The sequence below is a fragment of the Pseudophryne corroboree genome, chromosome 11 (assembly GCF_028390025.1).
Source record: "Pseudophryne corroboree isolate aPseCor3 chromosome 11, aPseCor3.hap2, whole genome shotgun sequence".
Lineage (NCBI taxonomy): Eukaryota > Metazoa > Chordata > Amphibia > Anura > Myobatrachidae > Pseudophryne > Pseudophryne corroboree.
Window position 1 is genome coordinate 123,599,914 of NC_086454.1, and position 288,358 is coordinate 123,888,271.

Sequence of the window (288,358 nt, forward strand, 5' to 3'; positions counted from 1 at the left end):
CTGGCTCCTGGGATTTGTCGAGCCCTGGTATACGGGATCTACATGCATATTGGCCTCACCTCATTCACTTCTCATAAAAGCATATCTCCCAACATCTGGAGGTGGCAATTGCGTGGTGAAGTCGCGTGTGCACGAAAAGGGCGGCATGGCCTGTGGAAAAGGGGAAGTATGAAACACATCTGTACATTCCGAGTAATGGCATATAATGCTACCCACCTAACACTGGCACAAGTAATGAAGGCATGATTCATTTGAGCCAAAAGTAAAGTTACAGGGAGTTAATTTAGTAGAAAAGCTTCTATTATTGTAAGGGGTGAAGGTAACAGGGTAGGAGTTTGGTCTCTGATTGGAAATATTCCTCACATTTTCCTGCCTCTTTACACACCTAGGCACACTGCTAAAAGCTGGAGAACGACATGCACCTTGATGGAGACTCATCACTGCAAAGCCATGGTGTTTTTTTGAGTGCAGCTGTCACATATATTTGGCAGTTTGAGCATGCTGAATTACTGTGATCTAATTTGCGAAGCCATCTTGCTACATTAAACCAACACAGCTTCATAGATGAGAGCACTTGGAGAAGACCGTAACCTGTTAAAACAAGAAAGAAAAGAAGTAATGGATTCAATTCAAACCAGAGCCCTATCTGTGCAGAATTTGCATGTTCTCGACATGTTTGCATGGGTTTCCCTGAGTACCCCAGTTTTCTCCCACACATTATATTTGGTCAATTAGCTCTGTTGGGACTGATGTAAATGATTAAATATCCCCTGCGAGCTCTCTATAATATTTAACCATAACTGTTACTAAAAGTACCAATCTCAAAGTGATCGGTACTTTTGCACCCTTGTACCCCAGGGGAAGGGCTTTAACTAGCATTAGCACAAAGTTGAAGATACGACTATGCCAAAAGAAGCTAAAATAGTCACAGCAGTTTGCGATTCAGAATAAGACGCTATGAGAAGGGAGTAAAGCTCTAATTATTCAAACAAGTTACATGTATATAGACAATACAGAGCTTTTTTTGCCCTGTTTATTACATTGTGGGTACTTTCATCACTGTAAAATTAAAGTAACTCCAGGGGCAAAATTTTACTAAAGTTCGATTTTGATTGTCTAGGGCAGAGATTTTCAACATTTTACAACTTGCGGCACACTGAACAAGATTTAAATATTGCCAAGGCACACTCAAATATAATGGTGATGCATGGTGCAGTTGCGTGTCCTAGGATGTCATGCCACAGCTTCTCCATAGGTAACGCCTGAGCCACATCTGAGAAAGCCAGAAGAGCCCAACACTGCCCGGGCCCAAAATTAGAACTGGCTCTGCAACCACTAAACCCCCCAGTATTGATCCAGGGCCTCACTAGCGGCAAAACACTGACGGGCCTGGTTGTGCTTCTATGGCGGCACACCTGGAGACTGCTCAGGGCACACAAGTGTGCCACGGCACAGTGGTTGAAAAACACTGGTCTAGGGTTTTGGCATTCGATTTTGATTGAAGATATTTACTAAAGGCAAAATCAAATCAATTCAAATACCAAATTCAATTCAACTCTCACTCAAAATCGAATTTATGAGAAATATCTATGTCTTCCCATGATTGAATATAGAATCCCCTCATTTACTAAAATTCGATTTGAAATCAAACTCAAAATCGAATTTCAAATACCCTAATGAATAGAATGATGTTAGACATCCATTTGAGCTTCTAAACACCATTCTATTGGTAGGAAATTGATTGTGATTACTTTTAAAGTACCCAAAAGCATGTGGAGCAATGTGGCTGTAGGAATAATGGCTGTCCAAGGTTATGATATGTTGTGCACCTACCTACAGTATGCAAATCACCACCTGTCTGAGAGAACCCAGGAAGCATTAATCAGAGCAACATCGGCAGCTTCAGTAGCTGAATACTGCACATTTATACAAATAGGCATCCATGAATGTGCAATAGATAGCAGCATAGCACAATATCTGACACTTTTTTTGGATTATATAATCAAACTTAAATTCATGAGTGTTGTTACTGGCTATCCTGGTTCGTGCCATAATGCCTATATCCTCAGCAAATCATCCCTGCCTGCAAAATTTGAGGTGAGTCAAATGCCAGAGGAATGGTTGTTGGGTAAGTTACCTATATGAGTTAATGAAGCACCTAATAGTACTTGTTACTATATTGTTCTAATTCCCCACCCCCGCCCCTGCCCCACAACAGGTGATTTAGGCTATGGCTGTTGCTCCTGGCTTCTAACTCCATTGACAAATCAACAAACTCCTGTTGAGCATATGTATATGAATAGGCACATATAGCCATCCAAACCCATGACAGAATGCACTTTTGGTCTATTGAAAATAGATAATTCGGGAGGCATATTATGTAATTTCTCAAAAGTGTCCAATATTGTGTTCTGCTGCCGTCTGTTACATAATTGCACATTAAATAAACCACTCCGCTCAGATTATGTAATAAACATGGAGCAGAGGTTTTGTTACCAACAACTGACTATGTGAACACAGAAAGTTGAAGGCAAGCAGGAAGGCAGATTAGGGCTAAGCTTATTGCCAACTATTTCAGCTGTATTTAAAATATATATATATATATATATTTTCATTTTTTTTTATTATTTTTTTTTTAATCATCAGTGTAAAGAGGGGGCTTCCTCTTTAATTAGTGTGCATGTCATACATTTGTACCGATAGGAAGCAATGAGGAAGTTCTGTTCGATTTTGCTGGGGATTTTAATGGGGTTTTGAGGTACGATTTTGGAAGGGATTTCAAAATCCCTTCTAAACATGAATGAAAATTGAATTTGCTTTGAAAATCGAATACAAAATCTATTAATAGTAAATGTGGGATTTTTGGAAATCTAATTGAAATAGAATGCCAAATCCCTAGAAAATAGAAACTTTAGTAAATTTTGCCCCAGATCCCGATTGCTGTGGTTTGGGGTTCCTCAGAGCTTAAGGGGACCAATTCAGGTTATTTATGCTCAATGTAGTAGGCAAAGCCAGTGCTTGTGACTGCCAATAATAAGATTTTACTTACCGGTAAATCTATTTCTCGTAGTCCATAGTGGATGCTGGGGACTCCCGACTGTAGGAAGTGAAGGAAACGGCCCAGCTGGAATTCCTCCATAGGGGCATTCCTGGCCTCACACCAAGCAACATATTTTCGCCATATACGGTGATAATGTTGAGCCGTCACGTCCTTCCTAGCCTTTATCAGCGTAGGAATGACCTCATCCGGAATGCCTTTTTCTGCTAGGATCCGGCGTTCAACCGCCATGCCGTCAAACACAGCCGCGGTAAGTCTTGGAACAGACAGGGCCCTTGTTGCAACAAGTCCTGTCTTAGAGACAGAGGCCATGGGTCCTCTGTGAGCATTTCTTGCAGATCTGGATACCAAGTCCTTCTTGGCCAATCCGGAACAATGAGTATTGTTCTCACTCCTCTTTTTCTTATGATTCTCAGCACCTTGTGCATGAGAGGAAGAGGAGGAAATACATAGACCGACTGGAACACCCACGGCGTCACCAGTGCGTCCACAGCTATCGCCTGAGGGTCTCTTGACCTGGCGCAATACTTCTGTAGCTTTTTGTTGAGGCGGGATGCCATCATGTCCACCTGTGGCAGTTCCCACCGACTTGCAACCTGCGCGAAGACTTCTTGATGAAGTCCCCATTCTCCCGGGTAGAGGTCGTGCCTGCTGAGGAAGTCTGCTTCCCAGTTGTCCACTCCCGGAATGAACACTGCTGACAGTGCACTTACGTGATTCTCCACCCAGCGAAGAATTCTGGTGGCTTCTACCATCGCCACCCTGTTCCTTGTGCCGCTTGGCGGTTTACATGAGCCACTGTGGTGATGTTGTCTGACTGACTCAGAACTGGGTGGTCGCGAAGTAGGGACTCCGCTTGGCGTAGGGCGTTGTATATGGCCCTTAGTTCCAGGATGTTGATGTGGAGGCAAGTCTCCTGACTTGACCACAGACCTTGGTAATTTCTTCCCTGTGTGACTGCCCCCCACCCTCGGAGGCTTGCATCCGTGGTTACCAGGACCCAGTCCTGAATGCCGAATCTGCGGCCCTCGAGGAGGTGAGCACTCTGCAGCCACCACAGGAGAGACACCCTGGCCCTGGGGGATAGGGTGATTAACCGATGCATCTGAAGATGTGATCCGGACCATTTGTCCAGTAGATCCCATTGAAAGGTCCTCGCATGGAACCTGCCGAAGGGAATGGCCTCGTATGATGCCACCATCTTTCCCAGGACTCGCGTGCAGTGATGCACCGACACCTGTTTTGGTTTCAATAGGTTTCTGACCAGTGTCATGAGCTCTTGAGCCTTCTCCATCGGGAGATAAACCCTCTTCTCGTCTGTGTCCAGAATCATGCCCAGGAAGGGCAGACAAGTCGTAGGAATCAACTGCGACTTTGGAATATTTAGAATCCAGCCGTGTTGTCGTAACACTTCCAGAGAGCGTGCTACGCTGATCAGCAACTGCTCTCTGGACCTCGCCTTTATGAGGAGATCGTCCAAGTATGGGATAATTGTGACCCCTTGCTTCCGCAGGAGTACCATCATTTTCGCCATTACCCTGGTAAATATTCTCGGTGCCATGGAGAGACCAAACGGCAACGTCTGAAATTGGTAATGACAATCCTATACCACAAATCTGAGGTACTCCTGATGAGGTGGATAAATGGGGACATGAAGGTAAGCATCCTTTATGTCCAGAGACACCATAAAATTCCCCCCTTCCAGGCTTGCGATGACCGCTCTGAGCGATTCCATCTTGAACTTGAACCTTTTCAGGTATATGTTCAGGGATTTTAAATTCAATATGGGTCTGACCGAACCGTCCGGTTTCGGTACCACAAACATGGTCGAATAATAACCCTTTCCTTGTTGAAGGAGGGGAACCTTGACCACCACCTGTTGAAGATACAATTTGTGAATTGCAGCTAACACTATTTCCCTCTCTAAAGGGGGAAGCTGGCAGGGCTGATTTGTGGTATCGGTGAGGGGGCATCTCTTCGAATTCCAGCTTGTATCCCTGAGACACAATATCTATTGCCCAGGGATCCACCTGGGAGTGAACCCACTTGTGGCTGAAATTTCGGAGACGTGCCCCCACCGGGCCTAGCTCCGCCTGTGGAGCCCAAGCGTCATGCGGTGGATTTAGTGGAAGCCAGGGAGGACTTCTGTTCCTGGGAACTAGCTGTGTTGTGCAGCTTCCTTCCTCTGCCTCTGGCAAGAAAGGACGCACCTCGGACTTTCTTGCCTTTTTGTGATCGAAAGGACTGCATTTGGTAATACGGTGCTTTCTTAGGTTGTGAGGAAACATATGGCAAAAAATTTGACTTTGCAGCAGTAGCTGTGGAGACCAGGTCCGAGAGACCCTCCCCAAACAATTCCTCACCCTTGTAAGGTAAAACCTCCATGTGCCTTTTTGAGTCGGCATCACCTGTCCATTGCCGAGTCCACAGGACCCTTCTGGCAGAAATCGACATTGCATTTATTCTAGAGCCCAGTAGGCTAATGTCTCTCTGGGCATCTCTCATATATAGGACAGCGTCTTTTATATGCCCCAGGGTCATTAAGATAGTAAACAAAAAATTGTATCTGCACACACACTGTATTTTCTTAATCTACGTTTGAAACATAAGATCCATCACAGACCCCTATTTGAATTCGTGGTAATTACCATCTATTGTGGGGGTGCTACCAACTACAGCTATCATAGATACACAAAAGAAAGAAGGAAAAGGCTGTATTGTCGGTGCACATAGGGAAGATTAGATCTGGTTATCACATCTGCCTGTATTTAATTAAAATTTAACTTTTATTATTATCTATTTAAGAATCGTGTATATTACTTACACATAACCATGAGTATAAGCGAAACATAGAGGTTAAAATTGTGACATAGACAAAACATACAAAGTGCCAGTGAAATAAAGGTGATTTAAAGATTAAAATGTGTGTCCGTGTGTCTTATTCCAATATCCAGAAATGTATATCCTATTGTTCCATAATGGGATCAGTATTCATTCGTATGTTTAGTTATTATTAAGCTCTTAGACGAGGCATTTGGGCAAAGGAAGATGTTAATTATAGTGATATCTTAGATATTGTTGCAATATAGGCTGTTGGTACCAGCTTAATTGTGACAGAACAGCTATCGCTATATCTGATTGAATCAGATGTATAATGAAGTGTGAAATACACTGGTGGTACTATAGGTTAAATATACATATATAATATATTCTGGGATGATGGATGTCTACCTCAATTATTTATGATCAATAACATGTATGATATTATATAAGGATATATCTTTCCTTCAGTTATTCAGACTACACTATACATGTTATGATCCATGGAATATTCATATTAATATGTCCTCAGAAGAAAAGCTTCTTCCTTTATTGCGGACTATATTGCTGATAATATGATATATGTCAATCAGCTCCAATAATTAAATATTCAGAATTTATGTCATCTCTAGAAGTAAAACATCCTCTAATATAATTGTTAAACAAGAGAAGCCTTCATTAAATATATATAAATAGTGACGTGTTAGATGAAGATTTCCCTGATATGTGCCGCCTAATAGAGATAGATTCCGCAAAAGGAAAGTTTCTTCATTTATTGAGGACTGTGTTGTTGATAATATGATATATGTCAATCAGCTCCAGTAATTAGATATTCATAGTGTTATTATCTCTAGAAGGAAACACTTTATTTTTCAGGAACTGCTGACACTTATTTAGATGTCAGTATACAGCTTTCCAGATTAGGTACCACCATTAAACATCTGATATAATTGTTAAATCAGAGAAGCCTTCATTAAATATATATAGGTAGCAATGTATTGAATACAGATTTTGTTATCCTAATATGTACCACCTAATAGAGATGGATTGCCCAAATAGCATTAGATATTAGTGTTAACACATTATTTTATTCACAGCTACCACATTGACTTAAAGAGTTCATTTAGAAACATTTGTTGCAATTGCATCTGCTGTGTGTCACATTTAACATAAACAGATAAAATGTATCTATTTGAACTTAAGCAGTGCCTTCTGCTCTCTATGTATATTGAAGGATTTTAACAGCCACTGCTGCGTTGTTCATTGATTAACCATATTGTTATCTAATCAGCAGGTATATAATTTTCTGTGTTTCAGTAATCATCTATTTATAATCTCTTAATAGTGGTTATAATGATCACTGCATATAGTGACTAGATAGCGCTGATTAGTCATTAATTCATGAACATTTGTTGTAATTATATCACAGGTGATTAATAACACTGACACTTCCAATATAAAGGCTGGTAGATATATTTTCACTTAGAGCAGTGCTTATAGCTTCCTATATATTGTCAACTAAATCTATCAGCTAATGCTGCATTCATAATATATTGCCCATTTATTGATATCCACTGAGCAGAAGTATAACTCTCTAAGATTCAGTGTTTATATACCCAAATGAGTCTGATAGCTAATGCTACCTTACTTGTATATTGACAGTCTTGTTATCCACTAAACAGGAATATAATCCTCTAAGATTCACTGTTCATGTACTCACTGCCTCATACTATTAATCTAAACATCATAGTTAATTGAAGCTAACTAAACATTAGTATATTATGGACATGGAGACACGTGGAAACACGCTGCCCACACGCGTGTTCCGCCGTTACTCTGACAGCTTCGTCAGGGCTGAACCCGAATGCCTCTCCAGGCATAATATTTAAGCTTTCCTAGTAATCCAATCGGCGACGTGTACTTGGTCACGTGTAGCTGCTAACCAATCGTAATGCCGATCCTCCGGTCACATGACCCGGGGAGCCAATGACGGGGCTCTGTGGTTGTCATGGTAGCGTCTGTTCATAGCGCTACGTTGCCGGACATTGCAAGTCGTTCATGCCCTGTCATCTGTATTATATGAATCGTATACCCTAAAATGACCTGATCCACTGTCTTTTGACTTCTCCTATGTTATGTCAGTACTAGTGTTAATTGATTCCTACACGATACTTATACGGAAACCGCATTTACACCACTCGGCATACATTTTTACCGATAGTGTAATTACACACATCCATATCTAATGTTCACTGACCCTGTGCCCTGTATACCATATGGGTCCTCAGATCTGATTATATATATGTTTCATAGATGAATTCTACCACCCCCTTGTTGTCTCATAAGTTTGGCAAAAACATGTAATGGTTGTATTAATATAAGAGACATCACCTTGATAAGTACAACCATACATATGCAGCCAATTCCGCTGAACAGATAAAAGAATGTCTATATTAAATAAACATACTTTGATCATTGATATATCATGGGAATTAATCCGTCACATTGTATCTTCAGTTTGTCACAGGTAAGTATATATTTAGTAAATAAGGGATATTCGAATCAGGATTCCTTCTCCACTATTATAGTTGAGACCTGGTTAGTGTTCCACTTTTATTATAGCTTATTAAATTTTAATATAATGATCAACTACTGTAGTGATTAAATATACTTTACCAACAATTATATTTGTCTTTATTATTGTGTGCGCCATTCATTGTCCTTAGTCTATATGACTAATGATACCATAAAGTGTAAATATGTTTATTATTAATTATGTATCTCTTACTGTATATGTGTGTCAGTAGTGACTCAGAATATTTTGTATGTGAATGACATTTTTTTTGTTATTGAAGTGTCATTTATAGTGAAAGTGTCCGAGTGACATGGACATTCAAGATGGTAGACGGTTCCTACGGTTGTACATGTGATTTTCGGAGAGATTGTCCATTTTTTACCAAATTTATCAAAGAAGTGGTCAACAGGGACCATGTGGGCACAGGCTTTGCAATTGCCACATTATCTTCTTTGATAAATTTGGTAAAAAATGGACAATCTCTCCGAAAATCACATGTACAACCGTAGGAACCGTCTACCATCTTGAATGTCCATGTCACAGGAAGTATGTAGGTAAAACTATTAGACCATTGAAGGTCAGAATTTTGGAACACATTGGAAGCATACGTAAAGTTGCCAAAACTTATGAGACAACAAGGGGGTGGTAGAATTCATCTATGAAACATATATATAATCAGATCTGAGGACCCATATGGTATACAGGGCACAGGGTCAGTGAACATTAGATATGGATGTGTGTAATTACACTATCGGTAAAAATGTATGCCGAGTGGTGTAAATGCGGTTTCCGTATAAGTATCGTGTAGGAATCAATTAACACTAGTACTGACATAATATAGGAGAAGACAAAAGACAGTGGATCAGGTCATTTTAGGGTATACGATTCATATAATACAGATGACAGGGCATGAACGACTTGCAATGTCCGGCAACGTAGCGCTATGAACAGACGCTACCATGACAACCACAGAGCCCCGTCATTGGCTCCCCGGGTCATGTGACCGGAGGATCGGCATTACGATTGGTTAGCAGCTACACGTGACCAAGTACACGTCGCCGATTGGATTACTAGGAAAGCTTAAATATTATGCCTGGAGAGGCATTCGGGTTCAGCCCTGACGAAGCTGTCAGAGTAACGGCGGAACACGCGTGTGGGCAGCGTGTTTCCACGTGTCTCCATGTCCATAATATACTAATGTTTAGTTAGCTTCAATTAACTATGATGTTTAGATTAATAGTATGAGGCAGTGAGTACATGAACAGTGAATCTTAGAGGATTATATTCCTGTTTAGTGGATAACAAGACTGTCAATATACAAGTAAGGTAGCATTAGCTATCAGACTCATTTGGGTATATAAACACTGAATCTTAGAGAGTTATACTTCTGCTCAATGGATAGCAATAAATGGGCAATATATTATGAATGCAGCATTAGCTGATAGATTTAGTTGACAATATATAGGAAGCTATAAGCACTGCTCTAAGTGAAAATATATCTACCAGCCTTTATATTGGAAGTGTCAGTGTTATTAATCACCTGTGATATAATTACAACAAATGTTCATGAATTAATGACTAATCAGCGCTATCTAGTCACTATATGCAGTGATCATTATAACCACTATTAAGAGATTATAAATAGATGATTACTGAAACACAGAAAATTATATACCTGCTGATTAGATAACAATATGGTTAATCAATGAACAACGCAGCAGTGGCTGTTAAAATCCTTCAATATACATAGAGAGCAGAAGGCACTGCTTAAGTTCAAATAGATACATTTTATCTGTTTATGTTAAATGTGACACACAGCAGATGCAATTGCAACAAATGTTTCTAAATGAACTCTTTAAGTCAATGTGGTAGCTGTGAATAAAATAATGTGTTAACACTAATATCTAATGCTATTTGGGCAATCCATCTCTATTAGGTGGTACATATTAGGATAACAAAATCTGTATTCAATACATTGCTACCTATATATATTTAATGAAGGCTTCTCTGATTTAACAATTATATCAGATGTTTAATGGTGGTACCTAATCTGGAAAGCTGTATACTGACATCTAAATAAGTGTCATCAGTTCCTGAAAAATAAAGTGTTACCTTCTAGAGATAATAACACTATGAATATCTAATTACTGGAGCTGATTGACATATATCATATTATCAACAACACAGTCCTCAATAAATGAAGAAACTTTCCTTTTGCGGAATCTATCTCTATTAGGCGGCACATATCAGGGAAATCTTCATCTAACACGTCGCTATTTATATATATTTAATGAAGGCTTCTCTTGTTTAACAATTATATTAGAGGATGTTTTACTTCTAGAGATGACATAAATTCTGAATATTTAATTATTGGAGCTGATTGACATATATCATATTATCAGCACTATAGTCCGCAATAAAGGAAGAAGCTTTTCTTCTGAGGACATATTAATATGAATATTCCATGGATCATAACATGTATAGTGTAGTCTGAATAACTAAAGGAAAGATATATCCTTATATAATATCATACATGTTATTGATCATAAATAATTGAGGTAGACATCCATCATCCCAGAATATATTATATATGTATATTTAACCTATAGTACCACCAGTGTATTTCACACTTCATTATACATCTGATTCAATCAGATATAGCGATAGCTGTTCTGTCACAATTAAGCTGGTACCAACAGCCTATATTGCAACAATATCTAAGATATCACTATAATTAACATCTTCCTTTGCCCAAATGCCTCGTCTAAGAGCTTAATAATAACTAAACATACGAATGAATACTGATCCCATTATGGAACAATAGGATATACATTTCTGGATATTGGAATAAGACACGTGGACACACATTTTAATCTTTAAATCACCTTTATTTCACTGGCACTTTGTATGTTTTGTCTATGTCACAATTTTAACCTCTATGTTTCGCTTATACTCATGGTTATGTGTAAGTAATATACACGATTCTTAAATAGATAATAATAAAAGTTAAATTTTAATTAAATACAGGCAGATGTGATAACCAGATCTAATCTTCCCTATGTGCACCGACAATACAGCCTTTTCCTTCTTTCTTTTGTGTATCATTAAGATAGTATCCTTGTCTAAGGTATCAAGTTCCTCAGATAAGGTATCCGTCCATGCTGCTACAGCACTACACACCCAGGCCGACGCAATTGCCGGCCTTAGTAAGGTACCTGAATGTGTATAAATGGACTTCAGGGTACCCTCTTGCTTTCTATCCGCAGCATCTTTTAGGGTGGCCGTATCCTGTGACGGCAGGGCTACCCTCTTGGATAAGCGTGTTAAAGCTTTGTCCACCCTAGGGGAGGATTCCCAGCGTAACCTGTCCATTGGCGGGAAAGGATACGCCATAAGCATCCGTTTGGAAATCTGCAGTTTTTTATCTGGAGATTCCCAAGCCTTTTCACATAACTCATTTAGCTCGTGTGAAGGGGGGAAGGTCACCACCTGCCTTTTTTCCCCATACATATGAACCAGTGACGTGCGGTGAGGTCTTTGGCTGGGGAGGCACATATATATCTCCATCTGCCCCCTCTCTCACTTGAGATGTGTGTGCAGGCCAGAGTGTAGGCGCCACTCAGGGCCGGTTCAAGGGTGTTCAGTGCTCTCCTGCAAACTATAAAATTGCGCCCTCCCCCCCTTAACTCATAAAGGAACAGCGTGCATCACAAAAGAGGGGTGTGGTCTCACAAGGAAGGGGTGTGGACACAATAGAACCTGAGAACAGTACCTCCAATTCAAATTACGCCACACTGTAGTGCAATCTTATTCACATTACACTGTATGTAGTCCCCATGATTCATATTACACAACATAGTAGGGTCCCTTATACTTATGTCCAGCATTGACTGGGTTTCTGTTTATTTTTTTAAGCTATTATCCCCAGCACTGCCTGAGGATATTTTTTCTTCTCTCTTTTTACTCTTCTCTCTCAGCTCCCCTTTTCCCCATCTATTTCCCTCCCCTCTTTCCCTTTCTTTTTTTTTTTGTATAATCTGTTTTTATTCAGAAAAATATGGGGATTACATCACATTTAGACAAAAAAGCATCAGAACGTATAATTAAAGTCAAGTGCATTATAGCCATAAGGAGCAGGGTAGCGTACCACCCTAGACACTGGGGGTCGGTATAAGTACAGGCATTAGTAGGTTGTTCTATAGTGTCAGTGGTATCCACTCGCTATCTGTCTTTACAGTGATTGCAATCGTGATATCATAGGTAACATAGTAGAAAAGTTATAGAAAGAGCGAAGTATGAAATGAAGGAAAGGAGAGGAGAAGAACACAGTGTGACCAAATCTGGGGGCCCTCGAACTGAGGGGGAGGTGTAATGCAGTCTCTTTAATCGATCAACTGCGGAGCTAAGTCATTTGGTGGCGTAGATGTAGTCTTTGTAGTCTTTGGAGGACGTATCTTCTATCCAAGGTAACCAGGTGGTCATGAACTCTAGGAGTTTATCTCTAGAAACCAGGAGGATGTTCTCCATATTCATATAATAATTAATTCTAGTGAACCATAGTTTCCTTGTGGGCGGAGATGGAGATCTCCATAGAGTGGGGATAACTGCCCGTGCTGCATTAGACAGGTGGCGGAGTAATGATGTTTTGTGCTGAGCCAGTGATATTGAGGAGTGGGAAAGCAACCAAAAGGCTGGGTCAGTAGGGACAGGGGCTTGGAGTATGTCTTGAGAAATGGAGATGACATCAACCCAGAATGGTCGGAGTAGGGGACAGTTCCACCAGATGTGCATTAGAGAGCCAGTGGCGTTGAGACATCTCCAACATCTGTCCGTCACTCCGGGATACATGAAGTGAAGGAGAGAGGGGTGTCTGTACCATCTCATTAAAAGTTTATATTGGGTTTCCCTAACTTGTATACAAACTGAGCTTTTATGGGATTTGAGGAATATCATCCGCCAGTCTTTATCTGTTAGTTAAATCCCGAGATCCCTCTCCCAGGCCAACTGGAACGGTGTGGGCATCTGAGCACCGGAGCTCTGTAATAATTTGTAAAGTGCGGAGACTGTGTGCTGGGGGATGCATGTAGAGACGCACAACCTCTCAAACTGTGTTAGTTCCCGTGATGCCTGGAGATATCTGTGTTTGGAGTGCAGAAAATGTCTAAGCTGTAGATATTTCCAGAAGTCATGTTGTGGGATTTCCCATTTAAATCGTACTTCCGAAAACTGTCTAACTCCTGAGGAGGTCGCCAACTGGCCTACCCTAAAGAGACCCTCGAGGGCCCAATCACGAAAAGGTGGGAGGGTGTTAAGCCGGGTAGGAAGTCGGGGTTAGCTAGAAAAGAGGTCAACGGGCCGAAATCAGAAGAGAGGAAGGGCCAGCGGCGCGCTTTTTTCCAGAAGGAGAGGGTCGCGGTGATTGTTTGGTGAGGGGAGGGAGGCCTGGGGAGGGAAGGGAGCCAAGGGAAGATCTCTGGGAATTGTTGCATATAGAGCCCCTCCAGAGCCACCCACTGCTTTGTATCTCGACTCCTCGTCCAATCCAGAACCCTATTAAGCAAAATTGCCCAATAGTAGCCTCTGATCAGGTAACTGGAAACCACCACTTCGGGTGGAGCGAATCATAGTGGACCGGCTAATTCTAGGCCGCCTCCGAGACCAGATAAATTGTTGTATCAAGAGTTGGATGGACTTGAACCAGGAGTCTGGGATCTGTATGGGGAGAGCCTGTAGTTTGTAGAGTAGCTTGGGGAGAGTATTCATCTTCACAACATTCACCTTCCCCAGCCAAGAGAGTGGTTTGAGGTACCATCTGCTATAATCAGCCCTGAGTGTTCGGAGAAGGGGCACAAAATTCAAAGTGAACAGACAGGACAGATCGCTCGGCAGCTGTATTCCCAAGTAGGATAGGTGGGAGGTATTCCAAGTAAAGGGGAAGGATTGTTTAAGTTTGGCCACTGTGTCGGGGGGAGTGGAGATGTTCAGGGCGCAGGATTTGGACATGTTAATCTTAAAGTTGGAGAGTGACCCGAAGTGGGACAGCTCCTGCATGAGATGAGGGAGGGAGGAAACCGGGTGTGTTATTGTAGCTAATAAATCATCAGCAAACAGGGAAAGTTTGTGCTCTGTATCACCAACCTTCAGGCCAGTAATGCGGTCATTAGCCTTAATAGCTCTCGCAAAAGCTTCGATACAGAGGACAAAGAGTAAAGGGGATAGTGGGCAGCCCTGTCGTGTCCCGTTACTTATGGAAAAGGGGTCGGATAAGGATCCGTTAACTCGGACCCGAGCTGTGGGTGAGCTATAAAGTCCCATAATTCTGCCAAGCGCTAGGGGGCCCAAACCGATGTGCCCCAGTACAGACCTCATAAAACCCCAACTGACTCTATCAAAAGCCTTTTCAGCGTCGGTGGATAGCAGCACAGTAGGAGAACCACCCTGGGATGCTATATGAATTAGGCTCAGTACCGCCGCAGCTGGAGCAGTACCTGACGGGTCCCGCCGTCGCTTCTCCGGGCCGCGTCTATGTGATTGGACCAGTGGATCCAGCACTGGATCCGCTGTCCAATCACTGGTGCCTCGCTAGTAGGGGCGTGCTTTCCCTGCCAGCGAGGCACTTGTATAAGTGCCGCTTTCCACTGTTTTTGTAATGGGCTTTTACAGCCCAGCGCATGGCCCCGCCCCCGCTTTGTCCCATTCCCACTGGCTACGGGAGGCACTAGCTGTCAGTGCCTCCCAAACGTATTACAATGGACTACAATGATTATAATAATATAAAGAGGATACATATGACACAGAATATGTGTCTTATGTATTTACTTTGTATTATTTTAATCATTAATGACAGGGGAGGCACTGCCTCCCCTGACTGCACGTCCCTGATATGAACCCTCTTGTCAGGGACTGGGGTTTCCTCTGTGATGTGCAACACATCCTTAATTGCTATAATCATATAACGGATGGATTTAGCCAATTTTGGCTGTAACTTTGCATCATCGTAATCGACACTGGAGTCAGAATCCATGTCGGTATCTGTGTCAACAATTTGGGATAGTGGGCGCTTCTGAGACCCTGACGGCCTCTGCGACATAGGATCAGGCACGGGCTGAGACCCTGACTGTCCTAAGGTTTCAGCTTTATCCAACCTTTTATGCAAGGAATTAACATTATCATTTAAAACTTTCCACATATCCAGAAACAAAGATGTAGGGGGTGGTTCAAACTGGCGCTGTGCAGCTCAGATGTAACAGATTTCGAATTAAATGTCATCACATTTAAATAAACAGACAAAACACAAGAAATTTGAAATACTGTCGTACACCACAAGCGCTAAGGTAAGTAGAATATCACCATAACATCCCTTTTGAGTTGCATGGAAGGTTCTTAGGTCGAAATTGTGTCTCCAGTTCTAATCAATTGTATGTAAGGTCTCCAAACATAGTTGACATGAAAGACAGGATAACAAAAAACAACCAATGTGTGGTAAATGTTATCAATTCTTAAGCAATAGAAAAAGAAATCAGACTCCTCTATAAAACTAAGGTGGATCCAAAGCGTACCCCACTCACACTCTAAAGAGGAGGCATTAATCGCATCACGGTTTCTTTATGTGGTTAACCTTTCAATTTCTTATAACACCCAGTGTGATGAATAGGGAATTCAGCCCAACACCTCAATCGTTTGTTGTGGATTCCCAATGGAGGCAGATGATGCGTACCCCAACACTCACACTCAAACGGTTGATGTAAAACACATAAAGGTATCTTTCTCTCCTAGGGGATAATAGTAGTCTGTAATGGCGTACCACAACTCACAGTTTGGACTGCTGTACACCTCCTATCAAGGTATCTTTAGGTCCTGGACAGGGATTTCAGTTTGTGGTTTTAGCTTTGTTCATGGAAACTCCCAATGTGCATCATATGAAAAAAGAAAACAAGCAAACCAATGTGTAGTAGGTTTTGCTAATCTTAAATGCAATGTGTAAATAAATCTCTGAGGCAGATAGGTTCAATGCGTACCCCACTCACATATAAAATGGGGGTTCTAAATATATAGCGGTATCTTTGGGGAGGTTCTATTTGATGGTGCAGTATATACTGGACCCAATATCTTTAGGTTCCAGGTGGGAAATATGGCTTGTAGTTCGGACCATGTAGTTATCCGCAAACCCCAAAAAATATTGGCACTCACAATGGAGTAAGAAGGAAGGTTTACAAATATTTATTTAACAATACACGGGGGGAAAATTTTTTTTGAGGAAAGTGTATGAAAAAGATCATACAGCATTACATGGATTAAACCATAAAAGTGGCAAAAAGAAATAAAATCCTCCTTTTTAAATAAAACCAAAATTAAAAAAATAGATAAAATCCAGATGGTATGCTACTCACACTCCTTTTTGTCGACGCGTTTCAGCCCTAAACTGGGCCTTTATCAAGACATGTTGGAGTGTGTTAGTAGCTTGATATTTAAAGGACAAAGCGCCAATAGGAAATGAGCAGGAAGTGACGTCATAATTAAAAATGAGTATCCATTCTCTTTGCCATTTTTGTACAAAGAACATGCTATACGGACATTTAGAATACATCCTATGCTTAGAAGCTAAAACAATCTCGATATTTTAAACGGAGAAAGAGAAAAAACATCTTTCTATATTATGCATGGTGACTTCCGGCGGAAGTGACAATTTGTGCCGGGAATTATGGGTCATGTAGTTTTTCTTCCAAACCGCATGGTCATTATTGCCCGGAAGTCACATGGACCGGAAGTGCTCTGTAGTGTTCATGGGAAATGTAGTTCTTTAGGCATGCGGCCGGATCATTACCGGAAGTTGTCATTTTACATCATCGCCGCAATGTCTATGGGAATGAAGTCCCCGTTGTGCTGTTGTTGTAGCGCTTTGACAGACATACAATCTCCTTCCCTTGGTATTATTTATCCGGGAATGTCCGATATTTAAAGTCCACAATAAAGATCGTACTTTGTCAGATGAAATAAGCTAAAAAAACTGAAAGAACAGAGTCTTAATCAGAAGCAGTGTGTAAATTACTAACTTTATAAACGGATTTTTTTCTAGACAAAATAAAAAATTTTTTTATAGCAAGTGCATGATTTCTATGAGGAGTACTAAATAAAGTGCAAGGAAACATCAAATAGAAATGGATTAGGGAATCTATTGGGGTTAAAGTGCATAGGGTTACCCTTAAAGTGAAACCAATAATCGGTAAGTGCTTAAATTGATTAGTTTGAAGCCATATAGTTGTAACATAAACGAGGCTTCCAATTCAATATAGCCTGGTGAGAATAAATACTAAAAAAATAGAGTGACCATTTAGAAACAAAATGTGGACAGAAAAAAATAGTAGAGAAGAAAAACTGAACATAGTTCACATAAACCATTTTGTTTCAAAATCATTATTTAAACCTGTGGGGTGTAGCGTGTTATAATTAAAAATCAAGTTCATCTCAGTTTTTGCTAGCAGGGTCGCCGTATTATTGATGCGTTTATTCCCTTTTATGTGCCTCAATCCATAAAACCCAGAGACTTCTGAGATGCGGCAACCATGTACAACCATGAACAAAGCTAAAACCACAAACTGAAATCCCTGTCCAGGACCTAAAGATACCTTGATAGGAGGTGTACAGCAGTCCAAACTGTGAGTTGTGGTACGCCATTACAGACTACTATTATCCCCTAGGAGAGAAAGATACCTTTATGTGTTTTGCATCAACCGTTTGAGTGTGAGTGTTGGGGTACGCATCATCTGCCTCCATTGGGAATCCACAACAAACGATTGAGGTGTTGGGCTGAATTCCCTATTCATCACACTGGGTGTTATAAGAAATTGAAAGGTTAACCACATAAAGAAACCGTGATGCGATTAATGCCTCCTCTTTAGAGTGTGAGTGGGGTACGCTTTGGATCCACCTTAGTTTTATAGAGGAGTCTGATTTCTTTTTCTATTGTTTAAGTGTTGATAACATTTACCACACATTGGTTGTTTTTTGTTATCCTGTCTTTCATGTCAACAATGTTTGGAGACCTTACATACAATTGATTAGAACTGGAGACACAATTTCGACCTAAGAACCTTCCATGCAACTCAAAAGGGATGTTATGGTGATATTCTACTTCCACATATCCATCCAATCAGGTGTCGGCGCCGTCGGCGGAGACACCACATTCATTTGCTCCCGCTCTGCTTCCACATAGCCTTCCCCGTCAAACATCAGAATCAGAATCAGAATCAGAATCAGCTTTATTGGCCAGGTGTACTCACGTACACTAGGAATTCTTTGTGGTACAATGCATTGCCAAGCAGCAACATGGAGGACAAAAAAAAAAAAAAAAAAAAAAATAAGAATTTACTTACCGATAATTCTATTTCTCGGAGTCCGTAGTGGATGCTGGGGTTCCTGAAAGGACCATGGGGAATAGCGGCTCCGCAGGAGACAGGGCACAAAAAAGTAAAGCTTTACTAGGTCAGGTGGTGTGCACTGGCTCCTCCCCCTATGACCCTCCTCCAGACTCCAGTTAGGTACTGTGCCCGGACGAGCATACACAATAAGGGAGGCATTTTGAATCCCGGGTAAGACTCATACCAGCCACACCAATCACACCGTACAACTTGTGATCTAAACCCAGTTAACAGTATGACAACAGAAAGGGCCTCTTAAAGATGGCTCCTTAACAATAACCCGAATTAGTTAACAATAACTATGTACAAGTATTGCAGATAATCCGCACTTGGGATGGGCGCCCAGCATCCACTACGGACTCCGAGAAATAGAATTATCGGTAAGTAAATTCTTATTTTCTCTATCGTCCTAAGTGGATGCTGGGGTTCCTGAAAGGACCATGGGGATTATACCAAAGCTCCCAAACGGGCGGGAGAGTGCGGATGACTCTGCAGCACCGAATGAGAGAACTCCAGGTCCTCCTTTGCCAGGGTATCAAATTTGTAAAATTTTACAAACGTGTTCTCCCCCGACCACGTAGCTGCTCGGCAGAGTTGTAATGCCGAGACCCCTCGGGCAGCCGCCCAAGATGAGCCCACCTTCCTTGTGGAGTGGGCTTTTACAGTTTTAGGCTGTGGCAGGCCTGCCACAGAATGTGCAAGTTGAATTGTGTTACAAATCCAACGAGCAATCGACTGCTTAGAAGCAGGTGCGCCCAACTTGTTGGGTGCATACAATATAAACAGCGAGTCAGATTTTCTGACTCCAGCCGTCCTTGCAATGTATATTTTTAAGGCTCTGACAACGTCCAACAACTTGGAGTCCTCCAAGTCGCTAGTGGCCGCAGGCACCACAATAGGTTGGTTCAGATGAAATGCTGATACCACTTTAGGGAGAAAATGCGGACGAGTCCGCAGTTCTGCCCTATCCGAATGGAAGATTAGATAAGGACTTTTATAAGATAAAGCCGCCAATTCAGATACTCTCCTGGCAGAGGCCAGGGCTAGTAACATAGTCACTTTCAATGTGAGATATTTCAAATCCACCTTTTTCAATGGTTCAAACCAATGGGATTTGAGGAAATCTAAAACTACATTTAGATCCCACGGTGCCACCGGAGGCACCACAGGAGGCTGTATATGCAGTACTCCCTTGACAAAAGTCTGGACCTCAGGGACAGAGGCCAATTCTTTTTGGAAGAATATTGACAGGGCCGAAATTTGAACCTTAATGGATCCCAATTTGAGACCCATAGATAATCCTGATTGCAGGAAATGTAGGAAACGACCCAGTTGGAATTCCTCCGTCGGAACCCTCCGATCCTCGCACCACGCTACATATTTTCGCCAAATGCGGTGATAATGTTTCACGGTGACTTCCTTCCGTGCCTTAATCAAGGTAGGAATGACTTCTTCTGGAATGCCTTTCCCTTTTAGGATCTGGCGTTCAACCGCCATGCCGTCAAACGCAGCCGCGGTAAGTCTTGAAAAAGACAGGGACCCTGCTGTAGCAGGTCCCTTCTCAGAGGTAGAGGCCACGGTTCGTCCGTGAGCATCTCTTGAAGTTCCGGATACCAAGTCCTTCTCGGCCAATCCGGAACCACTAGTATTGTTCTTACTCTTCTTTGCCGTATGATCTTCAATACCTTTGGTATGAGCGGCAGAGGAGGAAACACATACACTGACTGGTACACCCAAGGAGTTACCAGTGCGTCCACAGCTATTGCCTGTGGATCTCTTGACCTGGCGCAATATTTGTCCAGTTTCTTGTTGAGGCGAGACGCCATCATGTCTACAATTGGTCTTTCCCAACGGTCTATTAACATGTTGAAGACTTCTGGATGTAGACCCCACTCTCCCGGATGAAGATCGTGTCTGCTGAGGAAGTCTGCTTCCCAGTTGTCCACGCCCGGGATGAACACTGCTGACAGTGCTATCACGTGATTCTCCGCCCAGCGAAGAATCTTGGCAGCTTCTGCCATTGCACTCCTGCTTCTTGTGCCGCCCTGCCTGTTTACATGGGCGACCGCCGTGATGTTGTCCGACTGAATCAACACCGGCTTTCCTTGCAGGAGAAGTTCCGCCTGGCTTAGAGCATTGTAGATTGCTCTTAGTTCCAGAATGTTTATGTGAAGAGACTTTTCCAGACTCGTCCATACTCCCTGGAAGTTTCTTCCTTGTGTGACTGCTCCCCAGCCTCTCAGGCTGGCGTCCGTGGTCACCAGGATCCAATCCTGAATGCCGAATCTGCGGCCTTCTAATAGGTGAGCCTTCTGCAACCACCACAGAAGTGACACCCTTGTCTTTGGTGACAGGGTTATTCGCAGGTGCATCTGCAGATGCGACCCTGACCATTTGTCCAACAGATCCCTTTGGAATATTCTTGCATGGAATCTGCCGAATGGAATTGCTTCGTAAGAAGCCACCATTTTTCCCAGGACTCTTGTGCATTGATGTACTGACACTTTTCCTGGTTTTAGGAGGTTCCTGACCAGATCGGATAACTCCTTGGCTTTTTCCTCTGGAAGGAAAACCTTTTTCTGAACCGTGTCCAGAATCATTCCTAGGAACAGCAGACGAGTTGTCGGGATTAAATGGGATTTTGGAATATTCAGAATCCACCCGTGTTGTCTTAGCACCTCTTGAGATAGTGCTAAAGCTGTCTCCAGCTGTTCTCTGGACCTTGCCCTTATTAGGAGATCGTCCAAGTATGGGATAACTAATACGCCTTTTCTTCGAAGAAGAATCATCATCTCGGCCATTACCTTGGTAAAGACCCGAGGCGCCGTGGACAATCCGAACGGCAGCGTCTGAAACTGATAGTGACAGTTTTGAACAATGAACCTGAGGTACCCCTGGTGTGCGGGGTAAATCGGAACGTGTAGATACGCATCCTTGATGTCCAAGGATACCATAAAGTCCCCTTCTTCCAGGTTCGCTATCACTGCTCTGAGTGACTCCATCTTGAACTTGAACTTTTTTATGTAGAGGTTCAAGGACTTCAGATTTAGAATAGGCCTTACCGAGCCATCCGGCTTCGGTACCACAAATAGAGTGGAATAATACCCCTTTCCTTGTTGTAATAGGGGTACTTTGACTATCACCTGCTGAGCGTACAGCTTGTGAATGGCTTCCAACACCCTCTCCCTTTCGGAAGAGACGGTTGGTAAGGCAGACTTCAGGAAACGATGAGGAGGATCCGTCTCTAATTCCAACCTGTACCCCTGAGATATTATCTGCAGGATCCAGGGGTCTACCTGCGAGTGAGCCCACTGCGCGCTGTAATTTTTGAGACGGCCCCCCACTGTCCCCGAGTCCGCTTGAGAGGCCCCAGCGTCATGCTGAGGTTTTTGCAGGAGCCGGGGAGGGCTTCTGTTCCTGGGAAGGAGCTGCCTGTTGGTGTCTCTTCCCTCTTCCTCTGCCTCGTGGCAGGTACGACAAGCCCTTTGCTCTCTTATTTTTGTAGGAGCGAAAAGGCTGCGGTTGAAAGGTCGGTGCCTTTCTCTGTTGGGGAGTGACTTGAGGTAAAAAAGTGGATTTCCCGGCAGTAGCCGTGGCCACCAAGTCTGATAGACCAACTCCAAATAACTCCTCCCCTTTATACGGCAAAACCTCCATGTGACGTTTTGAATCCGCATCGCCTGTCCACTGTCGTGTCCATAAGGCTCTTCTGGCTGAAATGGACATAGCACTCATCCGAGATGCCAGTGTGCAAATATCCCTCTGTGCATCACGCATATAGATAAATGCATCCTTTATTTGTTCTAACGACAGTAAAACATTGTCCCTATCTAGGGTATCAATATTTTCAATCAGGGATTCTGACCAAACTACTCCAGCACTGCACATCCAGGCAGTTGCTATAGCTGGTCGTAGTATAACACCTGCATGTGTGTATATATTCTTTTGAATAACTTCCATCTTTCTATCTGATGGATCCTTAAGTGCGGCCGTCTCAGGAGAGGGTAACGCCACTTGTTTGGATAAGCGTGTGAGCGCCTTGTCCACCTTAGGGGGTGTTTCCCAGCGCGCCCTAACCTCTGGCGGGAAAGGGTATAATGCCAATAACTTTTTTGAAATTATCAACTTTTTATCAGGAGCAACCCACGCTTCATCACACACGTCATTTAATTCTTCTGATTCAGGAAAAACTGTTTGTAGTTTTTTCACACCATACATAATACCCTGTTTTACGGTATCTGTAGTATCAGCTAAATGTAACGTCTCCTTCATTGCCAAAATCATATAACGTGTGGCCCTACTGGAAAATACGTTTGAATTTCTACCGTCGTCACTGGAATCAGTGCCCGTGTCTGGGTCTGTGTCGACCGACTGAGGCAAAGGGCGTTTTACAGCCCCTGACGGTGTTTGAGGCGCCTGGACAGGCATTAATTGATTGTCCGGCCGCCTCATGTCCTCAACTGACTGTTTAAGGGAAGATAAACCATCACGTAATTCCACAAAAAAAAGGCATCCATTCTGGTGTCGACCCCCTGGGGGGTGACATCTGCATATTTGGCAATTGCTCCGCCTCCACACCAATATCGTCCTCATACATGTCGACACCACGTACCGACACACACCGCAAACTCACAGGGAATGCTCTAATGAAGACAGGACCCACTAGCCCTTTTGGGGAGACAGAGGGAGAGTCTGCCAGCACACACCACAAAGCGCTATATATACAAGGGATATCCTTATATTAAGTGCTCCCTTATAGCTGCTTTAATATATATATATATATAGCCATTAATGTGCCCCCCCTCTCTGTTTTACCCTGTTTCTGTAGTGCAGTGCAGGGGAGAGACCTGGGAGCCGTTCTGACCAGCGGAGCTGTGACAGAAAATGGCGCCGTGTGCTGAGGAGATAGGCCCCGCCCCTTTTTCGGCGGGTTCTTCTCCCGCTATTTTTCCAGTCAGGCAGGGGTTAAATATCTCCATATAGCCCCTATGGGCTATATGTGAGGTATTTTTAGCCTTGTATAAGGTTTATATTTGCCTCTCAGAGCGCCCCCCCCCAGCGCTCTGCACCCTCAGTGACTGCCCAGTGAAGTGTGCTGAGAGGAAAATGGCGCACAGCTGCAGTGCTGTGCGCTACCTTATGAAGACTGAGGAGTCTTCAGCCGCCGGTTTCCGGACCTCTTCACGCTTCAGCATCTGCAAGGGGGTCGGCGGCGCGGCTCCGGGACCGGACTCCACGGCTGGGCCTGTGTTCGATCCCTCTGGAGCTAATGGTGTCCAGTAGCCAAGCAGCAAATCCACTCTGCATGCAGGTGAGTTTACTACTTTCCCCCTAAGTCCCACGTTGCAGTGATCCTGTTGCCAGCAGGACTCACTGTAAAGAAAAAAACCTAAACTAAACTTTCTCTAAGCAGCTCTTTAGGAGAGCCACCTAGATTGCACCCTTCTCGTTCGGGCACAAAATCTAACTGGAGTCTGGAGGAGGGTCATAGGGGGAGGAGCCAGTGCACACCACCTGACCTAGTAAAGCTTTACTTTTTTGTGCCCTGTCTCCTGCGGAGCCGCTATTCCCCATGGTCCTTTCAGGAACCCCAGCATCCACTTAGGACGATAGAGAAAAAAGTAGCATACATTACACATATGAGTTCATACTGCACATATGCAACTGTACAGTAGACATATTATACATTTAAGACTAAAAACTAAGGCTGCTTGGCAGAGCAGCACCGAGGCAGCCATCCGCGGCGCCAACTAGAACTCACACAATGCACATAATACAGAAGATTTAAGCATTACATCAAAAGATAAACCACACAGACAAAGACACAGAAGGAATAATGCATGATTGGTGTAGGCATTTTGAGTAATAACCTCCAGGGGTTGTGTATTCCACCATCACAAGGCACCAGGTGCGGCAGCCATCTTAGGCGCACTGCGTAGGATTACCCACGGTGGAATAGTCCACCCCTAGAAGAGAACACAAAATGGGGAGATTGCAGAGTCCTTAAGTTCAGAGTAGGGTTCCAATAGAAACATCAGGTCCACGCATTTTTCATCCCATCCACAAGCGCCCCAGATAAGGCAGCCATGTTGGGCGCACTACAAGGTTACACAGAGGGAGATGAGCCATACAGGGGCCAAATGCATGTATGGGAGAACTGACACGTGTGTAGGCGTATGCTATACCCTGTATGGAAAGATCCAAATGAAGCACACCCCGCCCACAGGGGAACCATCCGAGGCAGCCATGTGGGGCGCACTGCATAGGTTACTGCTGGCAGGGTGTGCAACCAATGGAGGTACACATTTACGGGAATAGCACACAGTGGGGTGGAAGTACCGTGTAAGAAGAAAGAGAAGAGAAAGACACATTTGCTGGAAAAAAAAAAGCTGTACTAACATTATTTTGTGAAAAAGATAAATGTCCTGGTCTCATGAGAGCAGTGTGGGTGGGTGTGAGAATGTGGGGGTGCACACTAATGTCCAATGGAACTGACCCAGCAAAGTCTGGTCCTGATGCGCACGTCCCTCAGTTCCCTGCTGAGCTTAGGGGTTGTCCTGGGGGCAGTCATGATGTTCTTGGACACAGAAGTAGTAGGAATTGGTCCTGGTGTTCTCATGGCAGAGGTGAGGACAGGCCGCATAATGTTCCAGATTTCTTTCTTGATGCTTTTCAATGTTTGTTCAACTGTTTTTTTAACTGTTCATTTTCAAAACGCTTAAAGAAGGAACGCTTTGAGTATTGGAACGCACAGCTGACATGCACAGCTGTGCATGGTTAAAGTTAAAGAAATACTATGGGAAATTGACCCAACTACAGCTGAGGCATATGTTCCACCAATCAAAGGTGTTACATTACACACTGATTGATTAAACAAACACCAGCCCAGTGAGCCTTAATTAAATATGCGGCACTGACCAAGCTTTGAAACACAGGTATTTTACATTACAAACAAAAGCAAAAATCACAAAAACTGTCTAACAAATGATTTGAACATACTTTTTTTAAAATATGGAAGTTTTGAGTAGGTGCAGATAGCAATAGCCAGATTACATGGGGACATTTGAACATACTTTTTTTAAAATATGGAAGTTTTGAGTAGGTGCAGATAGCAATAGCCAGATTACATGGGGACATGTCGACACAAGCGTACCGACACACCACACACACAGGGAATGCTCTTTTTGAAGACAGTTCCCCCACAAGGCCCTTTGGAGAGACAGAGAGAGAGTATGCCAGCACACACCCCAGCGCTGTATAACCCAGGAATCACACAGTAACTTAGTGTTAACCCAGTAGCCGCTGTAATAATGATTTTTGCGCCTAATTATGTGCCCCCCCTCTCTTTTTTATCCTCTTCTACCGTCTATCTGCAGGGGAGAGCCTGGGGAGCTTCCTCTCAGCGGAGCTGTGGAGAAAAAATGGCGCTGGTGAGTGCTGAGGAAGAAGCCCCGCCCCCTCAGCTGTGGGCTTCTGTCCCGCGTTTATGTACAATATTATGGCGGGGGCTCATACATATATACAGTGCCCAACTGTATATATGTCCAACTTTTGCCAAAAGGTCCTAATTGCTGCCCAGTGACCGGAGTATGTGGGTGTAGTGTGGGAGCAATGGCGCACAGCCGCAGTGCTGTGCGCTACCTCAGTCAAGACTGGAGTCTTCTGCCGCCGATTTCGAAGTCTTCTTGCTTCTTTCACCCGGCTTCTGTCTTCCGGCTCTGCGAGGGGGACAGCGGCGCGGCTCCGGGATCGGACGACAAAGGGTGAGATCCTGTGTACGATCCCTCTGGAGGTAATGGTGTCCAGTAGCCTAAGAAGCAGGACCTATCTGCAGAGAGTAGGGCTGCTTCTCTCCCCTCAGTCCCACGATGTAGGGAGTCTGTTGCCAGCAGAGCTCCCTGAAAATAAAAAAACCTAACAAAATACTTTCTTATAGCAAGCTCAGGAGAACTCACTAAACAGCACCCAGCTCGTCCGGGCACAGATTCAAACTGAGGTCTGGAGGAGGGACATAGAGGGAGGAGCCAGAGCACACCAGAATCTAAATTCTTTCTTAAAGTGCCCATGTCTCCTGCGGAGCCCGTCTATTCCCCATGGTCCTTACGGAGTCCCCAGCATCCACTAGGACGTTAGAGAAAATAAAATATGTGGACAAACAGAAGTGAATCCTGTCCCTCACCACACAATTGAACCTAAAGATGACGTATAAACACAGTTTACTTTATTTAATATTCCTTTCTAAATTGATCAGTAAGAAATGTTTGTCCTAGGGGTGCCATGAAAATAATTATGATGCACTAGGGTGCCGTGATTCAAAAAAGTTTGGAATCACTGCTGTAAGAGATTATATTTAAGTAACATTCAAAATGTGTTCAATTTATTGATTCACCTTTGTTCAAGTAGGAGTAACCTCAGTCAGTGGTCATATAGGCAACACACTGCTAAATCATAAAATAAACTGTATTTTGTTAATCAACATACAGTATATCCCACTCATCCTTCACTGGACGATGCGTGTACCAATAGCTACCTAATTATAATTTACCACATACAATGCCTCTGCGACAATATAATAGTGTAATAAAGGGTCATATGCACAATAGAAAAAAATGCCTTTACAGTTATTAGTAAATACAAAAGCCACATATCTAAATCAATTGGTTTTCCTTTTACAAATCAATTCTGACTATTTATATATAGTCTAACTGGAAACATCAATTCAGTAATGTGAATAGACAGCAGGAACTTTATATTATGTATTCACAACCAGAAGTGGCTTATCCTGCAGATCATCAACAGCAGCAACACTGCTTATCATTACACCAGTTTCTAGCACCCTGTATGACAAAAGCTTCCTTAAAGGCATATCTGCGTATACGTCCAGGTATACGCAGTTACATGAACACAACGTTACTGTACTTTGCCTGACCTTGCCTCTCCCTGTTGCCCGACCTTGCTTGTCCATGTTGCCTACCCTTGCCTCTCCCCGTTGCCTGACCTTGCCTCTCCCTGTTGCCTGACCTTGCCTCTCCCTGTTGCCTGACCTTGCCTCTCCTTGTTGCCTGACCTTGTCTTTTCCTGTTGCCTGACTTTGCCTTTTCCTGTTGCATGACCTTGCCTCTCCCTGTTGCCTGACCTTGCCTGTCGCCTGACCTTGCTTATCCATGTTGCCTGACCTTGCCTCTCCCTGTTGCCTTACCTTACTTGTCCATGTTGCCTGACCTTACCTCTCCCTGTTGTCTGACGTTCCCTCTCCCTGTTGCTTGATCTTGCCTCTCCCAGTTGCTCCCCTCCAGATTATACGAGCTTGCAAGTTGAAGACACAGATATATGCATTCCCTTTTTCTTGGAGACAGAGTACAACAATTCATATCTTATGTAACTATAAATGATCCCCTTAGCGTGCTTTGTAAATTAAGATCTCAATGTTGCATTCTTTCTTGTACTCACATCCAGTAAGAGAGAAACATTTTCATAAAAAAGCCACAATCCATTTATTGAGCTATACAAAATCTTTCTCCTGTTCTGCATCATCGAAACTTACATACCGTCAGCACAGTATAGCGCCATTGGGTGACAAAACTATATAGTATGTTTCTGAGATTCCCGCTAAGATGATTATTATCATTCATATGTGGCTGTTTGGGGCATATATGTTTGGACCCAGGGTCTGCACAGCAGAAAGGGGTTATGTTTGTAGAATTAACAAGTAATGTTAGTACATACTCCCACTCACAGAGAGCCCTTCACAACCAAACTTTACTAAGAGATCCATATAATAATTTTTATTCCTTTATGAGTCCTGCAGTCTGAATAGATGATCTCATTATGAAGTCCTAGAACCCAAAACTGGGGTCATGGAAAGAGCAGCCAAAGAGGTTTAATACTACATCAGAAGATTACCAATTTCTATTGGTTATCACATCTCAATGTGCAGCATCTGTAGTAACATTCATGATATAGAGTTTTGTAGCTCTTCAAAGCAAATAAACCAAGGACATTTCCAGAGCTTCCTTGGGCTCACAAAAGTGGCATGGTGACGTGTAGCACTTCTCCATATCCTGCGGGAGACTCCAACATTTAACATGCAATGTCAACCAAACACAGTTGAGTTGATATCAATCTCTTGATTTATGTCCACAGTGAACTTCAGGGCACCTGATGCCTTAAGTCCTATTAGATCAACAGGGCACATGACCCAGTGCGCTGTCCAAAATCCTGATCGGTCAGCAGCACAACCGAAGCACTTTGCGAAAATAGTTCCTAAACTCTGTGTTGAATATGGTGTAGATGACTGGGTTCAGTGCACTATTGACATATCCCAACCAGGTGACAGTGCTGAAGAGCGGCTCAGGGATATAACACGTCTCGCACAGAGCTCGGGTGATGTGCACCACAAAGAAAGGAGTCCAGCAGAAGAGAAATGTACCTAGCAAAGAGAAAAAATGAGAAAACAAATCAGCAAGACAACAAAGAATAGACCATTGTAAGAGGATAGAATACAATAATAAAATAACAAGAACAATTTAGTCAGACTGACATCAGAGTTATTACAGCTGGGTGTTTAGACTCAAAATGGGAAACAAAATAATACTCCAAAACAATCCAGTTAAAACTGTTTCAATCAATTTTGTGAAGATGGTTTTCTGTTGACGGTAAATTGCCAACAGTACCCACCGACAAGTGACCAGCTATCAAGCTGTGGATCCATCCAATTTCTCAACTCATGTGCCAAGATGTGTCTATCTGACAGTCTGATGCTCAAGATAGTTATGTTTGGAAACTTTTGTTTTTAGATTCATTCATAGTGCAAATGTGCAGTAAACACTAGGAGCCAGTTAGCATTACGTTTTGCTCAGTGCAGTTCAGGTTAGACCAATGGAAGCAAAAAGGCTGCTATGGATGACTTCACTTTTTCACATTTAAGGGATTTTAGGGGACGGATGAGATGGATGGATGAGAGCTTAAAGCATTAAAACACCCTAACAGTAACTGAGATTTTTTATTGGGTCATCAAAAACTACAGGCCAAAGTGTACATTGTGTGTATGTGAGTTATCTTGTGAAATATATACACATGAAAAATATAGCTATCCAAAAAATTGTTACCACGGTAACACAGATTTAGCATGTAAATCAACCATCATGGTGATATCTCATACTGCTATAACTATGGGTCTGATTCAGACCTGATCGATGTTGTGCGAATTCACACAGTGGTCGATTATCGAATGACTGCACATGCGTAAGCATCGCAATGCGCAGGCGCACTGCCAAACAGTGTCAGGATGGTGTGAAAAATTTAGATCGCAAGGAGATTGAAAAGAATTTGACAGGAGTTTGTGGGTGGTAACTGCCCATTTTCAGAGATTGTCTAGAAAAATGCAGGCATGCCCAAGCGTTTTCAGGGAGGGCGTGTGACGTCAGCTCCGGTCCTGATCAGCCTGTTTGTATCTCACTGTAGGAGTAAGTCTTGGGCTACGCACAGACAGGAAAAATCATTTGATAGTGAGTTGCGAATGGATTTGCAGCTGTCCACTGTCTGGCGGAATTTTTGCATGGCATACACATGCATTCGCACACTTGCACGGGGCGGGTTTTCACTCTCCCTGGGCTGCGACTATCTGATCGCAGACCTTTGCAAATTTGCAACACAGCGATCAGGTCTGAATCCTAATACATCCCGGAAAGTATTTAACCCTAATTCACCCCTCTCGCTGCCTACCTCCGCAGCCTAAGCCTAAACCTCCCACCAGTGCCTACCTCCAACCCTGTACTTACCTCATGAATGTATTGGGAATCTGGCCATCAACATAATCCTCAAATCATCTTGAGAACTACTCAAGTTACTGCCATGTTTCGACTTTTGCCTTCAGAGAGTTCTACCAGTATGATCGTCCAATCCGTCTCATCTGGATACTCCTCCTAATTCCTATGACAATTTCAAAGATGTCTTCAGTGAGGTTGGTGTGGATGTCCTTCCTCCCCATCATGAGTGGGACTGACCAGTCAATTTGATTCCTGGCAAAACACCTCCAAGAGGGCATACTTCTCCACTTTCACTCACCCTGAACCCCAAGCCCTGTTTGAGTACATCAAAGAGGATCTAGAGAAGGGTTTAATACGACCTTCTATTTCCCCCGCATCATGAATCGTCATCCAATACCTCTGATAAACGAACTCTTTGATCAAATCAGTGGAGCCACCATATTTACCAAGTTGGATTTATGTGGAGCTTATAATCTTATTCGCATACGTGAGGGTGTTGAGTGGAAGACCGCCTTTAACAACCATGATGGTCATTATAAGTACCTCATCATGTCCTTGCCATCTCAGTAATTCCTCTGCAGTATCCAAACATTACGCCAACGAGATCTTCCGCGATCTTCTCTAAAAACATGTTTACTTAGACAACATCCTGATTTTCGCTAACAGTCTGGAAGAACACAGTCGACAAGTCAGATAAGTACTCTTTCATCTCTATGCTAACTATCTGTACTGCAAGTTAAAAAAAATCCATCCTAGGGTATATAATTTTCGCTTCTGGCCTCAGGATGGATCCAGAGAAACTTCAAGCAATACAAGAAAGCCGATCCCAACCACTCTTAAAGCCGTACAGTGCTTTTTGGGCTTTGCAAACTATTATCGCAAATTCATGAAAGAAAATTCTAACATAATTGCTCCTATTACTGATCTCACTCAGAAAGGGGCCAATCCTTCACGTTGGTCTGAAGGAGCCAAGCAAGCTTTCCAAATCAGCTAGCAGAAGTTCATCTTCACTCCTGTGTTACATCAGCTTGATGTATCCTAGCCTTTTACCCTGGAGGTTGACGCTTCTGTGGAAGTTGGAGCTGTGCGCTCTCAACTTACTCCTGATGGACATCTCCATCCCTGTAACTTTTTCTCTTGTAAGTTCACTCCTGCTGTATGCAACTACTCCATCAGTAACTAAGATCTTCTTGCCATAAAATTAGCGATGGAGGAATGGTGCTACCTCCTCGAAGGTGCTATCCATCCAATTTCCATCCTGACAGACCACAAGAACCTCCTGTATCTCAAGTCAGCCCAGTGTCTGAATCCAAGGCAAGCAAGATAGGTTCTGTTTTTCTCTCTTTTCAACTTTAAGCTTTCATTTCAACCAGGAGTGCAAAACCAGAAGGCTGGCACTCTTTCACACCCTGGAGCCAGGGGATGAAACCACCTCCATTGAGAAGCATCCTATTATTAACTCTATGGCTTTCTCTACATGGAGACTAGGAATTTGCTTCACTGGGCCCATTAATTTTGCTTTGCTGGTCACACGGTCATTCAGAACACCTCTGAGTTCATCTCCAGATCCTATTGGTGGCCTTCCCTTAAACAGGATGTCAGGAATTTATTGCTTCCTGTGCTAAGTGCGCCCAACATAAAAGATACCTTGCCAAATTCCTGCTGGTCAACTCCACCCTTTGTCCGTGCCCCATCAGCCGTGGACCCATTTATCCATGGATTTCATCACCAATCTTCCAACTTCCAACAAGTATACCACCATCTGGATCGGTTCACCAAAATGGTGTATTTTATTCCCCTCTCTGGTCTTCCTTCGGCTCCAAAGTTGGCTCAACTCTTTGTCCAAGAAATTTCCAGACTTCACAGCCTACAAGTTGAGATAACTTCTGATAAGTTCACTTCATCGCCAAATTCTGGCAATCCCTGTGCTCCACTTTACAAATCAAAGTACATTTTTCAACTGCGTACCATCCCCAAACCAATGGCCAAACCAAAAGGGTCAATCAGGACTTGGAATCATTTTGTCACCTCTATGTATCTTCCTCCTAGGACAACTGGGTTGAACTACTTCCCTGGGCGGAGTTCTGCCATAATAATCAATATCACACTTCTTCTGACACTACTCCATTCTTTGCGACTTACGGGTTCCATCCCAGAGTTCCAACTTCTTCCAGTTTCACAGGTTCCTGCGGCAGCCTGAACTCTACAACAGTTCATCAAGAATTGGAAGAAAATCCGACCTTCTCTTCTTAAAGCTTCTGCCAGTCTTAAACAAGGAGATCGTGTCTAATTGTCCACCCGGAATTTGAGGTTGAGTTCCTATTATGAAATTAGCAATTTGCTACTTTGGACCCTTTACTATTGAACAAACAATTAATCTTGTCATATGCCAGCTCAAGTTACCTTCATTTCTGAGTGTTCCAAACTCTCTTCATATTTCATTATTGAAACCTCTGGTCTTAAATCAGTTTCATTCCAAGCACCCAAGGTCCAGACTCATAGTGGAATAGAATTAGAAGTTGCCAAGTTTCTCGATTCTCGAATCAGCTATGGGCGACTTCAGTATTTAATCGACTGGAAAGGTTACGGTCCAGAGGAACGTTCATGGGCTAATGCTTCTGCTGTCCATGCTCCAAAGTTGACCCAGGCATTTTAGATCAAATTTCCATGAAAGCCTAAGAGGTGTCCTGGGGCCACCCGTAAAGGGAAGGGGGGTGGGTGCTGTCACGCTCCAGAGTCTTAAACTTAATTTTCTACCTATGAACTGTCTGTCCCAGTTGGTGCTGAGACCCGCTCATGTTGCACATTGCTTACGGCTGCCAATGGTGTCCTTCAACGCTGTTCCCGCACAGCGATCCCAGCATGGCATAGATGTTCCTGTGTGTGACTCTCTGCAGTGTTCTGATTCCACTGAGTGTTCTAAATGACAGAGTTCCTGCCAAAACATGAGCATGGGCACTGCCATATTGGATACAGCCAGCTGACTTTCCACAGCCAATTTAAGACCAGCTGACCACAGCTTCTGATCTACTTCAACTCCGTGTTATAAAGAGGACTTCCTGTCAAGTCCAAATCGCTAGTACAACGTCACTTCTACTGAGAAGACTACTCAGTGCTGTGCTCCAGGTTACTGTGTGAAACTATATTTCACAGCTCCAGTACATTCATTCCAGAATGTGCCAGTCTAGTCTGGTAAACTAGTCTCAGCATGCTCCAGTCTCCAGACCTAATCTGGTAGCTAAGGGACTTAGGGGGTCTATTTACTAAGCCTTGGATGGAGGTAAAGTGGATAAAAGTACCAGCGAACCTGCTCCTAATTGTCATTTTTTAAACACAGCCTGTGACATGGCAGCTAGGAGCTGATTGGCTGGGACTTTATCTCAATTTACCTCCATCCAAGGTTTAGTAAATAGACCCATTATTCTCAGTAACACCTGTCCGGTTTCAGTCCAGCTAATATTCCGGTTCCAGTCCAGCTAATATTCCGGTTCCAGTCTGGCTCCAGCTAATGGGGGTAATTCCAAGTTGATCGCAGCAGGATTTTTGAGAGCAATTGGACAAAACCATGTGCACTGCAGGGGAGGCAGATATAACATGTTCAGAAAGAGTTAGATTTGGGTGGGTTATTTTATTTCTGTGCAGGGTAAATACTGGCTGCTTTATTTTTACACTGCAAATTAGATTGCAGATTGAACACAGCAGTGGCGCACGCAGGGGGGGTTTCCGAGTACCTAGAAACCCCCCCTGATGAGCCAAATTTTCTATTTATGAGACAGAGACACAGCTGTCTCTGTCTCAGCTAAAAGCCGCGACCGCGATCGCAAGCGCGAAGCGTCAGAGCCGGATTAAGGGGGGGGGATCAGGGGGTAAGTATCCCTGAGCCACTGGCGGATCCACAGTGGGGGGGCGAATAGGGTGATTGCCCCCCGTAACACAGCCCCAGCCCCGCCCACTTACTCTTCCTGCAGGCAGCAAAGGTCAAGGGAGCTGCTGGCACCGGCCGGGATCATAGTGTTCTCCTGTCAGGGCAGCACATTCTGGTCGGGCGGCCGCGGATGCAGCTCACACTGCGGCCCGCTCCCCATAGTTCAGTGCTCCCGTGCCTTTTCGGCAGCAACATGGTGCTCCTCGATCCCAGCAGTGATGAGCACCTGATCCCGGTGAAGGCCGGCAGCCACAGCGACGATGTAGCAGCCCAGTGGAGGAGAGCCAATCCACGCTGCTGCCCGGCTGGAGATGCCTCTGCACCGCCTGGATGCACTAGCACCTGGCCAGACCTTTTCTGGTCACCCTGCTGACCTAGCTAGCCTGCTCTGAGGTTCAGGTCTTCTTCTTCTGCCTGCCTTTCCGGGTGGCCTCCTTCTGGTTCAGTCCCAACGAGATGTACACAGTCTGCGCTGCTGAGGAACCAGGTAACTTGGGCCCGGAGGGGGAGAGATACAGGGATACAAGTTTTTTGTCTTTAGACAGGCACTTCATCATGTAATGCACCTCTACATATGATTATAATACAATTTTAATGCATTTTATAAAGCACCATTCAGAACCTACTGTATACAGTACATTTAACATTTTGAAGACCTGAGGATGGAAGCAACCACCTATGAAAATGCACTGGAATTTTAGTTTCTATCAAAATTCAAACAGCAATGGGTTGGGAATAAGTGTAAAAAATGGGAAACCACTGGTCAGCCATAGTGTTATTAACATTATTATTTGTTACAGTATATTATAATATTCAGGATTTATTATAACTAAGCACCAATATTGTGCCACCATTTACGACCACTGTTCTGGGTTGAGCCACTCTAGCTCCTTATGGTGCCCATTTATCATGGTATATTTGCAGCTATATCCTCAAAAAAAAAAAGTTTTTGGAGGTTAGCCGCAAATATTAAGTAACACCTGCATGTAAGATACCTACTGCAATTCCTCCATTGCCGCCTGCAGCTGCATCCCCCATAGATTTCTAAGGGGGAAGGCAATGCTGCTAGATTTATCAATATCCAGAATGCAATGCATTCCCGATATTGATCCCCGCAGCTACCGCCATCTGAAGATGGCGGGGCTACAGATTGCACTTATGGCTGGCAGAGGGTTCCTCCGACACCCTCCATGGAAGTGGCCTCTGTGCCGCATGGTCAGAGCTGACCGGCATGCACAGCACCCCTCCACCAGTACAAAAATCAGTAATTTCACACCAGAGCCAAAGAGTTGGGATTGCCCTTCCCTGGGCCCCCCTGACTCAAGGGGCCCCCTGGCTAGAGCTGTTTTGCCTCAGCTATTATGGTGTTGTCTCCCCTCTCAAGCCACCACTGGTAGCAGCAGAGGCTGGAGATTACAGTATAACTCAGCGAACTGCCCGAGAGGAGGTGGAGGGGAGGGAGATGCTGCACGCCTGATAACACTGCCGCAGCTCCTGCATGTGAGTCACTGCTCTTCCGCCACCCCTGGCAGCCTGAAATCCTCCCTGCCCGACAGCATGCCCCAAAGTCTTTGACCCCCACCCACCCCAGAGCCTGAAACCCTCCCTCCCCGACAGCCTGCCCAGAAATCTCCCCCAACCACACACCCTGCAGCATCAAACCCTCCCTTCCCGACAGCATGCCCCAAAGTTCCCCTCCCCATCTTCCCTGTGCTGGCTGCCCGACATCATTCTATTCCACCCTAGCGTGGAGACTCACCAGCGGCTAGTCCCAGCAAATGAGTGCTGAGCAGGAAATAGTGCAGCGCCAGGGAGAACATGTTTTTAAAGTACATTCAGTGATCAGCCTCATTGTGTTGAAGGTGGGGGGGGGGGGGGGGCAGCAGGCATATCAAGGGTATAATTGCCAACAATAAGGGGAGGACCCCCTGCCTTAAGTGCCCTGGGCCCCCTGAATGCTTAATCCGGCCCTGGCAACAGTAGCTCTCTTCTTATAGGCCCTACACACTGGCCGATAATTCTCAAAGATATGAACGATCTCGTTCATTAATGAACAAGATACCGTTCATATCTTTCAGTGTGGAGGCACTAGCGATGAACGATGCGCGGCCCCGCACTCGTTCATCGCTCGTGCCCCGTTGGCTGTGCATGCAGGCCAATATGGATGATCTCGTCCATATTTGCCTGCACTTCAATGGAGCCGTGTGACGGGGGACTGATGAAACTTCACTGCCACCCCGCCGCCGGGTCGGCCGTATCCGCCGTCGGGCAGCTCGGCGGCGGATCGTTAAATGTGTAGGGCCCATTACAGATTGTTTTGGGGGGAACTGTTGGCTGCGCATGTTCAGCCATAGCAGCTCCCTCCGTCCTTGCACTGATGCCCCTCTGCTCCCAGACCCTATGCATACAACTGTATTTATGTATTTGTCATTAAGTATGTATGTATGTATGTATGAATGTATGTATGTATGTATGTGTGTATTTGTGCACATATGTATAAATGTATATACATATACATGTATACACCTGTGTGTGTGTGTGTGTGTGTGTGTGTGTGTATATATATATATGTGTGTGTGTGTGTATGTATGTAACATATATATATATATATATGCATACACACACACACACACACACACACACCCGCCCACGGAAACCCCCCTCACTAAATCCTGCGTTTGCCCCTGCACAGCCCACCCAAATCTAACTCTCTCTGCACATGTTATATCTGCCTCCGCTGCAGTGCACATGGTTTTGCCCAATTGCTAACAAAAATCCTGCTGCGATCAACTTGAAATTACCCCCACTGTTCCCAGCTATGGGGGTAATTCCAAGTTGATCGCAGCAGGAAATTTTTTAGCAGTTGGGCAAAACCATGTGCACTGCAGGGGAGGCAGATATAACATGTGCAGAGAGAGTTAGATTTGGGTGTGGTGTGTTCAATCTGCAATGTAAATTGCAGTGTAAAAATAAAGCAGCCAGTATTTACCCTGCACAGAAACAAAATAACCCACCCAAATCTAACGCTCTCTGCAAATGTTATATCTACCTCCCCTGCAGTGCACATGGTTTTGCCCAACTGCTAAAAAATTTCCTGCTGCGATCAACTTGGAATTACCCCCCATGTCCACACACCCACAGCTCCAGCCTCAGCAAAGCCATGTTGCACTGCAGGTGGGGCAGATGTAACATGGGCAGATATATATAGATTTGGATGGGTTATAGTGTTTCTGTACAGCAAGGGTGGGGAACCTTTTTTCTACTGAGGGCCATTTGGATATTTATAAAATTCTTCGGGGGCCATACAAAAATTCTCAACTTAAAAAATTACCCTGCCCCCCAGTAGGTCTGCCCCTTAGAGGTACTGTGTGTGCGCGCCGGAGGCGCGCGCGCCAAAAAAATGGGTGTGGCCAGTTAAAATGGGACGTGATACACATATGCCCCCAATAGTGCAGTGCCAGATCCACAATTGTCCCCACAGTGCCAGGTATACAAATGCCCCCACAGTGCCAGGTATACAGATGCCCCCACAGTGCCAGGTATACAGATGTCCCCACAGTGCCAGGTATACAAATGCCCCTCACAGTGCCAGGTATACAGATGTCCCCACAGTGCCAGGTATACAGATGCCCCCAGAGTGCCAGGTATACAGATGCCCCCACAGTGCCAGGTATACAAATGCCCCTCACAGTGCCAGGTATACAGATGTCCCCACAGTGCCAGGTATACAAATGCCCCTCACAGTGCCAGGTATACAGATGTCCCCACAGTGCCAGGTATACAAATGCCCCTCACAGTGCCAGGTATACAGATGCCCCCACAGTGCCAGATATACAGATGCCCCCACAGTGCCAGGTATACAAATGCCCCTCACAGTGCCAGGTATACAGATGTCCCCACAGTGCCAGGTATACAAATGCCCCTCACAGTGCCAGGTATACAGATGTCCCCACAGTGCCAGGTATACAGATGTCCCCACAGTGCCAGGTATACAGATGCCCCCACAGTGCCAGGTATACAAATGCCCCTCACAGTGCCAGGTATACAGATGTCCCCGCAGTGCCAAGTATACAGATGTCCCCACAGTGCCAGGTATACAGATGCCCCCCCCCCCCCCCCCGTGCTGCTTACCGCTCCTTTCGGCGGGACACGAAGGAGAGCGCGGCTATGTTGGGTGGTGGCGTGTAGGACTTAAACCAGCCGCCGGTTCGAGAGCCAATCAGAGCTCGCGGACCGGCAGCCGCAGATCCTGATTGGCTGCCGGTCCGCGAGCTCTGATTGGCTCACGAACCGGCGGCTGGTTTCAAGTCCTACACGCCGCCGCTCCCACCCGACAGCCGCGCTCTCCTCCCTGTTCTGACAGCTGAGACACGCTGCCGCCGAACTGAGCGGCGGCGTGTCTCACTGAGAGAAGCGGGTGGGCCGGAGCAAACGGCTTCGCGGGCCTTATACGGCCCGCGGGCCGGAGGTTCCCCACCCCTGCTGTACAGGGTAAATACTGGCTGCATGTAGCCCACAAATGTTAGAAAACTTTATTTTTACACTGCAGTTTGGATTTCAGTTTGAACACACCCCACCTAAATCTAATCTCTTTGCCCGTTACATATGCTCCACCTGCAATGCAACCTGAATCGGGGCCTATATCCGGCTGGCAGGTCAGTTTGGAACCACATATGCTCAATAGTGTGAAAACAGACCAATGGGCCTAATTCAGACTTGATCGCTGCTGTGTGTTTTCGCACAGCAGCGATCAGGTCTGAACTGCGCATGCCAGACAGCCGACGGCCGTCTCAGCCCTGCGATCGCCTCTGCCTGATTGACAGGCAAAGGCATTTGCTGAGCGGGATAGGGCGGACCAGCGGCGTTTGGCCACCATTTTAGGGGCGCGGTCCGTGCAACGCAGGCGTGCCTGGACCGTGTGGGTGGTGGAACGCGGCAGCTGCGTGACGTCACACGCAGCCGCTGCAACCCTTACAGCGGCGAGGAGCTCCCTGCCAGCGCGCAGGAACTGCGCTGGTAGGGAGCTACTCTTCAAGTACAAAAGCATCGCCGCTGTGCAATGCTTTTGTACTTGTGTGCGGGGGTCGGGCCTGACATACGGACAGGGCCGGCCCAAGCCTAAATTTTTTGGTAAGCGAATATAGATTTTGGCGCCCCCCCCCCCCCCCATGGTTGATGGAAAATATTATACACACAAAAGCTTAAAGCGCATTAAGCGAAATATGGGTGAAATCAACTGCCTACCATAAAGTTAAAACTTAAAGGGCAAAACCATTAAATAAGTGATTTCTAATTAATCTAACTTTTAAAAATTGGGGTCCTACCTGTCCTCTTCTGGGTCCCATTGGAATGAAGGTTTTTATTAATCTTATTCATTGTTCAAATATAAAAACAGAGACTTGATTTGGACACTACAAAAGTGTTGCGAGGGGGAGGAGGGGGGGTGACAGTGCTGCTGGGCTGTGTAGTATACAGAACACCCTGCACCGGAGCTGTAACTAGACATTTCGGTGCCCTTTGGCAGAAAGTAAATTGGTGCACCCCCTCCATATTCGAGTACAAGGACAGTGCGCGCCGAAGGCGCGCACCCAAAATTTATGGGCGTGGCTTCATGGGAAACGAGCATGGCCACATAATAGTACCAATTCACGTTACACCACACAGGTAGAGCACGTTACACACACTGCACCAGGAAGAGCACGCTATACACATTGCACCAGGTAGAGCACGTTACACACATTGCACCAGGTAGAGCACGCTATACACATTGCACCAGGTAGAGCACGTTATACACAATGCACCAGGTAGAGCACGTTACACACATTGCGCCAGGTAGAGAACGCTATACACACATTGCACCAGGTAGAGCACGTTACACACATTGCACCAGGTAGAGCACGTTACACATATTGCGCCAGTTAGAACACCCTATACACATTGCACCAGGTAGAGCACGTTATACACAATGCGCCAGTTAGAGCGCGTTATACACAATGCATCCAGGTAGAACACATTATACACATTGCACCAGGTAGAGCACGTTATACACATTGCACCAGGTAGAGCACGTTATACACAATGCACCAGGTAGAGCACGTTATACACAATGCACCAGGTAGAACACAATATACACATTGCACCAGGTAGAGCACGTTATACACAATGCACCAGGTAGAGCACGTTATACACAATGCATCAGGTAGAGCACATTATACACATTGCACCAGGCAGAGCACATTATACACATTGCGCCAGTTAGAGCACGTTACACACATTGCGCCAGTTAGAGCACGTTACACACATTGCACCAGGTAGAGCACGTTATACACAATGCGCCAGTTAGAGCGCGTTATACACAATGCACCAGGTAGAGCACGTTATACACAATGCACCAGGTAGAGCACGTTAAACACATTGCGCCAGGTAGAGCACGTTACACACATTGCGCCAGGTAGAGCACGTTACACACACTGCGCCAGGTAGAGCACGTTACACACATTGCGCCAGGTAGAGCACGTTATACACAATGCGCCAGTTAGAGCGCGTTATACACAATGCACCAGGTAGAGCACGTTATACACAATGCACCAGGTAGAGCACGTTAAACACATTGCACCAGGTAGAGCACGTTAAACACATTGCGCCAGGTAGAGCACGTTACACACATTGCGCCAGGTAGAGCACGTTACACACATTGCGCCAGGTAGAGCACGTTACACACATTGCGCCAGGTAGAGCACGTTACGCACATTGCGCCAGGTAGAGCACGTTACGCACATTGCGCCAGGTAGAGCACGTTATACACATTGCGCCAGGCAGAGCACGTTACACACATTGGGCCAGGTAGAGCACGTTACACACATTGCGCCAGGTAGAGCACGTTACACACATTGCACCAGGTAGAGCACGTTATACACATTGCGCCAGGTAGAGCACGTTACACACATTGGGCCAGGTAGAGCACGTTACACACATTGCGCCAGGTAGAGCACGTTACACACATTGCACCAGGTAGAGCACGTTATACACATTGCACCCGGTAGAGCACGTTATACACATTGCACCCGGTAGAGCGCGTTATACACAGTGCACCAGGTGACCATTTAGACACATTGTAGCCACCATCTCGGACCCCCAGTTGTCGTCCCCAGACACGGTGATCGCGGGTGTCAGTGGAGGGGGTGTCTACAGTGATTGTCGGTGTCAGCGGGGGAGGGTGGTGTCCACAGTGATTGCGAAGGAAGGGGGTGCCCATAGTCATCGCATGTGTAAATGGAGGAGGTGATCGCGGGTGTCCGCACGGCAAGGGGGTGCCCACAGTCATCTCGGGTGTCAGTGGGGGTGCCGAGGGGAGGAGTGATGACTGACATGTAGTGCAGCAGCTCTGGTCCTCTTCCTGCTCTGGTGCTGCAGTGATGACCACTGAGCCCAGTGTGACAGATATAGGAGCCAGCTCAAAACCCCCCACCCAGCACATATAAAGCAAACAGCTCTCCCCTCTCCCCCCGCACAGCGCACAACAGTCACCGGCGCTCACTCCCCCCTTCCCCGCAGCAGATAATTAGCACCAGCTCTCCCCTCTCCCCCCGCACACACACACAGTTACCGGCGCTCACTACCCCCTTCCCCGCAGCACATAATTAGCACCAGCTCTCCCCTCTCCCCCCGCACAGCGCACACGCACACACACACACACACACACACACACACAGTTACCGGCGCTCACTCAAAGCCGCAGCGTGCCAGACTGGCGGTCAATGAGAGCCGAGGGAGACACCGTCCGCAGGGAAGGCTATGATTCGCTGGAGACTACAGGAGGTGACTGGCTGGGGAAGCAGCCAGTCACCTCCTGTGTACAGCGGATTGGCTAGGGCACTGACAGCTCTAGTCTAGAATGAGCTGGCGGTATACAGCAGGCAGCATGGGCTGGGAGCGTGGTCTACGTTGCCGGCGCCCTCCACAGTGCGGTGCCTTACTCTTACGCGTAACCCGCGTAACGGGCGGGCCGGCCCTGCATACGGAACGGACTAGCCCTGTGCTGAGCGTCCCCTCACATGTCTATGTGACTGATCGTAGATGTGCTAAATTTAGCACATCTATGATCAGGTCTGAATTAGGCCCTATGTCACTGCAGATAATCACAAAACGTGTGGCCAGATTATGAACTGCCTTATCTACATACTGTACTCCTCTTCATACACAGAGGTGAAGCTAGGCTATCACCCAAGGCAATGACTCAACTCAGAGCTCTCCTCTTTTCCCAGTAGATTGTAGTGACCCTCTAGTTATATGACTGCCATATAATGCAGAGAACATAATGGTGATCGCAATATAATACAGATAGCATCACACTGCCAGCAATATGATGCAAAAAACATCAGTGACCGCCATATAATACAGAGAGCATCAGAAGCCACCATATACAGCAATACAGAGATCATCAGTGACCATCAAATAATGCAGAGAACATTAGTGACCACTATATAAAGCAGAAAGCACCAATAATTGCCACACAATACATAAAGCATCAATGACAGCTATATAATAAAGAGAACATGAGAGAATCAGTGGACACAATATAATACAGGGAGCAACAGTTGCCACCATATAATACAGAGGAGTATGACCGCCATACAATACAGAGCGGTTTTTTTATCACCTTATTATACAGAGAGCATAAGTGACCTCTATATAATACAGAGACTATTTTTGGTCACTCCCTCATTATTAATTAACCTTTCCTGAATATTAACTACAAGAGTATCATGGTAACAACCCCTATCAATGTAAATAATATACTATACAGTACTTTACAATATTCATAATCTCCATTATTAATTAGCCCCATTAATTTAATTTATGTACATTAACCTCCTGATTACCTAACTCTGGGCCCCATTCAGACCTGTTCGCAGCCGTGTGGTTGCTTGCAGCGGCCGCATACAGGTGGTCTGCGCATGCACACCGACCACTCTGTGCGTGCGTGACCTTACACATTGCGTCCGCATCCCTGAAGGATGCGGGTGCAATGTGATTGACAGGCACGGGATGGCAATCTAACTGCGGACGCATAGGGGGGTGGCCTCACACATGCTGGGCGGCTTTACCCTGTGCTGGGCGGACCCCAGCATGTGCGGAGATGAATACAGATCTGCGTTCATCTCTGAAAAACCCGTTTCATAAATAAAAGCTTAAAGTAAAGAGACTAGGTCATCATGGTCCACCCCCTCCCAGCCCTGTCCACCCCCACTGCTCTGTCCCACCCCTCGCTCTGTTCCATCCCATCCCCTCCTCCCCCCTGCCCTGCCACCCACTCTGTATTAACCTGCTCATCTCTGCATGCTCCTGCATCCCCCACTTTGTACCGCCCTGCCCCCTCTTTGCCCTCTTTCCATCCACCATGCTGTCCTCTGACTCCCAGTGTGTCCTCTGTACTTACTGGCTAGGGTCTGTCCCATCTCCCAAGCCGTGGGAGCTGTTAGAGGAGCAGCTTGTGCCCTAACACCCCCAGCTCATGCATTTAGTAGATGTGACAGAATTTTGATGTGGAAGACGGTCCCTGGAATACGAAGTGCGCTGCGGCTAAACTGTGTCCTCCACCACTGAGGACAACGTTGCTGCCTTGCAGGCCATAGTTAAGGTGGATGCTAGGGTGACCGCGGTCCAGTAAGGAAAGGAGATGCGCATCTCATCGGGATCCATCCCTTGATACTCCACGAAAAGCTTGGCCTGAGCAAGGTTTCTGCCTGCTGTGTGCTCCATTAGCTGACTCGAGAGCAGAAGGAGGCTCAGGTGACTTGGTGCCGCAACATGCTAGCCAGGTTTAATGGCAGTCACTCAAACTTTAGCAGATCATCAGTGGCGATGAATCCTGGATCTACAGTTTCGAACCCTAAGTCCAATCAACAGACGGCCCGGTGGACCCAGTTGGGGGTGCACCACTACAGAAGTTACAACATGAGCACAGGTGGGCCAGGTAGATGATGATTGTTTTTGTTGCCAAGACTGGCAACTTATCTACCAAACTATTCGTAAGTGCTGGAAGTCATTTCTAACCACCATCCAAGAACTCATACTTGTGGTGCCCTTCTCCATCATGACAATGCACCTGCCCAAAAATCCAGATAAGTGGTGGATTTTCTGGCCCATTAATGCATACAGGAGCTTGGTACAGTTCATTCCTGTCCCCCTGCGACTTTTTGTATTCCCACAAATCAAGTACAAGATACATGGGCTTCATTTTGAGCCACCGGAAACTGCAGTGGAGGCCTTTATCCAGCATGCTTTAGACTGGTCCAGTTACCTCACTGAGTAGTTTGAGCGCATGCAAATTGCATAGACTCCCCTGGTGAATACTTTGAAACAATTTAAATGTTCACTATGTTTTTAAATATAATACTTTTGTGCATCCAGAAACTTATTGCACCCCACTTGCATAGTACCCATGATACATTCAAGAATTTCACGCCAATTTTGCTGATGCCTGCATTATTCCTAGGTATGAGATTGTCATATTACAGCTAACATAAATGACAATTATCTATTTTTAAAATAAGCTTTACTAAACTGGGATGCAGGGATTGAAGCTCACAGTGATTTAGAAGCTCAATGATGTCAGCAGCCCTTACTAATCATTAGCAGAAGACGAAGGAAACCTGCAGACTTCTCTGCAGTGATAAATATCTTCCAGCACTTGAAGACAAAATGTGTGATGTGCAGATTGGGCTGGACACTAATACACAAATGAACTACTGGTGAGCTAGCATAGTCAGACAGATGTAATGGGAAAATATTAAAGCAAACTCAACTGAAAAATAACTTTGCTGGTTGTTTAATAAATTAGTGTTAAAGGTTGTATGATATTCAGATATAAGCACCCTTCAAATACGAATGTCAGATGCTCCGAAGAATGGAATCTCATGGTACATACGCATAGAATCAGCTATCCAGTAAATGTGACTTTACACAGAATGTACTAATTAACGCAATGCAACTTATGCAAGTAAGAGGTGCACTGCTGCTGCTTTCCCACAGTGTGATTGCATCATACAATAATCAAGCATAACAACTTATTTAACACACACAAAATTTGATTTGTGGCCAGTGTATATGAAGCCACAGATGGATCTCTGTTCACTACCCCTCACTAACACATCACTCTTCCTAATTCTGCAAACAGACTATGACACTCTAATCTGCCTTGCAAGTTCACATACCAAGGGGAGGCTGCTAATGTTTATCCTGGGAACTGACACTAGTAAGGGAGTACAAGGAATTGTATTACACTAATATCATGTATTTATGTAGTGGTAAACATTCTGCAGTCCTGTATGCAAAGGCAGCAACTCATAACTGCTGGTGTTAAGGGCCCCATACACTACAACGATAATGCCCGATTTCATCCGATTTTGACCTTTTCGGGAGGATAAATCGGATGAAAAGTGGCAAATCAGATGTGTTTTTCATCTGATGCGCGGTCCCGTGAGCATCGGAACGGAGCCCCTAGATCGTTAGTGCTGCACTCGTGATATGTCGGTTCCCGCAGGCAAGGCTGGGATCTCATAAGATACATCGTATGCAAAAGGACCGCATACGATGTATCTTATGTGATCCCAGCTGCTGGGAGGTTCAAGGGAAATCTTATGTGACATGAGGGTCCGACATGTTGCTGTAGTGTATGGGGCCCTTTAGCTTGCAGCAGAATAACAACTTGAAATCTAATTATTTTTTTACAGTGAGATCATAGGGATCAGGTTAGTTCTGCACCATAGAAACATATATACATTTCTACATACACAAACATGAACTGTCCACCTGATAGAACAATAATCTCCCATCCCTCCCACTTAATTCATATCAATTTATAACCCTATGATATGAATTTCAATCAATAGCCAAACACTTTTGGTAATTTTGCAAGCTTTACAAAAGTTTATATGGAAGGAGGAATACAAATAAAACTGAGGATGCCCAAGCACTTTATATATACATTGTGCACACTAAGATAATTGAGCCAATTAACAGTATATGTTATTAAAGGGATAGTAATCTATAGTTTGAGGAAAAAGTATTTAATAGGCACAGAATTTCTTAACCCACAATCATTTTATTTCTGAAAATAATTTTTAGCGATAGAAGCAGGGAACTGCAATGGGCACAATAGGCACCCCTAGATACGCTAATATATTTATAGAATATCTATAAATTAAAATGCTGATTCCAAAATGAAATACTATTAGGGCTGCAGCAGTTCACTCCTGCTCTCTGGGCTATCTCCACATCATGACATCACAGAAAAGTGTTGTGACCTAAGAGAATACTAGGCGGTTCTCCAGGGCACTCTTCAAGCCAAATGCTTGTACCAATAGGGCATTGATGGTGCTAACCCTTTCACCCAGTACAGTGGTAGTAGTCACACACTCCTATTTATGGGGCGTACTATCACTAACAATATATGATTTACAATTGGGATGTACTGTAACAAAAAATTTTAAAAAAAATAATCACAAACATTAATATGAATGATTATAGCCACTTATAAAACAAAATCAAAATAGCGTAGTTTAAACTTTTCTTAGAACTAGTAGCAAGTCCCATTTGCGTATAGGGATAGAGATAGGAAAATAATAAACAGTAACTAGATAACCGAGCAGGAACACAAGACTATTGCATAGAGGAAGTAACAAGGCCTGTCATATATGGGAAGTAAGGGGTTTAGCCAGAGCATGCTACATCAGGGTAGTAATTAGACTGAGCTGGAGACTAGTCAAAGGCAAGGAGCTGTCCAAAATCTAGAGTAACTCAACCAGCAGTGTACCTCCCTGTGCTTATACTCTCCCTCTCCATTCCCTGGAGATGCTGCTCTCTGCACATTCCCCATCTTCGGCCATTCCAATGGCCCATAGCAGCTCCCATCTTCTCCCTTGCTTTCTCCCTCCCCCTTCAGGCAGCTTATTTACAGTGGGATACTTTCTGCCATCTCACTCACTGATATTCAACCACCACCCCCCAGACTGCCATACCACCTTCCCATTCACTCACCTTTTACCCCTGGTCCTAGTGCCACATCTCCCATTAGCACTGCATACCCACCAGCATGCCAAAAAAAAACCGGCAGACAAGAAAAGCATATTACTAATGTTATTTTATCAAAAAGCAAACATCATGCCAAGGTGAAGGGGTACTAAGCACTGCAGATAACAGGATGAAGGATAACAAAAGGGATGGCAGAAAGATGGCTCAGACAAACCAAAGGAGAACTGCTAGGCATCATAGGAGCCGCTGAGCATGGCATGCAGTCATTTTATAGCATTCCAGCTGGAGAATATGCAGAGTCAATGGAATAGTGATGGCTACTTATTCAGAATGAGGTCAATGTAAACTATTTAGATCAAACGTCAGTTCAGTGACGACAGATAGAGATGACCTCTTACACATTTAAAACAGAACAGATGCTGGAGAGAAGAGGGGGCAGGAAAGGATGACACATATTCTTGTGCAAACACAGCAAACAATGGGGGGGGGGGGCTGCACTAAAAGGACTAAGGGGTCTATTTACCAAGCCTTGCATAGGGATAAAGAGGACGGAGATAAAGTACCAACCAACCAGCTCCTAACGGACATTTTTCAAACCCAGCCTGTGACATGGCAGTTATTAGCTTAATGGCTGGTACTTTATCTCCATCCAAGGCTTAGTAAATAGACCCCTTAGAGAAGTGTGTAGATATGATTAACTTATAAGTGTGCACAAAGGCGGAGATGTATGGGGCCACTGGGAAAGGGGAAGTAAAAAGGGAGGGGAGCAAGGTTTTCCAGTGGGGAAATGTGACTTATTTTTGTTACACATTATTTACACAGGCAAGGGAGGCATTTCCATGTTGCAAAGTATATGTACTATCAGCATGCACTATAAAACAAAATACATTGTCCAGTAGAAGGGTAATGCAAGAATCATTATGAAAATGTCCTGAAATTAGCACTAAACATATAGATTTGTGGTTTCAGGTTATCAGTCAGGTGAGCTCATCTGTTGTATGACATTTCTAGAGCCTGATGTATGGGTTTCAGGTTTGATAAATATGATTTCACTGCCTAATTTATTGTCCATGGCCTATGCTCATTCCTCAGCCTTTTTTTGAATATAAAAAAAAAACCCACAGACAAATACCAAGACAAGCTGTACTCTACGAGCCTTATTGCAAAATGCCAGATGACAATTGAAACAACGGCTAATCCTCCCCCTTTACTACTACTTGAATTCCCCCCAAAGGATCTGCTGCAGTGCTAATGTATTGGTGCCAGAAACCACAGGACACTTTCAGAGGTCTTGTGGAGTCCATGTCTTGATGGGTCAGAGCTGTTTTGCTGGAACAAGGGCTACCTGCACAGTAATAGACGTTACTTGAATTTAAGTGTATCTACAATTATTTATTTTTCAAGTAACATACTTGTGTACAGGTGGTATTATGTTGACTGAGAATGACAAATTGCATATTACCTCCTTTGGGATGTTCAAAGCTTCTCCTCCACAGACATATTGCAGCAAACGACCTTATTTTCTATTACATGCAGGCATCCTTTTGGCTTATATTTTCTAACCTTGACCTTTATTCAGTAACACAAGCTGGTCAATAGCAGTATTCATTTAGTTTGGGGGAAAAAAGTATCAGTAAGAAATGCCAACAGGGGTAAAATGGCATACATCATATGTCTATAAAAGTGTCAACTCTATATATTTATTTTCTCTTTCTATAGGTGGAATTCAATTGTTATATCGCGCCCAATCTCCAGTCTAATGTGACAGGAGATCGTGGGGCGTTATTCAATTGTCAGACATTTTCGTGCATATCTCGCCCATAGCAGTCAAGTTTAGCCGAGCTAAACCTGACTAAACCATTGGGTGTGATGCAAAAAGTCCCGATTGGGCACCCAAATGGGTCACTTTTCGCACATTCAGCTCGCCAACCCCGGGGTAGCGAGCTGAAATGATGCTATCGCGCTCGTCGACAGAAACATTTGAATAGCTGCTGGTGGGTGCGATCACGGGTGGGAGGGGGAGGAAACATTTGAAATCCACCCTATATGTCTAATACAAATATTAAGGGGTGACTTGTTAAAGGCTTTACCTACTGTAGCTTCTGTGGTGTTATAATATGTTTGCTTGTAGAGTGTACTACTCAGTACAGTTATATTACTTGCTTTCTCTTCTCCATAATCCTTTTATCCTCTTCCATAGGTCTGTCATTCTAACTAGGATATTTCTCAACGTGTAGCAGCACCAGAGCGTTGTCTAATGGCACAGAATATATAAGATATCATTGGGAGTGGGGTAACATATGGACCGGGATGTAATGGGAGCCATGTTTACATCCGGGAAAAAGTCACACAAACTCAGACTTTATAATGTGCAACTTTATCCCGGAACTCGGCCAATGTAATGGCATGCGTCTTTTATGTTCCAATGCAAATTGAATCTGACTTTTCATGGGATTTAGACCAGATAGTGTCCAACTTTTTCAGACCAACCGGTATACAGTGCCTTGCTAAAGTATTCACCCCCCTTGGCTTTTTACCTATTTTGTTACATTACAACCTGTAATTTATTTTTTTATTTTTTGGGGAATTTTATGTGATGGATATGCACAAAATAGTCTAAGTTGGTGAATTGAAATGAGAAAAATGTATATAAAAAATAAATTTTATAAATAAAAATTAGAAAATTTGCATGTGCATTTGTATTCACTTTGCTATGAAGGCCCTCAAAAGTTCTGGTGCAACCAATTACCTTCAGAAGTCACATAATTAGTGAAATGAAGTCCACCTGTGTGCAATCTAAGTGTCACATGATATGTCAGTATAAACACACCTTTTCTGAAAGGCCCCAGAGGCTGCAACACCACTAAGCAAGAGACATCACACCATGAAGACCAAGGAGCTCTCCAAACAAGTCAGGGACAAAGTTGTTGAGAAGTACAAGTCAGGGTTGGGTTATAAAAATATATCCAAATCTTTGATGATCCCCCGGAGCACCATCAAATCCATCATCTTCAAATGGAAAGAACATGCTACCACAACAAACCTGCCAAGAGAGGGTCGGCCACCAAAACTCACAGACCGGGCAAGGAGGGCATTAATCAGAGAGACAGCACAGAGACCAAAGGTAACCCTGAAGGAGCTGCAGAGTTCCACAGCAAAGACTGGTGTATCTGCGCATGTGACCACAATAAGCCGTACACTCCATAAAGCTGGGCTTTATAGAAGAGTGGCCAGAAAAAAAGCCATTACTTAGTATTAAAAATAAGAAGGCATGTTTTGAGTTTGCCAAAAGGCATGTGGATGTCTCCCCAAATGTATGGAGGAAGGTGCTCTTGTCAGATGAGACCAAAATTTAACTTTTCAGCCACTAAGGAAAACGCTATGTCTGGCGCAAACCCAACACATCCCATCACCCCAAGAACACCATCCCCACAGTGAAACATGGTGGCAGCATCATGCTGTGGGGATATTTTTCATCAGCAGAGACTGGGAAACTGTTTTGAGTCGAGGGAAAGATGGATGGTGCTAAATACAGGGATATTCTTGAGCAAAACCTGCTTCAGTCTGCCTGTGATTTGAGACTGGGATGGAGGTTCACCTTCCGGCAGGACAATGACCTGAAGCATACTTCTAAAGCAACACTGGAGTGGTTTAAGGGAAAACATTTAAATGTGTTGGAATGGCCTAGTCAAAGCCCAGATCTCAATCCAATTGAGAATCTGTGGTCAGACTTGAAGATTGCTGTTCACAAGCAGAAACCATCCAACATGAAGGAGCTGGAGCAGTTTTGCCTTGAGGAATGGGCAAAAATCCCAGTCGCAAGATGTGGAAAGCTCATATAGACTTATCCAAAGCGACTTGCAGCTATAATTGCCGCAAAATGTGGCTCTACAAAGTACTGACTTTAGGGGAGTGAATAGTTATGCAAGCTGAAGTTTTCTGTTATTTTCTCCTATTTTTTGTTTGCTTCACAATAAAAATAAAAAAATCTTCAAAGTTGTAGGCATGTTCTGTGATAAAATGATACAAACCTTCAAACAATCTATTTTAATTCCAGGATGTGAGGCAACAAAACATGAAAAATGCAAAGGGGGGTGAATACTTTAGCAAGGCACAGTATGCTTTTAGTGTAACAGTTACACAGTGCGAGAGAAAGTCACCCATTGGCACCCCAAAGTCCCATGATTGAAGCATGACAGATCCTATATAAACCCCAGGCCACCATTTTACCCTTTAAAAGGTAGTAGCCATTTTTTGTGAGACGGAGGAGGTGATGGTTTGTTATAGAGAGAGTGAGGTTGGTGTATTGTTTGGAGAGGTGTACCAGAGAGATGGAGCAGGCATGGCATCTTGGAGAGTGGGCAGAGAGAATAGGAGGCTGGTGGAGGATGAAGAAGAGGAGGAGGAGGAGGAGGAGGAGGAGGAGGAGGAGGAGGAGGAGGAGGAGGAAGAAGAAGCCAATGTCATAAGCAGCAGCCTGTAACTGACACAGAGCCAGAAGAGTGTGAGGAGGAGGAGGTGCTAGAGAGTGGTGAGGAGGACAGTGATGAGGAGGCTGTTGCATCTGCATCTGGCAAGACCAAGTCAATGTGAGGTTTTCTTATAAAGAAAACTGCACCCTGGTCCATGCCACGGTGCAGGTTTTCCCACACCTGCTGGGTGCCCAGGCGTAGAGGATCTCTGCATCCCATAAGAAGGACATGTGGAAGTCAGTCCTGGATCAAGTAAGCTTGGTCAACTCCTGCCATCGGGACCTCAGGAACTGTGTTTGTGGTTTGTTTATAAAACATTACTTAATGTCACAGTCTAAAATTTATTTAGGGCTAATGTGCTTTAATTGTATGTTTAGGTACGTACACTATTTAGGGGCTACATTAAGGTAATTTGATATTAAAACACATGTAAGAACAGGATTTAGTGGGAACATTTTACCTAATATGGCTTAGTATAATGTTAATTTACACATATATGATTATGTACACCTGTGTCCAGGGGCGTTTTAACAGAGGAAGGGGCCCCTGTGCAGACTCCGGGTGGGTCCCCTCCTCTGCACGGCATAGTAGTCTCTGGCATTGTGCCGGTCTACTGCGCATGCGCAGGTCTCCATGAACAGAAACCAAATTCACTATTGCGCATGCGCGGCAGCCATTTTGGAAGAGATTTACACTGCGGCTGCAGCACCCGACGCTGGACTCCGGAGAGGTAAATATTAAAGTATGGGTGCAATGTGGGCTTCCCTGGACCCAGGGGCCCGTGTGCACCGCACACATTGCACCCATTAGAGAAATGCCAATGCATGTGTCTTCCTACATCTCTGCTGCAGTCAGGCTAAACATATGCAATGTGCGTCTTTTTGCACATTTTTCCCCGGAAAATGGTTCTGATTAAAATGATATGTGGCACGCCTATATAGGCATGTGGAAAACACTGTGGCATAACATTTCGTATTCAGATACAGCCACAGTTATACACAGAATATAGGTATGCTGCATATAATTTTAATTAGCAGGATGAGCTTGTGCTTCCTATTGCATCCCTTTGTAAATAAGACGCATTTTCCGGTGAAAAATGTGCAAAATATACAGTACACGGGATGTAGTTGTGATGTGACCGCCGGTCACAATACCGATCCCAACACCCCGCAGGCTCTCAATCCCGACAGTCGGCATATCGACACACAGGGACTATTCCCACTTGTGGGTGTCCACGACACCCATAGAGTGGGAATACAACCTGTGGTGAGCGCTCTGCGGCCGGGATCCTGGCGTTGGGATGCTGACCGCTGGGATGTCAGTGGCTGGTAACCCATACCCAATCCCAGTACACAGACTATTTTGAGAGATCAAAGTATTTTGCTGAGCCCTGACTGGAAGAGCTCAGCGCATGCTACTTTGGCTCATGGAATGGTGGAAGCTGAATGAAGAGCTAGCCCGAGGCAAATTTGTATGGTAAGCGAATATTAATTTTGGCGCCCCATACTGTGGATATTGTTAGTGGAGATAAAAGGTACAGTCACATTTTAGAGCTGCTAATAGGTACAGTCAGGAATAGTTGAGACTGGTGTGAAAACACTCTCCCCGAGGAGGTAACTCTGAAGATGGAACCTGTAGTGTCTCAGACCCCCATCTCCTCACTCAACTCCACACAATTGCCATAGCCTCATACAGGTGCAGAAGGGCTCAGGTCAGAGAGTCCCACCAGTGGAGCACCGGAGCAGGTAGTATGGAAGTTAAGGGTGCCAAAACAGGTAGCGCTGGAGTCCCCTGAAGGTGAGTCCTGTGCACTGAACTGCAGAGTCCCAGCAAGGGGGAGAGGAGACAGCTGCTGATAGGATCCGGCCGCATTTCCACCTCAACTGCAATCACTGGAGGAGGAGTATTCCTATGCACGGACACTGGAAGGGGTGGGTGTCACCACCGGTGGCCATTTCAAATGTGGTGCTGGCTTGCGAGCCAATTGATGCTCGCGTTCCGGCAGCCAATAAGGAGCTGCTGGTGCAAGAGCTCCAATTAGCTTGCGGCCAGGCACCACCCATGAAATGGTTGGCGGTGGCGCTGTCTGCTCCATGGCTGTCTGGTGCCCTCCCCACTGCCGCACCTTACTCATATAATGGTAGGGCCAGCTCTGGCTGCATGGCAACTCTCTGTAAAAGGTATATTTACTAAAGTGCGGCTTTATAAAAGTGTAGATGTTGCACATACTAACCAATCAGTTTCTAGCTATTATCTTGTAGAAGGTGCTAGATAAATGATAAGTAGAATCTGATGAGGGGTTCATAAAATGTACACATATATTTTTTAGATCAGATAAAAAAAAATCATATCTGTATAAAAATACACAGTATAGACAAGCTCAATTCAGTTTGTCACAGAGGAAACAACAGTAGCGGTAGCAATGTTGGATCACTAATACAAATCCCAATAAATTGGGCAAGTGAAATAGGAAGCTGCTGAGTTTAAATAGCCCAGTGTTTCCTCTGATTGGCAACTGATTAGTAACAGGTAAAGCTCATTGAGTAATTACAAATCCCTTAGTATAATCTCTTAAGAAGTACAGTTCAAAGAATAATAGCCTCTGAAGCAGACAACCAAAGTCAATGGACCAACATCACAGAATTCAGGATTTGAGCCATTGGCAGGTTAAGCTGTAAACATCTTGCAAATGCTTACAATCTCATACCCCTTTCCACTGCAACCAGGGAAACTGGCAGGTCTGTCAACCCAGCAAATTCCCAGGTCTCAGCTCCGTGACCCTGGTTGAAAGCAGGGTCGGGGACAAAGCCCGGGTTTTGCGCCCTCATGTGCAAAAACTTGGAATTTTTATGTCAGTGGAAAAGGGCTGTAAGGGGCCTTTTTATTTAGGTCTTTGTGTAGTCAATCCTTTGGAAAAGGCATTTATTGCAGTGGATTTCTTCATATTTTAGTATGGATGCTATTTAACAAGAGGGCGCATTAATCAAAATAGAAAGCACATGTGCTTGTGTCTGCAAATTGATTAGAAACAAAAATCTAAAAAAATAAATTAATTGTTCAATAACATTATATATTCTTGGCAGTGTTGGACTGGAGCATGAGGTGTCTAACGGGAGCATGCAGTGGAAGTTGCCATGCAGCTCCAATTATAACCACAATAGCAACAGTATATAATGCAATTTCTTGAGCTACCACCACAACATGCAGTGTTGAGTTGCTGCACATGCCCAGTGGCTGCAGCTTCTTGTACCAAGTTTGCTGTGTTTGTGGATCTGAGCCCTCAATGACCGCACTAGATCAGAGAATAGCTGCCAGGAAGAAGAGACAGGTGCCTTACCAACAATGAAGAGGGAGAATGTGTGCTTATAATGTGCAGTTCTCTCTCCTGCAGGTTCTATAATGTATGTATGTTGTATGTATATATATATATATGCAGAGGCGGAACTACCGCCAGTGCAACCAGTGCGTTGCACTGGGGCCCGCCTCTGTCCAGGGGCCCAAAGCATGTAATGAGTCAAACTGACTCATTACATGCCGCTGTGCGCTGCGGGCTACCGCTGCCCGCAGCGCACAGACGCCCAGAGAGGAGAGGAGCTGCGGTACGGGGGAAGGAGGAGGAGGGAGGTGGAGGAGGGAGCCGCAGCAGCGCTTTGTTACTGGTTGAGGCGCTGCTGCTGCTGCCCCTCTGCTTCACTATAGGCTGTCTACCGAGAACAGCCTATAGTGAAGCAGAGGAGCAGCAGCGCCTCCACCAATAACACAGCGCTGCTGCGGCTCCCTCCTCCACCTCCCTCCTCCTCCTTCTCTCCTGCCCAGGAATCGTCTGACGCTGCACCGAGGAGTCTGAGCCAGCGGAGAGGGTAAGTATAATTCTTCTTTCTTTCTTTCTTTCTTTCTTTCTTTCTTTCTTTCTTTCTTTCTTTCTTTCTTTCTTTCTTTCTTTCTACAAAAAAGGGGGACTGTGTGTAAAAAGGGGGAATCTCCTTGCAGCAATGTGTAAAAAGGGGGAATCTGCCTGCCGCAATGTGTAAAAAGGGGGAATCTGCCTGCCGCAAAGTGTAAAAAGGGGGAATCTGCTTGCCGCAATGTGTAAAAAGGGGGAATCTGCTTGCCGCAATGTGTAAAAAGGGCACACTGTCTGCCGTTATGTGTAAAAAGTGTACGCTGTCTGCCGCTATGTTTAACAAGGGCACGAGGTCTGCCGTTATGTGAAAAAAGTGTACGCTGTCTGCCGCTATGTGTAACAAGGGCACGCTGTCTGCCGTTATGTGTAAAAAGGGTACGCTGTCTGCCGCTATGTTTAACAAGGGCACGAGGTCTGCCGTTATGTGAAAAAAGTGTACGCTGTCTGCCGCTATGTGTAACAAGGGCACGCTGTCTGCCGTTATGTGTAAAAAGGGTACTCTGTCTGCCGCTATGTTTAACAAGGGCACGCTGTCTGCCGTTATTTGTAAAAAGTGTACGCTGTCTGCCGCTATGTGTAACAAGGGCACGCTTTCTGCCGTTATGTGTAAAAAGGGGACGCTGTCTGCCGTTATGTGTAAAAAGTGCACACTGTCTGCCGTTATGTGTAAAAAGGGCACGCTGTCTGCTGCTATGTGTAAAAAGGGCACGCTGTCTGCCGTTATGTGTAAAAAAGGGGGACGCTGTCTGCCGTAATGTGTAAAAAGGGGACGCTATCTGCTGTAATGTGTAAAAAGAGGAATCTGTCCGCCGTAAGGTGTAAAAGGGTCTCTACCTGGTGTAGTGGTGCTACTGTGCGGCGTAATTTGAATAATGGAGACTACTGTGCACCGTTTTATGAATTGGTATTATTTTGTGGCAACACCCCTTCCCCACGTAGCCACGCCACTATGTATTTTTGCGCGCGCCTAAGGCGCGCACTGCCCCTGTTTTGCATGCAGGGGTGGGGCTCCGATGCCGTTTCTTGCACACAGTGCTAAAATGTCTAGTTATGGCACTGTTGCTAGGTATCCACTTCCCTGAGCAGGTCCCCCTCACCAGATCCTCTCCAGGGGTGAGGGGGTGGACTTGGATGGGATGGGGGGGGGAGGCCCAAGCCATTTTGTCGCACATGGGCCCACCGCTCGCTAGTTCCGCCACTGTATATATGTATGGTAATGTGAAGGGACCATAAGCATAGTAGACATGAGGGAAAATGACAATATGAGAAGTCAACAGACACATGTCATTGACTAATCAAAGTGGACTACTATAGACATGTTGGTTGATACAATCAAGTAGGAGGACTTTAAAGGGGAGAGGAAAGATTATAAATTGTGTCCTGCAGTAAACAGTAACCAATGTAATCATGGATACAATTAGGAAAATATAGCCATTTTGCATCTGACACACACTCATATATATATATATATATACATATATATATATATATATATATATATATATATATATATATATATATATAGAGAGAGAGAGAGAGAGAGAGAGAGAGAGAGAGAGATGTGCACCGGACACTTTTCGGGTTTTGTGGATTGGTTTTGGATTCGGTATCGCGGTCGTGTTTTGGATTCGGACGCGTTTTGGTAAAACCTGCCTTTCGAATTTTTGTCGGATTCGAATGCGTTTTGGATTCGGGTGTTTTTTTCAAAAAACCCTCAAAAACAGCTTAAATCATAGAATTTGAGGGTAATTTTGATCCTATAGTATTATTAACCTCAATAACCATAATTTCCACTCATTTCCAGTCTATTCTGAACAACTCACACCTCACAATATTATTTTTAGTCCTTAAATTTGCACCAAGGTCGCTGGATGACTAAGCTAAGCGACCCAAGTGGGCGGCACAAACACCTGGCCCATATAGGAGTGGCACTGCAGTGTCAGACAGGATGGCACTTAAAAAAATAGTCCCCAAACAGCACATGATGCAAAGATAAATAAAAAAGAGGTGCAAGATGGAATTGTCCTTGGGCCCTCCCACCCACCCTTATGTTGTATAAACAGGACATGCACACTTTAAGAAACCCATCATTTCAGCGACAGGGTCTGCCACACGACTGTGGCTGAAATGACTGGTTGGTTTGGGCCCCCACCAAAAAATAAGCAATCAATCTCTCCTTGCACAAACTGGCTCTACAGAGGCAAGATGTCCACCTCCTCCTCATCGTCCGATTCCTCACCCCTTTCACTGTGTACATCCTCCTCCTCACAGAGTATAAATTCGTCCCCACTGGAATCCACCATCACAGGTCCCTGTGTACTTTCTGGAGGTAATTGCTGGTAAATGTCTCCATGGAGGAATTGATTATAATTCATTTTGATGAAAATCATCTTCTCCACATTTTCTGGAAGTAACCTCCTACGCCGATCGCTGACAAGGTGACCGGCTGCACTAAACACTCTTTCGGAGTACACACTGGAGGGGGGGGGGGGGGGGGGGCAACTTAGGTAAAATGAAGCCAGTTTGTGCAAGGGCCTCCAAATTGCCTCTTTTTCCTGCCAGTATACGTACGGACTGTCTGACATGCCTACTTGGATGCTGTCACTCATATAATCCTCCACCATTCTTTCAATGGTGACAGAATCATATGTAGTGACAGTAGACGACATGTCAGTAATCGTTGGCAGATCCTTCAGTCCGGACCAGATGTCAGCACTTGCTCCTGACTACCCTGCATCACCGCCAGCGGGTGGTTTTGGAAATTTTATCCTTATCCTGGCAGCTCCAGTGGCGCTAGAAAACGAAGGAGGAGCTGTTGGCGGGTCACGTTCTGCTTGATTTGACAATTGTCTCACCAGCAGGTCTTTGAACATCTGCAGACTTGTGTCTGCCGGAAAGAGAGATACAACGTAGGCTTTAAACCTAGGATCGAGCACGGTGGCCAAAATGTAGTGCTCTGATTTCAACAGATTGACCACCCGTGAATCCTGGTTAAGCAAATGAAGGGCTCCATCCACAAGTACCACATGCCTAGCGGAATTGCTGCGTTATAGCTCCTCCTTCAATCTCTCCAGCTGCTTCTGCAAAAGCCTGATGAGGGGAATGACCTGACTTAGGCTGGCAGTGTCTGAACTAACTTCACGTGTGGCAAGTTCAAAGGGTTGGAGAACCTTGCACAACATGGAAATCATTCTCCACTGCGCTTGAGTCAGGTGCATTCCCCCTCCTTTGCCTATATCGTGGGCAGATGTACAGGCTTGAAGCATATAGAGGGTTGAATTCCACCTCGTTACCACCTCTTGCTTCAGCTGATGGCAGGGCATGTTTATGAGTGCTTGCTGGCACTCCAGTCTTCGGCACGCGGTGGCTGAACGCCGAAAGTGGCCCGCAATTTTTCTGGCCACCGACAGCATCTCCTGCACGTCCCTGTCATTTTTCTGAAAATTCTGCACCACCAAATTAATTGTATGTGCAAAACATGGGACGTGCTGGAATTTGCCCACATGTAATGCACGCACAATATTGGTGGCGTTGTCTGATATCACAAATCCCCAGGAGAGTCCAATTGGGGTAAGCCAATCTGCGATGATGTTCCTCAGTTTCCGTAAGAGGTTGTCAGCTGTGTGCCTCTTATGGAAAGCGGTGATACAAAGCGTAGCCTGCCAAGGAACGAGTTGGCATTTGCGAGATGCTGCTACTGGTGCCGCCGCTGCTGTTCTTGCTGCGGGAGGCAATACATCTACCCAGTGGGCTGTCACAGTCATATAGTCCTTAGTCTGCCCTGCTCCACTTGTCCACATGTCCGTGGTTAAGTGGACAGTGGGTACAAATGCATTTTTTAGGACACTGAGGACACTTTTTCTGACGTCTGTGTACATTCTCGGTATCGCCTGCCTAGAGAAGTGGAACCTAGATGGGATTTGGTACCGGGGACACACTACCTCAAGCAATTCTCTAACTCCCTGTGAACTAATGGTGGATACCGGACGCACGTCTAACACCAACATAGTTGTCAAGGCCTGATTTATCCGCTTTGCAACAGGATGACTTCTGTGATATTTCATCTTCCTCGCAAAGGACTGTTGGACAGTCAATTGCTTACTGGAAGTAGTACAAGTGGTCTTCCGACTTCCCCTCTGGGATGACGATCGACTCCTAGCAGCAACAACAGCAGCGCCAGCAGCAGTAGGCGTTCCACTCAAGGATCCATCGGAGGAATCCCAGTTAGGAGAGGACTCGTCAGACTTGCCAGTGACATGGCCTGCAGGAATATTGGCGTTCCTGTCTAAGAAGGAAATTGACATTGAGGGAGTTGGTGGTGTGGTTTGCAGGAGCTTTGGTACAAGAGGAAGAAGGGATTTAGGTGCCAGTGGACTGCTTCCGCTGTCACCCAAAGTTTTTTAACTTGTCAATGACTTCTGATGAATGCGCTCCAGCTGACGTATAAGGGAGGATGTTCCTAGGTAGTTAACGTCCTTACCCCTACTTATTACAGCTTGACAAAGGCAACACACGGCTTGACACCTGTTGTCCGCATTTCTGTTGAAATAATTCCACACCGAAGAGGTGATTTTTTTTTTGTATTTTGACCAGGCATGTCAATCGCCTTATTCATCCCACGGACAACAGGTGTCTCCCCGGGTGCCTGATTTAAACAAACCACCGCACCATCAGAATCCTCCCCGTCAATTTCCTCCTCAGTGCCAGCAACACCCATATCCTCATACTGGTGTACTTCAACAGTGACATCTTCAATTTGAATATCAGGAACTGGACTGTGGGTGCTCCTTCCAGCACTTGCAGGGGGCGTGCAAATGCTGGAAGGAGCCACCTCTTCCCGTCCAGTGTTGGAAAGGTCAGGCATCGCAACCGACACAATTGGACTCTCCTTGGGGATTTGTGAATTAGAAGAAAGCACAGTTCTTTGCTGTGCTTTTGCCAGCTTAACTCTTTTCATTTTTCTAGCGGGAGGATGAGTGCTTCCATCGTCATGTGAAGCTGAACCACTAGTCATGAGGAACATAGGAGAGGGCCTTAGCCGTTCCTTGCCACTCCGTGTCGTAAATGGCATATTGGCAAGTTTACGCTTCTCCTCAGACGATTTTAATTTAGATTTTTGGGTCATTTTACTGAACTTTTGCTTTTTGGATTTTACATGCTCTCTACTATGACATTGGGCATCGGCCTTGGCAGACGACGTTGCTGGCATGTCATGATTTTCATCGTCTCTGCCATGACTAGTGGCAGCAGCTTCAGCACTTGGTGGAAGTGGATCTTGATCTTTCCCTATTTTACCCTCCAACTTTTTGTTCTCCATTTTTTAATGTGTGGAATTATATGCCGGTAATATATCTGGAATTAGACGGCAGTAATGTCTGGAATTAGATACCACTAGATAGACACCAGATACCACTGTGACTGGAATGATGATGACCTATGCACAGTGACAGGACACTACCACAGCACCCTACAGCAGCAAGATGCAGCACAAGACACTGGACTAGTATATTAGTAATGTACTGTAGTAGTAGTACTGAGCACCACAATGCAGCACAAGACAATGAGCAGTGATACTGAGCAGTGATGATAATACTACTGAGAACTGACACTGAGCAGCAAGATGCAGCTCAAGACACTGGACTAGTATTAGTAATGTACTGTAGTAGTAGTAGTAGTAGTAGTAGTAGTAGTAGTAGTAGTAGTAGTACTGAGCACCACAATGCAGCACAAGACAATGAGCAGTGATACTGAGCACTGATGATGATACTACTACTACTGAGAACTGACACAGAGCAGCAAGATGCAGCACAAGACACTGGACTAGTATATTAGTAATGTACTGAGCACCACAATGCAGCACAAGACAATGAGCAGTGATACTGAGCACTGATGATGATACTACTGAGAACTGCCACTGAGCAGCAAGATGCAGCACAAGACACTGGACTAGTATATTAGTAATGTACTGTAGTATTACTGAGCACCACAATGCAGCACAAGACAATGAGCAGTGATACTGAGCACTGATGATGATACTACTACTGAGAACTGACACTGAGCAGCAAGATGCAGCTCAAGACACTGGACTAGTATATTAGTAATGTACTGTAGTATACTGAGCACTACAATGCAGCACAAGACAATGAGCAGTGATACTGAGCACTGATGATGATACTACTACTGAGAACTGACACAGAGCAGCAAGATGCAGCACAAGACACTGGACTAGTATATTAGTAATGTACTGTAGTATTACTGAGCACCACAATGCAGCACAAGACAATGAGCAGTGATACTGTGCACTGATGATGATACTACTGAGAACTGACACTGAGCAGCAAGATGCAGCACAAGACACTGGACTAGTATATTAGTAATGTACTGTAGTATTACTGAGCACCACAATGCAGCACAAGACAATGAGCAGTGATACTGTGCACTGATGATGATACTACTGAGAACTGACACTGAGCAGCAAGATGCAGCACAAGGAGACACTGTACTTGTATTACTGAGCAGCAATAAGCACTGATACTGAGCACTGATATTGAGATTTGCCACTGAGAGAACATAGCCACGTCCTCTCTGCTCTCTCTACAATGCACGAGTGAAAATGGCGGCGACGCGTGGCTCTTTATATGGAAACCAAATCTCGCGAGAATACGACAGCGGGATGGTGACGTTTTCCCTTGTTCGGGTTTTCCGAGTCAGGCGGGAACAACCGAGCCTGCCTCGGACCCGAGTAAACTACGTGGAGTTCGGGGGGGTTCGGTTCTCGGAGAACCGAACCCGCTCATCTCTAAGATATATATATATATATATATATATATATATATATACACATTTCCATGTAATGTTGTACGTAGAGTTCAAATATACCATCAGAAATTTGAGTTCTATTTACTAAGCCTTGGGTGGAGGTAAAGTGGATGGAGATAAAGTACCAGACAATCAGCTCCTAACTGCCGTGTCACAGGTTGGGTTTGAAAAATAACAGTTAGGAGCTGGTTGGCTGATACTTTATCACCGTCCACTTTATTTCCATCTAAGGCTTAGTAAATAGACCCCTTAATCACAGACAACAGTGCTTGGCAAAACTCCTTTCTGCCTAAGCTATGGTGTATGCATCCTGCCCAGACTCCTCATGCTTATTTTTCTCCTGTTCCTGGGTCAGAACCCTGCTTTTAGCGCTGGTTGCATGTTGCTTGCTGGCTCCTGTCCCAGCTAAAGGACGGCATATAGACTAGAGAGGGACGTATGCAGGAAGCTCACTGGACTGTACCATGCCTTCAGTCACCGGGGATGGAGGGGGAAGGGGGTGTTCCCACAGTGGGCTGCTTTGTGACAGAGCCTCTGTCTCTGCGTCCCAGTAAATCTGGCTGATGGTTGATCACCATAAGGAAATATGAGGCCTCCATACCAGTGGCAGTGACCAGTACAAGTTGCGATTTTACTTTTCATTTCTCCATTTTGAATCAGTGGCATTTTTTTCTTGTGTTCATTATTTTGTATCTTTGTGAGCACATTTTTGTGCTGTTTGAAAGTACATCCTAAGTAATGGCAGTCGCTAAAATCTGATGTTGTGCAAATCATCCTGATCATTTTTATGTATGCAGCGAGTTCACACCCAAAAGTCAAAAAAAGTGATCCACACTAGCGCTGCCTAGTCTACCCAAAGCAGGTGTAATGGAGGGTGTCAACCTCCTATGACAGTGATAGTATAGTGGAAATAAAGAAACAGCAAAATTGCGGCCTAACCTTCAGCGCGGAGCCGGCACCTGCGACCGGGACGACGACTGAGCCGGGAGTCTGGGGTCTCGCAGCCGGTCTCATGGAGTTCTTTAGGTTCCTTGGGGCCCTCTGATGTTAAGCCTAATAGCCCCCGCAGCACTCTACCTGCCGTGCTGAGGCCCTGGGACGTGGGATAGAGGACAGGAGACGAGACCCAACGAGACGAGAGTGAAGCTAAGGGCATAAAGCCCCCAATCGCGGAGCTCCTGATTCAGCTCCTCATTATACTGTGCCGTCAACCGAAGTAAGCATACGTCCTTTGCTCAGGTCCTGCTGCGCTGCGGCTGGTCACTGGCTGGTCTGTGACCGGGCGAGCGAGCCCCCCCTCCTTCTTCCACCTGGCTGCCGGGATCGACACTAATGGGGACTACCTACCTTACTCGGCAATGCTGACTATGCCTCACACTTGATTACTACTTATTTTGCCCACTACAATATGAGGTTCATATGATACCTGCCTTATACTAAATCATTCTGCGACCAGGATGTGATTAGGGACTCACGACTCATAATATTTATAAAGTCTCTGGAAGCTGATCCCAACCCATCCCGTGACCGTGTCAACAGCTCAACTGGGCCGACATTATTACTGGACATCTATCAGCTTTTATCATTCCGCCATGTCGCAAAAGAACCGCAAAACACCTGCTCAAGCTAAGCCTAGTATCCTCCGAGCATGGGAGAAAGCAGGTGCTACGCCACGGGGCTCCCCCTCTGTGGATCCCCAGTCGGATGCCGATGACGATCCTTCACCAAAGTCAGGTCTTACGACCCAAGATGTAGTGGCAATCGTCACTAAGACCATCCAAACGGAAATGAGATCAATCCTGACCGAATTTAGAACTGAACTAGCTGATCTCGGCACCCGCACAGATTCCCTGGAACGTAAAGTTGATGAAGTCTGCCAGTACCAGGTGGTGGTCGAACAGGAGTTAGCGGAGATCCGGGCGGAAATAGCCCAGCAAGAGGATCACTTAGAAGATATGGACAACCGGAATCGCCGGAACAATGTCCGGATCCGTAACATTCCGGAGAGCGTTCCTATGGAGGGCCTCCCGACTTTTCTGGAAGGCCTACTGCAAACCATGATTCCCGAAGTCCCAAAAGACTTCCTCCTTCTCGATAGAGCACACCGAGCTCTGCGCCCACGCCCACCACCGACCCAACCCCCAAGAGATGTCATCCTGCGGTTCCATTATTACAAAACGAAAGAGAGATTTATGTTGGCGGCCCGGGATCATCAAACGGTTCTCTATTCTGGAGCCCAACTGCAGATCTTCCAGGACTTGGCCCCCTCCACGCTTCGAAAATGCAAGGACCTGACCGTCATCACTAAAGTCCTTCGAGATAACTCCATCAAGTATAAGTGGGGTTTCCCGTTCCAGCTTCATGTCACGAAAGATGGCTCTCACCACTCGATAAAAACGCCCTCCCAGGGATATGATTTCCTCAAAACCTTGGGCTTATTTGAGTCTCTTCCTGACGAGATCCGAAAGCAACTTCCTGTCACCTCCCCTAGGAGGCCTGGGGCTCCTGCCCCCGAATGGTCTACTAAATGAGCGAGCGGAATTCCCTCATCGGATCAGTAGTTATACTGGATATTGTTTATAGACCCTTCCCATGTTTACTGTCATAGCGACTTACTGATATATTATTTTACATGTTGGGTCTCTGTGGTTTAGCGAATTCAGTATTTTAAGTTGTTTTATCTGATCATTGCATGGCGCTGCGTGGCGACTCTGTCCTGGGGGTGACTGATCGCGCCCTCTGGGATAGACGGGCTCTTGGCCTGCTCTGCTCCGGAGGACGGCGTGCCCCTCCGGACCCGGTTTGCCTATTCCAAGCGTATGGCTCTTTTCATGTTGCCTATAGCTTTTTTAAGATCTCGATGCATGCCCACCCACCTTGGTCCTCACTATAGAGAAATGGGCTATTTCGCAACTAAATATTCTCTTGATCTAATTAATAAGTTACGTTAGTTTCTCATATCTCAGTTTATACAATATTATTTGCCACATCTGGGTTTAGCGGCTGAATCGATTGGACGCAGTCTGAGCCTCCTGCATCTCGGTTCAGGGTGGTCCCTCTTACCTTTGCTGGTTTCGTGCCTTGAATTGGTAAGGCTAATCTGCTGCTAGATTCAGAGGGGCCACTCGGATACCGACTATAGAGGTGACGATTATAGATACTATTGTGGTCATGTACTGCCATCGATCTATCTGTACAGTGTTGTAGGCCACATTGATGTTATGCCTTAAGATGCCTTGGTTGAATTTACGTAAATAAGCACTGTTATTGTTAATATGAATGATGATAGGGGTATCCTCTTCTTTCTACTTACCCCTACCTACTCCCTGATCTGAACTCCCCGCTCCCCTTCTGTCCTGGTCCGCGGAATGTATCTCCTTTTTCTTATACCCTCCTGTGTGTTCCTCATCTTCCTTGTTATGTGTTACTACAGACACGACCCCACACTCCGAAGGGGCTGCCCGCTCGGCGCCTGCCCCTTCCTTCCTGGACCCAACCCGTTTTTAGGAAAGGGTCTAGCCCTACAGTTCGTACTCACGATCTCTTTTACCTGTTTCTACTCTCTTTACTTCCCCTCTTTCACACCCCATGGTCGACCATGTCCAGAGCTACCTTTTCTATTGAGCTGTGCTGACTTTCAACCCCCATGACTCTGAAAGTTTTATCCATTAACGTCAATGGCCTTAATTCCCCGACCAAGCGCTCCATGGCGTTTCAGTTTTTTGCCAGACAAAAGGCGGATATCATATTCTTACAGGAAACCCATTTTAAGACCCCTCACCCCTCCTTAAGCTCCAAATGCTATCCTCATGCCTTCTATTCTACAATGTCAACTAAACGCAGAGGCACTGCCATCTTGGTTCATCGTGATCTACCCTTAGTTGTCCAGGACACAATTCATGATGACCATGGCAGATTTGTGATTCTTTCCGGCTCCCTTAATCAAACTCCCATTACTTTGGCATCGGTTTATGCTCCAAACATGCAACAGGGTTCCTTCTTTAGGACGTTCTCTGACCACCTTTCTAAATTCTCGAATCCCTGGGTTGTTGTGGCCGGTGATTGCAATGCTACAATGGATCCCCATGTCGACAGATCCCGCCCAGGTGTTGGGCCCTCTCCCCACACCAAATTGTCTAAGCTCCTCCAGACCTGTGTCACCGCACACAATTTATATGATGCTTGGAAAACACTTTACCCCTCCGCTAAGGGCTATACACACTACTCCCCACAACACGATATATACACTCGTATTGATTACGTTTTTGTAGATAGGGACTCCACCCAATCCCTGTTGGGAGCCCAGGTGATTCCGACCACCTGGTCTGACCATTATGCGATTCTGCTTGATCTTGCTTGCTCCCATAAACCTCCGACTTTCCGCAAATGGCGCCTTAATGAGTCCCTATTCTTTAAGCCTGATAGCGTGACTCGAATAGAGGAAGCGATTCATCACTTCCTAAATGATAACGTCTCCCCTGACATATCGTCAACAATACTATGGGAAGCCCACAAGGCGACCTTGCGGGGGCTCCTTATTAGTCTTACGTCAACTCAGAGGAAGATTGAGTCTAAACGGATCGTGGACCTAGAGACTGAATTAACATCCATGACACTCCGTCATCAGCGATTCCCCAAACGTAAATTATACTTAAAGATACTCGCCCTGAAAGGGCAATTATCCCAAATACTCACAAAGAAAACGATCAAGTCACTATTGTGGATCCGCCAAAAATTCTCTGAAAAGTCGGATAAGGCAGATACATTCTTAGCCCGGCGACTACGCGAGAAACGTACGCTCAATCGAATTCTGGCCTTGAGATGTCCTGACGGATCCACAACGAATGACCCTAAAGTGATGGCTTCCCTCTTCCAGGAATATTATGCTTCCCTCTATAACCTCCCCTCTGAGGCCGCTACCGACCCACATTATATAACAACTATCCACCACTATCTTTCCTCTTGTCAATTACCGAAATTATCCACAGCGGACCTTAAGTTACTCAATGATCCCATCACACACGAGGAAATTCTTATCACAATCGGGCAGCTTCGTCGCTCCTCCGCACCGGGTCCGGATGGATATACCGCCATATATTATAAGAAATTCTCCCAAGCCCTTCTCCCTATGTTACATTCACTATTTAATTCACTGATGGAGGGGAGTTCTCTCAATGCAGCGACCACCAGAACCAATATTATAGTTATTGTCAAACCTGATCGGGATCCTATGGAACTAAAAAACTATAGACCCATATCGTTATTAAACACAGATTTAAAGCTATTCGCTAAAATCCTGGCAAATCGACTCGCCCCTCATCTTCCCACACTGATACACCCAGATCAAGTAGGCTTCATCCCCAATCGTCAGGCTGCTGATAATACTAGGCGCCTTATAGATCTCATTCACCTCTCCCGTCGGGACGCCACCCCAACTTTGGTGGTGGCTCTTGACGCGGAGAAGGCCTTTGATAGGGTAGCCTGGCCCTTCATACAGCAAGCCCTTCAGGCAGTGGGTATTCAAGGCCCATTTTATAATGCCATCACCTCGCTTTATGTTAACCCTTCAGCGTCAATTCTGGTTAATGGCTTCACCTCCTCGCCTTTGCCTATCAAAAATGGCACCCGACAGGGATGCCCACTTTCCCCCTTACTCTTTGCCCTAGTGATGGAACAACTGGCGGCGAAAATCCGTCTGAACCCCAATATCTCAGGTATTCTGGTGGACAACCATGAATATAAAATCGCACTGTATGCAGATGATGTCATTCTGACGTTGACCGACCCACACATATCCTTACAACAGCTTTTTCAGGAGATCCACACATATAGCTCCATTTCAAACTATAAACTCAATGCAGACAAAACAGAGATTCTGGACTTACATATCCCCCCACAGGATCTCAGTATTTTACGTTCTTCCTATGCCTTTAAATGGCAAAATACTAAACTTAAATATTTAGGCATTTACCTAACCAAATCTTATTCATCGCTATATGCTGCTAACTTCCCACGGTTGATATCTCAGTTTAAAACAGATCTTGCTGCCTGGAACAAATTCTTTATTTCCTGGTTTGGTCGCATAGCAGCAGTCAAAATGAATTTACTGCCACGGATATTGTACTTATGGCAAACCCTGCCTATTCACATCCCAGTCAAAATATTGAAGAACCTACAGCGAGATATATCTAGCTTTATTTGGGCTGGGAAGAAACCCAGGGTTAAGATACGGCTGCTACAACAACACCGCTCGGAAGGCGGTCTTGGCGTACCAGACCTTACTCGCTACTATCGAGCCACACACCTGGCCTCTTGTGTCCTTTGGCACTCACCTACGGCACAGAGAACGTGGACCTGCATTGAGGCACAATCTCTCCGTATGTTCTCACCCTCAACCCTACTATGGTGCCCAGCCCGTTCTCGACCCACCTCTAATTTCCTCTTGCCGACAGTGCGCTTTTCCTTGTCAATATGGGATTTTTGCACTCGCTTCTATCAACTCCGTTCCCACAATCCCTACCTAACTCCTCTATGGAACAACCCGCACTTCCCACCGGGTAATAACCACTCTGCATTTCATCATTGGACAACACACAATATTCTCTTCCTTCAAGACATTGCCCCTCTTTCCTCATTCCCATCTTTTGAAAATTTACAATCCCGCTACTCGCTTCCTCACTCGGTATTTTACCAATTTTTACAAATTAGACACTTCTACGGAACACTCCCTAAACCCACCCACCCCATCATAGCTACCCCTCTGGAAATATGGTGTTGCGGCTCCCGCTTAACGAAGGGACTCCTTTCACGCATTTACCGGGTGTTACTGTCACACAATATCCCCCCCAAGGAGAGTCACGAGCTGGCATGGGAGAGGGAGGTGGGAGAGACCTTAACCGTAGAGGAATGGGAGGATATTAGACAGGAAATTGCCAAAAGCTCTATCTCAGTTCGTATAGCCGAAAACTCATATAAATTGTTTTATCGCTGGTACCTGGTCCCTACTAGATTACATTCTATTTATCCAACGTGCTCGGACGAGTGCTGGAGATTATGTGGTTGCAAGGGGACCTTGTTGCATGTTTGGTGGTCTTGTCCAACAATTCGCCAATATTGGGGACAAATTCATAAATTGGTTTTAGAAGTTACGCACTTAACCGTGCCAGACTCACCCTTTTATTCACTACTTTCCCGCCCCATCCCTGACACCTCGCACCACCAACGAGCCCTAATTAAACACATTCTGAACACAGCCAAATGTCTAATAGCGTCTAATTGGAAATCTGTGGCCCCTCCCACCATGACCGCTACTATTAACGCAATTTGGTTCACATATAAGTTAGAGCGAATTACGGCTTCTCTCCGAGACTCCCCAATCTCCTTTACTGAGACATGGACACCATGGACCTTGCATTTTAACGCTGAACCACCATTGACAACCATTTAACATCTAATGCTTAGTGCCTCATTCTATATGTTTGATGCTGAATATTTGAGATACTAACCAGACCTTATCTACATCTGAAATTTGCTTCTATAGGTGGCTCAGACTGGCCGACCCTTTTCTCTCTTCCCCCCTCCCCCCTCACCCCTCTTCATACCCTATGTTTCTTTCACCCTTTCTACTAACTCTAAAGGATAGTTGTAGCAACTAGATAATTTGTCTACATGGAGGCAAGCGTGACAATTACTTATTGATATGTCTATTGAGTGCCCCCCCCCTCCTGATTATAATATCTCACTAGTTCCTTATTTGCCTTCTATTGTTACAACGTTGTATCTATCTGTTTATATGCTTATATAACCAATAAAACGTTATTTAAAAAAAAAAAAAGAAATAAAGAAACAGCGCTACTGAAGGTAAACAAACTGATATTAAATATGATGGATATTACTAATGGATATATATATTCAATAAATATAATGCTGCAGCTGATAAAAAGTATTAAAAAAAATGTTGGATGTTCCACTTAAAAGAGCAAATTAGCACACATTCAAATATACACAACAGTATTCTAGTGTGAAACAGTGATTTCTTGTCTGGTTTGTACCCACATACAGTATATAAACTGCCAAAGTCCCACCAATATAAGGTGTCAGTCAGATAGGCCGTTTCCCGTTAGGGATATTTACCAGTCCTTGGAATCCGTAAGCAAGATGACTAGCAGTTGTTTTGGCTGTGGATCTGTAGCTGGAGAGATGGCAGATGGCCGCTGCTGGTGTGTCTGGTCAAGATGCAGTCCAGAGGAGTCACTGTAGCATCAGTGGAAGGTGCAAATGAGATTTTAAAAAGGTTGAGTAGCTGCTTAACATGTTTCACTGGGGCAATCTCCACCCAGCTTCTTCAGATGCAATATGGTAATATTGTCCCAAACATATACTCCTTTCAGACCGCCAGCTTTTAACACAGGTTATTGCACATGTGCACGCATAACCCGTGCTGCTGTGCAGTCTAAAAGGGGCCAGTTGAAATAATACGGGTCGAGTAACCCGGTATTTCAACTCGGGTAGCGAGCAGGGTTTAACGCAAGTTCAACCCGGCTCACTGTGCTGTGTGAACGGAAAAGCCAGGTCGATGCAACCCATTTCCCGTTCATGCTATAGAGACAGACGGCGCTTTGATATCGTGATCTGCAAGCACCACCCCGGCCCGTCTCACCGCTGATGTCACCAACCCGGCAATAAGCCGGGTTGGGGACAGTGGCAAATAGGGGATCAGGCGGGTCGCACCCAGGAAGCACCCGTGTACGGCTCCTGGGTGCGACCTACCTTACGCAGTCTGAAAGGGGTAATAGTGATGGTCTAGCATGATAAAGAAAGACACAACCCTCAGTCGAGTCGCCTATAAAGATACCAGGTGACTGTTTTATAACATTAGATTGAGTAGATATATCCAAGGATTCAATGTAAGTACCCCATTTGTTAATAAAATTAATAATTCTCTTCTCTATGTCTGGTTAGTTGGCTCTTTGTTCAAAATACAAAATATTGGGTGAGATACTGTAGATTTTCACATGCCAAGAAAAGGTGGGACAACAAATGTTCAGGACTTCAAAATAGTGTAAGGAAATAAAGGAGGTAACCTCGAAACCTAATTCCCGCTTCTAAAAATTGCAACAAAGTATAGCTAGAGGGTCTCAATTAAGGTTGCCTCATCATGGTACCTAAAATGCTTAGCAAGCACCCTAACCAGCTTACACATGTGCATCTGAGAACCAGAGGAGTTATTGTTCCCATTAAACACACACATCAAAATGATGAGTACATATGCCATCATATGTAGCCAAAGGGCCGACCATAAAACCTATATCTGGGCACCACTGGGCCACTCAGAACCATCCACATGAGCTACCACAGGCACATCATGAAATGCCGGATAAGAGTAAAACGGTGAGTAAAAAGGACAATTAATTACTAACAGCAAACAGCAAATCCACATGAGAAACAGCAGACCATTAAAAATCATAGGGGGAGCAAAAGCCGAAGCTCAAAAATGGCAACGACATGCAGACAACTGAACGTGGGACAGCCAAGCCAAACCACTAGAGGACTCCCGACCCCACAGGACTTGGCGCACAGTAGGGGGCAGAGGGTTGAGCTACAGCAGCAGTCGGGGAGAAAGATAAATACAGTAGTAGAAATCAGTATAGGGGCCCCATCCCCAAGAGTCTCAGGGATAAAAGTTTGTTGAGCCTATCTGACTGAATAGTTTGAACATCTCTACATATGAAGATAGACTGAACAGTAAAGAAGGAAAACCGTTTAAAGTACAGATGTACGGCGGACACTTTTCGGGTTTTGTATTTTGGTTTTGGATCTGGATCTCCTTTTGTGTTTTGGATCTGGATTAGTTTTACCAAAACCACCCTTTCGTCTCATTCTCGCATTGACTACATACTCACCTCCACCTGCCTTTTTCCTAAGGTCACTCACACGTCATCATTATCTCTGACCATGCCCCTATATCTTTACACATTCGACTGACTTTACCCCCTCGTTTTACCCCAAGCTGACGCTTTCCTGCATACTTACGCCACTCCACTGACTTCCTTCTCCATCTCAAGCAATCCTGGCTACACCCTAGACAACAGTGACCAGAACCTAAATTCCCAGCTGTTTTGGGGTGCTGCTAAGGCGGTTCTCAGGGGACACGTTATGTCCTATACTCACTCCAAAAGAAAAAAATTCTCCTCACAATTGCAATCTCTGAGTATGACGTTGACTTCCTCATATCGAAGATACAAACAGCATGATACTCCTGCCCATAAAGAAGCTTATATCTCTGCTAAACTTATATACAATACTTTCCTCACTGAACGAGCTCAACTCTCTTACGATTACCAGCGGAATATGTTTCACAGATGAGGCAATAAATCGGGTAAACTATTAGCTAACTTGATCAAGGGGTCCAAATCCCGCACATGGGTTAATACCATTAATATTTCTGGCACACTGGTCTCAGACCCCGACTCTATCTGCACTGAATTTATTCATTTTTATCTCTCCTTATACTCCAAAGGCCCCGATGACACTGCTGCTAATAGCTCTTTCCTTGACTCAGCTGAACTCCCCGTCCTTTCTCAGGAAGAGAGGGATCTCTTAGAAAGCCCGATCACGAGGGGGCGTGGCCAGGAGGTTGAAGGAGCAGGCTGCATTCTCGGTGAGCTCCCAGGGATCTGGGAGTTTTAGTGCTATAAACCAGCTCCAGCAACATATTTTCACCCCTAAGTGCCTGATTTGCTAGCCCTAGGCAGCGGGGAGAGCAGTGAGTGGGAGCTGCGGAATCGGGGAGCCGGTCTCCTGGCTCCCGCGGATTGCGGCCTACTCGCTGCATAGAAGCCGGGGCCTAAATTTTTACACTATCCCCAAGCCTGGTGGACGAACGGCCCGAGACGCCGGAGAGGTGCGGACGAACCTTGCCTCCAGCTGGGACATCGCTGCAGCTTCCAGGGCAACCCTCGCTGACTGACGAAGAGGACCCGAGAAGTGTAAGGAGCTGAGACGCAGGCTCCGGAATAAGCGCGGCGGCCATTTTGAGAGACGGGAGACGGGAGGAGAGGCGGCGGTGACCCGAGTCGCCCGAAGGCCAGCGAAGGTGAGCGATCTGAAGCCTGGATCCCACAGGGGGTGGCTGTATCTCTCCCTCCTAGTGTACCCCGGCCGTTGCTGCGGAAGACCGCCAGCCCGACTGGGGCCTCCACTCTCCTGCCAGCCACAAATTAAACCACTCTACGGGCGCCCCCGCATATATCTAGGGCCCGGGGCCAGCTGAGCCGCACCCAGAGTTGCAGCCCCACAAAGGAGAGCAGAAAAAGACCCCCCTCTTTATACAGGCTCCAGTGCGGCGGCCATCTTGGCTCTCGGGACCCCCGGAGCGACGTGCGGGACAGGAGACCCGGAGAAGCCGGATTTGGTGAGCTGCCTCACTGGCCCGATCCTCCTAACCGCAGCCCGCATTTTCCATCGGCGGACGGCCACAATAGGTGCCTCAAAGTTGGAAGGCGGAGGGGACACGATACTACCATATTAGCAGTATCACCTAGGGGCCTGTATCCGGAGCCGCATTATAGATACCGACCCAGAGTACTTGCTTAAACGGTCCGTTGATGTGCATCTGCTGACTGGGCCGCCGGTAGCCGTGCTCCTGGGGTTGGCTACGTAGCACATTACATATCTGCACACCTGAAAAGGAGCTGATCTTTACGACTGATATCTTCCGGACAGGGGCGTGAATCGCTACTCGATCTAGTGCACTCACCCTGCCCGTGCGGCACTGAGATGTGATTTTCTCGCTACAATGTCCTCCTAATACCTCCCCGCAACCATTTTAGCTAATACATACCTACACCGGGTCGTTATGCTACTGGATTGAAGACACCTGTGCCACCCTAATACCGCATCCGTCCAATCCCCGTGAAAACAGAAGCCATGGCTCCAAAGAAGAATAAAACCTCCAAAACGGTCAATCAAGTCGCCTTTTTCAAACCCTCTTCTTTCCGTAACAAACCCCCAGAAGCTGCAACCCCTGGGGTGGGCCCCTCTCCTCAGCCCAAGCGGTCCTCTCTTTTACCATCTGAGCCCCCTTTCAGTGACGCATCCCCTTCAATGCGTCTTGAAGACGGTGAAGCCTTAACAATCGGCAGTATGAAGCTTTTACTGCATCAATTTAAGGATGACGTGACCTCTGAGTTCAGAGCCATGCTGAAATCCTGCCAGAGCTCCATCGATGATCTGGGGGAGAGAACAAATCAACTGGAAACTAAGATGGGCGAGGTAGTTGGTTCACACAACTCATTGATAGACTCCCATGATACCCTGGAGGGTGAAGTGAATTTCTTGCGCGATAAAGTAGCGGATTTGGAAGACCGCTCGCGCAGGAACAATCTGAAACTCAGAGGGGTCCCCGACTCGATCTCTAACAGCAGTCTCCACGATTATACTATGGAGATCTTCAAAAAACTGTTGCCTTCTGCCAGCTCCTCAGATCTCTTGTTGGATCGAATTCATCGAATCCCTAAGGCCCGAGGTGCCCCAGAGGGATCGTCTAAAGATGTTCTGATGAGGGTTCACTTCTATCATATAAAAGAATCATTGCTTAAGGCGGCTAGACCATCCTCTGATACGGCAGAAGCCTTGGGAAAACTTCAGCTATATGGGGACTTGTCGCAGTACACTCTCAATAAAAGACGCTTCTTCCATCCGGTCACTGCTGTTCTTCGGAAGGCTGGTATCCTTTATAGATGGGGCTTCCCCACTCGCCTGTTGATCTCCAGAGATGGTTCTACCATAGCCATCTCGTCGGCTGACGAAGGCCTGAAGCTCCTTCATAAGTGGAACCTGGGGGGCGACCCCGGGCCCAGTTCTCCTGACCGTCGACTCCAGCAGGACTGGTTGACGGTTGAGAAGTAATGGTATACTGATCTCACTCACTTGCCATAGGTGCCTTTACCTGGAATGTCGTCCCGGGCCGTGACAGTTAACTGCAGAGACGGTTACGTGTGAGATTTAAGTCGGCTAATGCCACAGAGACAATTATATCCTGTTTGCTACCTATTGCATTATAGTAGGCGTTAACGTATGAGAATTACAGTGTTAATTTGTTGTTTCTTCCCTACGTAATCTCGGCTGATAATCTAATTACAACAGTTCCTCTATAGCTGACCAGCGTTGTATGTCTCTGTGGCACAACACCCTAAGGTTATGAGAATTATAGGCCGTGTGGGTGTACTTACACCGAGATATATAATCCTCGTCTATTAGGTTGCGGGGAGGTTGGCCACCAACCTCTCTATTTCATTGGGTGGGGCGCTGGATGTTTTGGCGCCTTACTGCGGCCCCATATCTCTATGGGGTCTGTTTTCTTTCTTTTCCTCATAATTCTCTTCTGTCTTCCCCAGTCTGTTTCCCCTATGTGTCTTGTCTTCCTCAGGGTTGTGCTCCTAGACGTTGGACTCAGCGGTTGAAAGTTCCTGTACTACTCTATCATGGTCAGGTTAGTCTCACTTAATGTTAAGGGATTAAATTCCCCTCAGAAACGTAAACTAGCGCTGTCCTCCTTCTATAAAATGAAGGCGAATGTTGACGCGGTTCAGGAAACCCATTTCAAAAAATTAGATCCCCCTAAATTTCACAATAACCGTTTCCCTACTTGTTATATGGCCAGTGGCCCTACAAAAAAGGCTGGAGTGGCGATACTATTTTCTTCGAACTGCACTTTCACCTTAGAGTCCCAAATTGCAGATCCTGAGGGTCGATATCTCATTTTAATTGGGTTACTGGAGAATGTTGAGGTCACTCTAGTCTCATGCTATGCCCCTAATAGTGGTCAGCTCACTTTCTGCAGGAGACTTTGTGCTCTGATACAGAAACATAATAAGGGGTCGGTTTTGATGTTGGGGGATTTTAATCTGGTGGTCGACCCCCTACTAGACAGATCGGGTACCACTAGAGATATCCGGTTGGGAGGTCGGAATGCTCGAGACGGTAGGTCTAGTCTCCGCCAGTTACTGGGGGAATTCGACCTGTATGATGCATGGAGAACTAAGCACCCCACAGAGAGGGATTATTCCTTCTACTCACATGTACACTGCACATACTCTAGGATAGACCTTGTTCTGACAAACAAAGAGACCCTGACGGCTATTGGGGAAATCAAAATATTGCCAATGACCTGGTCTGACCATTCCCCGGTACTGGTGGTATGGGAGTTGGAGACGAGTAGGATCCCCCCAGGGCCTTGGAGACTGGGGAGGTTTCTGCTCAATAATCCCGATGCTCTTAGCACTATTCGACAATCTATACAAACATATCTGGACACAAATAAATCAGAAGATACTTCGACCTTTAACAACTGGTGCTCTCTTAAAGCGGTGATTCGAGGCATAGCCATCCAGACTGCTGCCAGACTTAAACGCACCCAACAGGCAGAACGCCTGTCTGCTGATAGGGAGGCTGCCAGACTGGAATCATTACATAAAACGAACCCGCTTAATAAGAATACCCATAAACTTTTACTGGCCGCCCGGGAAAGAGTGAACACTTTTTCACTTAGGGAGGTGCAGCGCAACATTACTAGATTAAATCAGAGGTTCTATGCACTAGGTAATAAAGCTGGACGCCTTTTGGCTCGGAAGCTACAATCTAAACGAGCCAGAGCCAGGATACACTATGTCTGTTCTGCGTCGGGATCTAGGGTATCAGACCCCTATGATATAGCAAACACCTTTGCAGAGTACTACTCCCAGTTATATAACTTAGGGTCTGACCCGTCCACCCCGCAACCCGGAGAGGTTGATATTCAGTCATTCTTGAAAGAAATCTCCCTCCCGACGCTAGATTCCGCGACTAACCTGTTTCTTAATGCCCCCTGGACTTTAGAAGAACTAGACGCAGCTATCTCTGCTCTCCCGAAGGACAAGGCCCCTGGCCCTGATGGCTTCCCCTCCAATTTCTATAAAGCATACAAGAATGAATTGGCTCCCCTACTGTTGTCTGTTTTCAGCGAGGCATCGGACGTGGGAAGGTTTCCCAAAGAAATGCTGGAGGCGCAGATAGTTGCCATCCCAAAACCTGGCAAACCCCCCACAGCAGTACAAAATTACCGACCTATAGCCTTGTTGAACACAGACGTTAAGCTCTATGCAAAATTAATTGCCAACCGTCTTTCCCCTCTGCTCCCCTCTCTCATAGCGGCTGACCAGGTGGGCTTTGTCCCGGGCAGACAAGCTCCGGACAATACCCGGAGGGTGTTTAACATTCTCGAACACTGTGATGCGCATAAAACACCCCTCCTCATAATCTCTCTAGATGCCGAAAAGGCGTTTGATAGACTCCATTGGGGATATCTGAGAGCTGTTTTAGATAAATTTCGGTTCGATGGGAGGTTCTTGGATTCTGTTTTTGCTCTGTACTCTGCCCCCTCTGCAAGGGTGTTTGTTAACGGTTGTCTGTCAGGGACTTTTAAAATCACCAATGGAACTAGACAAGGCTGCCCCCTGTCACCCCTTATATTCGCCTTAGCTATTGAGCCACTAGCTGAAAAAATTAGGACTGAACCAACGATTACTGGCCCAGAAATTGGGGGTTTTACCAACAAGATCAATTTATTTGCTGACGACATCTTGCTTTGCTTAACTCGCCCTGATACCTCATTAGCTGCGCTCCATGACGTGCTGACTCGATACTCTAGTATTTCATATTATAAGTTGAACACAACCAAGACAGAGGCCCTACCGCTTCACATACCACCCCGTACGGTGACCCGACTTAAAGATCTATACCGATATGCGTGGCAGGTCAGATCCATTAAGTATTTAGGCATTCACCTCTCCCTAGACAGAGACCTGTATGATTGTAATTATGTACCCCTTCTTAGCGCCTTTGGAAAATTAATAAAAGAATGGTCCCTTCATGAAATATCTTGGCTAGGACGAATTTCTGCGACCAAGATGATACTACTCCCTAAACTTCTTTATCTGTTCCGTGCTATACCTCGTAACCTCCCCAGACCTCTCCTGGTGAAAGCTAACATGATTATTTCTCAGTTTATATGGAAGGGGGCGAGACCCCGCATAGCTAGACAGGTCCTGATGTTGCCTAAATCGGTCGGGGGGGTGGCATACCCTAACTTAGAAGCGTACCACTCCGCGTGCCTTCTCAGCCAGGCTCGAGATTGGTTCGACTTGCACAGCCCCAAACCTTGGGTCCTTATAGAAAGGTCCTTTATGGGTTCGATCGACCTGAGAGATATGTTTCTGCTGCCTGCTCAAAGTGTCCCTAAGCGACTGGGCTCGGGGGAATCGGTTAGATGTACCCTGAAGCTCTGGCATAATGTCGCTGCGTCGGATCCGAAAATCGTATTGCCTGCGGCTGATTTAGAAATTAAGACTATTGCTAATCTCATACCCAAATTAGGTTTGGATAATTGGATCCGGGCTGGGGTTGTGCATTTAGGAGACCTATACTCAGAGGGAGGGTTGGTGCCCTTTTCTAAGTTATTAAGTAATTCTGGTATCCCGAGACATGACTTCTTCAAATACTTGCAGATTCGACATTGGCTGCAGTCTTGTGGGAGGGAGGGGGCGGCACCCGTCCCCCTTCAGGCCTCCCTCCGCCTCCGGCTGTCTTCCCCTGACCATGGAGGCGGGATATCAAAATGGTACCAGTATATAACCCTCCTCGCTAAAAGGGGTAAGCTTCCTTCGCAGCTGAAATGGGAGAGGGATCTCTCCGTTGATCTGCGGGAGGAGGAGTGGGACACCATTTCCTCGAGGTGCTTTCGGATCTCGAGATGCCGGCAGCACTCTGAGATGTATTTCAAATTGTGCCAAAGGGCGTACTTCACTCCACAGCGACTTCATATCATTTGGCCTACGACTTCCCGGTTATGCTGGAGGAATTGCGGCCAAGTGGGTAACATCCTACATGTTTTCTGGGAATGCCCTGTTTTGAGGTCGTTGTGGACTGAGGTGTTCTCTCTTCTCCGGGAAGTGTTGGGGGTTGAGGTCCCTATGACCCCTATGTTCGCCCTATTACATTACTCCTCACCCGACCTTATGCGGTGTGATAGATATATTGCTGGCCATATTCTCATATCTACTAAAGCTGCAATTGGACAGCGTTGGAAAACACCAAACGTACCCACGCTTCATGCCATTATTAACAACACACATAAACACTATCTATTTGAAACGTCGGGAGGTTATGATACGACCTCACCATCATCAGTACTGAATTATTGGCTGAAGTGGAAAATATTTCGGGAAAGGACAGGGCTTCCTATGGTTGCTACCAACCCTATAGAATTGTCGCAGTTACACTCTCCACAATCTGAGGATGCCTGAGGCTTACGACTACATTTAGTATATATCATTCTTAATTTAGATCGATAATTGATCAGATGTGTTAGGAACGTTCTCATCAGAGGAACTTAACCCGTGTCTTTGTTATCCCCTATGTGTCTCAATGTGTTATCTCTCTTCTTGTTCTACTCTACCTTCTTTCTCTATCTGTTTGATGTTAATCCTATGTTTGTTTTTGGCCGGATTCGGCAGTGCATGATAATGACATTGTAAACACAGCTGCACTGTTAATGCATTGTAATAATTTTGCCTGATAGCCTGTTCAGTCAACTCATACTTATATTGGATTGTACGTGTACTGTCATGTCCGGTTGTGTCTGTTACTGTTTAAAAAAGAAATAAAAACTATTGAATAAAAAAAAAGAAAGCCCGATCACTATTGAGGAGGTTGTGGACACTATAAAAAGTTTACAGAATAATAAGAGTCCCGGCCCCAATGGTTTTAGCGCAGAGTTCTACAAAATGATCCGTGATGAACTGGCCCCCACTCTTACATCCCTCTATAACCATATCCTTTCCTCCAAGCAAACCCCAATTAGGTTCAATGAAGCTAAGATAATTGTTATAGCAAAACCTGGTAAAGACCCTTTCCTCCCTAGTTCCTATAGGCCTATATCCCTCCTCAACCAAGACTTTAAAATTTTGACCAAACTAATGGCCTCTCGCCTACAACTGTGTTTATCTCGCATCATCTCACCTGCTCAACTGGGATTCCTTAGAAATAGACAATCGGTTAAGGGTATTAGGGCCGCACTAGCCGCCATCACTTACTCTCACTCCCAAAATCTTGTCAACAATATATTGATTAATCTTGATGCGGAAAAGGCTTTTGACAAGATTGTCTGGCCCCACCTTGATCGGGTGCTGCGCCACCAACACTTTGGAGAGGGATTTTGTAGTCTTGTCTACTCTCTCTATACCACCCCCACGGCACAAGTGATGGTCAACAATATCTCCTCTACTCCTTTCACTCTTGAAAGGGGGACTAGACAGGGCTGCCCTCTTTCCCCCCTCCTCTTCAATTTAGCTTTAGAACCCTTTATACGCTATATTGTCAACCTAACTGAATTCAAAGGAATACTGATTGGATCTCAAGAATTGAAAATTGTAGCCTTTGCAGATGATATTCTCCTTTTCACCTCGAATCCTAAACAGTCCATCCCCGCACTACAAGAAGCCATAGAATGTTTCTCCTCTTTCGCAGGTTTCTCGATTAATTATGACAAATCGGAAGCCTTAGCCATATTTCCACAAGTCACTACAGGATGGGACCCCCCTTTCCCATTTCGATGGGCGCCTACTCATCTAACTTACCTAGAAGTCTTACTACCCTCGGACCCTGCCCTTTTATATTCCTACAACGTCCACCCTATACTCACTAAAATCCGGACTGAACTCTGGCAAAACTTTCCTCTCAACTTTTTAGGTCGCTGTAATCTTGTTAAAATGGCAAGTTTCCCTAAATTGCTCTATGTCCTTCAAATGGTCCCTATCTTGCTCACGAAATCTGATCTATCCCTCCTTAACTCACACATCTCTAAATTCGTCTGGTCCAATAAACGGGCTCAAATAAGTTTTCTCAAATTATCTCAGTCGGTGCAGAATGGAGGACTAAATTTGCCTGACATAGAGCAATACAACAGGGCCTGCCTTCTCCGCTTTGCCATGGACTGGCTTAGGGACACTGATGTTTTTACTGACTCACTATTGGACTCTCAACTATGTGCCCCTGTATCCCTGAGTTATATCCTACACGCCAATAATGCCGCCCTGAAACTACCTCAATGTGACAACATTCTTTTGACCTCTGCTATTCTAGAATGGAGAAGGTCTAGGAAGTCATTAGACCTACATTACCTTCACTCACCATTCCTTCCTTTTTTAGGCAACCTAGACTTCCAAAATGGCTGAGCTTCCTTCCCTTTTAATGTTTGGCGTACTGCGGGAATTACGCACGTTCGCAGCCTTCTTAACTCCCTGAACAAACCGCTTACTTTTACTGAAGCTATGGACAAATATAACATTAGCCCCCTCCACGAATTCTATTACTTTCAGGCCTCCCATTACTTACACTTGATTTTATCACAATTATGTAAATCAGATTTTCTTAACTCACTAGACACACTATTACACTCTGGCACATACTCTATATCGACAATCTACGCCCGAATTCGCACAGATATTGTCCCCGCCTCTGATCTCATACAACTTCAGAAATGGTCATCTCAGATCCCCTCTATGTACCCAGAGACAGTATTGGATAGCTTTAATTCATCTTTGAGGCTTATTCCAGTGAGCATCTATCAGGAAATGTCATATAAGATTCTGCATAGGGCTTACATATCCCCAAAATGGAGCCACTTAATGGGCCTCTCAGAGTCTGCGAAATGTTTTAAATGTTCCGCACCAGTGGCCGACATTATGCATTGCTTTTGGCATTGCCCCCATATACAGACATTTTGGAGTGGGTTACAGACATATGGTTCTTCTGAATTAGGAATCATTTTCCGATGCACCGCCTCTTAGGCTCTCTTTGGACACCTCCTAGATCAGCCACAAATTCCCTCTCCTGATAAAAAACTAGTGACACTTTTATCAGCTGTGGGGAGGAAAGCTATCCTTCAACAATGGATATACGACACCCCCCTACCTTAACCATGGCGACCTCTAGACTACTCTTTCTTTTTACAATGGACTGGTTAGAGGCATCTCTTAACAAGGAGATTTTAACTCCCGCATTATTCCAATGTTGGGAAAAATTCATCCACACACTACCCATCTCCACCAAACTTGCCATCCAACAAAGCTTTCACTGCACCACGTGGTACTGTCACCGACTCCTAGACCATAGACCTCCTATCTCCCTCACATAACCCTACATCATTATTATTCCTCCCCTCCATTCTCCACCATCTCTCTTTCTTTCTGTCTTCCTTTTTTCTTCATCTTTCCTCATTACCTCTCTTCATTTCCTTGGATCTCCGATATTTTTTACTTTTCTTGCTCTGATGATCTCTCCATGGATGGGTGGATGACCCCTTTCACCTTGGCGGATATTGTTTCTACTGTTTTATTTGTTCTTTTATATGTTTGTTGTTTATGTTATGCATCCTCCATGTTGTTGGACGCCTCTATATGGCTAAAGTTCAATTATTACATCAGACCGGTTATAATTTTATAGAAATATCTTCTTTTCTTTTTTTCTATATTACTGTGTTTTATACTGGTTATCCTTTTACCATATATGTTTCATGATGGAAAATGGAAAATTTGAGGTTTGATTCGAGACTGTGCTGTTTTCACCCCATATTTATTTACTTGAACACTTTGCATTATGTATATGTGGCTCAGTTTTTGATTCTTATACTGCATACTTTGGATTGTACTCTACCTCAATAAAATATATTTGGAATTTTTTTTTTAGAGAGGCACACACAATCAGGAACAACACACAGGCTTTCACCTCCACTCCTATATTGGTGTGGAATGGAAAGGACTTCAACCAAGCAAATTTATAATTACCACATTACTGGACAAACTGAAAAACTAGGGGCCAAAGCCTCCGAATTTGTACCCCCTTCTCCATTTTCAGGGATTAAGACAATATCGAAATTAATGCTGGGATGCAAATAAACTTGTGTATACCACAGGATCAAGATTGGATATTTTCCCCTCCACGGAGTCTGGAGAATTATTTCATGAAAATCTTGTGGGTTTCTTTTTTTCCATTTTTTTTATTGCATTTTTATTTACATACTTCGTGGCAGATGCCTTATTTTCGCTTTTCACAGCTCCCAGTTACACGCATGTGAGCATACCTGTGTGTCCCAGTTACACGCATGTCAGCATACCTGTGTGTCTTGTTTATTTTATTCATATTTTATTTTTAAATAAAGCAACCCCGTTGATGTTTTAGTAGCCCCTCCTGAGCACCCACAGCAGTCCCGGATGGGGTAAGTTGAGTTCGGGTGGGTTTGGTAAAGTACTAAGCAGAACTGTGCAGTGAATTTTTTTGTTATTGAGCCCCTGCCCTAGTGGAGCTTACCACTCTACAGTCGAAACTCATTTCATACTATAAGTAGGACTGTGGGAGGAAGCAATGCTAATCTCTGTGCCCAGAGCATGCCTCAGCATTTCAAGTCACACATCTTCCTGGCTGTAAAACCACCATGAGACTCCATACTGGGCCTTATTCAGTAACTGTTTGTGCCTCACAGGAGCTCCTGGACCATCTAGTGCTGCAGTGCAATGGAAAGCTGATGCAATGCAAGATCACTGAAAATCTGTTCTTCTAACACAGCGAGGTCTTGCGATAACCCTACGCAGCCCTTAGGAAAAGAACCCTGTACAACAAATGCGTATTTTGTAAATAAATACTCTCAAAATGTGGAACATTAATAATATATCAAAATTGAAGTTGACTAATTGGAGACATTCATTTGAGTGAGTCCCTAACATGAAATAATTGAGATGAACCTCTCTCTAATGCTGGGTACACAGTGCACACCAGAAGATGTAGATGAGCAGTTTCAGACAGGTCACCCCTTGAATTGTATGGCAGACATATAGACATATGTGTGCTTGGAAAATCTAGTTTTCTCTGGCAGTTGCTCTGGATTATGATTCTGTTTCTTCTGAGTCTGACTGACTTTGGCCACAAATGTGGTCTCATTGGAAAACATTTTGTCAAAATTGCAATTTGCATGTCCACCTTTGCGGCTATATGCTATCACAAATCTGGTTGTGATGTTGAAGCTTGTTTCATATTTTGCTCTAGGCTTTAATTTAAACCTAGGATCTATTACAGCATCACCCCTGGAATTATATGGCAGTGCCTCTGGATTTATATAGCAGATAGGCAGTACCCCTGGATTTATACAGCATAGGCAGCACCCCTGGAGAATAACACAGCACAGCAGACAGGCAACAGCACCCCTGTGTTTTTACAGCATACAAGACAGGGCCAGTGTACTTTTATTTTAACAACATCACCCCTGTATTTGGGCCAGTGTACGTTTATTTTAACAACAGCACCCCTGTATTTTTACAGCATACATGACAGGGCCAGTGTACTTTTATTTTAACAACAGCACCCCTGTATTTCGGCCAGTGTACTTTTATTTCAACAACAGCACCCCTGTATTTTTACAGCATGCAAGACAGGGCCAGTGTACTTTTATTTTAACAACATCACCCCTGTATTTGGGCCAGTGTACGTTTATTTTAACAACAGCACCCCTGTATTTTTACAGCATACATGACAGGGCAGGTGTACTTTTATTTTAACAACAGAACCGCTGTATTTCGGCCAGTGTACTTTTATTTCAACAACAGCACCCCTGTATTTTTACAGCATGCAAGACAGGACCAGTGTACTTTTATTTTAACAAGAGAACACTTGTATTATTACAGCATACAGGACAGGGCCAGTGTACTTTTATTTTAACAACAGCACCCCTGAATTTTTATAGTATACAAGACAGGGCCAGTGTACATGTATTTTCACTGCACCCCTGAATTTTTACAGCATACAAGACAGGGCCAGCACCCCTGTAGTTATACAAAATACAGGAAGACAGTAGTTCTGAACAGCACATTAGCCAGGACAGTAACACCTATGTACAGCCGCAGCACCCCTAACATTCACATGAAACACCAGTGACAGCCAGGACAGCACCCCTAACAGTACAGTGACAGGACAGCACCCCTAACAGCATCCATAGAGAGCACACACTAACCTTACCTGATGCCACCACCCACAGAGACAGACAGAGGTCTGGAGAGAAAATGGCGGCGACGTGCGGCTCATTATATGGAGTGCTAAACCCGCGAGAATCCGACAGCGGGATGATGATGTTTTGCGGCTGTGCTATTGCATCACATGTCCGTTTGTTCTGCACAGCGCAACGTGATATTATTGTGTCATATGCGCTGTGGAAGAGCATACGCAGACGTGATTGTATAGACAAAGGGGTTTTTCTTTGATAACTTCGGGAAATCTCCCTGATGGGCTTCACTGGAAAGGCTGAAAGATAGTTATCTAATTTCTCTGTTTTTCACCCTACAAACAATTCCAGTTGAAAGATACAGAAAAGGAATTTTTCACTGCCTCTCTCAGGAAAATATTCCAAACAGAACTTCCACCGAAAGAAATTACAGTGTAAGGTCTGATAGGATCCCTAAGTTGGGTACATTGCAATCCGCTACCAACAGTGTATCGTTGTACTGGCCAACGTGGGCGAGAGCAAGTGGAAGGCGCTCGGGTATACTTCCACCGTCTACTTATATTGAGTATTTTGGTGTTTGTGGGAATTTTTTAAAATTATTGGAAGAGACCCACAAATATGGGAGCCAGTTGCTCAAGTAAGAGATGTTTAGACAGGGTTCAGGTAGAATTGTGGCCAAAAGGCTCAGCAAGGTTTATCATGTGTGAAAAATATGGTTCACACACAGAAGTTTTATGCAATGAGTGGGTATGTATGACTAACAATGATAGGGAACCATTGGGTGGGCAGCTTTGAACCAGAGGTATTGCAGAACTTAAGGATAAGAATATGTCTGATAAAATCCCAAAAACAAAGGGTCAGACATACAAATTGTTTAAACCTGTGACAGCAAGAGGGGTTGGTGAGTTTGATCCTAAGGTATTGCAGGTGGTATGTCTAACCAAAGTCATATAAGACAAGGATGGAAATATAAGAACTGTTTGAACTTGTAGCAACAATAAATAAATAGGAAGAAAGAAAAGAAAGAAAATGCAAGTACACCGCCTTATGTAGATGTAGAAGCAGTTACTGCCAGCATACAAACTATAGAAAGAAAATAATAAAAATATGAAAAATATGACTGTAACCTATATATGTACTAATGAATGTTGAAGTTTTATTTAGGAGAAGAAGGTGACCTGATTGTTTTCAGCCATTTCTCATGTACCCAGAGGAGTATCCAACCGGTAAAAGAAGAGCAGTAGCCTGTGGGGGAAGTGGCTGAGACCAGTGGAACAGGTAAGTATGGTATCATTCGTGTACATATATAGTAAAATAAAAAAAATGAAACAAAAAAATCAAGAAAGTAACGTCAGAAATGGAGAAAAACCTGTCCGCATATTAGTATTTGCCAGCAGGAAAGCGGACAGAGACAAGGTAACCCCAGGGTATTTCTTTCAGTTACCATATAAGAAGTATTTGTTCCTAGTAATGCCCCTAGTAAAGATGAGCTTGGAAATGTTTGATGGACCATGTACAGACCCTTAATACGGGATGAGAAGGATTGAATGAATACTTCGCATGACCTAGAAGCTTGTTAAACTTTTTTTATTTTTATTTGTCTCTTGCAGAAATAGAAAACTCTCCATCTGGATAAGACCACTGGTAAACACTAATTCGGCAAATGGGAGATGGCTGTCTCTGTGCAAATGGACGGGCTCAATAAGGCATTGAGTGTCAGGGTGCAGACTTCTTTGCAAAATTGGAAAGCTCACAGTAGCTAATCTTAGATAGTGTGCTATTGAACATCAACAGAATAGTGCTAGGCGCAGAGATCAATAGGTGGAGAGGTTGAGGATGGTAAGTATACTGGCACATACAGGAAAGACCCATCAGTCCAAACCCCAGATCCCAAATGGTCAATAATATGTTACACTTGTAGGAAGGAAGGGCATTTTGCCAGAGATTGTAGGAGTAGTAGGACACATAGTCAATATAGATCCCCTAGACAGAAAACACAAGCCACATTATTAAACACATAGACGGGACCAAGGGACATATAGTAAAGAATCATAAGCCATATAGAAAACACAGATTCGGCTAATGGGAAGAACAAAATAAATGCAACTTACTAATGTTACATTTCGCTGTTCTAGATGCATGTCCATCACAGGTAGAGGAAATTATCTCACAGATACCGGGTTCCCTATGAACTTAGGATGGACAGGACACTGGATTGATGGCTGGGATAGTCCCAGTAGAGATAAGACACACAGAAATGTTTTTTTTAAGGGGAGTAGACCAAGTAGAGAATCACTTCCCCGTAGTGCCCAATCCAGTTGTCAAATTTTTATAAAATCTTCTTCACCTCTACAAAACTGATCTGTCACCAACCTCTATTCTGTTTCTCTACAGTTTCCTCTTCATCTTTTGCGTTCACACAGGGTGGTACAATACATGGACCCAAGTACAGTTCAAACTTCACATGACTAGGTCCTTCAGAGTTCTGTCCGAACCCAGTATATCCCAACAGCACGATGACACCAGTATTACTGCAATGTGCCTTGTCATGGACAAAGGGTGGAGAATGGGAATACTGGTGAAGGGAAATTTTGTATAGACACTGATATGCCTGTTGGTGAATGGCAAACCTGACATTTTCTTTTTCCATTTTCTTCTTCCTTCTCTCCTCTAGAGATGTTTCTTTTTTCTTTTTTTTTTTCTTTTTGAGTTATGCTCATGGTACTCTACATTGCAAACACACGATAGTTAAATTAAGATACAAAAAATAAGAATTTACTCACCGGTAATTCTATTTCTCGTAGTCCGTAGTGGATGCTGGGAACTCCGTAAGGACCATGGGGAATAGCGGGCTCCGCAGGAGACTGGGCACTCTAAAAGAAAGATTAGGTACTATCTGGTGTGCACTGGCTCCTCCCTCTATGCCCCTCCTCCAGACCTCAGTTAGGGAAACTGTGCCCGGAAGAGCTGACACAATAAGGAAAGGATTTGGAATCCCAGGTAAGACTCATACCAGCCACACCAATCACACCGTACAACTCGTGATACTATACCCAGTTAACAGTATGAATAACAACTGAGCCTCACGAAAAGATGGCTCATAACAATAACCCTTTAGTTAGGCAATAACTATATACAAGTATTGCAGACAATCCGCACTTGGGATGGGCGCCCAGCATCCACTACGGACTACGAGAAATAGAATTACCGGTGAGTAAATTCTTATTTTCTCTGACGTCCTAGTGGATGCTGGGAACTCCGTAAGGACCATGGGGATTATACCAAAGCTCCCAAACGGGCGGGAGAGTGCGGATGACTCTGCAGCACCGAATGAGCAAACTCAAGGTCCTCCTCAGCCAGGGTATCAAACTTGTAGAATTTTGCAAATGTGTTTGAACCCGACCAAGTAGCAGCTCGGCAAAGCTGTAAAGCCGAGACCCCTCGAGCAGCCGCCCAAGAAGAGCCCACCTTCCTCGTGGAATGGGCTTTTACTGATTTAGGATGCGGCAGTCCAGCCGCAGAAAGTGCAAGTTGAATCGTGCTATAGATCCAGCGAGCAATAGTCTGCTTTGAAGCAGGAGCACCCAGCTTGTTGGGTGCATACAGGATAAATAGCGAGTCAGTTTTCCTGACTCTAGCCATCCTGGAAACATAGATTTTCAGGGCCCTGACTACGTCCAGCAACTTGGAGTCCTCCAAGTCCCGAGTAGCCGCAGGCACCACAATAGGGTGGTTCAAATGAAACGCTGATACCACCTTAGGAAGAAATTGGGAACGAGTCCTCAATTCCGCCCTATCCATATGAAAAATCAGATAAGGGCTTTTACATGACAAAGCCGCCAATTCTGATACACGCCTGGCCGAAGCCAAGGCCAACAGCATGACCACTTTCCGCGTGAGATATTTTTGCTCCACGGTTTTAAGTGGCTCAACCAATGCGACTTTAGGAAATCCAACACCACGTTGAGATCCCAAGGTGCCACTGGAGGCACAAAAGGGGGCTGAATATGCAGCACTCCTTTAACAAAAGTCTGAACTTCAGGCAGTGAAGCCAGTTCGTTTTGGAAGAAAATCGACAGAGCCAAAATCTGGACCTTAATGGAACCCAAGTTGAGGCCCATAGTCACCCCTGACTGTAGGAAGTGCAGAAATCGACCCAGCTGAAATTCCTCCGTTGGGGCCTTCCAGGCCTCACACCAAGCAACATATTTCCGCCATATGCGGTGATAATGTTTTGCGGTCACATCCTTCCTAGCTTTAATCAGCGTAGGAATGACTTCCTCCAGAATGCCCTTTTCCTTTAGGATCCGGTGTTCAACCGCCATGCCATCAACCGCAGCCGTGGTAAGTCTTGGAACAGACAGGGCCCCTGCAGTAGCAGGTCCTGCCTGAGCGGCAGAGGCCCAGGGTCCTCTGAGATCATTTCTTGAAGTTCTGGGTACCAAGCTCTTCTTGGCCAATCCGGAACAATGAGTATAGTTCTTACTCCTCTCCTTTTTATTATTCTCATTACCTTGGGTATGAGAGGAAGAGGAGGGAACACATAAACCGACTGGTACACCCACGGTGTCACTAGAGCGTCCACAGCTATCGCCTGAGGGTCCCTTGACCTGGCGCAATATCTTTTTAGCTTTTTGTTGAGGCGGGACGCCATCATGTCCACCTGTGGCCGTTCCCAACGGTTCACAATCAGCTGGAAGACCTCTGGATGAAGTCCCCACTCTCCCGGGTGGAGGTTGTGCCTGCTGAGGAAGTCTGCTTCCCAGTTGTCCACTCCCGGAATGAACACTGCTGACAGTGCTATCACGTGATTCTCCGCCATCAAAGAATCCTTGTGGCTTCTGCCATTGCCACCCTGCTTCTTGTGCCGCCCTGGCGGTTTACATGGGCGACCGCTGTGATGTTGTCTGACTGAATCAGAACCGGTTGGTTTTGAAGCAGGGGTTCTGCTTGACTCAGGGCGTTGTAAATGTCCCTTAGTTCCAGAATATTTATGTGTAGGGAAGTTTCCTGACTTGACCATTGTCCTTGGAAGTTTCTTCCCTGGGTGACTGCCCCCCAACCTCCGAGGCTTGCATCCGTGGTCACCAGGACCCAGTCCTGTATGCCGAATCTGCGGCCTTCGAGCAGATGAGCACTCTGCAGCCACCACAGCAGAGACACCCTGGCCCTCGGGGACAGGGTGATTAACCGATGCATCTGGAGATGCGATCTGGACCACTTGTCCAACAGATCCCACTGGAAGATCTTTGCATGGAATCTGCCGAAGGGACTTGCTTCGTAAGAAGCTACCATCTTTCCCAGGACTCGCGTGCAGTGATGCACCAACACCTGCTTTGGTTTCAGGAGGACCCTGACCAGAGATGATAATTCCTGGGCCTTCTCCTCCGGGAGAAATATCTTCTTCTGTTCTGTGTCCAGAATCATGCCCAAGAACAGCAGACGCGTCGCAGGAATCAGCTGCGACTTTGGGATATTCAGAATCCAGCCGTGCTGATGCAGCACTTCCTGAGATAGTGCCACGCCGACTAGCAACTGCTCTTTGGACCTCGCCTTTATAAGGAGATCGTCCAAGTACGGAATAATCATGACTCCCTTCTTTCGGAGGAGCATCATAATTTCGGCCATTACCTTGGTAAATACCCACGGTGCCATGGACAGGCCAGACGGCAACGTCTGGAATTGGTAATGACAGTCCTGTACCACACCCTTGAGGTACTTTGAACTTGAACTTTTTTATATAAATGTTCAAGGATTTTAAATTTAGAATGGGTCTCACCGAACAGTCTGGTTTCGGTACCACAACATTGTGGAATAGTAACCCCGTCCCTGTTGAAGGAGGGGTACCTTGATTATCACCTGCTGAAGATACAGCTTGTGAATTGCCGCCAGTACTACCTCCCTTTCTCTGAGGGCAGCAGGCAAGGCTGATTTGAGGTAACGGCGAGGGGGAGTCGCCTCGAACTCCAGCTTGTATCCCTGTGATACTACTTGCAGAACCCAGGGATCCATCTGTGAGCGAGCCCACTGGTCGCTGAAGTTCCGGAGACGCGCCCCCACCGCACCTGGCTCAGCCTGTGGAGCCCCAGCGTCATGCGGTGGACTTAGAGGAAGCGGGGGAAGATTTTTGATCCTGGGAACTGGCTATCTGGTGCAGCCCTTTTCCTTCTTCCCTTGCCTCTGGCAGAAAGGAAGCGCCTTTGACCCGCTTGCTTTTCTGAGGCCGAAAGGACTGTACCTGATAATACGGTGCTTTCTTAGGCTGTGAGGGTACCTGAGGTAAAAATTTTGACTTCCCAGCTGTTGCTGTGGATACGAGGTCCGAGAGACCATCCCCAAATAATTCCTCACCCTTATAAGGCAGAATCTCCATGTGCCTTTTAGAATCAGCATCACCTGTCCACTGCCGGGTCCATAATACCCTCCTGGCAGAAATGGACATTGCATTAATTCTGGATGCCAGCCGGCAAATATCCCTCTGTGCATCCCTCATATATAAGACGACGTCTTTAATATGCTCTATGGTTAGCAAAATAGTATCCCTGTCGAGGGTAACACTATTATCTGACAGGGTATCAGACCACGCTGCAGCAGCACTACACCTCCATGCTGAGGCAATTGCAGGCCTCAGTATAGTACCTGAGTGTGTATATACAGACTTCAGGATTTCCTCCTGCTTTCTATCAGCAGGCTCCTTCAAGGTGGCCGTATCCTGAGACGGCAGTGCCACCTTTTTTGACAAACGTATGAGCGCCTTATCCACCCTAGGGGATATCTCCCAACGTGACCTATCCTCTGGCGGGAAAGGGTACGCCATCAGTAACTTTTTAGAAATTACCAGTTTCTTATCGGGGGAAACCCACGCTTCATCACACACTTCATTCAATTCATCTGATGGGGGAACAAAACACTGGCTGCTTTTTCTCCCCAAACATAAAACCCTTTTTAGTGGTACTTGGGTTAATGTCAGAAATGTGTAACACATTTTTCATTGCCGAAATCATGCAACGGATGCCCCTAGTGGATTGTGTATATGTCTCAACCTCGTCGACACTGGAGTCAGACTCCGTGTCGACATCTGTGTCTGCCATCTGAGGTAGCGGCCGTTTTTGAGCCCCCGATGGCCTTTGAGACGCCTGGGCAGGCGCGGGCTGAGAAGCCGGCTGTCCCATGGCTGTTACGTCATCCAGCCTTTTATGTAAGGAGTTGACACTGTCGGTTAATACCTTCCACATATCCACCCACTCTGGTGTCGGCCCCGCAGGGGGTGACATCACATTTATCGGCACCTGCTCCGCCTCCACATAAGCCTCCTCATCAAACAAGTCGACACAGCCGTACCGACACACAGCACACACACAGAGAATGCTCTGACTGAGGACAGGACCCCACAAAGTCCTTTGGGGAGACAGAGAGAGAGTATGCCAGCACACACCACAGCGCTATTTAATCAGGGATTTACACTAATAGAAAGTGATTTATCCCTATAGCTGCTTTTTATATACAGTTTGCGCCTAAATTTAGTGCCCCCCTCTCTTTTTAACCCTTTGAGCCTGGAAACTGCAGGGGAGAGCCTGGGGAGCTGTCTTCCAGCTGCACTGTGAAGAGAAAATGGAGCCAGTGTGCTGAGGGAGATAGCCCCGCCCCTTTTTCGGCGGACTTCTCCCGCTCTTATAATTGTATTATGGCAGGGGATTTTTACACATATATAGCTTATTAGGCTATATTATGTGTTGTTTGCCAAAGTTAAGGTACTCTAATTGCAGCCCAGGGCGCCCCCCCCCCAGCGCCCTGCACCCATCAGTGACCGGAGTATGTGGTGTGCATAGGGAGCAATGGCGCACAGCTGCAGTGCTGTGCGCTACCTTAATGAAGACCGAAGTCTTCAGCCGCCGATTTCCAGGACGTTCTTCTTGCTTCTGGCTCTGTAAGGGGGACGGCGGCGCGGCTCCGGGACCAGACGACCGAGGCTGGGCCTGTGTTCGATCCCTCTGGAGCTAATGGTGTCCAGTAGCCTAAGAAGCCCAAGCTAGCTGCAAGCAGGTAGGTTCGCTTCTTCTCCCCTTAGTCCCTCGTAGCAGTGAGTCTGTTGCCAGCAGATCTCACTGAAAATAAAAAACCTAACAAATACTTTCTTTACTAGGAGCTCAGGAGAGCCCCTAGTGTGCAACCAGCTCGGGCCGGGCACAGATTCTAACTGAGGTCTGGAGGAGGGGCATAGAGGGAGGAGCCAGTGCACACCAGATAGTACCTAATCTTTCTTTTAGAGTGCCCAGTCTCCTGCGGAGCCCGCTATTCCCCATGGTCCTTACGGAGTTCCCAGCATCCACTAGGACGTCAGAGAAATTTGTGTTCCCTGCAGGAAGAGGCAGTCTGGAGGACAAAGGGGTATGGCCAGGAGTCCTCAGGACTGTGGGCAGGTGGACACGGTACGCCAGTAGCCCCCAGAGCATACTTTCCAAGTCTAGCTGAGGTGGCACACGGTCTGACTCATCTAGGCAAAGAGGGTAGGTACAGGCTGATGAGAGCCTACTGGTGTGCGCCAGGATTCTATTCTCATGTAGGTAAGAGAGCAATGACCTGTCTTACTTGCTTGAGGAAGAATATTGGTAAAGCAATACCAACAGAGCCATCCCATATCCCTCCTGCAGACGGATCTTTTCAGGAAATACAAATCGACTTCGTACAGTTAACACCCTTTAGGAATTATTGTTATGTATTGGTGTGCACTGATGTTTTCTCAAACTGGGTACAGGCATTTCCTGCCGCCACGGATACTGCTGTGTTTATCGCAAAGAAAAATTGCGCAGAAATTTGTGTGTAGATAATGGTACCCCTAAAGGTTTAGCAAAGCTTGAAATTGTACTATTGTGATCATAGATACTGCCACTAGTATTATGTAGCTTCGGAACCACTCCCAGATCTTCACTCGACGAATCACCCTCTTCGAAATTTGTTTTGGTTTTGGTATTTGTGTCTTTTTGGTTGTTTTTGGAAGACAACCTCATGTCATGATTGATCCGCACAATGATCAGAAATACACCAATGAGGTGACATTACAGTACCTTGTTGAGATGAGCCAGCATTTGAGAACTTGACAAAAGAACTTGAAACTGTTGATTGCTGGTATGCCAAATGCTAACTGTCTTGATTATGAACCAAGAGACTATGCGATTGCCCTTACGCTCAGGTTGCCTAATAGACAGGTGGGAAGGACCATACCAAGATTTGTTGACATCACTAAAGGTCGCCGAAAGAGAGACTTGGGTCCACTCGTCCCACTGCAAGAAGGTCGCTGACCCGGAGAGAACTCGTGACAAAGTAGTTTATTGCTCACACTCATCGAGTTTGTGAACTGTGTGTTCGTAGTGAACTGTGTGTTCCAAGTGAACTGTGTGTTCAAAGAGCAAGGCGGAGAGCAAAGTGAACTGTGTGTTCCAAGTGAACTGTGTATTCAAAGAGCAAGGCAAAGAAGAAGACTGAGAGGCAGCACTGTTGGACACTACCTGAGCGTACTAAAGGACTGCAGAAAGACCAGTCATTGTAATTGATTTGTTATGAACAAGAGTTGTTTTGTTCTATTTCTCTTTTCTCTCTTTCCCGCTGACAAACATTTTCTTTCAGGATATTCTATTTTTGCGAGTCGAGTGTGGGATTGGAACCGGTTCTGTAGGAAGGAGTGATCTCCTTATAGGATCCCAGGATTAGCCGATCAGTTTGTTTAAATCAGAGAAAAATCAAAGGTCTAGTAGTTATGGAGTTCAGAGGTAATCAGGAACAGTCAGACAATGGCTATTCACACATTGCAGATAAAGAGCTCATTAATATATGTGGAAGAAAGGTTTATGAGTGGCTCTACCCGAACTCCGAAGGGTTACGTTATTTATGAAGGACACTACTTATAACCCTTGTTCCAAGATTAAACAGACCTAGCATACGTTCCAGAAATGGAAACACAGAAAATGATAGGAATATGTAGATCATGGGTGGCCAACCAGTCAGTGACAAAGAGCCAAAAAACCTTGTTGGGTACGTCAAAGAGCCGACATTGAGTCGATGGTGCGCATGCAAAAATGGAATGTGGCCTTGTGCCTGCTAGACCACACCCCTGGTATAAAATACATTGAAAAAGCCAGAAAGACATAAAATAATTTTTTTAAGACAAATCCATTGAAAAGCCACTTTCACATAATAAACTTCAGCTACCCCATGTGTCACTCCAGCCAGCTCCCCATGTAACACTCCTGCTAGCACCCTCCTATGTCACTCCATCCAGCTCTCCCATGCACTCCTGCTACCACCCTCCTATGTCACTCCAGCCAGCTCTCCCATGTGTCACTCCTGCCAACACCCTCCTGTCACTCCAGCCAGCTCTTCCATGTGTCACTCCTGCTACCACCCTCCTATGTCACTCCAGCCAGCTCTCCCATGTGTCACTCCTGCTACCACCCTCCTATGTCACTCCAGCCAGCTCTCCCATGTGTCACTCCTGCTACCACCCTCCTATGTCACTCCAGCCAGCTCTCCCATGTGTCACTCCTGCTACCACCCTCCTATGTCACTCCAGCCAGCTCTCCCATGTGTCACTACTTCCAGCACCTTCCTGCATCACTCCTGCTAGGACCCTCCTGTGTCTCTCCAGCCAGCTCTGCCATGTGTCACTCTAGCCCACCCTCATGTATCACTACAGCCCCCCCCCCCCCCCCCCATCAACTCATGCCACTGCAGCAGTCCCTAATGTGTTCTCTGTTTGCTTGTGGGTGTCTCACCTCTAGTATCTGGCTCCTTCAGTTTTCAGTCCCTGTAGTGCTGCTGCGTGTCTGGCTGGAGTGCAGCGGTTTCTGTATCTGTTCTGGTCACATGATTTAGAGTGTTGGGAGCCACATTTGAATAAAGAAAGAGCCACATGCGGCTCAAGAGCCACAGGTTGGCCACCGCTGATGTAGATCATGAAAATTTTATATGTCACTGTCACGATTTGTTTGTGTCTTCTTCACCTACCCAGCAGAACCTCAATCGAATCCAAACATCAGTGTACAAAGACGTAGGTACATGTATGTGTGAAATGTTCATCGCAAATCAGACATTATAGGCCAAAGCACTGTCCCAGCATACTCTATAGGTTGAATGTTGTCCCACACCCAACCAGTGGTCCCGTGACCGCCGAGTAGAGGATGTCTCGTCCTCCTCCCTGTCTTCCCCAAATATAGTTAAGTGTCTGATTTGCGAAATGCATACATACTTGTGTCTAGGTCACCGATTATGGTATGAAATATTTTTTCTTATGTTAATAATTGATGGTAGTTATTGTTTACTGCCAAAGGGTGGACTGTCAAAGTCACAAAATATTACATAGAGAGAACATACAAACTACACACATTTAAGTCGCTATACTTGCAAATACGCGCAGCGAGCACAGCAATATATGGTAACACACGCATTTACACGGACATGCCACAGAGATGGATTCGACACTTATTTCATACAGTACATAATTATAATAATATCAAGCGCCAGACATCATGATGATTTAGAATTGTATATGTAATGAAGTGGTGTCATGTACGTGTATTATTTGAACGGAACCAGATAGACCTGTCATGTTTACTATTGAAGCAACCAGCTTAATGTGTAGATTAATTTGATACTTGTTATTAAGTTGTAGTACATTGCAACACGGAATTATGATTACATGTATAAGAGCTAAAATCGCTCTTATTAGAACAATAGATATTCTTAGAGGTAGAGGACAGGGAACTCAGGCCAGCCCTTTGGATGTCTTCAAGGCTGAATCTGATTAACATATACAAAGAGAATAGTGACTCATCATGAGGCCCCTCCCCCAGAAACTAGATGAGACATAAGCTGACCACAGAGGAGGTCAGAGTTACTTGCTTTTTGGTCTTAGAGGGAGATGGAGGTCTTGCATGATTTTACAGAGGAAAGAGAGAGAGAGTCATATGGAGGGAATGGTAATTGTATCGCTGGCATGTAACTGTAATTGTATGTAATTGTATGTAACTATGTATTAACTGCTTACTGTATGAGTTGTAACTATAGGTATACTGTACTTTGTAATATATATTGAATCCATACCCTTTTAACAACAAATATATACATCAATGAGCTTTGGAACTCAGATAATGTGTGGGTGTATTGTTTTCTCTTATGGGATACAGTGTTTTGCAATGTACAGCGCACTTTTATCGTATATGGTAGTAAGAGGTGCAGGCATTTACAATATATATTAGAGCGGGCATTTTAAATATTTGTGAGAAATCAATTTGGCATTCTTACACCACTACCCTTTTACACATTATGGCGGACAGATTCCCTTTTTTACACATAACGGCAGACAGTGTACCCTTTTTTTACACATTACGGCAGACAGCATCCCCTTTTTACACATAACGGCAGACAGCGTCCCCTTTTTTACACATTACGGCAGACAGCGTCCCTTTTTTTACACATTACAGCAGACAGTTCCCCTTTTTTACACATTATGGCAGACAGCGCCCCCTTTTTACACATTACGGCAGACAGCGTCCCCTCTCCTTCACCATAGGCTGTCCCCCGCCGCTGTGAAAGCTGGGCTGCGCTTCCCTCATCACAGCGACGGAGGATAGCCTATGGTGAAGGAGAGGGACAGCAGCAGCAGCGCCTCCGCCAATTACACTGTGCTGCTGCGGCTCCCTCCTCAACTCCCTCCTCCTTCTTCTTCCCTGCCCGGGATCACCATCTGCCATCAAGCTGCACTGAGGAGCCAGATTGCCAGCGGAGACAGTAAGTATAATCTATTCTTTCTTTCTTTCTATCTATATATATTCTGTCTGTCTGCCGTTATGTGTAAAAAGGGGACGCTGTCTGCCGTTATGTGTAAAAAGGGGACGCTGTCTGCCGTAATGTGTAAAAAGGGGACGCTGGCTGCCGTAATGTGTAAAAAAGGGGGACACTGTCTGCCGCAATGTGTAAAAAGGGGTACGCTGTCTGCCGTAATGTGTAAAAAGGGGGACGCTGTCTGCCGTAATGTGTAAAAAGGGGGACGCTGTCTGCCATAATGTGTAAAAAGGGGGACTGTCTGCCGTAATGTGTAAAAGGGGCTCTACCTGGTGTAGTGGCGCTACTGTGCAGCGTAATTTGAATAATGGAGACTATTGTGCACCGTAGTATGAATTGGTATTATTTTGTGGCCACACCCCTTCCCCATGAAGCCACACCCCTATATATTTTTCACGCGCCTACGGCGCGCACTGCCCCTGCAAATAAGTTCTGCCTGATGTAGATTCAGCAGTGGCTATATACTCTAGGGGCTTTATTATATAAGCGCCGGGTTCTAAAACCCGGTGCTTCTGATTGTGTTTATGCCAGGAATGTAAAAAGAAAATGCTATAAATAGCAAAGCACGGCTACTGAAATCATTGCCCTTTTAAATTTTGGGCATAAACACAATCAGAAGTGATGGGCTTTAGAGCCAAATGACCTAAGTGTTCAATGTTACATAGTGGGGGATCATGGGAACAAGAGATTGTAGATGTGAATCTCACACAGGACATCTGGAGGGACAGGGACAGATTAATCTTTGGGGGTGCCCAGGGCACTTAAGGCAGGGGGGCCCCGATGGAAGGTGGGGGATGTATATTAAATTGTGCATACCTCCCAACATGTCCCATTCCAGGAAGGACAAAATGCTCTCTACCCGAGCTTCTCACTTAATATATGATTGGCGTTACCGGTGTTGAACTATTTAATTGATAAGAAAGGTATTTCAACACAGGTGATTTCAATCATAAATTAAGAAGGAAGTCCCTCCTGGAATGGGTCATAGTGGGAAGTATAGATTGTGTATATTAAATTTAAACCAATGGTATATATTAGTTTTAACTAATAGTTTAATAATGCATGGGTACTGTTTATGGGGTATATTCAATAAGAGTCGGATCCATTCTGATATGCAGTTGTCGGAATGGATCCGACAACCTCTATTCAATGGACTGCCAAATCCGACTGTCGGATTTGGCCGTACACAGGGTCCTGTCCTGCCGCTGTTGTCAGCAGCTGCGGATGCGCTGACAGCAGCGGCCAGGGGTGCAGATGGCGGTGGGCATGAGCGGGACGGCGGCGTTATCCCCTTCCACTTATCACTGCTTTATCACTTCTCCAGGCTTAATACATCTGCCCCACTGTCTATAGACGGCATATGGGGAATGCAAATAGAAAATAGAAATGTGGTCCAGTGCTAGTAAATATATTTCTATTTTTATAAGTGGAATGCGGTTAAACCACATTCAGAGATGCGACTGCAATATCTCAGCACTCCGTCGATTGGATCGCATTGCCTGTAAACACCTCTGCCTGATTGACAGGCAGAGGCGGAGGATGGGGGACGGTGATGGACTGTTGTGGGGGCGGCGTGGGAAAAATGGGGTCGGGCCGTCTGCATTTTTGGGACGGCTGAGTGACATCACACGCAGCCACCCCTTTGTGAAAAATGGCGGCAGACCACCTGCATACGCAGCCTAGCTGCAGCTGTAGGGGGTCGTCCACAATTAAATTGCGGTTGCAGTCACTGAGCAGGCCATTCAGCATGCTGGCCGGGCTTGCCCTGCGATGGATCAGCATCCCCCAGCATGCAGCAGAGTCTGCAATCCTTACCGAATAACCCCCACTGCCATTAGTACATCTGATCCCGCCCATAGGCACACACATATACACTTACATACATAATGTCACACACAAAACACATATGATATACAGTACAGTCACACATGCAGTATATACAAATAGTTACACACATGCACACATATATACAGTCACATACATACATACATACATAGTCACACACTAATACACACAAATACAGTAGATACTTATATACACACAAACATACATATACTGTAGTCACATACATAAATGTAGTCACAGCACACATACAGACAGACTATATAGTGTTTACCCCCCTCACTTCACAGACAGGGTACACTCAATGCATGTACTTTAGCTCCTTGTCCTCTCCCTCTCTCCTCTATGCTGCTTGGTTGCCTGGCACTGACTGAGTGCCGTGTAGCCCCGCCCCCTGCTTCCATTCCTTCCACTTCCTGAAGGGCAATGCCGTGCAGTGCAGTCTTGTGCCACCCCTCCCCTCACTTAATCCGGATTGTACCTTGTGACTGTCTGTTACTGCCGGCGTCGGTGTCCAGCGGCACAGCACTGCACTAGTGATCAATCAGACTCAAAATAAACTACAGCTCCCGGAACTCAAGGCAACAGGGGATGCTGGGAGCTGTAGTTTATGTTGAGTCTGATTACAAGTGAGGTGCGGTGCGCTGCCATCTGACACTGGCGTCGGCACTAACAGACAGTCACCAAATCTGACAGTACTACTGGATTCTACCCCCTGGACGTGGATGGCACTCCCAGGTGGCGCCCCCTCCTTGCCAGGCGCCCCTGGCGAGTGCCATCCTGGCCAATGGGTAAATACACCCCTGTGCATGTGTTATCCAGAACAGCCAATGGGATAAAGCAGGGGCGGAGTCACTTGCCGGACAGCTGAAGTGAAGACTCTGCTTAAGCCTACAGGACATGGCAGCAGGTAACCTCTACCTCCTTACCCACTACCCACCAGCAACCCCGTCTCCCCCACCATCAAACTGCAACCCCCCCTTCCCATCAAAGCAGCTGCAGTGGTGATCCTGGGCTGAACTTCACCAACACACACAGCCTGGTGGTCCAGTGTGGCTCCGCCCCTTTGTCTGTGTGACCCCGCCCCATTTCCTCATGTAGCTCCTTTTATGCGATTACTGTCACTGGAGGTGGGGGGTAAGGGGAGGCTTCAAGTTGCTGGCGCTGCTGCCTGTCATACAGTGACAGGCACAGCACAGCAGCCGGCAACAGAGGGGACAGGGCAGCGCAGCAGCAGGGATGCAAAGCAGGGAGAGCGCCTCTCCAGCCAGGCGCCTACCTGCTTTGCATCCCTTTGCTGAGTGGGTAACGCCGGCCCTGGTGTCACTCCTGGAGCTGGTCATGTTGGAAGGTATGTATTCCTGTGTCTCTGCCTGCACTGCATACTGTCCTGCTTGCATTCTGGCTGCTGGTTCTGCAGCTGCTTAAGAGGGAAAGCTAGTGATATCAGTGTGCTCTGGCCGGAGGGCCCCCTGACAAAGGGAGGCCCGGGGTACAGTATGCCCTGCATTCCTCCCTTAATCTGGCTACGTGGAAGGATTAGTTTCATATAGTACTTAGAACTAACTGACGCATGCACAGGTCACTAACATATGGGCAAATACCGCTCAGCACTCACATACCATTGGACAATTCTGTCTAGTTTTTTTTTAAGTTAATCAAAATGAGCATACTGTGATCTGTATTACTGCTTCATGGGGCAGAAGAAATTAGTAATATCCACAACACACTTCTCTAATGCCTCCAACAGGTCATCAGGTCATGTCTTTAAGATTTGCACAGGTACTGTACATCATACTTGTCTACTCTCCAGAAACGGCCATATACCCCCCCGCATCTCCCAGCTGTCCAAACTGGGCGGTCCGAGGGGAGATCCGATGATGCAATTCACGCTGAATCGCATAATCATGTCTACGCCCCCTCACAAATGCCAGTTATCTTGGCATTGCATAGCAGGGGCGGTGCCACAATGGCGTAAAATGGCATGCCCCCTGTTCTGTCCCCTATTTCGTGTAATTTAACCCCGCCACACACCCTCATGTCGTGCCACGCCCCCTGCTGTGCCAACCTGGCTGCTTTCTCCCAGAAGAGGCAGCCAGAAGTATTATGTACTTTTAGTACTAAAACAGTAAATGTGACAATATGATGACATATCTATAAAGGGGTCTGATTCTAAGTCGCATGTAATACGGAGAAAATTTCAGCCACAACCAGTGATTGTAAGTTCAATGTGAACATTCACCTCTATTCTGACCATAGAGACAACTGCCTCCAACGCTCTGGCTGCAAGAGGATCCTCATTCATTACTAATACCGCGCCCAGTGCTGAAAGTCGAGTGGTACGGGGTGATACGGAGCAGTGGCGGAACTAGCGAGCGGTGGGCCCAGGTGCGACAAAATGCTTTGGGCCCCCCCCCATCCCATCCAAGTCCACCCCCTCACCCCTGGAGAGGATCTGGTGAGGGGGACCTGCTCAGGGCCAGAGAAATGGATACCTAGCAACAGTGCCGTAACTAGACATTTTAGCACTGTGTGCAAGAAACGGCATCGGAGCCCCACCCCTGCATGCAAAACAGGGGCAGTGTGCGCCATAGGCGCGCGCAAAAATACATAGTGGCGTGGCTTCGTGGGGAAGGGGTGTGCCCACAAAATAATACCAATTCATAAAACGGTGCACAGTAGTCTCCATTATTCAAATTACGCCGCACAGTAGCACCACTACACCAGGTAGAGACTCTTTTACACCTTACGGCGGACAGATTCCTCTTTTTACACATTACGGCAGACAGCGTCCCCTTTTTACACATTACGGCAGACAGCCTCCCCCTTTTTATACATTACGGCAGACAGCGTGCACTTTTTACACATAACGGCAGACAGCGTCCCCTTTTTACACATAACGGCAGACAGCGTGCCCCTGTTACACATAGCGGCAGACAGCGTACACTTTTTACACATAACGGCAGACAGCGTGCCCTTTTTACACATTACGGCAGACAGCGTCCCCTTTTTACACATTACGGCAGACAGCGTCCCCTTTTTACACATTACGGCAGACAGCGTACACTTTTTACACATAGGGGCAGGCAGATTCCCCATTTTTACGCATTGCGGCAGGCAGATTCCCCCTTTTTACACATTGCGGCAGGCAGATTCCCCATTTTTACACATTGCGGCAGACAGACTCCCCCTTTTTACACATAGCGGCAGGCAGATTCCCCCTTTTTACACATTGCGGCAGGCAGATTCCCCCTTTTTACACATTGCGGCAGACAGACTCCCCCTTTTTACACATAGCGGCAGGCAGATTCCCCCTTTTTACACATTACGGCAGACAGCGTCCCCCTTTTTACACATTACGGCAGGCAGAGTCCCCCTTTTTACACATAGGGGCAGGCAGATTCCCCATTTTTACGCATTGCGGCAGGCAGATTCCCCCTTTTTACACATTGCGGCAGGCAGATTCCCCATTTTTACACATTGCGGCAGACAGACTCCCCCTTTTTACACATAGCGGCAGGCAGATTCCCCCTTTTTACACATTGCGGCAGGCAGATTCCCCCTTTTTACACATTGCGACAGGCAGTCCCAACAAAGACAGAAAGAAAGAAAGAAAGAAAGAAAGAAAGAAAGAAAGAAAGAAAGAAAGAAAGAAAGAAAGAAAGAATTATACTTACCCTCTCCACTGGCTCAGGCTCCTCGGTGCAGCTTCTGACGATTCCCGGGCAGTAGAGAAGGAGGAGGAGGGAGGTGGAGGATGGAGCCGCAGCAGCGCTGTGTTATTGGTGGAGGCGCTGCTGCTGCTGCCCCTCTGCTTCCCTATAGGCTGTTCTCGGAAGACAGCCTATAGTGAAGCAGAGTGTTATGATTCCAGTACTCCTGACCGGAGGAGATCTCATGGCAATGGTCAGAGTACTGGAAGGGAATGCTGGTTATGGGAGCGGGAATAGAAAATAGCCCCTGGCGCCCTAACTCCGTTGTCTCGCCCGTGCTGTCAGAAATCCCCTGCGAGACTATGGTTGCTTGAGCCCATGGCAGCCGCGTTTGAAGGGCGGATTAAGTCTGCCCAACTCCGATGCCCCCTCAGGTCTTAATGGGAGACAAAGGGAAATCCGAGACAGGGTGATAACAAGGGGCCCTCTGACTAAACAACCAGGCCAGGGGCTACAAGCTAACTGACAAAACCTAAAGTATGTGCGGAAACCCGCCAGGGAAAAGGACAACCAAAATCCACTTGTCCAATACTCCTACCCGGCACCGCCGGATACCAGAGTGGACCTGTGGAAGCGGAACCCTCCGCAAAATGCACCAAAACATAAATAATAAATAATAAAGCGGACAAGCCGCAACACACGGCAAGGCCGTGACTAACGAACACCACTGGATGTTATAAGGTGATTAGTCAGGACTCCAGGAATTAGATGACAAACTTCCGAGTTCAGAGCTTCCAATACTGGAATGACCGGATACAGCAAGACTGGAACAGACTCTCAGCAAACAAAGACAGCATGCAGGAAGCTATTACCGGCGTCTGTGAGAAGCCCTGGGAGTGTATTTAACCAGGAGTCCTCCAATCAGCTGCCAAAAGGCTGATTAGAATAAATGCCGTGCAGCTGCCTTGCTACCCGGCCAGAGAGCAGGAGAAAACATTAACCCTTAAAGCCTAGCAACGGGGAACACGGTCCGCCAGTGGCGTCCCCGTTGCTAGGGTCCGTGCGGCTCAGCGCGCCCGGCGTCCAGCGTTGCCAGGGAGCCGGCGGCTGTTCGCGTACGGCGTCCCTGGTTGCTAGGCGCCGGGCCGCACCGACGAGCGGACCCCGGCGCCTAACAGTACCCCCCCCCTTGAGGAGGGGTCAAGGAACCCCTAAAGCCAGGCTTCCAAGGAAACTCACGAAAAAATGCCCTCTTGAGCCTTGGGGCATGAAGATCCTTATCCAGGACCCAGGACCTTTCCTCTGGACCATAACCTCTCCAGTGAACCAGAAAATAGAGCCGGCCCCTGGACAACTTGGAATCGAGAACCTTCTCCACCAGGAACTCCTGTTGCCCCTGTACATCCACTGGAGATCTTCCCTGAGAGATCTTCCGAGGAAATTTATTGGAAGAAATGTATGGTTTCAACAGGGAGCAATGAAACGTATTACCAATCCGAAGAGATTTTGGTAAACGTAACCGGAAAGCAACTGGGTTAACTTTTTTAATGATATGAAATGGTCCAATAAATTTGGGTCCCAACCTAGCTGAAGATTGTCGAAGTCTAATGTTACGAGTCGACAACCATACCCTATCTCCCACCTTAAAACTGCAAGGACGTCGGAGCCGGTCAGAAAATTTTTTCTCTCGAAAGGCCGCTTTTCTGAGAGCAAGGTGCACTTTTTTCCAAATGGCTCTGAGATGGGAGGTTAAGGTTAGCGAGGAAACTGAGGAATGTTGAAAAAAAGAATTAGCTCTGGGGTGAAAACCAAAAACTGAAAAGAATGGAGACACGTTGGTGGAGGAATGACAAGAATTATTGTAAGCAAACTCCGCCAATGGAAGAAACTCGGACCAATCATTCTGGAGTTTAGCTGAATACAAACGCAAATACTGTTTCAATGATTGGTTAACTCGCTCGGTTTGCCCGTTGGACTGTGGGTGGTAACCAGATGTTAATGATAATCTCATCTTTAATGAAGCACAGAAACACTTCCAGAATTGTGCAATGAATTGTGGACCCCGATCAGAAACAATATCAGTGGGCAACCCATGAAGTCTGAAAACATGGCGGAGAAACAACACTGCCAATCCTTGGGCAGATGGCAGTCGGGGAAGGGCAATGAAATGAGCCATCTTGCTAAAACGGTCTACTACCACCCAAATGACTCTGCATCCAGCTGAAAGGGGAAGGTCCACCACAAAATCCATGGAAATATGAGACCATGGCCTGAGAGGGACATTCAAGGGCATAAGTTGCCCGATAGGCAAGGAACGGGGAACCTTATGCTGTGCACAAACCTGACATGAAGAAACAAACTCCTTAACGTCTTTAGAAAGACCAGGCCACCATACTGAGCGGGAGACTAACTCCAATGTCTTAGAGATCCCCGGATGCCCGGAAACTTTGTTATCATGGAACTCAGTCAAAACAGTAGCTCTCAAGAACTCAGGGACGTAAAGACGACCAGCAGGAGTATTTCCAGGAGCTTGGTGTTGAAGCTGTTTTAACTGGGTAAATAAATCTTGTGTGAGGCCTGCCCAAATGACTGAAGATGGAAGTATGGGAGTAACAGGACTGTTATCATGAACCGGAAGAAAACTGCGTGACAGAGCATCTGCCTTGGTATTCTTGGAACCTGGCCTGAAAGTTATAATAAATTTGAAACGAGTAAAGAACAAAGCCCAACGAGCCTGCCGGGCATTCAGCCGCTTAGCTGATTCGATGTATTGCAGATTCTTATGGTCAGTCAATACTGAAATGGTATGTGTTGCTCCCTCAAGCCAATGCCTCCACTCCTCGAAAGCCCATTTAATAGCCAGTAACTCCCGGTTACCAACATCGTAGTTGGATTCAGCGGATGAGAATTTCCTGGACATAAAGGCACAAGGATGTAGTTCCAGAGTGTCCGGATCCTTCTGAGATAGGATAGCCCCCACTCCAACCTCCGAGGCATCAACCTCAACAATGAAGGGCAATTCTGGGTTGGGATGTCTGAGGACTGGAGCTGAGACAAAAGCTTGTTTCAAGGCCTGAAAGGATAACTCGGCTTCATGTGACCAGTTGGTAGGATCCGCTCCCTTCTTAGTCAGTGCAACAATGGGAGCAACCAGGTCGGAAAAAGAATGAATAAATCTTCTATAATAATTCGCAAACCCTAAAAAGCGCTGAATTGCTTTTAAGTTGGTGGGTTGCGCCCAGCTAAGGATGGCTTGGAGCTTCTTAGGTTCCATGCAGAATCCCCGAGGGGAAATAATGTACCCTAAAAAGGATACCTCCGTGACATGAAACTCACACTTCTCCAGCTTGGCATATAGATGATTTTCACAAAATTTTTTAAGAACCTGACGCACCTGGGTAACATGTTGTTCAATTGATTCAGAATAGATCAGGATGTCGTCTAAGTAAACGACCACGAATCTTCCTAGAAAATCACGGAGCACATCGTTAATGAGATCCTGGAATATTGCCGGAGCGTTAGACAAGCCGAACGGCATCACCAGATACTCGTAGTGACCCGACTGAGTACTGAAAGCCGTCTTCCACTCATCTCCCGACTTGATTCGGATGAGGTTATACGCTCCCCTCAGGTCAATTTTAGAAAAAATCACAGCCGAACGCAGCTGATCAAAGAGGACAGAAATCAGCGGCAGAGGGTAAGTATTTTTAACTGAGATCTTATTCAGGGCTCTAAAGTCAATGCAAGGTCTGAGTGATCCGTCTTTTTTCTCCACAAAGAAGAAGCCTGCACTTAAAGGGGATTTAGATGGCCTGATAAATCCTTTCCCTAGGCTCTCCTTAACATACTCATTCATGGCCGCAGTTTCTGGCCCGGATAATGCATATAACCTTCCCTTTGGCAATGTGGCACCAGGAATTAGCTCAATAGCACAATCATAAGGCCGATGGGGAGGCAGAATGTCTGCATTGCCCTTGGAAAACACATCAACAAAGTCCTGGTATTCCACGGGAATGAGTTCGGGAATGGCAGCAGCTATTCTGACGGGAAACGTAATACATTCCTTATTACAGATGGTACCCCATTGTGAAATCTCCCCTGACTGCCAATCAATGGTGGGATTATGAAAGGCCAGCCAAGGGTGACCCAGAACCACTGGAACTGCTGGGCAATGGGTAAGGAAAAACTCGATCTTTTCGGAATGAAGAGCTCCTACCGTAAGTAGTACAGGGGGTGTACAGAGGGAAATAACCCCATTGGACAAGGGACTCCCATCTAAACCATGCATGGTGATACACCTACCCAAGGCTAACTGAGGAATACCTAAGGCCTTGGCCCACGTTAAGTCCATAAAGTTCCCTGCAGCTCCACTGTCAACAAAAGCCGACACCGAGGAACAGAGGCTGCCAAAGGAAACTTTAGCTGGGACTAAAAGGGAGTTCTTCGAGGAGATAAGCTGCAGACCAAAGTGAACCCCCTCACAATTCACTTGGTCGAGGCGTTTTCCTGACTTGATCGGACAATTACGGGCAAAATGTCCCTTACCCCCACAGTACAAACAAAGACCAGAGTTTTGCCTTCTGGCTCTTTCTTCTGGAGACAGCCGGGAGAGACCCATCTGTATGGGCTTCTCTATGTCCTCAGGAATGGAAAATACACATGGAGTAGACCTGACAGGTGCTCCTTTTTCAGCCCTCCGCTCTCTGAGACGACGATCAATCTTAATAGAAAGCTCCATGAGTTTATCGAGAGTCTCAGGAGCGGGATACTGAAGGAGACTGTCTTTTATAGACTCTGATAAGCCAAGGCGAAACTGACTGCGCAGGGCTGGGTCATTCCAGCCACAGTCGTTCGACCAACGGCGAAACTCTGTACAAAAAACTTCTGCAGGATTTCTACCCTGTCTGAGAGTGCGTAACTGACTCTCAGCGGATGCCTCTCTATCAGGGTCATCATACAAAAGCCCTAAAGACCCAAAAAAGGCGTCTACTGATGACAACGCCGGATCCTCAACTTTTAAACCGAATGCCCAGGTCTGAGGATCTCGCTGGAGCAAAGAAATAATAATTCCGACCCGCTGAGATTCAGTACCTGAGGAGATCGGTCTTAACCGAAAATAAAGTCTACAGGATTCTTTAAAATTAAAAAACTCCTTCCTATCACCAGAAAAACGGTCAGGCAAGTGCATTTTTGGTTCAGGGACTACCCTCGGGGAAGTTCGTAAAAGATCTTCCTGCGACTTCACCCGAAGGGAAAGATCCTGAAACATCTGAGTAAGTTCTTGAATCTGGCTGACTAGGAGCTGACCAGGATTTGGCCCTAAACCTGTGGGATTCATGAGGCCGATAACTCTTACAAAACTGAATAAGGAAAAAATTAAACCCAGTTTAATTTTAGGTTTTGGTATGGCCGGTAATAATGTTATGATTCCAGTACTCCTGACCGGAGGAGATCTCATGGCAATGGTCAGAGTACTGGAAGGGAATGCTGGTTATGGGAGCGGGAATAGAAAATAGCCCCTGGCGCCCTAACTCCGTTGTCTCGCCCGTGCTGTCAGAAATCCCCTGCGAGACTATGGTTGCTTGAGCCCATGGCAGCCGCGTTTGAAGGGCGGATTAAGTCTGCCCAACTCCGATGCCCCCTCAGGTCTTAATGGGAGACAAAGGGAAATCCGAGACAGGGTGATAACAAGGGGCCCTCTGACTAAACAACCAGGCCAGGGGCTACAAGCTAACTGACAAAACCTAAAGTATGTGCGGAAACCCGCCAGGGAAAAGGACAACCAAAATCCACTTGTCCAATACTCCTACCCGGCACCGCCGGATACCAGAGTGGACCTGTGGAAGTGGAACCCTCCGCAAAATGCACCAAAACATAAATAATAAATAATAAAGCGGACAAGCCGCAACACACGGCAAGGCCGTGACTAACGAACACCACTGGATGTTATAAGGTGATTAGTCAGGACTCCAGGAATTAGATGACAAACTTCCGAGTTCAGAGCTTCCAATACTGGAATGACCGGATACAGCAAGACTGGAACAGACTCTCAGCAAACAAAGACAGCATGCAGGAAGCTATTACCGGCGTCTGTGAGAAGCCCTGGGAGTGTATTTAACCAGGAGTCCTCCAATCAGCTGCCAAAAGGCTGATTAGAATAAATGCCGTGCAGCTGCCTTGCTACCCGGCGAGAGAGCAGGAGAAAACATTAACCCTTAAAGTCTAGCAACGGGGAACACGGTCCGCCAGTGGCGTCCCCGTTGCTAGGGTCCGTGCGGCTCAGCGCGCCCGGCGTCCAGCGTTGCCAGGGAGCCGGCGGCTGTTCGCGTACGGCGTCCCTGGTTGCTAGGCGCCGGGCCGCACCGGCGAGCGGACCCCGACGCCTAACACAGAGGGGTAGCAGCAGCAGCGCCTCCACCAGTAACAAAGCGCTGCTGCGGCTCCCTCCTCCACCTCCCTCCTCCTCCTTCCCCCGTACCGCTGCTCCTCTCCGGGCGGCTGTGCGCTGCGGCCAGCGGTTGCCCGCAGCACGCAGCGGCATGTAATGAGTCAGTTTGACTCATTACATGCTTTGGGCCCCTGGACAGAGGCGGGCCCCAGTGCAACGCACTGGTTGCACTGGCGGTAGTTCCGCCTCTGATATGGAGTACCATTAAGAAAAATGGTGGTGGTACGCAGTATCACCAGCCCACAGCTGGGGCACAATTTATAAGGGGCATTTTTGTAAAATTGTGTCAGTGGCATAACTGTGAATGGTATAATATGTAATAGGCATTACAGTGTGTGGCATAATATGTAATAGGCATTACAGTGTGTGGCATAATATGTAATAGACATTACAGTGTGTGGCATAATATGTAATGGGCATTACGGTGTGTTGCATAATGTGTAATGGGTATTATGGTGTGTGGCATAATGTGTAATAAGCATTACGGTGTGTGGCATAATGTGTAATAAGCATTATGGTCTGTGGCATAATGTGTAAGTGGCATTACGGTGTTTGGCATAATGTGTAAGGGGCATTACGGAGTGTGGCATAATGTGGCCATGCCCCTATTGTCATGTAGCCACTCTCCTAGTTTTGTGTGACCATGCCCCCTCATGACACGTGACCATGCCCACTTGTACTATCAGTGCCACTATGAAAACATTTCTACTTGCACCACTGAGCGGTACATACATCTACTCCATGTTTGGTGCAGGAGTACTGTATTTGCTATTTTTTAATGTGGCCAGGGCTGGCACTACAGTCAGGCAAACCTAAGGTGTCAGTCTTGTTTAGCGGAAGCCACAATTCGTGAATGAATGACGTAATGTCATTCATTCAGTGTTTTTAATATCCCCACGGCATTGGCAGCAGTCATAGAGGGCAGCAGCCAACTGTTTAATTGTGGAGCTGTGGGATGCTGCGCCTGTTAATAGTAATAACGGGCTGTGTGCATGGAAAGAAAAGTGTCCAGACTGACAGATACAGAAAATACAGATTGCGATACGTGGCAAGACTTCCTGGGCTACCTTAAACCTCTAATCTCTGTAAAGGAAATAAGTGGGATACTAATGAGATATATACTGCATTGCTCTACTGCAATTAGTACAGATGTTTATTTAATGTGTGCCCAGGATTAAAAGCCTGATCCTAGGAATCCATACCTACACACGTTCTGAACTGCAAAAACTGGCAAATTAGGCTACACTTCTAGTACATCCCAAACTGGACAAGGCCATGGGGGTCATTCCGATACGATCGCTCGCTGCAGTTTGTCGCAGCGCAGCGATCGGGTTGGAACTGCACATGCACCGACGCCGCAGTGCGCCAGCGCATGACAGCTTTCGTTGCCTAGCGATCGCCTCTGAGACCTGGACGGACACTGGGCGGGAGGGGGCTGAATGGCGGCGTTAAGCCGCCGTTTAGGGGGAGCAGTTCGGCCAACGCAGGCGTGGCCGGACCGTTGGGGGGGGGCGTCTCAGCGGCAGCGGCAATTTACTCCCGGCCAGCCGCAGGAGCTGTGCTGGCCGGGAGTTACTCTTCAAATACAAAGGCATCGCCGCTGTGCAATTCTTTTGTATTTGTGCGGGGGGGGGGGATACTAGCCCTGTGCTGGGCATCCCCCCGCATGTCAGGGAAGATGATCGTAGCTGTGCTAAATTTAGCACAGCTACGATCAACTCAGAATGACTCCCATATGCATTCTGAGTTAGGAAATTACTCATTTGAATACAAAGAATCAGGACTGATGGCTGGTACAGTAACACTAGGAAAGACACATTGCTAATTGTTTATATTGTGGCGTTAAACATTTGTCATCATAGGAAACATTTGTGAGAACAAACATAAAGCTCTCTAGTGCATTTTCCATATGTCCGTGGTAACACAGCCTGTGTTCTGGTCATAAATTCACTGATTATAAATTCAGTGTCTGCTATAGTAACTATGGGGTCAAACTAATCCATTTACGCACAGTCACCTGCAAAGCATCATTGGCTTTAACAAGGTCTGGCATTTCACCCTTTGCTGCCATCTGGAAGGGCGTCTGTTTCCCAAAATGCACTTGGTGTGTAGCAGGTGTCTGCTCAAACAGCTGGCTTCTGAATTAACTCTATGGGGGGGATTTCAAATATTTGAAAAATCGGTTGGGTGTCTGTTTTTTCCTGTCTATTAAATAGGAAAAAACAGACACCCAACTGACTTTTCAAACAATTGAATATCCCCCAATGTCTGCTTAACTTTACAGTCTTAGAATGAATGACATGTTAGATGTTTAATACTTTCACTATATAACTAAATAAAAATAATCATCAATGTTGTTGAAACTCTTTCATTACCTTTAATTTTACTTTTATTATGTGTCTTTGGGATCCGGTCTCTAGGTCGACACTATCTAGGTCGACCACTATTGGTCGACAGTAACTAGGTCGACAGGGTTTCTAGATAGACAGGGTCTCTAGGTAGACATGTTCTAGGTCGACAGGTCAAAAGGTCGACATGAGTTTTTCACTTAACGATCCACGTGGACTACGATTCAAACGGTAATCTGTGCTGAGCGAAGCGAGCCATGCGAGGGGACACAGTGCACTAATTGGGGTTCCTGGTCACTGTACGAAGAAAACGACACAACCCCCCCATAAAAAACTCATGTCGACATTTTGACCTGTCGACCTAGAAACCCAGTCGACCTAGTTACTGTCGACCAATAGTGGTTGACATATAAACGGTCGACCTAGTTACTATCCACCTACCATACCACACCCGTGTCTTTACCTTTCCAAATATTGCTTATATAGAGGAAATGGGGTTTCATTCTCCATTTCTCAAAGTCTTTATTCTTCTGAATTCTTCAGTCTCGTTTGCCAAGCACACATTCTTCAGTCCGCAAGTCCTTGGGCCTAATTCAGACCTGATCGTAGAGGTGCTCAATTTAGCACATCTACCATCAGCTTCCCTGATACGTGGGGGGACGCCCAGCACAGGGCTAGTCCGCACCGCAGGTCAGGCCCTACCCCACCACACAAGTACAAAAGCATTGCACAGCGGCGATGTTCTTGTACTTGAAGAGTAGCTCTCCTACCAGCGCAGCTCCTGCGGGCTGGCAGGGAGCTACTCGTTGCTGTCTGGGTTGCAGTGGCTGCGTGTGATGACACGCAGCCGCCGCGGCCCACCCTCCGCACAGTCCGGGCACACTTGCATTGTCAGGATGACACGCAGCCGCTGCGGCCCACCCTCCGCACAGTCCGGGCACACTTGCATTGTCAGGATGACACGCAGCCGCCGCGGCCCACCCTGCGCACAGTCCGGGCACACTTGCATTGTCCGGACCATGCCCCTAAAACGGCGGCCAAAACGCCGCCGGCACGCCACCTCCTGTCCAGCAACCACCTCTGCCTGTCAATCAGGCAAAGGCGATCGCAGGGCTGAGACAGTCGTTGGCTGTCTGGCATGCGCCGGCGCACTGCGGCGCCGGTGTATGCGCAGTTCAGACCTGATCGGCTGCTGTGCGAAAATGCACAGCAGCGATCAGTTCTGAATTAGGCACCGTTTTCTTCAGTGTTCTTCAGTCTCGTTTGCCAAACACTCATTCTTCAGTCCACAAGTCTTTATTCTTCAGTGTTCTTCAGCCTAGTTTGCAAAACACACATTCTTCAGTCCGCAAGTCTTTATTCGTCAGTGCTCTTCAGTCTCATTTACCAAACATACATTTTTCAGACTGCAAGCCTATATTCTACAGAATTCTTCAGCCACGTTTGTCATGTCTTCCAGTCTTCAATCCTCAAGGTTCCTGTATCACGCATAACAAGCATCCTCTCTTCAGTATTCAAGTCCTCTTTAGCCAGTGTCCTCTACCACGGTCAACAAGTATTCTTTCTTCAGCTTACAAGTCTCCATTTTGGAGAAAACCTTGTTGTCATTGCGTGGAGACATCCACTCCCTCAGCTGACATCCACTCGCTAGAACCTCAATCTCAGCCTGGGGGTGGATTATAAATCAGTTAAATGGATAAGAACCTGGTTGCAGGATAGGAAACAGACAGTCGTAGTTAATGGAGTGCAATCTATGGAGGGAAATGTTACCAGTGGAGTACCCCAGGGATCTGTACTTGGTCCAGTTCTCTTTAATATCTTTGTTGGTGACATTGCAGATGGTATTGAAGGGAAGATATGCCTTTTTGCAGATGATACAAAGATATGCAACAGGGTAGACACACCGGGAGGGGTCAAACAAATGATTAATGACCTAGGTAGGCTTGAGAAATGGTCAAGAACGTGGCAACTACAGTTTAATGCTAAAAAATGCAAAATCATGCACTTGGGTCTCAAAAACCCAAAGGCTAAGTATAGTATCAAGGGTACTATAATGGAAACGACTGAGGAGGAAAGAGATTTAGGAGTCACTATTTCAAGTGACTTGAAGGCAGGAAAGCAATGCAACAAAGCAATGAGAAAGGCAAGTCAGATGCTTGGTTGCATAGGGAGAGGAATCAGTAGCAGGAAAAAAGAAGTGATAATGCCACTGTATAGGTCATTGGTACGGCCCCATCTGCAATACTGTGTCCAGTTCTGGAGACCCTATCTCCAGAAGGATATAAATACATTAGAGAGTGTACAAAGAAGGGCAACTAAAATGGTGCATGGCCTACATCACAAAACTTACCCGGAAAGGCTAAAAGATCTTAACATGTATAGTTTGGAGGAGAGAAGGGAAAGGGGAGACATGATAGAAACTTTCAAATATATAAAGGGTCTTAACAAAGTTCAGGAGAGAAACATTCTTCAAAGGAAAAGAAGTATTAGAACTCGAGGGCATACATTGAGACTGGAGGGGGGGAGGTTCAGGGGAAATTTAAGGAAAAATTACTTCACAGAAAGGGTAGTGGATAAGTGGAATAGCCTCCCATCAGAGGTGGTAGAGGCTAAGACTGTAGGGCAATTTAAACATGCTTGGGACAGGCATATGAATATCCTTACAAAGAATCAAGGTTAAAAAAGGGTTGAGATTGCCTAAAGGATAAAATAAAAAAGGGGCAGACTAGATGGGCCAAGTGGTTCTTATCTGCCGTCAAATTCTATGTTTCTATGTTTCTATGTTTCTATCCCAGTGTGACAACGCTGAAGATAGTTCTTAATGACATTGGCTGTACGTTTGGTCTGCTACAAAATAAATCAGACACCTCCTTGATAGTATTGCATGATGGATGAGTACCTGCCTGTATTTCTTAGCATTAAGGACACCATAAATCCTGACCAAATTCCCAACTCCATTTGCTGAAATGCAGCCCCAGTCTTGCAAGGAACCTCCACAAAACTTTACTGTTGTCGGCAGACACTCATTATTGTACCGTTCTCCAGCCCTTCAGCGAACAAACTGCCTTTTGTTACAGCCAAGTATTTCAAATTTTGACTCATCAGTCCAGAGCACCTGCTGCCATTTTTCTGCACCCCAGTTCCTATGTTTTTGTGCATTGAGTTGCTTGGCCTTGTTTTCACGTCGAAGGTATGGCTTTTTGGCTGCAATTCTTCCATGAAGAACACTTCTTGCCAGACATCTCCAAACAGTAGATGGCCAGTCATGAGCTGATGGCACAGCTGGACACTTTTCCGATCTCAAAGGAAAGAAAGCATGATGTGTCCTTCATCTGATGCGCTAAGTTTACTTGGCTGTCAACTGCGTCTGTGGTCCTCAACGTTGCCCGTTTCTTTGTACTTCTTCAAAAGAGCTTGAACAGCATATCTTGAAACCCCAGAGCTTGAGCAGCATATCTTGAAACTCCAGAGCTTGAGTAGCATATCTTGAAACTCCAGAGCTTGAGCAGCATATCTTGAAACTCCAGAGCTTGAGCAGCATATCTTGAAACTCCAGACCTTGAGCAGCATATCTTGAAACCCCAGAGCTTGAGCAGCATATCTTGAAACTGGACGAGACCTTGCTAATGCAGTATAACTACCTTGTGTCTTGTTGCTGTGCTCAGTCTTGCCATGGTGTATGACATTTGACATGAAACCGTCTTTCACAATCAGAGTTTGGCTGTTCCTCACCCAGTGTTAAGCCTCCTACACATCTGTTTCTGTTAATGAATGTGTTTCAATCTATATATGAAAATTATGATCATTATCACCTGTTTGGTATGACTGGTTAATTATACACCTGACTATAATCCTACAAAATCCCTGATTTTGTGCAAGTGTATCTAGAAGAATTGATGCTGTTTTGAAGGCAAGGGGTGGTCACCCCAAATATTGATTTGATTTAGATTTCTCTTCTGTTCATTCACTTTACATTTTGTTGATTGATAAAAATAAACTATTAACAACTCTATGTTTTTAAGCATTCTTTGCAGCATTTCTCTGATTTATCTCCATCCGCATCCAAGGATGCGGATGGCATGTGATAAGATCGAGCCAATCTTCACTGTGATAATTGATTACTTTGCATGGATGTATCGATTATCGCATGCAGGTACAGAGCTTGCAAGCTAGCTCTGTCCCAGCAAAGACAATCAGCAACAGTATCGGGGTAGACAATCAGCAACAGTATCGGGGTATTTAAAAAAAAAATACCCCGATTTCCTGCTGCGCATGCGCCGCCACCGCTGACATCGCCGCTACCGCCGCTGGTGGGCCAAACTTCCCCCCCTTTGGACACACATACCTGATTACCGGAGCCCGGTCCCCGTACAGCTTTCTCTGCCGGATGGCAGAGAAAGCTGTGCAGAAGTAGGAATCGCGCAATGATCCCCGTGATAACGCCAGCTGGAGATGGACTAATTAACAAAGGGCTCATTGCAGGGTTTTTTCACTTTTTTATTTAGTAAATTCGGCCCAGATCGCATTTCCCATTATAAGTTTGGGAAATGCGTTCTGATTACAAAAAAAAAAAAAAAAGGGAATCCAAGGGTTTGGAGCAGATTTTCATGAAAACTGCTCCAAAAGCCCTTTAATACATTTAAGTGATACTAAAATAATGTGAAAAGGGTGTGAAAACACCCTTTTTCACATTTTGTTTAGTAAAAATAATGTTAATAAATAGACCCCTTAAACTTTTACACAGTATATATATATATATATATATATATATATATCTCGGTGCTGGGCTACGTAAACTGACCACTCTGACTTGCTTGTTAAGTATACTCACGATTTACCGTCTTGTCTCTGGCTGTCAATATATACTGTATGCACTTTATGTACATTTTCCTGCTGATTTACAAATACATTTTGCCATTAACAAAGTAGATGTGCGGGTTCTATATGAAGATTTATGCAACATAATTAAGTACCAGCACTCTGTGCAGAAGTAATTGCTTGATAGTGCAATGAGTTTTTTCACAAAGGCTATATACATACATATCTATCTATATAAAAGTATATTTTAATAGCTTAGCCCCAGACCCAGTGTTACTGAAGAATGGTAGTCCCATAGTTCACATTATGCCACAATTTAGAGCTGCCAGTACACATTATGCAGCACAGTACCCCCAATTCACATTATGACATGCAGTGTCTCTAGTTCATATTGTGCAACATTAACAACACAGTACTCCCAATTCACATTATGACATACAATGTCCCCAGTTCACATTATGCAAAATGACAGTGTCACCACTTTATATTATGCTACACTATACACTGTAGTGCCTCCACTTCATATTGTGCTACATTACAGTGCCCCGGTTCATACTGTATTATGTAACATTATAATGCCCTCCAGTTCATTTTATAGCACATTACAACGAGCAGGTATAGCAGCATAACTAGATATATTGTATGCCCCATGGACAAAAGTTTGAATGGTAAAAAATCTATATAACACATGCAATTTTCTTTGAGAGAGAAGGTGGGCCCCTCTCAGCTCTGGGCCCTATAGCAGCTACACTCCCTGCACCTATGGTAGCTACACCCCTGTGTATGTGGATAAAGGGGGCATCCCAGTGTAATCCTGTGGTGCCTAGGTACATTTTGCTGTTGTGCCCAATATCAATAAATATTGTGACTGAGGATTTCCGTGCCCTTCATAGAAGCAATTCTTGCATACAGTTGTGATTTGATACAGATAGAAAACATTTTTTTCTAGGAGCATTATATAGGAGTATAATGTAAGCATTAGTGAATTCAAAGGTCACCTAATGAGCTTATGAATAAAGGGAGAAAAAATAGGTCAGGTCTGGAGTGTGGACAGGTAATGATGCATACCTCCCAACCATCTCAATTCTAGCGGGTCATTCCCGCTATTCGAGGACAGTCCCGCTGTCTTGCCCGTGGGCCGCAGTATCTTGCAGTGGGAGGGGTGGGCAATACAGGGCAAGGACACCTTGCTCCACATGCTGCGTCCCCCTCCCCCCCCCCCCGCTGAAATGCCAGCACAACACTATACAGCGATGCGCTAACATCTTAAGAGTTGCCCCCTGCCTACGCAGAAGGCAGTCGCCGGGCAGTCATGTTTTGGGTTGCAGGGGCTGCTTGTGACTTCACGCACCCACCACGGCCCGTTCCACAAACAGTCCAGACACGCCTCCGTTTTCCGGCCGTGCCCCCCAGAATGGCACATTGATGCCTACAAAACGCTGCATCGATGCCCCGTTCCCACTCTCTGCTGAGACTTGGACTGCGATCGCACATGTGGGCACAGCGGAGTACGCGCATGCACAGAAGTGCTGAAATTGCAGAATATTGATATCAGCACTTCTGCAATCCGCGCTGAATCGGGCCCTAAAGCACAGATTTATCAAGCCTCTCCCCTTTAGTCTGCAATCTCTCACGAGCAGGGGCGTCTTCTCTCTTGTTCTCCTGGCTCTATCCATGTTCCCTTTGCATTCCCATTCAAGGTTATTGTCAAGGACCTTTTCTGTCTTCCCACCATTGTGTCATTGAGTTCTACTGTCACTAAGTCATGATTTATTTATATTTTTTAAATCTTATTTCACTGTTTAGTCGATCCCATTATAAGGTACTTTTTGTACTTTGTATAGTGAAGTAATTGTGTTTTCAATGTAATTGTTTCTCTGCTCACAGCACATTTATAAGGGATAAATAATATCAAATTCTAACTCACCCACAACAACTGGAAGCACCCTCATAGCTTTTCTCTCCCGCCCGTTGATCTTTGAGTGCTTCCTTTCTGGCTCCGAGTTTGACGAGTATTTGAGGTGAGGGTAGGCTACAGCTTGTATCCCATGGCCATTATCCACATAGGCTTTGGAGAAGGGGCAGTCTGGCTGGTCATATAGATGACTATCATCCAGCTTTCTGTCTGCAGGTATCCGATCAATCCTATCAAATATTAAAGTCTGACTTGGTGGTTTATGCCTCGGGGACATGTGACTCCGTAACTTGGTCTTTCTGGTTTCTTCCCATTTGCGGAGTCCGTGAAACATGGCGCAATACAGAACTACCATTATTGGGCATGGAATAAAAAAAGAGCACACAGAGGAGTAAACCACGTAATTATTGTCTTCCAGCTTACACTCAGAGGGATCCCGGTCTTTAACATTATTAAGTCCAAAAATGACTGGGGAAGCCACAGCAAAGGCAAAAATCCATGTGGTGGAGAGAAGGAAAAGCTGGCGATTATCCACCTGCCGCCTATTGTAGTTCAAAGGGATGGACACAGCTATGAACCTGAATAATAGAGAACAATATTTTGTTAAACAAAAGTAACTATAAACAATTCATATTGAGGGACATATTTGAAAATGCTTCTGTAAGTAACTGCGTGCAGAAATGGAAGTTTTGCAGTTACATGCAGCAATCAATGAGATACTATTATTTCTACTGCCATGTAGAAAACAAAAGCCAAAAAATTATTAGTTGCTATGGGCAATACCACTAATCTACACTTATACTTGAGGGTAAGATCAAGGTGGGAGGTGCCAGGAAATTTCTTCATGGTGGTCCTTCTCTCTGTTAGTAGATGATGCGCTCTGTGTCTGTCTCATTCTACTATAGAATCCTATGGGCGCATCCCCTAGTGTTTGTCCCCTTGTGCCAGTGTCTCTCGGAGGCGGAACTTAGTGTGATGTATTCTTTGATCCTCCATCTTAGGAACAGAGAGTGCGTGTAGAGCTGAGACCGGGAGCGGAGCTCAGTGAGAGACTTACAATGCTTCCTGCATGTACCGCCCCTTCGGAGCTATCACAGAGCCAGGTGGCGCACCTTCTTCACAGCGGGAGTATGCAGTGCACTCCTCCACCCCTTACCACCGGAGACAACTTCTGCTGATATACTGCAGCTACACAAACAGACTGATAAGTACCGCTACCATTTATGTGTTACCTTGTCTTATATACTGGGCCAATTACCTATTACAATAATACATCCAAGACACCTGTGTGTTTACTGAATAAACCTGCATTACAGTTTAAGTTCATTAATACCCCTTTTCCACTTGCTAGCACAGGTCGCAGCCGGGAGCCTGACACGGCTGCGACCCGTGCTAGAGCCCCCTTCTACACTGAGCTCACCAACACTGCCAGCACCCACGCACTAAGATTGCTGGCACTGATGTCACCCCTGCTCTGTAACACCACCGGCACGCTATACCAAAACCACCACCAGAACTCCTGCACTGTGGACACCGCCGACACATCAATACCGCTAGCGCCCCCCGCACTGAGGACACCGCCATCAACCCCTGCACTGAGGACACCTCCTGCATTGCTGACACTACCATCACATTAAATGCACTGTATCCAACTTGCACTGTATTCATCCCACACTATATCCTGCACTGTATTCAACCCACACTATATCCCGCACTGGAACCGACCGGCACCATATCCAACCCACACTATATCCAACCCCCATTATATCCTGCACTGTGGACCTAATTCAGACCTGATTGTATGCTAAATTTAGCACATCTACGAATAGGCACACTGACATGCGGGAGGACACCCAGCACGTCAGGCCCTACCCTGTCGCACAAGTACAAAAGCATCGCACAGTGGCGATGCTTCTGTACTTGAAGAGTAGCTCCCTGGCAGCGTAGCTCCTGCGCTCTGGCAGGGAGCTACTCGTCGCTGTGCTGGTCACAGCAGCTGCGTGTGATGTCACACAGCCGCCGCTGCCCACCCCCCCAACGGTCCGGGCATGCCTGCATTGCCCGGACCGCGCCCCCTAAACGGCGGCCGAGCGCCGCCAGCCCGCCCCCTCCTGCCCAGCGACTTTCTCTACCTGTCAATCAGGCAGAAGCGATCGCAGGGCTAAGACAGCCGTATGCTGTCTGGCATGCGCTGGCGCACTGCGGCGTTGGCGCATACGCTGTTCAGACCTGATTGCTGCTGTATGAAAATGCACAGCACCGATCAGGTCTGAATTAGTCCCTGTATCCGACCCGAACTGTAGCGTGCATGGTGTCTGTCCCGCGCTTTATCTGACTCACACTGTTTTTATGGTTAGGGATATTTTGGGGAACTCCTAAACAAAAAGGCTGACTGATTGGTGCTTTACATGGGCACAGTGTGACATTCATCAGTGGCCCAGTGCCCCCAGGAGGGAAATACAGATTGGGCACTGAGAATAGGCATGTGCTGCGGGCATGTGCACCTGTCTAGGGGGCATTCATGTCTGCTGTGCTGTTGCTATTTTACACATGATTGATGTTTCTTTTTTGTTTAGCGCAATGATGCTGCACGCACGATTGTTAGTAAATTTCTGTGTTTGATTGTTTTCTATTGAATGTACTTGTAAGTTAGTGTGATTGGTTATTGCTAATACATTACTAATATTCCTAACATTTTTAACCAGAAATAACTGACGTGTGTTTGTGCCGCTGCTCTGCTGCTTAGTTTAGTCAACCTTTGGTCTTGGTGAATAAAATTGTGAGCTGTGAGGTGGTCAAAATTGTCTGAAAATTAAGGAAACACGAAGGAGATATAGATCCAAAACCAAAACCTATGATGGGGCTGGTGCACATCCCTAAAAAAAATAAAAAAAAATATATATTTAAAAAAATAGTAATAATAAATAAATATATATATATATATATATATATATATATATATTTATATATACACATAAATATATGATATTCGTGCATGTCTGTCCTGAGACTGACAAGTGCAGATGGCATAAATTCGTGGCAGAGGGTGAGCTGGGGAGAAGCGAGTACCCTGCAGTGCCTGCGCAGGGTGAATAATACATCAGGACCCTTGTACCACACTGAGGGCCAGATGTACTAAGCTTGAAAAGTGATAAATATCACTGTGATAAAGCACCAGCCAATCGGCTCCTAACTGTCATTTTTCAAACACAGCCTGTGACATGGCAGTTAGGAGCCGATTGGCTGGTGCTTTATCACAGTGATATTTATCACTTTTCAGGCTTAGTACATCTCCCCCTGATACTGTATAGAAAAGACTTGCACCCCTAAATGTTGGTGATATGTTTTAATACAGGCTATCCTTTGCCGTCTGAGTTTCTAGACATATTTTATATATACACATACTAACAAATGGACTCGGCATATACCTGGTCACCAGGGCCGGTTCAAGGGCGCTCTGCGCCCCGGGCAGGAAATGGGGCGTGGCCTAATACAGGGGGCGTGGTCAATTACGCCCCCTGTACATTAAAAGCGCCGCTTGAATGCTGAGCGGTGCGCGATGACGTCATCGCGCACCGCACAGCAAAAGGTCCTCTCCACGAAGGGAAACTAGACGCTATGAGTCTAGTTCCCTTCGTAGAGAGGACCTTTGCTGTGCGGTGCGCGATGACGTCATTGCGCACCGCTCAGCAAAGTTACTCTCCACGAAGGGAAACTAGACGCATAGCGTCTAGTTCCCTTCAGGAGGCGGACGGGGACGGGGATGGGGACGGCGACGGGGATGGGGACGGGGACGGCAGCGGAGGCGGACAGGGACACAGCGGGCAGCAGTGGCGGATCTTGCCACGGTGCGGCGCCCTCCGGATGGCGCCAGCGCCCTCCGGAAGGCGGCGCCCCGGGCAAAAGTCCTGCTTGCCCGTGGCAAGATCCGCCACTGCTGGTCACCTTAGCTGCTCCCACCCTGTCACATTTCTAGTCATTTCGGAATTAAGCTAAACAAGCAGTTTCAACTTTGGTAAGCAGCTTACAATTACAATAACTGGATATTCATTTACTTCTAAAGATAATTATAACTAGATGTCAGTGAAATGTCATAGGGAAAGAAAGCAACAACAGTCAATATTTATGGCTCTTTGGCAGCCAACAGATGGCATTTATGTATCATTTTAAAAGGTTCAGTTATAAATTAAAAAGTAAACTTACATGTTATAACCCAAAACCAGCACTCCAATCAACTGCTGTTTAAAAACAATGGCCCACATTTATCAAGCCTTGGAGAGTGATATATTGTACAGTGATAAAGTACCAGTTAACCAGATCCTGTCATTTTTCAAACACAGCCTGTGACATGAAAGTTAGGAGCTGATTGGCTGGTGCTTTACCACCGTGCTATTTATCACTCTCCAAGGCTTGATAAATGGGAGCCATTATTTCAAAACTAGCAACACTCGAAAGTAAAACACTAACAAAATTGCATAAATAAAGAGAAAGAACTATTTACTGCAGGATTGGGGGAGCAGCATTGTACAACCCCCTATGGACTTCACCTGGAAGCAGTCCTTCACTCTGCACCTGGGTCCCGGGAATTCTTTGGGCTAATGTGATGTGCCTGACTTTACAACACTGACTGGTACGAGGCTTAATAGATCCACATGTTTGTGGTGGTATGCTCATTTATATGATTTAAAAAAAAATGTTTTTAGTGAATCCAGAAGAGGCAAATTATTACAATACACATACTATACAAATGTAATTAGATTATAATTCAATGGGGTCGATTCAATTCGGCAACAGATGAATAGCGCCGGGAATTAGCTCCCGACGCTATTCAATTCAGCTAAAGTTAAGTCGGCAAATGCCCGTTCTCGCCGACTTAACATGTAGTTTTGTCGGGAGAACGGGCACTCTCCGACTTAACTACCCGCGGCGATGCCGATTCCCGACAGAATCAGCCTCGCGCCAGCCGCGCGGCAGCACTTTTGTCGGTTTTCTTCTCTCACCCCCCGGGGGTGAGATAAGAATTCCCGACAATTGCGGGTAACTAGTAGCTGAATTGAATAGCGTCGGGAGCTAATTCCCGGCGCTATTCATCTGTTGCCGAATTGAATCGACCCCAATGTCAGCAATATAGGTGACAAAAAGATGCAGCACAGATTCCAGAAAAAAACAATTATCTTGAGAAGCAGTAAAAAATAAGATTTTACTCACCGGTAAATCTATTTCTCGTAGTCCGTAGTGGATGCTGGGGACTCCGTAAGGACCATGGGGAATAGCGGGCTCAGCAGGAGACTGGGCACTCTAAAGAAAGATTTAGTACTATCTGATGTGCACTGGCTCCTCCCTCTATGCCCCTCCTCCAGACCTCAGTTAAGGAAACTGTGCCCGGAAGAGCTGACATTACAAGGAAAGGATTTTGGAATCCAGGGTAAGACTTATACCAGCCACACCAATCACACTGTACAACTTACCCAGTTAACCGTATGAACAACAACTGAGCATCACTCAACCGATGCTACATAACCATAAACAGAGCATCAGATAAACCTGATGCAACCATAAAATAACCCTTAGTTAAGCAATAACTATATACAAGTATTGCAGAAGAAGTCCGCACTTGGGACGGGCGCCCAGCATCCACTACGGACTACGAGAAATAGATTTACCGGTGAGTAAAATCTTATTTTCTCTAACGTCCTAGTGGATGCTGGGGACTCCGTAAGGACCATGGGGATTATACCAAAGCTCCCAAACGGGCGGGAGAGTGCGGATGACTCTGCAGCACCGAATGGGCAAACACAAGGTCCTCCTTAGCCAGGGTATCAAACTTGTAGAATTTTGCAAATGTGTTTGAACCCGACCAAGTAGCAGCTCGGCAAAGCTGCAATGCCGAGACCCCTCGGGCAGCCGCCCAAGAAGAGCCCACCTTCCTTGTGGAAAGGGCTTTCACTGATTTTGGATACGGCAATCCAGTTGCAGATTGAGCCTGCTGAATCGTGTTACAGATCCAGCGAGCAATAGCTTGCTTTGAAGCAGGAGAACCCACTTTGTTGGATGCATACAGGATAAACAGCAAGTCAGTCTTCCTGACCCCAGCCGTTCTGGTTACATAATTCTTCAAAGCCCGGACTACGTCAAGCAACTTGGAATCTTCCAAGTCACAAGTAGCCGCAGGCACCACAATAGGTTGGTCAAATGAAAAGATGACACCACCTTTTGCAGAAATTGCGGACGAGTCCGCAATTCTGCCCTGTCCATCTGGAAAACCAGATAGGGGCTTTTACATGACAAAGCCGCCAATTCTGACACATGCCTAGCCGAAGCTAAGGCCAACAGCATGACCACTTTCCACGTGAGATACTTTAGCTCCACAGTCTTAAGTGGCTCAAACCAGTGGGATTTCAGGAAACCCAACACCACGTTAAGATCCCAAAGTGCCACTGATGGCACAAAAGGGCGCTGAATATGCAGCACTCCCTTAACAAACGTCTGAACCTCAGGCAGTGAAGCCAGTTCTCTTTGAAAGAAAATGGATAGGGCCGAAATCTGGACCTGTATGGACCCTAATTATAGGCCCATAGTCACTCCTGACTGTAGGAAGTGCAGGAATCGACCCAGCTGGAATTCTTCTGTAGGGCCTTCCTGGCCTCACACCAAGCACATATTTTCGCCATATACGGTGATAATGCTTTGCTGTCACGTCCTTCCTAGCCTTTATCAGCGTAGGAATAACTTCATCCGGAATGCCTTTTTCCGCTAGGAACCGGCGTTCAACCGCCATGCCGTCAAACGCAGCTGCGGTAAGTCTTGGAACAGACAGGGCCCTTGTTGCAACAGGTCCTGTCTGAGAGGCAGAGGCCATGGTTCCTCTGTGAGCATTTCTTGCAGTTCCGGGTATCAAGTCCTTCATGGCCAATCCGGAACAATGAGTATTGTTCTCACTCCTCTTTTTCTTACAATTCTCAGCACCTTTGGTATGAGAGGAAGAGGAGGAAACACATAGACCGACTGGAACACCCACGGTGTTACTAGTGCGTCCACAGCTATCGCCTGAGGGTCCCTTGACCTGGCGCAATACCATTTTAGCTTTTTGTCGAGGCGGGACGCCATCATGTCCACCTGTGGCAGTTCCCGTTGATTTGCAATCTGCGTGAAGACTTCTTGGTGAAGTCCCCACTCTCCCGGGTGGAGGTCGTGCCTGCTGAGGAAGTCTGCTTCCCAGTTGTCCACTCCCGGAATGAACACTGCTGACAGTGTGCTTACGTGATTCTCCGCCCAGCGAAGAATTCTGGTGGCTTCTACCATCGCCACCCTGCTCCTTGTGCCGCCTTGGCGGTTTACATGAGCCACTGCGGTGATATTGTCTGACTGGATCAGAACCGGTTGGTCGCGAAGCAGGGTCTCCGCTTGACTTAGGGCGTTGTATATGGCCCTTAGTTCCAGGATATTGATGTGAAGGCAAGTCTCCTGCCTTGACCACAGCCCTTGGAAATTTCTTCCCTGTGTGACTGCCCCCCACCCTCGGAGGCTTGCATCCGTGGTCACCAGGACCCAGTCCTGAATGCCGAATGTGCGACCTTCGAGAAGGTGAGCACTCTGCAGTCACCACAGGAGAGACACCCTTGCTCTGGGGGATAGGGTGATTAACCGATGCATCCGAAGATGTGATCCGGACCACTTGTCCAGTAAGTCCCATTGGAAGGTATGGAACCTGCCGAAGGGAATGGCCTCGTATGATGCCACCCTCCTTCCCAGGACTCGAGTGCAGTGATGCACTGACACCTGTTTTAGTTTTAATAGATTCCTGACCAGTGTCACGAGCTCCTGAGCTCTCTCTATCAGGAAATAAACCTTTTTCTGGTCTGTGTCTAGGATCATGCCTAGAAGAGGCAGATGAGCTGTAAGAACCAACTGCGACTTTGGAATATAAAGAATCCAGCCGTGTTGCCGTTTCACTTCCGGAGAAAGCGATACGCTGTTCAGCAACTGCTCTCTTGATCTCGCTTTTATGAGGAGATCGTCCAAGTACGTGATAATAGTGACACCTTGCTTCCGCAGGAGCACCATCATTTCCGCCATTACCTTGGTGAATATTCTCAAGGCCGTGGAGAGACCAACCGGCCACGTCAGAAATTGGTAATGACAATTCTGTACCGCAATTCTGAGGTACGCCTGATTAGGTGGATAAATGGGGACACGAAGGTATGCATCCCTTTTGCCCCGAGACACCATAAAATCTCCCCCTTTTTTAGGCTTGCAATGACCGCTCTTAGCGATTTCATCTTGCACTTGAACCTTTCCAGGTATATGTTCAGGGATTTTAAATTCAATATGGGTCTGACCGAACCTTCCGGTTTCGGGACTACAACCTGGTGGAATAATAACCCCCTCCTTGTCGAAGGAAGGGAACCTTGACCACCACCTGTTGAAAATACAACTTGTGAATTGCAGTTAACCCTGTTACCCTCTCGCAGGGGGAAGCCGGCAGGGCCGTCAGTGAGGAGGCATCTTCTCCTGATCCAGCTTGTATCCCGGAGACACAACATCTATTGCCCATGGATCTAATAGGGAGTGAACCCACTTGTGGCTGAACTTACGAAAGCGTGCCCCCACCGGGCCTAGCTCCGCCTGTGGAGCTCCAGCGACATGCAGTGGATTTTTTGCAGAGTTCGGGGAGGACTTCCCTGGGAACTAGCTGTTCCATTGCTTATTCTACAGGACACGTCAAGCAGAAATCGACATAGCTTTGACTCTAGGACCCAGTATACTCATGTCTCTTTGGGCATGTTTTATATATATATATATATATATACCTATCTCTTAAGACAGCATCTTCAATATATATATATCTCTATATATACATATATATATATCTATATGCCTACTAGGGTCTCAATCTCTGCTGATAAGGTACCTGTCCACGCTGCCACCGCGCTATAAACCCATGCCGACACAATCGCCGGTCTGAGTAGCGTACTAGAATGTGCACGCTATCTGCAGGATACCAGAGAATAGCTAGTGCTACCTTCTGTGCAAACGTGACACCCTAGGGGAAGATTCCCATCACATCCTGGCCCTAGTGGGGAAAGGATACTGCCTGAGAATTTTTTTGTGGGAAGCTGCAGTCTCTTGTCTAGAGATTCCCGCTCTTTTTCCTCATGAGAGGAGGGAAATTTACCTCAGCTTTGTTCCCCTTAACATGTGTACCCTTGTGTCAGGGACAAATGAGTCATCAGTGATATGCAAATCATCTTTTATTACAATAATCATATATTGAATACCTTTCAGCCATTTTGGCTGTAACTTTGCATTATCGTAGTCGACACTGGAGTCAAACTCCGTGTCGATATCAGTGTTTATTATTTTGGATAGTGAGCATTGTGAGACTCTGAAGGTCTCTGTGACATAGGGACAGACATGGGTAGATTTCCTGTCTGTTCTCTAATCTTTTGTGCAATAAATTCACCTCAGCACTTACACATATCCAAACAGGTGTCGGCGTTGTCGACGGAGACACCCTCTCACACACATATTTGCGCTATCTCCTCCTTAGGGGAGCCTTTTACCTCAGACATGTCGACACACACGTACCGACACACCACACACACAGGGGATGCTCTATTTGAAGACAGTTCCCCCACAAGGCCCTTTGGAGAGACAGAGAGAGAGTATGCCAGCACACACCCCAGCGCTATGTGACCCAGGAATCACACAGTAACTTAGTGTTAACCCAGTAGCTGCTGTATATATTGTTTTTGCACCAAATTTATATGCCCCCCTCTCTTTTTACCCTCTTCTATTGCAGGGGAGAGCCTGGGGAGCTTCTCTCAGCGGATCTGTGGAGAGAAAATGGCGCTGGTGAGTGCTGAGGAAGAAGGCCCCGCCCCCTCAGCGGCGGGCTTCTGTCCCGTTTCTGTGTAAAAATAATGGCGGGGGCTCGTACACATATACAGTGCCTGACTGTATATATGTATAATTTTGCCAAAAGGTATCTTAATTGCTGCCCAGGGCGCCCCCCCCTGCGCCCTGCACCCTACAGTGACCGGAGTGTGCGGGTGTGCTGTGGGAGCAATGGCGCACAGCTGCAGTGCTGTGCGCTACCTTAAGTGAAGACAGGAGTCTTCTGCCGCCGATTTCGATGTCTTCTTGCTTCTGCTGCTTCTGTACTTCTGGCTCTGCGAGGGGGACGGCGGCGCGGCTCCGGGAACGGACGATCAAGGTTAGGTACCTGTGTTCGATCCCTCTGGAGCTAATGGTGTCCAGTAGCCTAAGAAGCGCAACTTAGCTGCAGTGAGTAGGTTTGCTTCTCTCCCCTCAGTCCCACGTAGCAGAGAGTCTGTTGCCAGCAGAAGCTCTCTGAAAATAAAAAACCTGACAAAATACTTTCTTTTCTAGCAAGCTCAGGAGAGCCCACTAGGAGCACCCAGCTCTGGCCGGGCACAGATTCTAACTGAGGTCTGGAGGAGGGGCATAGAGGGAGGAACCAGTGCACACCAGATAGTACTAAATCTTTCTTTAGAGTGCCCAGTCTCCTGCGGAGCCCGCTATTCCCCATGGTCCTTACGGAGTCCCCAGCATCCACTAGGACGTTAGAGAAATAAGATTTTAAACCTACCGGTAAATCTATTTCTACTAGTCCGTAGAGGATGCTGGGGACTCCGTAAGGACCATGGGGTATAGACGGGCTCGCGGGAGATAGGGCACCTAAAAAGAACTTTGACTATGGGTGTGCACTGGCTCCTCCCTCTATGCCCCTCCTCCAGACCTCAGTTAGAGAACTGTGCCCAGAGGAGATGGACAATACAAGGCAGGATTTAGCAATCCAAGGGCAAGATTCATACCAGCCCACACCAATCATACCATGTAACCTGGAACATACATAACCAGTTAACAGTATGAACAAAAACAACAGTAACGGTCCAAGACCGATGTCAACTGTAACATAACCCTTATGTAAGCAACAACTATATACAAGTCTTGCAGAGTTTCCGCACTGGGACGGGCGCCCAGCATCCTCTACGGACTAGGAGAAATAGATTTACCGGTAGGTTTAAAATCTTATTTTCTCTTACGTCCTAGAGGATGCTGGGGACTCCGTAAGGACCATGGGGTTTATACCAAAGCATCCAATCGGGCGGGAGAGTGCGGACGACTCTGCAGCACCGACTGAGCAAACGCTAGGTCCTCATCAGCCAGGGTATCAAACTTGTAGAATTTAGCAAAAGTGTTTGACCCCGACCAAGTCGCCGCTCGGCAAAGTTGTAAAGCCGAGACGCCTCGGGCAGCCGCCCAAGAAGAGCCCACCTTCCTATTGGAATGGGCCTTAACCAAATTTGGTACCGGCAATCCCGCCGTAGAGTGAGCCTGCTGAATCGTATTACAGATCCAGCGAGCAATAGTCTGCTTTGAAGCAGGAGCGCCAATCTTATTGGCCGCATACAGGACAAACAGAGCCTCTGTTTTCCTAATTCTAGCCGTCCTGTCTACATAAATTTTTAAGGCCCTGACTAGGTCCAGGGATCTGGAATCCTCCAGGTCACCGGTAGCCACAGGCACCACAATAGGTTGATTCATATGGAACGACGATACCACTTTAAGCAAAAATTGCGGACGTGTCCTCAATTCAGCTCGATCCACATGAAAAATCAAGTAGGGGCTCTTGTGTGATAGAGCCGCAAATTCTGACACTCATCTTGCCATTGCTAAGGCCAACAACATTACCACCTTCCAGGTAAGAAATTTCAACTCAACCTTGTTAAGCGGTTCAAACCAGTGTGATTTTAGGAACTGCAACACCACGTTCAGGTCCCATGGTGCCACTGGAGGCACAAAAGGGGGCTGGATGTGCAGCACTCCCTTTACAAACGTCTGGACTTCTGGAAGAGAAGCCAATTCCTTCTGAAAGAAAATCGAGAGGGCCGAAATCTGTACCTTAACCGAGCCTAATTTCAGGCCCATATCCACTCCTGTCTGTAGGAAGTGGAGAAGACGACCCAAATGAAAATCTTCCGTAGGTGCATTCTTGGTCTCACACCAAGACACATACTTTCGCCAGATACGGTGATAATGTTTTATCGTCACCTCCTTCCTAGCCTTTATTAAAGTAGGGATGACCTCTTCCGGAATCCCCTTTTTTGCTAGGATTCGGCGTTCAACCGCCATGCCGTCAAACGTAACCGCGGTAAGTCTTGAAATACACAGAGCCCCTGCTGCAACAGGTCTTCCCTCAGAGGAAGAGGCCAGGGGTCTCCTGTGAGCATCTCTTGTAGATCCGAGTACCAAGCCCTTCGAGGCCAGTCTGGGACAACCAGTATTGTCTGTACTCTTCTTCGTCTTATTATACTCAACACTTTCGTGATGAGAGGAAGAGGAGGGAACACGTAGACCGATTCGAACACCCACGGTGTTACCAGTGCGTCTACTGCTACTGCCTGAGGGTCCCGAGACCTGGCGCAATACCTCCGAAGTTTTTTGTTGAGGCGTGACGCCATCATGTCTATTTGAGGAGTTCCCCAAAGACGTGTTACGTCTGCAAAGACTTCTTGATGAAGTCCCCACTCTCCTGGATGGAGATCGTGTCTGCTGAGGAAGTCTGCTTCCCAGTTGTCCACTCCCGGAATGAAGACAGCCGACAGAGCGCTTACATGATTTTCCGGCGAGCGAAGGATCCTTGTGGCTTCCGCCATCACGACTCTGCTTCTTGTCCCGCTTTGGCGGTTCACATGAGCCACTGCTGTGACATTGTCTGATTGAATCAGAACCGGAAGGTTTCGAAGAAAACTCTCCACTTGTCGAAGGCCGTTGTAAATGGCCCTGAGTTCCAACACATTGATGTGTAGACAGGACTCCTGGTCTGACCAAAGACCCTGAAAAGTCTTTCCCTGTGTGACCGCTCCCCATCCTCGGATGCTCGCGTCCGTGGTAACCAGGATCCAGTCCTGAATCCCGAACCGGCGACCCTCCAGCAGGTGAGCACTTTGCAACCACCACAGGAGGGACACTCTGGTTCCTAGGGACAGAGTTATTTTCCGATGTAAATGCAGATGGGACCCGGACCACTTGTCCAGAAGATCCCATTGAAAAGTCCTTGCATGGAACCTTCCGAAGGGAATGGCCTCGTAGGCCGCCACCATTTTCCCCAGAACTCGAATGCATTGGTGAACTGACACCCTTTTCGGTTTTAGCAGGTCTCTGACCATGTTCTGGATGTCTTGGGCTTTCTCTATTGGGAGGAAGACCTTCATTTGTTCCGTATCCAGTATCATACCTAGGAATGGTAGTCGAGTTGTCGGAATCAACTGTGACTTCAGTAGATTTAGAATCCAACCGTGTGGCTGGAGCACTCTCAGAGAGAGCGCCACACTGCTCAGCAATTTCTCTCTTGATCTCGCTTTTATCAGGAGATCGTCCAAGTATGGGATAATTGTGACTCCATGCTTGCGCAGGACCACCATAATTTCCGCCATTATCTTGGTGAAAATCCTCGGGGCCGTGGAAAGTCCAAACGGCAACGTCTGAAATTGGTAATGACAATCCTGTACAGCGAATCTCAGGTATTCCTGGTGGGGGGCATATATGGGGACACGAAGGTACGCATCCTTTATGTCCAGAGACACCATAAACTCCCCCTCCTCCATGTTGGCTATTATTGCTCTGAGAGATTCCATTTTGAATTTGAATCTTTTTATGTACAGGTTTAGGGATTTCAGATTCAAAATCGGTCTGACCGTACCGTCCGGTTTCGGGACCACAAATAGGGTTGAATAGTAACCTCTTCCCTGCTGGTGCAGGGGAACCTTGATTATCACATGCTGCATATACAGCGCTTGAATTGCAGCTAACACTACATCCCTTTCCGATGTGGAAGCTGGTAAGACCGATTTGAAAAATCGGCTCGGGGGCACCTCCTCGAATTCCAATTTGTAACCCTGGGAAACTATTTCCAACACCCAGGGATTCAGGTCCGAACTGACCCAGGCCTGACTGAAAAGTCGAAGACGTGCCCCCACCGGTGCGGACTCCCTCAGGGGAGTCCCAGCGTCATGCTGTGGTTTTTGGAGCAGCCGGGGAGGACTTTTGTTCCTGGGCACCTGCCAAAGTAGGTGCTCTCTTGCCTCTGCCCTTACCTCTGGCGAGGAAAGAGGATCCCCGACCTCTTTTGGACTTGTGCGACCGAAAGGACTGCATCTGATAGGGTGTTGCTTTCTTTTGCTGTTGGGGAATATATGGTAAAAAATTTGATTTACCTGCTGTAGCTGTGGAAACCAGGTCCGTCAGCCCATCCCCAAACAATACCTCACCCTTATAGGGTAGTACTTCTATATGTTTTTTGGAATCCGCATCACCTGTCCATTGGGGAGTCCATAAGGATCTTCTCGCTAAGATAGACATGGCATTGGCCCTAGAAGCTAGCAATCCAATGTCCCTTTGAGCATCCCTCATAAATAAGACTGAGTCTTTTATATGGGCTAGAGTTAGGAATATAGTATCCTTATCCATAGTATCAAGTTGATCTGTCAGCTCATCTGTCCAAGCTGCAATTGCGCTACACACCCATGCCGACGCAATCGTCGGTCTTAACACAGCACCCGTATGAGAATAAATACCCTTTAAGGTAGTTTCTTGCCTGCGATCTGCAGGGTCCTTAAGGGCCGCTGTGTCAGGAGACGGTAGCGCCACTTTCTTGGACAAGTGCGTCAGGGCCTTGTCCACAGTGTGGGGTGATTCCCAAATCTCCCTGTCCTGCTTAGGGAAAGGGTATGCCATAAAAATTATTTTGGGGATCTGCGGTCTCTTATCCGGAGTCTCCCAAGCTTTTCCAAAGAACTCATTTAATTCATGAGATGTGGGAAAATTAATAATCTGTTTCTTTTCCTTAAACATGTGTACCCTTGTGTCGGGGACCGAGGGTTCATCCACAATATGCAACACATCCCTTATTGCCACAATCATACACTGAATGGTTTTAGTCACGCTAGGGTGCAATTTTACTTCGTCAAAGTCGACACTGGAATCAGAATCCGTGTCGGTAGTAGTGTCTTGTGTTAAGGGACGCTTTTGCGACCCCGACGGGCCCTGTGAGTCGGTCCAATCTGAGGATTGACCGCCTGATGTCCCCCCTAAACCAGCCTTATCAAGCCTTTTATGTAAAGATGCCACACTTGCATGCAACGTATGCCACATGTCCATCCAATCTGGAGTCGGCACAACCGACGTGGACACACCACTCATTTGCTCCACCTCCTCCTTGGAGAAGCCTTCCGCCTCAGACATGTCGACACACACGTACCGACACCCCACACACACAGGGATTAACCTATAAGGGGACAAAACCCCAACCAGGTCCTAAGGAGAGACAGAGAAAGAGTATGCCAGCAAACACCAGCGCTTAACAACACTGGGAAAAAAATAAATAAATCCAGATAGCGCTTTTTTATATATACTATGTCAATTCCCACTCACTGCGTCGCCAAAGTGCCCCCCTCCTCTTCTTTCCAGCCTGTGTTCAGCAGGGGAGAAACCAGGGAGCCAGCGTTTTTTTTCTCATGCAGCTTCTGTGGAGAAAATGGCGCTGGTTAGTGCTGAGGATCAAGCCCCGCCCACCCGACGGCGGGCTTCGGTCCCAGTGATTTTTCAATAAAATGGCGGGGGAACAGCGATTTACTGCCTCCGCAGTCTAATACCACTGTATTTCTGCCAAAATGTGAGGTTTATTGCTGCCCAGGGCGCCCCCCCCTGCGCCCTGCACCCTTCAGTGCTGCTCTGTGTGTGTGTGTGGGAGCCCCTTACCTCATGAAGATCTGATGTCTTCTGCCGCCTAAGATGTCTTCTGTCTTCTCTATCCGCTTCTACCTTCGGCATCTGTGAGGAGGACGGCGGCGCGGCTCCGGGACGAACCCCAGGTGAGACCTGTGTTCCGACTCCCTCTGGAGCTAATGGTATCCAGTAGCCTTAGAAGCAGTGCCCAACTTGACAAGCCAGCTCTGCTTCTCTCTCCTCGGTCCCACGATGCAGGGAGCCTGTTGCCAACAGGACTCCCTGAAAATAAAAAACCTAACAAAATTCTTTTCCCACAGAAAACTCCGGAGAGCTCTCTGCAGTGCACCCATTCTCCTCTGGGCACAAGATCTAACTGAGGTCTGGAGGAGGGGCATAGAGGGAGGAGCCAGTGCACACCCATAGTCAAAGTTCTTTTTAGGTGCCCTATCTCCTGCGGAGCCCGTCTATACCCCATGGTCCTTACGGAGTCCCCAGCATCCTCTAGGACGTAAGAGAAAGGTGAATAAGTGAGGTTCAAAGGCAATATTATCTGTCTTTATGCTCCATCAGCGTAATCAATTTACCCCGCGTATGTACCCAACTTGAGGCATAAATGCATTTTTATTGTAAGTGCATATTAAATTGATTTTGTGAGTTAGTTTTGAATACTAGTACACTATTTAATTTTTGGATTTTTTTACATGTGCTGTACAACATTTGGTGGATATCTGAAGGTGGCATAAAAGCACAGCGGTTGATAGAAATTTTTTATTTCCTTTTATTCATGCAAAAAAGTAAGCTATATAGTCAAAATTGTAAGGAAAGTTAGTGCAGATCGCAAGGTGAAAGTCACCTTGCGATCCCGATGCGATGCTGATGCGCGGTCCCGCGTGGTCTGCATCGCAAGCCTAGACAGACAAGTTAATTTTGACTATCTCGTAGAAAAGATTGATACTTAGCCAAAATCGGACAAAGTCAGTATCGCAAGCACAGTCATTATATACTTGCGATACCGACCTAGTCCCTATCGCACAATGAGAATCGGGGTTAGCCCGAATCTAACCGTATGTATGCACCTTTTGTCCAAACCTTTTTTTGTTTCCTTACTATATGTTTGTTGCCCACAGTAACTAATCACTTCCAGCTATCATTAATCTAATACACTCTGGGGGTCATTCCGAGTTGTTCGCTCGCAAGCTGTTTTTAGCAGCATTGCACACGCTAAGCCGCCGCCTACTGGGAGTGAATCTTAGCATAGTAAAATTGCGAACGAAAGATTCTCAATATTGCGATTACACAAGTCTTAGCAGTTTCTGAGTAACTTCAACCTTACTCGGCATCTGCGATCAGTTCAGTGCTTGTCGTTCCTGGTTTGACGTCACAAACACACCCAGCGTTCGCCCAGACACTCCTCCGTTTCTCCAGCCACTCCCGCGTTTTTCCCAGAAACGGTAGCGTTTTTTCACACACTCCCATAAAACGGCCTGTTTCCGCCCAGAAACACCCACTTCCTGTCAATCACATTACGATCACCAGAACGAAGAAAAAGCCGTGAGTAAAATACCTAACTTCATAGCAGATTTACTTGGCGCAGTCGCAGTGCGAACATTGTGCATGCGCACTAAGCGGAAAATCGCTGCGATGCGAAGAAATTTACCGAGTGAACAACTCGGAATGAGGGCCTCTATACACTACTAACTAGAAGCTAGTTGGTTGTTGTGGGAAAATACTTCAGTTGTCCTCTTTAGAAGGTTTGAGACATCTCCTTCTTTGTGGCAATAGGAGAAGACGGTGAGCACAGGGAGTGCTGAAACCACAGTTGTTGCAGGGGGCTCAGTGGGTTTCTTTGGACAACACTATGGACCGCATAACTAAAAGTGGGACTTTGAAAGAAGTAGAAAATCCTTAATGAAGTGACATGGAATTTGGGTTATTTCCATGATCTCAATGAGTCTTCCCATACACACAAGTGTATAATTATTTCTGTTACAGACTTCCACTAACACAAAGTATCTGTCTCAGCTACAGCTTTTAGTCTGCTAGTGCCTAGAATCCTGAATATACATCAGCTATATAGATAATATGGTCACAGTTTCCTTTGTTGGCAGTTCATTCATCATGTAAAATAACCAGCGGCTATTTTAAGCACACCTAAACTGATTTCATATATCACCCAATTCACTTAGGAATAACAACAACCAACGTGCTATTCACCTCTTGTTTTAATTATTTGAAGATTAATTTAAAATGAATTACTGTTATTTTTTTACAACTGTGCTTTACTGCCTTAGTGATTTCATGATTCATAATAGTAGCCTTTGTCTGACTACCCTAGTATGAAGATCTTTGAGCTGTATAGTTATACCAAGAGGTGGTAAGGTAAATCATCTTTCATTCCTCTCCACCTTAACGTTCCTGCCTGCAGAGGTGTCTGTCAGCCACAGTCAGATTCCTCAGTGAAGACACAAATCCTCTGATTACTTAAAAGCATAATCTTATTTTTCAGAATTATATCGGTATTCATTTTATTTAAGAACGTATTGTAAGTACATCAGCTGGATTGTTCTTTTCATATAAATCATTTTTATAGTTGCTAAGAGATCAGAAGAGATTAAAAACACAATGAAAGATTGTATAGCCAAAAATCAGTAGGAATGTAACTTTCACATACTTAAAGAGATTTAGCACATGAAATAAGTACAGTATTGTTCACTGGAGAAATCTAGAACAAGAGGTTACCATTTAATGTATCATACGCCTAGAATTTAGCAGCTATGACGACCTGTATGTCCCGCGTGCTCTTTCATGAGACATTTTAGCCTCATCTACAATGTCTATAAAATTATGTACGTATTTATAATGATCCAACCCTAAAGGGTTGTCTGTAGAATTTCCTATTGTTCCATTTTTGTATACTCTTCCAAAAGTGCACAAAAGTTTACCAAGTCCCCCAGGTCATCCCATTATCTCAGCAAGGGGTTCTTTATACCAACCTATTTCTATCTTTTTGGATTTTATTTGACAGCTGTGTATCCAGAATATCTTTACATTACTTATTGATGGTTTACATCCTATTTCTGTAAATAGCAAACAGTTTATTGATAATAACCCTTTGTATACTGGTCTGAGACAAGAACTTTTTTTTGCAATTATTGAATTTGGTACTTGCCAGAAATTATTTTTATTATGACAAATGCTTCTATTGGCAATTAGCAGGCTGTGTGATGGGATCCAGTGTGGCCCCATCATAAGCAAATGTCTTTATGCATCATGTAGAAAAATATTTTTCCCCCCAACTCTGATATTGCAAAACATGTATGGCTTTAATGGAGGTACATAGATGACCTCTTTATTATCTAGACAGGGAGTAGAGAGGCATTTATTGATCTACTCGATGCATAATAATTCTAATTTCCCTTCTAAATTGACCTTCCCTATGCATACAGACTCAATTTCAATTTCCTTGATGTATCACTTTAAATAATAGCAAATTGTAAACAGCTCTGTTTGTTAAACCAACTGATCGGAATATGATGTTAAGATTTGACAGTCACCATCGATCTCTGGTAGACGGGGATACCATTCACAATTAGAATATGCCATAGTACCATGGATAAAACTATGCAGCAATTATATATAATGGGCCTAATTCAGCGAAAATTTGCAAAACTACAACTCCTTCCACTAGCATGCAGGGGGCTGCCCAGCACAGGGCAAGGACGCCCTGCATGCAGGGTCCTTCCCCCTACTAAAACGCGAGAGCTTTGCTAAACAGCGAAGCACTCGCATCTTTAGGGTAGCCCCCTGCCTTCACCAGGCCACCATGTTTTGAGTCACAGCGGCTGAGTGTGATGTCAAGCAGTCGTTACAGCTTGCCCTGCAAATGGTCCAGACATGCCTCCATTGTCCGGACTGCGCCCCCCTAACCCTGCATTGAAGCCCACAAAACGCTGCAATGCCGCCTTGTCACTGCCCCCCACCGGCTCTTAGACTGCGATAGCATGTGATCGCAATTTAAGTCGTAGTGGCGTGCGTGCATATACAGAAGTGCGGAAATCACCAAATAGCGATCTCTGAACTTCAGCAAATAAAGCTAGATCAGGACCAATGTACAATAAATTCTTGATAAGGGGATATAGGAAAAAAAGATCTGGAGGTTGCTAAAATGAAATGTTATATATGTATCATAATATTTTATTTCGCCATTGTCCCATACAATCATTATCCAAAACATTAGTGTAGGTAATCCAATTGTGACAAGAACACTGGGATAGTGTTTGAGGGCAGGTATATTTGTCCCAGGTTCTTGTCTTACATGTTTTAGAAAATGTTAACTTCTAGGAAAAATGCTTTTTGTTTTGTCTGAACCTTTTCAGTTTGCTGTAAAAGCTGGGTAAAGGCTCTGAGAGAGAGATAAGGCGAGTTCTAGACATTGGGCCCAGTTCGGGTCTTTGGCCTCACAGAGGGCTAATCAGGGTTTCAGCTGTGTAAGTGTGTTATAGTGCTGCTAACCTGATTAGTATGGGCAGACTGCCTGGGAAGGCTGAGGGATCTGTGTGTGAGAGACACGCTTTCTGATGCAAGTGAGCTATACAGTATGTACTGAAGAACTCTGTGTTTTGTTTAGTGACAGTTAGGAATATCTTATGTTTAGTTAGTGCCGGACAGGCAAGGTATTTTTATTTTGGGGTTTGTTTTATTTTCTGTTTCAATAAAACTGGCCGGGGTCAGTTGTACCAGAAACTGGACTTGTGTTGTTCCTCAGCTGCTGCGTGCTACCATATTCCCCAGGAAAAGGCGCCTTGCACCCCTACAGTGTTACAACTTGGTGGAGAATGCAAGCAACCCCGTTCTGCGCATAAGTGAAAGCAGCAGCTTTGTGAGGCCTGCAGAAAACGGTGGTTTATGCAGATACAGCCCAGTGTGAAGTTACTGAGACTCACCCCTGAGGGTTTGATATATGTCTTGGGTGAAAGCAGCTACAAAGCCGCCTGAAAAATCTGTCGACATGGAGGATCTGCTTAAAGCCTTGCTGCAAGCTACAGCGGCTCAGCAGGAGGCCAACCGACAGCAGCAGGTGGCAATGGAGGAAAATAGGAGACAGCAGCAGGTGGCTATTGACGAACTTTACCGGCAACAGCGTCAGGATAGAGAGGCCTTAACAGAAGTGGTGCAGAGCCTTGCAGCCCGGATTGGAGATGTGGCCGTCAGTGCTCCGACCAGCTCTAGTTCTATACGGGCCAGTCACTTCTTGCAGAAAATGACAGAGGCTGACGATGTGGAGGCCTACTTGACCACGTTTGAAAGGACTGCAGAGCGTGAGAACTGGCCAAAAGCACAGTGGGCCAGTCTGCTGGCACCTTTTCTGTCAGGTGAGCCCCAAAAAGCGTACTTTGATTTAAGCCCTGCTGAGGCTCGGGACTATGATAAACTAAAGACTGAGATCCTGACCCGCCTGGGAGTCACGCTGTCAGTACGAGCACAACGGGTGCACCGTTGGGTGTACGCCATGGAGAAGCCTCCGCGCTCTCAGATGCACGACCTTATTCAGCTAACAAAAAAATGGCTACAGCCAGAGACATTAACTGGTCCCCAGATGGTTGAAAGAGTCGTCATGGACCGCTACTTGAGATCTTTGCCCATGGTCCTGCGCAAGTGGGTGAGCCATGGAAACCCGGGTACTGCTGACCAATTAGTAGACATGGTAGAGCGGTATTTGGCAGCAGAGGAACTACTGATGACCACCCAGCAACCCATAGATCCTCGACAGCGCCCTTCAGTAAAGACTGGTAAGACTGTTCCGTGGGAAAACGTTGCTGGGCGGTTAAGAGAACGCAAGGCTGGAGAGACTGTAAACACTGGCCCTGGAGACAGGCCAATGGGGCTAGAACGGTCTATGTTGCCCAAACGGGTTGATAATCGTGTGGTTAAATGTTTTAGATGTGGTATGCCAGGTCATGTTGTTGCCAATTGCCCAGTCATGCAAGAACCCATGCAATGTGATGCTGCCTTTGAATGTCGCAGAATGTCTTTCTTTGCTAGGTTAGCCTGTACTGTGGTACCTTCACCTGAGCTGGAAAAACAAATGTGTGATGTGTTCTTAGAGGGTAACCGGGTAGAGGCCTTGCTAGATTCAGGAAGTTTAGTTACCCTCGTGAAAGCTGGGTTAGTGAACCCCTTAAAGGTCCAGCAAATACCTATTGGGGTAACTTGCATACATGGGGATACCCAACATTATGCCACTGCTGAGGTGAATATAGAAACTTGTTGTGGGTCAGCAATGGTTAAAGTGGGACTGGTCCCTACCTTGGTGCATGAGGCCATAATAGGGAGGGATTTTCCTCATTTTTGGAAACTGTGGGAATCACGGTTATCAACAGATGTGAGAAGTAAAAAGCCAGTTGATAATACCGGTGATTTTATGGATGTACGTGGGTCTTCGGAACTTTCTGGCCCTTTGCCTTTTGCTAGTTTGGCTGGGGAAGTGACAGATGGGGAGTCCAGTGAGGACCCTCTTGCCGGGAACAGAGACATAGTAGTTAGAACTGAAAGCGTGCCTGACCTGGAGGTAAAGAAGGATCTGTTTGCGTCTGAACAGTTAAAGGATCCTACCTTAATAAAGGCTAGAGAGAATGTTAAGATTGTTAATGGGGAACCTGTGGTACCAGGTGACAGGGTTACGTATCCCCACATGGCCATCTGTAATGAGCTCTTGTACCACATTGTCAAAAGGGGTGAGGATGTGGTAGAACAGCTGGTAGTTCCCCAGCCTTATCGGAGAACGGTACTAGATTTAGCTCATAGTCACGTTACCGCAGGACATTTAGGGGCAGAAAAAACCACTGAAAGAGTTTTACAAAGGTTCTTTTGGCCAGGGGTTTATAAAGAAGTGTCTGAATATTGTTCTTCCTGTCCTGAATGCCAGTATCATGCCCCTAGACCCCATTTCAGGAGCCCACTAGTTCCCATGCCTATTATAGAGGTCCCGTTTGACAGAATAGCCATGGATCTCGTGGGGCCCTTGTTAAAGTCTGCTCGGGGCCATCAGTATATCCTGGTAATTATGGACTATGCCACTCGATATCCTGAGGCTGTCCCTTTACGCACTATCACAACCAAGGCGCTAGCTAAGGAGCTGGTGCAGGTATTTAGTAGAGTGGGAATACCAAAAGAAATTTTGACTGACCAAGGTACTCCATTTATGTCAAGGATCATGAAAGAATTGTGCAAGTTATTTAAGGTCACTCACCTCAGGACGTCCATCTACCATCCCCAAACTGACGGGTTGGTGGAAAGGTTTAATAAAACATTAAAAAGTATGTTAAAAAAGGTTGTTGAGAGAGATGGGAAAAACTGGGATTGTTTGTTGCCCTACTTGTTAATGGCCATCAGAGAAGTTCCTCAGTCCTCTACGGGGTTTTCTCCATTTGATTTGTTGTATGGTAGACACCCCAGAGGGCTGTTGGATATTGCCAAAGAGACGTGGGAAGGACAGCCCACTCCTTATAGAAGCGTTATTGAGCATGTAACACAAATGCAGGATAGGATTGCAGCCGTGGTACCTGTTGTCAGAGAGCACATGGAACAGGCCCAAAGTGCTCAACAGAGGGTCTATAACCGGAGTGCCAAGATACGGGAATTTGCTCCTGGAGATAGAGTTCTTGTTTTGGTACCCACTGTGGAAAGCAAATTCCTAGCTAAATGGCAGGGTCCATTTGAGATTAGGGAAAAAGTGAATGAGGTTAATTACAAAGTATACCAGCCGGGAAAGAGAAAACCCGAACAGATTTACCATGTTAACTTAATCAAACCCTGGAAAGATAGGTTGTCTCTGTCAGCGGAGCCTTGCCCTTCGGTGTCTTCACCCCGGTTGCTTCCCGCAGTGAAGGTGTCAGAGACATTATCAGCTGATCAGAACAATCAGGTTAAAGAATTTCTCATCCAAAATAGGGAGGTATTTTCAGAGCTGCCTGGCCGAACGACCATAATAAAACATGACATTGTCACAGAACCAGGGGTCAGGGTTCATTTAAAGCCATATAGGATTCCTGAAGCTCAGCGAGAAGCTATTTCTAAGGAAGTTAAAACCATGTTAGAACTTGGAGTCATAGAGGAGTCTAACAGTGAGTGGTCCAGTCCCATAGTGCTCATCCCGAAGCCCGACGGTAGCATACGCTTCTGTAATGACTTTCGTAAGTTAAATGAGGTGTCCAAGTTTGACGCATACCCCATGCCCCGTGTGGATGAGCTTGTAGAAAGGCTGGGAACAGCCAGGTTTCTCACCACATTGGACCTGACCAAAGGTTACTGGCAAATACCTTTATCTGATAGCGCCAAAGAAAAAACAGCCTTTTCGGTTCCGGAGGGGCTGTACCAGTATAAGATGTTACCCTTTGGGTTGCATGGGGCTCCAGCAACCTTTCAACGGGCGATGGATAAAATTTTGAGGCCCCATAGAAAATATGCAGCTGCCTATTTGGATGATGTGGTAATTCACAGTACAGACTGGGGGTCCCATTTGGTTAAAGTACAAGCAGTACTGGACTCAATCAGAGAGGCAGGGTTAACTGCTAACCCAAAGAAGTGCTGCCTCGCAATGGAGGAGGTCAAATACTTGGGCTTCACCATAGGCAGAGGTCTGATTAGGCCCCAATTGAATAAAGTTGATGCTATTCAAAACTGGCCTCGTCCAGTGAATAAAAAACAGGTAAGGGCTTTTTTGGGAATTACTGGGTACTATAGACGGTTTATTCCTAATTTTGCGACCACAGCGGTGCCGTTGTCAGACCTTACCAAAGGGAAGCAGTCAAATGTGGTGAAATGGAACCCTGATGCAGAAAAGGCGTTCCAAGCGTTAAAAGTGGCTTTGTGTTCACAACCGGTGTTGATAACACCAGATTTTTCAAAAGAATTTGTGGTACAGACAGATGCCTCAGAGGTAGGGATAGGTGCTGTGCTGTCCCAAACCAGAGATGGGGACGAACACCCTATCATTTATTTGAGTAGGAAACTCAATGAGCATGAAAAAAGGTATGCCATTGTGGAAAAGGAGGCTTTGGCCATTAAGTGGGCACTAGATACCTTGAGATATTACCTCTTGGGTAGACAATTCAGACTAGTGACAGACCATGCCCCTTTAAAATGGATGTATGTAAATAGAGGCAAGAATGCTCGTGTAACTAGATGGTTTCTAGCGTTGCAGGACTTTAAGTTTACTGTCGAACATAGACCGGGAACACAATTGGCCAACGCAGATGCATTGTCTCGCATCTTCTGTTTGGGGGCTACAAGTGTTCCGGCCCCTAGGTCGAAACAGGGGAGGGGGATATGTGACAAGAACACTGGGATAGTGTTTGAGGGCAGGTATATTTGTCCCAGGTTCTTGTCTTACATGTTTTAGAAAATGTTAACTTCTAGGAAAAATGCTTTTTTGTTTTGTCTGAACCTTTTCAGTTTGCTGTAAAAGCTGGGTAAAGGCTCTGAGAGAGAGATAAGGCGAGTTCTAGACATTGGGCCCAGTTCGGGTCTTTGGCCTCACAGAGGGCTAATCAGGGTTTCAGCTGTGTAAGTGTGTTATAGTGCTGCTAACCTGATTAGTATGGGCAGACTGCCTGGGAAGGCTGAGGGATCTGTGTGTGAGAGACACGCTTTCTGATGCAAGTGAGCTATACAGTATGTACTGAAGAACTCTGTGTTTTGTTTAGTGACAGTTAGGAATATCTTATGTTTAGTTAGTGCCGGACAGGCAAGGTATTTTTATTTTGGGGTTTGTTTTATTTTCTGTTTCAATAAAACTGGCCGGGGTCAGTTGTACCAGAAACTGGACTTGTGTTGTTCCTCAGCTGCTGCGTGCTACCATATTCCCCAGGAAAAGGCGCCTTGCACCCCTACAGTGTTACACCAATATAATACTAAAAGTACTGACGTTGTAACAAACATTTGCAAGTTGTGGTCGTATAGTTGTCCTATAAATGAACATCCTCCCATGCCTCTTATATCTGTTTCAAACTTTAAAAGCAAAGGTTCTGGACTCAGTATTAGCCCAAATTCACTCCTGGTTTCTCCGATTCATGTGGAGAAACAAAATAACTAGATTGGGATTTTGTTTTCTATGGAAACATACGGTGGAAGGGGGTAGGTGTTTTCTCTATATTCACTCATACTACTTTGCTTCTCATTTAATTCAAGCTATCACCTGCTTTGCCCCCACCTCTACTCTTAGGTGGCTTCAGCTGGAGATGTATCTAAGTCATGTCACCTCATTGGCCTCCCTGCTCATGATATCCTCAGACCTTCTTAAATTAGCCCCCATCCTGTCCTTCATTTCATATGCTAGACCTGGCTCTACTGTACTCGTTACTTCAAAGTTTCAAACTCCTCTTGTCTCCCTTCCCTCTTTACACCAGTATGGGATAATTCTATCTTCCCTCCAGGCCAATCTCTGATACGTTTCCATCCATGGACAGGTAGGAACATACACTTTATTATGGATATTTTTGATAACAGTATCTGTATGTCGCTACCTGACATTATAACAAAATTTAACTTCCCAGAAGTGAATCCATTTACATATTTCCAGATATGACACTTTGTAACCTCCCTAACTGGCCCTACACCCCTTTGCTCCTTGTCTACCCTGGAATCTCCATGGTATTAAAGGCCCAAAATTCAGGGCATTATATCTACCATGAATTCTCTTCACCTATAATATACAGTGCATCTGGAAAGTATTCAAAGCCCCTCACTTTATCCACATTTTATTATGTTACAGCCTTATTCCAAAATGGAATAAATTCATTTTCCCCCTCAAAATTCTGCACACAATACCCCATAATGACAGTGTGAAAAAAGTTTTATTTTGTTTTGATTTTTGCACATTTATTAAAAATAAAAAGCTAATAAATCACATGTACTGTACATAAGTATTCACAGCCTTTGCACAATACTTTATTGATGCACCTTTGGCAGCAATTACAGCCTCAAGTCTTTTTGAATATGATGCCACAAGCTTGGCACACCTATCTTTGGGCAGTTTCGCCAATTCCTCTTTGCTGCACCTCTCAAGCTCCATCAGGTTGGATGGGAAGCGTCGGTGCACAGCCATTTCCAGATCTCCCCAGAGATGTTCAATCGGATTCAAGTATGGGCTCTGGCTGGGCCACTCAAGGGCATTCACAGAGTTGTCCTGAAGTCACTCCTTTGATATCTTGGCTGTGTGCTTAGGGTCATTGTCCTGCTGAAAGATGAACCACCGTCGCCCCAGTCTGAGGTCAAGAGCGCTCTGGAGCAGGTTTTCATCCAGGATGTCTCTGTACATTGCTGCATTAATCTTTCCCTCTATCCTGACTAGTCTCCCAGTTCCTGCCGCTGAAAAACATCCCCTCAGCATGATGCTGCCACCACCATGCTTCACTGTAGTGACGGTATTGGCCTGGTGACGAGCGGTGCCTGGTTTCCTCCAAACATGACGCCTGGCATTCACACCAAAGAGTTCAATCTTTGTCTTATCAGACCAGAGAATTTTGTTTCTCATGGTCTGAGAATCCTTCAGGTACATTTTGGCAAACTCCAGGTGGGCTGCCATGTGCTTTTTACTAAGGAGTGGCTTCCGTCTGGCCACTCTACCATACAGGCTTGATTGGGGGGTTGCTGCAGAGATGTTTGTCCTTTTGGAAGGTTCTTCTCTCTCCACAGAGGAATGCTGTAGCTTTGGCAGAGTGACCATCGGGTTCTTGGTCACCTCCCTGACTAGAGCCCTTCTCCCCTGATCGCTTAGTTTAGATGGCCGACCAGCTCTAGGAAGAGTTCTGGTGGTTCCCAACTTCTTCCATTTACGGATGATGGAGCTCATTGGGACCTTCAAAGCAGTAGATATTTTTCTGTACCCTTCCCCAGATTTGTGCCTCGAGACAATCCTGTCTCGGAGGTCTACAGACAATTCCTTTGACTTCATGCTTGTTTGTGCTCAGACATGCACTGTCAAGTGTGGGACCTTATATAGACAGGTGTGTGCCTTTCCAAATTATGTCCAATCATGTCCAATTAAGCTGTAGGAACATCTCAAGGATGATCAGTGGAAACAGGATGCACCTGGGCTCAATTTTGAGCTTCAAGGCAAAGGCTGTGAATACTTATGTACATGTGATTTCTTAGTTTTTTATTTTTTATAAATTTGCAAAAATCTCCCAAAAACTTTTTTCACGTTGTCATTATGGGGTAATGGGGGTCATTCCGAGTTGATGGCTAGCTGCATTTATTCGCAGCGCAGCGATCAGGCTAAAAAACTGCAGTTCTGCGCATTCATGTGCGGCGCAATGCGCACGCGCGATGTACGGGCACAACGAACGATGTAGTTTTACACACGGTGTAGCGATGCATTTCAGTCGCACTGCTTGCCGCAGAGTGATTGACATGAAGTGGGCGTTTCTGGGTGGCAACTGATCGTTTTCAGGGAGTGTGTGGAAAAACGCAGGCGTGCCAGGAAAAACACAGGCGTGGCTGGGCGAACGCTGGACGGGTTTGTGACATCAAATCTGGAACTAAATAGTCTGAAGTGATCGCAATCGCTGAGTAGGTTTTGAGCTACTCTGGAACTACACAAAAAAAATTTGTAGCCGCTCTGCGATACAACCGTTCGCACTTCTGCTAAGCTAAGATACACTCCCAGTGGGCGGCGGCATAGCGTTTGCATGGCTGCTAAAAACTGCTAGGGAGCCATCAACTCGGAAAGACCCCCATTGTGTGTAGAATTTTGAGGGGAAAAATGTATTCCATTTTGGAATAAGGATGTAACATAACAAAATGTGGAAAAAGTGAAGCGAAGTGAATACTTTCTGGATGCACTGCAGGTATCTTCCTACTCCATCGTTTGTACTTCAGTGGGAAAAGGACTTGGGTCACCCGCCTGACGAAAAAGCCTTGTCTGACATTAATATGTTTATTTCAAAGTCATCTACCTCAACTTTGGTTAAGGAGAACGCCTATAAGATCTTTTACAGATGGTACCTGGTCCCTACTAGACTATAAAAAATTATATCCTTTTGTTTCACCTCAGTGCTGGAGAGAGTGTGGCGAATTGGGTTCTTTTATCCATACATGGTGGACATGCCCCAAAATCGCTTTATACTGGGATATGACTGAGACTTTGATAAGTAAAGTGATCAACGTCCCTGTAACTACAGACCCCTGGTCTTTTAGTATTGGATCTACCAATTATGACACTAGATACAACTACAGGTAAACTGGTAGTCCAAATTCTAAATGCAGCCAGGTGCCTAGTTGTGCTACACTGGAAACGCTTAGAGAGTCCTCCTCTTTGCCTAGTTATTGATAAAATCTGGTACCTAACCAGTATGGAAAAGAATACCACATATCTTAATAATAGATCCTATGATTCCTACAGATTTGGGACCCGTGGCATCGCTTTGAAAACCCCACAAATAGCATACATGTGCCCTGTGGACTTCAGCCCTTCTGTTCTAAATATTATTTCATTTTTGTGCTTACAAAATATACAATATATACAATACAATATATAACTAGCCCCCCCCCCCATCCCTTGTCCGTTTCTTCACTTTCTCATTTTTCTTTCTTCATCATCCTTCTACAGCAGCTATGGCTAACGTGTTATGAGGGTCATTCCGACCAAATATCGCTCACTGCAGTTTATCGCAGTGCAGCGATCGTGTCGGAACTGCGCATGCGCCGACGCCGCAGTGCGCCAGCGCATGACGGACGGCCGAAAGCCGTCATTTCCTAGCGATCGCCTCTGCCTGATTGACAGGCAGAGGCGGTCGAGGGGCGGTATGGTGGCGTTTGGATGCCATTATGGGGGCGCGGGCCGCAGCGGCTGTGTGATGTCACATGCAGCCGCTGCGACCAGGGGCAGCGACGTTCAACTCCTGGCCAGCCGCAGGAGCTGCGCTGGCCGGGAGTTACTTAACAAGTACAAAAGCGTTGACGCTGTGCAATGCTTTTGTACCTGTGCAGGGGGGGGGGGGGGGCGGCACTGACATGCGGGGTGGGCTAGCCCTGTGCTGGGCATCCCCCCGCATGTCAGGGAAGATGATCGTAGCTGTGCTAAATTTAGCACAGCTACGATCAACTCGGAATGACCCCCTATATGTACTGTGTTATCTCGCTGCATCTGTCTAATGTTGATGATGATGATACTGTTTTGGACACTGTTATTATTTTATACTCCAGGTGTCAACTTGATCTACAATGTATACCAGTTCTCATCTGGATGCTTGTGATTTTATAGTCTTTTATACTTCAAATTACAAATAATCTATAAAAAAAAAACACACACACATTGCTCGCCACAGTAACAAATAACACACATTGGCCCCTACAGGAAAAAAACACACACATTGGCCCCCACAGGAAAAACATGCACACACTGGCCCCTCCACAGGAAAATACAACACAGCCTGATTTCCTTTACTCCTTCTTCTTCACTAATCTCAACATTTTGAACTCTCTAAACCCAACAACTCACACTTGTTACCCACCACATTTCCGTTGCCACTCTAACTGCCTGCATTTATATTGCTTTCTCATCCCTCTACACCAGTCTCTATATTTTTACCTCCTCCCTCTTTACCTACCTCATTCCCATTCCAGCCCTACTTTACCTGACTCTACTACATTCCCCCCTCATTCCCCTCACCCCTTCTTTACCTCACTCATTCTCTTCACCTGCCTAAGGGCCTAATTCAGCATGGATCGCTATTCAGAGAAATTGCAGTTGTCTGCGAGTAGAAAGGTGTCAAGGGGCCTAGGCTGCCGACTGCACCGCCTTGTGTATAATTTGGCTCTGTCTGTGTTACATGTGTCTTGAGGGGTTGGGTAGGGGAGACCGGCACTGGGGATCCTGGCGGTCAGCATACCGACCTGGGGTCCCAACAGCAGAAAGCCGCAAAGCGGGCTCTGTGGCTCACTGCGCTCACCACAGGTTTTATTCCCACTCTATGGGTGTCGTGGACACCCACAAGTGAGAATAGTCCCTGACAGTCGGCATGCTGACTGTCGGGCTTGTGAACACTCAGGAACCCTGGCGTCGGCATGGTGACCACCGGGATCCCGAGCACTGGTCACATGACCGGATCCCGTCTTGAGAGTGAGGATACATTGAGACTCTCTGTTTTACATGTGTCCTGTAAGTGAGGGGATGTTGAGACTGTCTGTATTGCATGTGTCTTCAGAGTGAGTAGACATTGAGACTTTCTTTATTACAAGTGTCCTGAGAGAGTGGTGACATTGCGACTGTCTGTGCAATGTGTCCTGAGCAGTGGCGTAACTACTGCCCCCGCAGCCCTCGCGGTGGCTTGGGGGCGAGGGGCTGCGGGGGGGCGCCACTGATTTACAACAGACTGACATGCGGACGAGCGTCCGCATGTCAGTCTGCGGTCTCCTTCCTTCCGCCGCTTGTTGGAGGGCACAGCGCGCCTCCCTGTGTCCCTCCTGCATCATCTCCGGCGGCCGCGGGTCTAATAGGGGGAAGTGCCGTCCGTGAGCTCTAATTGGCTCACGAACCGGCACTTCCCCCTATTAGACCCGCGGCCGCCGAAGATGATGCAGCAGGAGGGACACAGGAGAGGCGAGCTGTGCCCTCCGTGTCCCTCCAAAAAGCAGCAGCAGCGGCGCGGGGGGGAATATCTGGCACTGGGGCATATATGGCACTGGGGGGGGGGGGGAATATCTGGCACTGGGGGGGAATATCTGGCACTGGGGGAATATCTGGCACTGGGGGGGGGGAATATCTGGCACTGGGGGCATATATGGCACTGGGGGGGAATATCTGGCACTGGGGCATATATGGCACTGGGGGGGGAATATCTGGCATTGAGGGCATATATGGCACTGGGGGGAATATCTGGCACTGGGGCATATATGGCACTGGGGGGGGGATATCTGGCACTGGGGGCATATATGGCACTGGGGGGGCATATATGGCACTGGGGGGGAATATCTGGCACTGGGGGCATATATGGCACTGGGGGGGAATATCTGGCACTGGGGGAATATCTGGCACTGGGGGGGAATATATGGCACTGGGGGGGTATATGTGTACCTGGCACATGAGGGGGGGCTATATTTGGCACTGGGGCATGTGAGTACCTGGCACCGTGGGGGAATATCTGGCACTGGGGACATATGTGGCACTGGGAGCACAGCCCTAGCAACAAGGACTACCTCCTAGCAACGAGCATGACACCCAGTGCATGAAACACCTGGCAACGAACATGACACCCAGTGCATGAAACACCTGGCAACGAGCACGACACCCAGTGCATGAAACCCCTGGCAACGAGCATGACACCCTGAGCATGAAAACCCCTGGCACCGTGCATGGAACCAAGAGCATGAAACCCCTGGCAACGAGCATGACACCCAGTGCATAAAACCCCTGACAACGAGCAGGTAATTGAAAAGTAATTAGAAGCCTTACTGTAGGACTTAATGTGTAATGGGCATTACGGTGTGTGGCATAATGTATCACGGACATTGCGGTGTCTGTCATAATGTGTCACAGGCATTACGGTGTATGGTATACTATATCGCGGGCATTGTGATATGTGGTATAATGTCTCAGGGTCATTGCAGTGTGTGGCATAATGTATCACGGACATTGCGGTGTGTGTCATAATGTGTCAGGCATTACGGTGTGTGGTATACTATATCACGGGCATTGTGGTATGTGGTATAATGTCACAGGGTCATTGCAGTGTGGCATAATACATAACTGGCATTGCGGTGTGTGGCATAGGGTATAACGGGCAGGGCATTGCGGTATGTGTCACAGGCATTACGGTGTATGGTATACTATATCACGGGCATTGTGGTATAATGTCTCAAGGTCATTGCAGTGTGTGGCATAATGTGTCACAGGCATTGTATGTGCTATAATGTATCGGGCATTGCAGTGTGTGGCATAATGTATCACAGACATTGAGGTGTGTCGTAATGTGTCACAGACATTGTATGTGCTATAATGTATCAGGGGCATTGCAGTGTGTAGCATAATGTATAACGGGCATTGCGATTCCTGTCATAATGTGTCACAGGCATTACGGTGTGTGGCATAATGTGTCACAGGCATTACGGTGTGTGGTATAATGTGTCGGGGGCATTACAGTGTGTGCATATTGTGTCATGTGCATTATTGTGTGCGGCATAATGTCTAGGGGCCATTGCAGTATGTGGCATAATGTATACTGGGCATTACTATAAGGAGGAAAAATGACAAATAATGTAAGGGGCATGAATCAGGATTATTTTTCTTTCCTGTGGTGGCCAACGTATGGGCGTGCAGGTTGCAAAACTGGGGTATAAGGTAGTCTTTTCCTGCAAGGCCACGCCCCTTTATGCGAAACCACGCCCATTCCATCGAAACCACACCCCTTTTTTGGCGCGCGCGCATATTTATCCCTTTCTTGCTCCCCATTATGGAGCATGAGGGGGGGGGGGGGGGGGGGGGGGGGCGCCGAAGAATTTTTTTGGTTTGGGGGAGAAAAATTTCTAGTTACGCCACTGGTCCTGAGAGTGAGGGGATGCCGGGACTGTCTGCATTACACGTGTCCTGAGAGTGAAGGGACATTAGGAATGTCTGTGTAACATGTGTCCTGAAAGTGAGGGGGCACAGGGACTGTTGGGTGTGATACAGAAGATAGACATTATAAAGCTCGACAGTCATTAGGTTGACAGAAAACAGTCGACAGGGTCAAAAGGTAGACACAATTTTTTTTTAATTGTTTTCTTAAACATATTTCACCCAAACTTGTCAAATGCGTCACCATGATTAGCTCGCTTTGCTCGTCATGCTTCAGGCTCTATGGCTCGCTTCGCTCGCCATGAGGTTACTAGAGGTAATAATTTGTGATATGTATAGTAAATGTTGTAAAAATATGAAAAAACCCTAAAAATCTTTTTCATGTTGACCTTTTGACCCTGTCGACAATTTGACTGTCGACTTTTTACCCTGTCAACCTTTTGACTGTTGACCCTATGGTGTCAACCTATTGACTGTCGACCTTGTATTTATCAACTACCTCCCGTCTGTGTTACATGTGTCCTGTGAGTGAGGGGATACTGGGAACAGGTCTGGATTACATGCGTCTTGATAGTGAATGGGCACCGGGACTGTCTGTATTAAATGTATCCTGAGAGTTAAGGGACATCAGGACTGTCTGTATTACATGTTTCCTGAGAGTGAGGAGTCGCCAGGACTGTCTGTATTACATGTTTCCAGAGAGTGTGGGGGCACCAGGTCTGTCTGTATTACATGTGTCCTGAGAGCGAGGGGAGCCCAGGAATGTCTGTATTACATGTGTCCTGAGCGGTGGTCTTCAGTATGCCGACTGTCGGGATCCCGGCGCACAGTATACCGGCGCCGGAATCCCGACAGCCGGCATACCGACACGTGGTGAGCAAGGGGCTCATTTGCGCTCGCCATGCTGTCGGTATGCCGGCGGCCGGGCTCCCGGCGCCGATATGCTGGTCGCCGGGAGCCCGGCCACCGGCATACCATACTATACCCGTCCTGAGAGTGAGGGGACACTGGAACTGTCTGTATTAAATATATCCTGAGAATGAGAGGACATCAGGACTGTCTGTATTACATGTGTTCTGAAAGAGGACATATGTAGGGTTTGGGGACATCAGGACTGTCTGTATTACACGTGTCCTGAGAGTGAGGGGACCCCAGGACTGTTTGTATTACATGTGTGCTGAGAGTAAGGTGGCACCGGGACTGTCTGTATTACATGTACAGTATCACTGTGTGTGCATCTTGACCAAAATGAAGGGGGAATACATAGCATAAGAAGGGGGAAAAACATATGCTTATTCTATGTATTCCCCCTTCATGTTGCTGCTTGGCAATGGATTGTACCGCAAAAAATTCCTAGTGTACGTGAGTACACCTGGCCAATTAAGCTGAGTCTGATTCTGAAATGCAATACAGAGGCACAAAATTAGACCCATTAATTAGAAAAAAACAAAACATCCCTATAATGTGCCCACTATATCCCTTTGTCTCATTTATTATAATATTGTTTTCAGTGGCGTAACTACTGCCCCCGCAGCCACTGCGGAGGCTTGGAGGCGCAGGGCTGCGAGGGTGCCGCCACTGATTCAGAGCAGATTGACATGCGGACGACTACAATCTGCTAAATGTCCCTTCCAAGATGGCCACCGCCATGGAGGAGACATGCTAGAAGTCATACTTGACCTCTAGCGTCTAGGAGGTGCCGAGAACCGCGGAAGCGCATAGCACTGGCCGTGGCCGGCGGCACCCTGGAGCCCTGCCACCCTGCTACCGTGGAGCGGCAGGGGCAGCAGCAGCGACAGGGGGGGGGGGATCGGGCAGCGGTGCCCGCGGCACACTAAACAGTGGGAGCGGTTTGGGCAACATTACTCCTCATGACACCCAGTGCATGAAATCCCTGGCATCAAGCATTACCCTCTGGCAACGAGCTTGATACCCAGAGCATGAAACCTCTGGCAACGAGCATAAAACCCAGCGCGTGAAACCCCTGGCAACGAGCTTGACACTCTGAGCATGAAAACCCCTGGCACCGTGCATGGAACCAAGATCATAAAACCCTTGGCAACAATCAGGTAATTTAAAATTAATTAGAAGCCTTACTGTAGGGCTTAATGTGTAATGGGCATTGCGGTGTGTGGCATAATATATAACGGGCATTGCGGTGTGTGGCATAATGTATCACGGACATTGTGGTATGTAGTATAATGTATGCCGGGCATTGCGGTGTGTGTCATAATGTGTCACAGGCATGACGGTGTGTGGTATACTGTATCACGGGCATTGTATGTGGCATAATGTCTTAGGGGCATTGCAGTGTGTGGTATAATGTATAACGGGCATTGTAGTGTGTGGCATACTGTGTCACAGGCATGACAGTGTGTGGTATTCTCAGGCACAATGCAGTATGTGGCATAATTTATAACGAGCATTGCGGTGTGGCATATTGTGTCACAGACATTACGGTGTGTGGCATAATGTCTAAGGGCCATTATAGTATGTGGCATAATGTATACTGGGCATTACTATATGGAGGAATAATGACAAATAATTTAAGGGACATGAATCAGGATTATTTTTTTCCCCTGTGGTTGCCAATGTCTCGGCGTACAGGTTGCAAAACTGGGGTATAAGGTAGCCACTTTCAGCGAAGCCACACCCATTTAATGAAGCCACACCCCTTTTTCAAAGGCGCGCGCAAATTCTTCACTTTGATAGTGCCAGTTATAAGGGGGGAGAGCGCCAGATATTTTTTTGGCTTGGTGGAGAAAAAATTCTAGTTACGCCACTGAATGTTTTGCAAACGGATGTCTTGCTTTTATACTCTTCCTACATAAAGCTAGAAGCACCAGTGCCCTCAACCTTTCTAACTCCTCCATGAGGCCAGGGTCATCCTGTGCTAAGCACGCAGCCAGCAGGGGGAGCCAGTGCACGCTCTCTGTACAAACAAGGGGCAAGTTATATGACAACTTGTGCATAAAGGATAACAATAAGACCCAGACTACTCCTAACCAAGAAGAGACAGCAGCTGCTGACTGGCTGTTGTTTGATTGATTGGCTGCAGAGTGCAGCACTTACACAGCTCATCTCTTCCACACAGCCTGGGCCATGAATATTATTGGTTGTTCTTGTTGCTGAAGTTTTCCCCATGCAAATGTTTTTTTGTTTTTTTTGCTACTGTGTTGTGAAACTGGGTTGGTATCGAAATACCGGCGCACGTCATCCCCGTGGTCAGAATTCCGACCACGGGATGCCGGGCACTGGAATGCCGGCAGCAGGGTGAGTGCAAAAGAGCCCCTTGCGGGCTCGCTGCGCTCACCACTCTGCGGGCACGGTGGTGCACTACACGCACCACGCTATTTATTCTTCCTCCAGGGGTGTCGTGGACACACCAAGTGGGAGAATAGGTGTCGGGATCCCGGTGCCGGTATGCTGGGTGTCGAGATCCCGACAGCCGGGATATCGAATGCCTCCCATGAAACTATATGTTCTATCATTCATAGTTAGCCACTAACTGGAAGTGAAAGCTGGTGCTTGTGATTCACCAGCATGCCATTCCATTCAGTGGCTGCTAGTGCATACTTGAACATGCAATTCCACAATAAGTTAAGCAAAATTAGCGAATCAGCACTTCTCAAAGGCCCTCATTCCGAGTTGATCGCTCGCTGGCTAGTTTTAGCAGCCGTGCAAACGGTATGCCGCCGCCCACTGGGAAGTGTATTTTAGCTTAGCAGAAGTGCGAACGCATGTGCAGCCGAGCTCAGCAAAAACAGTTTGTGCAGTTTCTGATTAGCTCTGAACCTACTCAGCACTTGCAATCACTTCAGCCTATTCGTGTCCGGATTTCACGTCATACACCCACCCAGCGAACGTTAAGCCACGAGTGCGTTTTTTCAGACACGCCTGCGTATTTGTAAACACTCCCTGAAAACGGTCAGTTGACACTGAAGGGTTAAATCTCCTCTGTCATTGTGCATTGTGTAAATATTGTTTCTTTTTCTTTTGCCTTGGATTTAGCTTGCATTGCATAAAATGAATATAGCTCCACCCATAGTTTGTTGGGAACTGTGTGAAATCACCACCCCTAGATGAAGTACTAGGCTGTATCCTACTTCCCCCCATGTAGCCTGTTTTACCCCTCCTATGCAGTAAAGTTAAACCAATAAAGTATTTACTTTTGCCTACCCCTCCCTGGACATTCCAATCCCTCCCTAGACAATGATGCCTTATATACCATTGTTATGAACAATAAACGGAGAGTGATTCTTAATTACATGGTGTCGTGTATAATCTGTAATTTTAAGGATTGCTCTCACTGACGTCAGTGGCCATCAAATCGAGGGGTACAAGAAGAGGCTGATATCCTTTCAAGTGGGGGCTCGTCCGGGATTCAGTTGATCGCCCCCGAATCGGTAAGATAGAGAATTCATTGTCTGTCTTTTCCGTAAGGGATTGCGTTCAAACACTGAATTTGAACTCGCTCCGTGTTCCGGGAACACGTGACAAGGTAATATTTAAGTCCGGGACTTAATATTACGTAGTTTTATGTAAAGCCATAAAACAGGTATCAGGGATACCATATAATCTTTAATGTCTGGGACTTAAAGATACGTCTGAGAAAAGCGCAATTCTCCAAAGACGTTAGTATCTGGGATACTTAAAAAATAGACCTGGGGTCTATACGTAACGTAGAAAATACCCCGATTTGATCGCCTATATATTCTTGTATGTTTGTAGTGTGATAAGTTCTTATATTTGGTTCAGACGGCTGGTAAGTTTTCGTCTGCCAGATATCTTACTCAAACACTTTTCTTGCTTCCTGTTTAAAACGCTGTATTTTTTCTGACATCTTGTACGAAGGTAAGCGTACCCGTCAAAAGATTTCATGTTCTCATTATACAGATAATATTGTGATATTGTCAATGACTAATTAACTGGTGTTAGCTAATGCATGCATAGAAAGTCTTTTTGTTGTGAAATTGTATAGAAGGTTTTTTTTTAAACTGCATTTTTGTTGTGATATTGCATAGACAGTTGTTATAAGTTGTTGTAGAAATTGCGTAGAAAGCTGGTGTAGATTGTATTCTTTACTATGGGAGGGGGTCAGAGTAAGACAGTCATTTATCCTCCACCTTTACCAGGAGAAACATGTAAGGAATATGTTGCCCGTAACTCCACCACAGATTATTATTTAGTTAACCCTTGGGTAGATAACTTAGCGGGGTGGACAGAGAAAGTTGGCAGCCCCAGCCCATTCCCCCGTGATGGTATTAATTATCCATTTTATATGGACATGATCAAAGGGCTTTGTCTGGGAGACAAGGAAGCCTGGCCGTGGTATGATCATGACCCACAATGGGACATGACATATATGCGCGCTGGAGGAGAGCAATGGCTCACGATAGCACCTCATTGGTATGACAAAAATATCAAGCAGAAACAGCGTAGAATAAAATCTGTAACTTCCCGACTACACAAAGCTGAGGAATTTAGAAGCAACAAGTTTCTAAAAAACTCTTCTCCTCCGCCCTACAGTCCCCTATACCCCTCCTTAAAAGACACAGATCTGTTAGCTGCAGTTGCTTTGTCACGAATTCCGATGCAAAGGGGAGGGGGAGGAGGGGAAGGGGAAGGAGAAGGAGGCTCAGTTGCTTTGTCACGAATGCCGATGCAAAGGGGAGGGGGAGGAGGGGAAGGGGAAGGAGAAGGAGGCTCAGGAGGAATAGCCCCCCCTGACAGTACCCTCCACATAGACGTAACCACCCCCGCCCCTAGTGCCCCTACTCCTAACAAACAAATCACCTCCCGCCGTAACGCTGACTCAACTGTTATCATTCACCACCCTCTTACCCCCTCCATAACGCGATCCGGCACTGGTTTCCTTGAAAACAGTGCTGATGCCAGCAGTGTCGCCACCCAGCACCTGCCCTTTATGACAGTAGGGGATCAGTTGTTAAAGAAACCCATTGAAATAGAGGATTTAGACAGAATTGTTAAGAACTGTCCCAAACCCACTGTTGCACCTGACGGCTGCATAGCTTACTTGAAAAAGGCTTGCACAGGACGCAGCTATACTCAAGAAGATATGAAGCTGATCATAGATGGGGTTATAGACCATTACAACGGGTGGGATTGGAAAAAGATTCCCACCATAAACACTCCTACCACCTTTAACGATGCCGTTCGCTACCCTCTCAATACTGGGGACGGTGTAACGGAGATGTGGAAGGAAATTGAGACCCATATGAAAGAGATTTTTAAAACCCGAGCTTCTCTTCCTATTGCCGTAGCATGTAAACAAAAGCCCACTGAAACTGTCACTGAGTTTTGGAAGAGGTTTAAAAAGTGTTGGTCTGAAGATGCAGGTCTTACTCTTGTAGATACAGACCATTTACTAATTTCTACCTTTGTAAATAACTTGTTGCCATCTGTTATGGTCCCTGTTAAGCAAGGTGTTTCTTCCTGGACCTCTGATAATATTAAGGAATTTGAAAAGCACTTATATGAAAAGGAAGCTGCAGGATGCTTTGATGTTAAAAAACCCTTGCAGAATGCCCCAACTCATAATTACCAAAATCACAGAAACCGGGGAGATAGACGCCAGCAGCACTTTACTGGCCCACCCCGCAATCCAGCCCGATATCAAAACCCACAAGCCAGGCCACCCCACCCCCCTGACTCTGCCAGCAGGAAACAAACCTCCTGCTTCAACTGTGGAAGGGACGATCACTGGGCAAGGGATTGCCCTTGTCCCCCACAAAACCACCGACAGCCCCAAGCTCCGGCTCCCTCCCGGGATCATCCCCGACAGTCACACAACAACCCCTTTCAGGATCATGTCCGATTCCGGGTTGACTGGCAGGATCCCTCCCACTGACGGGGCCCGGAGGAGGGTATCCCAGCCTTTGCCCAACTCACCAGACACTGGAAGGACCCACCGCTACTAACCTTGATTATAGGAAAGAGAGCAATCCCTTTCCTGGTAGATAGCGGGGCAACTACTAGTGTTTTGTGTGTCGACCTGTACGATGGTCATTTGGAAAAGACTGCTCCTTCAATGGGAATCAATGGGATACCCACAGATGCTTACCTGACAGATGCCCTTAGTGTCAGAACCACGGGAGGCACGTATATGGGTAAACACAATTTCACTGTAATACCTGAATGTCCAATTAATCTTCTGGGAAGGGATCTTCTTAGCAAACTCGAAATCTCCATTCTCCCTTCACCCACTAGCAGTGGCCTGGAGGTCGAGTCCCCACACCTACCGGTGTGGGAGGCAACAGACATTACACCTGATTTTGACAAAGTGAACCCTGCTCTATGGTCGGAGGGTCCCTATGACACTGGCCTCATTCCTTGCACACCATATAGAGCAACCCTGAAACCTGACACACAACCTGTCTATCAAAAGCAATACCCCTTGTCACAAGAGAAGGTTGAAGGTCTTAGACCAATGATACAACAGTTTCTCCAACAAGGCATTCTCAGACACATAATCTCACCTTACTGCACACCAGTCAACCCTGTTGCTAAGTCAGATGGTAGTGTAAGGTTTGTACAAGACCTCAGGGCAATTAACCAACTCATTGTGCCCATAGCACCCATTGTACCTGACATTAACTCACTCATTTCAGCTATCCCTGCAGATGCTGCAATTTTTTCTGTGATTGATTTAAAAAATGCATTTTTTAGCATTCCAGTGGATGCACAGACACAGTTACTTTTTGCATTTTCTTTTGAGGGCAAGCAACTCACCTGGTGTCGTTTACCCCAGGGCTATATTGACGCACCCGTTGTCTATAGCATTGTACTCCAGGCCACATTGGGGCCCTGGCAACCTCACCATGGTTCAGTCCTGCTACAGTATGCAGATGATCTGCTGCTCTGTAGTCAAACTGAGGAGGCCTGCCGGGAGGATGGTATATCACTGTTAAACTGGCTCTGTGAATGTGGACACAAGGTGTCCAAAACAAAAATGCAATGGTGTAAGAAGCATGTGGATTACTTAGGTTTTGTGCTCACTCAGGGGGAAAGGAAAGTCAGTCCACAGCGCATTCAGTCTGTATTGGGCCTGGTCACCCCAACTACCCAGAGAGAACTGCTGTCTTTTCTGGGTATGGTAAATTACTGCAGACAGTGGATATCTGATTGTTCCTATTATGATAACATTTTGAGACAAGCCACACTGAAAGACAAACCTAATATTGTACAATGGTCACAAGAAATGTTAACTGCATATGAAAGCTTAAAGTGTATGTTAATGAAAAGTCCGGCACTTGGCCTCCCCAACTATGTACTACCTTTTCATTTGTTTGCAAGGGACAATTGTAAAACCATGGCGGGGGTGCTCACACAGTTTCATGGAGGAAAGTTGCGCCCAGTGGCATTTTTTTCCAAAGTAATGCCTGTCACTGTGCAAGGTATGCCTGCTTGCCTCAGGGCACTTGCAGCCTGTGCAATGGTAACTGAAATGGCCACCACACTCACCCTAGGCCACACAACAATACTTCACACCACTCATGATGTTCTAACCATTTTAAAAGGGTTACACACACAACACATGTCAGCTCAGCGCCTCAGTGGATATGAGGTTCTCCTTTTGAACAACCCCTCCCTCACCATTAAGTATGCCACCAACTCTTCAGGTCCTGCACCCATTCTCAACGCTCTCCTGGGGCTCAAAGGTCCTGAAGACCACCCTCCTGAACCCCATGACTGCTCAGCTTCCATTGAGTCAGAAACATCCCCCAGACTGGACATGTCCCCTGTCCCTGTCCCCGACGCGGATGTCATTTTTGTAGATGGTTCCTGTAGCAGACCCAATGACACCACGTACCAAGCGGGTTATGCTATTGTCACTCTCCCTGACATTATTCTGGAAGCACAGCCCATTCCTTACCAGTCAGCACAGGCTGCAGAGCTCATTGCTCTCACAAGGGCTTGTCACCTTTACCGGAATAAACCAGTCACCATCTACACTGACTCCAAATACGGGTACGGCGTCGTGCATGACCATGGGGTCATTTGGCAACGCCGTGGTTTCCTTGGAGCTGATGGAAAAGGCATATCACATGCCCAACTCATCTCTGACCTTCTGCATGCCATAACCTTACCCTCTGACATTGCAATCCTCCATTGCAGGGCACACACCGGGGGGAAGGATGCAGTCTCCCTTGGAAATGCCCTTGCTGACTCTGCTGCCAAACATGCAGCCTCACAGCCCATCACTCAGGCCCACATGACCATCATGACCCCCCCAGCTCTCGACAACCATTACCTGATCACCCAGTTACAGGCCTCAGCCTCCACTGCCGACCTAGCTGACTGGACTTACCCAGTTTTGCAGAAGAATCCTAAAACAGGATTAATCTGCAAAGAGGGGAAACCTTGTATACCCCAGTCCAGTGCACCCTTGTTTATTGCTCACTACCATGGCATAGGACACCACAGTAAGGCAACAACTACCTTACTTTTACGTAATGATTTCTATGTCACGGATGCCAAGTCATTAGTAGATCAGTATGTCAGTAGATGCATCACTTGCCTGCGAAACAACCCCAACAACCCTGACAAGGCAAAACATCAGCATCTTGAATATCCCACCACACCCTTTACACACCTGCAAATTGACTTCACCCATATCCCAGGTACTGGTAAACAGGAGTATGCCCTGGTCATTGTAGACATGTTCTCTCGATGGCCAGAGGTATTCCCCACTAAATCTGAGGATGCAAAGACAGTTGCTAGGATCCTAACTCAGGAAATCATCCCCAGATGGGGGTGCCCATTGCAAATCAATAGTGATAAAGGCTCCGCCTTTACAGCAAAAATTACACAGGCCTTGGTAAAGGCCCTGCAGGTGGAATGGAAGTTCCACATCCCGTATCACCCGCAGAGTTCAGGGGTCGTAGAACGCATGAATAGGACCCTCAAAGACAAGCTTAGGAAGGCCACAGGAGGCACCTTCCACAAATGGAAGCAAGTCCTTCCCATTATCTTGGCAGAAATTAGAATGACACCACAAAAGACTTTGGGTTACTCCCCCTTTGAAATATTAATGGGTAGGCCCTTCCCTACACCTTGGGCTAAGAAACCATTAGTAATACAGGAGGGAGATCTAGAACTTATCAGAGAAGAGTATGTCAGGTCCCTGATAATAAAACTGAATGAAATTGAACATGAGGTTGTTTGTAAAAACCCTTTGAATCCACAGGAACCTACACACCCCTTTAAAGTCGGAGACAGAGTCGTGGTGAAGGTGCTCCCCAGGAACAAGAGCCCAGGAGACTTTACCTACGGTCCAGAGACAGAGGTCGTAGCAGTAACCAGAACAGCAGTCCTGACAGAGGAAAGCCCCACCTGGATCCATGCATCCCGAGTGAAAAAGGTTCCTAGACCAGACCTAGAGAGGGAAGCAAGTGATTCCAGCGAGGTACAAACGGGGGCAGACAGCCCTGACCTCCCACCTAGCGAAGACAGAAGAACAGAGGAGGATGAGGAACCTGTCCCCTACCTCTATCCTGGGGACTATGTTGATAATCCTAATGGTCCTCACTTGCCAAGCTACAGCTGAAGTAGACATTACACAAAAATCCGGCACCTACACATTTTGGTATAACTCCTCCAATACTGAGGTTGCCGCCTATAAAATAGATTTCTGTACCATTGCTCCCTGTCTTAACAAACATTATGCCTGGCAGTGTGATCAGTATGGTACACGTAATACCCCCACTGAAGCCTATATTTGTGTTACTAGTAAATATTGGGGAAATAAATGTGCGTATTGGGGATCAGTGGGATGGAATTCTGGCCATAGTTATGGATACCAGCCCAAAGAGGCTCTCTCAAGAAAAGACAAATATGGTGAGTCCCTGCTTACCCGTCTTACCCTTCATAGACAAAACAGATGTGATAGTAAATTCATATTAAGCATAAAACATCCCCAGTCTACTGATGCAGGCACCTATGTCCTAGGTGAATCCTTTTTTTTAAACCCATCCCTTACACCATTCTTGTTACAGGATATGTTTAACAATGAAAAGTATGCCCAGCTCAAGCCCCCTAAACCACGCCCCAACCTCTTGAAACCTCATATAACCACCTTCAAGGATATGATGGCCGTTAACAATCCCACCTTTAAAGACACCCTAGCTATTGAAACTGGTTTCTCTGACATCAATTTCTGGTTAGAATGGATGAAGTATAGTGCTAGCAAACATAATAAAAGTAACTGTTATGTCTGTGGCAAATCTAGGCCCCACCTAGGTACAGTGCCCCTTAATATACCCCTAGAACAGGAAAATTGTTTTTTCAGCCTTTTTAATGACACCAAAACAAATGACAGTCAGTGCGAAATGTGGAAAAGGGAATATCCCATATTGTCAAAAAATCCCAACCCAGGAAGCACCATAACCATATATCCTGGAAACTATACCTGTTATACATCTAACACCACCACAGGGAGAAATTTAAAAACCTTCCCACCAGGGTATTGTGCAAATAAAAGAACAACTGTTTTAGTCAACCAAACTAGATCATTAGGTGACATTTATTATATATGTGGGGATATGAAGCTTAGAACTAAATTAGACACACCATGGTATGGTGAGTGTGCCCTGGCCAAAGTCATAATGCCACTCCTAATGATCACCGATGACCCCACTCCTCCCTCTAATACTCCTGCTAATCGAAAGAAAAGAGCACTCCCAGGAGGTAGCTTTGACCCCCACGTATACATTGATGCTATAGGGGTCCCAAGAGGTGTTCCAAATGAGTTCAAAGCTAGAGATGAGGTGGCTGCGGGTTTTGAATCATTGTTCCCTATAGTAACTGTAAATAAAAACGTAGCCTGGATTAATTATATATATTATAACCAACAAAGATTTGTTAATGATACCAAAGATGCTCTTAAAGGTATAGCTGAACAGCTAGAAGCCACTTCCCAAATGACCTTCCAAAATAGAATGGCTCTTGACATGATTCTAGCAGAAAAAGGCGGTACATGTGTTTACATTAGTAAGGTGGAAGGCTGTTGTACATATATTCCTGACAACACTGGTCCTAATGGTAAGGTTACTTTAGCCATAAACAAATTAGAAACCTTATCCATAGAACTTAAGAAAAATTCAGGTGTTGATAACCCATGGAGCCAATATTTTGGGTGGATTGAAAATTGGAAACAGGCTCTTGTGCAAATAAGTATATTCATAATAATAACTTTAATCTTTATAGGTCTCATAGTTTATTGTGTGATTCCCTGTGGAAAGAAACTCACATCTAAAGGTATTGACACAGTCTTGATGTATTATGATGTTACCACTAGCCCCATCACCTCCTCTGATAGCAAAGGCCCCGATGATTATGTTCAATATCTAAAAAAATTGGAGAAACAAAAAGGGGGCTCTACAGAAGAATCATGTCGTATAACAATCATGATTCTAAGAGGGGATTGAAGGGTTAAATCTCCTCTGTCATTGTGCATTGTGTAAATATTGTTTCTTTTTCTTTTGCCTTGGATTTAGCTTGCATTGCATAAAATGAATATAGCTCCACCCATAGTTTGTTGGGAACTGTGTGAAATCACCACCCCTAGATGAAGTACTAGGCTGTATCCTACTTCCCCCCATGTAGCCTGTTTTACCCCTCCTATGCAGTAAAGTTAAACCAATAAAGTATTTACTTTTGCCTACCCCTCCCTGGACATTCCAATCCCTCCCTAGACAATGATGCCTTATATACCATTGTTATGAACAATAAACGGAGAGTGATTCTTAATTACATGGTGTCGTGTATAATCTGTAATTTTAAGGATTGCTCTCACTGACGTCAGTGGCCATCAAATCGAGGGGTACAAGAAGAGGCTGATATCCTTTCAGACACCCAGAAACGCCCCCTTCCTGTCAGTCTTCTTGCGGCCGTCAGTGCGACTGAAAACTTTGCTAGAACCTGTGCACAACCACAACGGGCTTTGTACCCGTACGTCGCGTGTGCGCATTGTGGGGCATACGCATGCGCAGAAATGCCGATTTTTAGCCTGATCGCTGTGCTGCGAACAACGGTAGCTAGCGATCACCTCGGAATGACCCCCAAAGTCCCACTGTTATGCTCAACATACACCCGATGGGGCAGATGTACTAAGGGGGTCATTCCGACCCGTTCGCACGCTGCGGTGCGAATGGGTTGGACATGCGCAGCGCCCGCAATGCGCATGCACGTCGTTATCCAGCGACAGCCGTCGCCGGGCAACAACCAGAAGAAAGAAGAAAGTGATCGCTGGCTCGATCGCAAGAAGATTGACAGCGGGGAGGCGTTCCGGGGCGGATACTCACCATTTTCCGGGCCTGGAGATCCGAACGCAGGCGTGTCCAGGCGTTTTGAGGGCGGTTGTCTCATGTCAATTCCGGGACCTTCATCGCTGGATCCATCGCACAGGGTAACTGCAGGGCTAGTCTTGTTCTGCATAAAACTTTTTTAGCATAGCAGGGCTGCACAAGCGATCGCAGCCCTGCTATGCTAAAATACACTCTCCCATAGGTGACGTCTAGTTGATCGCACGAGCAGCAAAAAGTTGCTATGTGCGATCAACTTGGAATGACCCCCCAAGTCTATGAGAGTGAGAAAGAAGAGAGAGGTAAACCAAGCAATCAGATCCTTACTGTCAATTTTTCAAACACAGTCTGCAACATGGCAGTTAGGAGCTGATTGGCTGGAACTTTATCACTCTCCAAGGGTTGGTACATCTCCCCTGTTAACCAAAGTTTAAGAGCATGCGCTCCATTTGAACTAGGTTAAACTTTCAGAATTATAATATAGGGCGGGGGGAGGGGTTGCATACATTAAAAATTCCTCTTGTTGCAGCTGACTGAACCAGCCACTATGGGGTAACTTTACTAAAATGGGAGCTCTATTTAAGATGGAATGTTGCCCATAGCAACCAATCAGATTCCACGTCTTATATTCTAGTAGGTGCTAGATAAATGAGAAGTAGAATCTGATTGGTTACTATGGGCAACATCCCATCTTAAACAGAACTCCCATCTTAGTAAATTTACCCCTTAGAGCAGGCATTCCCAACCACGGTCCTCAAGGCACATTAACAGTGCAGGTTTTAGTGATATCCAGGCTGCAGCACAGATGGTTAAATCAAAATAACTGAGCTACTAATTAAGTCACCTGTGCTGAAGCCTGGAAATCACTAAAACCTGCACCATTAAGAGAGTGCCTTGAGGACCGTGGTTGGGAATGCCTGCCTAGAGTGAACCAATCCTCACCATCTGAATAAGAAGGAGGCAACCTTTTTTGTCATTAGGAACTAATCATCTCTGAGGCATGAGGCACGTATATTCACGCTATCTTTTACAACACTGAGTGATTTCCCTAGTTATGTTACTGGTTCAGGGCCAACTCTCCATTAACAAAAAATAAAGTTAGAAAAATAATGACATAAAAAGCATTAGATCCACAGTATTTATTTTATATAAGCAAGTGTGTAGGTGACAGGTCTGTAGAAGAGCAGATGTTATGAAAGGTTCTTTGTCACTTCATGTGGTCTACAGGAGTGTAAGATAGGAGGGGGCCCGCATGCAGTCTCTGTGCTGGCCCCTCCTTTCTAGCTTGAGGCACAGGTGAGTAATCTCAGGAACATCTCAACAGCACTATAGGCCCTGGGCAAAGCAATTAACTGGGGTTTCTACTCACCCACTCACGGGAATAAATAACAATAAAAAAAAATCATATCTTATGCCTCCTGCGGTCTGCACCGTCTCTCCATATGCTTCCATACAGTGAATGACTGTCAGCACTCTGATTGGTGGATAGCTCAAGCCATAAACCAATTGTCATGCTGACAGCCATTCACTGTCTAGCTGCAGGCTGCGAGGCAAGTAGAGAATGCTACCTCACCGCTCTGATTGTGTGTAATTCACAATCAGAGCAGCTAAGCAGCATTCTCTACCTGCATCCCAATAAGCTCTCCGGCCTAGCCCGCCCCTGCTTGAAGGCCCCTAGAATTATGGGGCCCTGGGCAGCAGCCAAGTATGCCCATACGTTAAGATGGCCCTGAGTACTGTGTCATTGGTCCGAGTCTACTGCGCATGCACAGGTCACTGAAAACATGGCGCCCACATCTTATTCCCAGTGATCTTTCTGATGTGCATGCACAAATAGCCGGGAAAATGGCAGCCACACCATTTTTCTTTGTACAGCACCATTTTCCTTTGTACAGCACCGCTTCTGCCAATGCAGGACTCTAGCGAGGAATTAAATATGTGTGCAGGGTGTGTGCCTGTGTGCATTGGCCATCCTACACCCATAAGAGATATGCCACTGGTAGTCTATATTCCTTACCCACTCTGTGGGGCTTACCTGTCCACACTGATTGCACAAAGGTTAAAGATGGAGGCTGTACACAGCATGACATCCATGGTCATAAGAACATCACACAGGACAAGACTCAGGGTCCACACCCCTCCTAGAAACTGAAATGAGGAAGACATGAATGAGATAGGGGCAAAGGTTTGAAAGAAAAGTAGACTATAAAAGTTAATGTGATTAATTGAAGGTAAATAATAATAATAATAATTTAATTTTAGATATCACTGAAAATATGACGTTCTGTAGGTGTCTTAAGCAAGTTACTCTCATTCCAGTCCTTACCATATACATGCTAATACAATATACATTTCCATAATAATGTGTCATTGTGTTTATACAAATGCCAGTAAAATCATTTAGAATGGTATAACATTGTCGGTGGTGTAATTTTACTAAAGCTTCTAAAAGTGAAAAGAGGTGGTGTTGCCCATAGCAACCAATTAGATTCTGTCTATCATTTTCTAGGATGCAATAGAGCAGGCATGTCCAAACTGCGGCCCTCCAGCTGATGTGAAACTACATATCCCAGCATGCCCTGACACAGTTTTGCTGTCAGAGAATGCTAAAGCTGTGTCAGGGCATGCTGGGATGTGTAGTTTCTCAACAGCTGGAGGGCCGCAGTTTGGACATGCCTGCAATAGAGAAATGAAATACATAATCTGATTGGTTGATATGGGCAATATCACCTCTTTTCACTTTTAGAAGCTTTAGTAAACTTACCCCAGTGATGGAATATGTACATAGGGGGCGCTAGTCCGTTTTGCAGATGGATCTTACAATTTTTTGCACTGCGAATGCGCCTAATCTGAGAAGATGCAACTTTGCAGCTATAGGCGAGTCGTACACATTTCTATATATGCAGCTGGGTGGGTACAACCACAGTAGATGGCAACTGCGCAGTCACAGGTTGGCTAAGTGCTCCATGCCATGTTGTGTGTGTATAGGCAGGATTGTAGGCTATGCAGTGTGCAGGGATCTGTCTGACTGTTCTTGTGCCAGATACAGGGCTGATGCAAATGTGCACTGATAGCAATGATGGCTACTTACACATGCACATGGATAGGGGCAGCGCGACAGAATAGATGCCACCACTTGCAGCTGACCTGCATGCATCTGATTCAGGACCAGAGCCTCAGATTCTCTTTTTACCTTTTTGTGTTAATAATTTTACAAACGGTAATCTATAGATAGGCTACTATCATGTAAACATCTGCACATCAGTGGGGCATCATCATCGGCTGAAGAGCCCTTTAACTAGCGAGAACGAGCATATTAGCCAGTGCTACTGTAAGGATTTTTCATGTCATCCTATACATCAAAGGGTTACTCAGCGATAACACTATTGCCTCATTATCATATACTGCAGTGATAAGAAATTCAAATAATAATAAAAATGCTTTATTCTTTAAATGAATGATTCTTTCATGCATAAAGGTTGTTTTTTTGTTGTTGTTTTTTTAAGTTTTCAGTGCCATTGCGAATGCACAAGCCTGTAAGCTGGCTGATTGCATGTGCACATCTGTACAGACTAGCCGATGTAGTGCTGAGCTAGTCTTTACTGCTCCGGGCCAGTATCAGTCAGCTCACCTGCCAATAGTATCTAAATGATTCATTCATCACATCTATGAGCCACGATCTGGGTTCTCATAATAAATAGCCCCCAGTTTCCTGTTACTAAAATCTGGTCCATGTTGCTGTACTGTATTATGCAGAATACTAGTTACCAGCCCGTCAAAATGACGGAACACTTAAATTGCTCCGTGGGCACCATCTAGTGGCCACCGGCACGCAAAACACTTGATTCCCCCGCCATAAAGGTGAGGAGCAGCGTTAGCCTTTTATTATATAGGATATCTCATAATTAAAAAACCACAAACAGATATGTATTTTTTTATTTGACAGTTGCATACCTAAAGCTCATAGCTACAGTTCCCAGGTGTCCACTGTTTTGCTGAAGAATCCAATGTTATCAAAGAAATATAACAGAAACAGGAAGCAGAGGTTCCTGTGACTGTTTTCCTGAGAATAACACCCCCAAACCAAAGAAATGGGTGTCTTCTCTGTTTCGCGCAGATAAGGCTGGTGCAAGTTTCAACGGTACAACTGATGATGATGATCACAAAAGATGCACCAGGAAGTATTACAAGTGGGCATCTCACTCACTGGAAACGCCAGGGAAAGGGCTAATACCAGCATTTGCATATAGTCACAGTCGAGACTACAGCAAAAGACGCTAACAGAGGTCACAGCAGCGTGCGACTCTGAATCAGCCCATTAAGTTTATGCAGTAGTCTTAGTCAAAAGAGGTAAATGTTCCGTTGTATACTGATCCCCTGTGATTCTTATCTCTCCTGCCTCATGAAAGAAACTTCCCAGTGAATTGCTAACATTTCACCACCTTCATGCAAAAATGTAATCAGCCAGGTCACACTTTGGAAAAACTCTGCTCCTGTGTTTATAAATAGGACAGCTATAGATTTACCTATACTCCTTTTCCACTGCTGCAATAATCGGGTCAGCCCAGGTCGCATCTCAGTGGAAAAGGGTCACAGGAAAATATCCCAATCCAGTGCCCAAAAATCTGACCCAGGTAGCTACTAGGGTCGGGTAAGGCTGCAGTTTTAAATGGGTGACCCAAGTCATCTCACCCGGGTCTCGTTATAAACATACAGAGAGCCGACTCACTGGCATTTGGAGATGATGTCATCTCCAAGCACCGGCAGAAGGAAGACCCACCACTAACCTGGGTCCAGCCTGTGGTGTGAACGGGATTTCAAGCCTTTATGATACCCCTTTCACACTGCCAATGCCGGATCCCACCGGGAACTGGAAACGGGTCCTTCCCGGATGGGATCCGGCATTGGCAGCTGCTGCAGGCTTCCCCGACCCGGCAATATGCCGGGCGGTTTGCCATAGTAGTGGTGGGCGGGGGCGGAGGCGGCGTTTGGAGATGAGATCATCTCCGCGTCGCCTCTCCCTGCTGTAGTAAACGGGTCCCGGGACGCATCGACCCGGGAGCCCGTTTACGCAGCCACTGACCCGGTATTCAACACGGGTATAACACTGCTTTATTCCCGGGTTGAATTGCCGGGTCAGGCGACCCGCGATTTCGGCTATTCCCCTTTCACACCGCACAACTCCCCATGTCGACCCGGCAATGTGCCAGGTCGATACCGGGTTATTTGTGTGGTGTGAAAGGTATATTACACGGCTTGAAACCCGTGTTCAATATCCCAGGTTAGACTCAGTTTTTAGGTGAAAAAACACTATATGAGTTTGTGCATTAATGTTACAAATTTCTACTTATTGCTACGCTAAAATGTACAGTACAAAAGTTCTTACAAGTACGGACCCACCTAATAAATACACTGTACAGCAAAGCCTTTATCTCTGTATGCAACTGCAGGGACTATGACATCACAAATATTATAATGCAGCTTTTGTCATACCTGCCTTTTATAATTTTACCTTCAGACTAAATGAAAAAAAAAACAACTTAAATTATTTTATTTTCTATGATTTTCCTAATTTTCTACATAATAGACTGTACATTTACACAGCTTTTCCATTTTTGTAACATTGTAATGGAAAGATGCAATTTGCTTTACATGAAGAGTTGTATGCAACAAAGGAATTTGTCAAACTAGGATATTTGAGACACAAACCACTCGATTTTATTTTAAGGCTACTGAAGGACATGGAACACATTAGGGTTCCTTTTTGCATAGGAAAGTAACAACAAATTAAGCAATTAGCTTTTATGCATCTACTTGAAGTTACACAACAGAAGCAAATGTTTTATTGCTATCTACGTATTAGTGCAAATTTTGTAACTGTTAAAGTCAGTAAATGTATATAAACGTGGTTTGTAAATATGCAGGTTATACATTATGCACATCCATACCTCCCAACGGGTGGTATTCATGTGACCGCCGGTCAGCTGACCGACAGTCACATGACCTCCTCCGTGAGCCCGACGGCTCACTATCCCGATGGTCGGCATGCCGACCAACAGGGACTATTTCCACTCGTGGGTGTCCACGACACCCATAGAGTGGGAATAGAACCCGTGGCGACCGCAGGTCGCCACCGAGCCCGCAAGGGGCTTGCTGCACTCGCCCCTCCCCGCCGGGATCCCGGCGTCGGTAAAGTGACCGGCGGTCAGGAGACCGCCGGTCACCAGTACTACACCCCTCCCAACATGACCCTCTCCAGGAGGGACACAATGCTCTGCTCCTGGACTTTTCTCTTAATTTATGATTGTCATCACCTGTGGTGAAACACATTTCTTATCCATTAACCTGTTCAACATAGGTGCCGACAATCATAAATTAAGAGAAAAGTCCAGAAGCTGAGCATTCTGTCCCTCCTGGAGAGGGTCATGTTGGGAGGTATGTACATCTGTTAGTCATACTTGCCTACCTGACCCTCTCCATGAGGGAGAAAATGCTCTGTTCCCGGACTTTCCTGGTAATGTATGATTGCCATCACCTGTGGTGAGCTAGTTAATTGATAAGAAAGGTGTTTCACCACAGGTGATGGCAATCATACATTACCAGGAAAGTCCGGGAACAGAGCATTTTCTCCCTCATGGAAAGGGTCAGGTAGGCAAGTATGCTGTTAGTTCAGGTAAGTATTCTCCCATTAGGTTTTTAATACGGGTTCGGAATGGGATCCCAGCGGTCACATGACCGACCTCGGCATCTCAACACTGAGAATGCCGACAGGGGACAGAATAATTATTTTACCTCTCACCTGCCCCCTACTCTAACCCACCTAGGGTGGTGGCTCCGGCTAAAACTCTGAGGGAAGCGGCTAGGGCTAAGACTCTGGGGGTGATGGCCACAGCTAACCCCCTCCTCTAGTGCCTAACCCTAACCCCCTCCAGGCCCTAACCCTAACAGTGACACCAATACTTACCTTTGGCAATGCAATGCAATGACAATGCAATCTAATGTAAAACATTTTTTATTTTATTTTATTTTTTTAACCGCTGGTCTTTGAGAAAGTATGATTTGGGCACTTGCCATTGAGGATCAAAATATGCACCTTTATATATATATATATACATACCAAATTATTCACATGCATTCATAAAACTGGAGTTTAGGCTAAAATCAAGTATTTCAAAGTACATTTAGAGGTAATCAGGTTATGCTGCAGATGCATTAATGCAACTAGCTAATGCAGGTTGTATAATTGCAAATACTCCAATTCCTACTATAATATAAAGTAAATATAAGAGAATCAGAGCTACTGTTATATAAACAATACATATCCATCTTCTAGAGTGAGATCTTGTGTTTGGATAGTGTCCCTGTTGCCATGTGTGATACTGTAGCTGCATGGTCACTTACCTCTGTATACACATAGAGAGGGAGAACTAATACTGCCAAGAGTAAGTCAGCTACAGCCAGGCTAACTATGAAGTAATTGGTTGTTGTCTTCAGAGCCTTTTCTGTGCAGACACTAAGACACACTAAGACATTTCCACAGATAATAAACACTATCAGTATCAGCCCAAGTATCAAGGCCCAGTAGTTATACTGGGTGTCCTCTGAGGGCTCAGAAGTGTGGTTGGTAGTGTTCCAGAGCATGGTGCAGTCACAGCACTACACTGTCCCATGAAAGCAGAATAGCGTGCACCAGGCAGAGAGCCTTCCTTTACCAGTCTCCCTCTCTTCCCTTCGTCTTTTGGAGAGAGCAGCAGTGTGTTCCATGGAGAATTCATCTATTTCTCTTGGTTTTCTAGTGATCTTCTCCCCAGAAAAGTCATAAAGTACTTTGTCCTTGAATAGACAGCAACAGCACAGAGGACTTCACATCTGACCTCCATTTGTTATTATTGTAACCAAGGGCTTAAAGTTCCTAAACCTAAGCATTTCCTTTGTGATGACGTCATATGTGTCTTCAAAAGTGGCTTCTAAGACCATAATGACACAACATCTGCATGCATAGTAATGCTGTATCCACTCCACCAGCGTCCACACCTCCGAAGCAGTGAAGAAGGCAGAAGAGGGGGATATTTGCTGGGGTCCCCCACAGGTTGCTGCATGCAGAGGAACTCTTCTGCCCTCCCTTCTTTGTGAGGAACGGAATGATCCCAAGGTGATTAATCTGCAAGTGGGTCGTTTCCAGAAGAAAGCCGATTAAGGTAGAGAGGGTTTGTCCGGGAGCTGCACCAATCAGCAGAGAGAGATCGGAACTGCTCACATCCCAACACAAAGCTCAGCTTAGGTTAGCTGTGAATGTGACAGCAGCACTGGGAGGGAGTCTCTCTGTCACCTGGGTCCTCTGCCTGTGCATCTGGGCTGTCTATAATAGCAAGTGCAATGTAATGATAAATCTAATGTAAGGACAGGATGGAGGAAGTATTAGGAACACATAAACCTGCATTGGAAGGAAAGGTTACAAGTAAACCCAATTTAGCTGTATTCTGTGAAATTACTTTTCTTACAAAGCATTTGACTGATATGTGCTCTGCAAACGTGGCATGTCATGAGGATTAGGCTGTAAATTTGCTCTGACAAGGTAGAGGTTAATTCACAAGACGATGTGGTTATAGTGTATACATTTGTATATATTATATTTCAGTATTATGGGCACATTTGCTACTACAGTATGTGATCTATTCATAAAGCAGTGAAAAGAGTGGAGAAGTTGCCCATGGCAACCAATCACCTGCTATGTATAATTTTGTAGCATGAACTTGATAAATATTACGTCAAAGCTGATTGGTTACTACGGGCTCACTTCTCCACTGTTTTCACTGCTTCATGAATAGACCCCTTATATTTGTTGTCCTAAGGCTTGGTACGCACTTGGCTGACGAGAAAATTCAAAAGAACCACCACATTCAAGCCCCGGAATCTATTGGATTCCGGGACTGGGGTTATGGGGGTCATTCCGACCCGATCGCATGCTGCACTTCGTCGCAGCCGTGTGATCAGGTCGGAACTGCGCATGCGCTGCGGCCACATTGCGCAGCTGCGTCGTTGCCTGGCGATGGCCGTTGCCAGGCAGCGACGCTGCTAGCGAAGGAAGCGGTCGCAGTGGCGACCGCATGAAGATTGACAGGAGGAAGGCATTCCGGGGCGTCAACTGACCGTTTTCTGGGAGTGGTGCGGGGAGTGGTGCAGCGAACGCAGGTGTGTCCAGGCGTTTGGAGGGCGGATGTCTGACGTCAATTCATCGCACAGGGTAAGTAACTTACCATCGCACAGGGTAAGTAACTCATACCCTGGTCTTGTTCTGCACAAAACTTTTTTAGCATAGCATGACTGCACAAGCAATCGCATCCCTGTTGTGCAAAAAAACACTCCCCATAGGCGGCGTCTAGTTGATCACACAGGCTGCAAAAAGTTGCAGTGTGCGATCAACTTGGAATGACCCCCTATATGCAGTAAGTGGCCAAAACTCAAACGTCTTTTGGCCGGAGGTCTGGACACATTTTAAAGGTTGGTGCATCCCACCCTACATAATATATCAGACGATGTTGTGATCTGTGATGGATCGCACCGACCATTGTATAGTGTGGTCCCCCATTTCCACCCAATTCATTGTTTGATGAATTGGGTGGTCGCATCTTCCCATTGAATGTACTGAATGTCTAATGGCACAATTCCACGGGTGACACGGTATCGTTACATGCAGCATGTAATGATACATTGCACCGTCATACAGTGCATCATGCAGTGTGTGCGGCGCTGAAATGTATAGTAACATCTCTTCTCCGCATTGCTAGGTCGCAGCGTGCTCAGTTGTCCTGGTTTTATATTTTTGTACTGTATGGCACTGCAAATTTTTTTTTATAAAAGCTAATACTGACGATGATGATAATAATAATAATAATAATAATAATAATAATAATAAAGTCACAGGAGTGTGGTAGCTTTTGTTGAAGAGGTTAGTCTAGAATACAAGTAGCGCATTCAAGGAAGAAAAGGGTTAATGTTCATATGGCAAATGCTGGGCATGTTATGTGAAAGCAAGGTCCTGTGAGGGAGAAGAGGAGAGAACACAGGGTTAAAGTGCAGAGGAGTGAGAGGAGAACACATGAATGGGGCATTAGGCAGTATTATTATTGGTAAAGCTGCCGGATTTTTTCCCTTCCCGTCCTTACAACCACTGTGATTACGAGGGGAAGGTGTGATCAGCGCAAAATGAAAAGCAGAAGGGAGGGTGGATGAGGGGCCCTCTGTGCTAAGTGATGGGAACAGGCACATTTTAGATGGAGATTAGTTTAACCCTTCCAATCCAGTGATGTTTAATATGGTCTTTTGTCAGGTGACAGTTTCCAGGAGGAGGAAATGCATGGGCCATGGGACAAAAGCGTTCCTGTGCACTCCAGCACCAATATATAGAAAATGCCTATATCCACTGCACTCTCCGCTAAAATATCTGCGGCACAAGAGGGTTATGACCACAGTGTTTAAAAAAAAAAAAAAAAGAATGGCAGAAACTCTGCACATAAAAAATATAATTTGGAGTCTTCATGATGTACGTATTTTCCTACAGGGGGCCTAATTCAGACCTGATCTCAGCAGCAAATTTGTTAACAGATGGGCAAAACCAAGGGCCTAATTCAGACCTGATCGCTGCTGTGCGTTTTCGCACAGCAGCCGATCAGGTCTGAACTGCGCATGCGCCAGCGCCACAGTGCACCGACGCATGCCAGACAGCTGACGGCCATCTCAGCCCTGCGATCGCCTCTGCCTGATTGACAGGTAGAGGCAGTCGCTGGGCGGGAGGGGGCGGGCCGGTAGTGTTTGCCCGCCGTTTTAGGGGGCGTGATCAGGGCAACGGAGGCGTGCCCGGACTGTGCGGGGGCAGGCCGCAGCAGCTGCATGATGTCACACGCAGCCGCTGCGACCCGGACAGCAATGAGTAGCTCCCTGCCAGTGTGCAGGAACTGTGCTGGTAGGGAACTACTCGTCAAGTACAAAAGCATCACTGCTGTGCGATGCTATTGTACTTGTGCGGCGGGCCAGAGCCAGACATGCGGGGCGGACTAGCCCTGTCCTGCGTGTCCCCCCTGCATGTCTGAGTAAACTGATCGTGCGCTACGATCAAGTCTGAATTAGGCCCCATGTGCAGAAAGAGTAGATTTGGGTGGGGTGTGTTCAAACTGAAATCTAAATTGCAATGTAAAAGAAAAGCAGTCCGTATTTACCCTGCACAGAAACAATATAACCCACCCAAATCTAATTCTCTCTGCACATGTTATATCTGCCCCCCCCTGCAGTGCACATGGTTTTGCCCATCTGCTAACAATTTTGTCTGCCACGATCAGGTCTGAATTAGGCCCAGAGTTCTATTATCTTTATGTATATACGTATATGTGTGTGGGAGTCTATTTATTAAGCCCGGAATCACCTGGTTTAGGCAGTTGTAAATATCCTTGCTATTTACCAACAGGAGAACTGGAGGAAAAATCAGACATTTGGGTGTGCTACGATTGGCCGGCTGTCGGGATCCTGGCGCCCAGCATACCAGCGCCGCGATCCCGACAGCCAGAATGCCGGCAGCGGGGAGAGCACAAAACAGCCCCTTGTGGGCTCGATGCACTCGCCACACTGCGCTCACCATGCTGCGGGGACGGTGGCGCACTACGCACGCCACGCTATTTATTCTCCCTCCAGGGGTGTCATGGACACCCCAAGAGGGAGAATAGTTGCCGGTATCCCGGAGGGCAGGATCCTGGCGCTGGTATGCTGAGAGCCAGGATCCCGACTGCCGGTATATCGAGTGCCTCCCCAGATATTTCCTGTGTTCAGCTAAGTAATTCAGGATACCATAGTTCTTATTATTCTCAATGGGGACTGTGGTCCTGGTCAATTCAGCAAGTTATGAAAAGCTTAGCTTCAGATAGGATTGCTCATTGTACCCTATAGACTACAGTTTTACCGGAGAGAAACATATACCCTCCCATGATGGCAGCTGTAGCTGGACAGCTCCTTTTTGGAGCAGCTGTCCCAGGATGAGAAGAATAGAAATATCCCCAGTACTAAGAGGTCTATTTACTAAGCCTTGGATGGAGATAAAGTTGCTGGAGATAAAGTACCAGCCAATCAGCTCCTAACTGTCATGCCACAGCCTGTGTTTGAAAAATGACAGGAGATGATTGGCTCCATATACTTCATCTCCATCCAAGGCTTAGTAAATAGACCCCTAAATCTCTTATTGCTGTGAAAAATTATATCAGACATTGATTAAAGTGAAAAAATGGCAAAGAGTATTTAAAAATTAAAAAAGACCAATAGATGAAAAACTGGACAAAAGCCCTATTGGTACTTGGTAGCAAGCATATAAAAATATATACAGCAGTAGATGGTTGTCCTGGTGTAAACTGTTTAAGATATTTATTTTCTTCTAAATATTGTTAGATTGTTTTATTATACCATTCCTTTCAATACCACCATATGTGATTAAGTTCAAATATTTTGGATACTTACCTATGGCAATGTAATTGTTTTGCCTGATTATTTGTTGTTTTATTTTACATTCTGAATAATTATCATATTTATATATCTATATATTTACCTAGACGTAAGATATATTTTTCTCACTACACGTTAGTACAGTAGAATCTAGCAGAGACAACAACACACCGTATGGTATTTGATTATTCTAATCACCATTTTTTTTCTCATTGTTATCAACTTGCTACTGAGTTTATATATATGGAAATTACAGACCTCTCTCATCTTTTTAAGTGGGTCAGCTTGCACAATCGGTGGCTGTCCAAATACTGCTTTGCCCCACTAGTATATATGTATGTGTATATATGTATGTGTATATATATATATATATATATATATATATGAATCATACATGCTCTGCACTCACCTAATTACACTCCAAACTGTATTATTTCATTTAAATTCACAGAATGTTGGTTCCAAAATATTGTAATCATTTGTCCAGCTGAAAAACCACATCAAGGTCTCCCATTCTGGCCAGTTCCTACACTGACGCTACATCATTTACCACCAGGTATCACACAGATTTAATAATGCACCATGCTTTTTTCATGGCTTAGTGGCTTATATAAACAGAACCTTACACAAGATTAGCATACCAATGAGAACTAGCTGACCTGAATTGACTTGCATGTGTACTAATGAGGTAAAAACAACTAAAAACAACAAGTACTGTATATTAAAAAAATAATAATATATATATATATTTTTTTTTCTTCTTTATTGAAGCATCAAATTTTGACAAAGACAACATCCAAATTTGGACAAAACAGTACATGAACAAGTCCATGACAATGTAAAATAATTACGTTAAAAGGTAATGACAAAAACGCAACCTTTAAAAGATACAAAAATTGAGAAAAATCTTGAAACTAAGCCAAGCATTACCACAAAGTGTGATGAAAACATCTAGATATAGCCTCTTTAGTGTATATATACAGGGGAGTAGCTATGCCATTTGGTCTTCCCCCCCCACCAGCACAGAGGCGCCCCTATGGATTACTCAAAGATAATTCCCCCTCCCCCCTGACTACGTAAAGATCCCCTTCCCCAGTGGCCTATCAGCAGCACTCACCAGTGTGCAGTTGCACTGCCGCCACATCCGCTCTACCAGCTGTCCCGGCTCCTGTCTCCTCACAGACGCTGTGAGGGGGCATGGCTGTGGTCCGGGGTTGTTCCTGCAGACTCAGCCACGCCTCCTCCCAGCATTAGTTAGTACCCAGGGGAGGCGGAGCCGGCCGGGTGAGCAGGTGTGGCTGCAGTACAGCAGCAGACTTGTAATGTAAAAAGCCGGGGCTTAGCAGCTGGGTGCAGGGGAAGGCTCGGGCCCCATAGGAGCCGCATCCTGTACACCTATGGTAGCTACACCCTTGTGTATGTACTGTATATATATATATACACTGCTCAAAAAAATAAAGGGAACACTAAAATAACACATCCTAGATCTGAATGAATGAAATATTCTTATTAAATACTTTGTTCTTTACATAGTTGAATGTGCTGACAACAAAATCACACAAAAATTATCAATGGAAATCAAATTTATTAACCCATGGAGGTCTAGATTTGGAGTCACACTCAAAATTAAAGTGGAAAAACACACTACAGGCTGATCCAACTTTGATGTAATGTCCTTAAAACAAGTTAAAATGAGGCTCAGTAGTGTGTGTGACCTCCTCGTGCCTGTATGACCTCCCTACAACCCACACAAGTGGCTCAGGTAGTGTAGCTCATCCAGGATGGCACATCAATGCGAGCTGTGGCAAGAAGGTTTGCTGTGTCTGTCAGCGTAGTGTCCAGAGCATGGAGGCGCTACCAGGAGACAGGCCAGTACATCAGGAGACGTGGAGGAGGCCGTAGGAGAGCAACAACCCAGCAGCAGGACCACTACCTCCACCTTTGTGCAAGGAGGAACAGGAGGAGCACTGCCAGAGCCTTGCAAAATGACCTCCAGCAAGCCACAAATGTGCATGTGTCTACTCAAACGATCAGAAACAGACTCCATGAGGGTGGTATAAGGGCCCGACGTCCACAGGTGGGGGTTGTGCTTACAGCCCAACACCGTGCAGGATGTTTGGCATTTGCCAGAGAACACCAAGATTTGCAAATTCGCCACTGGCACCCTGTGCTCTTCACAGATGAAAGCAGGTTCTCACTGAGCACATGTGACAGACGTGACATAGTCTGGAGACGCCAAGGAGAACGATCTGCTGCCTGCAACATCCTCAAGCATGACCGTTTGGCAGTGGGTCAGTAATGGTGTGGGATGGCATTTCTTTGGGGGACCGCACAGCCCTCCATGTGCTCGCCAGAGGTAGCCTGACTGCCATTAGGTACCGAGATGAGATCCTCGGACCCCTTGTGAGACCATATGCTGGTGCGGTTGGCCCTGGGTTCCTCCTAATGCAAGACAATGCTAGACCTCATGTGGCTGGAGTGTGTCAGCAGTTCCTGCAAGACGAAGGCATTGATGCTATGGACTGGCCCGCCTATTCCCCAGACCTGAATCCAAATGAGCACATCTGGGACATTATGTCTCGCTCCATCCACCAACCACAGACTATCCAGGAGTTGGCGGATGCTTTAGTACAGGTCTGGGAGGAGATCCCTCAGAAGACCATCCGCCACGTCATAAGGAGCATGCCCAGGCATTGTAGGGAGGTCATACAGGCACGTGGAGGCCACACACACTACTGAGCCTCATTTTGACTTGTTTTAAGGACATTACATCAAAGTCGGATCAGCATGTAGTGTGTTTTTCCACTTTAATTTTGAGTGTGACTCCAAATCCAGACCTCCATGGGTTAATAAATTTGATTTCCATTGATCATTTTTGTGTGATTTTGTTGTCAGCACATTCAACTATGTAAAGAACAAAGTATTTAATAAGAATATTTCATTCATTCAGATCTAGGATATGTTATTTTAGTGTTCCCTTTATTTTTTTGAGCAGTATATATATATATATATATATATATATATATATATTCACACACAACAAGACAAGGTATACCCTTACCTTGCGCTGAGATTCAGCAGCACCAGTGGAGGAACCCCTGTTAGTGGGAACCAAAAATAGAAAATACAGACAACAAATTCCTAAGTGCGCCAAAATATATATGTCAATGAAGTGAGTGGAGTATTCCCAATTCAGAGCTTTTATTCAGAGGTCTTCTTTAATTTTCCGACCTTTTCAGATCACCTGATTTGGGGCCTGTGAACATACCCTCTCATCAAAGAAAGTCACCCAAAGAGTTTAAGACAATCAATTAGTAAGTACCAGACAATTTATTTGACAATTACAGAAGTAGTTGACAATGAAGATGACTTTGTATCGATTGTATAATATTTAAAATTCCACCCAGATGTATTAAAAGTCGCATCCACTTACAGGCGATCGGCGATCACTTTTACTTTATGCTGTGGACCTACTGCACATGCACAGTCATTAGACAGCACATGCACGAGTGGCTGTTATTGGGGAGCAGTCTGGTGGATCCACTCATAGCTCCCTCTCTGTCTTATGTGCATGAAGGGTAATGGGATTTGGCTCTTCCCTCTTACAGGGTATAGTTTCAGCTGAACCCAGGGGGAAATGGGGGAGGGTGGTGGTTTGGGTGGTCAGCAGGTGCCACGTTGGGGGTCAAGGGGTGCCCTGAGTGTGTGTGTGTGGGGCATTTGGGTCCAAGGTGGGAAGAGAGAAGGGGGCTGCTAAGGGGAGGAAGGAACATATGAAGTGGGAGGTGAGAAGGGTGCAGGAGGTGCCATCCCAGGGTAACTAGTCACAGACTGTATTAGTCAAAGCTAGCTGCAGGCAGTGCCGGCATTATCCACTCAGCAAAAGAATGCAAAGCAGTGAGGCGCCAGACTGGAGAGGCGCTCTTCTTGCTTTGCATCGCTGATGCTGCCAACTTCTGCTCCTGTCTCACTGTATGACAGGCAGCGATGTCGGCAGCGTGAAGCATTCACCCCACCCCTGTGACAGGACCTGAAAAGGAGGTAGAGTTACATGGAAATGAAGGGCAGAGCTACATGAGACTGAGGGGGTGGAGCTACATGGGACCAGGCTGCTACAGAGGAGTATGAGCTGCTACAGATCTGGCCAGCCAGACTTTAGTAGGTAAGTGGAGGGGAAGAGAGTAAGAGAAAGTAAATGTGTGTGTGTGTGTGTGTGTGTGTGTGTGTATGTATGTGTGTGTGTGTGTGTGTGTGTGTGTGGGCATTATATGTATAAGCGGCACTACTATTATGGGCACTATGTGTATGAGAGGCACTACTACTGGGGGCATTATGTGTATAAGCGGCACTTCTGTGGGCATTATGTGTATAAGAGGCACTACTACTGGGGGCAGTATGTGTATAAGGGGTGCTACTACTGGAGCATTATGTGTATATGCGGCACTACTACTATGATCATTGGGGGGCCATTCTGAGTTGATCGCTAGCTGCCATTGTTTGCTGCATAGCGATCAGTGTAAAAAATGGCTAATCTGCGCATGCATATGCACCGCAATGCGCACGTGCGACGTACAGGTACAAAGAGCTTTGTGGTTTTGCACAGGTTCTAGCAACGTTTTCAGTCGCCCTGTCGGCCGCAAGAAGATTGACAGGAAGGGGGTGTTTCTGGGTGGCAACTGACCGTTTTCAGGGATTGTTTGGAAAAACGCAGGCATGGCAGGGGAAATGCAGGCGTGGTTGGGCGAATGCTGGGCGGGTGTGTGTGACGTCAAAAGCCGTCCCTCCAACTTTAGAATCAAAGCACACGAAGAGTAAGTCCAGGACTGCTCTTGTTTTGCACAAAATGTTTTTGCAGGCGCTCTGCTGCACAAGCGTTCGCACTTCTGCAAAGTGAAAAAACACTCCCCAGTGGGCAGTGACAATGCATTTGCACGGCTGCTAAAAACTGCTAGCAAGCGATCAACTCGGAATGACCCCCATTATGTGCATAAAGGGCGCTACTACTGGGAGAATTTTGTGTATAAACACTACTACTGGGGGCATAACATGTATAGTTGCCACTACTACTGGGGCATTATGTGTATAAACAGCACTACTACTGTGGGCATTATGTATAAGGGGCACTACTACTGGGGCCATATGTGTATAAGCGGCGCTACTACTTTGGGCATTATGTATTGATAATGTCGATATTATCTTAAAACATAAAGCTATACCTTTAAACACACTTTTACCATGGAGCCGCTGCGGCCGCTAAACTTAATATGCACTCTACGTACCTTTTACGCTATTTGCGTAATGAGTCCCATACCATTTACGGACTCTGCGTACAAACGCCGCGCTGGGGGTACAAAGTACACGCAGCGCGTACACAATCAATTAATACACTTTTAAACCTTATACAGTTAGGCAATGTAATACACTTTAAACCTTATACAGTTAGGCAATGTAATACACTTTAAACCCTAGCAGGGAAAAGAGGACACAACACCGATTTGTAGTTAATCACTGGGTTCCGACACCACAGAGTAATATTTCTGAAAGGGGGTTAACAATACAAATTATGCACTACAATACAACAGAGTAAATGGCTACAGTCAATGTACATACGTGAGATTATTCGCATGCGCTTCCCGGTCCGGTCCTCCGCTATCAGGTAGATAGCGTTGAGAGTCTAATGTCTGGCCGGCCTGCAGCAGGCTTTATTTATACAAGTCTTCCAAAAGCAATACAATGGATACTGTAATCTCTTTGTCCATTGGACACAGGGATGCACTTTTACAGTACAGGAGAGGTCATAGGTTGATTTGAAAAGGTAGGCGATGTCTTTCTCAACTGCTCTTGTGGGTGGTCTCCTCTGAATTCCCACCGCATACATAATATACAGTAAATACAGTTTATATCTATATTCTGCTTCTGCACATAACTATCCGCAGGAACATGCGATCTTCCGCAGCGAACCACCGAAATGTTACCCTTAAAATACCCTACAGCTGGATACCAAATATCACCTTATAACCTTAGTCTGTCCCCTCCTATCCTGTAAAGGTGAATCCCTTTGTTCTGCAACCATTTAAACAGCTATAACTTTCTGATTTGGTGCAAGGAGACTATGTGTACATTGTGCACTATTTAGATTAAATATGTAATGTGTTTTGATGGCTCTCCATGCGTATACAAACTCTGCTGTAAATACCCATACCACGCGCCGATGCGCAGGTCCGCGGGAGCGACCATACGCAAATTGCGGATATGTGCACGCACGGCAGAACAAGTGCTCGCGCAGTGGGCATGTGTGTGCAGTTTATACGTGCTGTCTGTTCTGCAATATTTTTCGACTTTGACAGTCCACCCTTTGGTAGTCACTAATAACTGCCACTATCTAATCCCTAAACAGAAAATATCAATACAATATCTACAGACGATTGGATGGTCGGAGGAGAGTTGTAGGCGGGAAATGTATGACCTAGTGGGATAGTAAAAAGCATGTATGTATGAATCCATGTCTGAGGGGCATGTATCATCGTGCCGTATATGTTTTAGATAAGCTTCGAGGTATTGCAAAGTATACATTAAATCCTTCTTATCCCGTATTAAGGGTCTGTAAGTGGGCTGACAAACACTACCGAGCTCTTTTCAGCTTCTTGTTCCAACAAATGGGGTGCACATTTAGTTGATGATACATGGAGGGGGAACATATGTGAGTGCTAGTATATGTGGATATCACCTGTCGACTATGTGTGTCATTAACTGAAGGTTGTAGAGATGAAGATAAGACACATATCTAAAATACATTCACATAACATTTTCATAAACATTCTTGGGTAGGGCTGATGTCTTCTCCGGATGGGTGTATCTGGGCAGAGGGGGAGACAAAAGAAAAACGGGTGAAAGAAACAGGCCATGGAATTCATTTGCAATCCTTATCATAACACTGTCTCTATGGATGGGTCGTAAATTAAATCTGCTGCTGTAACAATGCCCCCGCTCCTTAAACTCATCAAATTTGTGCCGTGCTTGCGCCGCGTTAGAATTCGAACACACCTAAATATCAAACCAATAATTATGACGACTCCCAGGATACAAAGGAGAAACTTTCCTACACTCATAATAACATTTTGAGCCCACTCTCCTAATCCTGAGAACCAATTTCATGGGTTCAACCATGAGACCCAGCCGGTCAGCTCATTACCCACAGCGGTCAGGGTAAGGTTGTGTCTCCTCCGGAACTCCCACTTCAACTGCAATATATCATCCATCTTTTGATCGATAATCTCTGTGGGGTCGTCAGTGCTGTTTGTAATATACATGCAGCACTTCACACCATATTGAGTTGCCAAAGTGACACAGTACCCACCCGTCACGGCTGTGATATAATTGAGGACCATCCTGTGCTGGATCAGTTCTGTCTTGTAAGCTTGTAACTCCCTACCCGTATACCTGACACTCCAGTGATACGATGTTCTCTACACTCTGCTCTTTGTCACGAGTTCTCTCTGGTTCAGCGACCTTCTTACAGTGGGACGAGTGGACCCAAGTCTCTCTTTCGGCAACCGTTAATGCTGTCGTGCTGGTTAGCAAGACTTGGTACGGTCCTTCACACCTGTCAATGAGGCAACCTGAGCGTAGAAAAATTTAGAATCATTACATATTCACCAGGTTCAATGTCATGACAATTACTGTTCGGTAGGTCAGGAATCACCAGCTTTAGATTTCTATTTTGATTCCTCAGCTGCTGGCTCATCCTAACCAAATATTTTACAGTCACTTCGTTATTGCATTTCAAATCATCCTGGTGGTCTATCATTACATGAGGTTGTCGGCCAAAAAGAATCTCAAAGGGTGATAGGTTAAGGGGGGACCTGGGAGTGGTTCTGATGCTGTACAATACTAGTGGCAAAGCTTCTGGCCACAACAATCCAGTCTCAGCCATCACTTTGCTCAGCTTTTTCTTAATAGTGCTGTTCACTCTCTCCACCTTCGCACTTGCCTGTGGTCAGTACGAAGTATGCAGCTTGCTATTAATTCCCATCAGTTTGCACATAACCTGAAAGACTTCACCTGTAAAATGGGTACCCCTATCGCTTTCAATTATTCTAGGGATACCATATCTACACACAAATTTCTGCACAATTTTCTTTGCAGTGAACGTAGCAGTATTTATGGCAGCAGGGAACGCTTCTAGCCAATTGGAAAACACATCAATACAGACTAACACATATTTTAAATTCCTACAGGGTGGTAACTGTATGAAATCAATTTGTATTACCTGAAAAGGGCCGTCTGTCGGAGGGATATGGGATGGTTCTGTTGGTATTGACTTTCCAGTATTCTTCCTCAAGCAAGTAAGACGGGATGCGGTCAAGATGCCGCCGGCCGGAATCCCGGCGGTCGAAATACAGACGCCGGAATCCCGACCGCCACAATCCCGACATATTCTCCCTCCATGGGTGTCCACGACACCCATAGAGGGAGAATATAATAGTGTGCCGAGCGTAGCGAGCGAAGCGAGCCCGCAAGGGGCTGCGTTCCGCTCGCCACCCCTGTCGGGATTGTGTGGTCGGGATTCCGGCGTCGGTATTTCGACCGCCGGGATTCCGACTGGCGGCATTTAGTACTGATCCCAGTAAGACATGTCATTGCTCTCTTACGCGCATGAGAAGAGAATCCTGGCGCACACCAGTAGGCTCTCACCAGCTTACACATACCCTCTTTACCCAGATGAGTCAGACCGTGTGCCGCCTCAGCTAAGCTTGGAAGATATGATCTGGGGGCCACTGGCTTACCCTGTCCACCTGTCCAGAGTCCTGAGGACTCCTGGCCATACCCCTTTGACCTCCAGACCGCCTTTTCCTGTGGAGAACACAAATTTTGCATTTAAATTAATTTTTGTGTGTTGATTGTGTTGAATGTCATCAGTGATGTGATATCTGTTTGTATGGGGGTGCTGGCTGCTGATTTAGCAGCTTCGTCTGCCCGGCTGTTACCAAGTGAGATTGGATCTTGGTTGTACGTGTGTGCTTTGCACTTGATAACAGCCACTATGTCTGGTTCTTGTATCGCTGTTAGAAGCCTTTTTATGTGGGATGCATGCGCTACAGGTGTGCCAGCTGCCGTCATAAAATTTCTGAGGCGCCATAGGGCCCCGAAATCATGCACTACTCCGAAGGCATACCTAGAATCTGTGTATATATTGGCTGACTTACCCTTGGCCAATTCACACGCTCTGGTTAGGGCAACCAGCTCAGCAACTTGTGCTGAGTGCGGTGGGCCCAGGGGCTCAGCTTCTATGATACTTCTGTCGTCTACTACTGCGTACCCAGTGCACAAGTCTCCCGAGTCCGTCTGTCTGTGGCAACTACCGTCAGTGTAAAAAGTAAAATCTACGCCTTCCAGTGGGTTGTCACCAATGTCAGGTCTTGCAGTGAAAGTCTGATTCAGATATTCCATACAATCATGCATATCAGTGTCTGCACTAAATCCTCCTTCACCATCACTCTCATCCTCCACCCTTTGTGCCTGTCCAGGCACACCCGGCAGATAAGTTGCAGGATTTAGTGCGCTGCATCTCTTTATGGTGATGTTTACAGGGGCCATTAGTGCTAATTCCCACTTTGTAAACCGTGCCGATGAGACATGTCTGGTTTGGGCGGAGTTCAGTAAGGCTGACACTGCATGAGGTGTATGGATTGTCAGGTTGTGTCCTAACACTACGTCTTCGCTTTTACTTACTAGCAAAGCTATCGCTGCAACACTTCGCAAGCATGTGGTCAGAGACCGCGCTACGGTGTCCAACTGTGCACTGTAGTAAGCTACCGGCCTGCTGGCATCACCATGTCTCTGGGTTAGGACATCTGCTGCACACCCAGCACTTTCCGTACCGTACAATTCAAAGGGTTCCCATAATCTGGCATGCCTAATGCAGGTGCCTGTGATAGGCACTGTTTGAGTCTCTCAAATGCCAGTTCGGACTCATCTGTGTGCGAGATCCAATCTGGTTTGTTCGAAGAGACCATTTCTTGCAAAGGTAAAGCCAGTATGGAGAACCCTGGGATCCAGTTTCGGCAGTACCCACACATTCCAAGAAAGGTGCGGATCTGTTGCTGGGTTTGTGGCAGAGTCATGTCGCGAATCGCCTGTATTCTATCAGCGGTGAGGTATCTAAGTCCTTGCGTCAAGCAATGTCCCAAATATTTTACCCTGGTCTGGCACAGCTGCAACTTATCCTTTGAAACCTTGTGTCCCGTATTAGAAAGGTGAAACATAAGCTGTTTCGTGTCTTTCAAGGTCGATTCGAGTGAATCAGAACACAGCAGTAAGTCATCTACATACTGTATTAATACTGATCCGCTCTCAGGTTGAAAGGATTGTAAACAGTCATGCAAAGCCTGGGAGAAAATACTTGGGCTGTCAATGAAACCTTGGGGTAGGCGAGTCCAGGTGTACTGTACTCCCCTGTATGTAAATGCAAACAGGTATTGGCTGTCAGGATGCAGAGGGACGGAAAAGAAGGCAGAACAGAGGTCAATGACAGTAAAAATTTTGCAGTAGGGGGAATTTGCATGAGGATGACAGCTGGATTTGGCACTATGGGGAATTGGCTCTCAACTATCTTGTTTATCCCCCTTAGATCCTGCACTTGCCTGTAACCCCTCCCCCCACTCTTTTTCACAGGGAAGATGGGACTAATGGTAGTGCTGGACGTCCTGACTAGGATGCCCTGTTGTAGCAAGCGCTCTATGACTGGGTACACTCCTAATTCCACCTCTGGCTTCAGAGGATACTGAGGGATTTTTGGAGCTATCCTACCATCTTTTATTTGCACTACTACTAGAGCTACATTTGCCATTAATCCAGTGTCTTGTCCATCTTTGGTCCAGAGGGATCCCGGTATTCGTGAGATCATTTCCTCTACCTTTGATGGACACCTGTCTATAACAGCAGAGTGTGACATTAGCCTTTGTGGGGTGTCTAACATATCCTGCACTTCCTGAACGTGATTCTCGGGTATATCCAAGAAGACACCCTCAGGAGTACAATATATGACACACCTCATTTTACTTGAAGAAGAAGAAGAAAAGCAAATCAACTTTTAATAGCAGCACTCATTCCCTAAATTCTTTTTTTAATTAGAAATATAATCTATTCAGATATTTTATTAATAATAATGTAAACTACGAAAAAGATTCTCAATACCCACATGTGATATAAGTGCCTTTATTATTACCACCACATATGATGTATTATATGTCCCCTTATTATAAAGGGGACAAGTAGAGTGAAATATTAATTGTTTTAATATTTCACTCTACTTGTCCCCTTTATAATAAGGGGACATATAATACATCATATGTGATGGTAATAACAAAGGCACTAAGATCACATGTGGGTATTGAGAATCTTTTTCGTAGTTTACATTATTATTAATAAAATATCTGAATAGATTATATTTCTAATTAAAAAAGAATTTAGGGAATGAGTGCTGCTATTAAAAGTTGATTTGCTTTTCTTCTTCTTCTTCAAATCTATATATTCATATCAACAACCAGCACCACTTCAATACACTTGTGTTGAAATATTTGTTTGGTCAACACAATATAATATATTATAAATATTCCCTACAAAGGATCATTTATTTATAATCTGGTGCGGGAGTCTCTTTAACTTGAAACACCTCATTTTACACAATAAATCTCTCCCAAGTAGATTAGTCGGAGCCGATGCAGCTAGCAAGAAGGAATGCTTGGTCTGCAAAGGCCCTATCGTAATCTCTGCAGGTCTACTCAAAGGGTAGTGTTGCACTACTCCTGTTACCCCCATTGCTGAAATTGTTTTACCCGTGGTTTTCATACCTACCGTCGAATTTAACACTGACCTGGCCGCCCCTGTATCTACAAGAAAAAATAATGATCTACCAGCTACATCAACTGTGACCTCAGGTTCACTACCAAGGCTAGCAATCAACTTCACTGGCTGCAGACTACAGGTGTGGCCCAACCCCTATTGTATATTGTGACCCTCCCGCAGCGCACTGGCAGCTACAATATGTGAGGGGGGTAACTGAGAATTTTCGGAGGTCTGCCAGTCCCTCCTAGGTGGGTACCTCCTTGTTTCCCCTGCATGTGGCTCATAACTTCTCCTATGCGATCCCTGATCCCAATTATGTGTATTATAGTGTGGTTCATATCCTGGTCTAGGGGGTCGGTATACCTTATGTGTGTTTTTATACCTACAATTCCATGCAAAATGTCCTTCCTTCTGACGACAGTTATAGCATACTACTACACGTAACTTACCCTCAGGGGTCTGGGGTTTTGGCTGATGCGGTTTTGTTGTAAGAGCATTTATACTTACTGTCATCAGCTTGTCCCCATGAGACTCCCTGTGCTTAATGACGTTCCGATCGTGCTCGATAGCGGACTCTCTTAATGCAGCCACCGAGATACCTCTCCAGTTAGGTAGAGTGGTTTGTACCCTTGTTCTTAATGTCTCTTTTAACCCGTCCATTAATACTGACACAGCTACCTCCCTGTGATGTACATTTTCCTTAATGTCCTCGATCCCAGTGTATCTAGCCATTTCCTGCAGTGCTCGGTGGAAATATTCAGATGCCATTTCACCTTCCTTTTGTCTTATGGAAAAGATTTTATTCCATTTGACAACAGTAGGGAAATATACTCCTAATTGCAGATTGATTTGTCGTACATTCTACTGAGTGTACTCATCAGTGAGAGGTAATTCTGCGTCTAATTTACAATCAGTAATGGGTCAATATTGGAAGGTAAACATACTAGTAGCACTGTTCGCCAATCTTTGTTTGTGGGTTCGGTGGCGTTACCTATCTCTTTAATGAACCTCTGGCATGCGACTAGATCCTTTCTGGGATCGGGAAATTCTGACATAATTGCCCTCAATTCTGTCCGGGACCAGGGACAATGCATAGCAATGTTCCTGATGGGAGTGACTCCCTGAGCGTCAGTCCTCCCATTGGGGACTGCGATCACCCTGACAGGATTTAATTCAGTTACGTCATTTTGAGTTGACTCCACAATCTGAGGTGCTATTGTCTCTGCATAATGTATGGTACCGTACTTACCTGTAGACACTTATCCCTCCACTAGGGGGCCTTACTACTGATCTTGCTGGTTGGGCCGTGCCCACCTGAGTATTCTGTATGGTGGCTGCTAGAGAGAGTGCCGATATCGTGCTGGGCTCATCTTCCTGCTCGCAGTCCTGAGGAAAATTTAAAATGGGATACAACTGGCACGGGTTAGCGTTAGTACATTTATCATCTATACTCTTATCGGATACCAATATGCCATTGTCTGTAGCCATTTTCTCCCCCACAATATACGGTGGTGGTGGTGCGGTTGCCATCATTTTCCTGCTAGGTTTGGAACCTGCTGCGTGAGCTAATTCTCTTTGCATATCGCCCTCTTGCTGCCATAAATTTAAACAATTTGTGTGTCTGACCCTTTGTTTTCGGGATTTTATCAGACATATCCTAATCCTTAAATTCTGCAATACCTCTCATTCAAAACTGCCTACCGTAGGGAATGGTTCCCTATCTCCCGCAGTCATACGTTCCCATTCTTTGCACAAAACTTCTGTGTGTGGTCCATACTTCTCACACATTATGAACCTCGCTGACCCCCTGGGCCGCGGTATGTCAACCTGAACCCTGGTTGAACGTCCCTTACTTGAGCAACTGGCCCCCATATTTTGCAGGTATTGTCCTTTCGGCTAATCCCACAAAAAACAAAACAAAATACTCAATATAAGGCAACGGTGAAAGTTCTCCGAGCGCTCTTCACCCGCTCACCGCCCACATTGGCCAGTACTACCATACACTGTCGATAGCGAAGGCAATGTACCCAACTTAGGGCCCTATGTAACCTCTATTTACTGGAAGTTTCTGGGAATAACTTACCGTTTCCAGTAAATATAGGCTGTTGGAGATTTCCTGAGAGAGACCAGCGAAAACTCCCTAAACCTTATTATACACAAATCATGCTTGCATATGCTATATACAGCGCTAATGATACCGCGATTTTACGCAAAGCTCGTACAAAGGGTATCACGTCGCGCTAAATATTGCACCCACGAACGTGCGGTCCAGTCGCACAGCGTATAGGTACTTGTTACTTATCCGCCGTACGACCACTGGAATTGATTTTCAGGCTGCGAAACCTCAGCCGGAGCGTATAAAAAAAACAACTAAATGGGTAAACCTTCGCTAACCCCCTGGGCCGCGGTACTCTAACACAATTGGCTACCTTGCTCCTTTGTATTTAAATCTATATTAACATGAGTCAGCTGCCTCACGCCACCAAGTCTCCACTCACGGGATCCCGAATTCCCTGGGTCCACTACGTTCTCTGTTACGTTTGCTCACGTTCGTTCACTCATTCAAATACACTTTGGTTTTTCTGTACAGAAAATTATCTTTCATTCAGATAAACAGCTTTACTACCAGAGGCAATACAGTAAAAAAGGTTTTATTTAAACTAAATCTTGGAAACCGAGCAATTTGTGCTAATGTAGCGTGGCTACTGTCCCGCCCCTAAACTAAACAATGCTATTGTGTAATTTGTACTTAGCGGTCGTACCCTTACGCATGTTGCGTAAACACGCGACCGTGTGTATGTCTTTATGTTGCGTACGCAGTCCCGTCCTTTGTCCGAGACACGTGTACAAAAACCGTACGTCCGCAATAGCACAAATCCCACACTTCTATAAATGTAAGCGATATTACCTATAATCGCTCACTTAACACAACACAGTTTCTTTCTGTATAAACCTTTTTAACTAGGCCAGACTGTGTTTGTGTTTTACGTTTACTTCCTTAATATTTATTCTATATTTTAACTAAATAGCAACAAATTTCTCCGCACAGGTCTAAATGAATCTAGTAATCAGTACTTATGACAACAATGTGAGCAGGTATACAGAGTACAGGTGTACGCTTGTGTTGTGTGCGCATTTGGCGCCAAACAGAAATTCACAGACTTTTTAAATAGCTTTGCGTATTTACTTTACGGGTCCCACCAGCATCCCTACAAACCATGCAGAGCAGATGCCATCTAATCAGCAATAAACTAAGGTTTCCAGTGTATCCTGCGGCCAGAAAAAGGTTTACGTAGGATACCTGTCCGCCCTTTGCTGATAGATAAAGTCTGCTTTAACCTGCTAGGCTGCGGGTATGTGGAAAAACCGGACGATGCCCCCAATTGATAATGTCGATATTATCTTAAAACATAAAGCTATACCTTTAAACACACTTTTACCATGGAGCCGCTGCGGCCGCTAAACTTAATATGCACTCTACGTACCTTTTACGCTATTTGCGTAATGAGTCCCGTACAATTTACGGACTCTGCGTACAAACGCCGCACTGGGGGTACAAAGTACACGCAGCGCGTACACACTCAATTAATACACTTTTAAACCTTATACAGTTAGGCAATGTAATACACTTTAAACCTTATACAGTTAGGCAATGTAATACACTTTAAACCCTAGCAGTGAAAAGAGGACACAACACCGATTTGTAGTTAATCACTGGGTTCCGACACCACAGAGTAATATTTCTGAAAGGAAGTTAACAATACAAATTATGCACTACAATATAACAGAGTAAATGGCTACAGTCAATGTACATACGTGAGAATATTCGCATGCGCTTCCCGGTCCGGTCCTCCGCTATCAGGTAGATAGCGTTGAGAGTCTTGTATCTGGCCGGCCTGCAGCAGGCTTTATTTATACAAGTCTTCCAAAAGAAATACAATGGATACTGTAATCCCTTTGTCCATTGGACACAGGGATGCATTTTTACAGTACAGGAGAGGTCATAGGTTGATTTGAAAAGGTAGGCGATGTCTTTCTCAACTGCTCTTGTGGGTGGTCTCCTCTGAATTCCCGCCGCATACATAATATACAGTAAATACAGTTTATATCTATATTCTGCTTCTGCACATAACTATCCGCAGGAACATGCGATCTTCCGCAGCGAACCACCGGAATGTTACCCTTAAAATACCCTACAGCTGGATACCAAATATCACCTTATAACCTTAGTCTGTCCCCTCCTATCCTGTAAAGGTGAATCCCTTTGTTCTGCAACCATTTAAACAGCTATAACTTTCTGATTTGGTGCAAGGAGACTATGTGTACATTGTGCACTATTTGGATTAAATATGTAATGTCTTTTGATGGCTCTCCATGCGTACACAAACTCTGCCGTAAATACCCATACCACGCGCCGATGCGCAGGTCCGCGGGAGCGACCATACGCAAATTGCGGATATGTGCACGCATGGCAGAACAAGTGCATGCGCTGTGGGCATGTGTGTGCAGTTTATACGTGCTGTGTGTTCTGCAATATTTTTCGACTTTGACAGTATAAGTGGCACTACTACTGGGTGTATTATGTGTATAAGCAGCACTACTACTGGGGGCATTATGTGTATGAGTGGCACTACTACTGTGGGCATTATGTGTATAAACAGCACTACTACTGTGGGCATTATGTATAAGGGGCACTACTGGGGCAATATGTGTATAAGCAGTGCTACTTCTGTGGGCATTATATATAAGCAGCACTACTACTGTGAACATTATGTGTATAAGCAGCACTACTACTGTGAGCATTATGTGTATAAGCAGCACTACTACTGTGGACAATATGTGTATAAGCAGCACTACTGTGGGCATTATGTGCATAAGCGGCACTACTACTGGGGCATTGTGTGTATAAGCGGCACTACCATGTGAAGTATAATATGAACAAGACCCCATTTTCTCTTTGTAGACGTATTGTAGGGTACACATTTATAGTTTGCAGGGGGGATCTGAGCACCCTAGCATTGGCCCTGACTGCAGGAAGGGAGACGGCCCAGGAGGCAGGATGAGAAGGTAGTAGAGCAGCTGGAAAGGGGATTATCTCTGTGGAGCAGTGATTTTCAACCTTTTTCAAGTCGCGGCACACTGACCAAATTTTTTAAACTGCCAAGGCACACCATCAGTATCCCCCCCCAAAAAAAAAAAACACACACACACACATTGGCCCCCTATGGGGGAAAAACACACATGGTGGCCCCCCCAGTAATTAAACAAATGCGTTGACCTCTGCAGTAATTCCACACATTAGCCCCCCACAGTATTTCCACACATTGCACCCCCACAGTATTTTCACACAGTGACTACCACAGCAATTAAATAAATACAAATTCACTGGCCCCTACCTGGGAGTCAGTGGATATGAAGCTCATTTCCCTCTCCCTGCCTCAGCCACTGGAGTTTATGCAGCCGGAGGAGCAAGGAGCAGCACGGGGTGAGACAGCGGGCAGGTGAGCGGACAGCTCATGTTTCCCTCTCCCTGCCTCAGCGTCTGGAGTGCATGCAGCCGGAGGAGCAGCACAGGGTGAGACAGCGGACAGGTAAGCGGATGGACGGGCGGGCAGATGACATGGCATGAGCGAGTCACGCAGCGTGTCATAGGTTACGGGACGCAGTCCAGCGCAGTCAAAAACAGTGTGGGGATGGCAATTGGTGATGTCAGCGGCTAGGCATCGGGCATCTGTGGCGGCACATCTGAGAACCGCTGGCGGCACACTAGTGTGCCGCGGCACAGCGGTTGAAAATCACTGCTGTAGAGAGACTACAGACACATTGCTCGTGGTAACCCTAGACGGCGCTCTGAGACCCAATACATTGACTGGCGCCACTTAAATGTTTGGGGGGGTGAGGCATCCTTTTGCCACCCGTTCCGAATCTGACACCTATGTATATGGATGTACGTCAACAACATACCAGCTTTGATTTTCTGATCTTTTCTTTACCAGCTAATCATACAGTACAGGGTACAGTACACGCACAAGCCTCAAATTAACATATATACAGTTGTGCTCATAAGTTTACCTACCCTAGCAGGATTTGTGATTTTCTGGCCATTTGTCAGAGAATATGATTGATAACTCACAAACTTTTCTTTCTCTCATGGTTAGTGGTTGGGTGAAGCCATTTATTGTCAAACAACTGTGTTTACTCTTTTTAAATCATAATGACAACAGAAACTACCCAAATGACCCTGATCAAAAGTTTACATACCCCAGTTATTAATACCGTGTATTGCCCCCTTTAACATCAATGACAGCTTGAAGTCTTTTGTGGTAGTTGTGGATGAGGCTCTTTATTTTCTCAGATGGTAAAGCTGCCCATTCTTCTTGGCAAAAAGCCTCCAGTTCTTGTAAATTCTTGGGTTGTCTTGCATGAACCGCACGTTTGAGATGTCCCCAGAGTGGCTCAATGAGGTCAGGAGACTGAGATGGCCACTCCAGAACCTTTTCTTTATTCTGCTGTAGCCAATGACAGGTCGACTTCATATTCTCTGACAAATGGCCAGAAAATCACAAATTAGGTTATGTAAACTTATGAGCACAACTGTACTGTAACTGAAAACAAATTTAAAGGGGATCAGTAAGAATTACCGACAGTCGGGATGCCATCCGTCAGTATACAGACAACGGCATCCCAGCCGTCAGTATGCCTGCAACAGAGCGAGTGCTAGAAAGCCTGTTGTGGGCTCGCACTCTATGGGTGTTGTGGACACCCACGAGTGGGAATAGCTCCTGTGAGCTGGGATTCTGGCTGGCGGCATTGTCAGCAGTCGATATTCCTGCATTGGTATCCTGACCTCCATTTCAAGCTCTAATTATAATATGTTTCAATGTTAATTGACAGATATTAAAGATAATTTATGGAGCTGCAAAAGTGATGATTTCTGATGTTTCATGCCTATATAGTTCTATGAATGCGCCTGTTATACCCTTCACGGGGCTGATACTGCACAGGCTCTCCTAGGTTAGAGAGTAGCTAGATATCCTTTCCACACCTACCAAATTATTTGCCTGATATGGTATTTGGTTACCTATTATTAATAACGTTCTGCTAGTGACAAATAAAAGTACATCTGTATATACTGTCTATGTGCCCTGGCACACACAAATGCAAATGTACTATATTGTCTGTATATGTGCTTTGTATATGTTATGATGGGCAAAAAATGCCTGTATTAGAATTTGGGGAGTTTCAGTTGGGGGCAAAGCACAAAAGTAAGTCACATTGTACAGTACCTGGATATACCATTCTGCAATGCAAGTGCTGAAAATACGTTTATGTTTCTGCATGCAGGGTAAATACTGGTTGTTTTAGTGATGGATGTTGGAGAATTAACCATCAATAGTATTCAGCGATGATGCTTAGCATTAATGGCATGAGACCTTCAACTAGAAACCAAAGGATATTCCTACTTGTCTTACAGAACAGGTGGCGATCCAACCAAGGGACAGTATGGAGCTTAGCAGCATGCCAGTGGGTGATACTTTGCGCCATTCAAAAAATTGTCTAGTCTCTCTCATCACTGTCGGAGAACTATCAGGTCTCCGCAATCAATGGGAAAAACCATCAACCATCAGTGGCAAGCAATCTAAGGTTGTTAACCATCATTGGTCGGTGGTGATCCCTGCTGCTTTTGCATAATACTGGTCACACATACCGGACAGCTTTTTTATTAAATTGCACTTTTTGGACACGTCCCTCTCAAGTCTAAATCTCTACACATTTAAAATCTCTCCCACTTGCAGTGCATCATGGTTTTGACAAAGTGTTTTTGGGTGTGTGTGTGGTACAGAAAATCTACAGCAATTAGATAGACAGTCATTAGGTCAACCCATATGGTCAACATGCATTAGGTAAACAGAGTCAAAAGTTCAACAGGGTCAATAGCTAGACAGTAGAAAAGTTTGACAGGCACAAAAAGTCAACAGGTTCAAAATGTCTACATAGAAATGATCAGCACAAAAAAAGGTAGACAAGTTTTTTGGGTGCCATTTTTTATGTTTCATCATATGTCTGACACCAATTATTCGAAATGTATACACTCGTGGGCTTGCATCGCTCACCATGCTTCAGGCAAGGTGGCTTGCTCCAGTGCCACTGCCTGTCAACCTTAAGCACTGTCAACATTTTGACCCTGTCGACCTAATGCATGTTGACCATATGATGTTTACCTAATGACTATCTAGACCAGGGGTGGAGAACATCTGGCCCGCAGGCCGTATAAGGCCCACATAGCCACTTCGCCTGACCTGGCCAGAGTACAGAGGAAACCGCAGGAGAGGAGGGGGGCGGCATCCGATGGAGGGGACGGATGGAGAAAGATGTTAGGCTAGGGGGATGGCAGCATGCAGTACCAGGAGGGGGACGGAGGAGAACATGGGTGATGTGGGTTACCTGGCAACCATGGGCGGGACTAAGAAGGGGACAGTGGCAGGTGGGACTAGGAGGGGGATGGAAGAGGATGTCGGTGATATGGGTTACCTGCCAACCATGGGTGGGACTAGTAGGTGGGCTGCGAAAGGCCGGCCGGAGGAGGACTTGGGTAATGTGCGTTACATGACAACTGAGGGTGGCATGTGGGACTAGCAGGGGGACGACATCCGGCGTGGGTTACCAAGGCATTCATTTGCGGGACTAGCGCGGGGCATGGCCTGGCAGCCGAGGATGTGGGTTGCAAGGTGACTGAACATGTCCTCCACGTGTAGGGCTTAAAGTGGTCCTGGAGAGGTGGTGGAACTCTTATACCCCTCTACCTACCCCACCTCACATTAAACAAAGCCAGTGCTAGTGTTTTCGGCACCCTCCTGCAAACTATAAATTAGTGCTCTACTTCCCATACTTTATAAAGGGAAATAGATCTCACATAGAAGCAGCGTGGTCGCATAATAGTACCCCTAATTCAAATTACACCACACAGTAGCACAATCTTATTCACATTACACCGACTGTAGTGCCTCTGATTCAGATTACACCACATAGTAATGCCCCTTATTCAGGTTACATCACTCAGTAGTGTCCATTATTCACATTGTACTACACAATGGTACCCTTTATACATGTTATGCAACACAGTAGTGCCCCTTACACATAATACCCACAGTTGTAGTGCACCTTACACATAATGACCACAGTGGTACCACTTATACACAAAATGCCCACAGAAGTACTGTTTATATACAAAATGCCCACAGTAGTAGTGCTGCTTATATACAGAATGCCCACAGTAGAGGTGTCCCTTACACAAAATTCCCACAGTTGTAGTGCCCCTTACATATAATGCCCACATAAGTTCCCCTTATACACATCTCTGCCTCTGTCACTCCAGTAGTTAACCATCTGTGTCCCTCCAGCAGCTTCCCCACCTCTCTTGTCCCTCCAGCTGCCTCTCATTTTGTCTTCAGTGTGCACAGAGCCTGCTCCTCTTCATGGTTCCTCTTCACAGCATGACATCACCTACACCGTGACAGCATGACATCACCTACACAGTGCCGAAAAAGGAAGCCACTGGGATCTGAGGAGGTGATGAATGCTGTCCAACAGACACAGCATGTGTGAGTACCAGGATAGGTGGGCTGTAAATGGAGGAGGACCATGGAGCCAGCAGGACCTGAGGAAGGGGGAGGTGGCTGCAGCTCATCAGTAACACTAGCACCGCCTGCATTGTCTATTGATATAGATGATGAAGCGGTTTTTCAGTTGGAATTACTGTGCGGGCAATGGAGGTGGTGGAAATAGTTCCCCCTACCATTACAGTTCCACCTCGTTCCCTCCCTCACTTTAGCCCCTGCCCATGTGTCTTCTGAGCTCCGGCCGTGCCCGTCTTCAAGCATATCACCGGAGGCTGCTGCTGATAAAGAGGTGGTGGTGAGATATTGTGGACCTGGATAGACAGTGCACTCGGGTCCCATACACACTTCCTTACCCCACAGACTGGGCCTATTGTAGTTATAGAAGCAGGTTCAACCATAACTTTAGGGGTGAGTTAATTACATTTTTTTACCAAATATAACAGGCTAATTTTTAAGTTGAACATTTTTGCATTTTATAAATATCCAAATGGCCCTTGGTAGGAAATAGGTTCCTTACCCCTGATCTAGACATTGTCTATACATTGAAACCCTTTGTAGGTTTACTCCCACCCAGCCCCTTTATGTGCACCTGTAAATGTATGGTAATGTATGGCACAGGTTTTTCAATTTACTATTCTGGAAGGAATAAATAAATGCAGATATAGCTTTAACGCCACTTCATTCGCACATAGTCATGTTTATGTATGAAAAGGTGGGGCTAATTCAGACCTGATCTCTGCTGTGCATTTTCAGGTCTGAACTGCGCATGCATATGCATCACAATGCACAGGCACGACGGTCCGCAGCGACGGGGAGTGCCGGTCTGCAACAGGATGGTGCGAAAAATCAGATTGCACCGGAGAACGCACAGAGATTGACAGGAAGAGGCCGTTTGTGGGTGGCAACTGACCGTTTCTAGGGAGTGTCCTGAAAAATGCAGGAGGGACCCCGCGTTTTGTGGGAGGATTCCTGATGTCGGCTCCGGCCCCGATCATCGCACTGGAAGAGTAATTCCTGGGCTGCTCAGAGACTGCACAAAATTAGTTTGTGCAGCTCTGCTACACTTCCGAACACACACTTGCACAGCAAATTCCCCCTTCCCCTGTAGGCGGCGACTACCTGATCGCAGGGATGCAAATAATGCACCCTCCCTAGCGATCAGGTTTGAATTAGCTCCGGTATTGTATGCTTAACCTGTATTTTTATGCACATATAAATGAGGGCTCCATTCATTAAGCACTGCCGAGCACTGATGCTCGGCAGTGCTAATTTAGTATCCAGATTAGAGATGTGCACCGGAAATTTTTCGGGTTTTGTGTTTTGGTTTTGGATTCGGTTCCTCGGCCGTGTTTTGCAGGGCCGGACTGGCCCACAGGGGTACCAGGGAAACCACCGGTAGGCCCCACTGCCTGAGGGCCCACTCCTTCCTATAGGGATCAGGTTCCAGACTGTGCACTTGTATTATACATGGTAGATATGTTGCATTACACTGCACTAAACTATTGTATATTTCAAGCCTCTGTGGAGGCTGGCCACACCCCCTTTGTAGGCTGACCACACCTCTAAGTATGGGCCCCTATAACGGCATTCCCCCAGTGGGCCCTTCATGCCCCAGTCCGACACTGGTGTTTTGGATTCAGACGCGTTTTGGCAAAACCTCCCTGAAATTTTTTTGTCGGATTCGGGGGTGTTTTGGATTTGGGTGTTTTTTTTTCAAAACCCCCTCAAAAACAGCTTAAATCATAGAATTTGGGGGTAATTTTGATCCTATAGTATTATTAACCTCAATAACCACAATTTCCACTCATTTCCAGTCTATTCTGAACACCTCACACCTCACAATATTATTTTTAGTCCTAAAATTTGCACCAAGGTCGCTGGATGGCAAAGCTAAGCGACCCAAGTGGCCGGCACAAACACCTGGCTCATCTAGGAGTGGCACTGCAGTGCCAGACAGGATGGCACTTAAAAAAATTGGCCCCAAACAGCACATGATGCAAAGAAAAGAGAAAAAGAGGTGCACTGTGGTCTCTCGATGGCTAAGCTAAGTGACACAAACACCTCAATATCACAGGAATTATTTGTTCTAATCAATGGTATTATTGGTCCAAATCACTGGAAGAAAATGACAAAATCACTGGAATTATATGGGAGTAATGTCGGGAATTATATCAAATGGCAGTACCACTGGACATATACGGAAGTGTCAGACAGGATGGCACTTAAAAAAATTGGCCCCAAACAGCACATGATGCAAAGAAAAGAAAAAAAGAGGTGCACTGTGGTCGCTGGACGGCTAAGCTAAGCGAAACAAACACCTCAATATCACAGGAATTATTAGTTCTAATCAATGGTATTATTGGTCCAAATCACTGGAAGAAAATGACAAAATCACTGGAATTATTTGTTCTAATCAATGGTATTATTGGTCCAAATCACTGGAAGAAAATGACAAAATCACTGGAATTATTCATTCTAATCAATAGTATTATTGATCCAAATCACTGGAAGAAAATGACAAAATCACTGGAATTATTTGGCAAGATCACTGTAATTAATAATTATAAATCACTGATATTAATTGGTAAAATCTCGCTATCGCCTGCCTAGTGAAGTGGAATCTAGATGGGATTTTGTACCGGGGACACAATAACTTCATCAATTGTCTAAATCCCAATGCACTAATGGCGGAAAATGGGCACACGTCTAACAGCGCACTGATTATACTGAGAACTGATTATGCTGATCACTGATGATACTACGGAGAACTGACACTGAGCAGCGAGAACAGCACTGGACTATGGTACTGTAGTATACTGGTCACCACAATGCAGCACTGACACTGAGCACAGATATTAAGCACTGATCGGGATACTAGAAGTGACAAAGAGCTGCAAGACACAGCAATGGCCTACTGTACTGTACTACTATATACTGGTGGTCACCACAATGCAGCACTGTACTACTATACAGTATATACTGGTCACCACAAAGCAGCACAGATATTGAGCACTGATCAGGATACTAGAACTGAGTCTGACACAGAGCTGCAAGATACAGCAATGGCCTACTGTACTGTACTACTATATACTGGTGGTCACCACAATGCAGCACTGTACTACTATATATACTGGTCACCACAAAGCAGCACAGATATTGAGCACTGATCAGGATACTAGAACTGAGTGTGACACGGAGCTGCAAGATACAGCAATGGCCTACTGTACTGTACTATATGTATACTGCTGGCCACCAAAATGCTGCACTGTCCTACTATATACTGCTCCCAACAATGCGGCACAGATATGGAATGGATACTTGCAGTGACACAGAGCTGCAAGATACAGCAATGGCCTACTGTACTTTACTACTATAATTATATACTGGTGGTCCCCACAATGCAGCACACTGAGCACAGATATTACCAGGTGTATCTCACACATCGCTCAGTACAGATCACAGGATGTATAATCACCAGGCGTATAACACACGTCGCACAGTACAGTATACAGGGTGTATAATTAAATACCAGGGGGTATATTTACTAATATTCGTGTTTTAGCCGTTTTTAAGGGTGTTTGATCTCGAATGGTATCGGGGGGCATTTTACTGCAACTGTTTGAATCCTGATACGGTCATTTACTAAGCTGCTGAGTTTTCCTCATTCGTTTTTTCCGATGTCGATGTGATTCGTAATGTCAGGCAGTGTTTTACGGGAGTGATAAGTAAAACACTGCCTGACAAAACACAAGGAATCCCGGCCGGATCTGTGAGATCCGTGCAGGGCTTTATTGTGTACCTTAAAAACAGTGTTTAAAGAGTTAAAAAACAGAAAAAAAATTGCGTGGGGTCCCCCCTCCTAAGCATAACCAGCCTCGGGCTCTTTGAGCCGGTCCTGGTTGTAAAAATATGGGGAAAAAATTGACAGGGGTTCCACCATATTTAAACAACCAGCACTGGGCTCTTCGCCTGGTCCTGGTGTAAAAAATACGGGGGACAAAAGACGTAGGGGTCCCCGGCATTTTTCACACCAGCACCGGCCTCGCTAGTCATAGAGATAATGCCACACCCGGGGGACACTTTTATATAGGTCCCTGCGGCCCTGGCATTAAATCCCCAACTATTCACCCCTGGCCAGGGTACCCTGGAAGAGTGGGGACCCCTTAAATCAAGGGGTCCCCCCCTCCAGCCGCCCAAGGGCCAGGGGTGAAGCCCGAGGCTGTCCCCCCCCATCCAAGGGCTGCGGATGGGGGGCTGATAGCCATAGTGTAAAAAAAAGAATATTGTTTTTAGTAGCAGTACTACAAGTCCCAGCAAGCCTCCCCCGCAAGCTGGTACTTGGAGAACCACAAGTACCAGCATGCGGGGGGAAACGGGCTCGCTGGTACCTGTAGTTCTACTACAAAAAAATACCCCCAAAAAACAGTACATACACACCGTGACAGTAAAACTTTATTACATACATGCACACCTACATACAGGGCCGGCTCCAGGCCTACTAGTACCCTGAGCGAGAACATGTAAAAGCGCACCCCCCCACCTCCCCCTCCCGAACCCCTATGTGTGCGCGCTCCTGGAAAAGTGGGCGTGGTCTCTGGAAAAGTGGGCGTGGTCTCATAACTTCATATTATTAGACTATAAATAAATATATTTTCACACCCCCTCTACGCTTAGTAGCCTTACACATAATAGCCACTGTAGTGTTCCTTATAATGTCTCCAGTATAGTGTCAGATACACATAATGTCTCCAGTATAGTGCCAGATACACATAATGTGCAATTCCAGATAGACATGATATGCCCCACAGCAGCACCAGCTACACATGACATGTCCCCCAGCAGTGCCAGCTACACACAATATGCCCCCCAGCAGTGCCAGCTACACATGATAGTGTTCACTTTTTAGGGCAGGGTGCTGATCACAGGGACGGCACATTTTTAAGTTAGGAGGGCAAAATGATGTACATACTGTAATGCTTGGTGCTCATCTGCCTACATGGGAAAAGTGGGCGTGGCCTCTGGAAAAGTGGGCGTGGCCTCATAACTATATTATTAGACTATAAATAAATATATTTTCACACCCCCTCTACGCACACAATTAGCAGCCTTACACATAACAGCCACAGTAGTGTTCCTTACACACAATGTCTCCAGTGTAGTGCCAGATACACATAATGTGCAGTGCCAGATAGACATGATATACCCCCAGCAGTGCCGGCTACACATGACATGCCCCGTAGCAGTGCCAGATAGACATGACATGCCCCCAGCAGTGCCAGCTACACACAATATACCCCCCAGCAGTGCCAGATAGACATGACATGCCCCCCAGCAGTGCCAGCTACACACAATATACCCCCCAGCAGTGCCAGCTACACATGATAGTGTTCACTTTTTAGGGCAGGGTGCTGATCACAGGGAAGGCACATTTTTAAGTTAGGAGGGCAAAATTATGTACATACTGTAATGCTTGGTGCTCATCTACCTACATGGTAAAGCATGGACAGTGGGGCGTTGCTTCGTGGGAAAGGTGCGTGGCCACATAATAGTGGCAATTCGCATTACACCACACAGTAGTGCAGTTAATACACACTGCACCAGGTAGAACCTCCTAGACACTTTGCGCCAGGCAGAGCACGTTAGACACTTTGCGCCAGGCAGAGCACGTTAGACACTTTGCGCCAGGCAGAGCACGTTAGACACTTTGCGCCAGGCAGAGCACGTTAGACACTTTGCGCCAGGCAGAGCACGTTAGACACTTTGCGCCAGGGAGAGCACTGAGACTCATTGCCTAGCCACAGACGCCTAGCGGGAACACTACATGATATGCTCCCCAGCCGTGCCAGCTACACATGACATGCCCCCCAGCAGTGCCAGATACAGAAATGCCCCCACAGTGCCAGATAAATGCCCCCACAGTGCAGATATGCCCCCACAGTGCCAGATAAATGACCCCACAGTGCCAGATAAATGACCCCACAGTGCCAGATAAATGACCCCACAGTGCCAGATAAATGACCCCACAGTGCCAGATAGATAAATGCCCCCACAGTGCCAGATACATAAATGCCCCCACAGTGCCAGATACATAAATGCCCCCACAGTGCCAGATATGCCCCCACAGTGCCAGATATGCCCCCACAGTGCCAGATACATAAATGCCCCTACAGTGCCAGAAATGCCCCCACAGTGCCAGATACAGAAATGCCCCCACAGTGCCAGATAAATGCCCCCACAGTGCCAGATAAATGCCCCCACAGTGCCAGATAAATGCCCCCTCATTGCCAGATACATAAATGCCCCCACAGTGCCAGATATGTCCCCACAGTTCCAGATACATAAATGCCCCTACAGTGCCAGATACAGAAATGCCCTCACAGTGCCAGATAAATGCCCCCACAGTGCCAGATAAATGCCCCCACAGTGCCAGATACATAAATGCCCCCACAGTGCCAGATATGCCCCTACAGTGCCAGAAATGCCCCCACAGTGCCAGATACAGAAATGCCCCCACAGTGCCAGAAATGCCCCCACAGTGCCAGATACAGAAATGCCCCCACAGTGCCAGATATGCCCCCACAGTGCCAGATATGCCCCCACAGTGCCAGATACATAAATGCCCCCACAGTGACAGATATGCCCCTACAGTGCCAGAAATGCCTCCACAGTGCCAGATACAGATATGCCCCCACAGTGCCAGATAAATGCCCCCACAGTGCCAGATAAATGCCCCCACAGTGCCAGATAAATGCCCCCTCATTGCCAGATACATAAATGCCCCCACAGTGCCAGATACAGAAATGCCCCCACAGTGCCAGAAATGCCCCCACAGTGCCAGATACAGAAATGCCCCCACAGTGCCAGATATGCCCCCACAGTGCCAGATATGCCCCCACAGTGCCAGATACATAAATGCCCCCACAGTGACAGATATGCCCCTACAGTGCCAGAAATGCCTCCACAGTGCCAGATACAGATATGCCCCCATAGTGCCAGATTTGCCCCCACAGTGCCAGATTTGCCCCCACAGTGCCAGATAAATGCCCCCACAGTGCCAGATAAATGCCCCCACAGTGCCAGATATGCCCCCACAGTGCCAGATATGCCCCTACAGTGCCAGATACATAAATGCCCCCACAGTGCCAGATAAATGCCCCCACAGTGCAGATATGCCCCCACAGTGCCAGATAAATACCCCCACAGTGCCAGATAAATGCCCCCACAGTGCCACCCATCCATAAATGTGCCTCCCCCCTCCCCCCCAAATACCTGCGGCGCTGAGAGGGGGAGGAGTACTGCTGTCCGATGGCGGGCGGGCGGATGGCCTGCGAGTGCTGGTCCGGGTCCAGGTGAGGGCGGGCGGCCTCCAAGGCGCTTGTGTGTGCTTTGCCCGCTGCGCCGGCGCCTGACGTTATAGCGCACACAAGAGGTCACGGCGGCCGGGCCAACGCTGCACAGGGCCGGCTCCAGCCTCGAATATGGCGGCGCCCATTAAGGGTGGCGCCCTGCGCGGCCGCTCTATTCGAACATGCCTAGAGCTGGCCCTGCCTACATACACACATACTTACCTATGTTCACACGAGGCTCGGTCCACTTCTCCACGTAGAATCCACGTGGTACCTGTAAATAAAATTATACTCACACAATTCAGTGTAGCTCCGTCCTCTTTGTAATCCACGTACTTGGCATAAAACAAACCGAAAAACCCGATCCACACACTGAAAGGGGTTCCACAAACAAATCGGACAAACTCGGATTATTAGTAAATATAGGCCCAGTTGTATCACACACATCGCACAGTACAGTATATAGGGTGTATAATCCCCAGGTGTATCTCACACATCACACAGTACAGTATACAGGGTGTATAATCACCAGGTGTATCACAAACGTTGCACAGTACAGTATACAGGGTGTATAATCCCCAGGTGTATCTCACACATCGCTCAGTACAGATTACAGGGTGTATAAAATCACCAGGTGTATAACACACGTCGCACAGTACAGTATACATACTGGTCACAACAATGCAACCCTGTTCAGGATACTAGAAGTGACACAGAGCTGCAAGATACAGCAATGGCCTACTGTACTGTACTATATGTATACTGCTGGTCACCAAAATGCTGCACTGTCCTACTATATACTGCTCACAATAATGCAGCACAGATATGGATAGTATACTTGACACAGAGCTGCAAGATACAGCAATGGCCTACTGTACTGTACTACTATAATTATATACTGGTGGTCCCCACAATACAGCACACTGAGCACAGATATTTGCAGCACACTGAGCACAGATATGGAGCGTTTTCAGGCAGAGAACATAGATATTTGCAGCGCACTGAGCACAGATATTTGCAGCACACTGAGAACAGATACAGAGCTTTTCTGGGAGAGAATGCAGCCACGTCCTCTCAGTTCAATCTCCAATGCACGAGTGAAAATGGTGGCGACGCGCGGCTCTTTATATAGAATACGAATCTCGCGAGAATCCGACAGCCGGATGATGACGTTCGAGCGCGTTCGGGTTAACCGAGCAAGGCGGAAAGATCCGAGGCTGCCTCGGACCCGTGTAAAATAGGTGAAGTTCGGGGGGGTTCGGATCTTGAAGAACCGAACCCGTTCATCTCTAATCCAGATCACTGCAAGTAGCAACAATACTGGAGCAATTCTACAGCTATCACTTGTCACTGTTACTTTGGTAGCAGTAAAACCTAAAGCTGCGAGAATGACTTGGCAGTGTTAGCAGGGCCGGCAACAGAAATTTTGGGGCCCGGTACATGTATTTCTCCGGGCCCCCCCATCAACCTTTCTCAAGACACACGCACACACATTATATATATATACACTGCTCAAAAAAATAAAGGGAACACTAAAATAACACATCCTAGATCTAAATGAATGAAATATTTTTATTAAATACTTTGTTCTTTACATAGCTGAATGTGCTGACAACAAAATCACACAAAAATTATCAATGGAAATCAAATTTATTAACCCATGGAGGTCTGGATTTGGAGTCACACTCAAAATTAAAGTGGAAAAACACACTACAGGCTGATCCAACTTTGATGTAATGTCCTTAAAACAAGTCAAAATGAGTCTCAGTAGTGTGTGTGGCCTCCACGTGCCTGTATAACCTCCCTACAACGCCTGGGCATGCTCCTGATGAGGTGGCGGATGGTCTCCTGAGGGATCTCCTCCCAGACCTGGACTAAAGCATCCGCCAACTCCTGGACAGTCTGTGGTGCAACGTGGCGTTGGTGGATGGAGCGAGACATGATGTCCCAGATGTGCTCAATTGGATTCAGGTCTGGGGAACGGGCGGGCCAGTCCATAGCATCAATGCATTCGTCTTGCAGGAACAGCTGACACACTCCAGCCACATGAGGTCTAGCATTGTCTTGCATTAGGAGGAACCCAGGGCCAACCGCACCAGCATATGGTCTCACAAGGGGTCTGGGGATCTCATCTCGGTACCTAATGGCAGTCAGGCTAACTCTGGCGAGCACATGGAGGGCTGTGCGGCCCCCCAAAGAAATGCCACCCCACACCATTACTGACCCACTGCCAAACCGGTCATGCTGGAGGATGTTGCAGGCAACAGAACGTTCTCCTTGGCATCTCCAGACTCTGTCACGTCTGTCCCATGTGCTCAGTGAGAACCTGCTTTCATCTGTGAAGAGCACAGGGCGCCAGTGGCGAATTTGCCAATCTTGGTGTTCTCTGCCAAATGCCAAACGTCCTGCACAGTCTTGGGCTGTAAGCACAACCCCCACCTGTGGACGTCGGGCCCTCATACCACCCTCATGGAGTCTGTTTCTGATCGTTTGAGTAGACACATGCACATTTGTGGCTTGCTGGAGGTCATTTTGCAGGGCTCTGGCAGTGCTCCTCCTGTTCCTCCTTGCACAAAGGCGGAGGTAGCGGTCCTGCTGCTGGGTTGTTGCCCTCCTACGGCCTCCTCCACATCTCCTGATGTACTGGCATGTCTCCTGGTAGCGCCTCCATGCTCTGGACACTACGCTGACAGACACAGCAAACCTTGCCACAGCTCGCATTGATGTGTCATCCTGGATGAGCTGCACTACCTGAGCCACTTGTGTGGGTTATAGACGCCGTCTCATGCTACCACTAGAGTGAAAGCACTGCCAGCTTTCAAAAGTGACCAAAACATCAGCCAGAAAGCATAGGAGCTGTGAAAGTGGTCTGTGGTCACCACCTGCAGAACAACTCCTTTATTGGGGGTGTCTTGCTAATTGCCTATAATTTCCACCTGTTGTCTTTTCCATTTGCACAACAGCATGTGAAATTGATTGTCAATCAGTGTTTCTTCTTAAGTGGACAGTTTGATTTCACAGAAGTGTGACTGACTTGGAGTTACATTGTGTTGTTTAAGTGTTCCCTTTATTTTTTTGAGCAGTGTATATATATATATATATATATATAAAAACACATACTGTACACAGTGAGGGTGAGAGGACCCTGGAGGAACTCACTACAGCCAGAGTACATCGGTGGGTAGGGCCGGATCATGCCTTCAGGGGGACCAGGGTACTTGAGACAGGGGGACTCTACCAGATTGCTGTGCCAGCTGCTGGTTTGTGGGGGTGGCCTAATCACAGGAGGCATGACCATGCCCCCATATGCAAATTACAGAGATCAGGATTTTTTTTTGCAGATTTTGGTCCCTCGACCAGTGTGTTCTTGCTTCCCCTACACCCCAGCACAGGCAGAAGAGACTGCTGCTGCTAGGCGGCAACAGCCTCCCTGCAACACCACAGACCAGCCAGCACACAGCACCGTGTGCTGACTGGAGCACAATGCTGCTGTTGCTGACAGGACGGGGAGAGCTGCTCCAGCTGGGGAGCCCCCTAAAACTGTGGGGTCCGGGGCACTCCCCGCCCCCCCCCCCCCACCCCACTTCATTCAGATCTGTCAGTGGGTCTGTGGGTGGCTGCTGTTGTCAAGGTGTGCCCAGCAGGAGGTCAATCATCTGCTCCTCGCCAACACAGTAGCAAAAGCATGAAAGGATCATCATGCGTTGTGACGTCTGCAGCACAGGAGGGATTGCCAGACCAGACCAAGGGGCAGATTTATTAAGCTCGGTGAAGTGATAAAGTGGAAGGTGATAAAGTACCAGCCAGTCAGCTCCTAACTGTAATTTTTCAAACCAAGCCTGTAACATGGCAGTAAGGATCTGATTGGCTGGTACTTTATCACCTTCCACTTTATCACTTCACCGAACTTAATAAATCTGCCCCCAAGTGTAAGCAGGGGGGTTGGGAAGGCGTGGAAGGCAAATGCAGGTATGGCCAGCTTTATTGTTTTTTTTTTTACTTAATTGGCAGGCGGAGGGGAGTAAAAGGTATTAATAGGCATTCCAGCACCTGTGTTTTGTGCCCCTCTGCCTCGGGGCCCCTCTGAACCACGGGGCCATGTACAGCAGTCCCCTTTGAACCCCCCCCCCCCCCTGGGCCTGAGTGTTAGTGCTTATGCATAAACTGGGGTACACTGATGTGCACGAAGATGCTGGTGTCCAACAGAGGAAGCTGAAGAGGGGCTGAGCGACCCAAAAGGATTCAGAGGTAAGCAGGGGATAGCTGTGATATCTCCTGTATTACCATTGTTATGAATGGCCCCCAATACAAAATCAAAAAATGATAATTGTCACCTACTTTGGTAGAAATGAAGAGATAATATACATACATACACTATCATAAACAGAGCAAATGATAAATGTTTGTAGTGTATTAGTTATCTTGTCATATAAGTGATTTATGCAGTTTCCTCAGCATGCTGTGATTGGGTAACCAGCATGAAGGGCTTGTGAACCATATGATAGATCTAGGATGACAGTGATAAATAGCTTGTACAAACTGGCCTCCCCATAGCTATCCCATGGTACAGAACGGGTCAGGGAGATTTGCAGACAATTGCATGTTTGTGTTATTCTGTCTGCAGCTCTCAGCGAGTGGCGACAGACTTGTGCGCGGTCGGAAATCTTTGTGCCCTGCAGAGATATGAGTGGTTGGAGGGATTAGCTGGATTTAGAGAAACTGTAATGTTTTTCTCAGTGCTGGTGTGTTAAGCTGCACAGTGACCACAGCTTCCAGCCGTGATATGTGCCATCAGCTTCCCAGATAAACTTATATAACTGCACCTGATCTTCACCTATAGCAGCACTTATTTCCTATAGTGTGCTATGTGCTTATTGGTATTCCGTACCCATCGGTACTCAGTTGTCATCAGGTCTTGTCTGCTATAGTATAGGTTTATATTACATTTTGGTGCATACAAACAGCATAGTAGATCCTAGATTCCTGAGCAGAGACAGGAAAATACCAAGTACGCAAATCAGAGGAACAAGTAGAGGTCATGGCGAGTGACAGACAAGAATAGTCAAAAAGAGCAGGATCAAGCAACAAGCAGACTTCAGACTGAAACAGAGCACAGTGCCGAAGTGTGCTAACGCTATAATAAAGTGTTTCAATGAGTAGACAACGTTAAAAGCTAAAAGTGACCAATTCCAATCAGACTTTTTAGCAGTGAAAATAAGTGACTTTGTAATAATGTCATAGCAGCCACTATAAACAGTTTAAACAGTCTGAGATGTGTTATGGGTCTTATTCAGACTTGATCGCAGCAGCAAATTTGTTCTCTAATGGGCAAAACCATGTGCACTGCAGGTGGGACAGATATAACATGTGCAGAGAGGGTTACATTTGGGTGGGTTCTATTGTTTCTGTGCAAAGTAAATACTGGTCGCTTTATTTCTCTTACGTCCTAGAGGATGCTGGGGACTCCATAAGGACCATGGGGTATAGACGGGCTCCGCAGGAGACATGGGCACTCTAAAGACTTTAGATGGGTGTGCACTGACTCCTCCCTCTATGACCCTCCTCCAGACCTCAGTTAGATCCTGTGCCCAGAGGAGACTGGATGCACTGCAGGGGAGCTCGACTGAGTTTCTCTGAAAAGACTTTTGTTAGGTTTTTTATTTTCAGGGAGCACTGCTGGCAACAGGCTCCCTGCATCGTGGGACTGAGGGGAGAGAAGCAGACCTACTTAAATGATAGGCTCTGCTTCTTAGGCTACTGGACACCATTAGCTCCAGAGGGTCGGAACGCAGGTCTCACTCTCGCCGTTCGTCCCGGAGCCGCGCCGCCGTCCTCCTCACAGAGCCGGAAGACAGAAGCCGGGTGAGTATGAGAAGACAGAAGACTTCAAAGGCGGCAGAAGACTTCAGATCTTCTATGAGGTAACGCGCAGCGGTAACGCTGCGCGCCATTGCTCCTACATTAACACACACACTGGCGGCACTGTATGGGTGAGGGCGCAGGGGGGGCGTCCTGGGCATTAATTATTAAACCTCTAGGGACACTGGCATAGTTATATACTGCGGAGACAGTATATTACATAAAACCCCCGCCAGTATAAAGATTTGAGCGGGATCGAAGCCCGCCGGTGAGGGGGCGGAGCTTGATTCCTCAGCACTAACCAGCGCCATTTTCTCCACAGCACGCTGCAGAGAAGCTGGCTCCCCGGACTCTCCCCTGCTGAACACAAGTACAGAGGGCAAAAAAGAGGGGGGGGGACGACATTTATTTGGCGCAGTGAGTATATTTTGATAAAAGTGCTGTACTGACTGGGATTTTATTCCAGTGTCCGGTGGCGCTGGGTGTGTGCTGGCATACTCTCTCTTTGTCTCTCCTAAGGGCCTTATTGGGGGACTGTTTCCATATATATATATATATATCCCTGAGTGTGTGGGGGTGTCGGTACATGTGTGTCGGCATGTCTGAAGCGGAAGGCTCATCTAAGGAGGAGGTTGAGCAGATGATTGTGGTGTCTCCGTCGGCAACGCCGACACCTGATTGGTTGGATATGTGGAATGTATTAAATGCAAATGTGTCTTTATTACATAAGAGATTGGACAAAGCAGAGTCCAGGGAAGTAACAGGGAGTCAGTCCATGGCTTAGGCTGTGTCACAGGGCCCTTCAGGGTCTCAGAAACGTCCCCTGTCCCGCGTAGCAGACACTGATACCGACACGGATTCTGACTCCAGTGTCGATTACGATGATGCGAGGTTACACCCAAGGGTAGCCAAAAGTTTTCATTATATGATTATTGCTATAAAAGATGTTTTGCATATCACAGATGACCCCTCTGTCCCTGACAAGAGGGTATGCATGTTTAAGGAAAAGAAACCTGAGGTAACCTTACCCCCGTCTCATGAGCTGAACGCCTTATTTGAAAAGGCTTGGGAGACTCTGGACAAGAAACTGCAGATTCCCAAGAGAATTCTTATGGCGTACCCTTTCCCCGCGCAGGACAGGGTACGGTGGGAATCCTCACCCAAGGTGGACAAGGCTTTTACGCGCTTGTCCAAAAAGGTGGCGCTACCATCTCCAGACACAGCAGCCCTCAAGGATCCTGCTGATCGCAGACAGGAGACAACCTTAAAATCAATTTATACACATACGGGGGCCTTGCTCAGAACGGCGGTAGCGTCGGCATGGGTATGTAGCGCAGTAGCAGCGTGGGCAGATATCTTGTCATCTGACATTGACACCCTAGATAGGGATACCATTTTATTGACCTTGGGTCACATTAAAGACGCAGCCTTATATATGAGAGACGCTGCGAGAGACGTTGGGCTGTTAGGTTCAAGAGCCAACGCCATGGCTGTTTCTGCTAGGCGAGACCTGTGGGCCCGCCAATGGACGGGGGATGCTGATTCAAAGAGACATATGAAAGTTTTACCTTACATGGGTGAGGTCTTATTTGGGGAGGGTCTAGAGCAGGCCTGGCCAACGACCTGGTTTCCACGGCTACCGCGGGTAAATCCTCTTTTTTGCCTTATGTTCCCCCACAGCAAAAAAAAACACCACAATATCAGATGCAGTCCTTTCGGTCGCATAAGTCCAGAAGAGGTCGAGGCTCTTCCTTCCTCGCCAGAGGTAAGGGTAGAGGGAAAAGAATGCCTGCGACGGCTAGTTCCCAGGAGCAGAAGTCCTCCCCGGCTTCTACTAAATCCACCGCATGACGCTGGGGCTCTGCTGAGGGAGTCCGCGCCGGTGGGGGCACGTCTTCGACTCTTCAGCCAGGTCTGGGTTCTGTCAGACGTGGATCCTTGGGCAATGGGAATTATATCCCAAGGCTACAAACTGGAACTCGAAGAGGTGCCCCCTCGACGATTTTTCAAGTCGGCCTTGACAGCTTCTCCCTCAGAGAGGGAAATAGTTTTAGCTACAATTCAAAAGCTGTATCAACAGCAAGTGATTATCAGGGTTCCCCTAATCCAACAGGGAAAAGGGTACTATTCAACCCTGTTTGTGGTCCCGAAACCGGATGGTTTGGTCAGACCCATTCTGAATCTAAAATCCCTAAACCTGTACTTGAAAAAAGTTCAAATTCAAGATGGAATCGCTCCGGGCAGTGATCTCCAGCCTGGAAGGGGGGATTTTATGGTGTCACTAGACATAAAGGATGCATACCTTCATGTCCCCATATATCCCCCTCATCAGGCTTACCTGAGATTCGCTGTACAGGACTGTCATTACCAGTTTCAGACGTTGCCGTTTGGGCTTTCCACGGCCCTGAGGATTTTTACAAAGGTAATGGCGGAAATGATGGTGCTCCTGCGCAAGCAGGGAGTCACAATTATCCCGTACTTGAATGATCTCCTGATAAAAGCGAGATCGAGAGATCAATTGATGAAAAGCGTCTCGCTCTCCTTGAGGGTGCTGCAGCAGCATGGCTGGATTCTAAATCTACCAAAGTCACAGTTGATTCCAACGACTCGGCTATCTTTCTTAGGCATGATTCTGGACACGGAACAGAAGAGGGTTTTTCTTCCAGTGGAAAAAGCTCAGGAACTCCAGAACATGGTCAGAGACCTGCTAAAACCAAAAAGAGTGTCAGTCCATCAATGCACTCGAGTACTGGGAAAAATGGTGGCGGCCTACGAGGCCATCCCCTTCAGCAGGTTCCATGCAAGGACATTTCAGTGGGACCTTCTGTACAAGTGGTCGGGGTCCCATCTACAAATACATCGGAAGATAAGCCTGTCCCCCAGGGCCAGGGTCTCTCTCCTGTGGTGGCTGCAGAGTGCTCACCTTCTTGAGGGTCGCACATTCGGTATTCAAGACTGGGTTCTGGTGACCACGGATGCGAGCTTCCGAGGATGGAGAGCAGTCACACAAGGAAGAAATTTTCAGGGACTATGGTCAAGCCAGGAGGCGTATCTACACATCAACATACTGGAATTAAGGGCCATATACAATGGCCTATGACTGAGTATCTTCTTCGCGACCTACCGGTTCTGATTCAATCAGACAACGTCACAGTCGTGGCTCATGTAAACCGCCAAGGCAGAACAATGAGCAGAGTGGCAATGGCGGAAGCCACCTGGATTCTTCGCTGGGCGGAAAATCACGTAAGCGCGCTATCAGCTGTCTTCATTCTGGGAGTGGACAACTGGAAAGCAGACTTCCTCAGCAGACACGATCTTCATCCAGGAGAGTGGGGACTTCATCAAGAAGTTTTTGCAGAGATAACAAGTCATTGGGGACTTCCTCAAATAGACATGATGGCGTCACGCCTCAACAAGAAGCTTTGGAGGTATTGTGCCAGGTCAAGGGACCCTCAGGCAGTAGCGGTGGACGCCCTGGTGACACCATGGGTGTTTCAGTCGGTCTATGTGTTCCCTCCTCTTCCACTCATCTCAAAAATATTGAGAATCATAAGACGAAAAAGTGTGCAGACAATACTCATTGTTCCAGATTGGCCTCAAAGGGCCTGATATTCAGATCTTCAGGAAATGCTCACAGAAGATCCGTGGCCTCTTCCTCTCAGGGAGGACCTGTTGCAGCAGGGGCCCTGCGTGTTCCAAGACTTACCGCGGTTACGTTTGACGGCATGGCGGTTGAACACCAAATCCTAGCTGGGAAAGGTATTCCGGAGGAAGTCATCCCTACTCTGATAAAGGCTAGGAAGGAAGTGACGGCGAAACATTATCACCGTATCTGGAGGAAGTATGTATCTTGGTGTGAAGCCAAGAATGCTCCTACGGAAGATTTCCATCTGGGCCGTTTTCTCCACTTTCTACAGACGGGAGTGGATATGGAAAAAAAAGGGAGAAAATTGCTGCGCATGTGTCTACCAATTAAGCTGATCTCATATCCTAAACCCGGAATTAATAATGTCAAAAGTACGTTCGCCTCTATAAGGAGTTGTGTGATACTCCTATAACTAGGTAAATCAGAAAAAAGAATTAATAGAGGCGCTCATTTCATTTTGACATCATGAAGTCCTGAATTCTTTCACAACCAAGGAGTCAGATGAAAATAGAATAAATATTTATTATCAAAATAAATCAATACAAAACACACTTTGTTTATAACAAGCTCATATCTAAAATGCAATACATAATCCCTGTCCTCACTGAATTGCCACTGTGTGTGAAGATTTAAAGCTCACATAAATTGCATATATTATTTCAACAGACACTGAGAGCAATAAAGCAAACTGAATAGCTGACGGCAGTCCAAATGTAGCAAGCTGTTGCAATGCTTATAGAACACTGGCCCTCATTCCGAGTTGTTCGCTCGTTCTTTTTCATCGCATCGCAGTGAAAATCCGCTTAGTACGCATGCGCAAAGTTCGCACTGCGACTGCGCCAAGTAACTTTACTATGAAGAAAGTATTTTTACTCACGGCTTTTTCTTCGCTCCGGCGATCGTAATGTGATTGACAGGAAATGGGTGTTACTGGGCAGAAACACGGCGTTTCAGGGGCGTGTGGCTGAAAACGCTACCGTTTCCGGAAAAAACGCAGGAGTGGCCGGGGAAACGGTGGGAGTGCCTGGGCGAACGCTGGGTGTGTTTGTGACGTCAACCAGGAACGACAAGCACTGAACTGATCGCACAGGCAGAGTAAGTCTGGAGCTACTCTGAAACTGCTAAGTAGTTAGTAATCGCAATATTGCGAATACATCGGTCGCAATTTTAAGAAGCTAAGATTCACTCCCAGTAGGCGGCGGCTTAGCGTGTGTAACTCTGCTAAATTCGCCTTGCGACCGATCAACTCGGAATGAGGGCCACTGTTGCCAAGACTGCTGTATAAAGATGTATAGCTGTTGAATGAAACACAGTAGCTAAATGTGAAAGAGAATGCTGAAGGCAATTGTGTGCTCTAAAATATTCGGCTATAGTGTGAGTCGCCTCAGAGTTCAGGAAGCCGGTATATAGGTAGCAATGGAATGTTAAGTTACCTCTCCAATAGGGCTAGTGGACCCGAGCGTCCTCGGGTGAATCCAAAATGCCCAATAAGTTGTGGAGTGGGTGAGTTCGTAGCTGTTTGTCCGTGCTGATCAGGATCCCGCTGCTGTTAATTCAGTTTCCCTGGGCGTGCACCGCCCGCTGCAATTTTGGGGAAAAGCCAGATGTGCGGCTGATTGAATGAAAGCTGCCACGAGGACCAAGCTGTATGTGGGTCTCCTCCGATGCTCCCTGGACGTGCGCCGTCCGTTGATGATCAAAGGGAGAGAGGCTGAAGTATTGGCCACAGCAGCCACACGGGTTGAAAAAGTCACGGGTTGCGTGACGAAATGCGTCAGGACTCCTCCCCCCTCTCTCACTGATTGACCGCACGCTCTGGGATACATCTCACAGCCCTATTCCACCGGCTACAGGAGCGAGCGGTACGTGTCCTAACACAGGACTTAGCCGACGTGTGAGTTCCGTGCGGCTGCCGTGGCCGATACTTCAGCCTCTATCCCTTTGATCATCAACGGACGGCGCACGTCCAGGTAGCATCGGAGGAGACCCACATACAGCTGGATCCTCGTGGCGGCTTTCATTCAATCAGCCACACATCTGCCTTTTCCCCAAAATTGCAGCGGGCGGTGCACGCCCAGGGAAACTGAATTAACAGCAGCGGGATCCTGATCAGCACGGACAAACAGCTACGAACTCTCCCACTCCACAACTTATTGGGCATTTTGGATTCACCCGAGGACGCTCGGGTCCACTAGCCCTATTGGAGAGGTAACTTAACATTCCATTGCTACCTATATACCGGCTTCCTGAACTCTGAGGCGACTCACACTATAGCCGAATATTTTAGAGCACACATTTGCCTTCAGCATTCTCTTTCACATTTAGCAACTGTGTTTCATTCAACAGCTATACATCTTTATACAGCAGTCTTGGCAACAGTGTTCTATAAGCATTGTAACAGCTTGCTACATTTGGACTGCCGTCAGCTATTCAGTTTGCTTTATTGCTCTCAGTGTCTGTTGAAATAATATATGCAATTTATGTGAGCTTTAAATCTTCACACACGTGGCAATTCTGTGAGGACAGGGAGTGAATATGGGCCTAAAGTTAGGCTCCATTAAGGTACAGATTTCGGCCCTATCAATTTTCTTTCAGAAGGAATTGGCTTCTCTCCCAGAAGTCCAGACTTTTGTAAAGGGAGTGCTGCACATCCAGCCTCCTTTTGTTCCCCCAGTGGCACCATGGGACCTTAACGTGGTGTTACGGTTCCTAAAATCCCACTGGTTTTGAACCTCTTCAAACGGTTGACTTAAAATTTCTCACTTGGAAAGTGGTCATGTTGTTGGCCTTGGCGTCTGCAAGGCGGGTGTCCGAATTGGCGGCTTTATCTCACAAAGCCCCTATCTGATTTTCCATGTGGATAGAGCAGAGTTGAGGACTCTTCCTCAATTTTTGCCTAAGGTGGTTTCATCGTTTCATATGAACCAACCTATTGTGGTACCTGTGGCTACGGGTGACTTGGAGGATTCCAAGTCCCTTGATGTAGTCAGGGCCTTAAAAATTTATGTAGCCAGGATGGCTCGGATTAGGAAAACAGAGGCACTGTTTGTCCTGTATGCTGCCAACAAGGTTGGCGCTCCTGCTTCGAAGCAGACTATTGCTCGCTGGATCTGTAACACGATTCAGCAGGCTCATTCTACGGCTGGATTGCCGGTACCAAATTCGGTAAAGGCCCATTCCACTAGGAAGGTGGGCTCTTCTTGGGCGGCTGCCCAAGGCGCCTCGGCATTACAGCTGTGCCGAGCAGCTACTTGGTCGGGTTCAAACACTTTTGCCAAATTCTACAAGTTTGATACCCTGGCTGATGAGGACCTCGTGTTTGCTCAATCGGTGCTGCAGAGTCATCCGCACTCTCCCGCCCGGTCTTGAGCTTTGGTATAATCCCCATGGTCCTTACGGAGTCTCCAGCATCCTCTAGGATGTAAGAGAAAATAAGATTTTAAACCTACCGGTAAATCTTTTTCTCCTAGTCCGTAGAGGATGCTGGGCGCCCGTCCCAGTGCGGACATTTTTCTGCAAGGCTTGTATATAGTTATTGCTTACATAAGGGTTATGTTACAGTTAATATCAGTCTTTGGCTGATGCTGTTTTGTTCATACTGTTAACTGGTTGCGTATTTTCCATGTTATACGGTGTGGATGGTGTGGGCTGGTATGAATCTTGCCTTTAGATTAACAAAAATCCTTTCCTCGTACTGTCCGTCTCCTCTGGGCACAGTTCTTTAACTGAGGTCTGGAGGAGGGGCATAGAGGGAGGAGCCAGTGCACACCCATCTAAAGTCTTTAGAGTGCCCATGTCTCCTGCGGAGCCTGTCTATACCCCATCGTCCTTACGGAGTCCCCAGCATCCTCTACGGACTAGGAGAAAAAGATTTACCGGTAGGTTTAAAATCTTATTTTTTACACTGCAATTTAGATTTCAGTTTGAATACACCCCACCCAAATCTAATTCTCTCTGCACATGTTATATCTGCCCCCCCCCCCCTCCTGCAGTGCACATGGGTGGTCATTCCGAGTTGTTCGCTTGCTGCTATTTTTAGCAGAATTGCTAATAGGCTAAAATCCGGCAGTTCTGCGCATGCGTATGCACAGCAGGGCGCACGCGCTAAGCAATTTTACACAAAACTATGCTATTTTACTCATGGGCGAACAAAGCTTTTCAATCGCTCTGCTGATCGTAGTGTGATTGACAGGAAGTGGGTGTTTCTGGGAGGAAACTGGCCGTTTTCAGGGAGTGTGCTAAAAAACGCAGGCGTGCCAGGTAAAAATGTAGGCGTGGCTGGAGAAACAGGGGAGTGGCTGGCAGGACGCTGGGCGTGTTTGCGATGTCAAACTAGGAACTAAACGGACTGAGGTGATTGCAATCTAGGAGTAGGTCTGGAGCTACTCAGAAACTGCAAGGAAATACTTAATAGCAGAATTGCTAATCTTTCGTTAGCAATTCTGCTATGCTAAGATACACTCCCAGAGGGCGGCGGCCTAGCGTGTGCAATGCTGCTAAAAGTAGCTAGCGAGCGAACAACTCGGAATGAGGGCCATGGTTTTGTCCATTAGAGAACAAATTTGCTGCTGCAATCAGGTCTGAATTAAGCCCTATATCTCTTGAGCTTGCCTCTTTCTATCCCATCCTCTGTTTCAATCCTTGAAACCAGCAGGCCGCAGGGTGACTGAGGCTGGTCCGAATGTGCAGGTAGCCATGAAAAGGTTTTTTTTGTTCAGACGGTTTTTATTGAGACACAGATACAGCAAAGAGATTACAAAGGAGCAAGGGCAATTATGGAAAACAAGAGCAGTGGTATGGCAGACAGGTGTTATAGTCATGCAAAAAAACAACAACAATATCATTGAAGCAACAGCCTTGTTGCCCTACTCCGTTAAGTCTCAACACAATTATACATACTAAAATATAAACGGAAAGAAAAAAGAGATCAGGCAAATAACAACAGTTGTGTAATCAGAAGGGGGTCGGAGGTATGAGGGGAAAAAAATCATGGCAAAGAACTGACACTGGACAAGAGAAAGTATAGGGGGGAGGGGGAAAGAGGTGGAGTGTCTCATACGAACATCCCATAGCACAGTAAGGTTAGTAATAAAAAGTTAAGGGCTTAATCCAGACCTGATTGCAGCAGCAAATTTGTTCTCTAATGGACAAAACTATGGCCCTCATTCCGAGTTGTTCGCTCGCAAGTGAATTTTAGCAGATTTGCTCATGCTAAGCCGCCACCTACTGGGAGTGAATCTTAGCATCTTAAAATTGCGAACGATGTAATCGCAATATTGCGATTACACACCTCGTAGCAGTTTCTGAGTAGCTTCAGACTTACTCGGCATCTGCGATCATTTCACTGCTTGTCGTTCCTGGTTTGACGTCACAAACACACCCAGCGTTCGCCCAGACACTCCTCCGTTTCTCCGGCCACTCCTGCGTTTTTTCCGGAAACGGTAGCGTTTTTTCCCACACGCCCATAAAACGGCCTGTTTCCGCCCAGTAACACCCATTTCCTGTCAATCACATTACGATCGCCAGAACGATGAAAATGCCGTGAGTAAAATTCCTAAGTGCATAGCAAATTTACTTGGCGCAGTCGCAGTGCGGACATTGCGCATGCGCATTAAGCGGAAAATTGCTGCGATGCGAAGATTTTTACCGAGCGAACAACTCGGAATGAGGGCCTATGTGCGCTGCACTTATAGGTTGCGGTATCTTTAGAAATCATGAACTGGGGAGTGGGCAGCAGAAGAAGCACAGGCATCATCTCCAGAGGACTCTACAAGATATCCTTCCACATCCGCCTCAGTTGAGAGATCCTTAAAGGAAGAACCTTCAAAAAGGCGTAGGCGTGCTGGGAACAATAGTGCAAATTTCTTGTTTGCTTTGGCAAGCCAGGAACAGAGCGGGGAGAATTCTCTCCGATCCTGGACACTTCGGATGAATAATCCTGGAATATGGAAATACAGGAACCATCCCATTGCAAGTCTCTATGACGGCGGGACGCAGTCCATATAAGTTCTTTATGCACAAAGCTTAAGCACTTGAAAATTACCACACGTGGGTGACTGTTTGGGGCGGTGTGGGGAGGACCCAGTCTGTGTGCCCTCTCAATGCCAATCCCAGCACAGGAATCTGTGATTTGCAGCATATCCAATAATTATGTTTGCAAAAAGGTAAATAGTGCGGGACCTTTTAATTGAGTGACCGAGGATACGTAAATTACATCTCCTTGAACAATTTTCAAGGTCATTGACCTTAGTAAGTAGCTGGTAGAGTGACTTTTGCAGAGATGCATAATCGGTCATTAAAACGGACACATCTTTAAAAACTTCTCCACGGCGTTGTTCCATAACCCCCACAACCTAGACAATTGCTTCATCTGGGATTTTACATCTAATAAAGCCTGTTGCCATTTAGTGGTGTGCGCATCCATTATTGGCCCCATCGCATCTTGTACTGCACGTACAACATCCACATATGTTACTGGGGACCCAGTTAACTGACCTTGACAGTCTGCAGGACCAGGGGACACCAAAGGCGTCAGGGTGATGCTGCTGGGAGAGACTCCAGACGCTGGCTGGGGAGGAGTGGCGGCCATCTTGGGATCAGGGACCCACTTCTCAGCCTTATTGTGCTGCACTTTAGGGAACATAGAGGCAGATAGAAATTTGTCCATGCAGCCCTGTATATATTCCCCCATTGTTAGAGACCAAAAGCGCCGTTTAGAACGCTGTGTGGGCGGCTTTATGAGGTCCGTCAGCCGGGAGTGCAGAAGATCTCGTGGAAGCAGCGTCTCCTCACATAGACGCCGGAACCGGAAGTCAGCCATGAAAAGTTTAAAATAAAAATACAGTGGTCACATAATGTACTCTGACATTTCTGCCACCCACTATAACTCCTTTCGTTCACTTCAGCCAGGGCCGGCTCTACTATTAGGCTTTAGGTGGCTGCCTAGGGGCGCCGTCCACTGGAGGGCACCACTGAATTCATCTAGCAAAAAACTGAAGGATGTCTCTGTATGCGATCGGTAATGAACTTAAAGATGGGGGATGGAACACAATAAGGAGCATGCAAATATATGTATGTCAGTGTGTATACACATGTATACACATACAATTTTACGGTATGTAGATGGCATCCGATCCCAGCGGACCAGATGCTGATGTTTAGAATACCGGCTTCAGAATCCTGACACCTGGCAGAATGCTGACGCCAGAATCCCGACATCCTGAATGTTAGTGTTAGGCTGCAGGGAAGGACAGATAGGGTAAAGGTAAGGGGAAAATAAGAATTTACTCACCGGTAATTCTATTTCTCGTAGTCCGTAGTGGATGCTGGGGACTCTGTAAGGACCATGGGGAATAGCGGCTCCGCAGGAGACTAGGCACAACTAAGAAAGATTTAGGACTACCTGGTGTGCACTGGCTCCTCCCTCTATGCCCCTCCTCCAGACCTCAGTTAGGAAACTGTGCCCGGAAGAGCTGACACAATAAGGAAAGGATTTGGAATCCCGGGTAAGACTCATACCAGCCACACCAGGTACAACTCGTGATACTATACCCAGTGAACAGTATGAATAACAACTGAGCCTCTCAAACAGATGGCTCCAAACAATAACCCTTTAGTTAGGCAATAACTATATACAAGTATTGCAGACAATCCGCACTTGGGATGGGCGCCCAGCATCCACTACGGACTACGAGAAATAGAATTACCGGTGAGTAAATTCTTATTTTCTCTGACGTTCTAGTGGATGCTGGTGACTCCGTAAGGACCATGGGGATTATACCAAAGCTCCCAAACGGGCGGGAGAGTGCGGATGACTCTGCTGCACCGAATGAGCAAACTCAAGGTCCTCCTCAGCCAGGGTATCAAACTTGTAGAATTTAGCAAATGTGTTTTAACCCGACCAAGTAGCAGCTCGGCAAAGTTGTAAAGCCGAGACCCCTCGGGCAGCCGCCCAAGAAGAGCCCACTTTCCTCGTGGAATGGGCTTTTACAGATTTAGGATGCGGCAGTCCAGCCGCAGAATGTGCAAGTTGAATCGTACTACAGATCCAGCGAGCAATAGACTGCTTTGAAGCAGGAGCACCCAGCTTGTTGGGCGCATACAGGATAAATAGCGAGTCAGTTTTCCTTACTCCAGCCGTCCTGGAAACATAGATTTTCAGGGCCCTGACTACGTCCAGCAACTTGGAAGCCTCCAAGTCCTGAGTAGCCGCAGGCACCACAATAGGTTGGTTCAAATGAAAAGCTGATACCACCTTAGGAAGAAATTGGGGACGAGTCCTCAATTCCGCCCTAACCATATGGAAAATCAGATAAGGGCTTTTACATGACAAAGCCGCCAATTCTGACACACGCCTGGCCGAAGCCAAGGCCAACAGCATGACCACTTTCCACGTGAGATATTTTAGTTCCACGGTTTTAAGTGGCTCAAACCAATGTGACTTAAGGAAATCCAACACCACGTTGAGATCCCAAGGTGCCACTGGAGGCACAAAAGGGGGCTGAATATGCAGCACTCCTTTAACAACGTCTGAACTTCAGGCAGTGAAGCCAGTTCTTTTTGGAAGAAAATCGACAGAGCCGAAATCTGGACCTTAATGGAACCTAATTTGAGGCCCATAGTCACCCCTGACTGTAGGAAGTGCAGAAATCGACCCAGCTGAAATTCCTCCGTTGGGGCCCTTCTGGCCTCACACCACGCAACATATTTTTGCCATATGCGGTGATAATGGTTTGCGGTCACCTCCTTCCTTGCTTTAATCAGCGTAGGGATGACTTCCTCCGGAATGCCCTTTTCCTTCAGGATCCGGCGTTCAACCGCCATGTCTTCAAACGCAGTCGCGGTAAGTCTTGGAACAGACAGGGTCCCTGCTGCAGCAGGTCCTGTCTGAGCGGCAGAGGCCATGGTTCCTCTGATATCATTTCTTGAAGTTCTGGGTACCAAGCTCTTCTTGGCCAATCCGGAACAATGATTATAGTTCTTACTCTTCTCCTTCTTATTATCCTCAGTACCTTGGGTATGAGAGGAAGAGGAGGGAACACATAAACCGACTGGTACACCCACGGTGTCACTAAAGCGTCCACAGCTATCGCCTGAGGGTCCCTTGACCTGGCGCAATATCTTTTTAGCTTTTTGTTGAGGCGGGACGCCATCATGTCCACCTGTGGCCTTTCCCACCCGTGTACAACCATTTGGAAGACTTCTGGATGAAGTCCCCACTCTCCCGGGTGGAGGTCGTGTCTGCTGAGAAAGTCTGCTTCCCAGTTGTCCACTCCGAGAATGAACACTGCTGACAGTGCTAACACATGATTTTCCGCCCATTGGAGAATCCTTGTGGCTTCTGCCATCGCCATCCTGCTTCTTGTGCCGCCCTGTCGGTTTACATGGGCGACCGCCGTGATGTTGTCTGACTGGATCAGCACCGGCTGGTGTTGAAGCAGGGGTCTTGCCTGACTTAGGGCACTGTAAATGGCCCTTAGTTCCAGAATATTTATGTGTAGGGAAGTCTCCTGACTCGACCATTGTCCCTGGAAGTTTCTTCCCTGTGTGACTGCCCCCCAACCTCGAAGGCTGGCATTCGTGGTCACCAGGATCCAGTCCTGTATGCCGAATCTGCGGCCCTCTAGAAGATGAGCACTCTGCAGCCACAACAGCAGCGACACCCTGGCCCTTAGAGACAGGGTTATCAGCCGATGCATCTGAAGATGCGATCCGGACCACTTGTCCAACAGATCCCACTGAAAGATCCTTGCATGGAACCTTCCAAATGGAATTGCTTCGTAAGAAGCCACCATCTTTCCCAGGACTCGCGTGCAGTGGTGCACCAACACCTGTTTTGGTTTTAGGAGGTCTTTGACTAGAGATGACAACTCCTTGGCCTTCTCCTCCGGGAGAAACACTTTTTTCTGTTCTGTGTCCAGAACCATCCCCAGGAACAGTAGACGCGTTGTAGGAACCAGCTGCGACTTTGGAATATTCAGGATCCAGCCGTGCAGTTGTAGCACTTCCCGAGCTAGTGCTACTCCGATCAACAACTGTTCCCTGGACCTCGCCTTTATAAGGAGATCGTCCAAGTACGGGATAATTAAAACTCCCTTTTTCCGAAGGAGTATCATCATTTCGGCCATTACCTTGGTAAATACCCTCGGTGCCGTGGACAGACCAAACGGCAACGTCTGGAATTGGTAATGACAGTCCTGTACCACAAATCTGAAGTACTCCTGGTGAGGAGGGTAAATGGGGACATGCAGGTAAGCATCCTTGATGTCCAGCGATACCATGTAATCCCCCTCGTCCAGGCTTGCAAACACCGCCCTGAGCGATTCCATCTTGAACTTGAACCTTCTTATATAAGTGTTCAAGGATTTTAAATTTAAAATGGGTCTCACCGAACCATCCGGTTTCGGTACCACAAACATTGTGGAATAGTAACCCCGTCCTTGTTGAAGGAGGGGTACCTTGATTATCACCTGCTGAGAATACAGCTTGTGAATCGCCTCCAGCACTGCCTCCCTGTCCGGGGGAGCTGTCGGCAAGGCAGATTTGAGGAAACGGCGAGGGGGAGACGTCTCGAATTCCAGCTTGTACCCCTGAGATACTACTTGTAGAATCCAGGGATCCACCCGTGAGCGAGCCCACTGGTCGCTGAAGTTCTTGAGACGGGCCCCCACCGTACCTGGCTCCGCCTGTGGAGCCCCAGCGTCATGCGGTGGACTTAGAGGAAGCGGGGGAGGACTTTTGTTCCTGGGAACTGGCTGTATGTTGCAGCTTTTTCCCTCTACCTCTGCCTCTGGGCAGAAAGGACGCGCCTCTAACCCGCTTGCCTTTCTGGGGCCGAAAGGACTGTACCTGATAATACGGTGCTTTCTTTGGCTGTGAGGGAACATGGGGTAAAAATGCTGACTTCCCAGCTGTCGCTGTGGAAACGAGGTCCGAGAGACCATCCCCAAACAACTCCTCACCCTTGTAAGGCAAAACTTCCATGTGCCTTTTAGAATCTGTATCTCCTGTCCACTGCCGAGTCCACAATCCTCTCCTGGCAGAAATGGACATTGCGTTTATTTTAGATGCCAGCCGGCAAATATCCCTCTGTGCATCTCTCATGTATAAGACATCATCTTTAATATGCTCTACGGTTAGCAATATAGTGTCCCTGTCTAGGGTATCAATGTTTTCCGACAGGGAATCTGACCACGCAGCTGCAGCACTGCACATCCATGCTGAAGCAATAGCCGGTCTCAGTATAATTCCTGAGTGTGTATATACAGACTTCAGGATAGCCTCCTGCTTTCTATCCGCAGGCTCCTTTAGGGCGGCCGTGTCCGGAGACGGTAGTGCCACCTTTTTTGACAGACGTGTGAGCGCTTTATCCACCCTAGGGGATGTCTCCCAACGTGACCTATCCTCTGGCGGGAAAGGGTACGCCATTAGTAACTTTTTAGAAATTACCAGTTTCTTATCGGGGGAAGCCCACGCTTCTTCACACACTTCATTTAATTCATCAGATGGGGGAAAAACCACTGGTAGCTTTTTCTCCCCAAACATAATACCCTTTTGTGGTACCTGGGGTAATATCAGAAATGTGCAACACATTTTTCATTGCCGTAATTATATAACGAGTGGCTCTATTGGAATGTACACTAGTCTCATCGTCGTCGACACTGGAGTCAGTATCCGTGTCGACATCTGTGTCTGCCATCTGAGGTAGTGGGCGTTTTAGAGCCCCTGATGGCTTTTGAGACGCCTGGGCAGGCACGGGCAGAGAAGCCGGCTGTCCCACATCTGCTATGTCGTCAAACCTTTTATGTAAGGAGTTGACACTGTCGCGTAATTCCTTCCCCATGTCCATCCATTCAGGTGTCGACCCCGCAGGGGGTGACATCACATTTATCGGCACCTGCTCCGCCTCCACATAAGTCTCCTCATCAAACATGTCGACACAGCCGTACCGACATACCGCACACACACAGGGAATGCTCTGACTGAGGACAGGACCCCACAAAGTCCTTTGGGGAGACAGAGAGAGAGTATGCCAGCACACACCAGAGCGCTATATAATGCAGGGATACACACTACACACAGTGATTTTTCCCCTATAGCTGCTATAATACACCGTTTGCGCCTAAATTTAGTGCCCCCCCTCTCTTTTTTACCCTATTGAGCCTGGAAACTGCAGGGGAGAGCCTTGGGAGCGTCCTTCCAGCGGAGCTGTGAGAGGAAATGGCGCCAGGGACCAGCAACCAAATACCGCCGGACATTCTGAGCAGCCATAGATTTCCCAGAAGTCCGATTGTATGGCCAGTGTCCACTCCATGGGGCACCTTTGTGCACATTATGGCGGATCAAAGTTGTGGCTGGCGGGCATCTCAATAGTCAGCCCATCGCCTGCATCGTTAGCATCATTTCACAGTAGCTGCTTCTAATTAGCGTCCCTTCGGGATCAGCCCTATAGGCCCATCACTATACTTCATATGAGGTTAGCATGCAAGCTTAATATACAAGCAATCATGGAGATCCCTGCACCAGTGGATTGGAATCAGCTAAAGGCTCTACAAATGTGCCTTTATATATATACCGTATATACTCGAGTATAAGTTGACCCGAATATAAGCCGAGGCACCTAATTTTACCACAAAAACCTGGGAAAACTTATTGACTCGAGTATAAGCCTAGGGTGGGAAATGCAGCTCTACCCGTACACAGCCCTCATAGTGCCTGATATGCCCAACAGTGCCAGATATGCCCCACAGTGCCAGATGTGCCAGATATGCCCCACAGTGCCAGATGTGCCCCACAGTGCCAGATGTGCCCCACAGTGCCAGATACTCCCCACAGTGCCAGATATGCCCCACAGTGCTAGATACTTACCCTCCGTCGCTCCCGCGCTGTCTTCTGAAAGAGGGACACGGAGGGCGCAGCGCGCGGCTCTCCTGTGTCCCTCCTGCGTCTCCGGCAGCAGCGGCGTGTGTTAAAGGAAGTTCCGGTTCGTGCACTTCCTTTAACACACACACGCCGCTGCCGCCGGAAATGCAGGAGGAATACAGGAGAGCTGCGCCCTCCGTGTCCCTCCTAACACTGACTCCAGTATAAGCCGATGTGGCTTTTTCAGCAAAAAAAAAAGTGCTGAAAAAGTCGGCTTATACTCGAGTATATACGGTATATATATATATATATATATATATATATATATATATATATCTCTATAGATTCTGCAACATATGGAAAGAGACACATATGCAACAGGTAACTTTTACCAGATGTTTACTTTGTATTTCTTTCTGAATTTAGTGTCTTATTGGCATTGTAGCTGCATCCATATTCACTTTAAGTCCCCAGGGCCCTTAGGATTAGTATTCTTGTCAAAATGGAGTTGAGAACACTGCGTGGTGCAATGCATGGTGCCTCTCTCTTGTATCACTCCTCTGTCTGTTGCTTTTTTATCCAGGTTAGCACCCAAGTCGCACATTGCTGCTGCATGCAGTGCCAGCGCTAGTGTCCAGGGTCCTCGTGTATTGTACTTTTGTCACATTCAGGATGCAAGCAGGGGCGCTTTAAGAGAGGAGGAGGCGGCCTGTGTACTACCTCCTCGGTTTGGGCCTCCTCCTCTCTGCCGGCAGTGCGGGACAGTGTGAGCTCTGCGCAGCTCTGCACATGCGCAGATCACTGGTTAAATGGCGCAGAAGACATTTTCCCAGTGATTTCTCTACTGTTCAGTGCACAGAACGCTGTGAAAATGGTCACTGCTCCATTTTCACGGTGATTCCAGAGCAGCATGTGGGGTGGAGGCCCCCTCTGGACTCAGGGGCCCATGTGCACCACACATACTGCACCCATTATAGATACACCAGTGGATGCAAATAAGATGCATATTTGGTGCAAAACTGTGTGGCAGCATGGTTTACACACTTACTAGCAAAGTCTGTGGCACTCACATCTGTAGGTTAGGCTTGTTCAATTATTTGGTTAACTTTTCTAAAAATCTTAATCCTAAATGGAAGCAATTATGCTAGTTCTCTCCTGTGTTTGCATTTAGCGGCAATCATTTATAAGGCAAACCCATGTTGGTTTTGCCTCTTGTAAATGATTGCGCTTTAAAAATAAGGGGCAGACTCGCACAAAGTCCTGCCCCTCTGGCAGCTTGCTACATTTAGCCTCACATCTTGATGACATCTGCGTTCCACCCCTCCCATTTTCATCACAATAGGACCCAGATTTATCAAACCTTGGAGAGTGATAAATAGCATGGTGATAAAGTACCAACCAACTACCTCCCAACTACCATGTTACAGCCTGTGTTTGAAAAATGACAGGAGCTGATTGCTTGGTACTTTATGACGTGCAATTTATCACTCTCCAAGGCTTGATAAATCCGGGCCTAGATGAGGTATTCATGGTCTACTCACTAGGCCCGCTAAACAAACTAAAGGCCCATATAGACGGGCCGATGCAGGAGAGATGTGTGTTGAGCTAACCGCTCAGCACACATCTCTCCCGCCGCTCAGCACAGCTATCGCTGTTAGGGCTACACACGGAGCGATCTTGCTGAAAATCTAAGCAATCTAGTCAGATTGCTTAGATTATCTCTCTGTGTGTACCCCCCTTAACACTTCTGTGCAGTTGGGAGCACCAAATTTCTGACCAGATTAACAGCAGATTCGGTCATTAAGAAATCTATCCAAGGGACTGGATCACCACTTGTGTGGCTACATTAAGGCTGGGTCATACTTACCTACTCTCCCGCATCCTGCGGGAGGCTCCCGGATCACGGTACATTACCCCGCTGCCCCGGAAAGCTAATTTAAAACCCCAGATTCCCCTGCCCCGCCGCAATGGGGTCTCACCTTATTGCACAGTGCACCGTAGCCTGGATCTTGGTTTATACCCCTTTTCCACCTACGTACCGTGTCCGATCCGGGATGTTTAACACGGCTACAACCCGTGTCGGCTCCCCCGTTTCCACTACACTCGACACGGGTTATTCCCGTGTCTGATCTGTTTCCACCTAACCCGGGTAAGCTCTGTAAAAGCCTATTGCTGTCATTACAAATGGACTTTTTACTGTCTCATCAAGATGATGTCATCAAAAGGACCAAAACAGAGGGGTGGGGCCTGCTCACAGCATTGCAGCAATGGACGCCGGTGCAGTAGCTGTGTCTAGCATGGAGTCGCAGACTGTTTGCAGTTTACTGCTGCTTTCTGCTACAGACAGCTTGATGCAGCTTTTCACCTTGTGCTACCTACTGCAGAGCTGGAGAAGGAGAGCTCAATTCTTTGCAGAGAGGGCTACCTATCGACGCAAATATTTGAAAAGGAGGAGAGCGCGTATATCATCCACTGTTGTTATTTCTCTCATAACACCAAGCCGAAGAATGTGGATGAGAGATCGCAGACATGGGGAAGCATTCATGCAGACTATTCTAGCATATCAGGAGAAGCAGTGGATGGCAAACTTCAGGATGTCTCGCGCTACATTCGAGTATGTTTTGGAACTACTGTCCCCCGTAATAACCATGCAGACCACCAGGTTCCGTAAGCCCATTGAGCCAGCCAGGAGATTAGCGATTGCTCTCTGGTGGTATGCTACCCCTGGAGAGTATCGCACAGTTTCTATTTGAGCGCAAAGTCGTGGTCTTGGGGGGTTGCGATGTCTCCGCCTGAGACTGTGGTACGTCCTCAATAGTGGCACTGATGGAATCATCATTGATGGTCGAGTCTTCGAAACTGCTGTCCGATATAAGCAGCGGGGATGATGGGCTGCATTGTGAGCTGGGAAGGCTGTGCTGTGTTTCGTCACAGTCCTCGTCGACTGACATCTGGCGACTGGCAGAGCTGGATGACGATAGTGCTATGGGATTTGTTATCGCAATTTTGCCGAAGACACTATAGCATAGGTCATAATATGGCCATTCCATACGCCCAGCACCACTTTTCTTGCGGTTATGGTCGTGTACTTTGGTGAATTGTCTGCGTAGTGCCTTCAATTTGTTAACGACTTGTTGCTGGGTTTTTTGGATGCCCCTTTCTGCCAGCATAAGGGATATGTTCTTGTAGACGATAGCATCCTTAATTGTTCCAGTCACCTGCCTTCTTATTTCTTCCTCTCCCCGAATATTAAGCAGCTCTTTGATCTCTGTGTCTGACCAGGTATGGCTAGCCATGTTGCTGTGCTGGAGCTTCTGCTGCTGTATATTGTCTGTTTGTTTGGAAGCTGCTGCAATAAAAATATCTGTATGTACCCAGCGCGACTTCAGAGTGTTTTGTTTGCAAGCTGCCTCAATGCCTGCATGTGCCCAGCGTAGTGTTGTTTGCTGCTGCGGTGCCTGCATGTGCCCAGCGTGTCTCCCAGGGATGACATCATCTTCCAGTGCCCCAGAAGCAGCCAATCAGCGTCTCAGAGCGTTACTCGGGTCTGAAAACACGTGTAATGACCGTTTCCACTGCACCGCTATCCGTGTCATTACCGTGTTCTACCCAGGTAAATAGCCGGGTTGGATTCCCGGGTCACTCAACCCGTGTTGACCCGTTTCCACCTACTAAAAATCCGTGTCGATGCGCGCCCCCGTGCAAAAACACGGGTAAAAACAGCTAGTGGAAAAGGGGTAATAGTCTCTAAATGCAGTTACGGCCGCCGGCCACCAGGGGGAGAGCAAGTGACAGAGAGGTGTTTATTATAGAGCTCCTGTAATGTGATCGTCACTCCCCCTGCAGTGAGGACTGCTATCACCGTCGCGTCCTCCATATGTCCCTGATCTGTGTTGCTCCTCAGGGGCTGTGGCGGATGCTTTGAATTTGCATCAGGTAGAGCTGATTATTTTACTTATCAGCTATGTGTGTACTATGTCTGGCACTATATGGATATATGGATACGGGGGGGGGGGGGGGGTGTATGCTGGCCTTGCTGGTTTGTGCTGTGTGTGCTGGGAAACTGTGGGTTTGGGAGTGGGGGTTGGGGGTTATGCTGGGCACTTATGAGTATGAGGGAGTGTATGCTGGACACTGTGGGATATGGGGGCTGTAGATACTGTATGCGTGTGGGAGGTATGCTGAACACTGTGGGCATTGGGGGCGAATGCTGGGCACTGTGGGTATGGGGTGATGTATGTTGGGCACTGTGTCGGTATGGAGTGGTATATGATTGCGCACTGTGGTTTTGAGGGGTGCATGCTGGGCACTGTGTGGGTATGAGGGACACTGTGTGGGTATGGGGAATGCGTGCTGGGCACTGTGGGTATGAGGGACACTGCGTGGGTATGGGGAATGCATGCTGGGCACTGTGTGGGTATGAGGGACACTGTGTGGGTATGGGGAATGCATGCTGGGCACTGTGTGGGTATGAGGGACACTGCGTGGGTATGGGGAATGCATGCTGGGCACTGTGTGGGTATGAGGGACACTGCGTGGGTATGGGGAATGCATGCTGGGCACTGTGTGGGTATGAGGGACACTGCGTGGGTATGGGGAATGCATGCTGGGCACTGTGTGGGTATGAGGGACACTGTGTGGGTATGGGGAATGCATGCTGGGCACTGTGTGGGTATGAGGGACACTGCGTGGGTATGGGGAATGCATGCTGGGCACTGTGTGGGTATGAGGGACACTGCGTGGGTATGGGGAAACCACGTATTAAAATATCCGATCCAATTTGTCTCTATAATTATGCGGTTGCTAATGTAATTTATTGCCAATATATCTAGCAAGTGGCAGCAGCCACGTCTACATCTTAGTACTATAGTTTTCACCTGCCACTGCAGTACAACCTCGAGTGGCAATAGATACGCCCTTGGGTGGAGTTAGACTCATCCCTTTGGGCAGAGCATGAACCCCCCTCCCCCCCACCTTCCTCAATGGAGCGCCGCGCAACTCTTCTAACTTCCTATATTCTCCCTGAAACTAGTTTTCAAAAGTAGGCAAGTATGGGCTTGGTATGATCTATGCAAGCTTATTATTGATATTGTAACAAATACACCTTGCATTTTTACAGGGGGTGTGGATCATAGAGTCGATAGTAACTAGATCGATAGTTATTAGGTTGACCACTATTGGTCGACAGTAACTAGGTCGACACCTGAAATAGGTCAACACGGACGAGTCGACATGGAAAAAGGTTGACATGAGTTTTTTTTATATTTTTTAGGTGTTGTTTTCTTCGTAAAGTGACCAGGAACCCCAATTAGTGCACCGTGTCCCCTCGCTTGGCTCGCCATGCTTCGGACAAGGTGCCTCGCTCCGCTACCACTGCACTCGGCACAGGTTACTGTTCCCGATCGTAGTCCACGTGGATCATAAAGTATGAAAAAGTTCAAAAAATGAATTTGAAAATCTCACGTCAAACTTTTCATGTGGCAACCTTTGCCATGTCGACCAATAGTGGTCGACCTTATGAGTGTCGATCTAAGTGCTGTCAACCTACAGACCGGATGTCTTTAACGGAACCTACAGTAAGTAAAGATTCCATCCAATTTATTTATGAATGTACTAACTTATAAACTTGAAACTGTGCGTTTTTACCCAAATGTGTGGAAAATGTTATCTTCCACATCTGTTGGCCCTGCATAGGACCAACTATAGGGGGATGCTGTGCAACAACGGACACATGTCTGAGAATTGGTTTTCCACTGCAATTTATTTTTAGTTTTATTCATGGGATTTTTTTTTATTATATATTTTTAAATGATATCTGTTTTCAGTAGTTGAAATAATAGCAAATATCAACCTACATTTTTAAATCCATGATCAATGTTGTTGTTTTTTAAAATAACACAATGAATGGAATTTTATCTATTGCACTTTTAAACACGATCTATAATTTAATTAATGATAAAATCTCTCCTTATAAAAACAAACTGATGGCATGCCTTCATATTCAGGTTAATCATTAATTAATAATGGTTGAAAATCTCTGACCGAGGGGAACTGTACCTGCAGAAATATGTGGACCCAACCCCCTAGGGAAATCTAATGCTTTCCTGTCCAAACTAGTGATATTCTCACATCTGGGGTGGTAGATGTGGGCTAATTTCTGTACTTTTCACAGTATGCCCAGGCTGTTGGGTACAAAGTCTAGCATACCCATGGCTGCCATGGCACACTGGGACCTCTTGTGGATCCAGGAGAAATTAAATAAAAATACACAGACACAAACTTTAAATAAAAAACTATTTAAAGAAATGAAAGCTTCCTCACACAGCTCTCTTTATCTAATTTATTACACATCTAAGTCTAGGGTGGTCTTCTACAGTCCATCTAAGCATCCATGATTTGGCAAAATAAAAGACTGCATGAAATAATTATTTTCTCTTCATGAAGCCCCAACGCCAAAGCACTTCTGTCTAAAAGAGGAGAATCTCCACTGCAATACACTATTTTATGTTCACACTACAATGCACTATTGCCTAATTTATGCAAATAACGCAATTTAGACATTTTGACTGCATAAACTATAAAAAGCATGCATTGTGCAAAATTCTGCTCTTATCCTAACCCACCGCTCCAGGGGGGTCATTCCGAGTTGATTGTTAGCTGTTTTTGGTCGCTGCGCAGCGATTAGGCAAAAAATTGGCACTTCTGCGCATGCGTATTTGGCGCAATGCGCACATGCGTTGTACTATTACAACGAACGATGTAGTTTCACACAAGGTCTAGCGATGCATTTCAGTCGCACTGCTGGCCGCAGAGTGATTGACAGGAAGAGGGCGTTTCTGGGTGTCAACTGACCGTTTTCAGGGAGTGTTCAGAAATACGCAGGCGTGCCAGGAAAAACGCAGGCATGCCTGGGCGAACGCAGGGCGTGTTCGTGACGTCAAAACAGGAACTGAATGGTCTGAAGTGATCGCAAGCACTGAGTAGGTCTGAAGCTACTCTGAAACTGCACAAAATAATTTTGTAGCCACTCTGCGATCCTTTCTTTCGCACTTCTGCTAAGCTAAAATACACTCCCAGTGGGCGGCGGCATAGCGTTTGCACGACTACTAAAAACTGCTAGCGAGCGATCAACTCGGAATGACCACCCATGCTCCTGGCTCCCCGTCTCTCCGGTCTTATCTGTCCCTTCCCTCTGTGTATCCCCTCTCTGTCTGTCACTTCCCTTTAGACTGTAAGCTCTCATGAGCAAGTCCCTCTTCCCTCATATGCTTTTCCTTTCTTACTTATACCATCATCTGCTCCCTAATGCTTATAACAGTACTTAACCCTTGAGTTCTGCTGCCCAGCAACTGATGCAGCAATGCTTATAAACCACGTCCTGCTACGCTCTGTACTGTTAAGTCACTTCTTTTTTGTTTTGTTCATGGCAGACCCCTTGTGGCGCTGTATAAATAAAGGATAATAATAAAAAGAATTATTGGAGCAAATTGCACTCAGCTCTACATGAGTTGTCTACACGATTAAATATTACTACAACTATGTAGATCAGGATCACAGGGAATAGTATGGAACAAAAGATGTACCTGAAATGTACTTTTCTGGCTACACACAAAAGAGGGCAAAGAGAACTTAGCTTACTACTGTATCTTGCTATAGCATTTTCCTTAGAATTATAACATTCTTTGCTTCCCCGCATCATACCCCTTTATCGGTATCACCCCAACACCCCCTCATATTAACTCTCATGATGTACGTGAGTCTTCATTATTTAACTGCATTATCCCCAAAAAGTCACAAAATAATAAACTAAGACCTTTTAAATTCTCTTTTCTATATCTGTCTGCTTGTTGCTGGTGATGTATCACTAAATACAGGTACCTCACCCTCACATCTCCCATGATTGTTTGTGTCTGAAACTGTTCTAACTTATCAAACTTATATTTCAGTATTCATTTTTCTGGAACTGAATACTCATTGCTTCTTCTTATCTACCTGTTAGCCAACCACAAAGCTCAGCCTTATATATTCTGCTCTTCTCTATAGAGCTGTATTAAGGTTTGGGGGGCCCAAGACACCTAAGACTGGGGGGGCAGGGATCGGGTTATTGTGCGCAAGCCTTCAACCCCTACATGGAAAGGTGACATGGTCACACGTCATGCCCCCATCTTATGTTACGTAGGGTGTGTGTAAATCCCTCCTGCAGCTGCTGGGCTGGACCGTGCCTGATGCGAATAGCAGGGGAGAGCATTTCCTCCCTATCTTATCTCTCCGCGAGACACTGCAGCTTACACATATACACATACATACAGTAACACATGTACATACAGTCACACAGATTCATACTGTCATACATACATACATACATACTGTCACTCACACACATACATACATACATACTGTCACATACATAGTCATAAACATACATACAGTGGGGATTGAAAGTTTGGGCACCCCAGGCAAAAAATCATTTTAATGTGCAAAAAGAAGCCAAGAAAAGATGGAAAAATCTCCAAAAGGCATCAAATTACAGATTAGACATTCTTATCACATGTCAAAAAAAGTTTGATTTTATTTCCATCATTTACACTTTCAAAAGAACAGAAAACAAAAAATGGCATCTGCAAAAGTTTGGGCACCCTGCAGAGTTAGAACCTTGTACTGCCCCCTTTGGACAGCTGAGACCTGGCAGTGTCATGGATTGTTCTCAATCATCATCTGGAAAGACCAGGTGATGTCAATCTCAAAGGTTTTAAAAGCTCAGACTCATATGACCTTGCTCCAACAATCAGCACCATGGGTTCCTCTAAGCAGTTGTGTAGAACACTGAAACTGAGAATAGTTGACGCTCACAAAGCAGGAGAAGGCTATAAGAAGATAGCAAAGTGTTCTCAGATGCCCATATCCTCTGTTCGGAATGTAATTAAGAAATGGCAGTCATCAGGAACAGTGGAAGTTAAAGCACGATCTGGAAGACCAAAAAAAATATCAGACAGAACAGCTCGCAGGATTGTGAGAAAAGCAAGTCAAAATCCACGTTTGACTGCACGATCCCTCCCGGAAGATCTGGCAGACACTGGAGTTGTGGTACACTATTCCACTATAAAGAGATACTTGTACAAATATGGTCTTCATGGAAGAGTCATCAGAAGAAAACCTCTTCTACTTCCTCACCACAAAAAAATCAGCGTTTGAAGTTTGCAAATGAACATATAGACAAGCCTGATGCATTTTGGAATAAAGTTCTGTGGACCGATGAGGAAAAAATAGAACTTTTTGGCCAGAATGAGCAAAGGTACGTTTGGAGAAGGAAGGGCACAGAATTTAATGAAAAGAACCTCTGTCCAACTGTTAAGTATGGGGGTGGATCAATCATGCTTTGGGGTTGTATTGCAGCTAGTGGCACAGGGAACATTTCACGAGTAGAAGGAAAAATGGATTCAATAAGATTCCAGCAAATTTTGGACGCTAACTTGATGCCATCTGTGAAAAAGCTGAAGTTAAAGAGAGGCTGGCTTCTACAAATGGATAATGATCCTAAACACACCTCAAAATCCACGGTGGATTACATCAAGAGGCGTAAACTGAAGGTTTTGCCATGGCCTTCACAATCTCCTGACCTCAACATAATTGAAAATCTATGGATAGACCTTAAAAGAGCAGTGCGTCACAGACAGCCCAGGAATCTCAAAGAACTGGAAGACTTTTGTAAGGAAGAATGGGCGAAGATATCTCAAACAAGAATTGAAAGACTCTTGGCTGGCTACAAAAAGCGTTTACAAGCTGTGATACTTGCCAAAGAGGGTAGTACAAGGTATTAACTCTGCAGGGTGCCCAAACTTTTGCAGACACCATTTTTTTGTTTTCTGTTCTTTTGAAAGTGTAAATGATGGAAATAAAATCAAACTTTTTTTGACATGTAATAAGAATGTCTAATCTGTAATTTTATGCCTTTTGGAGATTTTTCCATCTTTCCTTGGCTTCTTTTTGCACATTAAAATGATTTTTTACCTGGGGTGCCCAAACTTTCAATCCCCACTGTATAGACAGTTACATACATACTTACATCCTCACACACGTACAGACGCACATACAATCACACACGGATAAACATACATACATACATACATACATACATACATAGAAATAAAGAGAAAATGCAGGTGCATACTCTAAGTACTAAACACTGCTAATTACTATAATTATAATAAACGCTGCAATATAGCATGTAGTAAAATTGACGTGCTTAGTATTATTTTGCCCAAAAATATGGGCCCCCCAATCGCTACCAGGTGACCTTAAGTGGTGGATCCGTAATTCCTTAGGTTCAAGTCCAGAGCATGGGATCTCCAGGCAGGCACAAGCCAACTGCCCCAAGGCATCACACTAATGAGAGGTTTAAGTGTTAAAAGGTGTTACATTAGTAAGAAGCACATCTGTGTTTTAAGAGTGTTACATAGGTGAGTGGTAATAATTAGGGTATTAAGAAGTGTTACCTTGTTAAAAAATACTTTAGGTGCTAAAAATGTGTCCTGTGCTGGCCTGGGGGGTCCCGTGCTCTGGACTTCAACCTTAGGACTGTTAGGGACCCACCAGATGAGGTCACCCGGTTGTTGTTTCCAGGCCCATATTTTTGTCCAAAATTGTGCTAAGCACCTTATATTTACTCTATGTTATATTGCAGAGTTTATTATAATTATTCTGATTAGCAGTGTTTAGTAGAGTGTGCTCCTTCAAGTCTCATTATGTTTAGAATAAGGATGTGCAGTCCGATTCTCCCCATATACATACTGTCACACAGTCATACACATACATACTCTACATACATACATACATACATACATACATAAATAAAAAAAAACACATTCAAAACACCTAAAGTATACACAGAGTGATACTTATATGCATACTTGTCATGCACATGCACACATACACACAGTAATACACCTATACACATACATATATAGTCACACGTATACACATACAGACACACACACACAGTCATACACCTATATACATACATATAGATACGTACATGGCCTACATCTTGGAATTTACAAAATGGCTGCCGGAAACAATGTTTTTGTCTATAACTCGGCGTCTAGCTAACATAGAAATTTGATTTTCACAGCTGAACTACCATTTTCAGGGCCAAAGAATCAAATGGTACCAAAGTAGATAAAGTAGATTCAACCTCAAACCTATTAGACTGATATTTTCCATTTTATTCAATGTTCTACAAGCGATCATACATGAACATTGCACTAAGGAAGTAGCCATTAAGTACTGAAAACACTCTTCATGACAGAAATGGGTTTAATTTTGTATTGTTTTATATATATATATATATATATATATATAAAAATAAATGTATATTTTGTATAATGCAATATTAATTTTGTAACCTATTTCAATGCAATAATGACAAAGGTTGGTGCAGGATAAGTATTTGTTTTGCAAGAACATCTGGCAGAAAAGCATTCTGTTTTGCATTTGCAGCTAACCATCTCAATTATGGCCTTTGGAGCTAGAAGGGCACTTGTCATGGTTGGTTTCAGCTGGCCATCGAACTGCTTGTGGTAGCCATTCTGCAGTGGATCCAATTGAAGATCCTGCAGAGCAATGCTGACCTGTCCCCACACTCTGGCTTGGATATGGACCCTCAGGACATGCTGTCTCAGAACTTCAAGAGTAGGAGGTAGCTTGTCACTTTCCACCATATGCTTGCAGAAGAGATGCCATCATAGTTCGGGGATTGTCTTTATGTGGATGGCTTTGGAGGAGTAGGCTGCACAGACGAAGCTAGCCAGAATGACCAACATAGTTTCCGTTACTTCTGTCTCTGTTAAAAGCATCTGCAGAGAGCGTATTACATCTATACCTGCCTTCATGTAGAGTTGCAGCCAGGTTGCTTTGCCTATACGAGATCCTTCCAGTGGTGGTAAGCCTTCTGTGCCAAGCATATTATCATATGTGGTTTCGATATCTTCCATAGGTAGGTATGCTTGGTTCTGTGTTTGGACATCAATGAGGTTGATCAGCTCAAGCAGACTTGCACGCTGTATCAAAGGTACTTTGCTGCCTGTTCTGCTTCCAATGGTGCTGGCATCTCACTGTCCATGGAAAACATGCTTTGTCCAGCAGGTTTTGTGATAGCGAACATCAATTTAACCAGGTGCAATGCATGAGGTCAGTCTTGTTTTCAGTGTGTCATTATTGCCTCTTTCAACAGCTTGTTTAAGAGTTCCCAGCGTTGATTTGCCTCACCTGATACAGCTGCTCATCATCATCTTTCTGACAGAAGAAACATCATTCATCATATTCAGTGGACTTGTCTGTGACCTAGTGAATGGTGTTGCATAGCCGGATGTTGCTGGGCCTGCTTCATCCATTTCAGTTTTTCCTCTTTTCTGTCCTCGTTTCTTGGCAGTGTGGAGGCCAGTAGCTAATAGATGTGCATGACAGTCTCGGGCACATTGGATTTGGTACTTGTTAATTGCATTTGCATAGCACCAACAATGATAGACTGCTTGATGTGCACAGAGTGTGTTTACTGTACAGCTTTGCAGTTGTCTGTGAACTTCAACGTAGTTGCCATCATGCACACTGGCCATCTCGACTACTACGTCCAGCACACGCTGGTAGGAGTCTATCCGTGGCTGTAGCACCAACTGTTCATTCTCAGCACCAGACTGGCAGAGTATACACTGCTTCCAGTTGATAAACTCCTGAGCTGGACATGTAGCCCCTTCAGCAGCTTGTGGTTTGTCACTCATGTTTTAAGCCTACAACACAGAAAACAGAACAAAAAACCCACTACAATATAATATAATAGAACAACTGCTGTATACTACAATATGTAAACTACAGTATAATACAAGAACTGCTGTAACAATTGTCTCAACACATTTGCAACATCTGCAACTAGAAGCATTTGATTCTTTGGCCCTGAAAATGGCAGTTCAGCTGTGAAAATCAAATTTCTATGTTAGTTAGAAGCCGAGTTATAGACGAAAACATTGTTTTCGGCAGCCATTTTGTAAATTCCAAGATGGCAACCATGTATGTATCAAGGCAAATGGAAACATTGTTTTTCTAATTGCTTATACAAAAACGTTTACAGAAATTTATAGTTTTCCGTCTCTCCACAAAAATCCAACGACAGTTCAAATTCATACGTAGTGAACATGACTAACAAGTGAGATCATTAAGGCAAGGTAATAAAAAGTCAGAGCGACTTGCATGTACTATAACACCAGAGAACTAGTTCAAGAAGAAAAAAAGATACATTAATTCAAAATACAATAACTCCTTGGGCAAAATGAAAAAAAAAAAGGAATAAAAATCACTCAACCAATATATTTGTGCCAGGTTTCTTTAAAAGTACTAAAATGGAATAAAACTTAGGTGGTCATCTGAAAAACCAATTTGCAACTATAAATGTGGGAAGCAACATTACATGTTCTTTGCATTGTCAGAATGACTTCTGTTCTAACATAACTAAAAAAAATAAAAATAAAAAAAAGATTTCCCATAGGTCTATTCATGAAGCAGTGAAAAGTGTGGAGAAGTGAGTCAGTGGAGAAATTGCCCATGGTAACCAATCAGCACTGAAGTAACATTTATAATTTGCATACTATAAAATTATACATAGCAGCTGATTGGTTGCCATGGACAACTTCTCCACTGGCTCAGTTCTCTACTCTTTTCACTGTTTAATGAATAGGCCCTTTAGTAACTACAGTATCAAACTAAAAATGTGACTTGATTATAACAACGTCAATGCAGGTTACAATATACTGTATCAGACGCTTGGTTTGCATTTATTGCCATTCCCATTTCAAATCCAGTGTTCAAAACTGCTGATAATCTTCAGATTGAAAACCTGCTGTTTTACATGTACTGTAGGTGTGTATCCAGGGGCGTCAGAACATTTTTAGGTGTGGGGGGGGGGGGGCAAGATATAATTTCCGTTTGGCGCCCCTAAATCTCTAAATGTCGCCCCCTCTGTGTTATACCTCATAACAAAAATGGAGAGAGAGATGGAGAGAGAGAGACACATGGAGAGAGACAAGAAGAGAGATGGAGAGGGAGAGAGAGACACATGGGGGTAAATTTACTAAGATGGGAGTTCTGTTTAAGATGGGATGTTGCTCATAGCAACCAATCAGATTCCAGGTATTATCTTCTAAAAGGTGCTAGATAAATGAGAAGTTGAAGCTGATTGGTTGCTATGGGCAACATCCCATCTTAAATAGTACTCCCATCTTAGTAAATTTACCCCATGGAGAGAAACAAGAAGAGAGAGAGATGGCGAGAGAGAGAGAGAGAGAGAGAGAGAGATACATGTAGAGCGACATGGAGACAGAGAGAGAGATGGGGGTTTATCATCAGCAGCAGAATGTGAGGTGCCCGGGAGAGCAGTTACATGGAGGTCTCCAGGAGGAGGCTGTATTGTCTCTCCGGCTAGGCAGCGGTTCTGCAGGGGCTCTGGTGGGCTCCCAGGCCATGGCCAGTGGTCCGGCAAAAATGTGGTGGCCATTGGGATGCTTAGGGGAGGTTGGGGGGACGGAGGGGAGGATAGGAGATGACAAGGTGGCTGATGTAGTACGGTGTGAGGCAGGGGCGTAAGTAGAACTTTGTGGTAGAAAAAATGAAAGGGCCCCCATACCCCCACTGTTGTCACTACAATACCCCTTAGGGGTGCAGGAGAGAGAGAGAGAGACAAAGCGGGTATCAGGGGGAGAGAGAGAAGCAAGAAAGAGAGGGAGGTCAGGGAGAGAGAGAGAGAGAAAGGTGAGAGGGAGAGTGTCAGGGAAAGAGAGAGATTCAGGGAGAGAGAGTGAGTGAGTGTCAGGGGGAGAGGGAGAGACAGTGTCAGAGAGAGAGAGAGACAGAGGCAATGTCAGGGGGAGAGAGAGATGGTGTCAGGGAGAGAGACTGTTAGGGGGAGAGAGAGAGGGAGAGACAGTGCCAGGAAAAGAGATATACACAGCATAAGGGAGAGAGAGAGAGAGAGAGAGAGACAGTGTCAGAGAGAGAGAGAGAGAGAGAGACACACACAGGAAGAGAGGGAGCAGGGCTGGCAGCAGAAATTTGGGGGCCCAGTAAATGGATATCTCTGGGGCCCCCATCAACCCCTCTCAATACACTTGCGCAAATATATATACTGGGTGCGTGTTAGTGATGAGCGGGTTCGGTTTCTCGGAAACCAAACCCCCCCGAACTTCACGCTTTTTACACGGGTCCGAGGCAGACTCGGATCTTCCCGCCTTGCTCGGTTAACCCGAGCGCGCCCGAACGTCATCATCCCGCTGTCGGATTCTCGCGAGGCTCGGATTCTATCGCGAGACTCGGATTCTATATAAGGAGCCGCGCGTCGCCGCCATTTTCACACGTGCATTGAGATTGATAGGGAGAGGACGTGGCTGGCGTCCTCTCCGTTTAGAGTAGACTAGAGAGTAGTAGAGAGTGACACTTGATTTACTAATTTTGGGGAGCATATTAGGAGTACTACTTGCTGATAGTGTGACCAGTGACCACCAGTTTAATTAATCCGTTCTCTGCCTGAAAAAAAACGATACACAGTGTGACACAGTCACATACCATATCTGTGCTCAGCCTCAGTGTGCCCTCAGTGTGCTGCATCATCTATGTAATACTGTATATCTGACTGCTGAGTGCTCACTGCTCACACAGCTTAATTGTGGGGGAGACTGGGGAGCAGTTATAGCAGGAGTACATATTTTTAACAGTGCACACTTTTGCTGCCAGAGTGCCACTGCCAGTGCCAGTGTGACTGACCAGTGACCACTGACCACCAGTATATTGTGATTGTCTGCCTGAAAAAGTTAAACACTCGTCGTGTGGTGTTTTTTTTTTATTCTATAAACGCATTCTGCTGACAGTGTCCAGCAGGTCCGTCATTATATAATATATACCTGTCCGGCTGCAGTAGTGATATATATATATTTTTATATCATTATCATCCAGTCTATATTAGCACTGCAGCAGACGCAGTACGGTAGTCCACGGCTGTAGCTACCTCTGTGTCGGCAGTCGCTCGTCCATCCATAATTGTATACCACCTACCCGTGGTGTTTTTTTTTCTTCTATCTTCTTGATACTAGTAGCTTACTTTAGGAGTCTGCAGTGCTGAGCTGACAGTGTCCAGCAGGTCCGTCATTATATAATATATACCTGTCCGGCTGCAGTAGTGATATATATATATTTTTTATCTCATTATCATCCAGTCTATATTAGCAGCAGACGCAGTACGGTAGTCCACGGCTGTAGCTACCTCTGTGTCGGCAGTCGCTCGTCCATCCATAATTGTATACCACCTACCCGTGGTGTTGTTTTCTTTTTTCTATCTTCTTGATACTAGTAGCTTACTTTAGGAGTCTGCAGTGCTGAGCTGACAGTGTCCAGCAGGTCCGTCATTATATAATATATACCTGTCCAGCTGCAGTAGTGATATATATATATATATTTTTTATATCATTATCATCCAGTCTATATTAGCAGCAGACGCAGTACGGTAGTCCACGGCTGTAGCTACCTCTGTGTCGGCAGTCGCTCGTCAATCCATAAGTATACTAGTATCCATCCATCTCCATTGTTTACCTGAGGTGCCTTATAGTTGTGCCTATTAAAATATGGAGAACAAAAATGTTGAGGTTCCAAAAATAGGGAAAGATCAAGATCGACTTCCACCTCGTGCTGAAGCTGCTGCCACTAGTCATGGCCGAGACGATGAAATGCCAGCAACGTCGTCTGCCAAGGCCGATGCCCAATGTCATAGTACAGAGCATGTAAAATCCAAAACACCAAATATCAGTAAAAAAAGGACTAAAAAATCTAAAATAAAATCGTCGTCGGAGAAGCGTAAACTTGCTAATATGCCATTTACCACACGGAGTGGCAAGGAACGGCTGAGGCCCTGGCCTATGTTCATGGCTAGTGGTTCAGCTTCACATGAGGATGGAAGCACTCAGCCTCTCGCTAGAAAAATGAAAAGACTCAAGCTGGCAAAAGCACAGCAAAGAACTGTGCGTTCTTCGAAATCACAAATCCACAAGGAGAGTCCAATTGTGTCGTTTGCGATGCCTGACCTTCCCAACACTGGACGTGAAGAGCATGCGCCTTCCACCATTTGCACGCCCCCTGCAAGTGCTGGAAGGAGCACCCGCAGTCCAGTTCCTGATAGTCAGATTGAAGATGTCAGTGTTGAAGTACACCAGGATGAGGAGGATATGGGTGTTGCTGGCGCTGGGGAGGAAATTGACCAGGAGGATTCTGATGGTGAGGTGGTTTGTTTAAGTCAGGCACCCGGGGAGACACCTGTTGTCCGTGGGAGGAATAGGGCCATTGACATGCCTGGTGAAAATACCAAAAAAATCAGCTCTTCGGTGTGGAAGTATTTCAACAGAAATGCGGACAACATTTGTCAAGCCGTGTGTTGCCTTTGTCAAGCTGTAATAAGTAGGGGTAAGGACGTTAACCACCTCGGAACATCCTCCCTTATACGTCACCTGCAGCGCATTCATCATAAGTCAGTGACAAGTTCAAAAACTTTGGGCGACAACGGAAGCAGTCCACTGACCAGTAAATCCCTTCCTCTTGTAACCAAGCTCACGCAAACCACCCCACCAACTCCCTCAGTGTCAATTTCCTCCTTCCCCAGGAATGCCAATAGTCCTGCAGGCCATGTCACTGGCAATTCTGACGAGTCCTCTCCTGCCTGGGATTCCTCCGATGCATCCTTGCGTGTAACGCCTACTGCTGCTGGCGCTGCTGTTGTTGCTGCTGGGAGTCGATGGTCATCCCAGAGGGGAAGTCGTACTCGTAAGACCACTTTTACTACTTCCACCAAGCAATTGACTGTCCAACAGTCCTTTGCGAGGAAGATGAAATATCACAGCAGTCATCCTGCTGCAAAGCGGATAACAGAGGCCTTGGCATCCTGGGCGGTGAGAAACGTGGTTCCGGTATCCATCATTACTGCAGAGGCAACTAGAGACTTGTTGGAGGTACTGTGTCCCCGGTACCAAATACCATCTAGGTTCCATTTCTCTAGGCAGGCGATACCGAAAATGTACACAGACCTCAGAAAAAGAGTCACCAGTGTCCTAAAAAATGCAGTTGTACCCAATGTCCACTTAACCACGGACATGTGGACAAGTGGAGCAGGGCAGGCTCAGGACTATATGACTGTGACAGCCCACTGGGTAGATGTATGGACTCCCGCCGCAAGAACAGCAGCGGCGGCACCAGTAGCAGCATCTCGCAAACGCCAACTCTTTCCTAGGCAGGCTACGCTTTGTATCACCGCTTTCCAGAATACGCACACAGCTAAAAACCTCTTACGGCAACTGAGGAAGATCATCGCAGAATGGCTTACCCCAATTGGACTCTCCTGTGGATTTGTGGCATCGGACAACGCCAGCAATATTGTGTGTGCATTAAATATGGGCAAATTCCAGCACGTCCCATGTTTTGCACATACCTTGAATTTGGTGGTGCAGAATTATTTAAAAAACGAGAGGGGCGTGCAAGAGATGCTGTCGGTGGCCAGAAGAATTGCGGGACACTTTCGGCGTACAGGCACCACGTACAGAAGACTGGAGCACCACCAAAAACGCCTGAACCTGCCCTGCCATCATCTGAAGCAAGAAGTGGTAACGAGGTGGAATTCAACCCTCTATATGCTTCAGAGGTTGGAGGAGCAGCAAAAGGCCATTCAAGCCTATACAACTGAGCACGATATAGGAGGTGGAATGCACCTGTCTCAAGCGCAGTGGAGAATGATTTCAACGTTGTGCAAGGTTCTGCAACCTTTTGAACTTGCCACACGTGAAGTCAGTTCAGACACTGCCAGCCTGAGTCAGGTCATTCCCCTCATCAGGCTTTTGCAGAAGAAGCTGAAGACATTGAAGGAGGAGCTAACACAGAGCGATTCCGCTAGGCATGTGGGACTTGTGGATGGAGCCCTTAATTCGCTTAACAAGGATTCACGGGTGCGAGGAAAAGGCTCAGAATTCCGAGCCCACCCGCTGGCGGTGATGCAGGGCAGTCTGGAGCGACTGCTGATGCTGACATCTGGTCCGGACTGAAGGACCTGACAACGATTACGGACATGTCGTCTACTGTCACTGCATATGATTCTCTCACCATTGAAAGAATGGTGGAGGATTATATGACCGCATCCAAGTAGGCACGTCAGACAGTCCGTACTTATACTGGCAGGAAAAAGAGGCAATTTGGAGGCCCTTGCACAAACTGGCTTTATTCTACCTAAGTTGCCCTCTCACAAGTGTGTACTCCGAAAGAGTGTTTAGTGCCGCCGCTCACCTTGTCAGCAATCGGCGTACGAGGTTACATCCAGAAAATGTGGAGAAGATGATGTTCATTAAAATGAATTATAATCAATTCCTCCGTGGAGACATTGACCAGCAGCAATTGCCTCCACAAAGTACACAGGGAGCTGAGATGGTGGATTCCAGTGGGGACGAATTGATAATCTGTGAGGAGGGGGATGTACACGGTGATATATCAGAGGATGATGACGAGGTGGACATCTTGCCTCTGTAGAGCCAGTTTGTGCAAGGAGAGATTAATTGCTTCTTTTTTGGTGGGGGTCCAAACCAACCCGTCATTTCAGTCACAGTCGTGTGGCAGACCCTGTCACTGAAATGATGGGTTGGTTAAAGTGTGCATGTCCTGTTTATACAACATAAGGGTGGGTGGGAGGGTCCAAGGACAATTCCATCTTGCACCTCTTTTTTCTTTCATTTTTCTTTGCGTCATGTGCTGTTTGGGGAGTGTTTTTTGGAAGGGCCATCCTGCGTGACACTGCAGTGCCACTCCTAGATGGGCCCGGTGTTTGTGTCGGCCACTAGGGTCGCTTAGCTTACTCACACAGCTACCTCATTGCGCCTCTTTTTTTCTTTGCGTCATGTGCTGTTTGGGGAGTGTTTTTTGGAAGGGCCATCCTGCGTGACACTGCAGTGCCACTCCTAGATGGGCCAGGTGTTTGTGTCGGCCACTAGGGTCGCTTATCTTACTCACACAGCTACCTCATTGCGCCTCTTTTTTTCTTTGCGTCATGTGCTGTTTGGGGAGTGTTTTTTGGAAGGGCCATCCTGCGTGACACTGCAGTGCCACTCCTAGATGGGCCAGGTGTTTGTGTCGGCCACTAGGGTCGCTTAGCTTACTCACACAGCTACCTCATTGCGCCTCTTTTTTTCTTTGCGTCATGTGCTGTTTGGGGAGTGTTTTTTGGAAGGGCCATCCTGCGTGACACTGCAGTGCCACTCCTAGATGGGCCAGGTGTTTGTGTCAGCCACTAGGGTCGCTTAGCTTACTCACACAGCTACCTCATTGCGCCTCTTTTTTTCTTTGCGTCATGTGCTGTTTGGGGAGTGTTTTTTGGAAGGGCCATCCTGCGTGACACTGCAGTGCCACTCCTAGATGGGCCAGGTGTTTGTGTCGGCCACTAGGGTCGCTTAGCTTACTCACACAGCTACCTCATTGCGCCTCTTTTTTTCTTTGCGTCATGTGCTGTTTGGGGAGTGTTTTTTGGAAGGGCCATCCTGCGTGACACTGCAGTGCCACTCCTAGATGGGCCAGGTGTTTGTGTCGGCCACTAGGGTCGCTTAGCTTTCTCACACAGCTACCTCATTGCGCCTCTTTTTTTCTTTGCGTCATGTGCTGTTTGGGGAGTGTTTTTTGGAAGGGCCATCCTGCGTGACACTGCAGTGCCACTCCTAGATGGGCCAGGTGTTTGTGTCGGCCACTAGGGTCGCTTAGCTTACTCACACAGCTACCTCATTGCGCCTCTTTTTTTCTTTGCGTCATGTGCTGTTTGGGGAGTGTTTTTTGGAAGGGCCATCCTGCGTGACACTGCAGTGCCACTCCTAGATGGGCCAGGTGTTTGTGTCGGCCACTTGGGTCGCTTAGCTTAGCCATCCAGCGACCTCAGTGCAAGTTTTAGGACTAAAAATAATATTGTGAGGTGTGAGGTGTTCAGAATAGACTGAAAATGAGTGGAAATTATGGTTATTGAGGTTAATAATACTTTGGGATCAAAATGACCCCCAAATTCTATGATTTAAGCTGTTTTTTAGGGTTTTTTGAAAAAAACACCCGAATCCAAAACACACCCGAATCCGACAAAAAAAATTCGGTGAGGTTTTGCCAAAACGCGTTCAAACCCAAAACACGGCCGCGGAACCGAACCCAAAACCAAAACACAAAACCCGAAAAATTTCAAGTGCTCATCACTAGTGCGTGTGTGTATATATATATATATATATATATATATACATACAGATCCCTGCACTCTCACACAACTCTGCCAACAACTGGGGTGCCAATCAGAGTCCGACCCACTTAGAGGTGGGACCCATAGTACAGTACAAGGTTATCCACCTAGTGGAACAGATAGCACTCTCCAGACTTTATCTCAATTAATCAGCAAAAAAGTGTTTAATAAAGGTAATCTCACAGTTCCAATGTAATATCCAATTCCGACGTTTCGGTCCACACCAGGACCTTTGTCAAGGAGCTACAGCATGGTCACAGCAGACATCATCATAGCATGGTCAGCATAATTGGGAACTGTTGTTACAGAGATACTGCCTCACCGGCCCCCATTAAATACCCAGCCATTTGGGCGCCAGTCCCGCCTCTCCACTTCCTGGGAGTGTGGTGGAACGCATTGTTGGACCGCAAGCATCACTTCCTGGTTCACAGGAGGTGTGCTGTGTCCGTGTATGCGGTCTGGACATCGGGCGCGCCGTGGAACGCAAACCGGAAGTCCGTGCTGGAACGCACGCGTCACTTCCGGGGTTTGCGCAAGCGTGTTGTTTCCATGGTAGCGGTTAACCGCTTCAGGTCACAGTAGTAGTGCATATTAGTAAGAGGTGGTGCAATGGCCATTGGCTATAGTAAAGGGCACATGTAGAGTCAACGGGATCAGGGGGGAATTGCCCACCGCGGATCATGAGTCATCAGGGCTATAATAAACAACACCTCCTTACAATGAAGAATCAGATTACGTGGCTGTAGGTAGATATCTGACCGGTATTGATGGGCTTAGTACCCACCACAAACCAGTTTATAACCTGCCTCAGCCAAGTTAAATAGTGCCAAAGGTTTAGTTCATTGCTGGGTATAATAGAGGCCGGTGAAGTCACTACATTAGTACTGTACTGTAAATCATAATGACATATATACTAAATAAGATTATAATTGTGGAGCAACACAGAAATGGGGTACATGCAGATACATAATTAATCCTACTGCCAAAGCGGTGTTATCATCACACCCATGTGACCCAATAAATTCTTATACTTATATTAATAACATTATAAACACAACCATGAGTGTAACCATAACTGAAAATGTAATCATAGATAGATTATCCCAATGGGGACCATAAGTCTATTTTAGGAAATTAGGCAAAGGATTGTTCTCATTCATTCCTTTTGGAGATATCGTGTCCAATTTGTGTATCCACAAGCTTTCTCGTTTTCTGAGCAAGAGAGCACGGTCGCCGCCTCTTTGTAACGGAGGTATCCAGTCTATCAGTTTTGACCTGAGATCAGATACTTGATGTCTTAGAGTCAGAAAGTGTCTGGCCACTGGCAAGGTCGCTGTACCCGTGTTGATCGCCTGGTGTATTGACGTTCTATGGTTCGCCATCCGGTCACGGAACCGTCTAGTCGTCATTCCCACATAATATAGTCCACACGGGCACGTAAGGATGTAAATCAAATGGTCCATATTACAATGTAGTCTATATTTGATAGGTATTGCTTGTCCCGAATGGGGATGTGGAAATGTCGGACCTGTTAACATACCCCTGCATGTAGTACACCCGGTGCATTTAAAGCAACCGGGTCTTTTCTTATGTAACCATGTAGTGGTTGTGGGTGGTTCCTGTCCAGCCATAGGCCTTAACAATAGTTGTTTTAAGTTGGCCGCCCTACGATAAGCCATAATGGGGGGTGGTGTCCTTTTCAGTTTGAGATGGTCATCAGAGGTTAGAATAGGCCAATTCTTGCGGACGGCTCCTCGAATCCTGTTTGATAGATGATCATACGTGGTTGTGAAGACCATACGGTCTGGTGCAGATGTCACCTCCGTCGGGGTTGCGGATGAGTCAAATTTCCTCCTGGCCCTCTTCAAGCATTGCATCACCGTTTTCTTATCATATCCTCGCTCAAGGAAGCGTGATGTCATCTCAGATATTTGTGTTTCCATGGTTTCCCGTTTGGTATTATTGCACATCACTCTCAAAAATTGAGAGATTGGAAGATTGTCCTTAAGAGCAGGTGGGTGTTGACTGGTTGCAAGTAGCAGAGTGTTGCGGTCCGTGAGTTTTCTGTAGAGACTTGTGTTGATGCGACCCTCTTCCAGTGTGATGGTAATGTCCAGAAAGTTGATACTGACGGGATCTACCTGATGGGTAAATCTTACCGGGCTATCTAGTCCGTTCAGCAAGCTGACCATGTCGTTGAATGAGTCTACTGACCCCTTCCACAGCAGGAAAATATCGTCAATAAATCTTCTGTAAAACAGGATCTGTGATCCAAATCTCGGGAAGATCTGTCGTTGTTCATATTCAGCCATATAGATATTGGCGTATGCTGGCGCCAAATTAGAACCCACCGCGGTCCCTTCCCGTTGTAGGTAATATTTTCCTTGATAGAGGAAGTGATTGTGTTTAAGGACTGCAGTGGCCATTTCCAGGAGAAATTCAATTGACGGTCCAGCTGGTGGGCATTGTTGCCAGGCGTTTGATAATGCTTGTAGACCTTGATCATGTGGTATGATAGTGTACAGGGAACAAACATCCATGGTGGCCAACAGTGTGTTCTCAAGTTCGTATGGAAAAGTCATCAGTTTCTGCAAAAAGTCGGACGTGTCTCGCACATAGCTATCTCCCTGTTGTACTATGGGTTGCAGGTACGTATCGACATAGATGGCAAGCGGTTGTAGCAGAGATTTTCTAGCAGAGATGATTGGCCTACCAGGTGGATGTGATAGAGTTTTATGGATTTTGGGAAGGGTATAGATTATGGGGCAAACGGGATACTCAACAGTGAGAAATTTCAGTGTGTTCTTGTCAATCTGTTGTGTTTTGTACCCCTTCTCTAATAAGCGATCAATTTCCAATTTGATCTCCGGTATGGGATTGTGTTGCAGGCTAGTGTAGGTGGCCTCATCATCCAACTGCCTCATTATTTCGCTGTTGTAGTCAGCCCAGTCCTGTACTACCACTGCGCCCCCCTTGTCTGCAGGCCTAACCACAAGGCTAGTGTCCCGCTTAAGTGATGCCAGGGCTTTGCGTTCTGCAGTGGGCAGATTATCAAAGCGCTTAGTGGGAGACTGTGCATGGACATCGTGTTCCAAAAGGCGGGTAAATGTTTTAATGCTAGGGTTGGAGGAGGCTGGGTCAAACGTGGAAGGTTTCCGAAATTTTGTGCTTTCTTTGTTAATTTCTGTGGTAAAGTGCTCACGTAACCTGAGCTTCCTGCCGAACTTATATATGTCAACCACGGTATCAAACCGTCGGTGGGGAGCTGTTGGTACAAAAGAGAGGCCTCTCGAGAGGAGACGTACAGTTGCCTCATCAAGTGTCTTGCTTGATAGGTTAAAGACTAAGTCCTGGGTTTGTCTCTGCACCTGCGCCATGTGTCTGCCCTTCCTTGGGTGCGGTCTCCGTGGTTTGCCACTGGAGGAAGGTTGGGGGTTGGGGTATGGTCTAAAAAAGACCTTGGCGTTGGTCGACTATCAGACAAATCAGTGTCAGAGGCGGAAGATCCTGTCTCATTAGTGTAAAATTGTCTCCATCCTTGGCGTCGGGCTCTATAGGGCCTTTGGGGTCTATTTGGTCTAGAGTCACCAATCAACCATCGATAGACAGTGTGATTTTGGTAATCTGTTGTGACCGTTGTGAGTTTACTGCGTTTAAATGCAGTGATCTCTTTCTTATAGGAATCTATTTGTGTTTGCAATTTTTCGAATAGATTGTTGGTTTTATCCTTCTTGATGGTGCCCAGATGTGCACTGCTGAAGGTATCAATTTGGGTCTTAACTTTGTTTAGTTCTATACCCACCTCCTCCACAACCAGAAGCATAAGGTCAAGGGAACACTTGTTGAGAACCCCACACCAGCGACTGCAGAAGGTGGGGTTGGTCCTGCCTAATGTCGGGATATTGTTAACCCTAAATCCCCGTGGGATGTGCTTTTTCGTAATAGTATTCGGACAGGAACTGCCCATGTAAGGTGAGGTCTACCTCCCTCCGTTTGAGTCTAAGGAGTTGGTGGTATAGATCTGTAGGTGTTTCTGCAGGCAAAGTGTCAAAATCTAACTGGTCAAACAAGACCTTATCCGCATCATCGTCCGTGAGGGATATTATACCGTGTTCATATATATACACACACACACACACACACAGTATATGGGATACTGACACCGATATCCCGAACGCAAGTATAGTGGGTGGGTTAGGTGTAAGAGCCAGCCGGGGGGTTGTGGTTAGGCTGTGGGAGGGGAGGGGAGGTTAGGGTTAGGCTGCGGGGAGGGGAGGTAAGTGTCAGGCACCACCGAGGGGGGGGGGGGGCGGTTAAGTTTAAGCACTAAGGGTGCAGGGTTAGGCTGTGGGGACAGGGGGTTAGGATTAGGTAAAACCGGGAGGAGGTCAGGGTTAGGCACTAAGGGGGAGGTTAGGGTTAGGCTGCGGGAAGGGAGGGTTAGGGGAGAGGGGCTAGCTTACTTAATAAATATAACCTGTTACCCGCAATTATTAGGGATCTACTGAATGTATGAAGGAGGGATCACAGCAGGTACCTGCTGCGATCCCTCCATTGTCGCCCGCACCAGCATCCCTCACAGGTTTCTTTGGGGATACGATGCTGCCTGGTTTACCAATATCCGGAATGCAAAGCATTCCCGATATTATTCCCCGCAGCTACTGCAATTTTGCCAATTGTAGCCTATGGGCTACACATCGTATTGCTGGCTCTGGAACCCTCCCCCGAAGTAACCTCTGTGCGTGTGTGGTCTAAGCTGACCGTGCATGCGCAGATGTCCCGGCAGACACCACAGCACATCCCAGGGATGGGCTCCTTTCGGAGACCCTCTCCCTGCCTATGCTGCATTATACATTCAGGGAGGTAAGATCCCTCCCAGGTCGCATTCAACATGCGATACATGATAAATGGGCCCCTAAGAGTTGGTCTCCGCTGACAGAATTATGTGCACTACATTTTCCAACAAGGCAAGATAGAACTGCAGCTGCACTAAATCTATATGACACCAGTGGTCGAAGTGAAAATTTTGAAGTGTGGGTATGGAAAAGTGAAGGCTGTTATTAAGCGCACGCACTCCTGAAAAGGGGGCATGCCCTTAAGTGTAGTGTACCATACCACATACCCCTTATACACATTATTCACCACAATAGTAGGACCCCTTATACTATCTAGTGCTGGTGCTCCTTACACATTATGCCACATAGAATGAGCCAAAATTCACACGTGATGAGCCAAAATTCACATTATGCCACATGGAATGAGCCAAAATTCACATTATGCCATATGGAATGAGCCAAAATTCACATTATGCCACATGGAATGAGCCAAAATTCACATTATGCCACATGGAATGAGCCAAAAATTCACACAGAATGAGCCAGAATTCACATTTTGCCACATGGAATGAGCCAAAATTCACACAGAATGAGCCAAAATTCGCATTATGCCACATGGAATGAGACAAAATTCACACAGAATGAGCCAAAATTCAAATTTTTCCACACAGTATGAACCAAAATTCACACGGAATGAGATAAAATGCACATTATACCACACAGTATGAGCCGCAATTCAGGGACATGGAGAGTAACTGCGGGACATAGGGACAGGGAGAGTGATAGTAGGGACATAGGGACAGGGAGAGTGAAAGCAGGATCATAGGGACAGGGAGAGTGAAAGCAGGAACATAGGGACAGGGAGAGTGACAGCAGGAAAATAGGGACAGGGAGAGTGATAGCATGGACATAGGGACAGGGAGATTGAGAGCAGGGACATAGGGATAGGGAGAGTGACAGTAGGGACAGGGAGGGTGACAGAGAGAGGACCAGCAATGACAAACAGAAGGGAGAGAGAAAGGCAGCAGTGTAAAATTACCTAATCAGCAGCGACGGTGTGGAGGAGGCTGTGATTTGCGGCGTGGAGGATGAGGAGGTTGTGGTCAGCAGCAGTGCAGAGCTGGCTGTGGTCGGCGGCGGATGAGGAGGCTGTGGTCAGTGGTGCGGAGGCTGTGGGCGACATTGCGGAGGCCGTGGGCGGCGGTGGGGAGGAGGCTGTGCTGTGGGAGTCGGCGTGCTGAGCAGGAGGCTCTAGGCATGGGTGCGAAAGAGACAGCGGGCTATATCAAATCTACCACGGACCGGCAGCCAGTCAGGAGCGCCTGCGCCTGATTGGCTGCCAGTCGTGGCAGATTTAATAGCGCTGAATTTGAAATACTGTGGCGGCGGGGGTCTCAGTCAGTGGTCGAAGGGGCAGTATGCCATACCGGTGTATATCGGCCCACTTCGAGCACTGTATGACATTCTGTGTAACAATCAGCATGAGACCACACATAGAGCAAAAAGGGTGGGGGTATGGCAGGTTGAGCAGACATGGACAAGTCGTTTAGTGAAGTGGTAGTGGTAAGGGAAGGTCACTGCTGTCAGCTTGCTGCGTGTGGGCTGGATGCTGTCAGTCATGTCTCAGGGCAGTGTGACTTTGAGGCTGTACCTTAGTGCAGGAGGATGGATTCCTCCTGTTATTGTTCTTCTCCTCATCTCTGTAATTGTGGCGGGAGGGTGGCGGGAAAGCAGGCAGATCGCTCTTGTGCGCTGGATTTAAACTGTCCGGCCTCGGCACTGAGGTAGCATCAACACACATTGCTGTCATGTCAGGAGGCGATTGAGGTAGCATCAACACACATTGAGTCATGTCAGGAAGCGATTTTCCTGCTGGGCTCAGGGATGATCTGCTGCGCGGCGTGGAAACAGCATGGAAGGGCCGAAGCAGACCAGGTGACCGTGTAACAGGGGGGGAAGAAGTGGACGGTGAGGCACAACAATTTTTTTTATTTTTATTTTAAACTTAATTGGCTTACTTAAAAAAGTAGTACTAAGCACTCAGGCCCCCGTTTTTTGTACCCCTATTCCTCGGGGCCCCTCTGAACTGTGGGGCCTGGTATAGTTGTCCCCCTCCCTCTCACCGGGCCTGGAGGTAGACTGTAAAAACAGAGGGGAGAGAGAGGGGGGAGAGGGAGAGATGAAGCCAGCCCGAGATACTCTTCCTCTCTGCAGCAGAGCACACAGGTATTTTATGGGGGCGGGCACTTCACAGCATTAGGCCCCGCCCCCTAAATAACTGAAAATCGCGGCACTTCCACCAGGTGCTGGCCAGGGCAAGCAGTGTAGGGGCAGAGCAGGCTGGGCCAGGCTTGGTATATCTCCCCCTCCGCTACATCCTACGTTTCTGCAGGGTCTTTTTCATGCTGGGAGGAGGAAGTGGAGCCACTGCGGGAGGGGGCGGAGCCATTACGGGGGAGGAGGTGGTGCCATTGAGGAGTCCGGGACCACACACAGTCAGGCGGTGCGATGAGGAATCAGGAGGTACTGCTGCTGCACGCACGTCAGCTGTAAAGTGCAGCAGCGGTATTTCCGCTCCTCTACCTCAGTGTTGATAGGCGCCTCTCTCATTTTTGCGGGGGGCGAGCTGCCCCCTTGCCCCCCCCCCATTCCGACGCCCCTGTGTGTATCTTAAATAAAATTATATATACAACTCAGGATAGCATTCAAGAAACAGAAATTTTAATGGAAAGTGATATAATATTCTATGCATTTACACTAAGCAGTTGGTTTAAGCTTTAACAAAGAGGCAAACTAGAAAAAAGTGTCTTTTAGTTTAGAGATTACCAACTGCTTGAAGTTTTGTAGGAATGTTTTTATTCTTCAGGGGTTAAAACTGCAGCAATTAGTGTACAGATCACTAAGCTGCAATTCTTCTATGCTGCCATTTTTGTGTATGTAAACATTCCACCACCACACTTTGGCGCTTTCAAATCGGGATTTAGAATTACAGATTATAATATGCCTTCATCTTCTTATATGGAGTTACTGTGAAAGTAAGTATGTATTAGTGACTGTATTCTGAGGTTACATTATTTGAATGTAACTAACTGACATTAATACACTCTTTAGGCTCGAGTCAATTAGCTGCAAGGTATGCAAGTATACAATGCGTCTTGGAAATGCAGGCAATTGCACCTCACCCAACCCCTATCATGGTCTAATCTCACTGCGACTGCCCCTCCCCACCACTGGCTTCCATAGACTGCATCAGCCACAGCCCATAAAAGGGCTGCACAAAAGTCAGGCAGTGGCTTGAAGCCAGCTCTCTACTTATTGTACCCCATTCTGGCAGTCCCAGAGGGTGGAAACACCTCCCAATGGCTCTGACTTGTGTGCATTTATTTTCACTGCACCCCTGAATTTTTACAGCATACAAGACAGGGCCACTGTACATTTCATTTCACTGCACCCCTGAATTTTTACAGCATACAAGACAGGGCCAGTGTACATTTATTTCCATTGCACCCCTGAATGTTTACAGCATACAAGACAGGGCCAGTGTACATTTCATTTCACTGCACCCCTGAATTTTTACAGCATACAAGACAGGGCCAGTGTACATTTATTTCCATTGCACCCATGAATGTTTACAGCATACAAGACAGGGCCAGCACCCCTGTATTTTCACTGCATACATAAGGACAGTGCCCCTTCCCCCTGTACAACACAGTGACAGCCAGGACATCAACACCCATGTACAGCTGCAGCACCCCTAACCAGGGCCGGATTAAGCCTTGGGGTTGCCCAGGGCACTTAAGACAGGGGGACTCTGGTGAAAGGTGAGGGTTGTATATTAGATTGTGCATACCTTCCAAATTGTCCCATTTCAGGAGGGACAGAATGCTCTCTACCTGGACTTCCCCCTTAATATATAATTGATGTCACCTGTGTTGAACTATTTAAAATTGATAAGAAAGGTGTTTCAACACAGTTAATGGCAATCATAAATTAAGAAGGAAGTCCAGGTAGAGAGCATTTTGTCCCTTCTGGAATGGGTCATGGTGGGAGGTATAGATTGTGCATATTAAATTTAAACCAATGGTTTATATTAGTTTTAAACTAATAGTTTGATTATGCCTGTGTACTGTTTATACAGTAGCTCCACCTGATTGAATGACAGCTATTTTATAACATTTTCTTGTAGTGGAACAAAGACAACTTAAACAACCTTAAAATACACATAGAAAAATAAAATAATTTACCTTGTCACATGCAAGAATAGCATCAGCCTCTGTACTACTTACACACTGGGGCCAGTATTTACTAAGAATCCGAGTTTTGCCGATTTGTGTTTTTTTTTCTAAATCCCAATCCGGGAATTCAGTAAACAGAAAACTCATCAGTGTCTGGTCTATTCGTAATGGTTTGATTGGCAAAGTTCTGAAATACGAATGAATAGACCATGGGTCAAACGCGGCTGTTATTTCATACAATACGTGTATTCACTATTCATTCGTATTTGGGTGTTATAGGCCCTACACACTGGCCGATTTTTTGAAAGATATGAACGATCTCGTTCATAAATGAACGAGAACTCGTTCATATCTTTCAGTGTGGAGGCTCCAGCGATGAACGATGCGCGGTCCCGCGCTCGTTCATTGCTGGTCCCCCGTCGGCTGTGCATGCAGGCCAATATGGACGATCTCGTCCATATTTGCCTGCAGTTCTATGGAGCCGCGTGACAGGGGGAGCGAAGAAACTTCACTCCCCCCCGTCACTGCCCCCCCGCCGCCGGGTCGCTCGTCGGCCGTATCCGCCGTCGGGCAGCTCGGCGGCGGGTCGGCCAGTGTGTAGGGCCCCTTAGTCTCTGAGTGCTCAAGTGCGGGTCTATTTTTTTGTGAATCGTTAAAAAAAGCAGCAAAAAAATAGACCTGCTTTTTCCAGTCGAGTTTGGATAACCATGCACGGATCAGAGAGATCTGTGCATGGTTATCTATGGGAAAGGGTGTGTTTAGTGTAAAAACAGAAAAAAAAATTGCATGGGGTCCCCCCTCCTAAGCACAACCAGCCTCGGGCTCTTTGAGCCGGTCCTGGTTGACAAAATATGGGGGGGAAAATGACAGGGGTTCCCCCATATTTCATCAACCAGCACCGGGCTCTGCGCCTGGTCCTGGTTCCAAACATATGGGGGACAAAAAATGTAGGGGTCCCCCGTATTTTTAAAACCAGCACCGGGCTCCACTAGCCAGGTACATAATGCCACAGCCGGGGGACACTTTTATATTGGTCCCGGCGGCCCTGGCATTACATACCCAACTAGTCACCCCTGGCCGGGGTACCCTGGAGGAGTGGGAACCCCTTAAATCAAGGGGTCCCCCCCTCCAGCCACCCAAGGGCCAGGGGTGAAGCCCGAGGCTGTCCCCCCCATCCAAGGGCGGCGGATGGGGGGCTGATAGCCAAGTGTAAAAAAATCAGAATATTATTTTTAGTAGCAGTACTACAAGTCCCAGCAAGCCTCCTCCGCAAGCTGGTACATGGAGAACCACAAGTACCAGCATGTGGTGGAAAACCGGGCCCGCTGGTACCTGTAGTACTACTACTAAAAAAATACCAGTGCGTGGTCGGGTTTCCGTTTTTTTTGTTTTGCCAAGTACGTGGATTATACAAAGAACAGAAAATACACTGGATTATGTGAGTATAATTTTTTTCACAGGTACCCCGAGGATTCTACATTGAGAAGAGGACCGAGCCTCGTGTGAACATAGGTAAGTATGTATGTTTGGAGGTGTGCATGTATGTAATAAACTTATACTGTCACGGTGTGTGTGTTCTGTATTTTGTTGGGTATTTTTCTAGTAGTAGTACTGCTACAGGTAGCAGCGGGCCTGGTTTTCCACCGCATGCTGGTACTTGTGGTTCTCCATGTACCAGCTTGCGGAGGAGGCTTGCTGGGACTTGTAGTACTGCTACTAAAAACAATATTCTGATTTTTTACACTTGGCTATCAGCCCCCCATCCGCCACCCTTGGATGGGGGGGGGGACAGCCTCGGGCTTCACCCCTGGCCCTTGGGTGGCTGGAGGGGGGGACCCCTTGATTTAAGGGGTTCCCACTCCTCCAGGGTACCCCGGCCATGGGTGACTAGTTGGGTATTTAATGCCAGGGCCGCCGGGACCAATATAAAAGTGTCCCCCGGCTGTGGCATTATGTACCTGGCTAGTGGAGCCCGGTGCTGGTTTTAAAAATACGGGGGACCCCTACGCTTTTTGTCCCCCGTATTTTTGGAACCAGCACCAGGCACAGAGCCCGGTGCTGGCTGATTAAATATGGGGGAACCCCTGTCATTTTCCCCCCCATATTTTGTCAACCAGGACCGGCTCAAAGAGCCCGAGGCTGGTTGTGCTTAGGAGGGGGGACCCCACACATTTTTTTTTCAGATTTTTAAAGACTTTAAACGCCTTTTTAAGGTACACAATGAAGCCCTGCACGGATCTCACAGATCTGGCCGGGATTCCTTGTGTTTTGTCAGGCAGTGTTTTACTCATCACTCCCGTAAAACACTGCCTGACATTACAAATCACATCGACATCGGAAAATAGGAATTGGGAAAAGTCGGCAGCTTAGTGAATGACCGTATCAGGATTCAAAAAGTTGCAGTAAAATGCACCCGATACCATTCGAGATCAAACACCCTTCAAAACGGCCAAAACACGAATCTTTGTAAATATACCCCCGGGACACGACTCAGGAGGGCTCTCTGTGTGTCTCTATCTCTAGATCCAAATGGTTTAGTTGCATAACAGTTTACACAGGACTCAGACACCCAAGCAGGGAGGAGGAGAAGCTGGGATCCCTGTGTCACTTACAGCTTTCTCCATCCTTCTATCTCTCCTCTGGTCAGAAAGCTCAGTCTGTAGCTCATGAAACATGATATTCCTGTGTCTCTGCCTTCACTGCATACTGTCCTGCTTGCATTATGGCTGTCGCATTAAGAGGGAAAGCTAGTGATATCAGTGTGCTTTGGCTGGGGGGGCCCTGACACAGTGGGGCCCAGGGTACAGTATTCCCTGCATCCCCCCTTAATCTGGCTATGTGCAACTGACAAGAAAAAAGCAATTGTTTCCCCAGCACACTGAATGGATAACAGTAACCAGATATAAATCCCACATAATAATAGAATTCAGAGATCTTCGTTACACATATTTGCGCAAATGTGTGGTTAAGCCCCAAAGCCGCATCAAGGCCTCTCTGTATATTTGGGGTCCCTAGCGCTATATCTAGGTGCAGGGTGTGGCACCCCAAAACACCAGAATGAGCCAGAAAGCACAGCGTGACATACCAGTGTAAAAAACTATAGTGTTAATAAATTAGTATTTAGGAAGCCGAAGCTATAGAGGGGGTGGGATTTATATCTGGTTACTGTTATCCATTCAGTGTGCTGGGGAAACAATTGCTTTTTTCTTGCTCAGAAATACCCCTTCCTTTCGAGCACCTGAATGATATCACTAAGCTAATTGAGCATTTACCAATCTATATGTCTATGTGCAACTGACAGGTAGGACTTCCAATAGGAAGTAACTGTCAGTCACAGTGAAACCAGTGCAGTTACAGACTGAATCTGGCTTCACTGACACTGATCGCGGTGGCAGATTTTACCTGGTGGTGCTGCTATCCATAGGTAAAATCTGCCACTGAAGATGTTGTACTTTACAGTCTTGGCCTGATATGTAAGCTGCTGAAGTCATCACTGCCACCGGCTCCGGTACGAAGAGCACTGCCCGCAGTGGGATGCTCTGCATCAGCTCTGGTAAGAAAAGCACTTCCCGCAGAGGGCAACTCTTCACTGGCTCTGGTATATAGAGCACTGCCCACAGTGGGCGGCTCGTACAGGCTCCGGTAAGTAAAGTACTGCCACAGTAGCTCTGCAGTACCGCTCGTGGCTGCATGGTGCTGTTCCTAGCAACCTGCAAGATACTTGCAGGTGCCATGGTATGGCGACGTTACCGCCCACAGGGCCCTTCACTCTGTGCAGCGACACCGCTCGACCATTCTTGGTTATGGCCCTGCACCTCACAATGAAGATGTGGCTATCAGTATTACAATGGGAATATGGCAATGTTCCCTTTGGACATTGGTAAAGGTATATTACCAATCATGCTCCGTTGACTGAACACACCCTTGCATTGCCACGCACACCCGAACAGGACACATTGTCCACCAGTTCGGCAGCTGGGACAACCATGCAATGTGAACATCCTTCTTCTGGAGAGCATGCTGCAAGGACAAAAGTGTGAAGAGGGGAACTCCTGCCTCACAACTGGCATGCCACAGCCATGGACATCTTAACAGCATTCTAGGCCCTGCGCAAAGCAATGCACTGGGACTCCTACCCACCCATTCACAGGAATCTCAGGGGAAAAAAATCATAATTTACCAACCCTGCGGTCCAGCACCTTCTCTCCACATGCTTCCATACAGTAAATGGCTGTCAGCACTGTGATAGCTCCAGCCATTCACCAGTCAGCATGCTTACTGCCATTCACTGTCATGTTGCATGCTGGAAGGCGGGTAGAGAAGCTGCCTGGCCGCTCTAATTGTGTGTAATTCATAATATCAGCAGCTGGACAGCATTCTCCACTGTCCTTGCACAAGAAGCGCCGAAGGTACCAGCCCATCCCTGCTCAAAAGCCCCTAAAATTATGGTCCTTGAGCAGCTGTCCATTATGCCTATACGTTAAGATAGCCCTGGCTGCAGCCAAATAGCACTAGCCCTCTGGTCTTCTGCAGGAAGTCTCTCTTACTGCTGACCAGGGGTGGATTTAGAGAGGAGGAGGCCCGTGCATCCAGCCACTCAGTGGTCTGATTCTCTTTGTGGCGCTGGTGATTGTGGTGTCTGTTTGATTGTCCGACATGCGATTGCAAGTTCCGGGTTTGGGCCACCTGATCTCCTATCCGGGGAGGACGTGGGGTAACTGTGGCTGCTGTTCTTTTAGGGCTGTGTGAGAGTGCGCAATAGGATTCTTCCTTTCTTTTTTTATATGGTGTACCATCCAATGCATTTCAGCACAGCTGAACTTTCGTGACCCGAACCCAGAAATTGCAAACTGCATGCCGGCAAATGACCGGACACTGCAGTCACTAGTGCCACGGAGTGAATCAGACCACTTAGTAAATGGACACTCTGACGGGGTTCCTTCGGAGAGTGGAGAGTATTGTGATTCATCCGTCAAGCCTGTTCAAATAAACATATTTTATTCATAAGAGCAACTTTGAATTTATTAATTGCACACACATAAATATAGGTCCACAAACCCTGTGCTGCACTGTACCATACCCTATTGCACCAATTAACAAAAAGGTTGGATGCCTTTTTGGTACAGCAGCGCCTCATGTCTACTTCCAGTCCTGTTTGAGTGCAGTTACCTATCTAAGGGGGTTATTCAAAGGTCGCATTGCTAATCAATGTGACCGCAATAACTCCGGTGGCGGTGACACTGCGCACGTGCAGGTCCTGTCCAGCATGTGCAGTTAATGCAATTGGGTTTCATTAACTGCGAACGCCTCTGCCTTATTGACAGGCAAAGGCGTTCACAGATGCGGGTGGGTGACGTTTGTTGACCATTGCGGAGGCATGGGGGAAAAAAAACGGGGGCGAATCAGCTGCATTTTTGGGGCAGCTGCATGTCTTCATGTGCAGCCGCTCCGAATGAAAAAATGGTGGCGGGACTCCTGCCACCACAGCCAGGTTGCATCAACAGGGGCCTTCCCTAGTTTTCGCATCCACGCACTAATTGTGGTGCGATTGCATTTAGAGCATGGTCGCAGTTGGTGGGTGGCTGGTAGCATGCTGGGCGGCCTTGCCCTGCGATGGACGGTCCCCAGTATGCAAAATAAAACGATGGCAGATTCTGCCTTACTGAATAGGGACCTAAATTGTGTCACATCTTTAACACTAACTTATTTTTGTTTACATAAATGTGTTCAGTTGAGGATAGACTCATAACAGAACAAGCAGATTGGTGTAGTTATTAGATTAAGAAATAATTGAAAAGATTTTTTTATTTTTATAAAACCCATATCACCCCTGATTAGGAAATTGCTCAATATGTTTGCTGTCAGATCTCTGTTACTCTGGTTTCCATTTATATATAAATATAAACAGCGGAGTCATATCCGTCATAATCCCCCTGCTGTGTGAGTACCTCTATCACGCTCTCCAATCTGATCTTGTCACAATGATTTCATAGCAGGAAACAGTGGCAGCCTTATGAATATGCATTTCAGCAATACAAGCATGTGTCTTTTTTGGTTTTCCTCATACTGTCTAAATCTCATGCAAGTAGAATATAGGTCATTATGTACTTCTGTGTTCTGTGGACTTAATAAAATAAATGGATATACACAAAGCTATTAAAACAGAATCCAGTCCAGTATGTTTGATTAACAGAGACAAGAATCGTGGGCTAGCCTTCATTAGAACTTTAGCCAATAATCCAGTTATTATCATCATGTAAATAAAATGTGATTGCCATTAATGTACAGAGGTGTAATTGCTTCACAGTTAATGTGTGATGATGCTAATATTAGCTTATAGTGTCAGCATGACCTAAATCTTATGTGATAAGTAGTCGTCTTCTCATGCACAACAATATGGAGAAATAGGAGTGCTATTACAGTCCTTCAGAACATCACATCAAGGTCAGTATGACTGTATATCAGAATACACAGTACTCTGCCGACCATGTATAATAGATTGATAATGGGATAAAGGGCCCTTCAGATTTGGCAAATACATATATGAAATGCATTAACAGCCAAGTCCTGAAAATTCCCTGCCTGACCATTGTCATGCTGATAATACACCTACTTCTATGCGTTCCTGCCTGCAAATGCACACTGTGCTTGTTAGACTGCTCCATCTAGTTTTGTAACCTTTGCAGAATTAGAGGATACTTTACTTTTAAAGGATCATTAAACTTAAACAAATACTTAAAAGACTGATGCAATATTGTTTTTCACGTAATTCGCTGGAGAGTGTGTAAACCCCTTAATCAGCTGTGCAAGTATGCGGGTACGCTTGGGTATGGAGTACCCTTAAGAATTTGGCAGTGGTTACGCAGTACCACCTGCCACACATTTTGCCATTACCACAATTACAATGTGCCACAAAGCAGCAAGACCATGGTGCTTGGTAGCATGACGGCTCCTACTACATTGTCAGGGTGCGACAGTGGCTGTATTTTCCTGTTATAATGGAGGCATTACTATATATTGTTATTAAATTGGGGGCATTACTATAAATCTTTAGCCGTGCCTCCAGATTCCCTCCAAAAAGGGGCTGTCATGTGGCCACGCCGCTAGTGTCATGTAGCCACACCCACTAGCAGCATGTGGCCATGCCCCCTCACAACACATGGCCATGCCCATTTTTCGGCACTCAGTACCCATAAGAAAATATTTCTACTTGCACCACTGCCCTTAATTAGAATGTTGAATAATAGGGAAGGGCTACAACACATATCCAATAAGCTATGGAAGTTAGAGGTGCAGATTCAGTTGATGATCACTCTATAGCCTGACGTGTGTATATGATATATAAAACAAGGCCAGTCTAAAGGGTAATGAATAAAGTCTGAGCCAAGAGTCAAGGTGAGAAAACCTCTTAAATGTATCATAGTCATTGATTTTACTTATCTGCTTCAGGAACTCATGGCCCGACTTGGTGGTCCATAGCCCTTTTTGTTGTGCTGCTACTATGTAGTACAACACTGAATTGAATAATGGCATTGATTCATGGCACTGTGGTTTCCACATACACACTGCAAGGTCAAATCAAAAGGGCTGCCTCCTGGTGTATAGATACTTGGAAAGATATATAGACAGACAAATGAAACAAAGACAGATTTCTCTTTCCAGAAAATGACGCATCTAGTTGCTAACTTGATTATCAGCCAGCAGATGTGCTGTTAATATGATTGTTGATGACTTCTGGGATTGGATTAATCAGGGTAAAGAAGGCTAATAATAGATGTGGTAACACTTTTGGCTGCAGTGATTCTTCTGATATGTGGCTCTAAGTCAACAATATTCATTTATTTACCAATGATAAATACATAAATTAATGCAAACTAATGTATTGAGTAACTCAAGTGTTCTGCTGTGCACAGCTAGTATATCCCAGAAAAGCAGGACTGCCATCAGAAATTGTGGGGCCTAGTATAAAAGAAACAGGCAGGGTTCATCCTCCTTGACATTTCCATCAACCCTGGTTCCCAGAGCAAGAGCATGCTACACTTCCCACAGCCACAATATTGAGGGGTGCCACATGCCCCACAGACTTTCCCCCATGACCCCCAGTTCTCCCCACATACTGTCAGACCTCCAAAATGCCCCTACGGCCTTCTCACATGTCAAAGGACCTCCACGACACTTACATGCCCATCAAACCAGGCCACATGCCTTCAGACATACACTCATGACATCAGACATCACCAATTGCCATCAGACATTTAGTACATGCAATTAAACTCATCCACATGAGCCTTACATGTCCCTCAGTTATCCTCATGCACCATATGTTTGTTCACACTTACAGATGGAGACTCCACCAAACACTGTCACTGACTATCCTGGTGAGATGGTGGTGAAAGACATTATGGGCTAGATGTGTCATCTACTGTAGGGCACATTTTCTCTTTCTCTTCCTAATCATTGCACTCTCATTAGTTCAGTGTTGCTGTTAATCAATTCATGTCATCACAGGGCTGATTGTCTTCCAAACAAACACGGACTAATACTATATCCAAATGCAATCTTTCTTTACTTCAGCACTGCAACATATGTAAAATTACCTCTCTCATCCTTTCACTGCTTAGGTCATACATTTGAAAGCAGTAGGGGAAATTACCATATGTACAGGCTCTAATCCAGGTTTTTTTTTTAAATTCAGGCTCAGATTAAATGAGCAGTCCACAGGGGTGCCACCAGAGAAGAGGAGCAGAGCCATGCCTGCTGGTGCGTAGCAGCTGGAGCGACCCCTGATGTTATGCTGCACGATAGTCCCGAATTCATCAAAGCAAAAGTTGGGAGGTATGCAGATGGATATCCGGTCTCTAGGTCGACCACACTTAGGTCAACAATGTTTAGGTCGACCACTATTGGTCAACGGTAAAAAGGTCAACATGGTCTCTAGGTCGACATGTTCTAGGTCGGCAGGTCAAAAGGTCGACATGAGTTTTTCAGAATTTTTCTCTTTTTTTCCTCTTTTTCATACTTAACGATCCACATGGACTATGATTGGGAATAGTAAACTGTGCCGAGTGCAGCGGTAGCAGAGCAAGACATCTTACCCAAAGCATGGTGAGTGAAGCAAGCCATGCGAGGGGACATGGTGCACTAATTGGGGTTCCCGGACACTGTATGGAGAAAACAACACCAAAAAACATTAAAAAACCCATGTCGACCTTTTGACCTGTCGACCTACAACATGTCGACCCAGAGACCCTGTCGATCTAGAAACCCTGTTGACCTAGTTACTGTCGACCAATAGTGGTCGACCTAGACACCGTCGACCTTCAATACCACACCCATGCAGATGTACAGTACAGTAATAACCAAAAAAAGTCACAATACACAAGTGAAGTGACTACACCAGAGTTTGGATTTTTAAATAAACCCCTTAAACAAAATGGTGTGCCTTAGCAATTTTAAAATCTTGTTCCATGAGCCACGAGCTGAAAAAGGTTGAAAATCACAGCTCTAATCCTTGATTTTCAAATCCTGAAAAAGTTTTTTTTTCTCTTAAATATACTATGTGTAGCTCCTAAAAATAGATTATTGTGATTTGTGAGAGTTTAAGAAAGTCTTCTTACGGAAGTCTGATATACAATACTGAATTCTTTGTAGTTTATTGCAACTACTTTACTCCTTACAGCAGTGTTTTCCAACCTCGGTCCTCAAGGCCCACTAACAGTCCAGGTTTAAAAAAATATATATATATGGGAAGATTAATATTTTATACTCCCTAAGGGGCATATTTATTAAACCAATTTTGCAGGAAATCACCCAAAATGTCAATTTTTGGGGGATATAAAAAATGTAAGTATCCATTTGATGTATTACAGGTGTTGCACAGAAAATATAATTGTGGTTCCTCTGTTTTTGATTGCAAAAACAGTCCTAATAGTTTCACATTCCAGAAATTGGCCCTGTAAGCTAATGTCATCCTATGGACTATACCAGGGACGTGCAGGCAGGGGAGGCAGGGGAGGCAGTGCCTCCCCTGTCATAATGATTTAAATAATAAAAAGAAGATATTTATGACACAGCGTCTGTTATAAATATCTTCTTCTATTATTTTAATCATTGTCCCCTGTCACTGTGCTGCATCCTTGGGCTGGGAGGCAGCGGGAGAGGTGCCTCCCGCTGCTACCATTACAGTCCGGGCAGCGGGGGGCGGACAGGGGGCAGAGTGCAGCAATGGGCTGTGAAAGCCCATTGAAAATGCACGGGGAAGCGGCACAAAAGGGGTGTGGTTTTGTTGGAATGGGCGTGGTTTCGCATAAAGGGGCGTGGCATTGCAGGAAAAGACTACCTTATACCCCAGTTTTGCAACCTGCACGCCCATACGTTGGCCACCACAGGAAAGAAAAATAATCCTGATTCATGCCCCTTACATTATTTGTCATTTTTCCTCCTTATAGTAATGCCCAGTATACATTATGCCACATACTGCAATGGCCCTTAGACATTATGCCGCACACAATAATGCACATGACACAATATGCACACACTGTAATGCCCCCGACACATTATGCCACACACCGTAATGCCTGTGACACATTATGCCACACACCGTAATGCCTGTGACACATTATGACAGGAATCGCAATGCCCGTTATACATTATGCTACACACTGCAATGCCCCTGATACATTATAGCACATACAATGTCTGTGACACATTATGACACACACCGCAATGTCCGTGATACATTATGCCACACACTGCAATGCCCGATACATTATAGCACATACAATGCCTGTGACACATTATGCCACACACTGCAATGACCTTGAGACATTATACCACAATGCCCGTGATATAGTATACCATACACCGTAATGCCTGTGACACATACCGCAATGCCCTGCCCGTTATACCCTATGCCACACACCGCAATGACAGTTATGTATTATGCCACACTGCAATGACCCTGAGACATTATACCACATACCACAATGCCCGTGATATAGTATACCACACACCGTAATACCTGACACATTATGACACACACCGCAATGTCCGTGATACATTATGCCACACACTGCAATGACCCTGAGACATTATACCACATATCACAATGCCCGCGATATAGTATACCATACACCGTAATGCCTGTGACACATTATGACACACACCGCAATGTCCGTGATACATTATGCCACACACCGTAATGCCCATTACACATTAAGTCCTACAGTAAGGCTTCTAATTACTTTTCAATTACCTGCTCGTTGTCAGGGGTTTCATGCACTGGGTGTCATGCTCATTGCCAGGGGTTTCATGCTCTTGGTTCCATGCACGGTGCCAGGGGTTTTCATGCTCAGGGTGTCATGCTCGTTGCCAGGGGTTTCATGCACTGGGTGTCATGCTCGTTGCCAGGTGTTTCATGCACTGGGTGTCATGCTCGTTGCCAGGTGTTTCATGCACTGGGTGTCATGCTCGTTGCTAGGAGGTAGTCCGTGTTGCTAGGGCTGTGCTCCCAGTGCCACATATGTCCCCAGTGCCAGATATTCCCCCACGGTGCCAGGTACTCACATGCCCCAGTGCCAAATATAGCCCCCCCATGTGCCAGGTACACATATACCCCCCCAGTGCAACATATGCCCCCAGTGCCATATATTCCCCCCAGTGCCAGATATTCCCCCAGTGCCAGATATTCCCCCCAGTGCCATATATGCCCCCAGTGCCAGATATTACCCCCCCCCAGTGCCATATATGCCCCAGTGCCAGATATTCCCCCCCAGTGCCATATATGCCCCCAGTGCCAGATATTCCCGCCCCCAGTGCCATATATGCCCCAGTGCCAGATATTCCCCCCCAGTGCCATATATGCCCCCAGTGCCAGATATTCCCCCAGTGCCAGATATTCCCCCCCAGTGCCATATATGCCCCAGTGCCAGATATTCCCCCCCAGTGCCATATATGCCCCCAGTGCCAGATATCCCCCCCCCCCAGTGCCATATATGCCCCAGTGCCAGATATTCCCCCCCCTCCCTGCTGCTGCTGCTTTTTGGAGGGACACGGAGGGCACAGCTCGCCTCTCCTGTGTCCCTCCTGCTGCATCATCTCCGGCGGCCGCGGGTCTAATAGGGGGAAGTGCCGGTTCGTGAGCCAATTAGAGCTCACGGACGGCACTTCCCCCTATTAGACCCACGGCCGCCGGAGATGATGCAGGAGGGACACAGGGAGGCGCTGTGCCCTCCGTGTCCCTCCAACAAGCGGCGGAGGGAAGGAGACCGCAGACTGACATGCGGACGCTCGTCCGCATGTCAGTCTGCTGTAAATCAGTGGCGCCCCCGCAGCCCCTCGCCCCCAAGCCACCGCGAGGGCTGCGGGGGCAGTAGTTACGCCACTGCCCCAGTGCCAGATATTCCCCCCCAGTGCCATATATGCCCCCAGTGCCAGATATTCCCCCCCCCCTCCCTGCTGCTGCTGCTGCTGCTTTTTGGAGGGACACGGAGGGCACAGCTCGCCTCTCCTGTGTCCCTCCTGCTGCATCATCTCCGGCGGCCGCGGGTCTAATAGGGGGAAGTGCCGGTTCTTGAGCCAATTAGAGCTCACGGACGGCACTTCCCCCTATTAGACCTGCGGCCGCCGGAGATGATGCAGGAGGGACACAGGGAGGCGCTGTGCCCTCCGTGTCCCTCCATCAAGCGGCGGAGGGAAGGAGACCGCAGACTGACATGCGGACGCTCGTCCGCATGTCAGTCTGCTGTAAATCAGTGGCGCCCCCGCAGCCCCTCGCCCCCAAGCCACCGCGAGGGCTGCGGGGGCAGTAGTTACGCCACTGTATATGGGGCACAGTGACTGGGGGCACAACTATATGGGGCACAGTGACTGGGGGCACAACTACAGGGGGCACAGTGACTGGGGGCACAACTATATGGGGCACAGTGACTGGGGGCACAACTACAGGGGGCACAGTGACTTGGGGCACAACTACAAGGGGCACAGCGACTGGGGGCACAACAACAAGGGGCACAGCGACTGGTGGCATAGCTATTGGGGGCAGAGCTACAAGGGGCACAGCGACTCGGGGCACAACTATATGGGGCACAGCGACTGGGGCACAACTACAAGGGGCACAGTGACTGGGGGCGGAACTACAGGGGGTACAGCTACAGGGGGCACTGCTACTCGGGGCACTGCTTCTCAGGGCACAGCGACTGGGGGCACAACTACAGGGGCACTGCTACAAAGGGCACAGCTACAGGGGGCACAGCGACGGGGCACAACGACTGGGGGCACTGCTACTCGGGGCACAGTGACTGGGGGCACAATCACAGGGGTCACAACTACTGGGGGCACAGCCACAAGGGGCACAGCTACTGGGGGCAAAGCTACAGGGGTCACAACTGCTTGGGGCACAGCGACTGGGGGCACTGCTACTCTGGGCACAGCGACTGGGGGCACAATCACAGGGGTCACAACTACTGGGGGCACAGCCACAAGACGCACTGCTACAAGGGGCACAGCGACGGGGCACAGTGACTGGGGGCACTGCAACTCGGGGCACAATTGCAGGGGTCACAACTACTGGGGGCACAGCCACAAGGGGCACATGGGGGCAAAGCTACAGGGGTCACAACTACTCGGGGCACAGCGACAGGGGGCACAGCGACAGCGTGCACAACTACTCAGGCACTTCTACTGGGGGCACAGCTAGAGGGGTCACAACTACTGGGGGCGCCTGCTCCATCCACCCAGCCAGCAGCAGCACTCTCCCCTGTCTGTGCTAACGTCCTCCCGCATCAGCGAGTGCATAATTTTCATTAATTTCTTTCTTTCTCTCTCTCTCTCTCTCTCTCTCTCTCTCTCTGTCTCTCTCTGTCTCTCTCTCTCTCTCCTCCTGTGGATTACTTTGTTTGTAAGTTTAATGTTCATTTTTACAGGTACCGGCCCTATTGGATTCTACTGGACAAGTGGACGTGACCGGCGTGGGATGTAGGTAAGTAATCTCTCTCATTTTTACAGGTACCCCTATTGGATTCTACTGGACAAGTGGACGTGAATCTCAGCGTTGGATGTAGGTAAGTATGTGTGAGTGTGTAAGTGTGTTTTAATAAATTTTTACTTACACGGTGTGTGTGTTGTGTTTTTATTTGGGTATTTTTTGTTGTTGTAGAAATACAGGTACCAGCGGGCCCGTTATTTCCCCACATGCTGGTACTTGAGGTTCTCCAAGTAACAGCAAGCGGGGGAGGCTTGCTGGGCCTTGTAGTTCCACAACAAAAAACAATATTCTTTTTTTACAAACTTATGGCTATCAGCCCGGCACCCACCGCCCAGGGGTGCTGGGGACAGCCTCGGGCTTCACCCCTGGCCCTTGGGTGCCTGGAGGGGGGGGGGACCCCTTGATTTAAGGGATCCCTACTCCACCAGCCAGTGGTGACTAGTTGGGGGGGTAATGCCACGGCCGCAGGGACCTACATAAATGTGTCCCCCGGCTGTGGCATTATGTCCCTGGCTAGTGGAGCCCGGTGCTGGTTTTAAAAATACGGGGGACCCCTACATCTTTTGTCCCCCATATTTTTGGAACCAGGACCGGACTAAGAGCCCGGTGCTGGTTGTGTAAATACGGGGAACCCCTGTCCAATTTTTCCCCAGTATTTATACAACCAGGACCGGCTCAAAGAGCCCGAGGCTGGTTACACTTAGGAGGGGGGACCTCACGCATTTATTTTTTTTACATTTTTTAACCCATTCAGACCGTTCTCCATTAAGTTAATGGAAGCCCTGGACAACAAAATTGCATTTGTGTCCTCCTCCCACTCCTTTCCCAGTACCAAACACTAATTATTATTTTTATTTTCTATAAAAATGTACAATATATCACATGTATGGTGAGCAGGCAGGCAGTGGGCATTGGCGGCATCGGACTGAGATGCAAATTAGTAGCGGAGGGCTGGGTCAGTTGATGGTGGGCAAGTTTGTATGCCATTGGCGGTGGTAGCGGGCATCAGCTCAGGGGCAGTAGCGGGCATTGGCTCGGCAGCGGTAGGGGTCATCGGCAGGATCCGGTGGACATTATGGCTGTAGTGCCTCACCAGCCACTGACCTCACCGCACGCCACTGGACTATACATTGCATAGTTTACTGGGAGAGGGTATCAACTGTCTGATGACGGCACATGCGCTGTAGGCCCTCGAGGTCCCACACAACAAAGTAAAATGATCTCTGATGCGATCATTTTACTTTGCATATCTCAGGGACATGCTCCTAATGCACCCCGTCCCTGCATGTGATATATATATATATATATATATATATATATATATATGAAATACGCGTTTCTGGGCATCAACTAGGCAGACATAAGCCATCTTGTGAGAGTCGGGAGGAGTGACATGGGTGTGCAGCCGGAGATGTAGCCTATTCTGGGTTATGCATATGCGCCTTTTTCAGATGGATCTGCTGCATTCAGCATGGGCATGATGTAAGTGCTGCTACCAATTGCTGACGCCTGTGACTGTGATGAGAAACGGGTGTAGTATGGTATGCTGGCGGCCGGGATCCCCCAGCATACCCACAGCTGGGCGAGCGCAAATGAGCACCTTGCGGGCTTGCTGCGCTCACTATGCTGTGGGCACGGTAGCGCTCCATGCTATTTATTCTCCCTCCAGGGGGGCCGTGGACCCCCAAGAGGGAGAATAGTTGTCGGTATGCCGGGTGTCGGGATTCCGGCGCCGGTATACTGAGCGCCGGGATCCCAACAGCCGGCATACTGAATACCACCCATGAGAAACAGTGGGCAATGCGATGTGCTTGCATAAAGACATTCATATAGCCACATTAGCAATCTATTGCCAGAATATCTGCATTCTGCATGCAGCCACATACAGTATGGAAATGAATGCAACTCAGTATCAGTCCCAGCAGGTGCAAATGTTTCATGTTACATATTTATACTCATACTTGTCGTGTTTAGTCATTATCAAAGTTATATATTGTATCTTAAGTTTAACCCTTCAGAGTTCCTTTCTCCATTTTTTGCTATCCTAACAGAAGGAGAGGTGCTCAGTATCTTAACTGTGAGCCAGATTGACATGCCTGTATTGTGAGTGTGATCTCTGTGACACCTGATGTTAGCCATCCAGCTGTAGCTCACCCTGTCCCATCTCAGGTCATGCAGTATAAAGTGCTCAAACAAGTGTCCCTGTAAGTGCTGCAGGCATTATATACTGTAGATGAACAAGTGGGACTAGATGAGGCCTATTTATTGACTCACTGTCACCTATTGTGAAGATAAAGGGGTGCCAGGCCAACTTCTGATGTGAATAAATGCGTTTTCAGTTATTTACAGTAACAATTTTCAGTCACTCAATATACAGCATACTTGCCTACTCTCCCGGAATGGCCGGGAGGCTCCCGAAAATCGGGTAGCCGTCCTGGCCCCTCGGAAGATCAGGCAAGTCTCCTGATTCTGAAGGTCCCCCTCTGCCCGGCTGCCCACTTAGTGATTAAAGTGGGTGGTCCGGGCAGTTGCTGATACGATTCTCGCTGAATCACGTCATCATAACCATGACCCATGCAGTATAATGCCGGTAATATTGGCATTACAAAGTGGGGGTGTGGCTACAATGGCACGAATGAGGTAACCACGCCCCTGTTCCGCCTCTGTCCCACCTCTTCAAGTGTCATAAAGAGCAGACAGGATGTTGGTAGGTATGATATACAGTACAACCATCTCTGATTGTCATCCCAACCACAGTATGGTAATCTGTAAACTATCATATTGAAGGATGGGAGCCTTCAATATTCCCCTCCCAATATATCTCCTGTTCTCCCAGTAACCCCTATTTAGGTATCCAAGTGACATCATCCCTCAGAGGCCTTGTCATGAAATACACATCACCTCACTGGTTGGGCTTTCCTTTGATTTTCCAGTTTCACTTCTTGAATCGATATAAATTTGTATAGTAGGAGGAACCCACATCTCTAATTCCAACCCTCATATACAGTAGATTTGGTTTAACTACATGTTAAGCTCTACCTGTCTTGAAGTTATTATGTGATCTGCCATAATGCTTGCATACTCTCCTGCATCTTTCTTTCCAGTGTGGATTATTAGATCTACACTAAAAAGGTCTACAGTCAATAGGTCTACCACGAATGGTAGACATGCATTAGATCGACAGGGTCAAAAAGTCAACATGTAAAGGTAGACAGTTCAAAAGTTAGACAGGGTCAAAAAGTTGACATGGAAATGGTCGACACAAAAAAAGTAGACACAATTTGTTTATTTTTTTGTGTGTTTTGTTACTTTTCTGCCACAAACAAGCTGTATTAGTATTCCTCAGTTCACATGGATGGTAAAGTATGGAAAAGTTTAAAAAAATGGAAAAAAATATATTTTGCTGACCATATTTGTGTCGACCATTGTCATGTCAACCTTTTGATTCTGACAACCTTTTGAACAATCTACCTCTACATGTCAACCTTTTGACCCTGTCGACCTAATGCATGTCTACCATTAGTGGTCGACCTATTGACTGGAGACCTTTTAGTGTAGATCTATAGACTGGATACCCTTCCTTTCAAGGCTCTGTGAGTCCTCTGTCTTGGATTTTCTAGTGTATCTTTCCCGCATCCGATTCCACCCACCCTGGACATCTCATACACAATTCTGCAACAAGGAATATAATAATATACCAAGCAGTTACCTGTCCTTCCCCTGACAGCCCTTCTTCACACCAGTCATTCTCACAAATATGGCTGTTTAGTATGGTAGCCAGTTAAATTAGCATGGTAATTACCAACTAACTGTTCTTGAACAGTCGATGAGGATTTTGTTTGACTGCACTAAAGCCGTATTAAATTTTGTTTTGATACTCAAGCATATATTACACACAAAACAACAACAACAACAACAACAAAAAGACCCTACAGTATATTTAACAAAATCCGATCAGCCACAGAGCACACTTGCCAATTTAGGAGACTCCAGAATCTGCAGGGAGTCCCCTGGACACCTAGACGAATGTGTGGCCCTACCACATCCCGCCAGCTTCCTAATAAATTGGGCAGGATGAGGGCATAATACATTTGCCATAGAGGTGACAAGTGTTCTTCAATGTGTGCTTAATATGTTAATAAATGTATGAAAAGTGCATGTTTGTCTTATTGTGGGTAAGCTAGACAAGGGTGCAGCTATTGGTACCAATGGCAAAGTTAAGAGGAGATGGACAGCCATCAAAAATGATTTCAGGATTGGCTTAGGAAGACATTGATAAATGTTGAGAGAAGCAATTGTCAAATTAGAGTTCAAGAACTTTTTGCACCCATACAGTACTTAAGTGGTGGACTTTTTTTTTTTTTGGGGGGGGGGCTGGGGTGGGGGGCTGTGTTACAACTTCCAATTGGACTACTTCAGGATCTTTGGGCTAGGTAAGTACGTAACAAAATATGTTTTCTAAGTAACCTGTAGTTGTGTATTTATTAAAGTGCTTTTTCTTAAAGTGTGTATACAGTACATTATATTTACATTTTTCTTTAGTAAACCTGGCTAACCCTATTGCCTGGGTAAGCTGGTTGTGATTCTCTAAGTGCCAGCTTTCCCCAGCAGCCATGTTCGGCAACTGGACCATGCTGAGACTTGTAGTTTACTAAAGGTAAAGTGTTTTAAATCTATTTAACCATTTATTACCTCCATACCAACCGGCCTGGGATATAGAGCAGAACCTCTGGTACAGGACTGTTTATACCCATGAGGGGTGTCTGCATGCAGTTTTGCAGGCCTTACTGTACCTCTCCGAGGAAACTAGACCTGGTGCCAAATGGCCTGGGGCTGGTTGAAATCGTGGTAGGGGGGCCCCCCACACTGCAGGTACTCCCTATATGGTTTCACCAGCCAGACTGGCAAATTGTCACAGCCTGGGGTTGGCAGGTATGTCTAAGTGGTTGGAAGAGGTATCACAGATGTTAGGTGGCTATGTGACAGACCTTTACCCTAAAGTGTTCTTCCCCATACCTTGTCTGTAGTACCTTGCTCAGAGAGGCACATAGGATAGATTGATATGCAACAGGAATGAGACAGCAATTCCGCCAGAATGTCTTTTTATTGTACCGCAATGAACTCTGGATTAAAGAGGATGATTAGTTATTTGGCAAAAGTTAGATAATCACAAGAATAAGATGGCATCAAAGAAGATTGGTACTGTAAGTCACAGTTGACTTTAGCTAATGACATGCAGGAACATTTACTAATTAAATAGGACAATCAATCTAATCACAGATACCTGCATATTCCAATATAACACAATAATAATGAGGGTGATGAAAAGAGTGATGAAAAATACAGTTCTAAATTACAGTTTCTTTATTCCTAGCTTTCCCTAACAATGATGTTTCAATCTCCACGAGCAAATAACGTTGGAGCTCTCTTTAAATCCTGAAGTGTCACAGTTTCGCAATGAGGGTGATGGCACATGTAAACTCAATAAATCCTGGGTTTAACAAGAATATCACTATAACTCAGTCTACGTAAAGAGGATGAAACTAGCGAAGATATATTAGTGTCTCTCAAGAAATGCAGCTTACTTAGTAGTAAGGTTTCCTTGGGTAAATAAACTCAGTCCTTTCCATGTAAAGTAACTTAATTTTACTTGCACAAATGACTCATGCTCTTTCTCCTTAAAGTTCACTAAATATGTCTTTTAGCTGTTCTTGAACAGATTGTGTTTGTTTAAATAGCTGTATTCAAGCAGGGACTGGTTTGTAAGGTTTTGCTTTGAAGGACTGAATTACACTACCTTTCCATTTAGAATGCACAGCGTGTGACAAATGGACACTTGGGCTTGGCATTTTATTTGCTTGTTGCTCACAACACTAACAGTCTCAGTGAACTTCTGTGGTAGGTGTACTCACTGGCTGGACCTCTCTCAGCAATTCCTTGCTGCTCAAGATGGCCACCGCATCCGTGCATTTTGGTGGGCCTGGCGGTGTCCAGTTCCCGGATGCGGCATATCACACCTGATCACCTGGTTCTCTGCACTCCAGTAGCACCCCCGCTGCTTCTGCTCTGCAGTACTGCTCTCACCACCCAACATGACCACACAGTTTGCATCCATTTACTCTGAACCTCGCTCAGCATGACCAGCACTGGAACATGTGACTGGACCAGGGTCCGACCTTAACCCTTGAGGGTTACGGTCATTAGGTCGACACAACTTAGGTCGACACTAATTAGGTCGACCACTGAAGGTCAACAATGCCATTAGGTCAACATGCATTAGGTCGACATGGCCGTTAGGTCGACATGTACTAGGTCGACAGGTCAAAAGGTCGATATGAGGTTTTAAAAAAAATTCATTTTTGGGATTTTTTCATACTCGCTCCTGGAAAAGTGGGTGTGGCCTCTGGAAAAGTGGGCGTGGCCTCGTAACTTCATATCATCAAACTATAAACATATTTTCACACAATTAGCAGCCTTACACATAGCCACAGTAGTGTTCCTTACACACAATGTCTCCAGTATAGTGCCAGATACACATAATGTGCAGTGCCAGATAGACATGACATGCCCCCCAGCAGTGCCAGCTACACATGACATGCCCCGCAGCAGTGCCAGCTACACATGACATGCCCCGCAGCAGTGCCAGCTACACATGACATGCCCCCCAGCAGTGCCAGCTACACATGATAGTGTTCACTTTTTAGGGCATGGTGCTGATCACAGGGAGGGCACATTTTTAAGTTAGGAGGGCAAAATGATGTACAAACTGCTTGTTGTTCCCATACCTACATGTCAAAGCATGGACAGTGCGCGCCGAAGGCGCGCAGCAAAAATTAAGGGGAGTTACTTCGTGGGGAAGGTACGTGGCCACATAATAGTGGCAATTTGCATTACACCACACAGTAGTGCAGCTAATACACACTGCACCAGGTAGAACCTCCTATACACTTTGCGCCGGGCACAGCACTGAGACACATTGCACCAGGGAGATAACTGAGACACATTGCCTAGCCACAGACGCCTAGCGGGAACACTACATAACATGCCCCCCAGCAGTGCCAGCTACATGCGACATGCCCCCCAGCAGTGCCAGCTACACGCGACATGCCCCCCAGCAGTGCCAGCTACACGCGACATGCTCCCCAGCAGTGCCAGCTACAGGCGACATGCCCCCCCCCAAGCACTGCCAGCTACACGTGACATGCCCCCCCCCAGCAGTGCCAGCTACATGAATGGCCACACAGTGCCAGATATGCCCCCACAGTGCCAGATACATTAATGCCCCCACAGTGCAGATATACCCCCACAGCGCCAGATACATAAATGCCCCCACAGTGCAGATATGCCCCCACAGTGCATATATGCCCCCACAGTGCCAGATACATCAATGCCCCCACAGTGCAGATATACCCCCACAGTGCCAGATACATAAATGCCCCCACAGTGCCAGATACATAAAATGCCCCCACAGTGCAGATATGCCCCCACCATTCCAGATACATAAATGCCCCCACAGTTCCAGATACATAAATGCCCCCACAGTGCCAATATGCCCCCACAGTGCCAGATACATAAAATGCCCCCACACTGCAGATATGCCCCCACAGTTCCAGATACATAAATGTCCCCACAGTGCAGATATGCCCCCACAGTGCCAGATACATTAATGCCCCCACAATGCCAGATACATAAATGCCCCCCCCACAGTGCCTGATACATAAATGCCCCCACAGTGCAGATATGCCCCCACAGTGCCAGATACATAAACGCCCCCACAGTGCCAGATACATAAATGCCCCCACAATGCCAGATACATAAATGCCCCCACAGTGCCAGATACATAAATGAACCCACAGTACAGATATGCCCCCACAGTGCCAGATACATTAATGCCCTCACAGTGCAGATATACCCCCACAGTGCCAGATACATAAATGCCCCCACAGTGCAGATATGCCCCCTCAGTGCCAGATACATAAATGCCCCCACAGTGCAGATATGCCCCCACAGTGCCAGATACATTAATGCCCCCACAGTGCAGATATACCCCCACAGCGCCAGATACATAAATGCCCCACAGTGCAGATATGCCCCCACAGTGCAGATATGCCCCCACAGTGCCAGATACATTAATGCCCCCACAGTGCAGATATACCCCCACAGTGCCAGATACATAAATGCCCCCACAATGCAAGATACATAAATGCCCCCACAGTGCTTGATACATAAATGCCCCCACAGTGCCAGATATATAAATGCCCCCACAGTGACAGATATGCCCCCACAGTGCCAGATTCATAAACGCCCCCACAGTGAAAGATATACCCCCACAGTGCAGACATGCCCCCACATTTCCAGACACATAATTGCCCCCACAGTGCCCCCACACAGAGCCCAATCCATATACTGCTTGCAGCTTCACGATACCTGCGGTGGTTGCGGGAGGGGGAGTGCCGCTGAGGACACGGGCGGCTCTTCTAAAACTCGTGTGCGCGGCTGCCCGGCGTCTATCGTCAGACGCCGGCGCCGCACAGCCGCATACAGGGAGCACTGCAGGCTGGCTCCAGGCACAAAGATGGCGGCGCCAGCGCGCGGCGTCCATTAAGGGTGGCGCCCCGCGCGGCCGCTCTAGTCGAACGTGCCTGGAGCCGGCCCTGGTCGACCTAATGACTGTCGACCTAAGTTGTGTCTATCCAGTGACCCATACCCACCCTTGCTGTACCAGCGTGTCACTTCACCAGACTTTAGACACTGCAAGTCATTTCCTTTTAAAGAGGCACACACACACTTTCCGGGTTGCCACAAAAGCCCAATGCTGGTTATCCTGAAAACATGGGGTTACCATATCAGTTTTTCTCTGATTTTGGATCTACCGGCACCTTTATATAATGAATATAAAAACATATATAAAACAGGAATCAAACAGAAGACTGAAAAAGCAAGTCTTACCTATATATAAAAAAGTAGAGATGTGCGTCGGGCACTTTTCGTGTTCTGTGTTTTGGTTTGGATCTGGATCCACGCTCATGTTTTGGATCCGGATTGGTTTTGCCAAAATCACCCTTTCGGGTTCTGGTTTTGGATCTGGATGATTTAAACCCCCCCCCCCCAAAAAAAAAAAAAACAGCTAAAAAGCACAAAATTTTGGGGTAATTTTGATCCTACGGTATTATTAACCTCAATAACATTCATTTCCACTCATTTCCAGTCTATTCTGAACACCTCACACCTCACAATATTGTTTTTGGCCAAAAGGTTGCACCGAGGTAGCTGGATGGCCCAGCTAAGCGACACAAGTGTGTGGCACAAACACCTGGCCCATCTAGGAGTGGCACTGCAGTGGCAGACAAGATGCACTTTTAAAAACTAGGCCCCAAACAGCACATGATGCAAAGAAAAAAAGAGGTGCACCGAGGTTGCTGGTTGACTAAGCTGAGCGACACAAGTTTGTGACACAAACACCTGGCCCATCTAGGAGTGGCACTGCGGTGGCAGACTGGATAGCATTTTTAAAAACCAGGCCCCAAACAGCTCATCATGCAAAGAAGAAAAAGAGGTGCAATGAGGTAGCAGGATGTCTAAGCTAAGCGACACAAGTGTGCGGCACAAACACCTGGCCCATCTAGGAGTGGCACTGCAATGGCAGACTGGATGGCAATTTAAAAAACTAGGCCCCAAACAGCACATCATGCAAAGAAGAAAAAGAGGTGCAATGAGGTAGCTGGATGACTAAGCTAAGCGACACAAGTGTGCGGCACAAACACCTGGCCCATCTAGGAGTGGCACACAATTTTTCGGGCCACCAACAGCATCTCCTGCACGCCCCTGTCATTTTTAAAAAAATTCTGCACCAGTAAATTAATTGTACATGCAAAACATGGGACGTGCTGCAATTTGCCCAGATGTAATGCACGCACAATATTGGTGGACTTATACAGCAGTACCCCTGGATTGGACCTATACGGCAGTACCCCTGGACTTATACGGCAACACCCCTGGACGTATACGGCAACACCACTGGACTGGGCTTATACGGCAATAGCACTGGACTGGACTTATACGGCAATACCCCATGACTTATACAGCAGCACCACTGGACTTATATGGCAGTACCCCTGCACTGGACTTATACGGCAGTACCCATGGACTGATACGGCAGTACCTCTTGACTTATACGGCAGCACCACTGGACTTATACGGCAGAACCACGTGACTTATATGTCAGTACTACAGGACCTATACGGCAGTACCACTGGACTGGACTTATATGGCAGTACCCCTGGACTTATACGGCAGTACCCCTGGACTTATACGGCAGTACCACTGGACTGGACTTATACGCAGTACCCCTGGACTTATACGGCAGTACCCAATGACTTGTACGGCAGTACCCCTTGACTTATACGGCAGTACCACTGGACTGTACTTATACGGCAGTACCACTGGACTTATACGGCAGTACCCCTTGACTTATATGGCAACACCACTGGACTTATACGGCAGTACCCCTGGACTTATACGGCAGTACCACTGGACTTATACGGCAGTACCACTGGACTGGACTTATACGCAGTACCCCTGGACTTATACGGCAGTACCCAATGACTTGTACGGCAGTACCCCTTGACTTATACGGCAGTACCACTGGACTGTACTTATACGGCAGTACCACTGGACTTATACGGCAGTACCCCTTGACTTATATGGCAACACCACTGGACTTATACGGCAGTACCACTGGACATATACGGCAGTACCACTGGACTGGACTTATACAACAGTACCACTGGACTGAACTTATACGGCAGTACCCCTGGACTTATACGGCAGCAGCACTGGATTTATGGCAGCATAGGACACCACCACTGGATTTATGGCAGCACAGGACACCACCACTGGACTGATGCAGCACAACACAGCACTTCTGGACTGGACTTATACAGCAGCACCACTGGACTTATAGCAGCACAGGACACCACCACTGGACTTATGGCAGCACAGGACACCACCACTGGACTGATGAAGCACAAGACAGCACCACTGCACTGGACTGGACTTAAACAGCAGCAATGGACTTATGGCAGCACAGGACTTCACCACTGTGACTGGACTGATGCAGCACAAGACAGCACTGGAATGACACAAAAGAGCAGGTCGCCACACCACTTTCCCACACAGACACTGAGGAGACACGTCCTCTAGCTATAATCTCCAGGACTGGAGTGAAAATGGCGGCGACGCATGGCTCATTATTTGGAATCCAAAACCCGCGAGAATCCGACAGCGGGATGATGACGTTTTGCCTTGTTCTGGTTTCCGAGTCTGGTGGGAAAACCTGAGCCGGACTTGGATCCAGGCTCGGGACGTGATGTTCGGGAGGGTTCGGTTCGCAGGTAACCGAACTCGCTCATTCCTATAAAAAAGGATAAATAGAAGCTTTAAAAAATTGGGTCACTAAATGATGAACTAAGAAAATTGATTGAATGAGATAATGCAAAAGAAAACTTAATAAATACGTTCTTTATATCTGTGTTTACAAAGCAAGAACACTGCTTTGCCACAATAACCAATGTACTCCATTAGATTTGATTTGGTCTAAACTCAGGAATAACATTTATCACTAAATCAGATGAATAAAGCACTTGGCCCAGGTGGCATTCCTCTACGTTTGCTGAAGGGCCTGTGTCCAATTATAAATTATTGTTTCTGATATATTTATGAACCCCTACATCATAAATCAGAACCACAATACTGGTAGAAGGTAGATTTGATCCTCATATTTAAAAGAAAACACTATGAAACCTAAGATGCTGCAGGCCAGTGAGTGTGACATGAGTTTTGGCTACAAATCATCCACAAATATATGACTGAAAACAAACTGATAACAGAGAGTCAATACATTCCTTCAAGGAATCGGTCATGTTCTGTGTCTTTTAAAGCAGCAAGTGATACGCCTACTAGCAGCGCAGTCCCGGTACTGTGCATATTTAGGCGCCCCATCGGAACTTGCATCAGTCATATGGCAGTGCAGTTCCTCCGTCCGAGTATCAAATCCTATATGGATAGGATCCATAATGTGTATTATGGCATAATGTGTATGAAGATCTTAACCTGGCATAATGTGGGTTCTACCTGGCATAATGTGTATCAGGGGCTCTACCTGGCATAATGTAGGCTCTACCTAGCATAATGTGTATTAGTATAGTAAGTGTGTTCCCGCTTTGGAGAGATAGAATACAAATGATGGGAAGCAAAGTTCTTATAAATAGTAGGGGCTAAATTGTCTCAATTAAGTCTGTTGGCGGTGCACCAAGGGTTTAGTAATGTCTTACTGACTGTATACTGTATGTGCAAAGAAGGAGATGGAAAAAACCCTTTTCTGGCACACTCGTTGAGGAAAAATTTATATGATAGAGGGAATTAAAATATAGACTTTTTTAGAACTTTAAAATAAAAGTCCCCTGAAAGACGTCCAACAATTATACGCAAGAAAAAGAAACAAATGGGTTTCATTGGTTAAAAAATAGTTCCTATCATGCGTCACATAGGTGACGAAAACTTATTTTTGTTATTATTTTAGATCCTAATCTTGTATATCACAATTCGATCCAGTAGTGGATAATTTGCAGCAAAAACGTGTTTTGTCCTACTAAGGACTGGACCACAGCGCACCCTTGTGGTCAATCTGTTAAAGTACTGTTTCTGTTCAACAGGATCATATACTGTATTGATCAATGAGTTTACTCAATTTATAACCACAAAAAATCAAACAATAATAGGGGGTAATTTCTTAACTCTTACTAGATTAACAAATTAATCTCCAGCCTCTGAGCCAATCCAGTGCTGAGTTGGTATCCTAGAAAATTATAGTAAGTGCTCATCAAAATATGAACAGGATGTATAAGAAGAATGGTTAGAAAGTAGTGAATCTGCTTTCAATGTTAGACTGGAATGTTCTGTTGACCCAAAACCTACTACACCGGGTATTCCTTGGGGGTCTCCTTCCAGGTACTGGTCCGGCCCTATACTTTATAGCTTCCAAAATCAGACGAGATTGGGAAAATTCAGTGTGGTTTGGTAGTAGATTGTACTAATGCCTTTCCTGAATTGTTAATGAGAGTTCACAATAAGATAGGTGGAACAGAGTAGGTAAGTGAATAGGTAGTAACGGGCGGATCCCCAAAAAATGACAGGGGGGGGGCACCATGATATGGAAAGGGGAAGTAGTTAGTTCTGAAATGCATAATTGTGCATGCCGAAGGCGCACACACTCCCAGAGAATGGGTGTGGTCTCACTACAAGGAGTGTGGCCTCACAGGATATGCTGTCCTTGTGGTTTCTGTCGCTATATAGGTGCCTTGACTAAGCATACTAGGATTGACATTCCCACTTGGAAAAAAATCCACCAAGAAGATTTTGTGCTGCCTCCATGGCTGGCATGGGTCCCCCCAAACAGTAGATCCACAGTTCACGTTATGCCAAACAGTAGTGCCTACAGTTAATACATTATGACAAAGAGCACTGGGGGTAATTCAGATCTGATTGCTGATGTGCATTTTCGCACAGCGGGTGATCAGATACGAACTGCGCATGTGTATGCACCGAAATGCGCAGGTGCATCATACAACACCAACAGGCATCGTTGCCTAGCGACGGTATGGTGTGAAAAATCAAAATGCACGGGCGTTCGCAAGGTGATTGACAGGAAGAGGCTATTTGTGGGTGGCAACTGACTGTTTTCCGGGAGTGACCGAAAAAACGCAGACGGGCTCAGGCGTTTTCAGGGAGGGTGTCTGACGTCAGCTCCAGCCCCGATCAGCAGGAATCAATCGCATGGGAAGAGTAAGTTCTGGGCTGCGCAGAGACTGCACAAAATGAGTTTGTGCAGCTCTGCTACACATGCAATCACACACTTGCATGGCGAAAATACCCTCCCCCTGTAGG

The 288,358-nt window shown here is 46.3% G+C and overlaps 2 protein-coding genes across 4 annotated transcripts; one reads left to right on the forward strand and one right to left on the reverse strand.

Moving 5' to 3' along the window:
• Positions 1–278: 278 nt before the first annotated feature.
• Positions 279–174,568, reverse strand: DRD4 (dopamine receptor D4). Of its 3 annotated transcripts, none has more exons than XM_063944788.1 (4): positions 173,778–174,568; positions 168,412–168,524; positions 119,754–120,319; positions 279–591 (listed from the first exon to the last, which is right to left on the reverse strand). In XM_063944788.1, exons 1-4 carry the CDS (start codon positions 174,015–174,017, stop codon positions 398–400), a joined length of 1,113 nt encoding a protein of 370 aa, XP_063800858.1. In that variant the 5' UTR covers positions 174,018–174,568; the 3' UTR covers positions 279–397. The 3 variants fall into 3 exon arrangements, with proteins under 3 accessions (XP_063800858.1, XP_063800857.1, XP_063800859.1); XM_063944787.1 differs by lacking the exon at positions 279–591 and adding an exon at positions 28,341–29,300 and having other exon boundaries at positions 173,778–174,562; XM_063944789.1 differs by lacking the exon at positions 279–591 and adding an exon at positions 117,839–117,901 and having other exon boundaries at positions 173,778–174,566.
• Positions 123,578–165,822, forward strand: LOC134969083 (uncharacterized). Its single transcript, XM_063944786.1, has 2 exons — positions 123,578–123,756; positions 163,262–165,822. The coding sequence occupies exon 2, from the start codon at positions 163,542–163,544 to the stop codon at positions 165,498–165,500; it is 1,959 nt and encodes a 652-aa protein (XP_063800856.1). The 5' UTR covers positions 123,578–123,756; positions 163,262–163,541; the 3' UTR covers positions 165,501–165,822.
• Positions 174,569–288,358: the final 113,790 nt, after the last annotated feature.

Excerpts from the sequence above, each read along its gene's own strand:
- DRD4 (XM_063944787.1), bottom strand. The coding sequence starts at position 174,017 with ATGCTCTGGAACACTACCAACCACACTTCTGAGCCCTCAGAGGACACC. Across the intron at positions 168,525-173,777 it reads CTCTCTATGTGTATACAGAG|TTTCTAGGAGGGGTGTGGAC; the intron begins GTAAGTGACCAT and ends TCCTCATTTCAG. Across the intron at positions 29,301-119,753 it reads GGTGCTTCCAGTTGTTGTGG|GTACATTTCTCTTCTGCTGG; the intron begins GTGAGTTAGAAT and ends TCTCTTTGCTAG.
- LOC134969083 (XM_063944786.1), top strand. The coding sequence starts at position 163,542 with ATGAGGAACCTGTCCCCTACCTCTATCCTGGGGACTATGTTGATAATC.